The sequence below is a fragment of the Micrasema longulum genome, unplaced genomic scaffold (assembly GCF_059751315.1).
Source record: "Micrasema longulum isolate JH-2025_06_02 unplaced genomic scaffold, ASM5975131v1 h1tg000404l, whole genome shotgun sequence".
Classification (NCBI taxonomy): domain Eukaryota; kingdom Metazoa; phylum Arthropoda; class Insecta; order Trichoptera; family Brachycentridae; genus Micrasema; species Micrasema longulum.
In genome coordinates, this window is record NW_028277604.1 from 1 (window position 1) to 254,931 (window position 254,931).

Sequence of the window (254,931 nt, forward strand, 5' to 3'; positions counted from 1 at the left end):
GAGGAGAAAAATTCTCTGCTGAAAGGCACTGGCTCGCGAGACATGATAGAAGTGCTGAAGACATCAAACATTGATCACCAAAGAGTGACAAACACATAATACAACGTCCACTGCAATCAAAACAAATATGTATCTAATACCTAAACACTTATCCAAATCGATACAGTTAAATATTTCCAGAGTTTGTAATTTGTTTTGACGCAAATGGAAACATAAAATACAGTAAGAAATAAACAAGACCACACACGCAAAAGCAAAAAAGAAGGTTTACCATTCAACAATGTTAATGTCAATATCAACAGAATATAATAAGGAAATCATAGCTCGGTGCATCGGTCAAGTTACAACATCTAGTAATAGTAACACAAGAATTCCTTCTCGCTTTTGCATGCAGACACCAAATATTGACTGACATTTAGACTAGAATCGAAAATATGAGAAGTCAAATAGAAACCAAGGAGTCGGTTGAAACACAAAAATAAGAAGAAGTCAAAATATCAGTCAAAGAAGAAAAGAAAAGAAAAGAAGAAAGGGAAAAAAGAGATGAAGAAACCAATCAGGACAGAGCAGAGAAATAGAGCATAAGACAGTTTGTATTATGTGGGCAAGTATAGCATTCCATTAGCCAAATATCGAGACAGACATTCAAACAATCCAGCTGAAATATTATAAATATAAGAAAACACATATTTTAAACGGCAAATTTATCAAAAGGATGCGTCCCACCGGAACATACACAGAACAACTTCTCTCACCGCAAGGAACTTTTTTATCTTTTCGTCTAAAATCGCCTGCCGCTGGAGCCGGGCATTATCCAGCTTGATTTTATTCCTTATTTCTGGAAAAGATAACAGTGAAAATGTACTCCGGGGAGGGGCGAGCGTGAATGGAAAGGCGAAAAACATAGAAATATGACAAACAAAGAACACATTCATTTTATCTTAAGCCATGAGCTCGAGATGCTCAAAATCATAAAAATCTTCGGCGACATGAAAACTGAAAATAAAAACATGGAAATATATGAACACAATGTTACATTTACTTACCGATTCAATGGCAGAACTCACTGAAAAGTAATCAAATAAATACATCGAAACACAGATAATGTCAATTTCTGAAAACACTTGAATGAAAAGTCGAAATGTTTCATATAAAATACGATTAGAAAGCAATTGGCTACTTTAGCTCTAACTTCTGGACAGGGTAAATTTGCAAGACTTGTGCGAAGATTAGTATCAAAAACTGTACAAATGCATGACTTTGTTTTCTATCGCAGAAGTCCTGCAAAAATGCACTAAGAGGCGTTGGCAGACCCCACACAAAATGGTAATAATCTATAATAACTATTTAAAAAAGAATAAACAAAAGCCTATTGGTGCAGCTAAACGTTATCGGGAGCAACAATCGTAGAAAACAAAAAGGTTATTTAAACATCAAAATAAAACAAAAATATAACAACAAAACAAAACAGGTCATCGGTGATTCCATTGGATTTTTTGACCAAAGCAATGTACACGTTTATGCTTCATATGAATTTTCATGTATTTTATAACAATTTTACACCTCACCAAAATCACTCAATGTAATTATTTTCTATCGTGTCAGGTTTTTGAGACAGAATAAAAAGCTAAATTTCAAACTTGTGTGTGCTTAACGGTTTTTTTTATCTCGTAGCGAAAACATAACTTTTTAACGTACATTTTAAATCGACGACAATAATTTTGATTCATCTGCACGAAGCTTTGAATCAAACGATCATTTATATTATGCTTTTTCTGACCATCAATTAAAATACATTTGTATTGATTTACATAATTTAAAACGTTTAATTAATGAACCCGAGTTCCACTCGTTATTTATAGTTTCAAATAAATGTTGATTCCATTCACATAACGTCCATTTGGTCGCAAAATTAGTGCCCGGAATGCAATAAATTACTCGGGAAGAGCTTGCGCTTTGTTGTAGACAAACGTCATAGCAACATGCTATGCAATTTGATAACCACACGAGTTTTTTATATATGTCCAATATGGCCATAATTGTTATCTATTATTCACATTATGAGGTAGGAAAAAGGATGTACTTTAAAACTGTGTTTTTAAACATGTCAACAATGATAACATTTAAATTTACTGCCAGAGATTCCAGCACGTCTTGCAGCTACAGAGCGTATGAACGGTAAATAATCTAGCCCTCATTTTTTAAATATACTATAAATGGTTTTTATTTTTAAAAATAATCGTGAATTAGTCATGTCATGATTAAAAATAAATATAAAAAAATCTAAAGATAAATATGTTTTGTTCTCCTAGTTCACAAATTCTAACCAGGTGTGATATTCCAATAGCTCTCGCGGCCATACAAAACACTTTTATTTACATATAAAATACGCGAGATAAAAGTGTTTTCTACGGCCGCGAGAGCGGTTTAAAATGGCACCTCGGGTTGTGGTCCCGTGGTAGTATTGTAGACTCACATCTCAGAGGTGGAGTGGCCGTGTAATGTTGCCAGACCGTGAACAATATATTATCATAACACAAAAATAAGATAATTGTTTGATATGTTATATTATGTTTTACCAAAATAATATTTTTTGACGGTATTAAAAAAAAACAGCTATTTTCATTAGGCCAATGTAAAAAAAACATCATGTATTTAGTTATAAAATAAATTAATACCGTTTAATTTTATACTAAGACTTATTTATAGATTGCCGGGTAAAAAATTATATTAGCCTGGCAATACTAACAAAATGTCCACCATGTTTTATTTAACAGTCTGACAGACGGTAAAACAATCGAATTCTTAAATGATATTATTTGTGAATTCGCTACTTACACATGAAATGTGATACTATCCATCCCAGCAGTGTTTTGACACTTACCACAAACTTACAAACGACAAACACGGCATGGTTAAACTTAAATCGGCAGTTGCGTACTTAGCGACGTCTACAGAGTAACTAATGACCGAAATGTAAAACTACTCATTTATGAATAGTTTAGCCCGCTTCAGTTTCATGCGCGCACGCGGTTTGTGAACTATTAAAATTCTTCAGTTGCATGTGATGTTGTTTTGATATTCTCGTATTGTGTCCGTGTTAATTACAATTGTTTTTAAGTTTTAAATCTTTGTCTACAATGACATCAGTGGCTAATTTATGAACACATTTTAAAGATTCTAATTAAAAAAGTTCAGTTACATTTCATTGTTTAGTTTTTTTAAGAGTTTTTTGATAAATCCACCTGTTCTATGAAGAAGTATAGAAATTGGAAAAAATAAAAATTTTCAGGCGTTAAATTAATTAATTATGGATAACTTATATAGCGCCATTTTCGTAATAAAATACCTCAAGGGCGCTTTACATGGTGATTCTATTGTTAAGTTAACTTAATTAAAGCTTTTAAATTTGTAATTTAATTAAAATAATTTATTCTGTTGTCACGTGCTACGGATTCATTCAAATGATTTAGAGAACAAGTGGGTTTTAAGTTTTTTTTCCGAAATATCACTTCACTTTCACAGCCTCGCACCTCTGCTGGGAGAGCATTCCATGCCGTAGGGCCTGCGACCGCAAATGCGCGTTCACCAAATTTAGTGCGCTGTTTGCGTAGAGGTATAATAACTTTTCCTCTCGCCGTAGACGTAGCTGATCTAAGCGTGAGACGCCTGTCAGCTAGTTCATCTGGAATGCATAGTTCCCTTAGATATTCCGGAGCCGAGTTGTGCAGTGACTTATACATAAGCCAACAGAGTTTGTATTCGACCCTCTGTGGAAAACGTAGCCAGTGTAGTTCCCGAAGTAGTGGAGTGATATGACTGAACTTAGAGATTCCGAAAATAAGTCTCGCTGCGGCATTCAATACAGATTGTAGGCGAGTCATTTTGTTCATTGGTAGACCTGCATATATACCATTACAATAATAGACTCTAGACACTACAAACGCATTTATTAATTGACGGGCGGCATCAACCGGCAAATTTTTGCGTATGCATTTAATTTGTCTCAGCTGGTAGAAGCATGAACTTATCGTTCTACTAATTTGAGCGTCAAGAGATAGGTCAGAATTGAGTAAAACTCCCAGTAGTTTAACGGTGGGTAAAACGGTACTCCCTACATTAGGTAGAGCCGTATCCTGGATCAAATTCTGTCGTCTGGCTGAAGCCACCCACAGTTGTTCAGTCAGCGTTGCCTAGTATGTAGGTGAAATAATTCAATTAGATGAATCTCACCCGCATAAATAAAGGTTTCAGCTTTTTAACATCACAAACATCAATATATGAAAGAATTGAAGGAATATAGATGTTTAAATATGGGCAGAATGAATGTGGCTGTTTAAACCAGCCAATGACAGGTCATAAGCCCTGTAGATGCCTAGACTTCTATATTACCTTCTCTAAAATTTCTTCATCTCTATTGCAATATGTTAATGGTAACAGCTCCCCAGGGAGTTGAACCTAGTCCTTATATAAAAAAAATTGAAAAACTCAAAATATTGTTGATAAGTAAATGCTTTGACCAGTTGAGCAGACATTTTTCTTTTTTAGGTAAGGTCGTCACAAAAACATAATTAATAACATTATTTCGCACGTGAAGCGGATTAAATATACGCCCCTGAAAATTACTAAGATAAAAAAACTGTATATTCACTTTACTTAAAAAATACCAATTTTAATTTAGTTTTGTTTTAGAGTAAACATTTGAACGCACGCTTTTCTGAACCCAATTAAAGTGCTTTAAGATGCTATCGGCAATTTTTTGATAACAAAAACACGAAATAAATTTTAATTAATATTTTACGTGGGATCTTAATGCTTAATGGCCCAGCAAATTTAAAAACACCTTTTTAAAAACAGGTGATTTTAACTTCATGACAAGTCGTTAATTGAAATATTATTTTTAAGAAATATAATTCTATTACTGGGTTTGGAAATAAAATATTTTATCTATTGGTATTTATTTTGTAGAACTCTATAAACATTACAATTGTTATATAAAAATCTTAAACTAATTTAAGTCTGCTATTTTGCTTCATTAATTGTTTCGCCTTGTTGGCAATTTCAAACTAATATTTGTTTGAAATCGTAAACTAAAATAAACTGAATGACTTGTCTTAAATCAGTGTTTGATTTTAATGTTAAAATTTAAATATTTTATTTTTTGAACTATCATAAGACATAATTTATAACAGCGAATTTAAGAAAAATGACGCCAATTTTTTTTTATTAAAAATAATTTTATTTCTTTTTATAAACGAAAATTTAAGTTCTTTCTTTATTAATAACTTTGATGTTTAATTTACTATTTTAGTATGTTATTGTCCTTAAAATATAGCTTGATTAGAATGACAGTTGTCAGCTAAAGTGACGACATAACTTTGTAGTAACGTCTAAAAAAGAGTGATTTATATTGACACACTAAAAATCATTCGTATCTGGCATGTTAATTTATTTTACAATACAATGCTTGACATATAAATCAACATAATGATATAAAATCAGCTTTAAAACTAAAATAAACCTAATTATTAACGACATTCTTACAAGGTTACGTCATTTTGAAAAAATGTTAGAGATGGGACCAATTGATCAATGTAAATCGAAATATATATATAATAATTCTTTTTTTTTTAAAGAAATAACCCGCTAAGTAATACCCGATTTGGAAAGTAAAATTTGTATAACTATGCTAAATGTTAAAACAAAAAATATTTATCCTTGCTACGCGAAGAATGAATGTCCGCTAATTCAGCAACACATCTATACAGATACCTTATACAAGAGAGAGAACGAAGATAGAAGTGATAACAAGGAAGATAGAGACGCTGTTCTGCGGCGGGTGTTGTCTAAAACGTATTCAGTCGGTTGATGAAAGTGATGAGGGACACGCGCGTAACATGAGCGGCGTATTTGTGATTTTTAATTTATGTTGCTATTACATGGCTAAATTATACGTTTATTTGCATATATTACGGAAAAGGAATTATTTAACAAAATGTCAGCATGTTCTTTTTTTCTTTATTTGAACTTTAGAATATTCCGTCTTTTACTAGTGGTAACACGATGTTACATCACCGCGCGTAAAGGGATTATTTACCACAGTTTTTTAAGAGTTAATAGTGATTTTTAGCACTTAAACCAGCCAACGACGGGCCACATTCCCTGTAAGTGCCTAGATTTCCATATTTCCTTATTATTATGTTTTTTTACCCTTTTTGTTGCGATAAAAAAAAATACAAAATGAGTCTTAAATACGCAATCTTCCATAAATCATTAAACATATTAAAACATTTAAATCAAAATTAAAAATAACACACGAGACCAACCCTATCCCGAAGTCCATACAACAGTGGAAAATTGTGTATCTTTTAAAATGAAATATCTTATTTTAATAGATCTGTTTTAAATAATAAAAATGTAATGTAAATAAAATATAATACATATGTATATACCATATAAATTAGGATGGGCTGATATTTTTTTTTCCGAATTGTGAAATGAAAGGAGTCTAAAAAGTTGCCTTTTGGATTACTGGGATTGCAAAAAATATTCGACACTATTTTGCCCTCAACTAGAGCTTGAAGTTTTTGAAAAAGTCGATTTTTTGCGCTAAACCGGCTGTCATTTCGTATTTAAGTAAGAAAATTAGTCTAATTAAATTTTATAACGTGCATTAAACCTTATTTAATAAGCATCTAAGGGCGTGAGTTGCACATTGTTTTGGAATAAATGGGTAGCATTGTTTTCGTCAATATTAGCCAAGCGCTCAACGGAATCAGTCACGCGGAGTGTAAACTTTTTGCATTTTGGTAGTTTTAAAACGTGTTCGAATTTTTAATGTGATTAAGTTATATATTTACTAACAAAAAATAATTTTATCAATACAGACAATTAACAAAATGTTCAGACAGTGATAAACTTCAAACCACGGTTGAGGGCCAAAAATAGTATGGGATATTTTTTAAATAATTTTTACCTTCAATGTGATCCAAAATGCAACTTTTAAGACCCCTTTCACTTTGATGTCTAAAAAAATTAAAAAAACTTCATATGTCATCCCACTCTAATACACATGTATATGTCAAAATGAAAATAATTGTAAAACAAACTCCATCCTAAACACGAGCTTTCACTCCATTAGAGAGGTAGAAATGTTATTATTGATTATGTATTTACAAACCGTTTGTAATTCTATGCTTATTTTGTCAATAATTTTTTTCTACAAATATATATATTTTTTTTTTAATCTTGTTCATTTTTATATTTTCCCCGTACATTTGTTTTTTAAAAATTATTTAATTGAAATATAAAATGCTTAATTCAAGTTTTACTGTCCCCACAGCATAGAATGTCAAAATTCTTCCTTATCGTCAGATTATCAGCTCAACCCCAAGCTAAATTTGTATAAAAAGGCGTTGATTTCGTTTGTTGTGATTTCTCACAGGCACAATGGTGAGCGGTTGCATTTGCCGCACGCATTACCCGTAACAGCAGAGGTCAGCATGGAAATATACCAGTCCCGGCCGGCTAATCGCCACGGGTTGTCACGCTTGTGTTCGTCACGCAAGTTTGTACCACAGACTAGGGAGACAGGGAGAAAGAACGCTTGTGAACAAATGGCGCCCAACGTGGGGCGAAAAATACAATAAAATTTAAACAGTAAAAAAACATACAAAAAGAAATGTTAACAAATTACAGCAGAGATAAAGAACATTTTAGAGATGAGAACATGAAAGTCCAGGCATTTATAGGGCTTATGACCTGTCGTTGGCTGATTTCAGTGGCCACTTTACACGATGCCGTTTTGCCCATGTTTGAATGTAGCTGCCTTGTCATTTCTTCCATCTGTTGATTTTAGTGAAGTAAAGCGCTGAAACCTTTATTGTTGTGAAGAAATTCATTTAATCAAATTATTTCACAAACTAGGCAAGGCCAGAAAACTTTATCAACAAGCCACAAAAGTGGCTTGGTGAGGTTCTGTATTTATAAGGTGTATTTCTTTTTCAACAATGTTTTGAGTTTGTCCAAATTTTTGTAGACAAGGACTGGATTCGACTCACTGGGGAGCTGTTTATATTAACATATTACAATAGAGATGAAGAACCTTTAAGAGAAGGCAATATAGAAGTCTAGGCATCTACAGGGCTTCTACAGGGCATCAACAAATGAAATAATTGAAGGAATATAGATGTTCAAATATAGGTAGAAAGGTGAATGTTACACTAGTCTAGTCTAGTCATTTTATGTCTCGTCTAGTCTAGTTAGTTCAGTCATCATGTGCTTTTTCAGATTGGTTTTAAATTTGTCTCCATTAAAAGTTTTCAAGTAGTAAGGTAGGTCGTTGTAGTGTTTAAGTCCATTATGTAGTATTTTTGACTGTCCTGTGTTTGTCTTTGCTTTTCCAATATGATAGTGTTTTTGTTGTCTGGTGTTATATTTATGTATGTCAGCATTTTTGACTAATATTATGTCGTCGTCTTGTATGTTTCCCAGTGTTATTTTGTGCACAATTTTTAAGGTCTCAATTTTAGTCAAGTAGTTTATATCAAACTCGTGTGTTTTTTTGTACAGTTCAGTCGTAGAGGTCAGGTAGGGTAGGTTGTATGTTAGTTTAAGAATTTTATTTTGTTGTCTTTGTATTCTTGTTATGTCTGTCTTGTTACCAGTTCCCCAGAAGGCGATCATGTAACTCAATTTACTTTTGACATAGGCTTCGTACATAAACCAGTACTTAAACCAGTCATTGGCAAGTCATAAGCCCTGTAGATGCCTAGACTTCTATATTGCCTTCTCTTAAATGTTTTTCATCTCTGTTGTAATATGTTAGTATTTTTTTTTAAATGTATCTTAATTTATATTAATGTGTACTTTTACAATTAAATAAATAACATTATCGACAAAAACAAGAAAGGAGTACTGATAAAAGAATCTGCGATACAAATGTTGATGGATGCAGAAAACGAAGAAGACCAAGAAAGACGTGGTGCGACCAAATCCAACAAATATTTAAAGATGGACATGTCAAAAGAATAATCGGCGTGCGTGCATCAGAATATGTATAAGTGTAGAGAACGCGAAGTCTGTATGCAAAGACAGAGTTATATAGCGTTCTATCTTCTCTGCCTACCCCTACGAGGAAACGGCGTAATGGTTTGTTTGTAAAACAAACATCTTTTTATTTTAGTCATTATTTCGTATCGACCCTCGAATCAATCCAGAGACCTCTTGCATGGTAGGCGCTGACCATTTGATCAGGAGGCCACCTTAACTAGCCGATGACAACTCATGAGTCTACGATACTACGTAAGACGACTCATAAGCCTACCGGTAAAATCACTAAAACTTTTTTCCTAACGCTGGCTGATGCGGCAAACTTCCGTCGTCATTTTCGAAACGACCCAAATTTTTACCGGACTCGGAGCTATGAGAAGTTACCCATATAGGTTTAAATGAAGGAATGATGACTATTGTCCATGCGATGATATTTCTTCACATAGTATCGAGCATCTGTTATTTCAGTGCCCATTTTTCAGTTTGCAACGCCATAATCTTAAATCAGAATGCAGGAAAGATGAGATATCCTTAACAGATATCCACACTGTCGTTAAAAGTAGTAATCACGCGCCATTGTTCTTGGACTTTGCAACAATGGTGATTGGACTCATAAGGGTGGTTAACCAAAATCAGTGATCGAATCATTAATCATTAATCGAATCATTAATACTACTCTCGACTCAATGCACAGTAACATAAAGCCAGCTTTCATTAGAGACATCCATCGGTACAGTACTCGATCAAAAAACAATATTTATATTGGATCTGTGAAGTCTACGAAGATTGGTACTAGATTTTTACAATACATAGGTTTCAAGGAATGTAATAAATTGCCACAAAAATTTAGAGTACCTATTTCAAAATATAGAAACAGGACGTGCGAATTGAAGAATTATTTTTTCCAGAAGTACTTTGAATAAATAATGTTAGTTTATCCAGAGAATGCGCATCTTGAACATATATCTTTTAATATTTTACCGTTTTTGCTTGTATATGTAATTTTTAATACTATTTAAATGTTATTTGTGTCTTTTTTTATACATTTTTTGGCTTGTATACATAATTTCAATACGTTTTTGATAAAAAAAAATAACCTGTATTGGGTGTGCGCATACTTTGTTAATTAAAAAAAATGATTTTATTTTGTACTAGTTCAGTATGTATATATACATACATGTAATTTTCAAACTTTTTCAATTTTCTTTCCCAGATTGCATAATGTAAACATTATTTTGAATTTATTTCCATGCCTAGTATTCTGTTTATTTTGTTATTTTCAAGTATTTTTCATACCCTTTTTAATTTGTAGTATATCATAATTTTAATTTTTCTGCTTTTGTAAATAATATTATAGTTTAAAATATAAAAACGTCTTTAAATAAATTTGCTATCTGTATGTCCCTAAATGAGTTTTTTTTTTTAAAAAACTCCTTGGGAATATTGTATATAATTATGTATAATATGTTTTCAATTTAATAAAAAAAAAATTAAAAAAACATCCCATTTCCAAGACAAACAAAAACGTTTTTTCCCGAGTACCTTAGCCTTGTCTATGACACGTAAGGCTAATAAATACAGGGGTCCAAAAATATATTTTAAAAAATTAAAAAAGACTCATAAACCTAGACCTCCATATTTTCCTCTATAAAATGACCTTCATTTCTAAAGAAATATAACTTTAATTCCGCTTTTAAATACATCATTATTGATATAAAAATAAACATTGAAAATTCTGTGATAGTAGTGCTAAAATTTTTTAAGCAAAATTGAGGCACTTTGACGTCAGGGAGCTTCTATTTTTAAAGCAAGCACAGACTCAATGTCAAGAGCCTCGAAATATCCCAAGTGTATAAAAATATGCTGGAAATTCCCCACGTAAATTAACTTACATACTGTTTTGTTGTGAATTTTGAAGTGCCTAAATAATGAGAATGCCGAAGAAATATAATTAAAATCTTTTCCTATTTTCTCCTTGTACACGTACATAGATTGTAGATGTGCTGGTTCGAGCGCGATGTTGGATCTATTGTTCGAGAGCATCTTGAGCGAAACCTTGGAAAAAAAATCTCCAAGCAATACCCACTTGGCGAAGATTCATCTTTCGGAAAATATCTGTTTTTCGGTAGAAAAATGGAAAATATACTGCACAGCATTCTGTACAAATCAAAGGAACTTTTCTGAGTCAATGTTAGAGCGAAATTTAATGATATTCTCAAGAAAAATTATATAGTATCCATTTTAATCACCATACATTTTATTGCATGGCTTTTTGCTGAAGACAACAAAATACTTATTGAATCTCCCAATGATTGTCTTCGTTTTCACCACATTATTCATTGTTTTAATAAATGGTGCGACATTAATTGTCTTCAACTTAACATTGAAAAATGTAAAATAATATCTTTCTCGCGACGAAAAAAACCTATACAATTCAACTATAAACTAAAAAATATTTCCCTTTCAATGCTTTCGTCAATAAAGGATCTTGGCATTACGTTAGATAGTAAACTCTCCTATCGTGAACACATTGATAATATTGTAAACAAATCTCTCAAACTTCTCGATTTTATCAATAGAATAACGACGGGCTCTAAAAATATTAATACCATCAAAACTCTTTATTGCTCACTAGTTCGACCCCATCTAGAATACGCTTCTCCTATTTGGTCTCCATTCTACAGGACTCATATTCACCATATCGAGTCTGTCCAACACCGTTTTCTAAGAAAAGTGGCATGGTTACTCGGATTGCAAAGGGGTAACTTTTCCTATTTTGAAATAGAGCAATCTCTTAATCTGTCTTCATTGGAGAAACGTAGAACCAAGATATTTGCATTTTCAAAATACTTGATGCCACAAGTGATGTCCGATCTCTTCCGTTGCAATCAATTTCTTTTCATGTTTCCAACCATGCCACCAGAAGTTAAAATCTGCTATTGATTAAATCTTCTAAGAGCAACTTTGTTTTTATGCCCCAATGTCCAGAATGTGTAGATTAGCCAATTCGTCACATGACTTGGAATCCTTTGGGATAGATCTTCCGGCTTTTCGTAGATCTCTTCGCGACTAAAACAGTGTGGGATGAAAGTGGATTGGCATGGTTTAGCTCGAAGTCTTATGTCTTTTGTTTTTATGAATTTATTGTATACCATTATTGTATTGCCCTTGTTTGTATTTGCTACATAGTTTTATGTTCTTTTGTTCAGTTTCGTGTATTTATGTTTCTTGGCTTTGGCTTAGGCCAATTACAACAGTTCGAGCTGTTAACATTAACATCTTACAGCAGAGTGGTCAAGACGCTTGACTCACGCACGGAAGGTTCCGGCTTCGATTCCCGGTGAGAACACAAAAATTAAAAAATGTGATTTTTCTCAAGCTTGGTTGTTCTGTAATGTAATTCACCACTGTAATTGGGCCTCCTGGCCTGTTGTGGTGCAAAAAGAATGAAATGAAATGAAACATTTTAGAGAAGGTAATATAGAAGTCTAGGCATCTACAGGGCCTATGACCTGTCATTGTCTGGTTTAAGTGGCCACTTTACACACTGTGTAACATTCACTATTCTGCCCATGTTTGAACATCCATATTTCCTCAACTCTTCCATCTGTTGACTTTTGTGAAGTAAAAGAGCTGACACCTTTATTACGTGGGTGAGATTCATCCGGCTGAACAAAATCACCTTCCTATTCCCTTCTCAAAAACGTTTTTCCTCTCTGTTGAAATAAATTTAAAAATGAACAACTCCCTAGGGAGGAAATCCAGCCAGTCTGCAAGCATTTGGACATAATCAAACATTGTTGAATTACTACCTGGTAAAAGAAGAAGTATAAAAATTGGAAAATTGTTTTCAGGCGTTGCCTAGTATGCGATTTACTTCCATATTCCCTTCTCAAAAATGTTTTCCCTCTCTGTTGAAATAAATTTAAATATGAATAACTCCCTAGGGAGGAAATCCAGTCAGTCTGCAAGCATTTAGACATACTTAAACATTGTTGAAGTAATGTTATTGTTTATTTTGCATAAAAATGTCTGCCTTAAAATAGGTTGTACCTAGTTAGGTAGACTAGACATGATCCAGATAAATCTATTACCTAAGTGTTTGTGTAGTAGATAAAGTAATTGTTATTTTTATTAATAAACCATGATTATTATTATAATTGATGTGATGAGTCTTTCGCTTCAGATTCCTGTCCAGGAAAAAATAAATATTGCTAAGACTTTTTTACCCTCATGTATTTATGATTGTCGGCCTCGTGGTGTAATGGTCAGAGCGTTCGCCTGCCGTGCGTTCGTCATGGAAGAGTTGAGGGAATATGGATGTTCAAACATGGACAGAATGGTGAATGTTACACAGTGTGTAAAGTGGCCACTTAAATCCGCCAATGACTGGTAGTAAGCCCTATAAATTCCTAGACTTCCATATTCCATTCTTAAAAATGTTTTCCCTCTATTGCAATAAGTTTAAATATGGAAACCTCCCTAGGAAGGAAATCAAGCCAGTCTGCAAGCATTTGGACATACTCAAACATTGTTGAATTAACTATCTGGTAAAAGAAGAAGTATAAAAATTGGAAAATTGTTTTCAGGCGTTGCCTAGTAGGTGATTCGGTTCAGCCGGATGAATCTCACCCGCATAATAAAGGTTTCAGCTCCTTTACTTTACAAAGGTCAACAGATGGAAGAGTTGAGGAAATGTGGATGTTTAAACATGGGAAGAATGGTGAATGTTACACAGTGTGTAAAGTTACAAAAATGTTTTCCCTCTCTGTTGCTATAAATTAAAAAATGAATAACATTTTTACCAACTATCTAATTTACTAGACAGTTACACAATATTAATTTATACCATTTATTATTTAAGAATGTTTATGAGTACATTTTCCGATTTTTCATTACATTCATGTTACAGATTTATGATAGGATTACGCTGTGTTTGGTTAGCAATGCAGTGGCCTATGCACCATTGCGTGCGGAAAAGTAAATGATGATAAAATAATTTTTTTACAGCAGAAACTACCTAAAAAATCATAGAAATATTAATATCTATATAATAAACAATGGTAACAAAAACAAAAGTAATGGCTAAGACGCTTGACTGAACTTGGAAGTTCCGGGTTCAATTCCCAGTGAAAACACATTTTTTTAAATTTCATTTTTCTTAAGCCCGGATGCTCTGTGCTATAAATCACCACGGTAATCGAGACTCGTGACCTGTTGTGGTGCAAATAAAAAATAACTAAAATAATTTCAAAAAGTAAAACGACAAAGTGCAAATTAATAAATAGAACTACAAAAAACAAGAGTATTTGTTCAACGAACCTGTGACAAAATTTCAATCCAATGAACGAACGCATTTTTTCATGTTCACTCTGAATGAATTTGTAACAATTTCTCAATAAAAACTTCCATATTTTGAGTCACACGGAATGTCATTATGAGTTTAGAATAAAAACACTGTAACATAGTTAAGAAAACGACTAAATTGTGCCATAAAAGCGTTAATTCAACGCAAATCAATTTATTTTCGTCGTTGTGAAGGCGTATTAATGAAAAACTCGAGATTTGTCATTGTTTTTGGGCCTATTTTTAGACGCTTGTGCGACATTGTCAAAATTACAACATGGCAGGATTATAATAAAGAAAACAAACTGATTTGTGGTATTTCACAACGTCGCACATAAGTTGAATCACCATACAAAAAGGTTTCAATTTCTTGTCCAACAAATAATAAATTGAAACGTCATTCACACGAAAAAACTAACTTCAGCTACTTGTTCGTCGTAAAATATTAAGCGCGCAATTGTTTTTAAACATGTTTTACTCCAAAATATAAAAAAACGTGAATTAATAAATAATTTTGTTGGATTTTCGTTATGAGCAGTCCATGACCGCCGAAGAAGCGTAGCTCACTGGACTAAAAGTACACTTCTCGGGATGCAGACGCGCGTTGTCCAGGAAAAACATCTCGTAAATTCCAACGCCCGGGTAAACAATTTCCCAGGTGATAACAACGCGATTTCCGCGCTTTGTTCTGTTCCCGTGCCTTTTTGCGGGGTGGCGCTTCGGTGGGTTTTGGATATTAGTTCGTATTTCCGAATGGATCAAACCGTCCACCAATCAGGGGAAGGGAAAGGGTGGAAGTCTATGACGTCACTGGACCGTGATTTGCGGATTCGCGACGGCGCGTCAGCCATTATTAAAAAATAACTTCTTTATTGAAGCGACTTTGTAAATCTGCAAAAATGGTCCCACGACGCAGGGTTAATAATGAATTCTAAGAAAACCAAACTTATGCACATAAAATCACCGAGCTATAAAATTCAAACAACACCGTCAATTTAATCACTTTTCATTCCACTTTTTTTTTTTGCACCACAACAGGCCAGGAGGCCCAATTACAGTGGTGAATTACATTACAGAACAACCAGGCTTGAGAAAAATCACATTTTTTAATTTTTGTGTTCTCACCGGGAATCGAACCCGGAACTTTCCGTGCGTGATTCAAGCGTCTTGACAACTACACCACGGAGGCCGCCGTATCACATAACTATGCATGTATCCACAGCGATATTGTGCAACCGCGCATGTGTGAAAATATTGAGCAGTATGTTTATTTAGGTTTAACAATATATTGTAATTTTAAATGGGATGTACATATCGTGGGCATGCAAGAGAAATTGACTAAGTGAAAAAATCAATAATGTTAAGGGGAGCCATTTTAGTGTTTTTCTAGAGTTCAATTGCTTCTCAAAGATCAGATTTTTCAAGTAGGTGGTTGGTAATTATACATTATATTTACAGTATTTTTAGCTTTGTTGTAAAGTAAAAACGTATTTTTTTTAAATTATCACTTTTATAAAATAAAAAACTTCGTCAATTTTACCTGTAAAATTTGTAATGAAATTTTGCAAATAATCTACTTGTTTCGTTTCGTTCATTGAGAGAGGTGGTATTTTTTTTTTCTTAAACTATAAATTATGTTTTTGGAATTTTTTGTTTCAATAATCCATTTTTTAATATATATATATAAAGGTTAAATAAACACAGAAATACAAAAAAAATAAAGAGAACAAATAATTAAGAAGTGATTCATAATAATCTAAAGAATAAATTTTATTAATTTACTTTTTATTTTTAAAAAACGTATCTATCAAATACAAAACGTACACTAACTTACTTACTACTAACGCTAACTTACTCTTCACTGGTGATATTTACCTACAAATAAAATTGACTAACTGTTACTTCGTCAATTCTTTGGATCTTAAATTTACTAATAAAAGTGACTATGTGTGTTGGTCAGTTTTACTTGTAAAAAATCTGTGAGCTTCTATCAAATGGTCACATATTTTGAAAACTAAATTTTTTTTGGGTCGGATCGACTTGTCATTTTTACCAGTCAAGCATTATGCTAATACGAAGTCAAAAAGTCAATTATCTCAATTTCGTCATTTTTGCAAATGGTTACTTTTACTTGTATAACCACGATATAAGAAAATTGTGTAAGCGATTAAGAGAAATAAGTAATAGAATCTATATATCAAAATATGATGTCCCAGTTGTATGTATACAACTCAGCAGGAATTTAATTTAAGACTATTATGAAAATATTTTTGAAAAAAACATTTAAAAAATTAATTAAAAAGGGGTATATACGTCTAGGCATTTACCGGGATTAGGACAGAACGTCGACTAGTTGAAATGATCACAGTAAAGTTTTTCATCTCCGTGGAAAATATTGATCATCATCATAATCGTCATTCCCCTTCCACACCAAATGATGCATAGGGCACTGCATTGGTACAACAATCGCAGCGTTTCTTGAATCTTGATCATTTTTGTCACATGAAGGTAATACGATCAGTCTTACGCTGCCGGTACCAGTCGAGGGACTATGAAATATTCAAGTGTAAAAAACACCTTTTCAAAAAAATATATCATAGCAATCATGTCGGGAATCAAACCCGAGACCTCTTGCATGGTAGGCAACCGATATTAAACATAATATGACCAATGTTGATCAGTATTGATAAAATATCTAGCGGATGAAATTTAGCCGAAATCTTAATATTTAGTTTTGTACGTGATTTTTTTATTTTATTTATGTTGTTTTATTTATCATCGTCATCATTTCCCAACTCACACTCAGTGGTGCATAGAGCACTGCAATGTCATTTTAATTTGAGTTTAACTCATCAGCTTTACATGAATTTTTCAACACAGTATTCATGGAATCTCCTAGAAAAGTCTATCAATTGAACGTTGTTATGCAGAAAACAACCAGCCATAGAAAAGTAAAACTGAGATAATAGCATTTTTTTACTATTTTCAGTGAATAATCCAATCTACACAGTAGTTACGAATGATTTTCACTTTGTCAAATGATAAATAATGCAAATATTCGATTTGACCAGTTTTAATCATTTTTAAAGTCTGGCTGACCACACAACCTAAGATGCGCATTTTGCAGAAAATACCCAGCCCTTTTAAAACTCTGATGTGTGTTGTGTCATTATATATTGAGCATGTTTTTTTGTATTTATGATAGGGTACTTAATTATATAAAAAAACAGTGAATTAGTTTTTAATAATAACTTTGAAAATATTTTGATTTAGTGTTAAAGGAATTTATGTATTTTTTTAAGTCTGGCTGACCACAGAACCTAAAATATGCATTTTGCAGAAAAACAGCCATATCCAATATTTACTTATACCTTATTCAAACTTAGAATGTGTGAGGTGACATTCTGTATTAAAACATTTTTTTATTACAGATATTTTTAAATGAATGAATTTATAAAATTGAAATGCTTGCGTATTTATCCACTTAATTTATTTAAGAGAACTAGATTTATAAGGCATTATCTTCCCATCAGAGCACATCTATAACATAAGATTTTTCTAGTGCTGTTGATGTTTTCTGCAAATTGAGAAATGCCGTTTTTGTGTTAAACACTATTTTCAAAATGTGATTACAATTACAATTTTTTGTATTAAAGTGGTCTGGTAATTTAGCAGAACATAAACATTGACATAACTGTACCCGATAACACCTTATCCAAAATCAGGAATTCCAAAAAAGGTTATAACTATATATTTCTCAAACTTCAGATTCTTGGGAGTCGAGATCGACAGAAAATTGTCCTGGGATGAACATATTAAATACCTTATATACAAATTTACTAATTTATTTTAGCGCTTGACAAGAGCAACTTGAGGATTGAATCCGAATATTATAAGGTGTATGTATAATATGATAATAGTTCCTGTAACAACATACGCAGCTGCCGTATGGGGCTCTGCGATAAAACGTTAAAAAAAACATTACAAAACCTTTAATCATGACGTCCATCAGTATAATACGCGACAGCGTCAAAATATTCACGTACCTGGATCACGCACGACAAGGTATGGTCTAAGGTCTCTGCTATACCTTGCTTGTAGCGAGTACAGCAGGCTACCGGAGTCCTATAGAACGTCAATAAATAACTGTATTCATTTAAAAAATTACTACTTGAGGAGGTACGTGGAGGGTGGAATTTAGTTTTTAAGTTATTTTTTCCCTTAAATATTTCTTTCTTGCAATATGTAAATATAACAATTTTATTTTTAATTTTTATTATAAATTGTTTAAAGGATGGCAAGCGGATGTATGATTTGTATCATATATTTGCTTGTTATCTTATTTCAGTTTTTATGTACATATTATTACTTGTTACTTTATTACTATTTGTTGCTATATTATTGTTGTTAACATACCTATGTGTAAATATTTTTCTGTCCCAAAATGAGTTTGTTGTAACTCCTGGGAGTACAAAAAAAAATTTGTATTATTTAATAAATAAATAAATAAAAACATAGATCCTTACAAAGACTATTTGCCATACAAATATGCAATGATTATAGAAATATTTCATCGTATGCAAAATTGATAATTGATAATTGATAATTCTGATAATTGCAGATCTTGAGCCCTTAGATCTCGAAATTGCTGAAATCGTGTCTTTGAATAAAACAAAACGTAGTGGAGAAAGCGAAATACTTCCAAATGACCGCCTATGTTTGCGCCAAACCCTGATATACAAGTGAATTTAGATGAAAATACAAATACGCTATCACCAACTCAAACTGGCCTTATCCACGTCTACACTGATGGCAGCAAACTGAATGGACGCGTTGGAATGGTCTTCGTTATATAAATAACACGAAAAGATAGACCAATGAAAACTTAAGCTTAGAAATGAGTGCTCAATCTTCCAGGCAGAGCTTGTTGGTATTAAAGAGGCATTTTTATAGATTCAAAGAAAAATGACTAGCTCCAAAACTGTCACAATTCACAGCGATAGCATGTCTAGACTGCTCGCGCTCAAATCTGTTTACTCCACAAATGCCATTATTAGCAACATTCAATGTTTTCGGTACACGAGGCATATATGTTTAATTCTGACGGGTAAGATCTGATGTTGGGAAAATCAGAAATGAGAGAGCAGATGAGCTAGCCAAGGCTGATACAATAAAAAAAGTGGGGCTGAACATTGACGAAGTTAGGTGGTTTCTTTCAAATGACAAATCCAACGAGTGGAGGAAAACATATGGAGAAGAAACTGCCAATAAGTGGATCGAGATACTTTTGAGAAGCACAGACGAGGACAAAATATTTTGGAAGCATGCAACGCCTACATACGAACTTACTCAGGCTCTTTCTTCTCGGGGCATGGATGTATGAGGGAATATCTGCATCGCTTTGGGCTGCAAGATGACAGTTGCTGCCCATGTGATGGTATCATTGCGCAGACTGCAGAATATTTAATATACTGCCCAATGTTCGATAGGCCAAGATGGGAGCTTGAATGCAAACTAAACACTCGGATAGCTGCGACAAATAACCTAACAGAGCTTCTGAACTGTAATGATTCACAAAGAGAGACTGTTCGATTTATTACAGGGACAATCGAGCAGACTAAAGTTATTGATTGATTCGGTGTTTATTTTGAAGAACTTCATATTTAAACTTATAATATTAGAAATCAGACACTGATTTGAGTCTACTGAACACTTTATTTTATTTGTACAAATATAAAAAATATAAAAACAAAAATTTCTTGACAATTGTTTCGCCTTGTTAGGGCATTTTCACTTGGACATTCGTTTGAAAATACCCTAACAAGGCGAAACAATTGTCACAAAGTTTTTAATTTTATATTTGTAAAAATAAAATAAAGTGTTCAGTAGACTCAAATCAGTGTTTGATTTCTAATATTATAAGTTCATACTAAAGTTATTTAATTGTGGTATTAAACTCTTTTTGATTTTTGTGCCAAACATTTACAACTATTTTTATTTAATTTTTCGTCCATTAATATTTAAAACTGTTTTTTTTTTATTCTGATTTTGCTTTTATTTTTATAATTGTTCGGGGTTCTTCGGGGTATTAATATATTTTATTGAATATTTCTGACGTTTAATTTACATAGTTATGAAATCTAATCTCGATATATTTTGTTTTTTTTCAAATCATTATTACAAAAATGGCGTGTAACCTTCTCAAGTTTTCCCAGTTACAGCGGATAGTAGGTACCTTTCACCTCTGCGCGGTTACAGCCTCGGGTGGAGGGGGTAGCGGAGGGGTACGGCGTGGGAGGAGGGAGTGAGGGGCGGAGGGGGGCAGTGACGTACGTCACTCGGCCAACACACTAATATTATATGCCTACAGCGCCGCCTGGCGGAAAACTGCAGAATCAACACAACCAAATGAAGAAATTTACTACTGCCTACCCAAAACTCCACTTTAAATATGTTTCCTTTGGCACAGTAATGCGAACATTAAGCGGATATACCTACGTGGCTTAGAGTTTTGATGAACAGATAATTGAACATTGTTTTTCTGTCATTTCCTTGCAAATTCGCTTCCGATACTGTGCGAACAAGACAACTGCACGTCGGACTGAATATTCCTAACTATAATCGACAAAATCGATGTTTCGTTGTCCCGTTTTCAGCACCCCAAAACTGAACCGATTTTTTAAAAAACGGTAAGCAAACCGGATATCTTTCACAATTCCATATCATTGGCTGGTTCATATGAACCAGTGACGTCGTTCAAAGTATTTAAAAAAATCAAAATATTTTTATTTTTTTATACATTTTCAAGAAACTTTGCAGTACAATTTAATGCTTTATTTTTTACCGCGCGCAAAAAAACATTTTTCGTATTCAATTTCCCGTAGGGCTGAAGTTCCTCACGCAATCAATCTTTGGGAATATTTCAAAACTAGAGTAGCCTGTCTCCATAAAAAAATGTATTGACACTAGTGATGAAACGGATAGTTGTTTTTTTTCAGATACCGGATATTCGGCAAGCTACTAAGCCGGATATTCGGCCGCCGGATATCCAGCCTATTGTCTAAAAAAGCAATAAAAACACCCCACCCCGGTGTGCAAAAAACAATGTCCGTAAAGTAAAAAGGATTTTAAATATTTTAATTATAACGATTACTTATCGATCAATGCGTATATTTATTTATTATGGATAACTTATATAGCGCCATTTTCGTAATAAAATACCTCAAGGGCGCTTTACACGGTGATTCTATTGTTAAGTTAATTTAATTGAAGCTTTTAAATTTGTAATTTAATTAAAATAATTTATTTTGTTGTCACGTGCTACGGATTTATTCAAATGATTTAGAGAACAAGTGGGTTTTAAGTTTTTTCCGAAACATCACTTCACTTTCACAGCCTCGCACTTCTGCTGGGAGAGCATTCCATGCCATAGGGCCTGCGACCGCAAATGCGCGTTCACTAAATTAGTATAATATCAATATGATTTATAAGTTTATTAATGAAATAATAATAATGGTTTTCTGTATTTTCATCCCTTGCGTTTTGTTTTTTCACGCAATATACCTTAACGTATAATATTGTTTTTTTGTACTTAGCATTTTTTTAATTTGTGGGATAAATGTTTTTCTAGGGTGTGTATTGAACACTGACGAACGTTTTTATGAAAATATTTTTTTTTTAATATTTGAAATATAATGAAACACGTTGAGCTGGACGCACGTCAGTTTTTATCGTATTTTTAAAATTTATATTAATAAATAAATTTTGCCTTATGGCGGAACGTGGAACCGTGCAAGTACATACAATGCTTAGCGTCAGCGGCCCAATGTTTTGAGTCTTGAGTATTTTTTTATTTCAAATGCATTTTAATGTCGGTCAGATAAAAGCAAATAATCCTGGCGTTTGATATGACGATTTAATGACTAATGTTGCAACAATCGAGATGTCTGTCAGACTATCATATTGTTTGATTTAAATGATACGTGTCTTGAAGAAAACATCTAAAAATAATGTCAAAACGAAGGTAGTCAGTCGAAGAATTATTTGTAACAAAATAACGTACTGTATTGCTGAAATCGACATTTTACATCCGAATATCACTGTAGAATATTTGTTTTAAATCGATTCAAATTTGTTGTTCAATTCAATGTTTATAAGCTGAGAAGATGAGTTTAAATTGATTTATTAACAATATTTCATACGGAATTGAAAAACAAAGTTTGATCCAAGAATACCAGAATTTTCGAAGCCAAAGCTGCATTACTTAAAGATGTCAATTGTCAAAAATAATGGGCAGATTAAGAAGTTAATTTGATCCTAAGTACAGATTTTTAATTTCTGAACCAGCCTTTGCTTCGAATAATCCGGGTTGAAAATCATGACTGAGACTTGTAGCATCAAGCTTTGGGATTAACGATACAACATATCAAGCTTAGCAAAAACATAGCGACTGACCTTTGTCATTTTCATCGCTGGGGCAGTCGGGAGTGCTCCGCAGCTCATCGTCGGAACTGGACGGGGAATTGGGGGCTCTTCGTCTGGTCACTCTCGTGGTGGTTATGTGCTGAATGTGCTGCTGCTGCCGCGGGTGCAAGAGATGGGGATGCTTCCTCATGAGGGAGTCCAGCTCGCCGGGGTCGTGGCGAGGGTCTTGTTCGGAGAACTGTCTTCTCAGTGCGCTGCCGGACCTCTGGAGAAGCGGCTGGTTTTCTTTCTCCGCTGCGGAGTGCGCCCGCTCTAGTTTGGGTCTCTTGTCCGCTCCGGCTATGGTGACGGTTTGCGCCATGCCTTGCCCGGGTAGGCCCAGCGTGCCGACCACCTCGCCGCCTCTCATGTCCGCCTCTATCCTGCGCATGATGGCATCTTGGCCAGCCCCCTTATGCATCCACTGGCCGGTCTTTGACAGCAGTTCTTGCTTCTTGCGACAGAGTATGCAAACCCAGATGACCTGAAACAATCAATTTTTATTTCTTAAAAAAATATTATAATATTTAAACAATACTTTTTTTCATTATTTTGTTTTATTGAAATAAACGGAACTTATTGCCTTTTACATATTAGTTGCTGATACAGCCATATACATACATGTAATTAGAATTATTAGTAATATTATAGAATAATATAATACAATTGGATTAATTACGTTTTTTTAATTGTTATTATTATGTTAACTTTGTTAATTAGCTAATCTTAGGCATGTTTCACATTTTGTAAAATGTTCCCTCGGTACGGAATACCACCGTGAGGGAACATTATTCTGTATAAAAAAATAATACAAACAATGTAACAGTATAAATAAATAAATATATTTTATTTTTATTTTATTTTATTTTATTAGGTAATTCAACAAAGATACATACCAGAAAACATACAATTTAAAGCATTCGTCTAAATAATTTAACATGCATATATATCTTCAATTATAGAATTACACATAATAGATTTATACGTTAAGTTGTAATACATATTTTTTAATATTTTTGTTTATACAGGATACAATGCAATAAAAAATAAGTTGTACGTGTGTACTTATTGAATAAGATTTATTTCTAAGAGATTATTCGCAAAAGCTGAGAGAGTATCATGAAAAATGACAATTTTATTGTTTCGGCAGTATATATTATATTCCCGACACATGCGGGCCATAGGTGTGTGGTATGTAGCATTATTTGAAAACAAAGGCAGTTTATATGGCAATATAGCATTTAAAACAAATTTATTAATTACGCTAGTACTATTGTACGCTCCGTACTCATTTTCTATTCACTAGTTTTTTACAGATTCCATGGTATTAAATATGTATACGTAAATGCAATAAATTTATAAAAGAAAATAAAACAAATTTAAACATTATATTACCAGTTATAAAATATTGAAAAAAAAAATTTTTTTTAATTAATTGAAATACTTTGAGCATGTAAAAAAACTAAGAAAACCATACATATTAATAAAAAAATTCAATCAATTTTCAATAACACTAAACAATAAAAAAAAATACAGATGTTATTATTTGACTACTTCTTAGGTAAAAAGTAAAGAAATTAAAACAATTTTAAACAATACTAAATTTAAAAAATAAATAAATCTAAAACTATTGGGTACTAGCTTCTCCTACCCACGAAATACAGGAAAAAAGCCACCCTGTGCGTACTAAACTTCCCGTGCAATGAGTCACCAACGTCTTGGTACTTATTGTTTATTTATTTTATTAGGTAAACAAACAGTATGTACACATATATTGCCAATTTCTTTGTATATTAGAGTAAGAAACTCATGCACACACCAAAAAAATTGTTTACACTTAATACAATAATTTAAATTATGTTCAATATAATAAATGTAAAAGAAACGAAACGAAAAAATATTTATATAATAATAATGTTAAATGTCTGCTTCTCTCAAAATTTCAATAATTTTTGACCTAAATTTACATACATTGTCACATTATTGTCTAGAGTGTGAAGTCTATTGATGACTGCATTTACCATATGAAGTCGAAGTATTGTTGCCAGAGTATTGGTAGGTTTGCCGTGTTGTCCTTTTCGGTACATTAAAATTAATTAGTGATAAAATTGCAGGGGGATTAAAATCACTCGCAAACGAGTGGAGGCGTAAAAAAATATTAAAAAATGCAGGGGTGTCAAACATGCAATGAATTATTGTATAAAAATTTAGTAAATTTGTTATAACTCTCCTTTCGCTTAGTCATAATTGATTCAAAATAAACAGTAACAAATTACAATCTAAAAAATCGATACCAACGCATGATTCAAATTAATAAATCGCAAAAAGTTATATTGGATATTTTTAATACAATATTTGTGCTTAAAATAATGAGGAGCCCAAATTATAGAGTTTTCCTCTAAATGTACCACTGATATATACCACTGATTTTCTCAAACTCAACAGTTTGAGTAGCTAGGATGAAATTTCCTTTAGGCAATATGCCCGCTCTTATGCATATGTAAACTCTAAACTGTATATGTACATAAACTGTTTATATTACACAAATACAAAAGTTACTAGATAATCCACCCTGATAGCAGGTAGGTAGCAGTGGCGAGCAGTGATTAATTTTATAGGTAATCTACAAAAAATGTTCATTCATTTGTACTTACATATAAATACATAAAATATAAGTAATGTAATACGTATTAGTAATATAATCATATTTAAATATAACTAATATAAACAATCAGAACTAGCTCCCTCGGTGTATTTGAAAATCTTAATGTAAAATCTATAAAGCAACTTTATGTAAAAGCTTTGTTACTATACGCACGTAAACATTATTGTCTACCTTCTGTTACAAATACAAAAGTTATTAGATACTCCACCTTGATGCTGCAAAAACAATTAAAAATTAATACAACTTTCGGTCAAAGACGATTGGCCTACTACTCGGTTCAAGTGTACAATCTACTTCCATTGTCCATAAGGACAATAAGTAAGTACTCACAATATAAAATTGCTATTAAGAAATGGATAGTGGAGGTAGGTTACGCACGGATCGATGAGTGGATCAAGCCAAATTGGTCAAAATTTGCTATGAAATTTTTGTCTACGAGTCTATATGAAATTATTATGTTTTTTAAGATTATTTTAGTTTATTATTCTTCTTATATTTACGATGATAATTAGGTTAATTAGATTAATTACGTTTTGATTTTATTATTATATTAACTATGTTAAATAACTCATTTAAGGCATGTTTCATAATTCTTATAGTAAAATGTTTCCCTCGGCACGGGACCCCAGTGAGGGAACATTATTATGTACAAAAAAATTACAAAAATTTGTAAAAGTACAAATAAATAAAATATGTATGTATTTATTTATTTATTTATTTAATACACGCCCAATGGCCATTTTTTATGGACATATTTATACATAGAAAATTATTATTAAAAAAATAGAAAGACTCAATGGTTTATAGTAGACTTTGTGGGAGTGGAAGCGGAAGAGAGGTATTTATAATTGAATTTGATTCAGTGATCGTTTGAAAGAAGACAACTTGTTATCAAAGAAATCAAGGCTGGTATGTCTGTTGGCAGACCTAAGAGTTATGGGCATAGGGGAATGAAAACCATAGTTAGTTCTATGGTTATCGGTATGAAAGAGTAACTTTTGTCTGAGGTTTCTAGTTGGAATATTTAATTTTATTGAGCTCAGTAGTTCAGGCGCATCAAAAAGTGAGTTGAGAATTGTAAATAGGACTATAAGGTCAGATTTATTTTGACGGTCTGGAAGAGAAGATATATTCAAACTCATTATACGTATATAGATTTCTGGATAAGCCCAACCTCCAGCCCATCTTTCTCAAAGATCGATGTTGAACTGATTCAATATTCTTGATGTGAACATCATAATATGGAGACCAGATAACAGAGGAATACTGTAGGTGCGGGCGAACTAGGGAACAGAAGAGAGTTTTAAGGGTATTGATATTTTTGAAGTCATCTGTGCTTCTGTTAAGAAATCCAAAAAGTTTTAAGGATTTATTGATAACATCTTCAATATGAATTGTAAAAAAAAGTTTAGTGTAAAATATAATACCTAAATCTCGTATACTAGACACAGATGATAATATTTCATCGTTCAGTGAGTAGTCGTATATGATTGGATTTTCCAGACGAAAAAATCTCATAACGTATAAAAATATATCATGTATAAAAATAACACATAAATACATAACATATCTTTAGAAATTATTTAAAAAAGCAAGACAATCTTGCTTTTAAAAACTTTCTCAGAGACGTTAAAAATGTAAAAAAGCGTTGACAGATTGATCCTGTATATTGCAATGTAGAACAGTCGTTTTATAAAAACTAATGCTGCTCATAATTTCAGAATTGTTGACAATACAGCCCAAAAAAAGAAAAAAAATGCGTAGCTAAGATACCCCAGCCTACCAATAAACCGAAGTCTCATATATCATGTTGTTTTGATGATAATAAAAATGAGTTAAAGTTTTTTTATTCTTGGCAACCCACTCTAAGGAAAGTGCCCGCCTCTTTTCCGAAACTATTTATAGTCTTTCTTCAGTTTCGCACATTTACAATCAATTTTTAGAAAACAGGTCTAACGAATTTTTTTACAATCAAACGGCGAAAATTCTTAAAAAACTTTCAATGTACCCGTCGCGCGTCGCTGCAGTATATCATACCTTCACCTTGACGTTATAGTTGAAGATAAATTTTCTCTTGCGATTACGAAGATACACTACTGACCCCCCACCTTCAAGTTTTGGGTAGGAACATCGATATGAAACAAGGGGAAGCGTACGTCACGGTACCCATATCTACGTTATAAAATGACATGGCTTCAGTATGACGTCATTGTTGAAGATGAAATTCTCCCAACCGATTACTAAGATACGCTACTGATTAAGTTTTTATGTAAGTACATCGGTTTGTATCGAAGGGTCTAGAACCCCTTGACACGTTTATCTACGCATTAAAAATGACACAAATTTTGTTCCACCGAGCAATTTTTTCTTTAATTACGATTTTCTTAAATTTTTAACCGTTTTGAGGTTGGCACTTTTTTTCTTAAAAGCCTATTAAAAATATGAGAATAAAATAAGTAAATTTTGAATTCAAATTGAATTCTGACATAACTATCAGTTTTGAAACAGAGATCTATTATTTAGGTAGGGAGGTTTTTATGTATAGCTTATTTTAGCATTAATAATAATAATCAAGGTTTATTGACAAAAATAAAAATTTATTTATCTACTACATGCACACTTAGGTAATAGATTTCCCTGGATCACGTCTAGTGTGCCTAACTAGGTACAACCTGTTTTAAGGCAGCCATTTTTATGCAAAATAAACAGCAATATTACTATTATTGTTATCAAAAACATTTTTCACTTTGTGGTATGACATTTTACACTTATTTGTTTATAAATTTGTATAAACCACTTAATTTTTTTAATTACACTTCGACCGGTTTCGAGGTTACTACCACATCGTCAGGAATTTAACTAACTCATAATTACACGCGTTGCTATTTATATAATAAAATATTGTATGAAAGAGACAGAAAATTGAAAGAAAGTCTCTTTCATACAATATTTTATTATATAAATAGCAACGCGTGTAATTATAAGTTAGTTAAATTCCAGACGATGAGGTAGTAACCTCGAAACCGGTCGAAGTGTAATTAAAAAAAATAAGTGGTTTATACAAATTTATAAACAAATAAGAGCAATATTACTACCTACTTGTGAATTTATTATATAATTATACAATATCAATTTATACCATTTATTATTTAAGAATGTTTTTGAGTAAATTTTACGATTTTTCTCTACTTAAACTCAGTAACCAACTTTTTACAAATTTATTTAATTGAATCCGAGTCATGGTTTTTCAATATTTGGGTAACATATTAAATATTTTGGGGCCCAGAAACCTGAAATTTCTTGGTAAATTAATAGCTTATTTTCCGTTTTTGGTGGGGATTTCTAAGTTTTCTTTTAATATCCTCATATGTAGTGTCAGTTACAAATTGGCACCGCGGTCACACTTTGAAAGAAAGAAGAACATAGTAATACAAACAAAATCGACAACTACTTAAACCTCCCGTACATGTAGGAAACATTCTTAATGAATAAAACATTATTTTTTGAGAACTTTCGTAATAAATATTTCTATTAAAGCCTGGGTATTTACAGAATTTATGACCTATTGTTAGCTCGTTTGAATCTTCATTTAAAAACTGCGTAACATCAACCTATCTCCTATTTGGAAAATTGCAAAAACAAAACAAAAACATTAACGCAAATATTACTCAAACTATTTCATTTAATGTTTTTTGTTAAGTATAGTTCTCGCCTGGGCAGACAGCCAAGAGGTTGGTCGCTGGCCGAAGGGATGAACATTTGGCAACAGAATATGACCGCGTATGTCGAAGGAGGTGAACATGGCGAAAAGAGAAATAAATCACCCAGAAAAGAATCGGGATACAAGAAAACAAATAGAAATGTGTATTATGAAAATAATAATGGTCAATAAAAAAATATGCGTTGAAATATAATTCAAAGGTCGACTAACCACGGCTCGCAAAGCAAATTCACTAATGATTTGGTTTGTTTTGTCTACGGGTTCTTTGGAAGAACTTCTAGGACTGGCTTTTAGATTAAGGAACAAAATACACCAGAATAAAATTGAAGTGACACGAAAGCCATAGATAAATACGTATTTCTTCAATATGGTCACCTTATCAAATCACTTTCTCAGATTCTATTGAGCGAATTCAGAATAAATTTCTTAGATATATTAATTTTAAGATGGGTTTTTCTACTAATCAATTAAATAATAACAAAATTTTAGACTCTCTTAAATTAACTAAATTGCAAGAACGAAGAACATCGACCGATCTTATGACTTTATATAAAATAATAAAACCAATGTTTGATACCCCTGATCTACTGAAATTGATTTCATTCTATGTACCACCTAGATTAAGCAGAACATCTACAATATTTTATTGTCAAAATTGTCGAACGGTAGCTCAATATAACTCACCTATTGTTAGATTACAGAATACCGGGAATGAATATGCATCACATTTTGATATATTTAGTTTATCTCTGCCTAACTTAAAAAATAAAGTGACCAACATATTTTTATCAAAAAGAGCAAATCATCTTCAGAAGATTGGGTTGGAATAGTCATAATTTGATTGATTAATGTATTTTGTTATTGTATAATTTCTTTAAAATATTTATGTATTTCAAGTAATTAATAATTTGTACAGTACGAGTATATTAATATTTCATACTCGATTTTTTTTAAATATTTTTATTTTTAAGCACTCTTTATACCACATATATGTAAATGGCAGAAATGCCGTATATATAAATAATTAAATTTGTAAGTGTTGCCACTTTTTCATTCGCTGCCAAAGTGAAGGTTATTCAAGAATACCAATTTGACTAAGCATTCAAGATGACCGCTCGGTTATTGTCGGGTGGATGACGTAACGTCAAGTCTTTCCAACAAAAGAGCCCCAGATCTTGGATTTTTCATGCACATTTAGGGTTAAATCTCGTGCAAAACAATATGGTGATTTGCATGCGTGTCCTCGATAGGCTAAATAATTACTGGGCCCCGATTGCAATATTTTTAATTTTATCTACAACGTAAAATTAAGTTTTCTGTATGAAAAGCAGAATATGCATACGTTTTTTTCATTAAACATTTTCAATTATAGGTTACCGATTAAGATACTTCAAATTTCCACGTAAATATACTCATTTTCGTACACAAATATCGATTTTTCTTTGTAGACAGCCGAAGATAACTCTGTTGACTTTCTATTATAATCAGGGCCCTGGACCAATTTACGTGCGGTTTTTCTTAAAATGATGAGCTTTGGCTTTTATTTAATATATTTATAGCTCCAAAAATCTTAAATCTATTTTTTTAAGGTTAGGAGCATAAATGTTTTATTCATCATTCGTCAAGGCTCCATTCGATGAGAATACATAAACCAAAAATTTCTGAGGTAGTTTTTTTTTTGTATTTAAAAAGTTTGTTTTTAAATGTTCACAAACAACTTTCTTTTTTTTTGGTTCCCAATCAGATGTTTTGCTTAAATTCCTTATAATTTCTACCCATTTTTATTTTTTTACTAGATTTTCGTTAATGATAAAATAATACTAACTGACACTTAATACATTTTTGAAAATTGCATTCCTACATAAAGTGCACCCCTGCTAGTATTTGACGTTTGCAAAAAGAATTCTATATTCGAAAATTAATAATTTTGGAATTCAATCATAAACAAGTACCTCGGTACCTACTTATCAATGAAAACTTACACCATCTTTTTTACGTTTATCCGAACGGTTTTTTACACGCTTTCAAGACAGAATAAAGCATTTTGGTTTCAAACTAAATGTCAAGCTCATGTCAAAACCTGGTTGGCGGTTAAAGAACGATAGCTCATTAACTTCACAAACATCAACCGATGACAGAATTGTAGGAATATAGATGTTCGAATATGGGCAGAATGGTAAATGTTACACAGTGTTTAAAGTGGTCACTTTAACCAGCCGATGACAGGTCATAAGCTCTGTAGATGCCTATACTTATATATTACTTTCTGTAAAATATTCTTCATCTCTGTTGTAATATGTTTATATTAACAGCTCCCCAGGGAGTTGAATCCAGTCCTTGTCTACAAAAATTTGGATAAACTCATACTATTGTTGTTAAAGGTATTTAAAAATTCATAAAAAAAATCTTATGAAAACACTTAGAGATTAAAAAATTAACACATAATTTATAAAAAGGCCGCATAGGAAAGAATATAATGTGTGCCAAAAACTTCATAAAGTGCTTACCCATGGTACATATAATCCTTTTAGACTGTGCTTTTTTATTTGAAGAAAGCCTTTGCCGCAGTCATTTCGTTAAATTTTATCCACAATATTGTAAATTTAAGTACTAAACGAATTAGTATATACGAGTAAAATGGAACCAAAATCCTAAACGAAAATAAGCATTTATTTTTTAATTATTTTTTATTTATTTGTTTATCAGTACAAATACACATGTAACATATATAATAATAACGTATCCCAAACTCTATAGGGCCAATGGCCCTGTGTTGAGTTGGGATACAACATTATGGAAAGTAGAAATATGTACACTATTAAATAATAGCAAAAAAAATAATTTAATATTATTTTATTTTATTTTATTTTACTTCATTTCATTTCATTTCATTTCATTTCATTTCATTTCATTTCATTTCATTTCATTTCATTTCATTTCATTTCATTTCATTTTATTTTATTTTATTTTATTTTATTTTATTTTATTTTATTTTATTTTATTTTATTTTATTTTATTTTATTTTTATTTCATTTGGGATTTTTACAGCTATTACATAAACAAAATAAGTAGAAAAATCTTAACAATGCTAAAGCCAATTAAAAAAATATTGTAAATATAATGACACATAATATATAAGAAAATAAGTTTAGTAATTGTATTTGTGTGACGTTTGTATTCATGTGTATGTGAATGTGTGAATGTGTGTATGCGTGAATGAATGAGGGAGAGGATACATGTGCGCGTGGGAATGAATGAGGGAGAGGGTGCGTGTGTGTGGGTGTGGGTGCGTAAGTATAAAAAAATAATTGTTTAAAACTTGTAATTGTATTAAAAATGGTACAATAAAGAGTTTAGTAAAAAGTTAGAAACCTTTTTGTTAAATTCAAATTAAGAAATGATATAAATTGTTTTTTTTTTTAAGTATGTTAAATTTCAAAACCGTATTCTGAAAAAAAAAACAGCATTTTATTTTTTAAATTTAACTGATACACATCGAATGAATAATGTGCGACGAGTCCTATACAATACAGTAGGTAACCACAAAATGCAGTAAATACGAAATAATGACAACAATAAAATAAGGTTTGACAATACGCGAACGTTGATTCAAAATAAACACACAAATGCATATTATATGCACCTACATAATATATAAATAACATATAAGTTTGATAGAAATGATTCGGATTATAAAAATCAGGAGTCACAAACAGTTGGCCCGCAGTACGGGGATACATAATTATATTAAAAGATCTTCTCACAATAAAACTAATATTTGTTCAGGGATAGAGAGCGACGGAGAGGAGGATGCGGACAAATACAATTTATTACCTATGGCAGTTTTGATAAATTTAATGTTTTTGGTAAATATATCTATGTCGTTAAATTTCCTGTTATACGTATCCATAATACGGTTAATCGTAGCGTTTTTTGACGAATTTGTTCTGCATTTAGGTATGTGGAAAAGTTGGGTATAACATGTTTGTCTCTGTGGTTCCTTAAGATGAATGCGGGTAACCAATTCAATTATCACACAAACATATATATATTTCAATAGGCATTTGTAGCTCCGTCACAAATAACTATCGACGTGCTAATAAGCGTCGTGATAACGATTTCTCACTATGGTGGTTTATCGTATTCGCGATCACAATGGAACATCCGTGAACACTTAATATTTAATGTCAAAATATTTACGTTTCGTGACATATAATCCTGCTGCGCAATCACATATTTGAATTTCACCGGTGTAAATATGGAAAATATTCCAAAATTGCTATTTAATTTTTTTATTTATTATTTATCATGCTATTTATTGCATTTAGCCGGCGGTTGGCAAGCCAAATGTCAAGAAAAGCAGTAAACATAGTTATAGAAATTTAATTTTCACCTTTTTGTATTAGATACTCCTTACTATTTTGCAAAAGCAATATATTGTTAAAATATTACAACAGAGATGGAAAACATTTAAGATAAGGTAATATAGAAGCCTAGGCATCTACAGAGCTTATGACCTGTCATGGGCTGGTTTAAGTGACCACTTTACACCCTGTGTAACATGCACCATTCTGCCCAGATTTAAACATCAACATTCCTTCAATTCTTTCATCTGTTGATGTTTGTGAAGTTAAAGAGCTGAAACCTTTATTTATGCGGATGAGATTCATCTAATTTAATTATTTCACCTACATACTAGGCAACGCCTCAAAATATTATTTTTTCAATTTCTATACTTCTTTATGAACCAGTTGGATTTATCAACAATATTTTTAGTTTATCCAAACGTTTGTAGACAAGGACTGGATTCTTTATTTATCTTAAATGTTGTTCATCTCTGTTGTAATATGGTAATATAAACAGCTCTTTAGGGAGTTGAATCCAGTCCTTGTCTTCAAAAATTTGGACAAACTCAAAATATTGTTGCAACATATTGTATTATTTTTTTATAGTAAACGCCGATTTTTTACCAGTTAACTGTATTTATTTACGAGGAAAACAAAAAATAAACCGCCACGAGCGTTGACTTAGAGATTACACACGCGTTGACTTGACTGCGATAACTTAAGCATATTCATTATTGTTCATTGTAATTTCTCAAATGCTAAACATGTTTTTAAGCACGTCGATAGTTATTTGTGATTGAGTCACTGGACTACACGCTTAATAGTATATAAATCTATGCAATATCTCGCAGCAGTCTCCTGCATTGGTCTCTTTCCTTATGCAAAATTCAGACTTATCACTCTTTCTGAAAATGGCTTTCGTTTTGGAGAACTTAATGTGTTCATCCAGGATATTGAACACTCTTGGGGCCACAAAAGAGAAATTCCTCTGAGCAAACGTCGTACGTGTTTTTGGAATAAAATAATTCAAATTACAGAAAAATCTCGTACGAGCATTCTGCTGGGATCTACTCTTGTAGCCGCATGACCGGAAAAGTGTCAATGACTGTCTTAAAAAATTGTCTAATGTCCAGTACCTTCATGAATTGGAACAATGTCTCCAATGGGAAAGTGGAGGGGCATCAAGTATTAATTTTGTACGTTTATTAGGGGGTATTTTAAGTAATACTTACAGTATATTATTTATTTATTTATATATACGCCCAATGAGCATTTTTATGGACACATTTATACGTAGAAAATTATTATAACAAAATTAAAAAGACAAGATGGTTTATAGTAGACTTTGTGGGAGTGGAAGCGGGAGAGAGGTGTTTATAATTGAATTTGATTCAGTGATTGTTTGAAAGAAGACAACTTGTTATCAAAGAAATCAAGACTGGTATGTTTGTTGGCAGACCTAAGAATTCTGGGCATAGGGGAATGAAAACCATAGTTAATTCTATGGTTATCGGTATGAAAGAGTAACTTTTGTCTAGGGCTTCTAGTTGGGATATTTAATTTTATTGAGCTCTGTAGTTCAGGCGCATCAAAGAGTGAGTTGAGAATTTTAAATAGGACTATAAGATCGGATTTATGTTGACGGTCTGGAAGAGAAGATATATTCAAGGTAGTTTCTAACTCATTATACGTATATAGGTCTCTGGATAAGCCCAACCTCCAGCCCATCTTTCTCAAAGATCGATGTTGAACTGATTCAATATTCTTGATGTGAACATCATAATATGGAGACCAGATAACAGAGGAATACTGTAGGTGCGGGCGAACTAGGGAACAGAAGAGAGTTTTAAGGGTATTGATATTTTTGAAGTCAACTGTGCTTCTGTTAAGAAATCCAAGATGTTTTAAGGATTTATTGATAACATCTTCAATATAAATTGTAAAGAAAAGTTTTGTGTAAAATATAATACCTAAATCTCGTATACTAGACACAGATGATAATATTTCATAGTTCAGTGAGTAGTCGTATATGATTGGATTACGTAAGTTTTGTCCAAATGTTTGTAGACGAGGATATAATTTCACGCCCTAGAGAAGTCATTAAGATTGAAATTTATAAGAGGAAAGAAAAAAAAATGGTATTAGTTTTTTTTGTCATTGGCTGGTTTAATTAGCCATTTTATACACAGTGTAACATTCAGCATTCTGCCCTTTCATAACATCCACATTTCCCCAAATCTTCAACGTAAAGACCTACTACCAAAATTTTTACCACCAACACATTGGGGTTGGCATTAGAGCTCCATTGCGAACTGCTAGTTTTGGCTCCAGCGACAAACATTTGCTTGGCAATGTAGATGTCAGTGCACCGTTCACCCTGTTTCTGGCACTCGTCCTCTTTTTAATATCTTTCTCAGTCTTTCCATCCCCGTAAACATATTTTTTCAGATACACAAATTCATCCACCTGATTCAGAACATCTCTGTTTACTTTCATCCCCTTCAAAAACTATTTCAAATTACATTTTATTTTATTTACGGAATTTATGCGTCCAATATGAATAGTAATAGTGCATCGCTGTGGTATATTTTTAAATCAAAATTACTGTTAAAATACGCATTGAAAATTTGTTAGCAAATTTAATTTTCTACGTGCTATGCCGATTGTATCGCAAGAGGAGTAAGTTATGCACATTGCCTGCCAACGGGCGCTGGTGCAGACATTACTGGAACAATTTTTACACAATAAATACTTTCCACACACAACAGTATAAAAAAAATATGGAAAAATGTGTGAAAAACGTATAATATTAGAAATTAAACACTGATTTGAGTTTACTAAACACTTTATTTTATTTTTACAAACATAAAAACAAAAATTTCGTGACAATTGTTTCGGCTTGTTAGGGCATTTTCAAACGAATGTGAAGATTGGATGATTGAATGAAATTCAATTTGATTGAAAATTAAAAACAACAGCAACCTATTGTAATATTATTGATATATTTTCTACAGCAATTATCTAAAGTTATAAAACTATAAAGCTTCATTAATTATCTGACAATACATACACGTATGTCAATAAATACTTTGTTATATTTTTTTCCGAAATATAAATACCTAAATTCCCCATTACCTATTGGGAATAAGAGATCAATTACTCTCATTTATTAAATCGTATCTTACTGGTAGGAAACAAAACGTTCGGATAAATAACTATTTATCAACCAGTGTTGATGTTACATCGGGTGTACCTCAGGGTGCTCATTTGGCACCCCTGCTTTTGATTTGTTTATTAATGATGTTGCTAAATCATTCTCTTACTCTGGTTTTTGGCTCTTCGCGGACGACAACAAAATTCTCAAAATAATTCAAACTTTACAAGACTGTTTTCTTCTTCAATCAGACATTAACTCTTTTAACCGATGGTGTGAAGTCAATAAATTAGAACTAAATATTGAAAAATGCAAAATAATGTCATTTCATAGAACAAAACAACCAATTTCCTTCGAGAACCTATTAAAAAACTCCAAAATTGATGTAGTCAAGTCCATCAGAGATTTAGGAGTTGTTTTGGATTATAAACTGACATACAACGAGCATATAGATAATACAGTAAATAAATCACTGAAATTACTTGGCTTCATTAACAGAATATCCTCTGATTTTACTTATGTCCGTACAATCAAAACTCTTAATTGCTCAACTGTTCGCCATCTTCTAGAATATGCCTCCGTGGTCTGGTCTCCATTCTATGTCAATCGCATAAATCACATTGAATCAGTCCAACATTGCTTGCTTCGAAAAATAGCGTGGATGCTTGGACTAGAGAGAGATAATTATTCTTATGCTGAAATAGAGTCAATATTCAATATTTCTAGTCTACAAAAACGTAGAACTAATATTGACTCCATATATATGTTTGGCATACTAAATGGTATAATCGATGTTCCATCATTACTGGGACAAGTAAAATTCAATATTCCGACTCGTAGGTTGAGAAACAATGAAGTACTGTTCATCGATCAGCATAGAACAATCTATGGCCTCAATTCTCCAATGACCCGCCTTTGTCGTATTGTTAACTTAAGACAGGATCTGGACTTTTTTGGTTTAAGTTTACAACGATTTAAACGAGCACTAAATAAATAGTCCAGATCTTGTCTCGATGTCCCTTATGTTTGTCAATGCTTCTTTTTTTTAAATGTTTTAAACTATTCTTTTATTGTAATATTTAAACCTTATAAATTGTATACATGGACAATGTCCGTTAATAAATAAATAAACACTTAGCCTCGCCCTTAACCATTGGTTTTTCCCTCAATTATGATTAATGTACATGCTATAGTTCATAAGATTATTTTTATTTTCTACTTAAGTACCTTGAATTATATAACTATATAAGGACATTCAATCCATCTAATCTTCACATTCGTTTGAAAATGCCCTAACAAGGCGAAACAATTGTCATGAAATTTTTGTTTTTATATTTGTAAAAATAAAAAAATTAATTCAGTAGACTCAAATCAGTGTTTGATTGAATTTCTAATATTATAAGTTGAAATATGGAGTTCTACGAAATAAACACTAAATCAATCAATAAAAAAGTTTGGTATAAAAAATACAACAAAGCTGGAAAGGTTTTTTTGTATAAAAATCAATTCTGGATTTTTTTAAAAATAAATTGCTTACTATTTAAAAATAAATTATTGATCGAATACACGTTTTGTGATGTTCAGCGTAATATCGAAATTCATCGCTATCCTACGATCCCCCGGTGAAGGTTTCAGACTCCCCGAAACAAGAATCCAGGCAACTCAAAACAATCTGTATTTTATAGGAATTAAGATGTTTAATAAGTTGCCAAAAAATATTAGGGATGCTGGGTCTATCGCAGCGTTTCGTGGGATGAAAAACAAACATCCATAAAGGTAGATAAAGTGTCATCGGAAAGCGTCTGGATTTTATAACAATGTTTTTTTTTCGAAATTCTTTTTATAAATATATTTTGTTTATTAGTTTATTAGTGAAGGTATAACTAAACATTCTAATTTTTTGTTCAACTATCTAAAATAAACCGATCTCAATTATATGTCTTCTTGCAAAAAACACCACTTGCTTACTTTAGAAGATCGCCGTCTACTGTTGGACATGGGGGTGCTTCATGACATACTTAGTGGACGCCTTGATAGGCCGGCTCTTTTGTCGGAGTTATCATTAAATGTCCCCGGCTACCGCACCCGTCACACGTCGAGCTCTCTATTTTATCTGCCAGCAGTTCGTACGAACTATGCCCAGAACTCTCCACTTATACGTTTTGCTAGTGAATGTAATTTGAACTTTCCCCTGATCCATTTGATTGTAAAAAAATAACATTTGAAATGCGCGTCTTAAAACACATACTTTTTTGTTTTATACTTAGTTTCAATAATTAAGTCTTATTTTATCTTATTTTATTTTATTAGATTTTATCTCGAATTCTTAATATTCTATATATATTTATATTTTCGACACTTGACACTTGTGCAATATTTACACACATGTCCACCTTCATTCCAATATAACACCCACTCACCCACCCTCTCACTCACTTACACTCACACAAACAAACCAGTATGTATTGTACGTGTATTTAATGTATTCCTATGGATATCTGTCATTGGTTTTATTCTCTGTATATTTTATTTGTTATATTTCTGTTACATGTATTACTGTTGATATCCCCAATAAATAAAATAAATAAAAAAATACAACCCTTTGGGAGGGTGCAAAATATTCCGGATCACAATTATTGTGATTTATTTCATGAAAGGCACCAGCCCTGTATGGATATAGAAAATGTTTATTAAGGTAAATGATCCGGATCTAGGCACCTAATGAAATATGAACTTGTGTTTGAACAAAATAAGCTATTTATATACCCTTCCAATTAGGGGCAGGTTTATAAATGATATTACGTACCTCATCATCATCATCATTCTCTTTCCGCACCTAATGGTGCATAGGGCACTAGATTAGCACACCAATCAGAAGTTTGTGGTATATTTTGCTTTAAAAAAAACTTAGTGATACGTGAGAGTCTTCCTAAGAAAAAAAGTATTTAAACTACATTCATAACTTCAAAACAGCAAAATTTCAACTTACGACAATGTATTAAAATATTAGAACACACTGAAAATATTGTAAATAACACCAAATATTTTTTAAAAAACTAATTTTTGCCGTAGACAATATTACTCGAAAGAATGGTACGGCTTTAAAAACCTCCCCAAAACGTCACCAGATGGCGCCTATGAGAAAGTATCAAATAATGTAAATCTCTCCTGATTTGACTAGACACATACATCAACAAGCGGGGTGACCTTCCGATTGGCTGATGACGTACTCTGTTTGTTTGGTGACATAGTTTGGGAAAAAACAACACGTCTGATGACTCACCTTTACTGCATCGCATATGGGGACTGTAATTGAAAATTTTTGGAAAAAATTTGGACACATATTCTATTTTTCATACAGAAAATGTCATTTTACTTTGTAGACAAAATTAAAGATGTTAACCTGTCATTGCAACACGGACCCTGGTGACGGGCCCTATAGAGAAAGAACTTATCTAGTTAGACCGGAGAGTGACCTCGCCGCAGAACGTCTAGTGAGGTATCTAATTGGAGCTTATGTAGTTACAACCACCGACAGCTTCCCCGCCGTAGCTCGTCTAGTGATGTATTCTGTTGCAACTTTACTGCTGATATACCTAGTGAGAGAGCGAGGTTACTAGGTTTACCTTATTGGGGAGCAGAATGATTTTCCTGCCACAGCTCGTCCAGTGAAGAGTTTTGTTGGAGCGTATCTATTGACATACCTAGTTAGAGAGCGAGGTTACTAGGTTCACCTTATTGGAGAGCAGAATGATTTTCCTGCCACATCTCGTCCAGTGATGAGTTTTGTTAGAGCGTTTCTATTGACATATCAAGTTAGAGAGCGAGGTTACTAGGTTACCTAGTTCGAGAGCAAGATAATAAAACTCGCCTTGTTAGAGCGCAAGATTACCCTGCCGCAACTCGTCCAGTGATGAATCCTGTTGAAGCGTATCTGGTGATATATGTACCTTGTTTGAGAGCGAGGTTATTAAAGCGCTAGATTACCGACCTGCCACAGCTAGTTTACCGATGAATCATGTTGAAGCGTATACGGTGACATACATAGAAAGAGAACGAGGTTATTGGAGCGCAAGGTTACCTTCTTGTCGCAGCTCGTTTAGTTATGATACCTGTTGGAGCGTATCTGGTGATATACCTTGTTAGAGAGCGAAGTTGTTGGAGCGCTAGATAACCTTTTGTCACAGGTTTAGTGATAAATCCTTTTGAAGCGTATCTGATGACATACAAAGATATAGAGCGAGGTTATTGGAGCGCAGGGTTACCTTCCTGCCGCAGTTTGTCTAGTGATGAGTCCTGTTGCAGCGTATCTAAGCGGTTACTAAGCTTAACCTGTTGGGGCGCAGGGTGATGTAATCTCACTGCTGCTGCTAGTTTACTAATGAGCCCTGTTTATCTGGTGGCATACCTAGTTTGAGAGCGAGGTCAGTGGGCTTACCTTGTTGGAGCGCAAGGTGACCTTCCCGCCGCAGCGTGCGCAGCAGCGCGTATGGCAGTAGTTGCACACGTGGCCCACGCCATCGGCGAACTTGGTCTTGAGGCAGATGTGGCACGTGGCGTCCAACTCCACCCCCGCGCGCTTCTGCTGCTCCGAGCGCTGGCGGATACTGTCCTCCAGGATTGTCACTTCGTCCTGCTTCCGCCTGAGAAAAGAAAACATTCCATCAGTACGTGGTTCTTTACCTAGATTTCAATTTCACGTTTTTCTTCCTATCGAAGCGGAATCCGGGAAGTATGGCCGCTGTCCCAATTTGGAAATAATACATGAAAACTAAATTCATTCGGAGCTGATTAAAGTCATCGATTTTTTTAATTAAAGACACAAGACCAAAATCTGGAAAAATGACAACAAAATCATTTGAAAAATCGTCAAAATAAATTGGTTATATTTGGAGACAGGCCACTACAGTTATTTTTTTGCAAATAGCTCTGTATACATTTTTTTGGTTCCACTCTCCACCAATCAATTTTTTTTTTTAATTTCTAACTATTTGAGTCACACAACAACACTATTTCACATAGAGAACTATATTTTTCATATGAAGAGATACTTTGATAAAAAAACCTGTAAGTACTTAAAACTGTTGTCTGATAAAAGGTAAGGAAATCATACGATTTTTACATTTTAAAACACGGGTTTTTTTCAATGTTACGTTATTAAAAAAAACTAGCAAATAAACATTAGATTTAAACGATTATTTTCTAAGATATGTCTGATAAAAAATATTCTTATAAAGTGTACAAAAGTAAAATATAATAACTTTACGCAAATTACGCCCCTTAAAATTAAGATAAATTTAGATACATTGCCATTGGCGCTCATATAAAGACAAAGTATTAAAATAAAATAAAATATACTGATTTAAAAAAAATGCAATGAACTATTAACTGATATAATAATAAAATTTTGGTTTAATTAAATTATACGATTAGTCAATTCGTCCCAAAACTTGGAATTCTTTGGGATTGATCTTCCAGCTTTTCGTAGATTCCATCGCCACTAAAACAATGTGGGATGAAACTGGATTGGCATGGTTTAGCTGGAAGTATTATATGTTTATCTTGTTTATGAATTATATTGTGTACCATTATTTTACTGCCCTTGTTTGTCTTTGCTGCATAGTTTCATGTTCTTTTTGGCGAGTTTCTTAATACATGTTTTTTCTTATCACTGTTCAAATTGACTTAGGCCGTATATAGAGGGTGGCCAATACTTGACTTAAAAAAAATACAGGGGGTAGAACACCCCAAGGGTTGTTCAAGTAGAGCAAATGTTTTTAGTATATTGTGAACCGTTTCTGATATATTTTTTAAATTGTTTTTTTAGTTTATTTTGCCTCTGTCGTTTAATTTTTTTGGGGCAAGTATTTCTTTTTTAAAATTAAAAGTTCTTCGTTTGTTTGACTATTAAGTATATTTTAATAATAAAATATATTATAATATTAAGTATTTCATAGAAGGAAAAAAAACCGGTCTTGTTCAATCAAAAGTATCATTAATTTTTTTTTTCCTCAACAGATTATCGGAGACGCCGACACTGATATATCTTTTTTTACATCTGGTGTTAAGAATCCCGTGCTATTTCAAAAACTTTAAGGGTAAATAAGCTTTCACATTATACTTAAAAAGGGACCACTCCTGGAGAATTTGGTGAAGTAAATATTTACCCAAAAAATAATTCATTAAGACGACAGTAGCAAAATCAACTTAAAAAAAACACAATTTATCAAAAACATTTGTATTTTTTTACAGCCCTTGAGGTTCTCTACCCCTGCATTTTTTATACCAAATATTTTGCCATCCTGTATAACAAATGAAATAAAAATATGTAAATAAAAAAAAATATTTTAAAATTCACATCGGGACATTCGCCGGCATATTAATGCTAAACTAGCCAAACTTAGATTTTTCTCTATGGAAGGTTTCAAAAAGTTTGTACACGGCACTAACCCAACCCCCCCCCCTCCATCTCACTTAAAGTGAAGAAATGGAGGTAATGAGCGGTTAAGATATGGAATGTGGAAAATATTTATTGACTGTTTTTACAGTTTAAAAAAAAATAATTTAGTTTTTTTCTCAAATTTATAAAAATAAATAAGTAATTCATATTGACAAAATAAAGACATTCTTCTGTACTTAAAATCAGAACCAGTATGGTTTTGAAAATGAATATAATCATTCCTATATTTGTATTTGCTGAAACATAATGAAAAACTGCGTGAAAAATTTGAATGCGTATCAAGTTTAATTCTCAAGGCACTCACTCTCTTAATACCCATCCACAATTCCTCTTTCTTCTCTAACTCATATAGTGTCCATGCGGCTCGACTGTGGAATCATCTCCCATCCACTATCAAAGATGTTACTACATTATCTCTGTTTAAATCACGTCAGAAAAAAAATCTCGTTTCTCTTCCTTAATCTCTCCTCCTTTCCTTTTTCCTCTTTTTTCCTTTTTCCGATTGAGTAATGACTTTGATTTAAAGTAATTTATAAACAAATACGTTTATTTCTATTTTTATTGATCTTTTATTGAGCTTTTTAATATATTTTTCTATCGAATATGTTCTGTAACTTGAATTATAAAAATAAAACTTTTATTTTATTAGTTGTTTGGAAAAAATTGCCATTTGGCAAACAGCCCGACAATGTACAAATAACGTTATGAATAAAAAGTTCAAAAAAAATAAAAATAATGTATCCCATTTCGATTAACTCCATTATCAAAATAAAGTTTAAGATACTTACATATTTTATTTTCTTAATTAATCCCTCCCGCTAAAATATCAATTCTTTTTCATACTTCGAAACTGGCGTTTATTTTTAAATCACCCGCGTTCAAACAGGCAAAGATGTCCGACCGTCATCATTGCACGACGCACACTGAATGACTGAATACTGATTTATAATGCCGAACGAACGTAATATCTATGTACTAACGAAGACAGTCGGTGGTGTGTTGTTACTTCGTATTTTATAAAATAATTATAAGTCGGAAAATCAACTAGGGAACCATACGATTTTTTTCTTTCTGTGCAATAAATACCAGGCCCCCAGCATCTCGGTATATATAAAAATTGAATCCTTAAAAGATATTAACAATCTTCAAAAAGACCTAGATAGGGTCGTTAAATACTGCGATCATAACAAACTTTATTTAAATGTCTCCAAGTGCTACAAAGTGTCTTTTACAAGAAATAAAATTTTAAAACCATCCTTTTACAGTATTAATGGATGCACAATTACCGAAGTTGATTGTATTCGTGATCTTGGTGTATATTTGGATAAAAAATTGTCTTATGAGAAACATATAGAGAAGATGGTCAGCAAAGCTTACAAAACATTAGGCTTTATAATAAGAGTATGTAAACCATTTAACTATCCACAAACACTAAAAATATTATATTTTGCACATGTCCGCAGTATTCTTGAATATTGCTCTACAGTCTGGTCTCCTCAATACTCCAAATACATTTTAAGAATTGAAAGGATTCAAAAAATTTTTATGAAGCATCTAAACTATCGACAAAATGAACATTTTAATAACTATGAAGAAGCTGTACTATATCACAATATTGAAACCTTACAATCCAGAAGAACTATATCTGATACCGTCTTTCTTTACAAAATAGTAAATAACAAATTAGATTGTCCCCAACTTCTTGAGAAAATTAAAATTCGTATCCCTCAGCGCACAACTCGGCTGCAGCAATTGTTTCATGTTGGAAGATCAAGCACAAACAACAACAAGAATGCACCTTTTCCCAGAATCTTAAATAGTTATAACAAACATTTTTTTGAAATTGATATATATTTTCTAACTTTAATTAACTATAAGAAAAATGCCAAGGCTATAATTGCAGATAATAATAATTTAACTTAATCAGTACTATCTATTTAACATTTGTAATTTGTTATAAACTTGTACATTTGTATTTATATCTAAGAGGAAAAGCTGATCTGAAGCTACTCCGTGGGGATCAGTAAAATGATTTTTTTTTTTTTAAATTATTTAAAAATTATAATAATAAATTAAATTTTGTTCTTTTAGTTATTATTAATTTTTTTATTTTTTGCAAATGATATGATACGGAGTGGCTTAATACAGGTACGCTTTTTTTAAAAAATTTTACATTCTATTTAGTTTTTATATAGAAAACTATAATTAGCCTAAAATTTTGGTTTATTTTTATATACTGTATTTTTTGTTGTAATGGCTGTTGTTTTCTTTAAATAAATAAAATAAAATAAAATATGAAGTTGCTTCGATTAAGATGGGCCGGCTACGTACATCGAATGCCTGATTCACGTGTCCGTAAAAGATTAATGAGAGGACACCCGAGTGGAAGGAGATCAGCGGGAAGACCCTGGCTGAGATGGGAGGGTGAAGGGAAAAAGGATGCAGCGCAGTTTCTCCAGGCGGTGAATTGGAAGACGGCGGCTGAGGACAGACAGAGTTGGGGGCGAAAGTTGCAGGAGGCCAAAGCTCGATGCAGGCTGTAGCGCCATCCAAGAGAGAAGATATAATTTTTAAATTCCAACATTCTCATAATTATTTATTGTGTATGCAGATAATTGGTAGAATTGCCAAATTAAATTTGGTAAAGTATCCAAAATAAAACACTTTTATTGGAGTTAATTTAATCGGGTTGTGGTCCTGTGGCTAGTGTCTCGGACTCACGGACCGAAGGTCCGCGGTTCGAATCCCACTCTACCCCAACTCGATTCCATTTTCTTATAGTGAGTTATTTACAACTCGTTGAAAATGGCCCTCAAAATTAAATATTCGGGTAAATCATAAGAACGCAAATATTTCTTTTTCTTTAAAAAAAAAAAAACATTTTTTTAAAAATATATGTGATGCGTCTCGTCTTGTTAGGACATTATCAAAGCTCGAAAAACACTCAAAAACGATTACAACGCAGATGAAAAACATTTAAGAGAAAGTAATATAGAAGTCTAGGCATCTACAGGGCTTATGACCTGTCAATGGCTGGTTTAAGTGGCCACTTTACACACTGTGTAACATTCACCATTCTGCCTATATTTGAACATCTATATTCCTTCAATTCTTTCATCTGTTGATGTTTGTGAAGTTAAAGAGCTGAAACCTTTATTTATGCGGGTGAGATTCATCTATTTGAATTATTTCACCTACATACTAGGCAACGCCTGAAAATATTATTTTTTCAATTTCTATACTTCTTCATGGACCAGGTCATTTATCAACAATATTTTGAGTTTGTCCAAATATATTACCTTCACTTAAATGTTCTTCATCTCCGTTGTAATTTGTTAATATAAACAGCTCCCCAGGGAGTTGAATCCAGTCCTTGTCTACAAAAATTTGGACAAACTCAAAATATTGTTGACTTAAAAACGAGTTTTGACTATGTCCTAACAAGACGAAACGCATCACATTTGTTTTAAAAAATAAAAATAGAATTAAATTCAATAAAAGTGATTTATTTTGAATACCTTACCAAATTTCCATGGTTGTTGAATGAAGTTTTCTGTGTTATTTTGCCGTGCGTATTTATATCTTCAAATCTCGATGTATAAAGAAAAAGTACTTCGGTGAATTTATTGCTAAACGCACCAGTCAAAAGAAGTACGAAAATTTTGTATTAAAAAACGTAAAATATTTTAAAAGATACTTTCATGAAAATACTCAATTGATTTTTTAAAAAACGGCCGTTTTTTAATAGGGAGATAAGGCTTGCGCTTTTATTATTTTATTTTTTTTTGCGCCACAACAGGCCAGGAGGCCCAATTACAAAGGTGAATTACATCACAGAACACCCAGGCTAGAGAAAAATCACATTTATTTTTTTGTGTTCTGTCCAGGAATCGAACCCGGAACCTTCCGTGTGTGAGTCAAGCATCTTGCCCACTACACCACGTAGGCTGCTTTATATACTTAATAAGGGCACCTTATTTATTTATTTACTAACGGACATTGTCCATGTGTACAATTTATAGGGTTTAAATATTATAATAAAATAATAGTTTAAAACATAAAAAAATAGAAAAGAAGCATTGACAAACATAAGGGACATCGAGACAAGATCTGGACTATTTATTTAGTGCTCGTTTAAATCGTTGTAAACTTAAACCAACAAAATCCAGATCTTGTCTTGAGTTAACAATACGACAAAGACGGTACGTTATGTTATACACATTAAAAGTAGAGGAATGAAGGATAAGGTAATAAATTTGGAAAGAAACAAGAAGAGGAACCAGGAAAAAAAATATATTGGAAAAACAATAAAATAAAGGATGGTTAGGGTTCTAAGGATATAAAGTAATGTTTCATGCATTTCTTGAAGGTGGCCAGAGAAGATGCATTTTTTACCTGAAGAGATGACAATTTTCAAGGTCTGGCACCTTGAACCGAAAAGAGATTGCTGAAAATTGATGTGATGTGCTATGTGTGTTTTTTTTACGAAGCGAAAGACCACGATGAGAAATGAAATTCTTAGCAAAATATTTTGATGCACAAGGGTTGTGAAGAATACGAGTATTAAAATAAATGCGAGAGATTGAAAAATTATACGCTGATAAAAACTTGAGCAACTTGAGCTCGGAGCGAAAGGGGGATAGTCAATGGTCACATTCAATTACGATGTTTAGTATCACATTACAGCATTTGTCGTAGGGGTGTATTTAAACCACAAGTTGTTGCGGTTTGTAGTTCATGTAAAATATGATTTATCGTCATTCCCTAGTTAGAACATATGGTGTCCATAAAGAGCCTCCATGCATCTCTCAAGCCAGGTTCCTCATCCTCAGGGGGCTACTGGTCAAACCTGAAGATGTTAAAGAGCTCGCCCCCTACCTAATAGCCCGATACTTTACGGATCTGGGCATGGAGGGGGAGGTTTAGCAAAATGTATATACTGTACTCTCGCCTTCCACACAGTGGCCAGGCTCTGTATAGACCAGGGCTCGGAGGGCGAGAACTGTTCATAAAGGCCCTTCACAATAGATCTTCACAAGTTGCAGTGACGTCATGAGCTTGAATAGCACTGATCTCCACCTCTAAGAAAGAAATAAGAATCGCATTACAGCATCCGTCGTAGAGGTGTATTTAATCTACAAGTTGAAGCGGTTTGTATTTCATGTAAAATATGATTCATTATCATTCCCTAGTTGGAGCATATGGTATCCATAAAGAGCCTCACGTATCTCCTAAGCCAAGTTTAAGTCCCGTAGGTCTGACATAAACAACCGAAATACAGTCAGCAGCGGGCGTCCAAAAACTGATTCCTTGTAAAGTAGGCAATCGTGACAAAGGTCCTTAAGAGGTGATTAAAAGGATTAAACAGATTGAACCTATTTGTCGGCCTTGTGGCGTAATAGTTAGCGCGTCTGCTTACCGAGCAAGAGGTCTCAGGTTCGATTCGCAGCATGGTTGATTTAAAATATTAATTAAAAAGGGTGTTTTCACACTAGAATATTTCATAGTCCCTGGACTGGTACCTGAAGCGTAAGACTGCTCATCTTATCTTAATGTAACAAAAATGATCAAGATACGCTGCGATTGGTGTTCCAATGCAGTGCCATATGGAAAGGGAATGATGATGGTGAACTTATTGAACCAAAATTAATATTGTTTGCTTTAGCGCCTGCTGGCAGGCAATATGTATAACATACTCCTTTACAATGCAATCTGTAGAGCTTGTGGAAAATTTATTTACTAAAAAATTTTCAACTCGTTTTTTATTTACTTACTTATTTATATATTTTAAACGCCCACAGCTAGATTTTACATTGAAAAAACAATGTATAAGTCGGTTCATATATTTATAAACTGCGAAGTTATATAATTCTTCTGTACGTGTGATGTCACGGAACTTCTCCTAAACAACTTAACCGATTTACGTGCAGTTTTCAGCGAAATGTAGATCTTTGCGCTGTGCGTGTTCGTAGATATTAAAATTTTCAATCGAATGTGTGAAAAAAAAGTTAGAAGCATAAATATTTTTTTCATCGACCTACCAGGGTTGCATACGACGAGAACGCATGTACAAAAAAATGGAATGATGTTGTTTTTTTATGTTTTAAAAAAGTGTGTTTTTGAATGTTTACGAACAACACTCGCTTTTTATGGATTCCAATCAGATTCTATCCTTAAATTCCTTGTAATTTTTTTCCCATTTATTTCTTTTTGTAGTATTAATATAAATAATTAATAAATTAATTGAATATAAACATAAATACGTAGTAAATGACTGACTAAATTAATACAAGGCTGGTTTTGTAGATGTCTACTAAGGCGAAAGCGCTCGTTGGTCAAAATAATAAAAAAAGGACAAACTAAACCAAGAAGTTTTATTAATATCACTATTTATAATTTTATAAAAATATTAACTATGGAGTTTTATCAAAAAATATCACCAGAAAACATCAATATTCATAAAAATAATAAATTAAAAGTGTTTAAAACTGTGTTAACATTTTGCACAAAAACATTTTGTTATTTAGTCTTCTTTGTACATTCTTGGTCTTAGGAAATATGACCACATTTCTGATTATCGTAGGCAACTGAAATGGCTCAAAATTAGACAGCGGAGAGACTATCACTCCCTCTCACTTCTGTTCAATGTACTTCATAGTCTTAACGCTTCTATATACCTGCGTAAAAATTTTCAACGCTTATCAGTTCATGGTTTACCTCTTCGTTCTAATTCTCAAGACACTCTCTTAATACCCATCCACAATTCCTCTTTCTTCTCTAACTCATCTATAGTGTCCATGCGGCTCGACTGTGGAATCATCTCCCACCCACCATCAAAGATGTTACTACATTATCTCTATTTAAATCACGTCTGAAAAAACATCTCCTTTCTTTTCCTTAATCTCTCCTCCTTTCCTTTTTCCTCTTTCCTCTTTTTTCTTTTTTCCCATTTAGTAATATATTAAGAGAGTGCCTTGAGAATAAGAACGAAGATGTAAACCATGAACTGATAAGCGTTGAAATTTTTCACGCAGGTATATAGGAGCGTTAGGACTATGAAGTACATTGAACAGAAGTGAGAGGGAGTGATAGTCTCTCCGCTGTCTAATTTTGAGCCATTTCATCAGAAATGTGGTCATATTTCCTAAGACCAAAAATGTACCTTATGCATGTATTCTGAAGTCGTTCAAGTTTATCTAGTTGCTCAATATAATATCTACTAAGTTACATAATGCATTTTTAGTGTAAATTTAAAATCTGACAGAGTGATGTTGATGTAGTCTTTGTCTTTAAATTTTGTATTGTACACTGAAAAAGCCCCATATCATGAAATGAAATGTCGGGGAGACAGCTGGCGCGGAATTAAGTCTAGAGATGCCTTTCAAGTGACAGTTATATTCGCAAAGGACGCAAAGTGACCATTAGAAAATTACCACTCTATGACTTATGCTGTCGTGACCATGAAAACGGTTTTAAATTTTCCAATTATTGATTTCATAATGCCAAGCAACATTTTAATTTTATTATTATTCACCTTTCATATATAATTCTTCTGTACGTGTGATGTCACTGAACTTTTCCTAAACGGCTTAACCGATTTACGTGCCGTTTTTTAGCGAAATGTAGATCTTTGCGCTGCGCGTGTTTGTCGATATTAAAATTTTTAATCGAATCTAAAAAAAAGAGTTAGAAGCATAAATCTTTTTTTCAATCGACAAGAATGCAGATACAAAAAAAAATAAAGGATTTTGCATTTTTTATTTTTAAAAAAAATATTTTTGAATGTTCACAAACAACATTCGCTTTTTATGGTTCCCAATTAAATTTTTTCCTTAAACTCTTTTTATTTTTATCCCATCTATTTATTTTTAATGGATTTTTGGTAATACTAAAATAATATTAACTGTCATTCAATACATTTTTGTAAGTCGCATTCATGTATAGAGAGCACACCTATTGGTGAGAAGAGCTGAGTTTGACATTTGCAAAATGAATTCTATATTTAAAAATCAATTATTTTATGTTTTGGAATTCAACCATAAACGAGTACCTACCTAGAAACCTACTTATAAATGAAGTCTTTTTCCAAGCTAATAGCAGGCAACTCAACGTTAGGCAGAACAACGTATGACAGACGTCCTGCCCGAACGTTGGCTTGCCTGCTATTAGCTGGTTGAACAAACGTTTTTTCGCAAGTAAGACAACAACAACAACAAACCATCACGCCGTTTCCCCGTAGGGGTAGGCAGAGAAAATAAAACGCCATTTCACCATATATTTGCGTACAGACCTCGCTTCCTTTACATTCATACATCTTCTCATGCGCGCATGCCGATTATTCCTACTCTTACTTCGAAAAATAGCATGGATTCTTGGACTAGAGAGAGGTACTTATTCTTATGCTGATATAGTCAGTGTTAAATATTTATATTCTACAAAAACGTAAAACTAATATTGATTCCATATATATGTTCGGCATACTAAATGGTATAATCGATGTCCCATCATTACTGGGACAAATAAAATTCAATATTCCGACTCGTAGGTTGAGAAACAATGAAGTACTGTTTATCGATCAGCATAGAACAAAATATCGCCTTCATTCTCCAATGACCCGTCTTTGTCGTATTGTTAACTCAAGACCATATCTGGACTTTTTTGGTTTAAGTTTACAACGATTTAAACGAGCACTAAATAAATAGTCCAGATCTTGTCTCGATGTCCCTTATGTTTGTCAATGCTTTTTTAAAAATATACGTGGACAATGTCCGTTAGTAAATAAAAACTCTTAAATATTATCAGCCGTTCTTTCGCTGTCCATTCGCTCTACATGTCCAAACCAACGCAGCACCCCTTTCTTGATTCTGTCGATAATGCATTCCTTACACACTTCACGGATCTTGACATTTGTGCACCTATCATACATCGTTTTACCACACATTCGCCTGAGGGATCGCATTTCGACAGCATTTCACTTTTTTTATCATTATTATTCCAATTCCATACTTCGCTCCCATACATCAGGGTCGGGACCGGGACTTCGTTGTGAACTGCTAATTTTGCCTCTTGCGACAAACATTTATTTGCCAAGGTTGATTTAAGTGCACCGTTTACTCTGTTCGCGGCGCCCACCCTCCTTTCAATGTCATTCCATCCCTAGTAAACATACTTCCCAGATTTACAAATTCCTCTACCTCGATTTCACGTTTAGTCATACTTTAATTTCTTTCAAAAACCATCACATTCGATTTACCGACATTCACCAGCAAATCGCTTCCCTCGCATGCGTCGTTGACTTTTGTTACCAAGAGTTACCAATACTATACTACACCAATGACTACAGTCTGTATTGAATGCTGCAGCGAGAATTATGTTCGGAATCTCTAAGTTCAGTCGTATCACTCCACTACTTCGGGAATTGCACCGGCTACGTTTTCCACAGATGGTCGAATATAAACTCTGTTGGCTTTTGTATTTTTTTTCCATACATATATTATTCACATATAAATATAATTACAAAAATACACTTTAGAAAAATACATCTTAAAATTAAGCTATAACATAAATTGGAATAAATGCCCATAAAGACTACAGCATCTGAGCGTGGGCCATTCCTTTTTTTAACTATTAAAAAAAAATTGTAGCACATGTATATGGTATCACATGACCATGAAAAGAAAAAAAAATAAAGGAATAACCAAATTAACATATGCTGATATTACGAAAATATGATTTATTTGCATTACGCATTTATTTTTGATTTTATTATTTTTTTATTTTTTGTTAAAGAATGTGTCTATCTGCTCCTTCCAAGCTAATCCAAGACCTCAAACCTACTTTAAACTGTACCAGTGATTTAATGTTTTGTAGTTCCTTGGTTAGAAGATTGAAGGATCTTGGACCAACATGTAAGGAGTGCTTCTGTGCGAACTTAGTTCTGCATCCTGGAACTGACAGTACACCATCAGATCTATTACTAATACGATTTAAATTATTACTAAATAATTCTCTATTCAAGTAAACATTTCAGGCACTAAAATAAATATAATTTTCTAAAACTAAGGAGTCCACTCTACGTATAATTTATTACTAGGAAATAGTCTATATTTTTTGTGAATTATTTTAATTATATTTTTCTGTGCAATTTCTATTGAGCGACTATGCGCGTGCAAGACTCCTCCCCACCCTATTATTCCATATATTATCGAAGACTGGAATAAAGCGTAAATAAATCACTGCAGAACTCTGCTCCGGAATATCTAAGGGAACTATGCATTCCAGATGAACTAGCTGACAGGCGTCTCACGCTTAGATCAGCTACGTCTACGGCGAGAGGAAAAGTTATTATACCTCTACGCAAACAGCGCACTAAATTTAGTGAACGCGCATTTGCGGTCGCGGGCCCTACGGCATGGAAGCTGTAAAAATGAAGTGATGTTTCGGAAAAAACTTAAAACCCACATGTTCTCGAAATCATTTGAATAAATCCGTAGCATGTGACAACAAAATAAATTGTTTTAATTAAATTACAACTTTAAAAGCTTCAATTAAGTTTATCTTTATATATATATTTCCTTTCTACGTGTGATGTCACCGAACTCCTAAACGGCTTTACCGATTTACGTGCGGTTTTCAGAGAAATATAGATCTTTGCGTTGTGCGTATTCGTAGATATTAAAATCTTTAACCTGATATGTAAAAAGGAAGTTAGGAGCATAAATGTTCTATTCATCGATCTACCAGGGTTGCATTCGAGGAGAATGCATTTACAAAAAAATGGAAAGATGTTGTTTTTTTGTGTATGAAAAAGTTTGTTTTTGAATGTTTAATTTGTTTTTTGTGGATCTCAATCAGATTATTTCCTTAAATTTCTTATAATTTCTGACCATTTATTTCTTTCTACTGGATTTTTAGTAATACTAAAATAATATTAAATTCAAAACATTTTTTTAAATCGGAATCTTACATAAGTTCACCCCTGTGTTAGTGAGAAGACCGGAGTTTGACGTTTGCAAAAAGAATGCCATATTTGAAAAAATATTTATTTTATGTTTTGGAAATCGATCATAAACTAGTACCTACTTAAATTTAATATTTGAATATTGACAATTTTTAGTTTAGGAATTTAATCACAAACAAGTACCTAGGTACCTACTTATTAATAAAAAGTATTTTTCCGAGGCACACCAACGTTCGGGCAGGACTCGTCTGTCGGGTCAGCTAGTATATCTATATAATCACTATGTAAAGCGCCTTTGAGGTATTATATTACGAAAATGGCGCTATATAAGTTATCAATAATAATAATAATAATATACAAATTTGTTTATTACCGTTTATCAAGTATTTAGAAGATACTTAAAACACTATTATTGAGAAGGTATTTATTTAGTTTTTTTCTTTTCAATTGGAAGATTTTTCATTTTAATTATGGTTTGTGGGAGATCATTGAACAATCTTGGAAAAACGTAATTTAATGATCGTTCTCCGAGGAAATTTGCAATTCGGGGAACAATCAGGGAACCTTTAGTTTTCAATCTAGTGTTGTGAGTGTGGGAAACTCTTTTTTTATATTCCGGACGAACAAAGTGATTTATAATTAATTTGTAGTCACAAAGTTTAAGTGGCTACCATAGAACTAAGAATAGTCTAGAAACCGCATACGCACATCAAACAGAAGGCGACTAAACTACTCATAAATCAGTAGGTTTACGTTTTGACCCATTAGTTTCTTTGTAGACGTCGCTCAGTACGCAACTCCTGATTTGAATTCAACTATGCCGTGTTGTGTCCTTTTAAAGTGTAGAAATACTGCTAGGATCTTAAAGAAACAGGATTCATTCACATTTCATGTGTAATTAGCATAGAATGTGTATGTAACAAATGCATTACTTAAAAATTTTATTATTTTTCCATCTGTCAGATTGTCGAAGAACCAAAATGAACATTTCGTTAGTGTTGCCAGGGTTGCCTAATTTGCTCATTTAATGAGGGAACTAATGAAAATTGAATCTCGGATTAAACCACTATATCGTGAACATTTGACCGACATTATCTTTAAAACATCAAATATTATTTAACATGGTATAAAATTATGCATTTCATGTAAAATAAAGTTTGTTTTATATTTTAAGTTTAAAGTTCATCAATTCAATTACTCTTATTAAATTACTCTTTACTTATCTACTTTGTTGTGTCAATCAATATTTCCGCGTGCACTATAAAATTTTAGAGAAATTAATAGATCGCTTTTTTTTACCTTACATTTGTATTATGATTATATTTTTTCCCATCGTGCAACATTACGTGGTGGCATCACGAATGCGCGCGGCGAAAGTAAGGCATAGGGGGGGAATTTTTGGATACAGTGTCCATGCGGCTCGACTGTGGAATCATCTCCCATCCACCATCAAAGATGTTACTACATTATCTCCGTTTAAATCACGTCTGAAGAAACATCTCCTTTCTCTTCCTTAATCTCTCCTTTTTTCCTGTTTCCTCTTTTTTCCTTTTTTCCATTGAGTAATAGTTTTGATTTAAGGTAATTTTTAAACAAATACGCATTATTTCTGTTTTTGTATATATCTTTAGCTTTTTAATCTTTATTTTCTATTGAATATGTTATGTAACTTGAATTATAAAAATAAAACTATAATTTTATTGGTTGGTTGGAAGAAATTGCCATTTGGAAAAAAGACCGCCAATGTACAAATAACATTAGGTACAAAAATTAAAATAAATAAACAAATGATTCTACGCTCCTTCTAGACTATTCTTAATTCTATGGTGGCCACATTACACACTGTGTAACATTCACCATTCTGCCCATATTTGAACATTTGTAGTCCTATGGCTGAAACCTTTATTTATTGTTAATATTAACAGCTCCCCGGGGAGTTGAATTCAGTCAAAAATTTAGACAAATTCAAAATAATGTAAATAAATAAATATTGTAAAGCGTAAAAGACACTACAGATAAGTCTTTAGTATGCCTCGTGCGTATGAAGTCCGCAATATCAAAATCATATAACCTCAATAGAATCTGTTCAAAAAAAGTTATTAATGAAATTATTAACATATAAACAAAGAATATTTTACAATACAATGATATTTGTTCATAAAATTATAAACTCTAATAAAAAAACAGAATTTTGGAAAAAAATTGATCGGAACCAGCATGAACACGATCACAATACTAGAGAAAAGAACAAAATTAGACTTCCATTTAGGAAAAAGGCAAAGTCACAAAATTCAATTTTATTTAAAGCAATTAAAAAGTATTACGAAATGGAAAAAAATATTTATGAAGAAAAAAACATATCAAAATTTAAAATAATGGTCAAGACATATGTGATAAACAATTTATAAATTAAATATATTTGCGATGTTATTATTAGAACACACATAACAATATGTATTAAGATTTAAATAAATAAATAAATAATACGATAAAGTACCTTTTGTATAAGTCCCAAATTTCGAACCCACGTTCAAATTCAAATTACGAGCAACTTCTAACTCTTATTCATTTTTATTCTCTGATAAAACGCCGCGTTGTTTTCTACATAAAATTTATGTATAAAATATTAAACTACAAAGTAGATACTAACCTCCTAAATAAAATACAGATAAATGCGGGATTGAGATCACTCAGACATCGGGAAATATTTAAACTGCCTTTGTTTTCAAGTAATGCTACATACCACACGCCTATGGCCCGCATGTGTCGGGAATATAATACATACTGCCGAAACAATAAAATAGTCATTTTTCATGATACTCTCTCAGCTTTTGCGAATAATCTCTTGGGAATAAATCTTATTTAATAAGTACACACGTACAACTTATTTTTTATTGCATTATATCCTGTTATATATGAAAAAAATATTAAAAGATATGTATTACATCTTAGTATATAAATCTAGTTTGTGTAATTCTATAATTGAAGATATATATGCATGTAAAATTGTATCGACGAATGCTTTCAAATTGTATGTTTCCTAGTATGTATCTTTATTTAATTACCTCATAAAATAAAATAAAATTAAAGTAGTGGATGATTTCGTATTAGCTACTTTAAGGGCACATTGCCCGTCAGGTACAGTATGTATATTGTCAGATTTACTTTCTCTTTTTAATTAACGTCTCGGACGATCCGATAATGCGTGTGACGTCAGGGGCTGATTAGGGAAGATACGGAGAACGCACACAGAGATAAGCGCATCCGCGTTTGTTTACTCCACTTCACACACACACACACATATTTTTATGTTTTTAAAGAAAATGGCTTTGCTTAATAAATTGTATGCTTTTGCCAATGTCATGTTGAATCATTTTCTAAACAAACTGATTTGCAGTACGCAACCAGCAACCAGCAACCGGGCCCAACCGTCGGGTCTGCAAGCAATTATTAATCAATATCATAAAATGGGCTCACGATAATGGGATAATACTGAACATAAATAAAACAAAAGTGATGCTTATTCATTCTACACATACAAGTAAACAAAACAAAATACTTAATGTTAAAGGTCACGATTATGAATGTGTCCATTTGAAAAAATCACCTTGTGCCTGTCAAACGATAGAAATGGTCAAACAATATACATATCTAGGCTTAACTATTGAAAATAATTTTCATTGGAAATTACATGTAGAAAGTGTTTGCCAAAAACTAAAAGCGGTACTTATAAAATTTAATCATTTGAAATTCTGTGTTCCGCGGGCCACTCTGTACTGTTTATACCATGCGCTGGTTGAGTCAATTATATCATAATATGGAGTGAGTTGTTACGGGCTAACATTTACAACGTATACAAATAGGATAAAAAATTACAAATTAGATGCCTTAAAATGTTAGCAAGTAAAACCAACATGATAACTTGTCAAAATGACTACGAAAATCTTTTCCCGATGTGTAAAGTTTTGACGGTACAGAATATGATATACTATCGCCTGGTAACAGAGGACTTCATGGATTTCTACAAAACGCCAATATCACATAAGCATGAAACGCGCCAAAAAGTAAGTGGAAATTTCATAGAAAGAAGAGCTCTAAATGCGTATGGAGAGAGGACCAGGGCGTATATACTCCCTCGCATAGTAAAGAGACTCCCGGACGAAATAAAGAATAGTGATATAAATAAAAACAAAGTAAAGTTGATTTTAAAAATCTTTTTTTTTAAATTCTAAGTTTAGTGTGTAAAAAAAAATAATTTTAAAATGGGGAAACAAAACAATTTAAAACAGTGTCAAAAAAAGTGTTTGTTTATTATTTTTTATATATTTCGTTATCAAAAAAGACTTGTATTTAATTTTTTTAAACTTTTATTTTATTATTGATTGATTTGGTGTTTATTTTGTAGAACTCCATATTTAAACTTATAATTAGAAATCAAACACTGATTTGAGTCTACTGAACACTTTATTTTATTTTTACAAATATAAACATATAAAAATAAAAACTTCGTGACAATTGTTTCGCCTTATTAGGGCATTTTCAAACGAATGTGAAGATTATTTGGATTGAATGTCCTTATATAGTTATATAATTCAAGGTACTTAAGTGATTATTTTAATGTACATGCTTTATGATTAATGTACATGCTATAGTTCATAAGATTATTTTTATTTTCTACTTAAGTACCTTGAATTATATAACTATATAAGGACATTCAATCCAAATAATCTTCACATTCGTTTGAAAATGCCCTAATAAGGCGAAACAATTGTCACGAAGTTTTTATTTTTATATGTTTATATTTGTAAAAATAAAATAAAGTGTTCAGTAGACTCAAATCAGTGTTTGATTTCTAATTATAAGTTTTTTTATTTTATTGATATATTTAAGATTTTTTTATATTAGTAGGAAGAGAAATTAATGGAGCCAAATTCATGAAAAGGATTAGCATTTGGTCATTTATTTGGCAAACAAAGTTTAAGTGGTTGAGATCTTTTTCTTCAAAACGACAATCGCAAATGTGGAAGTCAAAGACACCGATTCTCGCTAGATGAGTCCCCGTACAGCAATGCCCTATCCTCATTCGACAAATGGTGGATGTATCTTTTTTTTTCAGCAAAATTTTCTTAAACCGAAGACGTGATGGGATATTAGGTTGAATGAGAGCGTATTGATTTTTAATTTTATCTTTCAATTTTAATTCTTAACTTTTAATTTAAACTTTTAATTTAAACTTTTGAATATAATTTTACTTTTGATTTTCACTCTTAATTTATACTTACTTACATCTACATACTACCTGCATCTAATAATTTATTGTTGGTTGTGATTTTTTACAAATAAATTTAAATGTTCCTCGAAGCAGAGAGAGAGCTATACAATGTCTTCTCCTTTTTATGTACTTTTTATGTAATATTTTTATTTTTACTTTTTTAGAATTCATTATTTTTCCCCTCTCCTCCTGCATTCATAATAAATTAGTGTGAAATCTGTAATTGGTCTTACTTTTCATAATTGTTCTTTTGTACCTTGTTTTATATAAAGACTGTATGATTTCATTAATAAATTAATAAGTAATGTTTTCCTGTTGAAATTTTGGAAAAGTTCCATTTGCAGGACCAGCTGGAAGACATATCAATATTTGGGATTGTCATAAGATCGTCGGCTGGTAGTTAGAGTAATTTGTACTTCCATTTAATACAGCTCCCTTAGCTAAAGGATCGACTTTATCATTACCTGGAATACCATGATAGCTCGGAATCCAAGCTAGGGAAACCTGAACATTTTTTTGTTTCAGTAAGTATAATTTTTCGCGAATTCGGAATATAATATATTACGACTAGAATCAAATAAATCATTCCAACGTTTTTCTTCCATTTGTCCATTTTGTTTTCTTCGACGATCTGACAGATGGAAAAATAATTAAATTTTTCAGTAATGCATTTGCTACTTACACATGGAATGTAATCCCATCCAGTTTCTTCAAGATCCCAGCAGTATTTTTACAATTTAAAACGACACAACAGTGCATAGTTGGATTCAAATCGAGAGTTGCGTATTAAGCGACGTCTACAAAAAAACTAATGCGTCAAAACGTAAAACTACTTCTTTAAGAGTAGTTTAGTTGCCTTCTGTTTGATGCGCGTATGCGGTTTCTGGACTATTCTTAATTCTATGGCTGGTGTTTTTCTGGGCTGTCGTGCCACGCGTCCAACACTCTATGACGTCACCTTTAAATTTTCGTTGCCATAGGTTAAAAATAAACGTGAAACTTATTGAATATTATGTAATACAGTAGGTACTTGATAAGTGAATGGTATTTTGGGCATGCGACTATCGGGGGAGGCTGAGATAAGCCAAACAGGCGGGAATGACGTCATCAATATCAATTTACGTGAATGCACACCGCTCCCGGGCAGATAGTAACTAAGTGACTAGTTTGAGAACAAAACCGAGAGAATTTTATTTATTTTAGTACACAAACATTCGAAAATAACACATAAAATCATTCATTCAGATGGAAAAAAAAAATAATACAACCTTCGGTCAAAGAGGATTAACCTACAACTCGGCTAAAGTGTACAATCTACTGTAACATATTACAACAGAGATGAAGAACATTAAGGAAAGGTAATATAGAAGTCTAGGCATCTACAGGGCTTATGACCTGTCAATGGCTGGTTTAAGTGGCCACTGAAAATGTTATATTAGTCCTTGTCTACAAAAATTTGGACAAACTCAAAATATTGTTGATAAATTACCTGGTCCATGAAGAAGTATAGAAATTGAAAAAATAACATTTTCAGGCGTTGCCTAGTATGCAAGTGAAATAATTCAATTAGATGAATCTCACCTGCATAAATAAAAGTTTCAGCTCTTTAACTTCACAAACATCAACAGATGAAAGAATTGAAGGAATATAGATGTTTAAATATAGGCAGAATGGTGAATGTTACACAGTGTGTAAAGTGGCCACTTAAACCAGCCATTGACAGGTCATAAGCCCTGTAGATGCCTAGACTTCTATATTACCTTTTCTTAAATGTTTTTTATCTCTGTTGTAATGTACACATTTCGTTTTTAGGATTCCAAATTCTATTATTGTATTGATATAATTTTATTTATGACGCATTACGTATAAGTTTGAAATCATTTTTATTCTAATATTAAGTATCAATTATATTATAATCGTATTATTATGTACATGACTATAATTTCATTTTTAAAAAAAAACAAAGAATTTTGAAAAAGTAGGAAGCACGAAATCACCCGACACTTGCGTGTAATTTCGTACATCGTTCGTCTGATTTCGTACATTTTTTTAAGGCTCAAAAAAGCACGGTTTAATGTATTTTTACAAATGATAAAATGTCTTTACCAAGCAATCTTTTATTTCAGTTTTTGCATAGACACATTCATTCGCAAATTCACATAAATAATTAGTGGCAGAAGTTTTACCACTGCATAAAGCAGTTGACGAATTTTCGCATGACGCCTCTGTGCCATAATTTTCCGTTCTTACCAAATTCTTGGCATATTACTCATATTATCTTATCTTAACTTCATGTTCATTCTAATACTGTTTATAGTTAGCACGGCCGCAATTATGAACGCTATGTTCATCTGCACATATCGAGACGGTACACTCTACTTCTGTACTCGGTATGTTCAACCGGCTTGTTATCTCGACGTCGTATGATCGAATAGAACCAATGAACGACCCCGAAAATTTAGTCCGAGTTCCTTACTTCATTAACTCGTGTTTTATTTCTATAATAAATCACAATGAACTTCCATCAAGAATTTTCACTTGCAAACTTCAATGTTTTAATTAGGTTTAGTTATAGTTTATTATTATTAATATTTGACACTTTATATACATATACAATAAATATACATATAAGGGCGGGCATATTGCCTTAAGGCAATTTCTTCCTACCTACCCAAACCGTTCAGTTTGAGAAAATTATAAATACGTGGACTTATTGAATCTTACAATTTTATACAAAAATTAAAAGCGAATATTAATAAAAATAAATATAAATATTTTTTAAAAATAACACTATACTATGAAGAGAGGAGAGGGGATGGGAAGGAAAGAAGAAGGATAAAGGAACAATTTAAATATTTAGATAGTGACATTTCAATCTTGACTTAAATGTAAATAAAGAAGGGGCATTATTTTATGTTTTGGAGTTCAAACATAAACAAGTACTTAGGTAGGTACCTACTTAAATTCAATATTACTTTAAGATTTGGAATTCAATCATAAAAAAGTACCTACTTACCAATAAAAAGTTACAACATCTTTTCTACGTTTATCCGAACGTTTTTTACTAAAGATTTTTTAGTAAATTTTTGTAAGTATACTTAATTATGTTTAATCTTAAGAGGAAACGCGGTCTGACTTCTCTTCATACAAACGTATTCACGTATTTTCTCTCTGAATTTTGACACTAGAGATTTTTTTTTTTACAATAAGAACAAAAACAAACCATTCCCCGCAAGGGTAGGCAGAGAGGAAATAACGCCATATCACTCTATCGTTGCATTCGGATCTCGCTTCCTCTTCATTCATAGATCTTCTCATGCACGCGCGCCGATTATTCCGACTTTTACCATGTCCTTTTTCAAGTATTTGTTGGATTTGGTCATGCCATGTCTTTCACGGTCTTCCTCTATTTCTGCATCCATGAACGTTCGCAGTGTATATATTTTAGCCGTTCTTTCGTTGTCCATTCGCTCTACATGTCCAAACCAGCGCAGGGCTCTTTTTTACACATTATAGATGTTTACCCAATGGTAATGCGTGTCCCTATACGGTTTCGTTTTTTAAAAAATGTTTACTATGGGAACTAGAATCATTCAAACCCGTAAAAAGCACAGTGTTATCTGTTGTCTTCGGGCGCACGGTCCACGGTATACAAATATAACTATTTTTGAAAAGCGCAAAACATACCCATACATAAAGTTTTATTGTGATACTCTGTCTAAAAAAATAACAAAATCGGTTCAGTTTTGAGGTGCGGAAAACGGTACAGCGAAACGTCGATTTTGTCTATTCTAACAAAAGGTCTGACATACAGTTGTCTTTTTCGCACAGTATCGGGGAGGCATCTGCAAGACAGTGACAGGAAAACAATCTTCGAACACCTTATTTATCAAAATTCTCTGTCCTCACAAATGAAATTTGGGCTTAATACAATATTTGATATCAAACTTTCGATTGTGTTCATTTAATATATTTAGCAAGAATTCAAATCTAGCAATAGCAAAGCATTGCCGGGTTCAGCTCGTTATGTATAAAATAAATAATACACTGACACTCCGGAATGTGCCTGTGGGCCAGTGGAGTGGCCACATCCATAAATAAATAGGAAATATTATTAATATTTAAAGCATTAACTTTGTGGGCAAATATTTTAATAAATGTTTTTAAATATTAGTATATAACCACTTACGACTTTTCTATGTCTACCGGTTTCGAGACGTACCCTTCTCTTCGTGTTTACCAATTAAAATGCAATTCTTGTCCTTCAGTTTACGTTGGAAGAGCATCAAGAAATTTTGATATTCGTGTTAAAGAACATATGAGGTGTCTTCACAATAATAATTTCTCTGAATGCGCAAATCACCTAATTAATTTAAATCATGACTTTAAAAAAAATACAGAAGTTAAAATCTTACATACAAATAAAAAAGGGTTACAAGTAAATAATATGGAAATTTTTCACATTAGGAAAGCTTTACAAAATAATTTTTCTGTGATCAATAATCAACCTTTCAATATAGCCCGTTATACAATGTTCCACTGTAATGGTCACCCTAAACCTATTAAGCTCAACCCCTCCCTCCATCCCATTTACTTTTTCCATCAATTCTCAAACAGCATAATATTTTCATAATTTAATCAGTGCATGTTTGTCCTAATCAGTGCATGAGCTTATTAAAATGCATGTCGTGTTGGTTTTATATTTTTGTGCAACAACTATGGTGAAGGTGTATAGTGGGTTTTGCATGTTGGTTTAATTGGTGTCCTGACGAAGAGGCGAGTACGTCTCGAAACCAGTAAACATAGAAAAGTCGGTAAGTGGCTATATATAAATATTTGATAACATTTATTAAAAAGGAAATGTTATTTAATGTACCAATTGTATAAACATATTTTTTGTGAACTATGTATTTTTTTTTAATTTTTTTTTTAAAAAAGAAATATTTGCGTTCTTATGATTTACCCAAATATTTAATTTTGAGGGCCATTTTCAACGAGTTGTAAATAACTCACTATTAGAAAATGGAATCAAGTTGGGGTAGAGTGGGATTCGAACCACGGACCTTTGGTCCGTGAGTCCGAGACACTAGCCACGGGACCACAACCCGACATTTGTTTTATATATTAGATTAAATAAATAAATAAGTTATATACGCCTTTAAAAAGAAACTTTTTTAGCACAAATTTTTAATGTACTCTTCTTTTGGCCAGTCTTTTTTTTTGCTGGCTGGAAGATATTGTTTTTACCAATAAGTACGCCATACTTTATATTTAAAGATTTTTTTATTTAGGAAAATACATACATGAACAGAAAATATAAAAGGAAAAATAATGAAACCGCAAAACCGCGAAACCAGCTTGTCAGCACGTTCCTTGTTTTTTCTTTACAAAGAAAAACGTTAAAGAAATTTAAAAAGTAGTATAAATATAATTGAGAACTAAATTAAGTAAATAAATTATGTAAAAATTACATTAAATAAAATATTTATTTTTTTAATCTGCCATCTGAAACGTAAGATTTTCACACCTTCATTCCAGACTGGTTGAACGGAAAATGTTGGTTTTAAAAATAGTTCTACACTCATTATTTTATTGTTCCTGGACTGGTTCCTTACCTTCCAAAAAAATTATCCAGATACGCTGCAATTAGTCTACCAAACCTCTTCGAATACATGCAACAGATCCAGAGCGATGTTTTTCAGCATAGCGGTAAACCTTACAACAGACATAACCATTGGCAGATTGGTCCTGTGTATCGGAATATGAAACAATTGATCTCTCAGGTAATTATAAGAAAGATACAAACCAATGCTCATCATAATCTCAAATTATTATTGTAACCATCGATCATACCGCGCAACAATCGATAAAAATGTGTCGTCAAATACACATTTCTTCTAGTCTTTAAACTGTTGTAGCCGAGCATACCCTGGAGAAACTCGGTCGGGTAGAGCCGAGGATAATACCCGTACTCTCTCATGTAGAGATATCTCAGAAACTTCTTTTGGATTTTCTGTATCATAAGAGAGTACTTCAGTTTATGTGGCCCCCAAATAATCGAGCCATTCTCGAGTCAACTTCGCACCAAGGAGTTGTAAAAGAGTTTTTAGTACGTGGGTATTTTTCAAAACCCTGGCAGTACGCAGAACGAATCCTAAAATCCTCAATGCATTACCACTGATTGTCTCTGTGTGTTCATGAAATGTCAGAGTGCTCACAAATCTAACGCCCAGATCCTTGACATTTGATGTTCGTATCAGATTCTGGTCATTCATTTTACAGCGAAAAAATAGAGTTTTTTGGGCCCTCGCGAAGGACGTGACCGGACACTTGGAAACATTAAACCTAAGTTTGTTCCGCCTTCCCAATTCAGATATATTAGATAAATCCACTTGGAGAAGACAAAAATCGTAACTAGATCAAAAAATTATAACTCACCTCATAATTTCATTTTCTCTCTGTTCCTCTTGTTTCTGCCGAAGCATCACTCCTTCGATGATCGCTCTTTCCTCGGCCGTGAGATAAGATAAATCCGGCATGTCAGCCATGGTTAGTCAATCCTTTATATCGAATATAATACGCCGCACTGAGCACTCACAAATCCCACACAGAAACACGAATCATGATCCTGTCGACCGGAACGAGAGATCAACTGTTTTTCAGAGAAAATAACCTACGCATGAACGCATATTTACGTGAAAATTAAAACAGAACACACCGCAAAAAAAATCAAAAGCGGACATGACAGATTATCAAACACGAATTTAGCTGCGAGCCAATCTGTCAAACGCAAAGTTTGCGTCGATTTTCACGGTTTTCTGTCATTCAACGTACTTGTCAATCAATTTTTAACAGATCTGTTTCAAATATGATATTTATACACAAAACTTATCGCAAATTGAAAATGCGTCTTTTTTGCACTCGTTTAAAAATTCTACACGATTATTTGATCTTCTTTTGTCGCTACATGTTCCGCTGACAATCGCCATAACAATGTATATTCACTCCGCTACCTTTGTTAGTCTTCCTCGCTATCATCTCGCCACATATCAGTTAGTAATCACTGTTTGACACAATTTTAAGCGGCGCCGCAAATATATAAAAAAATAATAATACCGAATGAGTTCCGAAAACGCGAACGACTTAAACGCGTTTACCATCTTGGGTAAAGTTTCGAACGGACGACACTTTTACATAGATGTATACAAAAATAGCACCATCGTCCGTCAACTATTGTGCCATTAAATCAAGTAAACTTCGAGGAAGGGGGATGGCGTGAAACGAGATATGTAGCAGATTTTATCGCGGATCGGCGCTGTTGGAATTCAATGTCCATATTGCGGAAGCTTCGCGAAAACGAACGGATACTCAAACAATAAAAATATAAACATACATCATTTATTTGTGTAAAACTTTTAGGGGTAAAGTGTCCTCAAGCTGCGGTTGTTTCTCGAATCAAACACAGCGCAAATATTGTGAGCTCTCCGTTACGAGGCGAGGTCGTTCGCGGTCCGCGGGGCTTCATCCTTTTCTATTTTTTTTTCGTTTCTAGGGCTCTTCTGTACCGGGGCGCGGGACACGGAGGGACAGTCGCGGATCGCGGGGGCCCTCGGAGGCTTAATAAATAATAGGATGCGTTAAACATTAAGCCAATGGCCGCTGCCTCACGGCGTGACGTCAGCACTGGTTGTATATCGTATTGATCTCTGGGGGCGCCGCGCATGCGTCGCGGACCATAGACAAACCTTCCCACGTAGAAAATTCTGGAGGATTTCAAACCGGTTTTTGGGAAAGCGCGCAGGAAATATTTATTTATTTAAACAATGTAATTAAATGTTTTCTTTGTTTAAAATCACAAAATAAATTTAATCTGTCGACACTGCCGCGTGTGACACGTGCTGCAGACGTATCAGGCTCTCCTGAGACTCAAGTCTGAATCTTCTTAACACCGATCTTAACACGATCTTTCGGCTTTATTGGGCGGAATTAAGAGACGCGGGATTGACGTGAAAGGAGGCGAGAGTGCTGGCTGTCGATAGGGTCTCCTGGAGACTTCTGATAAAGCCCACATGCTCCACTTAGGACTGGATGTGGAAAAAGAAAAGGAGAATAAACGTGTAGTCAATAAAAACCATACAAATCAAAATAATGTAAAAACAAAAATCACAAATATACGGTACATAGTTTTATGGTGAATACGTAATTTTTTTTTGTCAACATCAACAGTTTTTGAAAACCATATTTTTTTATTTATTAGTGTATACACGGAACCAATGCCTTTTATAAACGTAAACAAAAATACAATTAACATACAGTGTTTTATTACAAAATTATGAAATAATATAATAACAATATAGCTACATATTACACAGTTGTTTTACAGATGTTCTATATAATAACTTTGGGATTTGAATACTTAACATACTTAGGTAGAAAAATAATAAAAATAAAGATAACGCGGTATATTCGAAATAGCGAAAAATCATAAATCGTTGATTTGTTGGTATTGTTGCAATGTATATTTAATGCCCTAGGAATAATACTAACTGTCTCCTGATAAGAGCTCAGGGGTTCTCAACCATTTTAAAAATAAAATATGAAAAGTGACAAAATAATAAACCTTTTTTAAAAAAAAAATATTTTTTTTAATACATAAAAAAATAAAATTCAAAAACTAAAAAAAAAAAACAAATATCTAGTCGTACGTTTATAAATATATTAGACATGTATTTATTTATACATTATTTTTCTTTTTTTATAAATGAACATAAATACTTAAACATCAGTCGAAATCCTAAATTATTTCTTTAATAGCAAGTTTAAACTTTATTTGGCTAATGTGAAAAATGTCAATACAACTGATCTGGTTCCCTAGACTGTGCAATCTTGAAATAGGTGAATTCATAGCATAATTGGTAGCAGCAATATCTATATTTCTGACTATCTAGTATGTAGGCAACTGAAATGACTCAAAATTAGACAGCGGAGAGGCTATCACTCCCTCTCACTTCTGTTCACTGTACTTCATAGTCCCAACGCCCCAATATACCTTCGTGAAAATTTTCATGGTTTACCTCCTCGTTCTAATTCTCAAAGCATCCTCTTAATACCCGTCCACAATTCCTCTTTTTTCTCTATTTCATATGGTGCCCGTGCGGCTCAACTGTCCACTATTAAAGACGTTTCTAGAGTATGTCTGTTTTATTATTATGATGGATAACTTATGCATCGCCGTTTTCGTAATATAATACCTCAAATTTAATATTATTTTAATAAAAATTAATTAATAATATTAATTTTAGACTTTATTTGAATAAAATTAAATTTTACTTTTTGAATTTGTAATTTAAGTAAAACAATTTTCATTTTTATTACATGCTACGGATTTGTTCAAATTATTTAGAGAAAAGGTGGGTTTTAAGGTTTTTCCGAAGTTTCACTTCACTCTCCCACAAACCATTATTAACATGAAAGATCTTCAATTGAAAAAAAAGAACTGAATAAATATCTTCTCAATAATAGTGTCTGAAATATCTTCTAAATACTTGATAAACGGCAATAAACAAATTTGTTTAATATTATTAATATTATGGATAACTTATATAGCGACATTTTCGTAATATAATATATAACCTCAAGGGTGATTTACATAGTGATTCTATAGATAAATCAACTTAATTGAAGCTTTTAAATTTGTGATTTCATTAAAACAATTTATTTTGTTGTCACATGCGACGGATTTATTCAAATGATTCAGGGAACAAGTGAGTTTCAAGGTTTTTTCGAAACTTCACTTCACTCTCACAGTTTCGCACCTCTGCTGGGAGAAAATTCCATGCCATAGGGCCTGCGACCGCAAATGCGCCTTCACCGAATTTAGTGCGCTGTTTGCGTAGAGGTATAATAACTTTTCCTCTCGACGTAAATGTAGCTGATTTAAGCATGAGACGTCTGTTAGCTAGTTCATCTAGAATGCATAGTTCCCTTAGATATTCCGGAGCAGTGTGCAGTGACTTATACATAAGCCGACAGTTTGTATTCCACCCTCTGTGGAAGACGTAGCCAGTGAATTCCCGAAGTAGTGGAGTGATATGACTGAGCTTAGAGATTCCAAAAATAAGTCTCGCTGCAGCATTTAATACAGACTGCAGGCGAGTCATTTTATTCATCGGTAGACCTGCGTAGATACCATTACAATAATCGACTCTAGACACTACAAACGCATTTATCAATTGTCGGGCGGCATCAACCGGCAAATTTTTGCGTATGCATTTAATTTGTCTCAGCTGGTAGAAGCATAAACTTATCGTTCTACTAATTTGAGCGTCAAGAGAAAGGTCAGAATGAAGGAAGACTCCCAGTAGTTGAACGGTGGGTAAAGCGGTACTTCTTACATCGGGTAGTGCCGTATCCTGAATTAAATTCTGTCGTCTGGCTGAAGCCATCCATTGTTCCGTTTTAGATGGGTTTAATGTTGGTCTATTTTCAGCAATTCAGTTTCTTATTTAAATGCTGTGTATTTTGTTTTTGAGTGATTTAGTGTTGGATAATTTGAGTCTAACCATTTTTTACTAAGTTTAAGTCATTTTCAGCCTTTTCAAATACAATATCTCATGAGCTTCCTTAAGATAGGCAGCTTTAAAAAAAAACTGGAAGTGCGGCTAGGAATAACAGGCGCCACATTCAACCGTATGAAGGCTGTCTGAAGATTGAATATTTACTCAGTGAAAACCAAATGCCGCCAATATAACGCCTGCATAACACCTATTCTTCTCTACGGATGTGAACCGTGACACCTCACTAGGGCCAAAAGCAGCAAACTTCCAAGTTTTGAGAATAGCTGTCTCAGAAAAATCTTGGGTGTGCGGTGGTTTGGATTTATGGGGAATGAAGTAATAAGTGAACGGACGCAGCAAACTCCGGTGACAACTGTCATCAAGCGGAGGCGATACGGTTGGCCTGGCCATGTGCTGAGTTTTAACCACGCTTGCCTACTTTACAAGGCGTCAGGTTGTCGACGTCCTGGACGTCCACTGCCGACTGTTCGTCGGCAGTTCGTGTCACAACTACAGGACGCGAACCCGACTTGAAGAATCCGACAGAGATGCTTGGAGGATATTAGTGGACACCATATGCTCCAACTAGGGAGCGGATATGGAATAATGAATGAATACCATTGTTGACCGTTTGTTTCTGTAAAATAAATAAATAAATAATATTAAATATGATAATTTCACTGAAAACAAGACTGCGCCTGCATGTAGGCAAAATGCGTAACTTTCGACGCCACCAATATTTTCGTCGAAATGGGCGAGTTTTCGAAAAAAAATATCAGGTCAATTAAATTAACGGTTTTCACAAAAAAAAATAACTCACAGTTTTCTACTTATTTAAATAAGTTTCGGATTCGGCCGAAAATCTTGTTTCGGTCGATCCTTGGACCAAAAGAGTATATTGTATATTATACTTATAGTCTCAAAAATGTAGCAAATACATTTTCACTTGATATTATTATGGCCGTGTCGTCTATTAGTATACTATTAGTATACGACTATTAGTATACAGGGTGTTCTTTAAACCCTGTCACATCCGAAACCACGATGATTAGTATGAGCAAGAAGACAGCATATTTTAAAAAATATTTAGAACAAAGAAATTTTTTCATAATAAAATATTTTAAAAATCAAATGGTTGCTTACTTCTGCAGGGGAGAAGTGAGGGGAGCGCGGTGCAGTATCAGACTCCCCCCTTCCCCCTTCTCGTTTCACCCCTGCATAAGTTGGCAAACATTTGCTTTTGATATTTTATTTTTCAAATTTTATTCGTTCTAAAAAGATATTTAATGGGCCAATGTCTTCTTGCTCATACTGATCATCGTGGTTTCGGATGTGACAGGGTTTAAAGAACACCCTGTATACAATATACTCTTTTGGTCCAAGAATCGACCCCTGTGCAACTTTTAATGTGCAGATATGTATATCGAGGGGTACTAGACCCATCGGTACAAACCGATGTACTTACATTAAAACTTGATGGTGGAGGGGATCGGTAGGGTATCTTCGTAATTTCTCGGGAGGATTTTATCTGCAACTACGACGGCATCTGAAGCTATGTTATTTTAGTGCGTAGATATGTGTACCGTGACGTACGCTTCTCATTGTTTCATATCGATATACCTACCCAAAACTTGAAGTTGGGGGTCGGTGGTGTATCTTCGCAATCGCTTGAGATAATTTATCTTCAACTATACCGTCATGGCGAAGGTATGACGTCCTTATCTTCCCATCATAATCGAGGCCCTGGGCTGCAAAAGGTCTTAGCATTTTTAATTGTCCTTTCATTTCGGCCTTTTCATATACCATCTGTAATACAAATTACCAGTTTAGGAATTATTTTTTTTCCGATTCCAAGGACTGTAGGACATCCGACATAATTGTTTTAATATTTTTTCATGTGTACGTGATAAAGCATTTTGGAAAAGAAAAACCTAATTATTCGTACTTTTTTCTCCGCGCTCATCGTATACTCCACTCGGCCCGATGTACCCACAGATCTCTCAATGCCCAAACTTTTGTTCGGCTGATCTCGGTGTGATTACGGCGGCCTCCGTAGTGCAGTGGTCAAGACGCTTGACTCACGTACGGAAGGTTCCGGGTTCGATTCCCGGTGAGAACACAAAAATTACAATGTGATTTTTCTCAATCCTGGGTGTTTTGTGATTTAATTCACCACTGTAATTGGGCCTCCTGGCCTGTTGTGGGCGGCCTCCGTGGTTTAGTGGTCAAGACGCTTGAGTCACGCACGAAAGGTTCCGGGTTCGATTCCCGGTGAGAACACAAAAATTAAAAATGAGATTTTTCTCAAGCCTGGGTACTCGGTGATGTAATTCACCACTGTAATTAGGCCTCTTGGCCTGTTGTGGTGCAAATAATAATAACAATAATAATAATAAAATAAAAATAAATCAAAAAAATAAATATAAAAATATATATATATATTTTATTTATACTTTTACATTGTTTGTATGCTTTTTTTATACGGAATAATGTTCCCTCACTGGGGTGTCCCGAGCCGAGGGAAACATTTTACAAAATGTAAAACACCCTTAAATTAGTTATTTAACAAAGTTAACATAATAATAATAAAACGTAATTTATTTATTTAACTTTTTGTACGTAATGTTATTTGTATATTGGCGGGCTTATTGCCAAATGGCAATTTTATTCAACCAACCAATAATTTATTAATTAACACAATTATCATTAACATAATAAACAATAAAAACTAAAATAATCATAAAAATCATAACCAAATTATAGACCAATAGAATAAATAGACTTATCAAATGGATTACTAGTTGAAACTCTGCATTTTATTTTTGTAATATTTTATACCTCAAATGCAATTATCATTCATTCAAACATTACCAAAGATATTGTAAAATACGCTATTTTATTATTCTTCTATGGTCACAACTGTCACTTTTGATAAATGTAGGTTAATCGCTTCAAAAATATACAGCCAAGTAAGGCGGATTGGGAACAATAATAGCTGAGCAAAATTTTACACAAATATTTTATTTCAAAATAAACGGTTGAATAACTTTTCTCACTTATTAACTATTTATGTTTATTTAAAAATTATGGGAAAATAAATAAAACAACTTCGTTTTTAACCACTAATTTTTATTTTTCTGAATTCGCAAATCATCTGATAGAAAATAATCATAACTTCAATAAAGACACTGGATTAAAAGTACTTCATGTTGAAAATAAAATATTAAAATAAGACATCTTAGAAATCTTAGAAATTAAAAAAGGTATTCATAATAAGAAAACAATAATTAATAACCAAATAAACAATATTTATTTTATTCCTCTCCTGTATGACTTCGAAAATAATGATATTAAATTACCACCCGTGTAGGGAAAAAACGACTTGATGTATTGTGTCCATGTGTATTTAGTGAACATGATAAAAATAAAAAAGGAATCAATTCATTAGTTACGTAAACCTTGACGAAGCTTGTTTGCTTTGAAACCGGTCGGTGAAAAATAAAAATGGTTAAAAACAAAGTTGTTTTATTTATTTTATTATAATAAATAACCACAAATTTAGTGCTTCAAATATAAAGTTTATATGGGAAAATTATTTATTTTACTTAATTTACCCCAATTTTATCTTTTCCTTTACTTTTTGCACCTTTAAACTATTTTTCAATTCGGAGAAGTTTCACAGCGGCTGTCAAAATAATGCACGAATTCCATATCTTATTTAACTTGCACTTTTTCCTTTGGACCATTTCAAATTTCCACAAAGAATGTTAAATAAATAAAACTAAGAAAAAATCATTCACATTTATTTTTATTATATATTATAATGTACACGGATTAACAATTCTCAAGTATAAAAACATTACATAATAAAACGTATGTACAAAATCACTATAATTTATGTCAGAAGAGTACTTTACAATAAGCTAGAATATGTTCGATTTATTTATAAATTATGAGTATTATAAAAATACGTACTAACACCTAATTAGAACACATGGCATATTTATTTAATTATTGATAAATGCCCTTAGGGCTTTGTCTAATGAAACTTAGCCGGAACCAAGTTGTTATCACTGGGGCCCTCACAGGGCACAGGGCACTGCAGATTGCACAGGGAAATATAACTTCTTTTTTTACATTTTTAAAGTAATAAAGGTCTATGAAATACTGTCCAATTCGTAATTTTGTAGTTTTGAAAAACGCGACATGTTGGGCCTTGGCATTTTGAATTCCCGCAGAAACAGTCGTTCCATTGGCCACGCCCCTAATACGTCACGATTCATGATTATTTATACCTGCCCATTCAAATTTGTTTAGAACTAAGTCACGAATCTGGACGTCACAACTGCCGAGGCCAAACATGTCGCGTTTTTCTAGCAACGTATTTTAATCAAATTTATTTTTTACATTTATGTATGAAAACATTTCTCCATAATATTCATATTGACTTTGTAAATACAATCAATTATTCTTAATCCATTTCATATATTTTTATCAGTATTCGCAGTATGTGATATTTCCCTCTTTCTAGAATGAACCCCTCCGAGAATTCTAGATATAGGGTCTGCAGTGCAGAAGAGGAAACACCAATATACATTCATGTGAATGTGATGCTTTATATCACAAAAGAAGTCGTACCCTCGGGGGACCATTGGTCAAACCTGTAGCTCAATCACAAATAACTATCGACGAGCTAATAAGCGACGTGAAAACAATTTCTCACCATGTTTGTTTATCATATTCGCGATCACAATGGAACATGCGTGAACACCTAATATTAAATGTCAAAATATTTACGTTTCGCGGAGTATAATCCTGCTGCGCAATCACATATTTGAATTTCACCGGTGTAAAAATGGAAAATATTCCAAAACTGCTATTTTTTATTTTTATTTATCACTGTATGAGATTGCTTCGGGAATAAATATATAACTTCGCTGCTGTCATATACGTACATGTGTATATCATCAGTGTCATACGTTTTATTATATAACTCTTCTACATTCCATTTTTCGACATGTATAAATTTTTACTAATTATATTTTTCTATTATTATTTTGTATATTGTTTTGATTATTTTGCATATTGTTTTGATTACTTGTATATTGTTTTAATATGTAAATAAATATTTTTGATTTATATATCGAAGAGTCCCGACTTAACACGGAATTTTCTAACAAGTCGGAACATAAAAAACATATAATTGTGTATTTTGTGCATTAAATAAAAAAATAAAAAATAAACATTTTTTTTTTTATCATTCATTGCATTTAGCCGGCGGTTGGCAAGCCAAATGTCAAGAAAAGCAGTCGCCATTGTAATTGTAATTTAATTTTCACTTTTTTGTATTAGATACTCCTTACTATTTTGGAAATGCAATAAATTGTATTATTTTACGTAGTAAACGCCGATTTTTTGCCAGTGAACTTTATTTATTTACGAGGAAAACTATGAACAAACCGAAACGAGCGTTGACTTAGAGATTACACACGCGTTGACTTATGACTGCGATGACTTAAGCATGTTCATTTCATTGTGATCGCTCAAATGCTTAGCATGTTTTTAAGCACGTCGATAGTTATTTGTGATTGAGCTACTGAGGATGCTAGAGCGCTCATCCCGTACCTAATAGCCCGATACTCTAAGGACCTGCGCTTGGAGGGGGAGATTTAGCAATGTGAGAAAACTCGCCGTCCACTCGGCAGCCGGGCTCTTTAAAGACTGGGCTTAAAGGGCGAGAACTAATTTATGGGGACAGGAAAGGACACAGGTCGCAGTGACGTCAGGAGCTTATATAGCACTGACCCCCATTCAATAAGAATTGGGCTTTTATACCATGGTTTACAGGAATGATTTACAGGGAGACTGGAACTGAGCCCGCGATAGCCAATTCGCACATAGAGGAGGTCATTTGCTAATAATTATTGGATCTTACTTTCCCTAGTTAAAGTTTTTTAGTTTGGGAGATATGTTAATTTTTATACTTTTTCGAGATTTTGCCAAAATTTGACCTTTAAGCATTCAGAACTTAAAGGTTTTTCATTATTTTACTATTATTTGCTGGTAGTCATAAACATTTGTGATTAAAATACTTCGGAACTTTCCTCAAACTAGGGTTAAAAAAATAGATATTACGCTTTAAAAAATACTTTTAAAAAAAAACTTTACGGTAAAATTCAATCTGAAACAATAAAAAAAACTACGGTGTTTCAATAATTTATTCTATTTTTAGTTAGTTCTCTAGTTCGTCACCATTTTTTTTAAAAGCGTAATATCTTATTTTTTAAACCTAGTTTAAGGGAAGATCCGGCGTATTTTAATCAGAAATGTATATGAGTACAAACAATTTTTTTTAATACTAAAATTTTTAAAAAAATCAAGTTCTGAATGCTTGAAGGTCAAATTTTGGAAAAATCTCAATAAATTATAAAAATGTATAAATCTCCCAAACTATAAAACTTTAGCTAAGGAAAGTGAGGTCCAATAATTAGCAAATGACTTCCTCTATATGCGAATTTGCTATGGCGAGTTAAGTTCCAGTCACCCTGCATAAAATATTTTAAAAAACACAAGACTGAAAATCAAATTACAGTAGAATTACAAATATCCAGATGAACGAGTGCCAGACATTATCCGGATATGCAGAAATCCGGATAGCTGGATTAATTATTAAGGCAATGTTTTTAAACAAAACGCAAAATTTACTCAGAGATGACTTTTTGATGGCTTTTGAAATAACACAGCGAATTGGGATCACATTAAAAACTTACTTGAACATGTCCAGCGAAGTTAATTTCTTTGATGAAGAAACACGTTTACGAGAAGCGCTCTTTTTTTATTTGGTATTATAATATCTCCTTTATTTATTTCCTGATAACGATTCGGACATTTGGCAATCCGTGGCCGGAGTTAGGATAAACGGAGTTCTATTGTATTAATTAAATTTGCAATTATTGATTCAAGTCAAGGACACAAGACTTGATTTATTTATTTATTTATTTATTTCAAACAAACAAACCATCACGCCGTTTCCCCGTAAGGGTAGGCAGAGAGGATAGAACGCCACAACACTCTATCTTTGCATACAGATCTCGCTTCCTCTACATTCATACATCTTCTCATGCACGCGCGCCGATTATTCCGACTTTTGACATGTCCGTCTTTAAGTATTTGTTGGATTTGGTCGTGCCATGTCTTTCTCGGTCTTCCTCTATTTCTGCATCCATCAACAACGGCGGCCTCCGTGGCGTAGTGGTCAAGACACTTGACTCACGCACGGAAGGTTCCGGGTTCGATTCCCGGTACATATTCACTCGCTGTGCGGCTTTCGTGGTAAAGAACCAGAAACTTACATGCGCACAAAATGTTTCACAAAAATGCACATGCGCTCATGACACGTCATAATTTAAAACAGATTAATGAACGGAAACATTCTAAAATTAGTCGTGCAAAACAAAGGCTCAAAACCTTCTTTAAAAAAAGTCTGAATAGCAAATAACGTAATTCAGATAAAGATTATGGTCAAACGTGCCAAAAACCAGACGTGTCTAATGGTGATTTTGATTTTGCTAAGTCAGAACTCTTTAAAAAACTTCAACTAATGCACTTGAAAGAAATGCCATTTTGCAATCGGATTCTATGGAATGGATTCAAGAGAGAAGACACCGTTTGACTGCATCAAGCTTTGGAAAAGTTTGCAAAAGGGGGGGGTTATAAAATGTGGACCACTCATCAAAAGCCTTATATACCAAAGCAACATAAATGAAGTTTAGTCGGTCCAATATGGCAGAGAACACGAAAAAACTTGCACTCGATCATGTTTAAGGAGCACTGAAGATCCTTATGTCATTGAAAAATGTGGCAAAGCAACATAAATGAAGTTTAGTCGGTCCAATATGGCAGAGAACACGAAAAAACTTGCACTCGATCATGTTTAAGGAGCACTGAAGATCCTTATGTCATTGAAAAATGTGGCAAAGCAACATAAATGAAGTTTAGTCGGTCCAATATGGCAGAGAACACGAAAAAACTTGCACTCGATCATGTTTAAGGAGCACTGAAGATCCTTATGTCATTGAAAAATGTGGCTTGTTCGTTGATGCTAAATTAAGCTTCTTGGGTGCAAGTCTAACGGAAGATGGTAAAATTGTTGAAATTAAATGTCCATATTCTGCTTCAAGAATGACCATTGAAGAGGCCGTCAAGTCCGAAAAAATATTTTTTTGGAAAATAAATTAAAAAGGAGAAATGTTTGTTAGCAAAAGGCATGCTTGGTTTCACCAGGTGCAAGGCCAGCGTCATATTACCAAAAAAGAGAAATGCATCTTCGCGGTTTGAACTAAGGCGGATATGAAGGTTCAAATAATAAAAAAGATGACGAATTTTGGAAACTTTATATGGAAGATCAGTTGAAAAAGTTCTATCTTAATTGCCTGCTCGCTAGCGGCGCAACCGCGAGTCAGTCTGCGTAGGAAAGGCGAAGGAAGCGAAACTGTCTATTGTGAAATAAAGTAACACCCTTGCACAAAGGTATTTTGATTTGACTTATTGTTTTTATGTGTGATTTGTTAGTATGGAAAAGAAGCGAAAAATCGACAGTGAATGCAGAACGTTCCGAGATAAATAGAACTTTCAGTATTTTGTGATTGAGTCCAGTAATAAGACGCTATGTTTAATTTGTAATGAAACCATAACTGTTCTCAAAGAATATAACATTAAACGACACTATGAATCGAAACATCTCAAAATTACTCCAAGTATACAGGAAGTTTGCGGACGGAAAAATTTGAAGCTTTAAAACGCGGACTCAAATCGCAGCAATCTTTGTTTACCAAAGCGAATACTGAACAAGAGTCTGCAACTCGCGCCAGCTTTCGTGTGGCTCTTGAAATCGGAAAACGTGGCAAACCATTCACCGGTGGAGAAATGATAAAAGAATGCTTGATTGCAGTAGCCGAAGAAATATGCCCCGAAAAGGTAAATTTATTTAAAAGTGTCAGTTTGTCAGCAAACACCGTGGCTCGATGAGTGCAAGACATCGCAGAAAATATATCATCTCAACTGTCTGACAAAAATGGACATCATGAGCGGTTTTCTCGACCATTGGATGAGTCAACGGATGTATCAGATACTGCTCAGGTGTTGATTTTTATTCGCGGAGTAGATAAAAGCTATGAAGTGTATGAAGAACTTATTGATATTGATAGTATTCACGCCACGACAACTGGGGCAGATATTTTTAAGGGAGTTGAAAATGCCATTAATAAAAAGAACCTTCGATGGAAAAATTTGAAATTAATTACAACTGATGGAGGCAAAAATATGTGTGGTAAAAATAAAGGAGTGGTTGTACTTGTGTCAAAGGCTGTAGAAAATGATGGTGGTTCAAAACCATTAGTCTTACATTGTATCATTCATCAACAGTCCTTGTGCGGAAAATGTTTGGATATGTCTAAAGTTCTAAAACTAGTAATATCAGTTGTTAACTTCATCAGATCCACTGGGCTGAATCACCGACAATTCCGCGAGTTTATTCAAGAGATTGGAGAAAATCACTTACCATATCATACTGCCGTACGCTGGCTTAGTTGCGGAAAAGTCCTCAAGCGCTTTTTTGAACTTCGAGCAGAGATCGAATTTTTTTAAATGAGAAGCAGCGCCCTTTGTCCGATTTAGAAAATAGTGAATGGATGTGGAAGTTAGCATTCTATGTCGATTTGACAAATCATATGAACGAACTGAATTTGAGATTGCAAGGAGAAAATCGGCTTCTTCCTGATTTATACACCAATATCAAATCCTTCAGGCAGAAAATAATACTATTTCAATCGCAATTACGTAAAAAATGTTTCACACATTTTAAAACATGTGAAATATTCAGCCACACTACAGAGACTGAATTTCCCGTCGATTTTGCAATCGAAACTTTGAGTGCTTTGAAAATAAATTTTGATACTCGTTTCTCAGATTTTGATGTCATTGCGAATGAAATTAACTAACTAACTAACTAACTAACCATCACGCCATTTCCCCGGAGGGGTAGGCAGAGAGGATAGAACGCCACACCACTCTGTCCTGGCACACTTCTTTTGCTTCCTTCACATTCATACATCTTCTCATGCGCGCACGTCGATTATTCCGACTTTTCACATGACCACTTTCAAGAATTTGTTGTACTTGATCATGCCATGTCTTTCTCGGCCTTCCTCGACTTCTACAACCAGACACATTCGCATCATAAATCTTTTTAGCCGTTCTTTCATCATTCATTCGCTCCACATGACCGAACCATCGCAAAAGACCTTTCTTAATTTTGTCGATAATGCTTAACTCAGCCTTGCATTCTGCTCTAATTTCGACATTAGGGCACCTATCATACATTGTTTTTTAATTAATCTTTTTCAAAATCCTTTTGATTCTGACATTGAAACCCTGGCTCCGGAAGTCCAAATGGAAATTATTGATTTACAGTGCAGTGATATGATTAAGAACAAACATCAAAATTCATCTTTGCTGGAATTTTATAAGAGTCGTCCACTGCAACAATTTGATAATTTGCATAAATTTGCTCGTGGGTTGTTTTCTGTTTTTGGTACGACTTACTTGTGTGAGAAAACGTTTTCCAAGATGGAGTACACAAAGAATGTTTACAGATCTCAATTAACCGATGATAATCTTAAATCTCTTTTGATAATTGGTACAAGTAAAATTGATCCACAACTACAAACTATTGTCGATGGAAAATCACAATTACATAAATCTCATTAGTGTTTTTGTTTTACTGTGATTAGTGGGATTCATTTAAATTATTTGTTAGTTATTAATATGCTTAAACTTAGGTACTTAAGTTAAGTTTTCTGCGTCATCATTTCTGTCGTTAAGTTTGACCTTGCAAGTAAATAAAACCGAGTAATTATCATTCTGCGTTTTCTTCTTCAACTTATCACAGCAATAGTAACAACAATAAATCATTGGCTGTCGCTGGCCAGATTGATGACACTGGCGGGCCGGAATTGGCCCGCGGGCCGTAGTTTGGAAACCCCTGGTCTATAGCAATGAACCTCAACCGAGAGAAGAAAAGAGAAAGAAACCGGCAAACAATAACATTTACAGATTTTCAAGAAAATGTTACAACGCAACTATTAGCGAAATATAAAATACCAATTATAAGGACACCACGTCCCCCGGTCTCGACGAGCCGGACTCCATAATGGAAATAATGGATCACATTCCGGAGTTGATTCCGCCGAACCCTAAAAAAAATGCCGCGAAGACGTTGTCATGTTTGTGGGAACACAAAAAAAATTTAACTCGATACTTTTGCTCTCCATGTAATGTAGGGTTATGTCTTAAACCCTGTTACAAAATATATCACACGTGTGCGAAATTTTAAGTCCGCTCCGTCAATAAACATAAAATTTTATTATCAAGTGTTAAAGAACATGTCAAGTGTCAAAAGCTATAATATAATCAGTAAAACCCGTTTTAATAAAAGCTTCCCAAGTGTCCTAGTACAAATGAAAAATAAGTTTTGTTAAGTGGCGCAGTGTTCCAATATCACTACTACTATTACTACTACCATCACGCCATTTCTCAGTAGGGGTAGGCAGAGAGAATTGACCGCCACACGGCATATATTCCTAGCTTCTTCCACATTCATACATCTTGTCATACATGCCCTTCGGTTCTGTCTGCTTTTGACATGACCAGACTTAAGATTTTGGTTTATCTGATCATGCCACGTCTTCCTCGGTCGTCCCCGTCTCACGTTACCTTTCATTATCGCCATATTTACTTGTTTTACCATTCTTTCGTCGTCCATTTGTTCTACATGACCAAACCATCTCAGAGACCCTTCCTTAATTATATCAATTATACCTGACTCAGATTTACACTCTCGCCTGATTTCATCATTCGTAACCCTGTCATACATTACGCAATAACTCAATCAGTTTTGGAATATGGGATAATTGGATGGGGATGTGCAAATGACACTGATCAAGCAAATAATAATTGCACAAAAAGCTTTAATACGAATTATCTTAAGAGTCCCAATCAGAACTAGCTCCCTCGGTATATTTGAAAATCTTCATGTAAAATCTATAAAACAACTTTATGTAAAAGCTTTGTTACTATACGCACGTCCTCTACCTTCCGTTACAAATACAAGAGTTACTAGATACTCCACCCTGATGCTGAAAAAATAAAATAATAAATACAACCTTTGGTCAAAGAGCATTGGCCTACTACTCGGTTAAAGTGTACAATCTACTTCCATTATCCATAAGGACAATTAGTAAGTTCTCACCATATAAAATTTGTTCTGTTGGTCTATTTAAATTGGCTATGTTTGTTATGATTATCTTAGTTTTTGATTGTTTATTATGTTAATGATAATTAGGTTAATTGGATTAATTACGTTTTTTTATTGTTATTATTATGTTAACTTTGTTAAATAGCTAATCTAAGGCATGTTTCACATTTTGTAAAATGTTTCCCTCGGCACGGGACACCCCAGTGAGGGAACATTATTCTGTATAAAAAAAAAAGAATACAAAAAAAAAAGTATAAATAAATACATTGATTTCCCACACATTCGTCTAAGAGATCGCATTTCAACCGCGTTCACTCGGCTTTCATCCTACCTCTGATATCACTGCAGTGAGATATCATATGACATTCAAGATGGCGGTGCGGTTTCAAGTGGTAAGAGATTTACTGTGAATCTTTTTTGTTCGCGTTAGCTTCGTAAATCATGGGACTGTAATGTTTATATTAGTTCTTCAAAATGTTCTTTGAACAGTTTAGGTTATTAATTTATAGGTGCCTTATTCATAATACAATCATAAAGATAAATATTCAATCAAAAGCGGCCGCGGGAATGGTTTGGTGAGATTACAAGACCATTGGGCCACGAAGGTTAATATGTTATTTTTGTCCCATGCTAAATAATTTTCTTAATCTTTTTTTTTATTAATGTATGTGTTACTTTGAGAGTGTTTTTAAATTATTGATCATTTGAATTTTTCCCTTTATTTTCATGTGAATTTATTTAATTTGTATTGTACACTTTTTGAGTACCTATTCGTAAATTGTTAGTAATCTTCTTTGTATATATATGTGTCTTTTACTCCGTACATGTAAAAGGTTCGAAATAATTTTAAATAACATTAAGCTTGGTTTGTTACTAAGCGATATCATTGATGTATAAATCTGTAAATAAATTATTAGTCAGGGCTTTACTTTGGCAAACTTAATTTGTCAGCACTCCGAGTATAAACACAAGTTGGTACATGATTACAACACCAGGTTTACTAGTATGGAAGGGCTAACTGTTCCTAGATATTGCAATAAATATGGCAAAAGGACACTGCAATACAGTATACCTAAAATATTTAACATGTAACCAAACAATATTAAAAATACTGAGTTAAATACAGGAGTAAGACGTTTGCTCAAATTATGGTTAGTCGAAAAAATATTTTTGTATTAGTGATAGTTTTTAGTTTTTGATAATGTAAAAAAATATGGTATTATATGTAACGTTTTTCAAGTAAAATTATTATTAATGTAGGTTAAGTACGAATAATCTAAGCAATTTCTACGGAAAGTCTTTATAAAATATTTAAGGTTCATACACTCTTTATAAGATAAATTCTATTATACAAATATATAAAAAAAGAAAAATAAAAGAATTTGAAATAAGTCACTCAGATACCAACATAATATTAAAATTTCTAAATTTCTAAATTTCATACAAGTCATGGTCAAAATAGCTTTGTCTTCAAAGGTGTAAAAAATTATAATAATCTTCCTAATGAACTAAAAACTATTAAAAATAATATATCAATAAATAAATTTAAAGTTAATCTAAAGAAATTTTTTGAACTCGTGTAAAAACAACATTCAATTTTAATTAGTATGAATATTATTGTTTTATGTTTGTTCTCTATATATCCAATGTTTTTCTTTTTCTTTTCATGTACTCGTATTTAAAATTATAAAAACTCTTATAAATAAACAACTAAAACAGTGTAAGTCACTCTCCAGGCACAAGAGTTAGTCTCTTTTTTTGGAGAGTTACAGTGATAACATTTACTAGATGTGTAAAAGTAGATATGTTTAGAATTTTACAAAAACATGTACTTTTTATGAAATTAATGAATAAATTTTTTATTTTTTTTAAATTATAAGAACCTGCTGACGAGTTGTATGTTTACAACTCAGAGGGACTTTAATTTAAGACTATTATGTAAATATTTTTGAAAAAAAAAAAAAAAAAAAACTAAAGTTGCTGTCATATTTCACTACATATGTTATTTACTAAAAATAAAAATATTTATTAGGAGTCAGTATGCTGAGAGTACTACGTGCAATACGGGCTTACAACATGACACTCCCCATCCGCGCGCCCCCTTCGTTCCAGTGACATTAGGGAAGGGTATCTTGTGTGTGGTCTAGGTATAAAAAGATTTATATATGCATACTGAGTGGAAAACTTGAAATCCACTCATTTACAAGGCGACCTGTCATTAGCTGTTTTTTTTTTTTTTAAATGATCATCTCAGAGACTAATTGTTACAATTCATCATTCTGCCTGCGTTTGAACAAAAAACAGACAAAATTAAGAAATATGGACATATGATAACACACTGTGAATATTACATAATAAATGCAAAGGGGTCACTTAAATAATTCTCGATTAAATGGGTAAGTAGATTTCTTCAGTCACTGTTATCGTCTTTTTATCCTGTGTAGGTTGGATTTGCTCAAATGTTTCAGCTACCGTTGCAGAAGGCCGCTTCAGGGTAAACTAAACGGTGTTATGTAAAAAAAAAAAAAAAGTGTTTATGTACTAGTGTCACAGTCGGCGGTAGGTACAGTACATCCAGTGTCATTTTATTGTTTGTCATGTGTAGTGCTGGGAACCATGTTTAATTTTTGACAAGTTTTAAGTAAATTTTTTTTTTTTTTTTTAACGAGGAATTCCACTGTTTTTTTTTTTTTTTCTATTGGCGTACTATTTAACTAAGCAAAAATATATTATTATTTTTTGTGTGTTATTTACAAAGATATGATTTTTTAAAGTTACATTTATCAAATACCGCGCCAAATGACTGTAATCAGTGTGTCACTTTTCAGTAGTGACGCCATGAAACGGTTGGCGTTCTTACTTTCACTGACCGCGGTAAGTTGTATTTCTCCAGCCAATGACAAAACTGACAAGAATCTATGGAGTATTGCTTTGATTACTTCATTTAGTTGATCGTAATTTGCTCATTTCTATGTTATGGTTGTCTTTACGAACATTTCGATTTAGAAAAACCTAGAAAGTTGACATAATCTCTGGTTGAAATGTCAAATTATACAAATTATATTATTATTATTGAGTACTTGAAAATAACATTTTTATATGTATAAATTGTATGTATTTATTTGATATGTAATATATATATTCTTTACTAACTTTGTATACTATGTGGAAATCTGTTATTAGTTCTGAGTTTATACACTATATCTGTTTGTTTACTAAAAATATGTATGTAGAACTGTTGATTTCCCTAATAAAATAAAAATAAAATACTGTTTTTTTCTATGGTCAAAACGTTCCTTACAAGGTGCGGGGGCTTGAAAGCGGAAACCGGAAAAACTACACGTAGATATAAGGAGTGATGTCATTATTTACGATTTTAAAATGAGTACTATTTTTAACATTTTTTATTTATTTTTGCGTGCGTTTTTGAGATATTTCATCCTATTCCAAAATTTTTAAATATTCACTTGTACACGAAAACATTTTTAAAATTTTATTCCGGGTTGGGCTGGAATTCTTCATTATTCAAATTAATGTACAAAAGTAAACAAAATCTAGATCGCGCCAAACTAATAAAATATAAAAGTTTATCGGCGTGTTTCTAATACAATTTTTTTTTTTTTAAATAGTAAATTATCACAAACTATCAAATAAACACAAAAACAAACAACAACAAAAAAACCACTGTAAAAATTAAACAACACAAATATATTTGAACTGGATAAACACAACTTTTGATTCTTGGTGAGGAAATCCATCAATCGTTTGCTTCTTTGCTGCGAACTGGTAGAGTTCTTTACCTCGGCAGGAAGCTTATTAAATAGCTTCGGTACAATATATTCTGTCGTCCTGCTTCATAGAAGTTTTGTGCTCTAGACTCTACCAGCTTCATGGCTGTTGTCGATATTGTTCCATGTTGGTGACCGAGCAGGGTTTTTTCCTCGTCAAAATGCTTTATTATTAGCTTAAAGTGGTAAAGTTCCTTCACCGGAATTACCCCACAATGCTTAAATAGGATTGTGTCATCTTCTTTGCAAATCTTTTTGACTTCATTTTCAATCATTATCTTGAGAAGCATTTTCTGAAGATTGTAAATTCTATCAACGTATGACTTGTGAGTTCCTCCCCGAGACAGAATTCCGTATGATATAATTGATTCTGCAAGACTTATGTAAACTAACTTAAGTCATTTAAAAGGTAATATTTTCTTCAGCTGATGAAATTTCACCATACATACTCTAAGCCTCGTTGTCGTCCCTGTTATTTAGGTGTCTGCGTATTTCAATTCACTCGTTTAATATTTGTGCACTGTAGTTTCTAGTTTTAATCTTTGATTCGAAGGCGAAAAAACGACTTGTTTGGGCTGCTAAGGACGACAAACACAAAAGAGCGTGTACACTCGTGCTCCCTGAAAAATCAGCCATAGCGGAACACTTCACCGAACCAGAGATTCTGCAAAAAGCCAGAAACTACAGAGCACGAATCATAAGTGTCCCTTGTAATACACAAACACCCAAATAACATAAACGGAGACGACGAACTTAAATTAAACTCAACGTGGTTTCCGGTACCACACGCAGCAAACAAAATGACACTGGGGGCCTTACTTATAAATCGGGTATAAAGTTAAGCTCAAGAATAGTGGTAGAATAATGATGGTATGGAAAAAAGTAATACTTATAAACCTCGCATTGAGTTAAACTCAGTTTAAATCTGGGATAGCGACCATAGAAACTTTTACCTGCACATTATGTGGTATAACGCTGGAATAAGCACGCGATCTGTCAAAAGTCATATTTTTCGGTAATCAAAATGGATAATTTATCAGATTATTTTATAATTTTAAACAATTTTGAAGTCCTGCAAACTTCTCAATGCGATTCAAGTGGTTTTTCGTAATTTGTTTTAATAATATGTGAAATGTTATATGTTTGTATGTGTTTTAATTAATTGTGATAAAAAAAGAAACACGAATAAACTAAAGAACTCGTTTTTACGTTCTCCTCTTCTTCCCAATTTCGATTTGTTTTTCTAACGGTTTTCTCCGTGTTCTCCATTACACTGACAGTAGTGTCGATTTACTTTGAAGTTTGTTTGTTGTTGTTATAAAAGTTACTGAGCACGCACACATATCAGTGTTGACTGTTTAAAAAATTAAGCATGAAATAACCTGTGAATTGTTATTCCAGATAATAAATATTTTTATAAGTTAGCTTTTTTTTTATTGGTTGTAAATAGTTAAACCGGGTATAGTTATTTCTTAATGTAAACCTGGTATAAGGAAATCTAATGAGTAAGGCCCTGAATGTACCTACTGCTGACTGCGACACGGTACAAATTACTAGGTGCGAAGGTTTTCACGGTCACTGTTATCAATATTATGTATCTTTTTTGGGTGATACCGTGTATGTTGGATTTGATCCGACGTTGAATCCCTGAAGATGGCTCCTGCAATGTCGGTACGTCGGATCAAATCCAACATACACGGTATCACCCAAAAAAGATACATAATATTTACAAATTACTAGTTTATAAATACACAAATACAAAGGTGTTTTCACACTAAAATATTTCATAGTCCCTGGACTGGTACCTGAAGCGTAAGACTAATCATCTTACCTTCATGTAAAAAAAATGATCAAGATACGATGCAATTGGTGTATCAATGCAGGGCCTTAAGGGAATGATGATGATGAAATGCATCATTTTCTCTTCACAACTTAGTTTACCCCGAAGATGGCTCCTGCAATGGTAGCCAAAACGTCGAAACGAATCCAACTTACACGGGATCACCCAAAAAAGACAATACATATTAACTCGCGATTAAATTGAAAAACAAAAAAGACAATACAATAAATATAAATTTTTGTCGCTCTTAAAAATTAAAAATATCATTTTTAGCTTTAACACGACCACAAAAATATGTACAATAGCGATATGAATTATTCATACATTGTTTCTCATGAAACAAATTACTTGTAGGTATATTTAACCTTAAAATCACTACTAACTATAATATCTATGTTGACCGGTTTCGGAACGCACTGTTCCTTTGTCGAAAAACGTACAAATAAACTAACCAAACATTATTCATCATGGCTATATGATAAAATTTTACTATAATATAAACGGGAATGATAAAAAAGATAAATTATTTTTTTCAAATATATATCAAACAAATATCTTCTAAATGGAAGTTTAGCAGTTGGTTTTGGAAAAATATATGCACAATTTTGTCTGAACGGAAGATCTTTTGAATAGAAGTTTAGCAACAATGTTTGATTATGTCCAAATGCTTGCAGACTGGCTGGATTTCCTCCCTAGGGAGTTGTTCATATTTAAATTTATTTCAACAGAGAGGGAATAAGTTTTCGAGAAGGGAATATGGAAGTCTAGGCATTTACAGGGCTTATGACCTGTCATTGGCTGGTTTAAGTGGCCACTTTACACACTGTGTAACATTCACCATTCTGCCCCTGTTTGAACATCCACATTTCCTCAACTCTTCCATCTGTTGACTTTTGTGAAGTGAAAGAGCTGATAACAGATGGAAGAGTTGAGGAAATGTGGTTTTTCAAACTTGGGCAGAATGGTGAATGTTACACAGTGTGTAAAGTGGCCACTTAAACCAGCCAATGACAGGTCATAAGCCCTGTAAATGCCTAGACTTCCATATTCCCTTCTCGAAAACTTTTTCCCTCTCTGTTGAAATAAATTTAAAGAAGTTTAGCAGCTTATTTTGGAAAACAGTTTTGCTAATTTCTGTATAATTTTGTTTCAACAGAAGACCTTCTGAACAGAAGTTTAGCAGTTTATTTTAGAAAAATAATTTTCTAAATTATTGATAATCTATTAGTTAACTTACACATTACATTTGATCAGTCAGTCGTGTTGTTCATATGAACTTAAAACACTTTTGTTTGTCGTGCGGTATTCTAGTCTTGAACAATATGGAGTCCGCTCTGTATTGAGTATTTAGGAGGGGCATGTATCCAAAAACCTGCAACAATAAAGAAAAACATTTTTAACTCTCCCTCCCCGGTGATGTGAAGCTACTACACATTGCATCTGACAACCTTAATATCTCCAAAAATATAATAAATGATGGGTTGAGGTTTTCCCTATTCCTTCATTATGCATTTACGTATCAATAAAAAGGTTTTTTTATTGAATAATGAATGCTTATTGGGAACATCAAAAGCGTTTTATCAAAAATTGGAGATATCCCCAATGCAACACAAAGTTTACCAATGTGTTGCATGTTGCGATCGTAGTAAAAGAGTAATCCTAATGTAGAATTGTCTCGCACACTCTTTACGTCTCACTCTCGACAATACGGGTATATTTAGGAGCGAGAGAGATAATTTTTATGCGTCACATGCGCGGACAGCAAAGTTTCTTGTACTTCTCCCAGACGCCCGTTAGCTGCGTTAGTATTAGTAGCTGCTCAGCTTTCGTTGGGGGTGGTTCTTTTGCGCGCACTGAGAGAATTAATTTATGTTTTTTTTCATGTTTTTAGCAATTAGATTAAAAATACCATCACTTTTGACTTTAACTTTAAATAATTGAAGCAATTGCCGATGAATATTACACTTTTACCATTTAAAATCTCTAATTTTTTGCATGTGTAGTGACTACACAGCACCGTAGCGCGCGGAAGTTTTTAGGACAGTAAGGGAAAGGTAAAAAAAAAGGTGTAAAAAATGAACATGAACTTATAGGTATATTTAACCTGAAAATCACTACTAACTATAATATCTATGTTGACCGGTTTCGGAATGCACTGTTCCTTTGTCGAACTCTAATTTATCTTCAATTTTATCTACAAAGCAAAATAAAGTTTTCTGTATGAAAAATAGAATATGTTTACAACATGCTCATTTACAGGTTACCGACGAAAATACTTTGAACTTTCATACAACTATACACATTCTCCTACATAAATATCTATGTTATTTTATACCATCTCGGTGTGTACCGATAAAGACAGCGTTTATAATCGCGGCCCGGGGGTGGTATTCTGAAGGCTCTATTAACAAAATACACGAGAAAAACTGTTTTCTCGTGCGAGAGCGGTTCAGAATAGCACCCCTGGGATAGTAATACACAACTACAAAGTTGAAAAGTTCCAAAGTTGTTGAGGTCTTCCATCGAGATTTGTTTACCTTGTCAAGGATTAGACTAATAATAATCAATTATAGTCCCAACACCGACGCACGGAAGTGAACCATGGAATGGAGGCGAAAGCACAGTGAACGCGGTGTCTTAGATGGAGGTGTGGGAAATGTGTACCATGTACCTGTTTCATGTACCAATAAGTAAAACATCGTATATTAAAAATGCTTTTTTTCATAGGACTTTTTCAATGTACAATACAAAATTTTAAAATATAGATTACACAAACATCACTCTGTCAGATTTAAAATTTACACTAAAAATGTATTATGTAACTTAGTAGACATTATAATAATAAATATGTACATCTCCCCTCCCCTCCTTATCCTCTCTTCAAGCATTTTTGTCCTTATTCCGCCCAATTTACAGTAACTTAATGTTCTTAAAATAAATATTTAAAAAATCCTTGATTATTGAGTACCTACATGAAAATAACATTTTTATATGTATAAATTGTACGTATTTATTTGATGTGTAATATATTTTCTTTACTAACTTTGTATACTATGTGGAAATCTGTTATTAGTTCTACACTATTGTTTATACACTATATCTGTTTGTTTACTAAAAATATGTATGTAGAACTGTTGATTTCCCAAATAAAATAAAATAAATCAAATATGTGCAAATTATCTGAAGGAAGTAATAAGGTGTGGGGTCACCAGGTGGAAGCTAACACTAGAAGAAGTTATACCAAAAATTGGACTTTTTGTATAAGTGTCGCCATTGTGGACAGAGACAGTGCCTGCATTGATAAGAAAATTAACAGGGAAATATCACTTTTTAAAAAAAAAAAAATTGTACTAACAGTAACAAAGAATTTTTTTTAAATTTTAAATGCCCGAGAAAACAGTTCATTGCATTGGCCTCGCCCCTGATACGTCACGATTCGGTTAAATTTTGAACTTCATTTGAGACCGTTTAAATTTAAATCTATTTATATTCTAATACCGTTTAAATTGAAATTTCAATATTTCCAGATTCTAATATCGTCACAAATCTTGACACCACAATTGTCAAAGCCAAACATGTTGCGTTTTTGAGAAGACATATTTTTTAACAATTTTATTTTAAAAGTTATGTGTGAAAACATTTCTCTACAATATTCGTCTTGATTTTGAAAATACAATGAATTTTTTAAAGTCCATTTCACATATTTTTATCAACATTTGTAGTATGTGATATTTCCCTATTATATAGATAACTAGCTGACCCAACAGACGTTGTCCTGTCCGAACATTGGCCTGCCTTGGGAAAATACTTTTTATTGATAAGTAGGTACCTAGGTACTTGCTTGTGATTAAATTCCAAAATTAAAATTAGTTAATATTCAAATATTAAATTTAAGCGGGTACTTGTTTATGGTTGAATTCCAAAATATAATTTTTTTTTTTTTTCAAATATAGCATTCTTTTTGCAAACGTCAAACTCCGGTCGTCTCACCAACAAAGAGGTGTACTTATGTGGGAATACGATTTTTTTTAATGTATTGAAATTAATATTATTTTAGTGTTACCAAAAATTCAATAAAAAGAAATAAATGAGTAGAAATTATAAGGAATTTAAGGAAAGAATCTGATTGAGATCCACAAAAAACAAATGATGTTTGTACACAAAAAAACAACATCTTTCCGTTTTTTTTGCAAATGCATTCTCCTCAAATGCAATCCTGGTAGATTGATGAATAAAACATTTATGCTCCTAACTTCGATTAAAGATTTGAATATCTACGAACACGCACAGCGCAAAGATCTATATTTCTCTGAAAACCGCACGTAAATCGGTTAAGCCGTTTAGGAGGAGTACGGAGACATCACACGTGCATAGGAATTATATATATTAGGATAAATATAGATATACATACTTGCGTAAAGAAGTTGATACATTTATGTCTCTCATTGAAGTGTGTTTCATCTTCAGAGAGGGAAACGGGACAGCCCGGACATCGGAAGGTCCAACGGGACGTCACCTACAGAAGAAAAAAATCAAACACGTTTGTAAAATACCAAACACCGCAGACATAGAAATAATAGTTTGTAAACTGGTAGACTTGTAAACTTGGCTTCTTTTTCTAAGCAAACATATTTTTTTAAATATTTGAATACTTATATGCCGGTAGTTACTCCTACAAACATATTATTCGCAGACGCCGTATTCATAAGAATACAAGTCATATATCACCCATTAATAGGGCAATTTGCTTGCTGAATACGGCTTCTGCGGATAATATGGGCCTATTTTTCTGTACATATCGCAGTTAAAAAACTCGTAAAGTAATGCACACTACAATTGTCAAATAAATAACAAAATAGAGCTAAGCAATGACAAACAGTGATAAACTATGACACTGCGAGACGTGCGTAAAACCCACCTTGACCGGGGGCTTCCTGGTGACGTGCGACACGAGGAAGTTCATGGCGATGTCCTCGCAGTTCATGTACTCGTCCACCTTGTCGCGCACGGCCTGCGGCAGCCAGTGCCAGTACAGGTAGGCGTAGTGGCGGTGCAGGAAGGCGGCGCCCGTGAGCACCATGGACAGCTCGCAGCTGTAGTTGGAGTTGTACAGCCAGCCCGAGTGCGCCGCGTCCCAGGCGTGATAGCGCCCGGGGAAGCCCACCACGCGCTCGCGGTGCTCGCGCCACACCCTGGAACACATGTTTTCACTAAAACGGGCGCTAATATCGTCGGTGTTAAAACCCTCTAAATACATTATTACCTTTACTGCGAAAAATCTATTTGAATGTGTGGCTCAACAAATCTTTTTCGGTCTTCCTTATTTATTTTGAATACAAACAGATGTACAGGTTAAATGAATATAAATAAAAACTATAAAAAATGCATATGTAGTAGGACCTGCCATCCAATAATATGTATTCACTAAATTATACCACAATAAAGCGACAACCGTTTAAACTATATAAAGAATAAATCTGTATTGATTGATTTGGTGTTTATTTTGTAGAACTCCATATTTAAACTTATAATTAGAAATCAAACACTGATTTGAGTCTACTGAACACTGTATTTTATTTTTACAAATATAAACATATAAAAATAAAAACTTCGTGACAATTGTTTCGCCTTATTAGGGCATTTTCAAACAAATGTGAAGATAGAATAAGGCGAAACAATCGTCACGAAGTTTTTATTTTTATATGTTTATATTTGTAAAAATAAAATAAAGTGTTCAGTAGACTCAAATCAGTGTTTGATTTCTAATTATAAGTTTAAATGAATCTGTACCTCAGAGGCAGACGGATGCAAATCCAGAATTTTATGAAATGACATTTCGATTTTCATATCCAGTTTCTGATCTTGCCCATTGATTTTAAAGAAAATCTTATAGTCTTATAGAAAATCTTATAAAATCTTATAGAAAATCTTCTAAAATCTTATAGAAAGTCTTATAATGAATGAACCAATGTATTAAGATACTGAATATACAAATTAATGTTATAAATTATTAGAATTCACTTAGATAAAGTAGATAGGCTTGTGTTAAACATTTGACATTTGGATTTGCATCCGTCTGCTTCTGAGGCACAGAAATATACTATATGCTAAAATAAAAGAAATATTGACGAAACAAGGAGATAGTGGGAAGGAATAGAAGGAAATTGATAAGGAGTGGTGAAGGATAATTGAAGGAAATTAGGAGTGGAAAATTGCATTTGATTTAATGATTAAGAGCAAGAAAAGAGACAAATTTCTATTGGCTGTTATTCTGAATCAAGCCTATTAGTTCTCTTCTGTACCTGTTATATGAAGTGTTCAATATATCAAAACTATTAAAATTCTTGTAAAATGCTTCACACATACGAGGGATGGTAGAATGTTTCCGATGGTTAGTTTTAATATTACGAATATAGAAAATATCAGACAGTCTAGTTGGACACGATAAAGCTATGGTTTCCTAGTAAAAAAAATTTAATGACGGGAAATGTGAAGTGAGATGGATACAATCAAATATAAATATCTCTTTGTTTATCTCACATAATACCACTATTCAATTATGTTTTCAAAAGATAAGTACCTGAATCCAAACATGATTTCATCGTGTCTCAAGTGAGCATCGTCATCCACAGATAGAATGGCTTCAGTTTCAATCACATCGTAGGGCAGGAATCTGTTATTGAGCGAATTTCTCAGCGCTTTAACTACGACCACTGGAACTCCGATGTCCGGCCAACGGAGATCTTCAGACGGAGGCTTCGGACTGTTCCAGACCACCACGACTTTGTTTAAGTACGGCAATCCGTACAACCGGGCCAGGCTGCTCAGCAACACTTGTTCCCTTTCGTAAGTCAGCATCACAATGGTGAATTGCTCTCTAGGGTAGTTTCCTCCGAGAGACTCGCAGAATTCCTTGCCGGCGCCCCCGGCTCCTTTGCCTATGGGGCGGAATCCGTGCTGCGAACCGATGAACTTCGCGTCGGACGGCAGAACCAAATCAAAGGGCATCTGCGGATACAAGTGGAAAGGATCGCCCCAGTCGTTCCACACTTCGTATCCTTGGGTGAGCATTAGCGTGTAGTTTCTTTTATACGCTGGACTCGAGTACGGAGCTTCGATCGGTCCTAAGGACTCTTCCGGCTCGGAATCTGGAATCACTGGATCCGTTCGCAAAGGAACAAAAGTCGAATTAAAAACTGAAACCGCTTTGACCGACTCGATGGGCTTCGGAGGAATGTTGAGCCTGTTTCGAACTATCGACACTATGGTATCGACGGTCGCTTGGACGGAGCTGAGATATCTCTCCCATATGAGTCGGCCTTGTCGCCGCATGCTTAGCAAGTCTCCGTCTGATATTGACCGCAGGAAAAAATGCAGCTCCGTTATTCGCGCTTTGGGTAAGAAAATAGCGCATTTTTTCCAATCGATAACTTCCGAATAAGGCAGTAATATTTGATCACCGCCTAACAGTACAGGAATGGCGCCTGATCGCAGAGCTTCAAACAGTCTCGCTTGCAAGATCGTGGTGCTTATATACTCCGGGTTACCCGGGGCAAAAATCAAAACAAACGTCGAATCTTTTAAGACGTTTCGACGCGAGGTATCTGTACCGCAGAGTGACCAATCTTTGATTGGAGCGATTGTCTTCTGTTCTGTTGCCGGGACACATTCAAACTGGAAGAAAAATTTATCCGATGACACTTTTTCCAGCGCCATTCTTTTGAGGTATTCGATAACGAAATCATCGAGAGCCTCAATGTTTTGCATGTATTCGTCTATGGAGTTTTCGTCGTCGTGGTTTCGGTTGTGTTTAGTCAATGTGGGTTTTAACTCCCCTTGGAAACTGACTAAATATCTGCGTCTCGCTGGAACTATCGGAGGGCATTCGTGCCATACATCTCCTCCGGGCGGTCCTAGCATTGGCGGGGCGATCAGATCAAATCCGGGTCGGAATTGATCGTGCAGATATGTAGATTGGACAAGCATGGCTCGTCCCGTGTTGAGAGAATGGAATATGTTCCCCGACCCAACACTGAGATCCCTTCTAGCGAGGTTCAGAAGAATATGGTTTCTGCCGTCGCCTCCCCAGTACGGAAGATTGTACAGCAAGGTGATGTTTAGTGGAGATTCAGAACTTAAATCGCCACCATCTTTTGGAGAGTTTTCATCGTCAGTATCTGTAGTAACAGAGGGATGGTATCTGAAAAAAATATTTTAATAATATTACATTATATTAGATACAATTTTTTTTTGTATAATTTAGACTCAACAAAAATCACATTTAGCATTCAAATATTGATCTTGGATGAAAAATCCGACTGTGATGCAAGCATCTCATTTGATACATCATTATTTATCTATCCTCACCCAGTGGTGCATAAGGCACTCCATTCACACACCAATTTGTTTTATGTTTTTTAAATTTATTATTATAATTTTTTGTTATTTTACAATATACGTAAGAGGTAAAACAGAGTATTAAAAAAATAATGGATAATTACATAACAATGAAATACATATTAACAGAAAAAATAGTAAACAAAAAATCCCACAAAGGCATGTCCTGTTCGTGGGTATACAAGAAACGTTTATGATTTTTTGCTCCTATAATAAATAGACAGGTATAATATTTTTGTGTAATATAAGAAAGAGAAAAGAAAATATTCTGTAAAAGATTATAAGGTACTTTTTTATTTTATAGTAATTTAAAAAAGGAAATAAAAAATATAAAAAAACATAAAAATATTCCTTATTATTAAAGGGTTGCAAAATATGTCATAGTAAAAAAGAGTTAACATCTTTAGTTTGAATCCAGGATAGTTCGCGTTTTTTAAAAGAAGGAAAATTTTGAAAGTTTGGGATTAATGAAATATTATCAGTAAAAAAATAATTAAAAATTGTTGGGCCTATAAAATATGCATGTCTCTGTGCTAGCCTCGTTTTACAATGTGGTATTTCTAGCACACAATTAATTCTTTGACTTGATTTATTTGAATTACTTGTTAATACAACAAACTATGTCTCAGTCATTTGATACATGAAGGCAAAATGATCAGTATTACGCTTCAGATAGCAGTAATAAGCCGCAAATGAAAGCAGAAACTGGAAGGAATCATACAAAAATCAGATCTTTTGAGTACGTGTTGGCATTTATTGTGGAAAATTTGGGATAAAAAATAATAAAGGGCCTTCATCGAATAAAACAACTATAGTATAGATAATAACCTGGCATTCTCAGACTGCTTGCTCGGAAGCGCCTCCCCGACGAGCACGACGTACACGCACGCCTCGCTCGGCTCGCGCGTCGCGTGCGCGTTGTACCCGAGCGTCTGCTTCACGGCCGTCTTGAGGAAGCCGTCCGCGTCGAAGGCCGCGCGCACCACCGGCCGGCGCTCCGGCTCGTACAGGTACACGGGGAAGCCGGACGCGAGCGAGCAGCGCGAGTGGTCGAAGCACGAGGCCATGCGGCAGCGCGGCGCGGCGCGCGCGGCCGGCGCGGGGAGGCGCGCGGGCGGCGCGGGCGCCACGAGGCGGCGCGGCGGCGCCAGGTCGGGCGTGTTGCGCAGGCGCGCCTCCTTCTGCGCCACTTGAGCCTGGCATCGAAATTCACATTTAAAAAACAGTTACAATGTCTCTGCAACTAGCTAATTTGGCAGGGCCGTGGGGTTGTCACAGGCCATTACAGATTTATGAGCTTACTGCACCGTTAAAACTTTTCAAGATCAACAGCTGTCCATGTGATGATGAAACCTCTCAAGATGTTCCCCATTTGTTGATGCATTGCTCCCGTTTCAGCTTTGAAAGACTCGACCTGGTCAAAGTGGTGTCTATTTTATGGTGGAGATAATTTCTAACGCTTATTTATTTTCAAACATTAGATTTATTGTCCAATTACTACAGCACCTACCCTGTACAATTTTATGTTTAAACATTAGATTTATTGTCCAATTACTACAGCACCTACCCTGTACAATTTTATGTTTAAAAAATTATTTTATCGGATTTGCAACTCTGATTACAGAAGAAAGCCCATTTTTACCATTTGCGCTTTTACATTCGAGGGTTAAAGCTTACTTAAGATGGCAAACTAAAAATGGAGTTTTACCTGTTCGACGCTTATCTTAAGCCTGTCTAGTTCCATTTGGTGTCGGAGCAGCTCTTGCTTCAGGACTTCTATTTTAGTTCCTTGGGAGGACAGCTCCTGCTGAAGCCGCTGTCTCTTGGCCTCCAAGTCTCGGAGTTCAGTGGACACGGAACCCTGATGGAGATTTATTTCATATTAACATTTCAATTAAGCCACTGCTACCAGTTTGGACTACTGAGTGTCTCATAGAGCTACTGCTTTCTCATTACATCATTTCACTGTTCTGGGCCCAAATTTTCTATCTTCTATAAAGTTATAATAATAAAACTGTATACATATTTTTATTATTATAATTAAAATGCAGTTCCACTAAGAAATGTCAGTAGAAAAACTCAATCTATACTATAAAGTGCTCAAATAGCTTTTAAATATTTTAAAACTAAAGTCACTCACTGAACTATGTATTCAGAACAGCAATCATGGCTTGTTTGAGAATGTATAAGTATACATTATTAACTGTGAAATTTATTTTAATTATTAATTTAATTGTTATGTTTATATAATTTTTACTTTAATCCTGTAGTCCGATAGAAAGTGTGGAAATCATACAATTTGCCATTTTAAAATGCAATTCTTTCAAAATCGAGCAATTAAATAAATGAACATTAGGTAAAAACAACATCATTTTCTAAGGTATTTCTAATAAAAAATAAATTTTATATATAACTAAAATATAACAACTTTTCGGCTGGCAAATTACGCCACTTGAAATTTAGACCTAACTTAGGTACTGTTTTATATCAAACAGCATTTATTGCGGTTATTCCTAGCCAATTATTTATCATTCCAATCCTTCCCTTGACCCATCCTTATGTTACCAACCATACATCAAGATACAAAATAAAAAAATTTGGAACAAAATGTTGATATTACATCACATTCGAATAAGAATTTTTGGAATCTTTGCGGGTCGTTGTGCAGGTTGTTATCGTAAATCGTTAAACAATTCATAGTAAACTTTCATCATCTGCATAAGTGCACCAATATTGAGGAACATCGCACTAAAGGTTGGTCCATTCCCGTGCTCCTTTCCTTTATTCAAATACTCCCAACTTTGTACAAAATGAATGATATGGTTTTTACATTAATCAGTCTGCCGTTAACAGGTACCGATATAAAGACAAAATATTTCAGTAAAATTTGATCCAATAATTTGAAGAATGAATTGAACAAACAAGTTATTACAGAAAAAAGATTACTAAGCATTTTCAATCACACACATTTGTGGCATTTTTCTTAAATTAAGTGATTAAGTTCAGTGCTATGAGAAATCGGCCATTCGACGGCATAAATACATCTTCACGGTTGCCTATACGGGTGTTCTTTAGACCCGGTCACATCCGAAACCACGATGATCTGTATGAGCAAGAAGACATATTGGCACATTAAAATATTTTTTTACAATGAATTAAATTTAAAAAAATAAGAGATCTAAAAAAGCTTATCTCTTAAATGGTTGCTTACTTCTGCAGGGATGAAACGAGGAGGGGAAGGGGGGAGTCTGATACTGCGCCGCGCTCCCCTCACTTCTCCCCTGCAGAAGTAAGCAACCATTTGTTATTTTTAATATTTTATTTTATTTCTTTTAAATATGCTAATATTTCTTCTTGCCCAAACTGATCATCGTGGTTTCGGATGTGACAGGGTTCAAAGAACACCCTGTATAATAGATGAAATAGGACATCCTGAGTAGTACAAAAATGGAGTATTAAAAAAAAAAATACCTTTATTCTCAGCATTTCTTCTATCCTAGACCTCAAATCTGCTGCCGTAAAAGTGGAGAAATCTTCGAATGTTTCTAACTTAGTCCTAGTTAAATGAATATCTACATTTGACGGATTGGATTCCACCTGAAATAAAAACTAAAAATAAATTTACTGAACATGTTGGGATTCGCTGTCGTTAACCCTATAAAAATATCAGTTTTGAGTTAAATATGCCACTGTAAAATTATATTACCCCATTACATCTGAAAACATATAAACATATAATTGTAATTTTTATGTTAGTGCTATGTGCCGTGATGGTATTGATTTATTTAATTCACTTTTGAAGATAGGTTGGGTTTACTGTACGGATTTTGGGGAATGCAAAAATAATATTAACAATAATTCTGTAGGGTCCATAGTCGATGACACACACGTGTTAAATTAGTTCACCTAAAATAGACTAATGACCGACGATGCAATGTCATTATTTTCAATTGAATCCAATACATTCGTAAAATGCAACTCTTTGAGTATTTCGCATGAAATCGGAGGGCATCGTTCTGCAGTACATTCACATCGTCCCTACCATGAAGAAATGAACTTCAAAGGAATATGGTCTATAAAGAGACCACAGGACGCAGCCAACATCAGTCAGCCCAACAAGATCAGTGCAGTTCACTCAGCTCGAGCATGTAGTTCAAGTGCAGTCTCTTCAACCCATCATCGCCGCTACGCTTGTGCTACGCAACCAAGTGCTGTATCTTATTCGCAATTTAATAAATCAGCATTCAAACTACATCATGTCCTCCCTGACAACCTCCAACTGGGACGGGATCACCACACTCAGCAACCCCAACCCTACAATTCATCACGCCGTTTCCCTGTAAGGGTGGGCAGAGAGGATAGAACGCCACATCACTCTATCTTTGCATACAGATCTCGCTTCCTCTACATTCATACATCTTCTCATGCACGCGCGCCGATTATTCAGACTTTTAACATGTCCATCTTCAAGTATTAGTTGGATTTGGTCATGCCATGTCTTTCTCCGTCTTCCTCGATTTCTGCATTCATCAACATTTTCATCGTAAATATTTTTAACTGTTCTTTCGTTCTTCTTGTCCAAACCAACGCAGAGCTCCTTTATTGATTTTGTCAATACTGCTTATCTCAGCCTTGCATAATGTACGGATCTCGACATTTGTGCATCTATCGTACATAGTTTTACCACACATTCGCCTAAGAAATCGTATTTTGACAGCATTCAGCCTACTTTCATCCCTGTTTTTCCAAGTCCATACTTTGCTCCCATACATCAGGGTCGGGACCAGAACTCAATTATAATTTAATTAATGTGAGTTAATATTTATTTTATTTTTAAAATGTATTCCTATCAGAGCACCCATGTAAGCGAGAAGAGCTTCACAATTGCGCCGCTAGACGTAGTTTGACATTAACACAATCCTTTTTACAATATATATTTGGATAATTTATATAGCGCCATTTTTGTAAAAATCACCTCAATGTTTATCCTAAAGGTTTTTACACGCTTTCATGACACAAGCAGGCATTTTGGTTTGGATTCCAAACATCACGTCAGGCTGGCGATTGAAGAGCTAAACAGGCGTTCGGCATGAGTTAAGTGTCATTTTTTAGGGGTCAGGGCATGTCTATGTGTAGTAACATGTAATATGTCAACGAGGGCGACGCAATATTTGCTATATTTTAAATGTGGCTAGATAGGAATAACGAGTATATTTATGACTGCAACCGCAAGAAAAATTTCATTTTCGAGAGAGCACTTATTAGACTGGAATAATTTGCAAAACAAGCTGAGTAATTCGGGAAAGACTAGAGGGGAGACAGAGAAGAGTCAGATAAAAATGTGATCCTAAACACAAAAAAAACGTAAATAAATATTTCGAAAATCTGGAATAAACATAAAACAAGAACTGGCGAATTCACCTTAGATAAGTAGTAATGCGTTACTAGAGGAACTATGAATAATATAACTGATACTAAGATGATTATTCTAGAAAGCTTCATGTGTCCCAGCCACTGGCACACGGCATCCTTAAAACTCGCGTGGTGGAAGGAGCCGACGTTCTCGTACGCCGACATGGCGAGATATCAATGCCAAACGATCTTCACAATATCATTCAAGTCATGATTAACAATTTGCAATTCGATCATTTACGCAAATAAGCAGTAAACATCACTAATCGCGAATAACCATCCGAACCAACACGAAAAATAATTTGACAACTGACAACTTGACGACATGACTAGGGATGCACACGATACATCGATGTTTTCAAAACATCGATACATCGCTGAAAAACGTCGAAATAGTTGTTTTTAATTTTTTTTTGATAACTTACATAGCGCCATTTTCGTAATATAACACGTAAGATAAATAAATTTAATTAAATCTTCAAAATTTGTAATTTTTTTTTTTTTCAAAAAAGAAATATTTGCGTTCTTATGATTTACCCAAACATTTAATTTTGAGGGCCATTTTCAACGAGTTGTAAATAACTCACTATTAGAAAATGGGAATCGAGTTGGGGTAGAGTGGAATTCGAACCACGGATCTTTGGTCCGTGAGCCCGAGACACTAGCTACAAGACCACAACCCGATGTTGTTAGCACATGCTACGGATTTATTCAAGGGATTTAGAGAACAAGTGGGTTTTAAGTTTTTTCCGAAACATCACTTCACAGCCTCGCACCTCTGCTGGAAAAGCATTCCATGCCATAGGGCCTGCGACCGCAAATGCGCGTTCACTGAATTTAGTATGTAGTCGAATATAGGGCAGTATAAATTTGGAAAAACATTTGGCCCACATTATAGGGAGGGAGAGTAGCGAGTAACTAACCTAACCTAACCTTTATTGGGGATCATTTTTTTCCTTTCATGGGGCTGGTTAAATAAAATATGAATTGGAAGAAGCTACAGATTCCTTGAAAATATCTGTCAGTACTACCTCCCCCCCCCCACCCTTATGTTTTTTTCATGATATTTTTAGAAATCGACGCGATGTATCGATGTTTTGTTAGGCGATGTTGCATCCAGAAATTGTTACATCCCTAGACATGACATTTATTTTATAGATGTACACGTGTTGCCATGTCACTCTTATCGCTCAATATTATAGACGTATTACGACATATTTCTTCGTACCTACCTATTTAATAACAATACTAATATCTACGTTCTCGAGGCATTTTTTTATTGTATAATATATAGTTTCTATTTCTTTTGGAATATCTGTCGATCCTTATCAATTACGAACTCCCATCAGACTTTTTCTTGCTAAATTAAAATAAATAGCGTCACGGTGTAGCGATAAAAATAATACTCGCGTAGCTGTGTAAAGTTTTAGAGTGGCAACGTCAAAAGGCCTGTAAATGCCTAAACTTCCACACCTTTGTCAAAATGGTTTTTCCTCTCTGTTGCAATAAATATCAATTATGCTTTACTAATTTTTAAAATCATTTTTATTTGTGAAAACTCATAAATTTGAAATTTTTTATATAATACATTATTTTATTTAGGCATTTAATAGGGTAAAAATAAGTGCAAGTTGTCAAATCAATTATAAAATAAAATAAATATATTTATTAAATACAGTACACTTTTTTTATTTAATACTTGGGTTTAACAGCACATTATGTACAGTACAATGTAATGAGGCTAGCAAAACAATGTAAAAACTTAGGCTAAAACGTTAGTTAAAAAATTATATTCTGCAACATACATACTACTTGTTACAAGACATAAACTCGGTGCTTGTCTTTTGACGCAGTGGAGAGTCTATTGGACGACGCACAGTTTCGCCACCATCTCATAAACAGTATATCGGCAGGCGTAGAAGTGGCCTACTGGCCTGTTGCTCTTCCAACCGCGTTATCAAGGTTATTTCGGCTAATCCGAACAAGGTTCAGTCCCAATTAGTTTGGATTATCGTACTGTACTGTATGTCCGAATTTTCGTAGACAGGCTGGATTATCTCCCTAGGGAGTTGTTAAGATGAATATAAATGCTTAAGTTCCATATCCCTTTTAAATAAGTGTTTTCCTTCTCTGTTGCGATATATTTAAGATCTTCCAAGATAACTCTAGCGATAGACAGTAAACTTGGAAAAAATAAGCAAACACATCACTAGAAAAATAAGTAAGTACCAAATAATGTGAAATCACTCCTGCTTAGACTTCAGAAAATTGTGGTGACGTGGAAACCGCAAACATGATACAGTGATAAATAAGATTAATTACGGTTTAGGAAATATTTCAAATGGTTAAAAGTAAATATATGAATATTGGGAAAAAAATAATACCCCAGGGTAACAATATTAATAATTTGAATATAAATTCTGTGGACGAAATCAAGCATCTCGGGGCTTATTTGGATAGATATTTGAATTTCAAAACACATTCTCAATATGTAACAAAAAAAAATAATTTCTGGGAAGATTACGAGATGTAATAGATATAAAAAGTTGTATTCTTATATATAAAACAATAATATGTCCACACATAAATTACTGTTCTTACATTCTTTTTTTATGTAATGAAGGGGGAATTAAAAATATACAAATTCTTCAAAATAAAGCAATGAGGATTATACTCAAAAGAAATATCTATTCTAATGTAGAAAGAATGCACAAAGAAATTGGCTTGCTCACAGTAAAGCAACAAATTAAATATAATGTAGAATTTTTTATACATAAAATAATTAAGGGGATGAATAAAACAAAAAGAATAATAAAAGTTAACCAACAATGTCATACATATGAAACAAGGGGTAAAAAAAGATGAGATTACCTATGGGGAAAAAAACCGAATCTCAAAACTCATTGTACAAGGGATTGAAGCTGTACAATGAGTTACCTGAAGAAATAAAGGAAATAGAAATATTTAAAATTCATTTGAAAAAATGTTGTTGAGAAATTTTGATAAAAAATTTGTAATATTATTAAAAGTTTATATTAGTTCTTAAGATGTTATGAACTAACTTAATAAAGCACAAATAAATAAATAAACATTGACGAGAAAGGTGAATGTTTCACAGTGTGTTAAATTATCTTAAACCAGCCAATGACTGGTTATAAGCTTTGTAAATGCCTAGATCTCCACATCCCCAATAATACCTTCTCGGATGAGATATCTATTAAAGTTATTGTAAATTCATCGAAAGGGCTAGGTTAGGCAAGGGAAGAAAGATAAAAACAATAATTTTACATTTTTTTTATTATTCAAAAATATACATTTAGTAGTCTTCAAAAAGGACTGAATCAAAAACATACATAAATTCATTAAAACATTTATTTACCTACTTAAAAATAAGAATTGAAAAACATTTATACTTCCAAATATTTTGAGTATTTTAGGCCTAAAATCATCCTAAATATAACACCGCACATTCCTTAATTGTGTAAATAATTAACAACATATTAAACTCACAAGGGAAGACAAAAGGTCTGTAAAAATATATTCTCGTAAAAAAATATGCAGAGTTGGAATAACAATGGCAGTTACTTAAACTATTTTGGGTTAAAAATATTAATTATTTATGACAGCCGATTGACCCTTACCAGGGGGGGCAACCCAAGGGATCACTAAAGGTTTATCTAAGAAGAATGATGTTTGTTTAATGTTAGCATTGGTTACCAAGCATCGGAGAATAAACAAAGTCTCTTTCCAAAGACCATGTTAAAATTAGCAATGAAAGCACACCCTCCAAATACATGAAAAATTATTGTTAAGACCTGGGTCTGTGTATCGGTTTCCCTGGTACTAAACGTGTCACGCTCCGAGTGCGCTTCCAACAAACATTGGGTACACGCACGGAGCGGTAATGTAATACATAAATAATACAAATTTTCACGTAATTCAAAATGTGCGTATTTTAAACCATTGTAGAAAATAATTCCAACGTTGCACAGAAAAAAAAAACTGTCACCCTTGTAATTTTTTGAAAAAAAACCCTATTCTGGTTCGTTTTCGTACACAGAACTGTATTCTTCATTCAATATCAATATACATTTTATCAGTTACTTAAAATCTAATATTGTTGATTGTGCAGTGTGAATTTTATTTTGTCTATGTAAGTTCAATAGAGCCAAAAAGATAAAAATTATTTTTTTTGGCATTTTCAGTTGATGGGACAAGCCGCATAGATTGGTGTGTTTAAATTTCAATATTGACCAATCGACTGCTTGCATTTGATTAAATTGAATACTGAGATTGAATCATCCCCACTGCAAGCAATACTGTGTAAACCGCTAAATCCAATACAGCGGATGAGACATACCCGATTTGCGTAAAGGCAACACAGTGAATAGGCCATGCGTAGCTGGCAGTTTAACTTCCACAATCAACTTCATATTCATTTATATTATGGCCTATCCATTTGGCTCGCTGTTGTGCAACTTTATTGAGCAAGCATCTGGACTCCCAGCCCTGTTTAACACCTCGGTGTTCCCAACATGTTCCGACCGATGAATCCCCAACATGCGCCTGTAGCACCACATCTTAAACGCCTCCAGCCGACCCCGTTCTGCCAGTCATATAGTCCAGAGTTTAAATGAAGTTTTTTCGTGTTTTTAACTTTAAGCTTATGTTTTTAGATTTAAAAAATCATAGCTTTCTTATTGAATGCTATTCTTGCTTGTTTTATCCGGCTGACTATTTCTGATTTTGACCAACCATCCCGAGTAATTTTGCTGCCCAAATAAACAAATTCCTTCGCGATAGTCGAACAATAACAATATTAAAAATAGATTTTCTAAAATAATTACAAAACTGCATTTAAAAGTATTTTTCATCTTTTTTCTTAACGAAATTGCAAATTATTTAGACTACCGGTTCTTCGGCAGTATTGAACTTACATAGACGATATATTTTACTAACATACATTTGACGCTTTGTACATTGGCAAAATGTCCGCATTATGAGGACATTTAATTTTCTTCTTTCTTTAGTTCAGTTTATTTATAAAACAAATTTAACAAAATCACTGTTATCTATAGATTCCACTATCCACATACAATCTTATTCTAGAAGATGGGTGTCAGTGCTATACAAGCTCCCGATGTCACTGCGACCTCTGTAGACCTATTGTAACGAGTCTCCGTAAATTAATTCTCGTCCCCGAAGCTTAGGTCCTTAAAGAGATGGCTACTAAGTGAAGGGCAAGTGCTCTCATATTTCTTATCTTCTCCGAGCCTCGGGCTATTAGGTAGAGGGCGAGCGCTCTCACATTCTCAGGATTAAGCAGTAGTCATTCGAAGATGCGGCTTCTTTTGTGATATAAAGCATCACATTCACATAGAATGCCTATAAGTGTCTCCTCATCTGCACTGCAAAACCTACATCTAGAAGTTTCAGAAAGGTTCATTAAAGCAAAGTGTTTAGTGCCCAATAAGGGCTCTAGTGATAACCCTCGCTTAAGAATAAAAACCATAATATATATATGATTATCAGTGGATTTCCATACTAATCAATAATTGGACTCGGACTTGAAACGTAAGACAGATCTCCTTGCATAACAATAACAAGTAACCGGGATACGCAGAATTTGACGCAGCAATGCGGTGTCCTACGCACAACCAAAACTAGTATGTATATATTAAAATGTAGAAAGAATGCAAAAAATGCACAGTAAAGCAACTTAATTCATAAAATAATAAAGAGATTAAATAAAAAATATAATCAAATTTAACCAACAATACCATACGTACGGAACTAGAGATAAAAAGATAAGATTATACCAATGAGGAGAGAAACAGAGTCTCAAAACTCACTGTACAATGGTCTAAAAATGTACAACAAAGAAATTGAAAGCCTCACAATATCAATTTGAAAAAAATACATTCCTGATAAATTTTGCTACAATGTAATTGTAATGTAATTTCATTAAAAGTTTATATTAGTTCTTAAGATGTTACGAACTGGCTTAATAAAGCATAAATAAATAAATCAGGTTGGATACAAGAGCAGTGATACAATGATTGAAATATTTATTTTCATGCTGCCTGTAAATTTATATTTGCAGATGTCTTTCTCATGAACGGGGCGATCTTTTCCAATGTAAACCTCGATTACAATGTACTAGAAAACTTAAATGAGACAATATCTGAAAACATATTGAGAATAATTAGCTACTAGATCACTGCACAATATATAAATTATTTAGTATAAGAGATATTTAGATAGCGGCTATGTTAACCATCATATGCTGAAAACAGCTTTTTAGCATACCAATTGAAGACGTTTAAAAGGGAAAAAACTTTTCCAACGTCATATGATTCACATATCGACGGCAAAAAGGCTAGGTGACTGATGCGCCTCTATACCCAAAATTGAGTTGGTATTATACTGGTGCACCTATATCTCATGTACTGCTTTTTTGTCAGCGTTCTTCTTCCTTAAAGCATCCAAACGGTTTTTAACTAGTTGACTGAAACGGAATGAACAACTAGGCTTGGCAATTCATTCCAGACTGTTGGAAAACAAGTTTTTCTTGGGATTGAGGTGGAATTAAGGACCATGCATACCGCTTTTCTCAGAACTTATAGGATGTAAATTTTGGCATTTACATCAAAATCGTACGATATTGGACTTGTTTTAACAAATTATTGTTTGGGTTTGCATTCAAAGTTTTTGGTATTAATTTTACACAGTCCTAATAATTTTATATAACACCTGTCTTAGATACATTGTTTTGGAATTAATTCAAAATAAAAAATCTTTAATTTACTCGCGCAAAACTAACTTTACGACACATCATTAGCCTTTTTATATTCAATATAATTTATTATATAAATAAAACATGAGTGATACTTTAATCCACAAATTTGGAATATCCAGTGACCGGTTTCATCGCTTTCGCGACATCTTCGAGACTGGTATCTTTATTAAAAAGTTAAATGTATTTATACAGAATGATCCTTAAGATATAAATAACTTTATTTAATTTACTTACATATAACTTTGAATTATGTATCCTTACCTCTGTTCTGTATAAATACATTTAACTTTTTAATAAAGATACCAGTCTCGAAGATGTCGCGAAAGCGATGAAACCGGTCACTGGATATTCCAAATTTGTGGATTAAAGTATCACTCGTGTTTTATTTATATAATAAATTACAATGAACTTCCATCAAGAATTTTCACTTACAAACTTAAATGTTTCAATATAATTGACTTAATATAATCCTCAATTCAAATAAATATCGTTAAAACAAAGCTTACACATTTTTAAATTTGATATTTTCAACATATGTACGTATAATTGCTCACGTTGCTGCCACAAACATGTTTGTAATCGTGGTTATTTATTACAGATGTTCAAACACATGCAGAATATTGAATCTTACACGAGTGTAAAGTATTTCACGCATTAAAAAAAAATTGGGTCTGACAGTTTTACTCGGTGATGTCAAGATGTCAAGTCAATTAAACCCACAAAACATCGATTTAACTTTTGTAAATCAAATTTCTATGGGAAAGTTGTAGATATAATATGCATTTATGTATGCAGAATCACATATATGCAGATTTCAAAATAAAATAAAACAGCATACATTAAGTTGTGTAAAGTTATTTTGATTAAGAGTTACAGCAAAAATGTTCACATCACGCGAAGTATGGAATTAATTTGTTCCGAATTAGAATCAAATTAATAAAAGTCTCAATGATTGACCAATCAATCGTCAGGGGACCGTTTATAGAAATATTATATTATCAACAATAATAAAGAACGATCTTTCTTATTACAGTTGTCTATGCGTGTATTGGCTATCTACGCAGCGAGCTGCTGGACGCGTGCGAGTAGCGCGTCGCACGTTTTCTTGGCGTCTCCCAGCAACATGGCCGTGTTGGGACGATAGAACACGGGATTGTCCACGGCAGCGTAGCCCACTCCGAGAGACCTCTTCAGGACCACGACCTGCGAAAACAATTACAAATTAATCCAAGTGTGGCTATGATGTCACATAGAATACAAGACTTGCCATATCGCCGGTTATACTGCAATACAGTAAACCTTTCCTTTTAAAAATAATATGTTTTATTTATTTATTATGTAAATTTGTCTGATTTACTAAAAATCTTTCAAGTTGTCAGTGTCTCACCTGCTGTGACTGCCAGACCTTGAGGACCGGCATACCGGCAATAGGAGAGTTGGGGTCATCTTCTGCTGCACTGTTCACTGTGTCGTTGGCACCTAAAATATAATACATCACGATTAATACCACATTTATTTTATATTTTATTTATTATATACGCCCGCCCAGAGGGCTTTTACATGACAGGTACAAAATTACAATTCAAGTGTTTCATTACTAAAGTCAATATGCAGGTATACTAAATAGTTTTTTTTAAAGTATCAAATTACATTATGCTTTATATGCGATAACATAAAAGACAACAAAAATTGTAAACCGCTGCCCTGGAGAGTTATTAAGATTAAAACATCACAGTCAGAGATGGTGACTCTGTTAATGACATATTTATGTATAAAAAAATATTTTTAAAAAAGTAGAAAGACTCAATGGTATATAGTAGACTTGGTGGGAGTGGAAGCGGAGCGGGAGAGAGGTGTTTATAATTGAATTTGATTCAGTGATCGTTTGAAAGAAGACAAGTTGTTATCAAAGAAATCAAGACTGGTATGTTTGTCGGCAGACCTAAGGATTCTGGACTTAGGGGAATGAAAACCATAGTTAGTTCTATGGTTATCGGTAAGAAAGAGTAAGTTTTGTCTGAGGTTTCTATTTGGGATATGTAATTTTATTGAGCTCAGTAGTTCAGGCGCATCAAAGAGTGAGTTGAGAATTTTAAATAAGACTAAAATATCGGATTTATTTCAACGGTCTCGAAGAGAAGATATATTCAAGCTAGTTTCTAACTCATCATACGTATATTGGTCACTGGATAAGCCCAACCTCCATGTTAATGTTGATCTTTATAATTTTATATGAAGTTAAATCCGGTTCTTACCTACGATAATTTAAAAACACTTAAAATGTGAACGGTTTACTGAATATTATTTTTAAAAGATTTACCAATAACGAGAGTGAGTTCGGTCTCAGGGAAGTCACTGTTGATTTCTTCCATCTCCAGCACATCATCGTAGGGTACTCCGGCTTCAGCCAGCAGGACGTTGAGTTGTCCGGGCATACGGCCTAGAGAGATCAGTAAAAATATACATTTAGAACCACATCCAAATTATGGGCAACTTTTAACCCTTTTTAATTTTGATTCCCTGACGAAACGCTGTGTTGTTTTTTTTATATAAAATGTATCTACAAAATAATAAACTATATAAATGCAGATACCAACCTCGATAAAATACAAATAAATGCAGGATTGAAAATACTCAGACATCCATTGTGATATATGTTCAAACTGCCTTCATTTTCGAGCAAGGCAACATACTATTTAGAAATTTCTTCAATTCGTTAAAAAAGTATAGCACTCAGAGCTCGGACTTTTTCAGCACATAAAGATATCGTAGTATTTTTATATGTGTAAATACAGGTAAACGTCGTTTTATGTCGGGTTCCGTTCCGAGAAACACCGGCGTAAAATGAACACAAATATAATGGAAAATATAAGGTTAGGTTAGGTTATGTTCTAAGAACAATCTAGCATATTTATTTAATACATATCCTATATATATTCTAAATTAATTATAAATGTATTTATTGAAAACAGTTTTAATTCGTTTGCAAAATAAATAATAATCTCTTGATATAAATAATGAATTTTTTATAAATTAAATACTCACACTTTTTAGAAAAAAGCATCCAATTTCATTTGCTATGATTGTTGCTTCCTTTCTTGCAGAATCATAGCATACACGACAAATATTTAAATAATGTTTTAATTTTAATAATAATAAAATAAAAATATATAATCATACCTCTTCATTTTCCTTAAAAAAAAAACGAAAACTAACTCAGAAACAATTTCACACACACAATAGGCTGCTCGTTTACACAGTAATAGAATAAAACAATGTGTAAAAGTGTGTCAACCAGCGTAATTGTAAATCAGCACAAATCGAACCGGCGCAAAACAACATTTACCTGCATATTTAACGTCTTACTGTATACCCATATACCTATGTGGGTACATTTCCTTATTTTGACTTGTTATTGTTTCTTTTGGTCTTTCTTATGTTATTCATACTTTTAACTATATTTATATACTTATTTTATACTGCTGCACTTGAATGTATTGCTAATAAATATAAAAGCCCGTAGGGCGTATAAATAATTAGTTAAATAAGAATAATATGGAATCAATTACCTGCAACAGGGTGGATGGCGAACCGAACTGTCTTGCCAGTTTTCTTCAGCAAGCTAACCAGCTCAGCGATGGGGTACTGCGCCTTGGCAACACACAGACCATAACCTGCACAGAAATAATATATACTCTACTGTTCGCATCATTGTGACTTGAGATGGCCGCGGATGGAATGCTTGAACTCAAAGTGAAACAGCTTACCAGGGGTGATGATGATGGAGCTGGCCTTGTGGATCAGGTCGGCTACAGAGTCTACGTTCATCTCTGTGTGGGTGCCCTCGGGCCTGGCTGAGGTTCCCGAGGCAGTTACTCCGTACCCTCCGAGGATCACATTAGGAAGGGAGCGATTCATGGCCTTAAAAATTAGTAAGGTTAGCGTATTTTCAGTAAAAATCCCTTTTTTTTTTTTCCTTCATGTTGTAAATGTAACTGCACTATTGAACATGGGGATTTAAGTGATGAGGAGTAAAAACAGTAAGCATAGTTTAGATGTTTTAGTTAAAAGAGGTGATTACCTTGCACATGATGTAGGAAAGGATAGCTCCTGAAGAGCCGATGAGAGCTCCCACCACCGTCATGAGGGAATTGTTCAGCATGAATCCCTCGGCGCACAGCGCCCAGCCGGAGTAACTGTTGAGGACAGTGATGACAACCGGCATATCGGCACCTGATACAAACAGATAGAAATATGTTATGTTAAGATGCCAATTTTTATTTTTAGTATTCTTCAATAATATGTATGCTTCTGCGTTCTATTATGCTGTATCCAAACTCAACACAGGGCTCTTGGCCTCATAGAGTTAGGGATAGGTTTTTTTTTTTTTAAATGTAATGTTTGAATTAGTAAATTCTAAAAAAAATGTAAAAAGAATTGTCAGATGAATAAAGAAGGACTCCCTGGGTGATCAGAGGCAGAGGATCCGAATACCAACCCCGTAAAGGGAGGATAAAACAAGAGAATGTGTGCGTTCTACTCGGAAGGAAGCACAGTCCCAACTGTATCAGCATCCCACAGGAACAGATGCCTGTCCCACCATATTTAACCCACCTACGCGTCCGCGCATCTGGGGAACTCCCAACGCGATACCCAAGTCCGGACAAATTGACGGAAGAGTGTAAAATTCCAACTGTTGGCCATCTACATTCTACGCTGGTCGCATGACTTCTGTCAAACCATTCAGCATTTTATCCCTGGTATCATCCAATAACACACAGTGCCACAGGATGTGTTCGGCCGATCGATAGTCATCTCCGCAAGCACAGCTCGAGACATGGGCAAGTCCAAGCTTATGAAGCTTGTCTCTAAACTGCCCATGTCCTGAAACCATTTGTGCGGTATGATGGTCAAACGCCAAGAACTTACTACACGCCCTGTGTCTGAAGGAATGATACTGTCATCGTGAAGGTATAAAGGTAACCAGAAAGCGGATATGAAATGATAATAATAAATAGTTCTCACCGCCGATGGCAGCAGTCAGCGTGACTCCCATGATGGAGCTCAAGGCCGCAGTGGCCCCGAGCAGCGGCAGGCCGGGGACCTCGGGCAGGGCGAGGAGTGCGGCCCCGCAGCCCAGCGACGAGGCCAGGAGACCGGCGTTCAGCACATGGCGACCGGGCAGCAGGAGCGGTGCGGAGTTCAGCACTCCTTGCAGCTTGCCATAAGCAATCAAAGAACCACTGGAATTATAAACATTTATTCAAAACTAGCTTTTACCCACAACTTCGCTCGCGTGGTATTAGAGAGAAATTAGTGTTAATTAATTTGTTGGACAATAAAAAAATTCCCAATGCAATGAGATGGTTTTTGGGTCGAAGAGTAGCCTGTATCGATTACCGGTCCTCCGACTATTACTATACAAAAAATAAAACGATCCGTTAGTCTATGGCGACATAGCATCGCTATCCTGTTTTAATATTAACTCATTCACCGCGGCGCTCACAGAGCGCGCGGTACCCAGGATTCAAACCTTGATTTCTCGCAACCGAACATTCAAATCAAAATCATTTTTGGCTTAAAACTTAATCTTCATACTAGTGACATATATGTCTGTAAAATCTTGAAGGAACTTATTCTCTTTTTAGTAAAATGATTCAATGGGACCGTGCTAATTTTCGCTACGGACCAGGAGATCAGATGATAGATATTTATCGCTTACGCACATCGCGTGTTCGCACATCGCGTTTTCTTATCAAAGTGAGTAATTTTTCATTAAAAAAGGTTCGTAGCTTTAATATATATATATAGTTGGATAATTTATATAGCGCTATTTTTGTGAAAATCACCTCAAGGGCGCTGTACAATAAATAAATATCCCAGCATGTCTTGCAGCTACAGAGCGCATGGACGGTTGGGATTCTAGTTCCTCGTTTTCAATAAAGATCAATTAAAAATTATAACAGATAGGAGCTAGATTACAGGACGTCTTGCAGCTACAGAGCGCATAGACAGTTAGAAATTTAGTGTATTAATGATATTTAAAAAAATAATAATAAGAAAAATAAAAAGGAGTAAGATTACAACATGTCTTGCAGAATTCTGACCCCATTTACAAAATTTTGGTATTTTAAAGTTGATATATGAAAGTTAGATAACCAATCATTGTGCAGCTACAAAGCGCATGGACGAGTGGAATTCCAGCAAAGTTAAAATAATATAAATAAATTTACAAAAAATAGAGCGTAGTAGTAAATTTGTCAAGTGTTCTTGCCATGAAGTAAGCAATAAAAAACTAAATAAATAAAGCACTGTTTTAACTCCATGGTTAACAAAGGGAGATAGATGTCCGAAGAGAAGCTTTTGTAGACAGTAGGTAGATACCGTCGCCATGTGGCCCACATGCTGCTTGATAATTTCTGAAAACGTACGTGTGTAGTTACTGGGGGATGTAGTTACAGGAACAGGTTAATTCATTTATCCACTAAGAAGTTTCCCGAGGAAGTGAGATATTTTTTCGGGATAAAAAGTAGCACATGACACTTGTCAGCTCTCCGGAAATCCTTGTGCATAAAATCACAGCGTCAAAATTATAGCGTTTTCTCAAATGTTTTTTTTAAATATTGCTCCCAATCTGCCAGTTTCATATTACTGTCTAAGCAGTACAAAGATTAAAATTGAAATACCTGAAGGTGACTCCCCCAATGTAGGTTCCGAGGAAGAGCGCAGTTTTGATGGCGTTAGCGGCCGCATCCAGCTCCATATGGGGGAAGTCGTGCATGTACGTGGCGATGCAAGTCAACATGGCTGCCATACCAACCAAGCTGGGAACAAAAGCACCATACAATTGTCCGAATATTAGAGTTCAAGGTGACTCGTGCAATGTCAGGCAGAGGAAATTGTGCTTTGAGGTCATGGTTTTGTCATAGCCGGCCGCTCTGCCTGGAGCCAATAAGGAAAGTCAGTGTTTTAAAAAAAAATATTAATAGACTATCAAATGACAACTAGGTTTTATGAATTTAAATACAGTATACATATTTCTATGAAGAAATAAGTTTTTTAATTCACTGGGAACGGGCTGGGCGTGCATCGCTGATATTTATTTTTGGAAAAATATATAAACGGTGATGTTAATCTAATCTATAGATGTAAAAGGCAATGTTAGAATGGTTGTCCTCGATGGACTCGATAACTACAAGACCGATTTAAGTGCGGTTTTCAGATAAATGTGCATCTTTGCCGCGAGAAGGTTTAAAGCTCATAAAATCTTCAATTCATTAAGCACAAAAAAGTTAGGAGCGTAAATGTTTTTTTTATCCATCACCAGGGTTGCATTCGCTGAGAATGCGGAAACAAAAAAAATGGATGGAGGTTATTTTTTTGTATACAAAAAAGATGATTTTTGAATGTTTACAAACAAAATTTGTTTTTTTATGGATCGCAGTCTGATTATTTAGTTGAATTCCCTATAATTTCTACCTATTTATTTATTTTTACTGGATTTTATGCTATACTAAAATAATATCAACTAACATTCGATACATTTCTGAAAATCACATTCCTGACTCAAGTGCATCCCTGAGCAGAGTTTGACATTTGCTAAAAGAATTCTTTATTTGAAAATAATGAATTATTTTATGTTTTGGAATTCAAACATAAACAAGTACTTAGGTACCTACTTAAAATATCTATAATTTTTAGATTTGGAATACAATCATAAACGAGTACCTAGGTACCTACTTACTAATGAAAAGCTACAATATCTTTTTTACGTTTATCCGAACAGTTTTTACTCAAGATTTTTTAACAAAGTTTTGAAAGTATACTTAATTATGTTTTATCTTAAGGGGAAACGCGGTCTGACTTTTCTTCATACAAACGTATTCACGTATTTTCTCTCTGAATTATAGAGAAATGTTTTTTTTTACAATAACAACAACAAACTATCTATCACCTTTTATGGGATCTACTTTTGGTGACTGGAGTTCTGTTCTGAAGCTATTCGTAAGCGTAAAGCGGGTTGTGATCCCGTGGCTAGTGTTGTAGACTCGCGTATCAAAGGCCCGTGGTTCGAACCTCGCTCTACCCCAACCTGATCCCCATTTTCCAATATTGAGTTATTTACCATTCGTTGAAAATGGCTCTCTAACTAACCAACTAACTAACCATCACGCCATTTCCCCGGAGGGGTAGGCAGAGAGGATAGAACGCCACACCACTCTGTCCTGGCACACTTCCTTTGCTTCCTTCACATTCATACATCTTCTCATGCACGCACGTCGATTATTCCGACTTTTCACATGACCACTTTCAAGAATTTGTTGTACTTGATCATGCCATGTCTTTCTCGGCCTTCCTCGACTTCTACAACCAGACACATTCGCATCATAAATCTTTTTAGCCGTTCTTTCATCATTCATTCGCTCCACATGACCGAACCATCGCAAAAGACCTTTCTTAATTTTGTCGATAATGCTTAACTCAGCCTTGCATTCTGCTCTAATTTCGACATTAGGGCACCTATCATACATTGTTTTTCCGCACATTCGCCTGAGGGATCGCATTTCAACAGCATTCAGTCTACTTTCGTCCCTTTTTTTCCAACTCCATGCTTCGCTTCCATACATTAGGGTTGGTACCAGAACTCCATTATGAACTGCTAATTTAGCCTCTTGCGATAGACACTTATTTGCTACGACAGACTTTAAGGCACCATTAACTCTGTTACCGGCACTAACCCTCCTTTCAATATCCTTGTCCATATTTCCATCTCTAGTAAACATACTACCCAGATATACAAATTCTTCGACCTGTTTCAAACTATCTCCATTTACTACAATCTTACATTCAGTCATAGTTACATTTCTTTCAAAGACCATGACGTTCGACTTTTGCACATTCATTAGCAAATCACTCTCCTTGCACACTTCGTAAACCTTTGTAAATGGCTCTCAAAATGAAATATTTTGGTAAATCCTAAGAACGCAAATATTTCTTGGGGTCTTGCACATCAACAGTCCCGGTCAGCCAGTTCAGATCTCCGTGCTTTTCCTGTTTCCCATGTTCTTAATTTCAATTACGGTCACGGCGTACCTGTGGAAGGCGGCCACCAGCTGCGGGAGGTCTGTGATCTGGATCTTCTTGGCGATGACGGCGCCCAGGCCTCCTCCCAGGGCTGCGATGCCCCCCATCTGGCAGAGCACCTCTGTGGAGGGAGCCAGCATGCCCAGGGTGGCGGCGATGCCGCTGGATACACCGATCTACCAAACAATCACACTGTTCATATAAGATGGACAAAGGTACATTATGCTTTAAAAAGGTAAACATAAAAGTTTAGGCAATTATGAAGTTTTATACAGAGATGATTAATTTGAATGAAAATAATCAAATGCTTTTGATCCATTTGAATGACTAACTGTACCACGAAAGTTAGTACCTTCGATCACAGATATTTCAAGGTCTCCCCTCCAGCACAGCAATCGAATGGATTCATTAGTTTTGAAGTTCCTAACTTTTATCCGAATAATTTTCAAAAGTAGCATGTGACCCATAGATTTAAGAATAGTCCAGAAACGGCATACGCACATCAAACAGAAGGCGACTCAACTACTCATAAATAAGTAGGTTTACGTTTTGACCCATTAGTTTCTTTGTAGACGTAGATCAGTACGCAACTCTTGATTTGAATTCAACTATGCCGTGTTGTGTCCTTTTAAAGGATAGAAATACTGCTAGGATCTCAAAGAAACAGGATGCAATCACATTTCATGTGTAATTAGCAAATGAATGTGTATATAACAAATGGATTACTTAAAAATTGAATTATTTTTCCATCTGTCAGATTGTCAAAGAAACAAAATGGAAATTTCGTTAGTGTTGCCAAGGTAGTATTTTTTTTACCCTACTTTGCTCATCTAATGAGAGAATCAATGAAAATTGGATCTCGGATTAAACAACTCTGTGGTGGACATTTGACCGACATTATATTGATGATATAAAAATATCCGTTTTATGTAAAATAAAATTTGATTTATATTTTAAGTTTAAAGTTCATTGATTCAATTACTCTTATTAAATGACCCTTTACGTATCTACTCTGTTGTGTCAATCAATATTTCCGCGTGCAAAATAAAATTTTAGAGAATTAACAGATTGCTTTTTTTTACCTTACATTTGTGTTATAATTTTTTTTTTCTCCATCAAGCAACATTACGTTGCAACCTCATGAATGCGCGCGGCGAAAGTAGGGCATAGTGGGAAACTATTGGACACAGCCCGATATATTGAAATATGATTCTACGCTCCTTCTGGACTATTCTTAATTCTATAATGTGGCCATTAAAATCTTAAAAATTGATTCAGTTTTGAGGTGCGGAAAACCAGATATTTATCGATTTCAGTTGTCTAAAATCATAGTATGTCGTGCAGTTGTCTTTTTCGCACTGTATCAGGGAGCCATCTGCGAGTGAGTGACAGAAAGACAATGTTCAAATATCTATTCATCAAAATTCTTACCTACCGCCTATCCTTTTGAGTGCTCTAATTTTTACCACATGTAAGTAAACATTTTTTTAATCCAACTAGTTTTTAAAAATGTATTTTAACGCTTAGTACAATAAAAAAAAACATTTTTACCATTCCCAAGTAGTTTCCTCTGCGAGATGTTGCCTGAGAACTAAGGCCGGCCAGAGCTCCGACACAGCACAGAGAAGATGCGAGGTACGCCATCTGGTGGACTTCGGGATAGCCCTAAAATAAACACCATCAAAATTTCAACCAGGCATTTAAATTTAACAACCGACGGTTGTCTGAATCAAAAGAGGTGATTCGATTAGCTGAATCACAATGTGTGAATGCCTCCGGAGAGCCTTACCATGTTTCTTTACACTATAAAATATGGATAGTCCACTAAGGAAGTAAATTCCTCTAGATCGGGAAATCTCCTTAAACAATATTTTGAGTTTGTCCAAATTTCTCTAAATTTCGTTTCTTCTGCTTTTCTTTTCTCCAAATTTCAAAACTCAAAATATTGTTGAGAAACCCACCTGGGCCTCGATTATGATGGGAAGATAAGGACGTATACCTTCACCATGACGGTATAGTCGAAAATAAATTATTTATTTTAACATACACCTAATTTTACCTATTTATTTTTATTATTTCTCTATGTAAAAATCTTAGCAAAAATCCTAAAAAATTCTGGCAATTTGTTTCTCAGAAACGGAAAGAAAATGGACTTCCTTCCAGTATGGTCTTTGGAAATCTGTCTGCTAACAATGAACAAGACATAGTTCATCTTCTAGCCTTCCACTTTTCATCCGTATACTCTTCTAAAGCTAGGGTTTCCTAGGACAGCGGTGCCCGTATCTTAACGGCCGTAGTGAACGGTGATGCGGTGGACAGCTGTCGTAGTGGTGACTAGAGAGTGGTTTTATTTTTTAACGGTGTTATCAACACCATTTTTATAGGAAACCACTCTCTAGTCACCGTTACGACGGCTGTCAACCGCATTAATGTTCACTACGGCCGTTAAAATACGGGCACCGCTGTCCTAGGAAACCTGAGCTCAATTGTCCACTGAATGAGGAATTCCACTGTTTTCTAATTATTTTTTTTCTATTAGCGTACTATTTAACTAAGCAAAATTTTTTTTTTTTTTTTGTGAGTCATTTACAAAGATATGATTTTTAAAGTTACATTTATCAAATATCGCGCCAAATTACTGTAATCAGTGTGTCACTTTTCAGTAGTGACGTCATGAAACGGTTGGCGTTCTTACTTTCACTGACCTGACAAGAATCTACGGAATATTGCTTTGATTACTTCATTTAGTTGATCGTAATTTGCTCATTTCTATGTTATGGTTGTTTTTACGAACGTTTCGATTTAGAAAAACCTAGAAAGTTGACATAATCTCTGGTTGAAATGTCAAATTATAAAAATTATACTCTTTTTATTCTATGGTCAAAACGTTCCTTACAAGGTGCGGGGGCTTTAAAGCGGAAACCGGAAATACTACACGTAGATATAAGGAGTGACGTCATTATTTACGATTTTAAAATGAATACTATTTTTAACATTTTTTATTTATTTTTGCGTGCGTTTTTGAGATATTTCCTCCTCCTCCAAAATTTTTAAATATTCACGTGTACACGAAAACATTTTAAAAATTTAATTCCGGGTTGGGCTGGGATTCCTCATTATGTCAAAACATTTGACTACCATACAGTTGACCTTAGTTGCTACCATATAACGACCAACGATGTATTTATTGCTCTCTAATCTCTCAAAGGTATAACCAATAATGGTCTTGATTATATTCCAGAAATGTTAATTAAGAATTATAGATGTGTTATTGCACTACCCCTATCAATCATTTTCAATCTATCGTTTCAATCTGGTGAGTTTCCAGTAGCTTTGAAATCATCTTCTGTTCCTTAGTTCGCTCGAACCTAGAGTATTCCTCTGTTATCTGCTGTCCATATTATGATGTTCAGATCAAAAATATTGAATCGGTTCAACATCGATTTTTAAGAAAGATGGGCTGGAGGTTGGGCTTATCCAGAGACCAATATATGTATGAAGAGTTAAAAACTAGCTTAAATATATCTTCTTTTCAAGACCGTCGAAATAAATCCGACCTTCTAGTCCTATTAAAAATTCTCAACTTACTCTGTGATGCGCCTGAACTACTGAGCTCAATAAAATTAAATATCCCGAATAGAAACCTCAGACAAAACTTACTCTTTCATACAGTTAACCATAGAACTAACTATGGTTTTCATTCCCCTATGCCCAGAATTCTCAGGTCTGACAACAAACATACCAGTCTTGATTTCTTTGATAACAAGTTGTCTTCTTTCATACGATCACTGAATCAAATCGAATCATTAACACCTCTCTCCCGCTTCCACTCCCCCCAAATATACTTTGTAGCATTGTGTCTTTCTACTTTCTTTTATAATAATTTATACTTATGTCCTTGAAAATGCCAACTGGGCGTATATATAAATAAATATGTATGAATTAAGATATTCCATTTCATAATGTACATATATACGAATAACTAAAATTTAAATTTAAAATAATTAGCGCAAAATAGTAAAAAAAATATATAGTTACATTCATGACGCTGGCAGCGTAGCCGGCCATAAAAGCTGCAGCAGGGATAGAATAGAGCATTCCGTATTCCTTGGGGTCTGTGGGTCTGAAAGAAATATTAGCATTTGATAAATATTGGATTATTAACATTGTGGAAGAACATGTAGTGACAGGAAATTTGACAATGTTTTAAGTATGTCTCAACGTTTGCAGACTGGCTGGATTTTCCGCCTAGGGAGTTATTTAGATCTAAATTTGTTGCGACAAAGAGGGAAAACATTTTTGAGAAGGGGATATGGTAGTCTAGGCATTTACAGGGCTTGTGACCTGTCATGAATGTGAACTACTTTGAAACGTCACAGGTTCGGGTGTTTAGAATAGAACTAAACCTAAACTTCTTATGAGAAATGATCAAAATCAACCAAATTCGTCTGTGATGTCCTCCTTACCTCACCTTCGTAAGTTTAGACTTTTTTTATTTTTAATTTAACATGACACTGGCAAAACACCTTTAAAGTGACATTTGAAAATGTAAAGTTTTAAAATGCAGCCGCGCGCGGCGGTGGGGGTAATCATTGTTCCACGGAGATAGCCTGCCCACCTATCTCGGTGGTAATGTCTCGGAAAAGTTTTTAGTCCTACAAATTGCTGTTTACACGTGGACAATGGTCAAGCCCTGGGACATAACAATATTGTATTGTCCACGTGTAAACAGCCTTTAATAAAGCTATGTCTAGATCGTTTCATAGGATGAATGGCCAAAAAAAAAAATTCAATTCAATTTATTTATTTTAAAAACGTTTATGTACATAACAAAAAAATTCAATGCATACATAAAACGAAAAAATGAACACTAAAATTTAAATATACAAAAATGGTAAAATAAAAAATACCCAGCAATTATAGAGAAAGAATGCAATCCTCTCTGAACTTTTTTTCACTAATATGAATAATATGAAGATGTCAATATCCGAAGAGATACGGTTGAGTAAAGACATTGCTCTTCCTACTGGCATTACCATCGGCAGGTTGGTTCTGCAAGCAGGAAGATAAAACAGCTTAAGCTGTCTATGTCTAAGGTAGTCATTAGGAACATAAAGAAAAATACTCTCCGTTATACCTATGTTGATCGTAATACCACGGATCAATCGGAAAAAATACATAAGCAAGTATGCATTTCTTTTTTTCTAAAATAAAATAATCTATATCGCCAATTCTCCGCAGCACACCAGTTTTATAAAATTATATGGTCAATTCAGCTGGTTGTTAATGACACCGCTCTCTCAAGTATTAAAAAAAATTGTATAAAAAGTTATTTTTTTACCAACCAATAAAATAAATGGTGTATTTACCTCTTGAACATGTCCAACATTCTCTGAGTAACCAGGAAACCGCCGAACACATTCACAAACGATATAAGCGCGGCGGTGGCTGCCAAACCCTACAAACGAAAATTATAATTAATTTCATTTACTGGGGAATCATACAGCTTAAGAGTAATAAGAAACTAGTGGACCCGACAGACGTTGTCCTGCCGGAACGTTGGCTTGCTTGCTATCCCTTTGGAAAATTACTTTTCATCTAGGTACCTGTTTGTGATTAAATTCCAAAACTAAAAATTGTTGATATTCAAAAAATATTGAATTTAAGTAGGTACTTGTTTATGGTTGAATTCCAAAACATAAAATAAATATTTTTTCAAATATGACATTCTTTTTGCAAACGTCAAACTCCGGTCGTCTCACCAACAAAGTGGTGTACTTGTGTAGGAATGCGATTTTTAAAAATGTATTGAATTTAATATTCTTTTAGTGTTACCAAAAATCTAATACAAAGAAATAAATGGGTAGAAATTATAAGGAATTTAAGGAAAGAATCTGATTGAGATCCACAAAAAACAAATGATGTTTGTAAACATTCAAAAACAAACTTTTTTAATGCACAAAAAACATCTTTCCATTTTTTTGCAAATGCATTCTCCTCGAATGCAACCCTGGTAGATCGATGAATAAAACATTTATGCTCCTAATTTTTTTTTTTTACATATTCGATTGAAGATTTTAATATCTACGAACACGCACAGCTCAAAAGTCTATATTTCTCTGAAAACCGCACGTAAATCAGTTAAGCCATTTAGGAGGAGTACGGTGACATCAAACATACAGAGGAATTATATATATAAAGATAGTCATTTCATTAAACAATCATATAGCCAATTAAATCTGTGGCATTTAGGTAAAAAGGTAAAGGTCACTATTAGCTTATTGTGCGGGGAAGTCATGTGAAATTAATCCTCTCATGTTGTGAAGACGTTATTTGAAATATTTTGTTGTTTCCATATATTCTTATTCTTATTCATAGAGGTGGGGATCAGAGCTATGCTTTGAGCTCCTGACATCACTGCGACCTGTGAAGATCTATTGTGACGGGTCCCCGTGAATAGTTCTCGCCCTCCAAGCCCAGGTCTATAAAGAGCCTGGCTACTGAGTGGAAGGCGAGAGTTCTCATTTTGATAAATCTCCCCCTCCAAGCCCGGATACGCTAAGTATTGTGCTATTAGGTAGGGGGCGAGCTCTTCAACATCCTCAGGTTTAACTGGTGGTCCCCAGAGGATGAGGCTTCTTTAATGATGTAAAGCATCACATTCACTTAGAATGTATTTATTTATTCATATTTTTCGCTTACAAACTATAATTAATAATAAAAATAATGTGACCTCACTGGGGTTTTCCGTGCCGAGGACACTTAACAATTTAATTTTATGAAATTACATTTGAGAATAAACAAAGAAGACTAACTTAAAAAACAAACATAATTAACAAATATTCAGACAGTTTTAAAAACAAGGTACTTATGTACATCTATATTATTTATATTACAAAACACACAATGAAAATAACAAAAACCTAACATAAGCTATACAGTTGTGGAGCAGTTGATTCAGTATTAGTATGGGCGAGTGAGACAATCCATTTTACTTCTACCTAGCTCCACTATCCATTTTTTTATAGCCTTTTTAAACATTTTCTCATTACTAATTGCTTTAATAGATAGTGGAAGTAGGTTATAGATTTTAATTGAATAATACTCAAAATCCCTTTGTCCGAAAGTGGTATTAGTTTGTAATTGTTTAAGTTGTCTATGTGTTGAGGATCTAGTGATTATATTATTTGTATGTGATGTATTGTGGGGGTTATGTCTTTCATTTGAGTAAGAGTAGTTCATCTGCACTGCAGAATCTACATCTAGAAGTTTGGGAAAGGTTCATTTCTAGCGCGGTGTTTGTTCAATCTGCAGTGCCCTGGGCGGGCTCTAGTGATAACCCTTACTTGATGAGGCTGAGCTTTATTAGGTCAAAGGCAAACTTTTGAGAGTTTTTTTGCTTGTTTCCATATATACCACAGAAAACTTATATTAACCAACGAAAAATTCATTTTACCTAAATGCCAAAGAAATGATCCAACTTTTTTTTAAAGTAAACTTCCTGCAGCATAATTTGCTGATTTGATGGGTCAATAAGACAGAAGATATCGTAGTCATAATTTAAATGATTTTTCTCATTGTTCTAACGAAATTCCGACGTGCCCAGCATAGCGACGGTAAGGTGGCAACTCTCACCTGTACAGTGTTGTGTGGCACGTAGTCCCCGCCCATGAGGAGCAGCCCTCCCACTGCGGTGATGCCGGAGATGGCGTTGGTCACGGACATCAGGGGAGAGTGGAGAGCCGGGACCACACCCCACACGGTGTGGTAGCCGACAACGCCTAGGAAGAAACACAAAGGAGAGATTTGTGATAAAGGAAGTTTAAGGGCATATTTTAAATTTGGTAATGTACCCAAAATTTTATTTTGGATACATTACCAAATTAAATATGGAATTCTGCCAATTGTCTGCGTACACAACAAATACATATTTTTAAATTTGTTTAATGACTAAGCAAAACGCTCTGACTCATATTGTAAGGAAAAGGTATTAATTAACCTAAAGACGTTACTGCCACCAGTGAAGATCTATTGTGACGGGTCCCCATAAGTTTATTCTCGTACCCCATGCCTAGGTTTTTAGAAAGCTAAATCTCCTTCTTCAAGCGGTGAGCATTCTCATATCCTCAGTTTTATTATTATTATTATTATGGATAACTTATATAGCGCCATTTTCGTAATAAAATACCTCAAGGGCGCGCTTTACATAGTGATTCTATTGTTAAATAAATTTAATTGAAGCTTTTAAATTTGTAATTTAATTAAAACAATTTATTTTGTTGTCACATGCTACGGATTTATTCAAATGATTTAGAGAATAAGTGGGTTTTAAGTTTTTTCTGAGACATCACTTTATTTTCACAGCCTCGCACCTCTGCTGGGAGAGCATTCCATGCCATAGGGCCTGCGACCGCAAATGCACGTTCACTAAATTTAGTGCGCTGTTTGCGTAGAGGTATAATAACTTTTCCTCTCGCTGTAGACGTAGCTGATCTAAGCGTGAGACGCCTGTCAGCTAGTTCATCTGGAATGCATAGTCCCCTTAGATATTCCGGAGCAGAGTTGTCCAGTGACTTATACATAAGCCAACAGAGTTTGTATTCGACCCTCTGTGGAAAACGTAGCCAGTGTAGTTTCCGAAGTAGTGGAGTGTTATGACTGAACTTACGAGATTCCGAAAATAAGTCTCGCTGCGGCATTCAATACAGATTGTAGGCGAGTCATTTTGTTCATTGGTAGACCTGCGTAGATACCATTACAATAATCGACTCTAGACACTACAAACGCATTTATTAATTGACGGGCGGCATCAACCGGCCAATTTTTGCATATGCATTTAATTTGTCTCAAGAGAAGAATTGAGTAAAACTCCCAGTAGTTTAACGGTGGGTAAAGCAGTACTCCCTACATTGCTAGTAGTCGTTTTAACCAGTAGTCTCCCGAAGATGCGGCTTCTTTTGCGATATAAAGCATCCCATTCACATAGAATGTGTATAGGTCTGTCATCATCTTTACTGAAGAACCTACATCTAATGGCGGCTGTGCACACTCGTCAAGAACGTCTCGCCGAGAGTCTCGGCTGATGAGGTTCTCGATGAAAGCATATCTGTACAAACTCGTTTTTTCATTAGTACTGAAGATTCCCGCAGTAATGGACGTAGAAATTGCTGTTGCTGTTTCGCTGCCCTAGTTCTTGTATGTTCAATAGACCATTTTGCAAATTTTACAAGACATTTTATTTGTTTTTAAAATCAAATAAGTAAAATCAATAAGTGGAGATTGGCACTGAAAAAATGCTGAAAATACTATTTAGTAACGAAAAAAAAAATGCTTTAGCTACATGGACGCGTAATAAGATAATGAACATATTGGCATTCATAACTCAATTTTCTAAAAATGGTCTATTGAACATACAATCTACATTGAAAAATATCATTTAAGAATGAGTCCATGAAATCGAATGCAAACCATATCGGCTTATAAACTGATTCAGCTGCAGCTCCAGACTGCATAGATGCAATAATCTTTCTTTAATGGCTATGGTATGCGGCCATTAGCAGATATCTCTTCTTTTTTAACAAGTGTGTACATGCTCGCTCTTGTTTTCCTCGCAAGACCCAATGAGATCCTTTGACTCGGGCGTAAAAACCGACAAGCGACCGAGACATCCGAGACCGACCGAGGCGAGGCGCGAGAGAGTGAGACACGACGAGAGTACCATATACATACTCGCTCTCGGCCTGTCTCGACAAGTGTGTACAGCCGCCATAAAAGTTTCAGAAAGGTTCGTTTTCATTACAACTTAAGGAGTACCCCTTCAGTAGTTCTTTCGCATGGTGCTGACCAGTCGCTTTATGCTGGAGCATTATACTCTGCTTCTGTTCCAAGTTCATTGAAGAGCGCATTTTGGCAATCCACAGTAGGATTTTGAGCTAATTGAGGCTGTCTCAGCAGTCAGCATCGCGAATTCATCAACTGTCTCAAATAAATAATAAACACAACTAAGCATAGGCTTTCTGAGGTTATTAGTAATTTTATATGTTATTAGTTTGGCCATTGATACTAAGGGCCTTATTTATAGAACACGATTTATTAAAAACGTGATGAATATTTACGACATGGAAAAGAGAGGGAGCATTTACGAGGGTGCTCTTAAAAAAATCTAACCTATACGTTTGGTGAACTTACCGGAAAGAGCGAAGGTTGTAGCCATTGTAGTAAAAGCGGGATTCGGAGAAACCATTCCCAGTCCAATTAAAGATGTCAGTCCTGGAAAAAAATAAAATATTATTTAAAACGGGTTAATCGAAGCTTACCTGAGACACACTACACACAGACTAACAAAACGGCATAACTATACAAGTTTTTTCACTGTCCATTCGCTCTATATGTCAAAACCAACACAGAACTCTTTTCTTGATTTTGTCCATAATGCCTATCTCAGCCTTACATAATGCACGGATCACCTATTGTAAATATTGCATTATTTTTATTTTTTTTTATTATTTATTTATTTAGTTCTATGTATTTACATAGTCTAATATATATTTACAACACAATATTTACATCTATACTTATTCTAACATTATTTATCACTATTATACACTTAGTATCCTAATTTATAATATTAACTGTTTCATATGTACATTTTCATTAATTATATTCACTATTTACTACCTAATATTTTTCACATATATACTTTTTACATTTAATTTTAAATATATTTACATTAATTTCATTTTTTATGCTTTCTGGCATTTCTTCAAATAGTTTTATTCCCTTGTACATAAGGCAGTTCTGGGACATTGCTTTTGATTTTTTTTCCAGTCTTATATTTTTAGATCCTCTTGTTGCAGCATAGTTATGAAAGAACTCATTATTTTTTAGTTTATTTTGAAAATATCTCGGAACTATTCCTTTAATAATTTTGTTTATTTCATTGGCAACATTGAATTTGATTCTTTGATCAATTGTCATGATATCTAGAAGTTGAATCATTTTCTTAACATTTGTTCGTCTCCCACATCTTAATATTATCCTCATCGCTTTGTTTTGTAACAATTATGACAGCATTCAGCCTACTTTCATCCTTGTTTATCCAATACCATATTACACTTCCATACATAATAGTCAGCATCAGGACTCCATTGCGAATGGCTATTTGATTTTAGTGCACCGTTCACCCTGTTCCCGGCACTCACACTGTTTTCAAAACCTTATTTCGGATCATTTTTAAATGATTTCGTTTAGTACTGGAACTTATAAGAACAAATCCCCTGCATTAAGGGCATCTTGTTTCAAATTCCTATCCAACTTTTGAATGGTTAAGTTACCGGTGGTGTAGAGGAAGCTGTCCTTGAGCGTGTCCTTGAAGGGATCAGCGACGGGCGCGACCTTGGCGGCGCTGGCCTTGAGCTCGGCGGCTGTGGGTGGGGGGGCAACGACCTTGGGGGGAGGCGGAGCGGGCCACAAAAGGTCACCCTTGTGGAGGACAATGCTGCCTCGGGTGACCTCGTCTTGCAGGTTGATGTTAAAGTGCTCATCCTGGCCTGGAACAAACCGTATCGTGAAATTGCAAGAAGCAGATTAATTTTATTTATTATTAACTTGATAAAGGTATCATCGGGGTTGGAATTCTGAACGTAATTGTGCGCAAAGAGATCGCTCTGTTAGCGTATATTTGGTCCGTAAATATGCGTTAAAAATGTGTTTTCTATGCGCGCTTTAGTATTCAGAATACCACCCCAGGTATGATAAGTCTTACACTTCAGATACCAATCTAGGGACTGTAAAATATTACAGTTTAAAACAATCTTTACTCTTTACGACTCCTTGGTGCAAAGTAGACTCGAGAGTGACTCGATGATTTGGCCACATGAACTGAAGTACTCTCTTATGATAGAGAAAATCCAAAATTTTCTGAGATATCTCTACATGAGAGAGTGAGGATATTATCCTCGGCTCTACCCGACCGAGTTTCTCCAGGGTATGCTCGGCTACAAGAAATTGGAGACATGTGTATTTGACTACACATTTTTATCGATTGTTGCCGATAATCCTGAGATTATAATGAGCATTGGTTTGTATGCTCCTAAAAATTACCTAAGACGACGTCAACATAGATTGTTTCATATTCCAATATACAGGACCAACCGGCCGATGGTTATGCCTGATGGAAGGGCTATCGCTATGGTGAACAACATCACTCTGGATGTTGATCGGTTCCATGTATCCAAGGGGTTTTCCGGAGCAGAATTCTCCTACTATTTTGACAAGAGTCTTTGTATTTTTCATCTTTTTATAATATGTACGTCTTGAATTTCAGTTTGTTATGAACATGTTATTTTAAATAAATTAATTGAATTGAATCTTTTTATAAATATTTCGTGTGGCGTGCTCACACATCGGAGGACTGCGATATACCCTGCCCTACCACAACTTGATTCCCGTTTTTTAATAGTGTGTTATTTACATCTCGACAATATTTTGAGTATGTCTAAAGAGGATGGCGCAGTTGGTTAGACGGTCAACGGTGAAACTAGCGTCGCGGGTTCGATTTCCGCAAAAAAAATACTTTTTCTTCCAAATCATCTCTTTCCCATCTGCTGAAAAGCCTCTAAAATAGAAGCTTAGCAGATTATTTATTTAAAAAATATATTTATAAATCAGCTTATAGTGACTTGTACCTCTTTACCTAAATTCCACACCAATAAATAAATAAAATTATATGGAAGTTTAGGCATTTACAAGGGCTTATGAAGTGTCATTGACTGGATGTAGTGGCAACTTTACACACTTCCTTCTCTATTGCAATAACTACCCCATTTTTCATGAAAAAATCTGATTAATGTCATGTTCATAAATCTGACTAAATTCCACTGGGTCGTCTCGCTGCTGGACAATCAGACTTACCCAGACTGAGCAGGAAGCCTGAGATGTTGTTCCCGTAGAGGGTGGAGGATTGCGCCGGCATGCGCGAGGGCAGGTCCGTGAGACCGACGTGCGTGACTCCGTGGATCTGCGCGACCTCCCCGGGCTTGGTGGTCTCCACGTTGCCGCCAGCTTCCGCGGCCAAATCCACGACCACGCTGCCGGGAGCCATCCCTCTGATGGCGTCCTAGAGAAAAGGAGATGAATTTAATTTAACACAGTAATTTGTTAAAAAAATAACTCAAACCGCAGTATGGGTTTTGTAGGGCTTTTGACAGAGTTTCTCATCAAATTCTTCTTGAGAGATTTCTGGTGGTTTTTTAAACTGGATAGACAGCTATCTATCTGATCGAGATCTTTGTGTTAAAATTAAAGGTATAGTATCTTCTTCATTTATTGCTTAGAGCGGTGTTCCACAGGGATCTTATTTGGGCCCTATTTTATTTCTTTTATTCATTAATGATATTGTTAATATATTCCACGATGTCAAAATACTCGTTTTTTTTATTCAGAGTTAGAAGCTATTTTTAAATAAGCCAAAAATTACGATGGAATTATTATTTTTCTGTGCGATATCAGATAAATTTTCTACAATGGTTTAAATACACATATTTTGAATGACGAAGATCCGCCGTACATGAAATTGGATATTAAAAATATTTTCTAAGGCCCGGTATAAATCAAAGCATTAAATTGTAGGGCAAAGTTTCTTGAAAATGCAAGAGAAAAAAAGGTGTATTTTAATAAAAATTAACAACTTTGAACGACATCACTAGTTCATAACAATTAATCAATGATAAGAGAGTTGTGAAAGATTTCCGGTTTACAGTACGTCAACGGACCAATCGGCAGAACTGACCGAGAAGAAGATGGAGAGAACTTGAGACGTCACATGCGGAGTAATTTTAGAAATACAAAACTTTAAAAAATTATAGCGCCTATAACACGATACATAGAACATTAGTTTATTAGCTTAGTTTAATAGCCTGAATTTCCCAATTGCCTGAAAACGAGACAGTTCACAGCCTATGGGACAAATAGCACGCATCACATTACCGCGCCACACTTATCCCCAATATTTGTTAAGATCGCACTCGACGGGCATCAAAGTGTTATGACGCCAACTTTGAGCTGTTTTCTTCTTCTTCTTCTTTTTTGGCTTTTTTCACCCCTAACTGGGGTGTTCTAGCCAGTGTCAAGTTTAAATTATCTTATTGAAATATTTACGCATGTGTTAGTACTATACATACAAGTTAGTGTGTTAGTATTTATATTACATACACTTTACATACTATATAACTTATTTACAACTTAATTCCATTTATAATTACATATTTAGATAAAGTTTTAAATATCTGTTTATTGGGTGGGGACAAGAGAGTTAAAATATTAGTGGGGATAGTTCTCATTTGTTTAAAATCCATGTCCGGGACTCTGCCATGTGCGAACTCTGCCATGTGTCAGCTTGAGGAGGAAGATCTGAATCATGTTTTCTTTGGATGCCCCATAAATGATTGTTATATAAATATTTATTACCACAACAGACCGGAGGCCTAATTACAGTGGCGAATTACAACACAGAACATAGATTTAATTTTTGTGGTCTCACCGGGTCAAACCCGGAACCTGAGAGCAGTTATCGCGTCTAAAACACTCGGCCAGGATTCTGGGTCTAGTCCCACACAGAACTGTATTCTCCATTCGCCTGGACGCAGAAACTTCTCCTTAATCTTGTAAAATGTAATGTGTAAGCGCTCGTCAGTCAAAAATTAAAACTAAATTCGTATCAAAATTGTAAGTTGGTTTCGAACAAGACTAGGTGATCACGCGGTTAAAATATTCAAACAAACCATCACGCCTTTTTCCGTAAGGGTAGGCAGAGAGGATAGAATGCTACATCACCTTATCTTTGCATACAGATCTCGCTTCCTATACATTCATACATCTTCTCATGCATGTGCGCCAATTATTCCGACTTTTAACATGTCCGTCTTCAAGTAATTGTTGGATTTGGTCATGTCATATCTTCCTCAATTTCTGCATACATCAACATTCGCATCGTACATTTTTTTACTGTTATTTCGCTGTCCATTCGCTCTAAATGTCCAAACCAACGCAGAGTTCCTTTCTTGATTTTGGCGACAATGCTTATTTCAGCCTTACATAATATATGGATCTCAACATTTGTGCATCTATCGTACGTAGTTTTGCCACACATTCGCCTGAGAGACCGCATTTTGACAGCATTCAGCCTACTTTCATCCCTGTTTTTCCAAGCCATACTTGGCTCCTATATCACCATGACCGTACATCAAGTTCGGGACCAGGACTCCATTGTGAACTGCTAATTTTGCCTAATATTAATTAATTATAAACCGGCGTACCGCTAAGATGAGAAGGGGCGCCGGCTTGCCCGGAATGAGGGCAGTAGTGATGACGACGTCGGCCTGTCGGGCCTCCTTACCCAGAAGTTCTCTCTCGGCCTTCATGAAAGCATCAGACATTTCCTTAGCGTAGCCGCCTCCACCACTGCCATCTTCCTGCAAAAGGAATAAAGATTGTCACTTGTGAAATATCCCAAAAGTCCTTTTATGCTTTAAAAAAAAAATCCAAAATACAAGTCAAATAATAATAGTTTATAGAACTTTGAAAACCTTTTTTTTTACCAAAACCAAGTTCACTACAACATTCTTATTTTCTAGTCTACAAAAACGTAGAACTTATATTGATTTCATATATATTTTCAGCATACTAAATGGTATAATCGATGTTCCATCATTACTGGGACAAGTAAAATTCCATATTCCGACTCGTGGGTTGAGAAACAATGAAGCACTGTTCATCGATCAGCATAGAACAAACTATGGCCTTAATTCTCCAATGACCCATCTTTGTCGTATTGCTAACTCGAGACAAGATCTGGACTTTTTTGGTTTAAGTTTATAACGATTTAAAAGAGCAATAAATATCCAATATCCAGCTCGAATATCCATAATCCTGAATTTGAAAAAATTCTACCTCATCTCTGTAGGGATATAAATAAAAAAAATAAAAAATAAAAAATAGTCCAGATCTTGTCTTGATGTCCCTTATGTTTGTCAATGCTCTTTTCTTTTTTTTTTAAATGTTTTTAATTATTCTTATATTGAAATATCAAAACCCTTTAAATTGTATAAATGGACAATGCCTGTTAATAAATAAATAAATTTATGTATTTTTATAAAAGAGAAAAATTGCTGGTTTTTTTTCCGCTTTGTGAATGATCCTTAGTTTATTTGTCTTTACCTGCATTTCCATGGTGACAAACTGCGCGCCCAGGGATTCAATCTGCTCCCGCACGGCCGGGCGGGTGTCGAAGGCCCTGACCTTGGCTCCCATGCACCGAGCCTGCGCTGCAGCGGCCAATCCCGCTACTCCGGCCCCCACCACCAGCACTCTACAGGGGGGCACACGCCCGGCGGCAGTAATCTGCCCTGGAGGAAAGAAAAAAATAATTAGAAATTTTTTACTTAACATTGTGCCATCAAACCGAAAACTGACACCCCAGAAATTATTTTATCTGCCATATAAACATTAAAAAAATTACATGTGTGTGGGATTCGATCACTAGGCGTTTCATGTTTACAATTTGTTTGTCGTCCTCGTCAACTGGAAGCGTGGCGTCTTATGTAATCCAGTTGATATAATATAATGAGGTGGTGGATGGTCGGGATTCTGCGGCTGTTTGCCCACATTGACCGGACGTCCAGTGGGTTCGTACAGAGAGAGGACAGACGCAATCAATCATTTCTAGTTTAATAATATATAAGATTTAATTGATCAGTTGAAAAGAATTACCTGAGAAGAATCTGGGGAAGTGATTAGACGCCTCGATAACGGCTCTGTAGCCTGCTACATTTGCCATGGAACTTAGGGCGTCCCACACTTGGGCCCTGCTGATTCTGGGTACGCAATCCATAGCTGAAAACGAACAAAATACTCATAGATAAAAACAAAACATCAATTTAAAATTAGGTCTTGTCACGGACTAACTAAAGCAGTACAAAGCGGCTCTGCAAGAACAGTGTGGACATTTAGGAAATGACAGACCAAAAAACATTGGTATGATAACACCTTCGGGCAGTAACGGTTAATGGGCCATGGAGGGCTTCAGCCAGACGACAGAATTTGATTCAGGATACAGAACTACTCGATATATTTATTTATTTAACACTTTATATAAATATAAGGGCGGGCATATTGCCTTAAGGCAATTTCTTCCTACCTACCCAAACCGTTCAGTTTGAGAAAATTACAGGTACATGTACATATTCTAAGGAATTGCACTGAATCTTATAATTTTATAAAAAATTTAAAACAAATAAAAACTAAAAATTTACACTTTACTATGGAGAGAGGAGAGGAGATGGGAAGGAAAGAAGGAGAAAGGAACAACTCAAATATTTAGATAGTGACATTCCCATATTGATTTAATTTTTTTTTAAAAGGGGGGCGTCTCTAACATTAGTGGGTAAATTATTCCACAATCGAGCAGCTACTACTATGAAAAAAGAGGCAAGAAAATTAGAGCGGTGAAAGGGTATTAAAAGGGTTCTCTCAATACTATATATAAGGAGTACCTAGTTAATTATACTAATAGTTTATTTTCATTTTAACTTTTGTATAAAATCATAAGATTCTGCATAATTACCTAGAATATGTCCATGTACTTGTAATTTTCTCAAACTGAACGGTTTGGGTAGGTAGGAAGAAATTGCCTAAAGGCAATATGCCCGCCCTTATATGTATGTAAATTGTATATGTATATTAAATGTTAAATGAATAGAATAAATATTTTTATTTAATGCACAGAATACACAATTTTATCATAGCACAATTATAATTTTTTAATGTCCTGACTTGTTAGAAAATTCCATGTTATGTCGGGATTCTTCTATATTTATAAATCAAAAACATTTATAAACATATTAAACAATATACAAAATAATCAAAACAATATACAAAATTATGATTAATATGTTGTTAAAATGAATTGGGGGAGCCACCTGTGCTGTAACGTAGCAATCGGCCAGGTCAGGGGTAATTATTTAAAGTTACTCAGATTCAGACCTTCCTAGATAAGACGTATTCTTTTTAATAAACCAGTATCTCAATATTAAATAATATTTTCTTTCGGATCATCAAGTTATTACAATAATAAAAATTACATTTATTTGCGAAAAAGATGTGAATCCAGTCGGCCATTTTATTGATAACCAAAATAATAACTTACCGAAAGCGTTCATCTTCTTGTCGGCCAATAACTTGATGAGTTCCTTATTCTGGGCGGGATAGAGAAAGGAGATAAGAGTGGACTGGTCCTTGAAGAGAGGGACTTCTTTATCTGAAGGCTGTCTTACTTTAAGAATGATATCTGGAAAAAATATAGTCGATATTAGTTTCTACGCACGTAATAGGGAAATATTAATTATTTAATTTATCTTTATACAAATTAAAATCATTACTTTTTAATCACTTCTTTTCCAAATTATAAAAATGTACTAAGTGTTATACTTCTTTGACTGTTAATGCTATGATACATCGCCTCTGTTACTTCAATACTTTTTTATTTAAACCCTTTATTTATTAACAAATTACAACAGGGATGGAGAATACCTTAAATAAGGGAATATGGAAGTCTAGGCATTTACATGGCTTATGGCCTGTCATTGGCTGGTTTAAGTGGCCACATTACACACTATGTAACATTCACCATTTTGCCTATGTTTGAACATCCATATTTCTTCAATTCTTCCATTTGTTGATTTATTTATTTAACTTTTTGTACATAATGTTATTTGTACATTGGCGGGCTTATTGCCAAATGGCAATTTCTTCCAACCAACCAATAAAATAAAAGTTTTATTTTTATAATTCAAGTTACAGAACATATTCAATAGAAAAAAAAAGATTAAAAAGCTAAAGGTATATAAAAATAGAAATAAACGTATTTGTTTATAAATTACCTTAAATCAAAACTATTGCTCAATGGGAAAAAGGAAAAAAGAGGAAAGAGGAAAAAGGAGAGGAGGAGAGATTAAGGAAGAGAAAGGAGGTGTTTTTTCAGACGTGATTTAAATAGAGATAATGTAGTAACATCTTTGATGGTGGGTGGGAGATGATTCCACAGTCGAGCCGCATGGACACTATATGAGTTAGAGAAAAAAAAGGAATTGTGGATGGGTATTAAGAGAGTGCCTTGAAAATTAGAAAGAAGAGGTAAACCATGAACTGATAAGCGTTGAAATTTTTCACGCAGGTATATAGGAGCGTTAGGACTATGAAGTACATTGAACAGAAGTGAGAGGAAGTGATAGTCTCTCCGCTGTCTAATTTTGAGCCATTACAGTTGCCTACGATAATCAGAAATGTGGTCATATTTCCTAAGACCAAAAATGTACCTTATGCATGTATTCTGAAATCGTTCAAGTTTACCGAGTTGCTCACAGCTTAAATCAGTCATGGAAACATCAGCATAATCTAGAATGGGTAGTAGTAATGCTTGTACAAGGGTGCATTTAGTACTAATGGGTAAGAATTTTTGGCCACCACTGGTTTCAGATTGTTTTACAAGTGAATAATTTATTTCTCCACGCAGATATATACATACTCCACCGCCCCTTCGATTAGTTCGATCATTGCATATAAGTCGATATCCATGTAAAGGATACAAAGTTGATGGTAGTGATGGTTTTAGCCATGTTTCGCTGACCAGAATGGCACGTGTTGACAAGTCCGCAAATGTTGATAGAAAATCGGAGTAATGATTTAATGATTAATTTAAGTGAAGTTAAAGAGCTGAAACCTTTATTGTTGTGAAGAGATTCATCTGACTGAATTATTTCACATACTAGGCAACGCCTGAAAACAATTTTTAAACTTCTTCTTGGACCAGATGGTTTAATTACAATATTTGAGTCTGTCTAAATGTTAATTAGCTGCATACCTATGTTATAATTTCTTATTTAATTTTTCTTTATTATTTCCCTATTTTCTGCTGATTTTATTTCTTGTATCTTTATTTTTTATACTGTGTTCTGGTGTTTTGTTTTATTATAATTGTTTTTCAATAAAATCTGAGACAAGTATAATTGATAAGATTAAGAAAGGGTCTCTGAGATGGTTTGGTCACGTAGAACGAATGGACGACAAGAATGGTAAAACAAGTATATATGGCGAAAATGAACGGCAACGTGAGACGAGGAAGACGTGGCATGATCAGATAAACCAAAATCTTAAGTCTGGTCATGTCAAACGCAGACAGAACCGAAGGGCATGTATGACAAGATGTATGAAGGTGGAAGAAGCTAGGAATATATGCCAGGATAGACGTGTGTGGCGGTCCATTTATAATATAGTTAATTTTTCTAAATCCATTTCTGAAATATTACATTCGTAGTGTGTAATATTTCCCTATTTTTTTTTCCGAATTTGGTTGTATTTGGATTATAATTTTAAGTAATGAGTATTCTTTCAGTAATCCGTCACCTCAAAAATAAAATATAATATTGGTGACTTGAAACAAGTGGCTAAGATGCTTGACTCACACACAAAAGGTTCCGGGTTCGATTCCCAGTGAGAACACCAAAATTAAAATGTGATTTTTCTCGTGTAATTCACCACTGTAATGGGGCCTCCTGGTCTGTTGTAATGTTAAAATAAATAAACATGTTCTCTGTTTTTTTGTGAAAATTAAATGTGAACATATTACCTGACTGGAAGGCTTTGTTAGCATCTGTGACAGTGGCTCCGGCTTCCTCATACATCTGGTTGGGAAATTTGGCCAGAGCTCCGGCGTTTGACTCAATGGCCACATTGAATCCCTTTTTTACTAAGTTGGCCACTGAAGTCGGAGAGATGGCGACCCTACAAGAGAAGTTTTTGTAGAGTTACAGCCGTTCAGATGCACAGTAAGTTTTTCTGGGTTACTATTATCTCAGGGAGAGCAAAGATTCGCCAAACTCGATTGGCAAAAGAGGCGATCGAGGTCTAAAAACATCCCGACAATATAAACAGAGATGATGGGATGCGTTTAGAATCAACCTTGGACCCAGTTATAAAGAAATCACACAAAAGCGTAGACTGCGAAGAGCCGCAGATTTCAAATGGACAAGATGTATAGAGTTACGATTGGGATATGGTATAAATACTACCTTATTTATTTATTTATACTTTTACATTGTATTCTTTTTTTATATATAATAATGTTCCCTCACTGGGGTGTCCCGTGCCGAGGCAAACATTTTACAAAATGTGACACATGCCTTAAATTAGTTGTTTAATAAAGTTAATATAATAATAGCAATAAAAAAAACGTAATTAATCTAACTAACCTAATTATCATAAACAATATAAACAAAAATAATCATAAAAAAACATAACCAATTTATATAGACCAAATTTCATAAACAGTACACACATTTTACCTATTTGATCCACCCATCGATCCGTGTGCAACCCACCTCCACTTTCCATTTCTTAATAGCAGTTTTATACTGTGAGAAATTACTAATTGTCCTTATGGATAATGGAAGTATATTGTACACTTTAACCGAGTAATAGGCCAATCCTCTTTGACCGAAGGTTGTATTAAATTTATTTTTTTTGCATCATCGGGCTGGAGTATCTAGTAACTCTTGTATTTGTGTACTGAGTTATGGAAGGTAGAGAATAATGTTTGTGTGCGTATAGTAACAGAGCTTTTACATAAAGTTGTTTTATATATTTTACATATTTATGTATCTAAATAAGTACGTATTACTGGTGCGTATGGACTTGCTATAAAACTGGTTCAAATTTGTTTTAAATTAAGCCGCCATTGAGGAGGCTTTCTGCATAACTACGTCCAATTGTATTTCGAATTCCATACTTCGCTCACATGCATAAAGGTCGGCACCAGAGCTCCATTGTGAACCGCTTGTTTTGCTTTCTGCGACAAACATTTATTTGCCAAAGTAGATTTAAGTGCACCGTTCACCCATTTCCCAGCACTCATCTTCCTTTCAATATCTTTCTCAATCTTTCCATCCCCAGTAAACATACTTTTCGGATACACAAATTCTTCTACCTGATTCAGTACATCTGTATACTATAAATCAAATCATCTTTTTATACAATAATAAATAAATTTAAAAATGTGAAAAGACCCCATTGGGGTGTTTTCATTTGTCAATGGCGAAAATACTTTTTTTCGTACCTTCTCTCGTTGTTCCAGGATTCCTTGGGCACTCCCACGGTGAGTTTCTTGTAGGGGATGCCGACCGGCGGGGGCTTGGGGGTGGCCTGCGAGGCCATGAGCCTCCATCGCGGGGCCCTGTTCGGGGCCTGGCGGGCCCGCAGGGCGCAGCGGGCCAGGAGGGCGGCGTGGGCACCGCACATGACGCACATCGTGGATAAGAACGATCACTGGAATAGAAGAGACGTGTATTCGACTTACAGGTCTGGAAAAGCTCATGCTGATTTTCATAAAACAACTCAAATTTAATATTTCATGTAACAAGAGAAAAATAAGCGAGGGGCTACTCGACAAAGAGTTAGATCGTTTGGTAATTACTACAACTGGATAACCTCAAAATCAGAATTTTTGAGTTACCCACTAAAACACATTTTTGTGTCCTCCTTCATAAATTCGACAAATAAACAAGTCATGCATTCAAATCATCATCATATTTATTTTTTAACATGGATAATTTCAATTCAATTTTCAATTTTTCAATTTTAATTTCAATTTATTTATTTTAAATATAACATATACATTACAAAAATATATTCAATACGTACATATTATAAAAAAGGAAAAAAAATACACGAAAGAGACTCATGTCAAAGGAGTCGAAGAATCCTGCTCCGGAAAACCCCTTCGGATACATGAAACAGATCAATATCCAGAGCGATGTTGTTCAACATAGCGGTAGCTCTTCCAACAGGCATAACCATAGGCAGGTTGGTCCTGAATATCGGAATATGAAACAATCTATGCTGACGCTGTCTTAGGTAATTATCAGGAACATACAAACCAATGCTCATCATAATTTCAGAATTATCGATCATACCGCGCAACAATCGATAAAAATGTGTGGTCAAATACACATTCCTTCTAGTCTCTAAACTGTTGTAGCCAAGCATACCCTGGAGAAACTCGGTCGGGTAGAGCCAAGGATAATAAGTATCATGTAATGCGGTTTTCTCTAATCAAAAATCCATTGGTTATTCAATATAACATCAGTAATACGACATTAACTCTTGTAAAGAGAATAAATGATCTGGGTATCATCTTTGATGATAAATCAACTTTTGTTACCCATATAAATGAGATGATAAATAGAGCCACAAAAACCCATGCCTTTGTTTTCAGAACAACAAGAGTATACATGGCCCTAGTAAGAAGCCAGTTAGAATATGGGTCCTCGGTTTGGTCTCCTCATTATGTTACCCGTATAAACAGTGTGGAGAAGGTCCAACACAAGTTTTTAAGATTTATGAATTTTAAATGAAGAGCCAAACTATAAATGTTTAATGAAGCAGTTAAAATTAGTATGTATTAGTGATAGAAGGGAAATTTCAGATTTAGTGCTGATTTTCAGGTTATTAAATAATGTTCTTGACAGTCCCGAACTTTAAATTGTGTGAATTTTTATGTGAGACAGCGTGGGACGAGACAAAATACTTCTTTTGCTGTTGATTTGCATAGTTCAAACTATGCTAAATACTCGCCTATTCCACGGCTCCACATGTTAGCAAACAAACATGGAAACTTAGATTTTTTTCATTTATCTATATACAAATTAAAATCATTACTTTTTAATCACTTCTTTTCTAAATTATAAAAACGTACTAAGTGTTATACTTGTTTTACTGTTTAAACTATGATACATCGCCTCTGTTACTTCAATGCTTTTTATATTTAAACTCTTTATTTATTGTTAATTTGCTGCATACCAATGTTATAATTTCTTATTTAATTTTCCTTTATTATTTCTATATTTTATGTATCTATATAATTTTATTTTCTATACTTGTGTACAGGTGTTTTGTTTCATTATAATTGTTTTTAAAATATTATTTTTTACTTTGTCAAAAGCGCAAGCCGTCGAAATAAATAAATAAATTATAAAAAATAAATATAAAACAACTTTGTTTAACCACTTATTTTTACCTTTTCTACCGAATGGTTTCAAAGCTACACAAGCTTCTTTGTCAAGGTATAATTTTTATTTATTTATTTATTTAATCCAATATAAAATACAATACAAATACATAGTTAACAAAAATGTCTATACAATAGGTAGGTACATTCAATATATATATATTTTTATGGATATAGCCACTCCACTGGCCCACAGGCACGTTCCGGAGTGTCAGTGTATTTTTTATTCATACATAATTGTACATAATTTCACATCAATTGTGTAAAAATTAAAAGAAATAAAAAAAATAATAAAAATTAAAACATATCTACATCAATAAAACGAGAAAGGATTTTCAAGAAACTATAATTACATTCTTATATATGAAACATATTCCTCAGCTTCCTGTCTAGTCTTTTTAGTAATCCATTTATGTACTCTAGCTTTGAAAATATTGTTTTTCATTTTGTTGATGTTGATGAATTACCTAATGAATCTTATCCTATTTTATTTTAACAGTAATTATTTAATATTGCATCGAAACATATGGAGCTAATAAGTCAAGTCTTTTTGTCGTGTTGTTCTTGCATAAATGGGAAGTGTGAAGTGAGATAGATACGATCTTTAAATCTAGACAGGAGTGGACTAAAGGAAATATTGTTTATTTGGTTATATATTATTTCTTTCCTATTATGAATCTCTTTTTAAATTTCTAAGATTCCCAAGTTGTCAACACGAAGAACTTTTAATCCAGTGTCTTTATTAAATTTTATAGAGCAAACACAATTGTCGTTCAATGCTTATTTTATATTTAAGAACATTGTACATAGGTTCAAGTTCAGTAATTCGGTAAAACAGCGACGATCTAATTAAATCACAATAATAACACGGTTTGATAATCGCAGGGTTCACAGGTTGAGAATCACCGGGATTCTGTTTACACATGACGGATGAGATTTATGACCGTATACTGGACTTGGACAAAGGGAGAAACAGTTTTTCATAGCGATAGTTGGAGGACCGGCAATCGATACAAGCTACTGTCTGTCCCAAAAAATATATAATTCCACGGGGAAAATTCTTATTGCTAAGCAAAAAAACAAATTAATAAAATAAACATAACAACTTTGTTTTCAACCACTAATTTTTTTTTTTTTCCACCGACCGGTTTCAAAGCAAACAAGCTTCTTCGTCAAGGTTTACGTAACTAATGAATTAATTTCTATTTTATTTTTATCATGTTCACTAAATACGACATGTGGACCCAATAAATCAAGTCTTTTTTTCTTACAAGAGTGGTAATTTAATATCAATATTTTCGAAGCTAGACAGGAGAGGACTAAAAGAAATATTGTTTATTTGGTTATTAATTATTATTTTCTTATTATAAATCGCTTTTTTAATTTCTAAGTTGTCTAATTTTAATATTTTATTTTCAAAATGAAGTACTTTTAATCCAGTGTCTTTATTGAAGTTATGATTATTTTCTATCAGATGATTTGCGAATTCAGAAAAATTATTATTATTTAAGCATCTAAAGTGTTCTTTTACTCTAATATTAAAGTTTCTTTTAGTTTTTCCAATGTGGATTGAATCACAATCATTACAATTTAATTAGTATAGCTTTTTTTTTTTTTTTTTTTTAAAAAGAAATATTTGCGTTCTTATAATTTACCCAAATATTTAATTTTGAGGGCCATTCTCAACGAGTTGTAAATAACTCACTATTAGAAAATGGAATCAAGTTGGGGTAGAGTGGGATTCGAACCACGGACCTTTGGTCTGTGAGTCCGAGACACTAGCCACGGGACCACAACCCGACCCGAATCCCAGATTTATTATATTTATGGACTTTGTCTTTGTGATTTTTTAACAATGTTCCTATATTATTAGTTGTGTAGAAAGCCGGTTTAATGTTTGATGGTAGTAGTTTGGTGGTCCACGTGTAGTATTTAGTGAACATGATAAAAATAAAATAGGAATTAATTCATTAGTCAACAGTATTTTGAGTTTGTCCAAATTTTTGTAGACAAGGACTGGATTCAACTCCCCGGGGAGCTGTTTATATTAACATATTACAACAGAGATGAATAACATTTAAGAGAAGGTAATATAGAAGTCTAGGCATCTACAGGGCTTATGACCTGTCAATGGCTGGTTTAAGTGGCCACTTTACACACTGTGTAACATTCACCATTCTGCCCATATTTAAACATCTATTTTCCTTCTATTCTTTCATCTATTGATGTTTGTGAAGTTAAAGTTAAGTAAAGTTAATGTTAATATAAACAGCTCCCCAGGGAGTTGAATCCAGTCCTTGTCTACAAAAATTTGGACAAACTCAAAATATTGTTGATAAATCCACCTGGTCCATGAAGAAGTATAGAAATTGAAAAAATAACATTTTCAGGCGTTGCCTAGTATGTAGGTGAAATAATTCAATTAAATGAATCTCACCCGCATAAATATATTTTAAATATATATTATATGTTCGCAGACAAAAGACTGGATTTCACCCCCTCGGGAGTCAATAAGATTAACAAATTACAACAGGGATGGAGAATACCTTAAATAAGGGAATATAGAAGTCTAGGCATTTACAGGGCTTGTTGAAAAATTGTTTTCAGGCGTTGCCTAGTATGTGAAATAATTCAGTCAGAAGAATCTCTTCACAACAATAAAGGTTTCAGCTCTTTAACTTCACTAAAATCAACAAATGGAAGAATTGAAGAAATATGGATGATCAAACATAGGCAAAATGGTGAATGTTACACAGTGTGTAAAGTGGCCACTTAAACCAGCCAATGACAGATCATAAGCCCTGTAAATGCCTAGACTTCCATATTCCCTTATTTAAGGTATTCTCCATCCCTGTTGTAATTTGTTAAAGTTGTTTTATTTATTTTAATATAATGAATAACCACAAAGTTAGTGCTAATTCATTACGTAACTAATTTCTCCCTGATACAACGTGAGCGAAGCCGCAGGTAAAAGCTAGTATATAATAAAAAGAATAAATGTTTGCAACGCTAGTGTTGAAAATCCATTGTGCAGACACACTGTGATATTGTATCAATATTGACTGATTCTTTGTAAATACAAGTGTTATCAAACCCCTATACAAACATGTCTGTCTACCCATACTTATCACATACTGTCACTCTGCACAATTATAATATTATCTCGAGCACACAAATTTGAATCCATGCATAAAACATTTACCGGAGAGTAATGTTTGCGCAGCAATATGTGGAGCAGGTGTGATTGTACCAAATAATTGACCTTGTAGAACATGAATCGGCAACCTTTTGTCGTAAGAGGGCCAAATACTTTACGTGGGGATTAGTGCGGGCCGCATTTGCGCCATATTGATTATTTGATGAGTAATATTTATTTATTTATTAACGGACATTGTCCATGTATACAATTTATAAGGTTTAAATATTACAATAAAAGAATAGTTTAAAACATTAAAAAAAAAAGAAAGAAGCATTGACAAACATAAGGGACATCGAGTCAAGATCTGGACTATTTATTTAGTGCTCGTTTAAATCGTTGTAAACTCAAACCAAAAAAATCCAGATCTTGTCTTGAGTTAACAATATGACAAAGACGGGTCATTGGAGAATTTAGGCCATAGTTTGTTCTATGCTGATCGATGAACAGTACTTCATTGTTTCTCAATCTACGAGTCGGAATATTTAATTTTACTTGTCCCAGTAATGATGGAACATCGATTATACCATTTAGTATGCCGAACATATATATGGAGTCAATATTAGTTCTACGTTTTTGTAGACTAGAAATATTTAACATTGACTCTATTTCAGCCTAAGAATAATTATCTCTCTCTAGTCCAAGCATCCACGCTATTTTTCGAAGCAAGCGATGTTGGACTGATTCAATGTGATTTATGCGATTGACATAGAATGGGGACCAGACCACGGAGACATATTCTAGAAGAGGGCGAACAGTTGAGCAATAAAGAGTTTTGATTGTACGGACATGAGTAAAATCAGAGGATATTCTGATATGCAATTAGGCTCAACTTCTAAGGTGCGCGACCTGGGTATCGTTTTTGATCAAAAATTATCCTTTATTAGGCACATAAATAATATTACTAGTAAATCTCTAAAAATGTTAGGCTTCATGTTACGTGTGACTAAAGAATTCAAAAACATAGGCACTTTGAAGTTGATGTATACTTCATTAGTGAGAAGCCAGTTAGAGTATAACTCTACAATATGGACTCCTTACTGCAACTGTCACCAAAATTCTCTCGAAAGAGTCCAAAAAAAATTCTACGGTATATAAATTTTAAACTTAGAATCAGTCATGAATTTTTAAATTACGATTTCAAGCGCTAACCGAAACCGTCCATTACACGTTTGTTGTCAAACTAAAAACCAACTGAGGTTTATATACTAATTGTAATATATGCTAACTTAAGAAGTAAATAAAAAATATATTACAGAATACCTACAGAATTTATAAATAAATATTTTAATTTTAAAAACAAAATGACAATTACATATTTTTACAAATTGTTGCAGTTAATAAAATCAATGAGATTTTTGTGGCTCCATTTAACTTGCGTGTTTTTTTTATACAGGTGTTTTTTGTCGGCCTCATGGTGTAATGGTCAGCGCGTTTGCCTAACATGCAAGAGGTCTTGGGTTCGATCCCCGACACGGTTTATATGAAATATTTATTTAAAAGGCTGTTTTACACTAGAATATTTCATAGTCCCTGGACTGGTACCTGAAGCGTAAGACTGATCATCTTACCTTGATGTAACAAAAATGATCAAGATATGCTGCGATTGGTGTACCAATGCAGTGCCTTATGCACCATTAGGTGCGGAAATGGAATGAATGAATGTTCTTTAAACCCTGTCACATCCGAAACCACGATGATCAGTATGAGCAAGAAGACATATTGGCACATAAAAATATCTTTTTAGAACGAATAAAATTTTCAAAAATAACTAACTAACTAACTAACTAACCATCACGCCATTTCCCCGGAGGGGTAGGCAGAGAGGATAGAACGCCACACCACTCTGTCCTGGCACACTTCCTTTGCTTCCTTCACATTCATACATCTTTCAAAAATAAAATATTAAAAAAAATAAAATGGTTGATTACATCTGCTGGGGAGAAATGAGAAGGGGGGAGGGGAGTCTGGTACACTGTCGACCGCGCGGTCTGCAGAAGTGAGCAACTATTTGTTTTTTTCAATATTTTTTTTTTTTAATTTCGTTTTAAACATTTTTTTAAATATGCTAATATGTCTTCTTGCCCATACTGATCATCATGGTATCGGATGTAACAGGGTTTAAAAAACACCCTGTATCAGCTTCCATTTTCGAAGTAGACTTGTAGTATTGCCTCTAAATGTGAACTTGATAATCAGAGTGTTGTTTTTTAATTTATTTTATTTATTTATTTTAATTTAATTTAGAATTAAGGACCATTTTTTCAAAACCAGACATTTATTTGAAACACAATGTTTCAGGAGATGGTTTTTTGTGATTCGCGTCAAATCCCGTGAACAATCGTTGTTTTAAAAATTACACCTTATAAATAAGTCTAAAGGTAATCGAATTAATTTATTTATAGTTTAAATTCTTCTTTTAGATTTCATTAGCACCCAGTAAAAATTATTGAAATAATATACACAATAAAATAGTGTTTAAAAAAATTCCAAGATTTTGATATTTTTTAAGGTCGGTTTTTAGCCTGTTTTGGTGAGTTTTTTTCTAGTAATTGAAGCGTCTCGATACTGGCTTAAAATAAAAAAAAACAAATCACCATGTGAGGAGAATATTGTGTTTTGAAGAAACGATCCTCAATTGAAGAAGTTTTCTCACAAACATATGTAATTATTTGCTGAGCAACCCTTTTGGACTTCTTATAGTTTTAGCAGTTAGTTTTTTCCTTAATAGCCATTTGAGTGGTATGACTTGCAGAGAGTGAGATTTGCAAATCGCTCGGTACATTATCGATACCCATTGTGAAGGGCGATAATCTTGTGGGCCGCACCAAAACGCCTCGCAGGCCACACGCGGGCTGCTGGTTGCCGACCGCTGTTGTAGAGCATAGCTTACAACTGCTCAAAAAGATTGACTAACAATTAGGAATAATTTATAATTTTGAGTATGCCAAAATGTTTTAATAATTATGGATTAACATTAAATATATTACAGGAGAGATGGAGAATATTTTAGAGAGGGGAACATGGCGTTTACGGGGCTCATGACCTGTCATTGGCTAGTTTAAGTGGCTATTTCACGCACTGTGTAACATTCACTATTCCGCCTATGTGTGTACATCCATATTCCTTTTTCTCCCAACTGTTAATTTTCGTAACACGTCGTGTTCATGTCTGTGCCGTCTTTGTCCCGATCTAAGGGAAGGTGGAGGTAATTAATCATTTACTAAACAGGAGTTACCAGACGTGTCTGGGGCCTGAGGTTTTTGATTTCGGGTGCCCCTGTCAGTGGACATCTTTTGCTGAAGACTTCCCTGAGCACGGAATATACGTCTCCTTTATTGCTTTCGCTTGATGAGGTAAAATTCGTCAATAATTACAGTTTGAGTAGGTATGAGTGGTGGCAAAATAGTATTTGGGTAAGTCTGCTGCTTTTGGGTGCGCCGCTGGTGACCGGCCTTGAGTGTCACCTCTGGGGGCGTTCTGGTGCTCCAGAGAGTAGAAACTAACGTTTCCTATCAGGTCGACATAAAGGGGTTTGAACTGGGTGAAGGATTTATTTAATTATTTTATTTATACTTCCCCTTATCCCTACCTTGTAGTCGATGAGGGGGGTTTTTAGAGTGACAGTGAAAGGGACATTGAAAGTTGTAAATGTAAATATTTGTTCGCGCTTTGCCTTACTGGATTTGGTTAGTAGAGGAAGAAATATAATCAATTCGTAACGAAAAAAAAATTTGCTAGCTTGCATAAGTTTATACAAAGAAAGACATTTAGTCTTTAAAACGGATTCGGGTATGTGGTGGATGCTTTCAATGTTAATTTTTGTAAAATTAAAGAGCTGAAACCTTCATTGATGTGGGTGAGATTCATCTGACTGAATTATTCCCGAGTCCTTGTAAATGCCTAAACTTTTATATTTCCATATCTGTTGTAACATCTTAATAATTCCCCAGAGGGTTGAATGCAATCCTTGTCTACATCCTTGTGTACAAAGATTTTGACAAAATCAAAATATTTCTGACTGAACTAAGAAGCATAAAAATAGAAAATTATTTTCAGGCATTGCCTAGTATGTAGGCAAATAATTTAGCCAGATGAATCTCACCCGCACTAATAGAGGTTAAAGCTCACAAAAATCAACGACAGAAAGAATTTAAGGGACATGGATGTTCAAACATAGGTAGAAATATGTGAATGTTACATTGTGCGTAAAGTGGCCAGTTAAACCAGCCAATACAGGTCATAATAGCTCTCTAAATGCCTAGATATCCATGTTCCCTTCTCCAAAATGTTCTCTACAAACTTAAAATTCATATTAGATATTTTTTCAACTGAGATGAAGCTTTTAAGAATATGGAAGTCTAGGCAATTACAAAGCTTTTAACCTCTCATCAATTGGGATAGTGATCACTTTAAACACTGTGTAACATTAACCATTTTGCCTGTAACCTCCATATTCATTTACATCATTTTTAAATTTTGAATATGTACTTGATTTTAATATTACATTTTGTTGATTTGAAAAAAACTTTTTCATTCTTGTAATTTTTTAACATTTGCACTATCATATACCATGAAATTTTTGAGTTTTTAATGTTTTTATTTTATAGATAGTATTCTTAGATAGGTGTTCTTTAAACCCTGTCACATCCAAAACCACGATGATCAGTATAGACAAGAAGACATATTAGCATATTTTAAAAAAATATTTATAACATAGAAAAATTTTAAAAATAGAATATTTTAAAAACAAATGGTTGCTTACTTCTACAGGGGAGAAGTGAGGGGAGCTCGGTTGTCGATTTATCAGATTCTCTCCTCCCCCCCTCGTTTTTTCCCTGCAGAAGTAAGCAACCATTTGCTTTTTTAAATATTTTATTTTTATAAATTTTATTAGTTCCAAAAAAATATTTCAATGTGCCAATATGTCTTCTTGCTCATTACTGATCTTCGTGGTTTCGAATTTTCGGTTTAATGAACACCCTGCATATATCATTTTGAATTCATTTCCATATCTTGTATTATGTTTATTTTGTAATTTTTTGAAACTTTTTCATATCCTTTTAATTTGTAGTATATCATAATTTGTATTCTGCTTTTATAAATAATGTTATATGTAGTTTAAAATATAAAAACACCTGTAAATAAATATTGTTATCTGAATGTCCCTAAACGAGTTTTTTTTTTAACTCCTTGGAAATATTATATAAAATTATGTTATATTTAAATTTTAAAAAATTAAAAAAACATCCCCATGCGTGTTGGTTTACTATAGAGAATGAAAGTATGGAGTAATTAATTAATTAATTATGGATAACTTATATAGCGCCATTTTCGTAATAGAATACCTCAAGGGCGCTTTACATGGTGATTCTATTGTTAAGTTAATTTAATTGAAGCTTTTAAATTTGTAATTTAATTAAAATAATTTATTTTGTTGTCACGTGCTACGGATTTATTCAAATGATTAAACTAGCGATATCTATTGTCGGAAAGAGGTAAGTTATTATAGAGCAAATATTTATATTGGATTGTTTTCCAAATAGTCTTATTTTTATATAACTTCATTTTGTTGTTTTTTTTGTTTACGAAATCCTTGATTTTATTTAAGTATATTTTTAACGTAGTGAGGTAAATGACTGTTTTCATCGGATTATAAATTATTATTTTGTATATTTTTACTTTAGACTGAAAATTTTGAAGGTAAAATTTGTGAGCTGGTACACCTGATACCGCGTGACAGAAAAAGATGACGATGATTAAATCAAAAATGGCCGCCAAAACAGATGACCGCTAATTAACAATGGCGGGATGTTTGCTTCTTGCCTCTCTTTCCCTCTTCTACCTACGTGTATGGTAAGAATAAGCAACCCATATGCTGTATCCTTTTTATGGTGCATAGTAAATTATTAGAGCCTATTTCGCCACCGAGCAAAGGGAAGTAAATAAAATAAATACTGTCGTAAAAATACGTTACATTTATTGCATTTTAAAAATCAAACATAGAGGAAAGAGAGATTGGAAAACGAGACATAAAAATAACAGTATATAGAGAAAAAATATTAAATATTTTAATGTACTGTGAAATAAGTTATTTTTGTTGTCAAGATAAGAAAATAAAATATGTAAATATCACTTGTTGCCGTTTAAGCGAAAAAGTGTTAAATTCATATTGTTATTTAGCTTTGACGACTATTAAAATGTAGTGATAATATTAATGTACCAAGGAGTGACATGAGCGATAAAAAAGTAAATGAACCGTGAAACACTAACAAAATAATAGGTGACGTTCTGATATTATTTTTCTTTATAATCCATAACACGAGCACAAATTGCTCAAATTCAACATGCATAATTAATGAACAAATGGTTAGCAATTGGTGTCAGTAATTATGCGATGTTCCTTAATAATATTTCAATATCTTTCTCGCGTTTCAACAAAGGACGATGAAATAAATTAATTAAATGTTCGTCGCTCGCGGGACCCGCTTTTGTAACTCAAGTAGCAGCTGTTCAAATGATACCCTTGACGAAGATACCGGCTTAGCAACCGAGGAATTATGTATGAAAAAGTAAATAAACAAAGCTTACCACGTGTTTATCCGAAAGTCAGGTGGTTGATGTTTGCTAAGGACACTGGCATCTAATTACACAGAACTTTTACAAGCGGATTACCGCCAAACGAAGCAGCGAAGTCCAGCCGGCTCCTTCAAGCGTCACTTGATCGTTGGGTAATTGATACAATTATTAATAACTCGATTCGTTCGGTAAACTGATTTTAATTAAACTATCTAACGTCAGTTATTGTGAATTTTGAAAGAATGTTCCGCGTGCCAGTGACCCCTGCACGCGGGACACGATAAATCCAAAAATGAATCGGCAAGCCGAAAGCTCGCCTCGAATCGCGATATTAAAAGCGACCTCTGTAGTAAAAAAACGCACTGACAAAACTACAAGCGAGCAAAAAGGTTAAAGACATGCACAATTCTGCCGAATTTACTCAAGCGCTGAAAATACATTTTTATTATTCTAAATGCGCTGAACTTAACACTGAAATTGCGTATTCTTTACATTTTCAGCTCTAGCGGCGAGGATCGTTACTAAAATTGACAGAACGTTTTTTTTAAATCGCTCGAATTTTTATCTACCATTGCAAATTGCAAATTTAATTGCAATAATTCGCTCGTGTCGTTGGATTTATTGTGACATTTTCAACAAATGTAAGTTGATTTTTAAATATAATCCGAAATATTACACATGGCATTCATTACATACTTACATTAATTACTTTACATTACATAAATTATTGCATTATTACAATAAATTGTGGAAGATACATACTTGTCTGTGTATTTTCTAGAAATTTTGTCGCAAAATTTGGTCTCTATTGCGAAAACGTATTAATTGAATAAGTCTAAGTATTCATTTTTCGTTATTTTATTTTCGTACAAACGATTGATAACCGGACATTATTATTTAATTATTTATACTTTTATGTTTGAATAGAAATAATTTATCCTTTTGGCGAATGCCCACGGACACTTGGCAGTCGGCCATAGTTTGGAAAAAATAAATTGTTGTATAATTCATTAGTTATCAAAATAAAGTTTTCCAGCGGTTATAAAAATGAAAATAAGATGCAGCCAATTCATTTTACTCGTCACCTTACTATGAAAAGGGAAAAATCATTTAGAAAATCGCGCGTGTTAATATTATCTAGCAACGGAAACATTCTTATTTTGCGGGTATTTTTTTTTATGAAGAAATTTACTTATAATAACGATGATGCAAAATGGAGAAGGTTGCATACAGATTGTGTAAAGTGATCACTAGTATGATTTGAAAATGCCTGTTTAAAAGTTTCCATAGTGTCGCTTCAGTTCGTTTTAGTCCAACAGACTAAAACACAAATCTACAGAAATAGAGCTTTAATAATTTGTTTTACAATATCGGCATAAATAATGACCCGAAATTAAGACAAAATTCGTTAAAATTCACCTTAAACATTTTTTAAAATATATATGTTTTAAATTTTATAAATGAAGGCTTTTTCAGACCTATACACTTAACTCAATTTCGTCAAAAATGGTTTGTTGGACAAAAACGAACTAAAGCGACAATATCTCAAAATAATAAAATCGTAGAGTTGGCAACGCTGCCCTGGGGTGATATTTCAAACGCTCTCGCGGCCGTAGAAAACACTGTTATCCCGTGTGTTTTGTATGTAAATACACGAGATTAAAGTGTTCTCTACGGCCACGAGAGCGGTTCAGAATAGCACCCTAGGACCCCGAGTAAACTGGGAAGTTAAAAGAGTTATATTTGTCTGTCTATAAAGAAAAACCTATATTTATGTACGAAAATGAATATACAGGTGTTCATTAAACCCTGTTACATCCGAAACCGCTATGATCAGTATGAGCAAGAAGACATAATGGCACATTAAAATAATATTTTGGAACGAATAAAATTTAAAAAAATAAAATATTAAAAAAAGCAAATGGTTGCTTACTTCTGCAGGGTAGAAACGAGAGGGAGAGGGGGGAGTCTGATACGCCGACAACGGCGCGGCCGCACTCCCCTAACTTCTCCCCTGCAGAAGTAAGCAACCATTTGTTTTTTTAATATTTAATTTTTTAAATTTTCTTTGTTCTAAATATTTTTTTAAATATGTCTTCTTGTTCATACTGATCATCGTGGTTTCGGATGTGACGGGGTTTTAAAGAACACCCTGTATTTGCATGAACATTAGAAGTATCTTCGTCGGTAGCCTATAATTGAACATCTTTAGAAGAAAAATTGAACGTAGTTATGCAGAAAGCAGCCAGCCAAAGAAAAGTGAAACTGAGATAATAGCACTTTTGTGAAAAGGGTGGATAATCTAATCTACGCAACAGTTAAAATTTTTTTGACTTTAACAAATGATAACCGACGAATGTATTAGTCTTTTTTTAAATATTACAAACAAGAATCTAATTATATATTTGACCAGTTTTATTAATTTTTCAAATTCGTTAAGATTTTTCTAGTGCTGTGGGTGTTTTCTGCAAATTGAGAAATGCCATTTTTGTGATGGAAACCATTTCCAAAGGGTGATTAAAACATTTTTTGTATGAAAGCGTTCTTGCTGTTTATAGCATGACATAGAATTGACCTTACTGGACCCGATAACATCAATATATATTTTTTTCAAAATTGTGGACTAACTGCTTTCTGCATAACTGCGTTCAATTGTATGCATTTTTTTTTTTATTTTTTTTTTATTTTTTTTTTTTTTATTTATTTATTCACACTTATTATCAAAATACAATTCCATATTCACTTCACTTCCAGACAAACAAAATATAAACTTATTCGGATACACATTTTGATTCATATACATACAGACATACACATATATACACACATGTATATATAAATATACACATATATACATATGTACATACACACACACGTTCATACACGCATGCGCATACACATACATACATTCATAAAAACATAGACAATTTATTTATGCGAAACTTCATGGTTGTCATCTATAAATATATATTTTTTAAATTATTCTTTATTTTTTATATTTTATTTTTGACATCCAGTAAGGTTCTCCAACCCGTGGCATGCATCAACTTTTCTGACTCCCTTCTTATTCTGCTTTTCATACAGAAAACTCAATTTTATTTTGTAGATAAAATTGAAGGTAAATTTTAACTTCCCATTTTGTGATCGGGGCCCTGCGCCCATATTACAATGAAAAGTTAACAGATCTTCAATTGTCTATAAAGTAAAAATACCTTTTTACCGAAAATGTAAATATTTGTATAAAAGTTTGAAGTATCTTCGTCGGTAACATGTAATTGAAAATCATTTAAATAAAAAAATATGCACATTTTCGTACGGAAAATTATATTTTACTTTATCGACAGTTGAAGATAACTCTGTTGACTTACTATCGTTCATAATCGGAGCACTGAGCGTTTAAATCTATTATAGCTGACAAAATACAACAAGGATGGAGAATACCTTAAATGAGGTAATATGGAAGTCCAGGCATTTACAGGGCTTATGACCTGTCATTGGCTGGTTTAAGTGGCCACTTTACACTCTCCTGAACATTTCTGAAAATTACAGATGGTCCCTTCTGCCATCTGACTACCGATATGTATGTGTATATATATGTTTGTATATATGTATGTATGTGTATATGTATGTATGTAGTATATATGCGTGTATGTGTATAGATTTGTATATTTTATTTTATTTTTACATTTAATGTAAACTGTACTTTTTTTTCTTTTCTTCTCTTTTGGGCTATAACTGTTTTTCTATTTCTTCAATATTATTTTTATTTATAGGAAACATATTCGAAAACCATATTTGCCGCAACAAATCTATTTCTTAGAACACGCATTTTCCCATATAGGAACCGATTGCAACATTAGGCATACTAATATTTCTGGCTTGCCGACCCTTCATATACTGAGCCTACTCCTAGTACAAGCAGAATTTGCCAGAGTGTTTTTTTTTGTGCCATTTTTTGTAACAATGTATGTATAAATTAATAAATAAATAAATAAATAGATGCACAACTGTTGAGATCCGTACATTATGTAAAGCTGAGATAAGTATTATCGACAAAATCAAGAAAGGAGCTCTGCATGACATGGTTGATATGACATATTTATTTAAAAGGTTTTTTTCACACCAGAATATTTCATAGTCCTGGTAGACTGATCATCTTGCCTTCCTGTAACAAAAATGATTAAGATACGCTGCGATTGGTATACCAATGCAGAGCCCTATGCACCATTAGGTGCGGAAAGGGAATGATGATGTATTTTCTCCCTGGACCGCAATAGAGCGATGACTTTGTTAACATGCCATAGATTTTACTATTAGCGTGTCTCCTCGTTTTTTGTTACTGATAAATAAACAAATAAATTATTAAACCAGCCATTAACAGGTCATAAGCCCTGTAGATGCCTAGACTTCTATATTACCTTTTCTTGAATATTCTTAATCTCTGTTGTAATATGTTAATATAAACAGCTCCCCAGGAAGTTGAATCCAGTCCTTGTCTACAAAAATTTGGACAAACTCAAAATATTGTTGATAAATCCACCTGGTCCATGAAGAAGTATGGAAATTAATAAAATAACATTTTCAGGCGTTGCCTAGCATGTAGGTGAAATAATTCAATAAGATGAATCTCACCCGCATAAATAAAGATTTCAGCTCTTTAACTTCACAAACATCAACAGGTGAAAGAATTGAAGGAATATATATGTTCAAATATGGGCAGAATGGTGAATGTTACACAGTGTGTAAAGCGGCCACTTAAACCAGCCATTGACAGGGCATAAGCCATGTAGATGCCTAGACTTCTATATTACCTTCTCTTAAATATTCTTCATCTCTGTTGTAATATGCTAATGATTAATAGTTTATTATGGGAACTAGAACAATCAAATATGATTAAATTGCCTAGTTTTATTTGCTGTCTACGTTTTTCTAGTCGGTGCGTTTTCCTGACATTTAAAAAGAGCGCTGTACCCTTAAAAACACGGTAAACATGGCTACCCGGAAACCGCAAATCTATCACAACGCGTAATTGATTGGACCTGAACCTGTGTCTTTTTAAAGTTGTTCATTTTTATTCAAACTTATTTTTATTATTTTTTTCATACATTTTCGAAAAAATTCGCAACACGTTTTCTAATTTTTACCGCGTGTAAGTAAAAATAAATTAAAGCGCTGAAATTCCTCATTGTCTTTATGCAAAATGACATTGAATTTTTAAGCAATTCTGTTTGCTAAACATCTGTAAAAAGAATTCATTATCGAAAACGCACTGACACCGAACTAGATATATCTGCTACACGATAAAAACAATGCTATCTTTTGCATAATCGATAAGACAAACACATGTGTTTTTAATTGATTGATGATAAGTCACTTTTAAAGAAGTCGATTCTTTATTTATTGTACACAACTACCTTATTATATATCTTCTTCTTCATACATATAATTCTTCTGTACGTGTGATGTCACTGAATTCCTGCTAAACGGCTTAACCGATTTACGTGCGGTTTTCAGCTAAATGTAGATCTTTGCGCTGCGCGTATTCGTAGATATTATTTTTTTCGATCAAATCTTTAAAAAAAAGTTAGGAGCATCATTATTTTTTCATCGACCTACCAGGGTTGCATTCCACGAGAATGCATATACAAAAAAATGGAAGGCTGTTGTTTTTTTGTGTTTAAAAAAGTTTGTTTTTGAATGTTTACAATCAACATTCGTTTTTATGGATCCCAATCAGATTTTTTCCTTAAATTCCTTATAACTTCTTCCCATTTATTTCTTTTTACTGAATTTTTAGTAATATTAAAATAATATTAACTGACATTCAATAATTTTTTGCAAATCGCATTCGTAGAAAAAGTGCATCCCTGTTGGTGCGAAGACCAGAGTTTGACATTTGCAAAAAGAAGTCTATCTCTGAAAATGAATTATTTTATGTTTTGGAATTCAACCACAAACAAGTACCCAGGTACCGACTTCAATTCAATATTTGTGTATGAATAATTTTTAGTTTTGGAATCAAATCATAAACAAGTACCTCTCTCTTCAATCCGTGCCTAATGTCTAAGGATGGTGATTACGCCTGACTCCAGGCATGGCTCGTCTGTGGACAGTCTCCCTCCATCTGAAACGGTCTTGTGCTCATCTATAGGCATTCGTCAGTGATGTTTCTGATAATTCAGTGACTTTACCGCTCCATCTTGTCGGTTGGCGTTCACCCGACCTTGTCCCTTCGACACTTCCCAGGAGAATAGTTTTCTCCAAACTATCGGAGTTCCCCCAGAACTGCAGGATTCTTTTCTCGCGCATGGATGTTAGTCTTTCTCCTATGTCCAGTTCCTGGAGTATAGATGCATTAGTACGTCTGGCCGTCCACGGAATCCGCAGCATCCGCCGCCAACACCACATTTCGAAAGCTCCGATTTTTTTCTTTTCAGATTCCCTCAGTGTCCAACACTCCACCCCGTACATGAACACTGAGAAAACCGAGGCCTTCACCAGTCTTTTTTTGGTGTTAATGGTTTTACTGCGATTCTTCCAAATCTTCACCAGCCGACTCATAGCACTTTAGGCAATACCTATACGTCGCCGTATTTCACCTTCACACCCACCACCATCGCTGATGAGAGAACCTAGATAAATGAAATTGTTTACTCTTTCTAAGTTGCGCAACAAGGATAATGGTGCTACTTTATTAGCTCGATCAATGATCATAAGCTTAGTTTTGCTCATATTCATTGAGAGTCCCAGGTCTGAACTCTGAACTAGCAGCGTCTATTCGGTCAATTAGTTCTATCATTTCAATATCTGACGGTGCAATAAATGTGGTGTCATCAGCATATCTCAGGTTGGGTAACTTCTTTCCTCCAATTGTGAACTTACTTGTCCAGCCGTTAAGTGTCTTTCAAAAGATATATTCACCATATATGTTAAACAAGACTTGAGACAAAATGCAACCCTGTCTAACGCCTTTTAACAAGTACCTAGGTACCCACTTATCAATGAAAGGGCTTTTTTCTTTTATCCGAACAGTTTTTGCACCCTTTCACGACACATCAGTCATTTTTCCCTTCGTTTCTTTTGCTTTCGAATTAAAAGCTCGTGATGTCACGGGCGGAGTAATTTCAAAATTACAAAACTTAAAATAATGTTAAAGATGATATTTTATGTACATATGTTTTTTTAAATATTGGCTTAGTTTGATAGTCTATTAATTAATGAAAAAAAATAAGAACCTCTGAACTTCACCGTAACAAAAAAGGGGTTCAGGGTTCTTATTTTGCAATATATATTCTAAAAGTCATAAATTACTTGACTCCAGTCCGAATCAGATACATATCGACGGTGGAAAAGAAAAACTTACTAAGCGGCATATGGCGACTTTACAGAAAAGCCAATTAAAGCTTTTTTTAATTGATAAAAATCTCCTCTATAATTAATAAGACATTGACTTTTTTACAATTTTTGGCGATTTATTTCGGGTTGTGGTCCCGTGGCTTGTGTCGCGGACTCACGGATCAGAGGTCCTAGGTTCGCACCCTGCTACACCTCAACTTGGTTCCCATTTTCTAATAGTGAGTTATTTACAACCTTTTGAAAATGGCTCCAAAAATTATAAATAAAGTGTTTTGGTAAATAATAATAACGCAAACATTTCTATTTTTTAATACGTATTATAATTATGTTTTATTCTATGCCTTTTCCAAGCTTTTCATAAAATAATTTAGTGTGTTTGTTTTTTTCTGAATGGATGCCTGGTTTACTTTTGTCAGATTATATTTTCAAAGTTTATGAAAGTATTTTTCTCAAACAAATGAAGTTTTGAGACTAATTACACATACTTTGAACTTGAACAATGGACGCCACGTAGGCGGACGTGTTAAGAATATTAATTGGTACGTAGTTAAGAATCATTTAAAGCAGAGCTTTTAAAAGTGCGGCCACAAAATCTTGTAATCTGCCATTATTAATGGCAGATTACAAGATTTTTAAATTATTATTAAATAAGACATTTAAATTAAAAAATGAGCCAATGAATACAACGATCAAAACAAAAATCTATTGAAATGTAAAAATAATGCATAAGGAAATTGGCTTTTTCATAGTAAACAAATAAATGTTTTAATGTTCATTCATGAAATAACTAATGGGTTAAATCGAATAAAAAATGTAATTAAATTTAAGCAACGGTGTCATATATACAGATCGATTTACAAGAGCTGGCTCTTTCACACAAACGAACTTTCTTCAAACCTCAGAGTAATAATGCGTCAGCCTATAGAAGCCCTATCACCATGTTTCATAGAGCGCAAGCGATGTTGGTTAGCAACAAATTGGCGGCCATTTTGTTTTGTTTGACAACATACGCCTAACGGTTCTATCGGATGCTTTTGTCGCTGTGTTTGGCTTTGTTTGTAAATAACTTGGATATTTACGTTATAATAAATAAAAATCGACAATGGTGAATTGCAGTATGTTTAGTTACAACAGTAGGAGCGTCAAAGGTGTTAAAGGAGTCAGTTTTCACAGGTAATTGATTTAGAATATTTTCCTATGATTTAGATTGATTTTTGGCATTTATTGTCCCGACACGTGTATTGTGTTGCTTAAAAGCTTTCCTTTTTATATTATTACATATTTACTTCAGACACTATTTTTTCTCAATTTTGGAGATAAATTTGTGAATTGAAGTATTTTTACTGTTGATAATGACAGTTGATTACGAGGAATATGACGGGGTCGCACTAGACATCCATATAAAGTTTGAGTCTTTATCGAGTAGAGGTTGATTAAAATTTTACTTGAAAATAGCAACGTTAACCTTAAAATCGCATCTAAAATGACGTGTCCAAATTTCAGGCCGCTACGACTCGCCGTTTCGGAGATGTGACGGACAAACAAGCAAACTCAACACAGGACTTTCGTCACATGGAGTTGGGATTTATATCTCAATTAATATAACATAAGTATATTGTGAATAAAATTAATAAATAAGTAAACACACACGTGTATTTTCAGTTTTATAAAATAAATATAGGCGAATTATAGAAAAATAAATTGGAATAACCCTGCAATAATAAATACACAGGTACATATTTAAAAGTATTTACAATGCAAATTAATATCCATTCGACAATTCTACACGTGAGTACGGCCCATTATTTTGCTGTGAACTGTAGCTAAATTAATACACAATAGTCATATAATGGTTTTCCTACGTTTGGGCTCCTCTATAGCTTGGCGCATTATTACTCTGAGCTTGAAACAAACGATTAAAAAAGTTTATATTAAATTTGTTGCAACAGAGAGAGAAAACATTTTTGAGAAGAGAATATGGGAGTCTATACAGGGCCTATGACCTGTCATTGGCCGGTTTAAGTGGCCACTTTACACACTGTGTAACATTCACCATTCTGCCTATGTTTGAACATCCACATTTCCTCAACTCCATTTCGAGCGTTCATCTGCCAACTGGCAAGTGGCGCGATCACTATCTTGAATAATGGGCAGAGGATCGATAAGTTGACAGTTTTAAATATGTACTTTGGTGTTCACATAATTGAGGATAAGCTCGCAACCCGCCAAGAAATTGCTGGAGCAACTTTTAACACAATGCGTGTTGTCTGAAACTCAGTTATAACAAAATACCGATTATTTAACTCTTGCATAAATATGGTACTCCTATATGGATGAGAATCTTTTTAACTCGGACCCGTCAGATTAACGAAACGCTATTTTGTATAAACAAATATAGTAGTAATTAATACATACCGTCGCCCATTCAGAGACTATATAAACTTGTCAATTAATTTAGCTCTATTGATATCTTTTGCTGTACAATATCCAAATTTAAAGGAAGACTTTTATTAATGATATAATAATTTATTGGGTCATTTAGCCAATTTCCTTATGCATTATTTTTACATTTCAATAGATTTTTGTTTTGATCATTGTATTCATTGACTCATTTTTTTAATTTAAATGTTTTTTATTCTTGATTAAATATTGACAAACGAATTGGATACCCCTGAATCAGAGATGTTTCGTCTAAAACAGATGTGAGATTAACCCAAGGTTAAAAAGATGGAAGCATTTCAAATTTTAATAAATTGGCGCCGATTTTCTAAATGAGGATTGGTTCACCAATCGCAGCGTGTCTCGACTATCATTTTTTTTTATATAAAGGTAATATGATCAGTCTTACGCTTCAGGTACCAGTCCAAGGACTATGAAATATTCTAGTGTGAAAAAACTCTTTTGAATGAATATTTTATATAAACCATGTCGGGAATTGAACCCGAGACCTTTTGCATGGTAGGCAAACGCGCTGACCATAACACTACGAGGCCGACTTTATTTTAGATTGACGTAAACAATAATAAACTCTCGTAAAAATACGTATTTACTCCATTTTATTTTTTTTATTGGGAAAAAACATCCGACGTGTAAATACCCATCATCATCATTCCATGTCCGCTCGCTAGTTGGAGCATATGGTATCCACACTATGCATCTTTGTCGCCTGCCAACTCCTTTGTGTTCTCCCAGGTCAGGTTCTCGTCCCGAAGTTCTGACATAAACTGCCAACGAACGGTCAGCAATGGACGTCCGGGACGTCGAGAACCCGATGCTTTGTAAAGTAGGCAAGCGTGGGTAAGGCTATCTGGGGTGATTTTCCAAACGCTCTCGCGGCCGTATTATCACGTGTATTTACATACATAATACTCGAAAAAAAACGGTTTTCTTGTGCCGCGAGAGCGGTTCAGAATAACACCCAGGAGGCATCCGCAGTAAATGGCCCAGCCAACTGTATATCCTCTGCTTGACGACAGTTGTCATCGGATATTCTTTATATATATCATTCCTCTGTACGTGTGATGTCACTGAACTCCTAAACGGCTTAACTGATTTACGTGCGGTATTCAGAGAAATATAGATCTTTGCGCTGTGCGTGTTCGTAGATATTAAAATCTTCAATCTAATAAGTAAAAAATAAGTAAGGAGCATAAATGTTTTATTTATCGATCTACCAGGGCTGCATTCGAGGAGAATGCATTTACAAAAAAATGGAAAGATAGTTTTTTAATGTTTACAAACAGCATTTCTTTTTTGTGGATTTCAATCGGATTCTTCCCTTAGATTCCTTATAATTTCTACCCATTAATTTATTTTTACTGGATTTTTGGTTATACAAAATAATTAACATATTACAACAGAGATGAAGAACATTTAAGAAAAGGTAATATAGAAGTCCAGGCATCTACAGGGCTTATGACCTGTCAATGGCTGGTTTAAGTGGCCACTTTACACACTGTGTAACATTCACCATTCTGCCTATATTTGAACATCTATATTCCTTCATTTCTTTCATCTGTTGATGTTGGTGAAGTTAAAGAGCTGAAACCTTTATTTATGCGGGTGAGATTCATCTAATTGAATTATTTCACCTACATACTAGGCAACGCCTGAAAATATTATTTTTTCAATTTCTATACTTTTTCATGGACCAGGTAATTTATCAACAATATTTTGAGTTAAATTATCCAGAATGAGTTTGAGTTTGAGTTGAATTATCCAAATTGAGTTTTTAGACACTTAAACCAGCCATTGACAGGTCATAAGCCCTGTAGATGCCTGGACTTCTATATTACCTTCTCTTAATGTTCTTCATCTCTGTTGTAATATGTTAATATAAACAGCTCCCCAGGGAGTTGAATCCAGTCCTTGTTTATAAAAATTTGGACAAACTCAAAATATTGTTATACAAAATAATATTAAATTTAATACATTTTTTCAAATCGTATTTCTACATAAGTACACCCCTCTGTTGGCGAGAAGACCGGAGTTTGACGTTTGCAAAAAGAATGCCATATTTGAAAAAATATTTATTTTATGTTTTTGGAATTCAACCATAAACAAGTACCTAGGTACCTACTTAAATTAAATATTTGATTATTAATATTTTTAATTTTGGAATTTAATTACAAACAAGTACCTAGGTACCTACTTATCAATGAAAAGTATTTTTCCAAGCTAATAGCAAGAAATCCAACATTCGGGCACGACATACAGGGTGTTCTTTAAACCCTGTCACATCCGAAACCACGATGATCAGTATGAGCAAGAATACATATTGACACATTAAAATATTTTTTTAGAGCGAAAAAAGTCTACAAAAATAAAATTTTAAAAAAACAAATGGTTTCTTACTTCAGCAAGGGAGAAGTGAGGAGAGGAAAGGGGAGGGGGGAGTCTGATACACCGTCAACCACATGGCCACGCCCCCTCGCTTCTCCCCTGCAGAAGTAAGCAACTATTTGCTTTTTAAATATTTTTTTTTTTTTTTTAAATCTGCGTTCTAAATATTTTTTTGAATATGCTAATATGTCCTCTTGCTCATACTGATCATCGTGGTTTTGGATGTGACAGGGTTTAAAGAACACCCAGTATACTGCGGATGCCTCCTAAGAGCCTTAACCACGCTTGCCTACTTTACACTGCCGATTATGTTAGAACTTCGTTACGAGAATCTGACTTGGGAGGGCGCACAGGAGCTGGCAGCCGACAGAGATGGCTGGAGGATCTTCGTGGACACCTTACACTCCAACTAGGGAGCGGACACGGAATGATGATGATAATTCTCTGAAGTTTTGCGGTCTCGCCCTGAAACCAGTGCATATTATTATGAAATTAGTTCGTTTGATAGCTTTTCCGTGTAGTCTACCGTAGCACGTAACACTGGAGTTCTATTTCCATCTTAATATCAGTATTTTTCTCGGCCGATTCCACTTCCCGCATTTTAATTTAGTGTGAGATCAATGGTCAACTCCCACGAGTCTGAATTTCAGAAAAACTCGCCTCTCTTCAATTGCTGGCGGCTGAGATAATCGTCCAACTAACTGCTTCCTTCAGCTTAATCACAAATAACTATCGACGTGATAACAATGTCTCACCGTGGTTGTTTATCGTATTCGCGATCGCAACAGAACATCCGTGAACACCTAATATTAAATGTCAAAATATTTACGTTTCGCGACGTATAATCCTGCTGCGCAATCACATATTTGAATTTCACCGTAATTTTAAAGTATTTCACGTGTAAATATGGAAAATAATCCAAAACTGTTATTTTCATTTATTTATTTATTATTTATCACGCATATTTATTGCATTTAGCCGGCGGTTGGCAAGCCAAATGTCAGAAAATGTCAAAAGAAGGCAGTCTCTATTGTAATTGTAATTTAATTTCCCCTTTTTTGTATCAGATACTCCTGTGTATTTTGCAAATGCAATATATTATATTATTTTTAATCAATGAACTTTATTTATAAACGAGGAAAAGCGTTGAATTAGAGATTACACACGCGTTGACTTATGACTGCGATAACTTGAGCATGTTCATTATTTAATATATTAAAATAAAATAGTTTTTATGTACCACTTATATTGCTATTTTTATTTATTAAAAATACTTTGAGTTTGTCCTAATTTTTGTATTCAAGAACTGGATTCAACTCCCTGGGGAGCTGTTAATATTAACACATTACAATCTGTTGTACATTTATGAGACGAAGAACATTTTAGAGAAGGTAATATAAAAGTCTAGGCATCTACAGGGCTTATGACCTGTCATTGGCTTCTCTAAAATGTTCTTCATCTCTGTTGTAATATATAATTTATTTATCACGCTATTTATTGCATTAAGCCGGCGCGCGGCGGTTGGCAAGCCAAATGTCAAGAAAAGCAGTCGCCATAGTAATTGTAATTTAATTTTCACTTTTTTACATTAGATACTCCTTACTATTTTGCAAATGCAATATATTGTGTTATTTTTTAAAGTAAACGCCGATTTTTTGCCAATGAACTGTATTTATTTACGATGAAAACAAAAAACAAACCGACACGAGCTTTGACTGAGAGATTACACACGCGTTGACTTATGGACTGCGCAACTTAAGCATGTTCATTATTGTTCATTGTGATCGCTCAAATGCTTAGCTTGTTTTTAAGCACGTCGAAAGTTATTTGTGATTGAGGTACATTGGTTTTAAAAAAAAAATTAAAAAAATTATAGACTATTAAACTAAGTCAAAAAAAAATATTTTTCAATTTTTATATATCGCATTATCAGCGCTACGATTTTTATTTCTGAAATAACTCCGCGTCTGACGTCAGAGGTTCTCTTCCGCTTATTCTCGATCATTTCTGCCCATTGGTCCATTCACGCGAGCAAACCGGAAATCTTCCAAAAAACTTTTTTTTTTAAAAAGTCCGCTAAGTCTCCATTTTGAGGCTTATCATTAGGTGGGATAGAGGGGATATGGAATGAGGTAATGAAAACTACACCACTACACCCAGACCAATTGAGAAAAAAATATTTCTTGAATTTCTTTCTTGCAACTGGCGGGAATCGAACCCGCGACGCTAGTTTCACAGTTGGCCGCCTAACCGGCTGCGCCACGGCTGATTGGTTCTCTCATTATTGGTTGATTCATATGAACCAGTGACGTCGTTCAAAGTAGTTCGTTTAAAAGTAGTCCAGGAAACTTTGCCGTACAATTTAATGCTCCAATTTTTACCGCACGCAAGAAAACGTTTATTGTATCTTATTTCCCGTAAGGCTGAAGTTCCTGATTGAGCTGGCGAGGTCAACATTTTACAAATTTAAAAAAGGCCTTTGCACCGAGGCCTGGGGTGATATTCCTAACGCTCTCGCGGCCGTAGAAAAAGCTTTTGTCTCTCGTATTTTGTATGTGAATAAATACACGAGATAAAAGTGTTTTTTACGGCCGCGAGAGTGGTTCAGAATAGCATCGCTGGGGTGCAATTATGAATCTCCTAGAATGTGGTCAATTTGAGGATACAATACATTATGAAATAAAAATTAATAAATAAACAATTAAAACTTATTTAAAAAATACTTAAAAGAAAAAAATATAAAAATAATTTATGCACACGGGCACATATTTATTGTGTATGCAGACAATTGGTTAAATTTCATTTGACACGGGAACATTATCTTTAATTTAAAAAAGTTATTAATAAATTGTAGCTAATAGAACAAATAAAATAAAACAACATATACTTACATACATAAAAATACAGTTTACGTTAACCACTCGTATGTAAGGAATCTTTTCTAAGTAATTCTTAAGTTTTTGTTTTTTTATTTTTTCTATAATAAAGGCATTTGAAGTGACTTGAGAGTAGCTATTGAGTCGAAAACTCTCGTCTCGGGTTTTATTTCAGGCAGAACTGTATTCTTTATACGTCTGGACACAGATTTCAGAAAATAAAAATCAACAGAAAGTTAGAATAAAATCCAGTTTCAAAATGTGCTCAGTTGCTAGAAAAAAATCAACGAGAAGAATCGTGTAAAATGATTCTGCAAATCATTACATAACCTGCGCTAATTCATTTATCTCCCTCCCACACTTCGTGATAAAACTGTTTGCCCTTCTCTTATAAATAAATGTTATCGTGAGCCGCGTATTTTCTTGAATAAACTCAAAATGGCCAAGTTGATACCTGACGTGTGACAGATCTGTTTACTCTGTACCGGCGCTTGTTAAAATGGCGGCTGGGGTTACGCAAGGTTCTGGCTTCGGCCTTGAATTAAATAATAATACTGTGATTAATGTCACATACGCATTTTTGGCAAAGGCTCCCGTTCTTTTTTCTCATTCGAGTGAACTTGTTTGTCAATATTTACGACGAAAATAAATACAAAAAGATATTTAACGTAGAACAAAACCTACGCATTTAGTAACCAACGCTGATGAAGAAAAAGGGTGTCAACAAAATAATTATTATACCCCTGTCGGCCCCAGATGCTCCATAAGGCACGCATTGGCACACCGAATGCAGCATATTTTTGCCATCCGCTACGTGAAGGCAAGATGATCAGCCTTACGCTTCAGATTCCAATCCAGGAACGTTAAGTATTACAGTGTAGAACCACTATTTCAATCTATATTTAATGTCAACTTTCCCAGTAATTAAATCCGGAACCTCAAGCATGGTAGACGAGCGCCATAAGAATATATAATATTTTTCTAAAAAACTAGTAAGAAGAAAAAAATTGATGAAATTTACACATTAAAAAAATGTATTCATACCTACACATTTTAAAATTATAGATATTTTTTCGTTGGCAAATCTTGAACATACAATAATTATCATCATCATCTTTTCCTTTCTAATGATGCATAGGGCACTGAATTGGTACACCAATCGCAGCATATCTTGATCATTTTCGTTACATGAAGGTAATATGATCAGTCTTACGCTTCAGGTACCAGTCCAGGGACTATGAAAATGTTCTAGTGTAAAAACTCTCTTTTAAAGAAATATTTCATATCAACCATGTCGGGAATCAAACCCGAGACCTCTTGCATGGTAGGCAAACGCGCCAACCACTACACCACAAGGCCGACATACAAACTCATCAATAAAAAAAATTGTTACACACATTATAGGATGAGGAATGGTGGGATAAGGTAACGAGTTCAAAAGGAGACGGGAAGAGAATCCAGGAAAAAAAAAAGAATAAAATAAAAAATGTAATGAAAGGAGCTTAGGGTTTTACGGATATATAATAATGTTAAATAGTTCTTAAGGAAGGCACATATTTATACGAAGGGGTAGCTCATTCCAAAATCTGGCACCTCAAACAGAAAATATATCGCTGAAGAATTATGTGCTATGTCGAGAAATGGATAATCAGTGGTGTAGTCCCAAATAAAAATGTACCGGAGCGAACCGCTACCACTAGGTGAAGTGGGAGGGAAATGGGTTCGGGGAGGAGGGGGGAGACATGTCAAGACTTTTGCCAGTTATCGGCAATAAATACGTTCGTTATTTCGAATTGTTTGAAGAGACTTAAGTAGATATTTTTTGAAAAGTAGTATTTGTTCCTCGCCAGAGCCGGGGCGTCGCTCCACTCGGATAAAAAGTGCCGGAGCGCCGCTCCGGTGCGCTCCGGCCCGACTACACCACTGCGGATAGTGGTATCTCCTGAGAAAGGCGAAGTAATAGACCACGATCAAAAAGGTAAACGAAATTCTCAGCAAGATATTTCGGTGCGAAAGCGTTATAAAGAAGTGAGAGGCATTGAAAATTAATGCACCGATTTTAATGGAAGCCACTTTGGTTCGGTGCGAAAGGGTGATACATAGCCGTAATTATTTAGATTTAAAATAAAGCGAATGCTTTGGTTCTGCAAACGATCAATGAGGTCGGTATTGGCGTCAAGATTACAAATATAAGCACAGCACACAGAAGACAAAATAATTGACTAAGACATTTTTTTAAGCGGTTGAAAGAAAATTCTGAAATCTTTTTAAACTTTTTCACAACCGAATTTTGTGGATGCTTGTCTCAGCCCTACTGACCCTTGCACGGTAAATCGTAAATAAATATTTTAAAAATGACACTGGCGTTAGTGCTTTCGTTACACAGTGTCAATTTTTGCATTACACTTTCCCTAAGTTCTAAAAATATGAGGGTTAAAAAACTCTGTTTATTTTCTAGGTTGAAAATAATTATGACATTAGTACATTAAAGATGTAAAATTAACCAACAAAAAGGAAAACAAACTGTGCGCAATATTTGTGCCAGAAACATTTATCAAAATGTGAAGCAATTTTAGTAAAAAATTGTTTTGCTTTCTAACTGTATGACGCACTCGGGAAAATGCAGGAGCCAAAATTCTTTCAAGTCGACAGATATCACTTTTATTTATCGGCCATTTTCCCGATTTTCCGCGTCCGGGCGATTTCAAGGGTGCTATTACGAATCTTCTCGCGGGGGTGGAGAAGAGAGAAATTGGGACTGCACTTTGCTTCATATAAGTATAACCACACTGATAATTTAACGTCAAATAATACCTTTCTCTTGACGCTCAATTAGTAGAACGATAAGTTCATGCTTCTACCAGCTGAGACAAATTAAATGCATACGCAAAAATATGCCGGTTGATGCCGCCCGTCAATTAATAAATGCGTTTGTAGTGTCTAGAGTCGATTATTATAATGGTATCTACGCAGGTCTACCAATGAACAAAATAACTCGCCCTCAGTCTATATTAAATGCTGCAGCGAGACTTATTTTCTAAGTTCAGTCATATCACTTCACTACTGCGGGAATTAAACTGGCTGCGTTTTCCACAGAGGGTGGAATACAAACTCTGTTGGCTTATGTATAAGTCACTGCACAACTCTGCTCCGGAATATCTAAGGGAACTATGCATTCCAGATGAACTGACTGACAGGCGTCTTACGCTTAGATTAGCTACGTCTACAGCGATAGAAAAAGTTATATATATACCTCTACGCAAACAGCGCACTAAATTCGGTGAACGCGCATTTGCGGTCGCAGGCCCTACGGCATGGAATGCGCTCCCAGCAGTGATGTTTCGGAAGAACCTTTAATCCCAAAAGTCATTTGAATAAATTCGTAGCATGTCGTAACAAATATTAATAATAAATAAATGGTTCTGGGGCCTGATTCTAAGTTCGCGATAATTTAACACGAGCTCGTGTTTACAGAATATTTATTTAAATTTAAATTCGAAGTAAAGCGCGGCCGTGTTAATTTCAGCGTTAACTTGCGATAGCACAAACTCAGAATCAGACCGCAGATCTTATCTTGATGTGCCTTATGTTTGTCAATGCTTCTTTTAATTTTTTTGAAATGTGTTTAACTATTCTTTTATTGTAATGTTAAAACCCTACAAATTGTGTAAATGTACAATGTCCGTTAATAAATAAATAACGAAATAAATTGTTTTAATTAAATTACAAATTTATAAGCTTTAATTAAATTTATTTATCTATATAATCACTTTGTTAAGCGAACTTGAGGTATTATATTACGAAAATGGCGCTATACAGGATGTTCATTAAACCCTGTCACATCCGAAACCACGATGATCAGTATGAGCAGGAAGACATATCGACACATTAAAATATTTTTTTGGAACGAATAAATTTTTTTCAAATAAAATATCAAAAAAAGCAAATGGTTGCTTACTTCTGCAGGGGAGAAGTGAGAGGAGCGCGGCGCAGTATCAGACTCTCCCCTTCCCGCCCCTCGTTTCGCCCCTGCAGAAGTAAACAACCATTTCCTTTTTTTTATATATTTTTTTAAAAATCTTACTCACTTAAAAAATATTTTAATGTGCCAATATGTCTTCTTGCTCATACTGATCATCGTGGTTTCGGATGTGACAGGGTTTAATGATACATAAATATGGAAAAGCAAAAAAGAAAAACATTTTTAAACAAAATAAAGTTTAAGAATTATATTGCGAGGAAAAAAAGGAATCAGACTCGTTTTATAACTATCAAGTTCAGGACCAAATATATCAGCCTTGTCCTCATACTGATTACCATATCTGTGGAGCCTAGGGATAGGCGAGTGCATGTGATAGTTGGTCCGAGAACTTGCAGAACAAAAAGGAGATCTGTGGCGGGTATGTCGACCAGGTACACTGTAACACACCAACTCCAGCAAATCTGGACAGTCAATTAATGAATTGATCACTTTATAAAGTAATATTAGATCAGTTAGGATTCTTCTATCGGAAAATTGTAAAAGATTTGCTAAAGATAACAATTGATTATAATTTAAAAAAGCAGCTGGAATATGTAGTTTAAAATTAATATATTTTAGAAATTTCTTCTGGACGCGCTCGAGTGAATCAGAATGTACACTATAATTAGGCGACCAGGCTGGAGAAATATATTCTAAACGACTTCTAACCAGGAAGCAATAAAGTGACTTGATCGGTGTGATATTTTTTAATATGCTAGTATTATGTCAGGTTACCTGCAGTGGAATCATTATAACAGGTATATCTATGGAGTTCATATTCCATAATCGATGACACACGCGTGCTAAAATATTTCACTTGAAATAGAGCAACGACCGATGAAGCGGTGTCATCGTTTATCTATAGAATCCAATACAACAAATTGTGCAACTCTCGCAGTATTGCACAGAAAGACGAGAGCATCGTTCTGCAGTACATTAACACCGTCCCTACCATCGAGATATGAACAACAAAGGAACGCGCTATATAAAAAGACGACACGGCGTAGTAACGCCCAGCAGTTCAGTTCAGCATCAGTCTGCTCAGCCAGTCCGGCATGTAGTTCAATTGCAGTTACTCCAACTCCTCGCGCTACACAATTATTATTTTATTTATTTTTAAAAAGGAAGAACTCTTTATTCTAGAGGCTTGTCAGCAGGAGAGAAAGAAAGGATATGGAAGGAAGTCATCAATAATACACCACAACACCCAGACCAATTGAAAATTTTTTTTTGTTGGATTTTTTCTTGCAACTGGCGGTAATCGAACCCGGGACGCCAGTTTCACAGTAGGTCGTTTAACCAACTGCTCTACGGCGCCTGTCAATTATTTATTCGCCATGTAATAAATACGCATTAAACATCAACCTTGTGTCTTCTGTTAATCTCCAACTGGGGTAGGAGCTCAAACTCCCTTTCTCTTTTTTTTTTCAATTTAAATATACATTTTTTTTAATATTTGAAATAATGTTCGATAAGTCCCTCACAAGTCGGGAGGGGCAGTCGGAGGTGGCGCCTAGTTTAATTTAGACCTGCGAAAATCGGGAAAAATTTATTACACGGCTTTGACGTCACGCGATCGTCGGTAAAATTTTCGCATAGAAATTACTGACATCTTGATTTTCTGGCCAGTTGGAAGCTGCTAAAATGATAACTGTTTGTATTTTTAGCGCTGGTAAAGTTTTACGATTTTAATATTAAATTTATTGACGATAGGAATCGTGACGTAAGTCATCCATATTTGTTTCTTACTTACTCTAAAAGTATAAAAATCTTCACATCATGGGAATTGCCATTTTTTTGCCTAGCTTACAATGTAGGTACAAGGCTTATATGAGCTAAATTTAAATTCATTTCAACGGAGAGGGAAAACATTTTTAAGAAGGGAATACGGAAGTCTAGGCATATACAAGGTTTATGACCTGTCATTGGCTGGTTTAAATGGCCACTTTACACACTGTGTAACATTCACCATTCTGCCCATGTTTGAACATCCACATTTTCTCATCTCTTGCAACTGTTGACTTTTGTGAAGTAAAAGATCTGAAACCTTTATCACGTGGGTGAGGGTCAAACATTGTTGAATTAACTACCTGGTAAAAAAGGAAGTATAAAAATTGGAAAATTGTTTTCAGGCGTTGCCCGGTAGGTGATTTGGTTCAGCCGGATGAATCTCACCCACGTGATAAAGGTTTTAGCTTTTTTACTTTACAAGAGTCAACAGATGGAAGAGATGAGGAAATGTGGATGTTCAAACATGGGCAGAATGGTGAATGTTACACAGTGTGTAAAGTGGCCGCTTAAACCAGCCAATGACAGGTCATAAGCCCTGTAAATGCCTAGACTTCCATATTCCCTTCTTAAAAATGTTACTCACTAGGGAGGAAATCCAGCCGGTCTGCAAGCGTTTAGACATACTCAAACATTGTCTTATATGAGCTCATTGCAGATTTTTTATTTTTTTTATTTATTCAGATAACAAATAAAAATACAGTATTACAACTAAATACATTTTTTTACGTTAGTTAAATACATATGTTTACTTTAACACACTACAACAGAGATGAAGAACATTTAAGAGAAGGTAATATAGAAGTCCAGGCATCTAAAGGGCTTATGACCTGTCAATGGCTGGTTTAAGTGGCCACTTTACACACTGTGTAACATTCACCATTCTGCCTATATTTGAACATCTATATTCCTTCAATTCTTTCATCTGTTGATGTTTGTGAAGTTAAAGAGCTGAAACCTTTATTTATGCGGGTGAGATTCATCTAATTGAATTATTTCACCTACATACTAGGCAACGCCTGAAAATATTATTTTTTCAATTTCTATACTTCTTCATGGACCAGGTAATTTATCAACAATATTTCGAGTTTGTCCAAATTTTTGTAGACAAGGACTGGATTCAACTCCCTGGGGAGCTGTTTATATTAACACACTACAACAGAGATGATGAACATTTCAGAGAATCAGCCCTGAGGTCATAAGCCCTGTAGATGCCTGGACTTCTATATTACCTTCTCTTAAATGTTCTTCATCTCTGTTGTAGTGTGTTAATATAAACAGCTCCCCAGGGAGTTGAATCCAGTCCTTGTCTACAAAAATTTGGACAAACTCGAAATATTGTTGACATATGTTTACATTAACTTTTTCCATTACGTAAAAGAAATAAACAATTCTTGTGTACATAATGGGGAGTGACGTCTTATGATAGTTTATTTTATTTTAATAAATAATATTTTTAGGATAACATATATAAATTACAAAAAAAAGTATAAACGATGTTTTTAATCAGTGTTACATAGAGAAGAATTATAAATGTAACTTTTCACTTCTTTCTTACATATATTGTATTTCTGACTGTACTTTTTATTATCTTTGTTCATTTCATTAAAGAAAAATATTCTCCTGTAAGTATAATGATGTTGTGCTGTGTTTTTTTTTAATTTGAGAATTAAGATATTACCACCTGTTCCAGGGCGCGTCCTTACGTTTTGTGACCTAGAAATACTACTATTTATGATGAACTGAATCAACTTACGAAATGGTAAAACTTTTTGTGTACGTGTTTTTTAAAATGAGGAAGTTCAGTTTTACGGGAAATTATATATAAAAAAATGTATTCTTACGCGTGGTAAAATTTAGAGCACTAAATTGTTCTGCAAAGTTTCTGAAATGGTTATACTTTCATTTTAATTGTATTATTTTACTCTATTTTCTTACTTTTAAAAAAATATTTCTTTAAACCATTTTTATCTGGTTCTGTTGAGTTTTTTTTTCTTCTTAATAATATTTTTGAAAGCATCAGAAATAAAATAATATATGTTCATTATTAAAAAATGTATGTATAAACTCACTGACAACATATACCGTATTATGTCTGTGCTGTTTTATTTTATTATTAATTAAAACTAATGTCTGAGCACCCGATGACAAACTATTATTTAATAGTTTTTCGGGACAAAATATATTTTAATATTTTGTTGTCTTTATGTGTTCATTTCATTGAATAAAAAAATAAATAAATCAGAAATAGTAAGAAACATATAACACAGTACTTTACACCATCTATATAAATTACATTAATAACTATCACTATCAAAAAGATTTAAGTAATATTTTTTAATTGCGACACTTCTGGATTTTCTATTCGACTTTTCGTTTCGTTTTAGCTCATCGGGCAATTTATTAAATTCGGAATGGACAATATTTTCCCGTAGGGTTGAAGTTTTTCATTATAATAAAGCGTATTTTCGTATTTAATATTTTATTTATTTATGAGCAGAGAGGAATTTATTACACTAGTATTCACGAAATCTGACAACTGACAACCCTTTATTAATAACAGTCCTTCCTAGAACCGTTGAAAACAGAATCGGTCGTTTGAGAAACCCCATAGGTCGAGTCTCTCTTCATATGAACTATAGTCCTTAAAATATAGATTGATTAGAGAGACAGCTGCCAAACTAAAGTTAACACCGATCCACTGATCATGTACCGATCAAATCGATTTTATCAGTTTTTTTATGCAAACATGAAACTGTTTCCGAAAATTGATATAAAAACGCAAAAACATGCCTATTATAGTGCGTTTAAGACAATTATTCACCAAAAAAAAGAGATTTATGCTTTTTTCATGAACAACATCAAATGAATAATTTTTTTATTCGATCAATTTGTCCATCTCTAACGTTTTTGCAAAATGATGTAGCCTTGTAAGATCGTCGTTAATAATTATGTTTTTTTTTTTATTTTAAAGCTGATTTTATATGAGGTAATAACTTATATTTACATATAAGTTATTATTGACAAATTACAGCAGGGATGGAGAATACCTTAAATAAGGGAATATGGAAGTCTAGGCATTTACAGGGCTTGTGACCTGTCATTGGCTGGTTTAATTGGCCACTTTACACACTGTGTAACATTCCAGGTCACAAGGCCTGTAAATGCCTAGACTTACATATTCCCTTATTTAAGGTATTCTCTATCCCTGTCGTAATTTGTTAATCTTAATGACTCCCGAGGTGGGTGAAATCCAATCTTTTGTGTACAAACATTTGGACAAACTCAAATATTGTAATATAAGTAGTTAATTTTAAAAATACTTGGTTCACTTTCACTTATTTATTTTGACCAATTAGCGCTTTCACCCTCTAATGGGCATCTTCAGACTGGTGAATATTATACAGTATACGAATAATTTACATAAAACTAAATATTATCTTAAGTGTAGGTACATTTAAAAATAAGTTGAAAAATATACAATACGCAATATTTCAATGGAACAGAGATTTTATATATTTATGTTGATTTATATGTCAAGGATTGTATTAAAAAAATTCATTGACATACCAGATACGAATGATTTTTCATGTGGCAAATAAATCACTCCTTAGACGTTACTACAAAGTTATGTCGTCACTTTTGCTGACAACTGTCATTTTAATCAAACTATATTTTAAGGACTATAGTGACGTCGTTCAACGTAGTTTGGTTTTATTATTTTTTTCGTACATTTTCAAGAAACTCTGCAGTACAGTTTATCATCACCATCATTCGCTTTGTTGTTATGATTTTTTTTATTTTATTCAGAAAACATACAGTCATACATAATAAGAATTAAAAACAACAAGTTTTTAACATAAAAAGACCAATTTAGTTTTTACAAATTATGCAAAAGATATAAACATTAAATGTGACAAAAAAAATAAATAAATAAGAATTTCAATTGAGAAAAGAATAATTGTTGACATTTGCGTTTTCCATGGAGGTAATAATTTAAAATAAATAAAAATACCGAATGTACACTCCGAGACATCCACGCACACACATGAACGCACATATTTAAACATAGACATTACATGCGGCACATATACATAGCATAAACCACTCAAGATGCACATTCAGCAACTCGACCCCATGAAGAAATTTTCTGTAATTTTCTGCAAATGCAACGTGCAGTCAAAAATGTCTACATCAATACTGAGTCCATTATAATTTCTACGGGTACGTCTAACTTACAAGTTGGTACATAAAAAAGGGAATTTAATCTGGGATAGCGAAGAGGATAACGGAAACCAATATTTTGTAAAAGATACGGCGAATCAACTATATTATTGAGAATTTTGAAAAGAAAAATTAAATCACATGTAAGGCGCCTTTTTTGTTGTGATTCTATATTAAAATTGATCAAAGATGCGCCGTAATCATTTTCAATGTTGCCAAAACGATATTCCAGGCTCCTTATAAATTTCTTTTGAATGTTTTCAATTTGATTAATATATACATTATACTGAGGGGACCATACTAATATACTAATATACTATTTTTTTTAAATACTTAAATATATTGTTACATTTAAGAAAAAAATTCAGACACAATAAATAGTTCCAGAGTTGTAAAACGAGGTTCCCGTGTAGTTTGTCATTAAACATGTGGCTTACGATGGATGATCTGTTCCAATTTTAAATTTAGCATCATTAATTTAATTCCAGATCCGCGTCACTAGCGCTCCATAGAAAAGTTCGGTGCCACTATACCAAGGTCGGCTAGTCTCCAATATTACTATTAACAGTATTTTTGGTGTATTATTTTTTAATATTTATATACAGGTGTTCTTTAAACCCTGTCACATCCGAAACCACGATGATCAGTATGAGCAAGAAGACATATTGGCACATTAAAATATTTTTTTAGAACAAATAAAAATTTTAAAAATCAAAATAATTTGGTATCAGCTAAAAGCTAACTCCTGAGACTTTGAGTTTCAGCTGTTCTTCCCTCTCCTCGGTGGTCTTCCGGGCAGACGGCAAACGGCCGGGATTTCGTGTGCAATGGTGTGGGGGATTTTAGAGCTGTCGATTAATGGAATTATCGACGTATACTCTCTCTCTCTGTACTCTGCATTTTGTGGTTACCTACTGTATTGTATAGGACTCGTCGCACATTATTCATTCGATGTGTATCAGTCAAATTTAAAAAATAAAATGCTTTTTTTTCAGAATACGGTTTTGAAATTTAACATACTTAAAAAAAAAAAACAATTTATATCATTTCGTCATTTGAATTTTAACAAAAAGGTTTCTAACTTTTTACTAAGCTCTTTATTGTACCATTTTTAATACAATTTACAAGTTTTAAGCAAATATATTATTTTCATACTTACGCACCCATACACACGCACCCTCTCCCTCTTTCATTCCCACACGCACATGTATCCTCTCCCTCATTCATTCACGCATACACACATTCACATACACATGAATACAAACGTCACACAAATACAATTACTAAACTTCTTTTCTTATATATTATGTGTCATTATATTTACAGTGGATTTTTGTAATTGGCTTTAGTATTGTTAAGATTTTTCTAATTATTTTGTTTATGTAATAGCTGTAAAAATCCCAAATAAAATGAAATAAATAAATAATAATCTATTTACTATGCAATGGGTATCGCAAATCCATCTGACTTCTTGACTCTAGATTCTGCCTCTTTTGGGTTTCCCTGCGATTGCCTTTAGTACTTTCATCTTTGACGTTCTAAGCAGTTATTTGGTTTTTCTATTTAGTTTTTCTACTTGGTTTTTCGTATTTTTTATTTTTTCTCTATCTATCCTCGCCTCTGTTGTATACACCATGACTTGGTCTGACACTCGTTTTGTATATCCGAATTGTGTTTCCAATATTCGTGTGTTCATTGTACTATACGACATTCCCAGATGTTTACTAACTGAGATGGATCTCATCGTCACCATGGCAGCATCATCTGTATGGCATGTGATGTTAATGACCTTTTCTATCTTGGTGGATTCACTACTTTTTTGTTTTCTTAAAATCGTTTTTTATTTATATTTATTCTACTTGTGTAAGAAAAGGTTTTAGGCGTAAATATTGTTGTTGTATATTTAGTTATTAAGGTGCTAAACTTGATTGTTTCTTTGTTGTTCTCAATATGTGTTATTTTCTAAATACTAATATTATTTACGTCCCGAATTGAGTTATTGTAACTCCTGGGAATGTAATCCAACGTATTTTACTTGTAAAATACTTTATGTTATATGAATTATAAATAAAAAAATAAAAATAAAAAATAAAATATCAAAAAAAGCAAATGGTTGATTACCTCTGCAGGGGTGAAACGAGGAGGAGAAAGGGGGGGGTGACTCTGCGCCGCGCTCCCCTCACTTCTCGTGTTTGCAATATGGTCAAGAGGACGAACGATAATTTTCGACAAAGGCCCACCATATAATTTGTCAAACTCACGGCGAAAGCGGCAGTGAAAGTATTAAAGTTAAATTAAATTAAAATAGCTGTATTTGAAGTCTAAAATTTAAAAGAGTTACTCGTTTGTTGACAAAAACACATTGCTTTTTTGTATGAGTGAAACCGATAGAAAGACCCACGGTTTTTAAAACGGTTCCGGGCATGTAGTGGAATTCACTTTAACTCTTGATTTCTGTTAATAAAGGTATAATACCGAGTGGATTTTATATCGTATGAAATAGGCCATAGGGTGGTACGATTTTTATCGTAGTGTAATTATTTTTATAATTGATTTATTTGCTGACAAACGCACTAACCAGTACACCATAAGGCTGATACTCGATTTCGAGTCATAAACACAAAAAATATATAAATAAATAAATATATCAATCCACCCTAATTTTATCGTGTCGTGCAGATCGAAGATATGTATGAAAAAATGGTTCATTACCTTAAAAAAATTACCCGTTTTAGTTTTTTTATTTACTGTCCGGCTTGGTTATAAAACGTACAGTGAAAATAACGTATTAATTTTTAAATGAAATATTTAAATGGTGTTAAAAGGGACCTTTAATATTTCCTTAATATTTGGTTTATAGATATGTAAATGTTTTTAATTTGAGCTTAAATTCAGTTGACCTTGAATTTTTTTCATTATTAATTGTAATTGTTAAACTGTTAATCACCATCATCTTTCTCTTTCTGACCCTAATGGCGCATAGGGGCACTACATTTGTAAACAAATCGCGGCATTGATATTTTTATTTCATAAAGGCAAGATGATCAGTCTTTCGCTTCAGTTACCATTCCAGGGTCTAGTGTAAAAACACCCTTTTCAATAAATATTTCATATCAACCATGTCGGGAATTGAATCCGAGACCTCCTGCATGGTAGGCAAACACGCTGACCATTACACCCCGAGGTCGACAAACGTTAATTTGTTAAGGATGTTAATTCTTTGATGTTTATCGTAAAACTACTTTTAAAATATTTAGTGTTGAATTTAGCATATTGATATTATTTTTGTATGAGAATGCAAAATTTGAATTTAATGTGATTACTTTCGTTACTTTTTGGTGTGCCAATGCAATGCCTTATGCACCATTAGGTGCGGAAAGGAAATGAAGAAGAAGATAACTTTTTAGTGTATTATTTTAATTTAAATTTATTTTATAAATCGCTTCTGAGAATACAATATTTAAGTGTTTACCCAAATATTTCAATTTTCGGACCATTTTCCAAAAGTCGTAAAATGGGAATCGAATTGTGGTAGAGGGAGATTTGAACGTCGGACCTATAATCCGTGAGTCCATAACACTACCATGGGACCACAACCTGGTTCGAAGATTAAGATATACGTGATAATGAAATGAATTAAGATAAATCACGTCTGAAGAAACATCTCCTTTCTCTTCCTTAATCTCTTCTCCTTTCCTCTTTCCTCTTATTTCCTTTTTCCCATTGAGTAATAGTATTGATTTAAGGTTATTTAAAGACAAATACAGTTCTTTCTATTTTATATATCTTTGACTTTTTTTTTTCATTTTACAATTTTTATTTATTTTATTTTATTTTATCAATTTTTTACGCCCATAAGGCTTTTACATTCATAGAAATTATATAAAACGTTAGTATATAATCAAGATTAAATTTTAAAAATACAATATAAAGAAATAAAAGATAGATTAGTGCTTAGAAGTATAGTTGATGTAAAAAAACTTGGTATATAAACTACATTAATTTCGAAAAATACATTACAAAGAAAAAGAACAGCATGTGAATAAGAGAATATGTTTTGTAACTTGAGTTATAAAAATATTTTTTTTATTTTATTATATATATATGTTTGGATCATTTATATAGTGCCATTTTTGTGAAAATAACCTCAAGGGCGCTGTACAATAAATAAATATTCCAGCACGTCTTGCAGCTACAGAGCGCACGGACGGTTGGGATTCTAGTTCCTCGTCTCCAATTATAATATATAACAATTATGATATAAAGAAGCTAGATAACAGCACGTCTTGCAGCTACAGAGCGCATGGACAGTAAGAAATCTAACCACTATTTCATTTTTTTTATTTAACAGTGAAGTTTAAAGTTTACGTGATATTTTAAAAACAAAATAAAATATAAAATAATAATAATAATGACATTGAAAGCACACGTTGTTCTTCAAAATCAAAACTCTGCCTGTTCGAGGACTACTGTGGCTTTGCATCATTTTGGAACAATTTAATAGTAATACATTCAAGTTTCCTCTCAAACATAACCATAATACACGCTTCACGTCTAATGATGGCTTGGTAGTACCAAAAGTATGTAATAAATATGGAAATAGAACTCTAAAATATTTAGTACCTAGAATTTTTAATTTATTACCAAAATAACTTAAATTTAACTCACATTGTAACGAGAGCAAAATAAGAGAGTGGCTAATCGACCAAGAGTTTATATATGAATAGTAGCTTAGGTGTAAATATTTTAATTTTTCATATATTTTCTTGTATTTAAAAAATAAATTTATATGTTATTATTTGTATAAACATGTTTATTCTGATCTTTCCAGCTGTTAATTTTTATCTGTTATTCATTGTTTTTTATAAATGTAAATAATATTATTAAGTCAGTATAAATATAATCTTCACCAACAAGCTACAAAAAGTGGCTTGGTGGGATTTTAGTTTTAGTAAAAATATAACGAGTGATTTTTTTTTTAAATTGTAAAAATGTATAATTATGCTATTAAATAAATAAATAAAAAATAAATTAATATACAATAAACGAGTCGGGCTGTAGTTTTAAACTTTGTTGGATCAAGGACCCAAGATTATTTATTAGTATTTTTTTTATTTATTAGAACTTGTTAGCCTTTTCATTTTGCATAATAATATGATGGAATGTACCTACATAATATACGTCGTATTCTGGTTGTTGCCGTGTAATTAACTCTTAAAAGGCTGATGAAAAACCTCTGGGCGAAAGATGCTGTTGCGTCATGTTACATTAAGCAAAAGACGAGATACTTTGAAATACGGGTATATAAAATATGTTGTCATCACCATCATTTCCTTTCCGCACCTAATGGTGCATAGGGCACTGGATTTGTACACAAATCGCCTCGTATCTTGATCATTTTTGTTACAAGAAGGTAAGATAATCAGTCTTACGTTGCAGGTGCCAGTCCAGAGACTCGTGTAAAAACACATTTTTTTACAAACAAACCATCACGTCGCTTCCCCGTAGGGGTAGGCAGAGACGATAGAACGCCATACCACTCTGTCTTTGCATACAGACCTCGCTTCCTCTACATTCACACAGCTTCTCATGCACGCACGCCGATTATTCCTAGTCTTTGCATGTCCATCTTCAAGTATTTGATGAACTTGATCGTGCCATGTCTTTCTCGGTCTTCCTCGTTTTCTGCATCCCTCAACGTTCGCATCGTAGATCCTTTTAGCCGTTATTTCGCTGTCCATTCGCTCTACATGTCCTAACCAACGCAGCACCCCCTTCTTGATTCTGTCGATAATGCTCGTCTCAGGCTTACCTAGTTTACGGATCTCGACATTTGTGCACCTATCGTACATTGTTTTATCACACATTCGTCTGAGAGATCGCACTTCGGCAACATTTAACCTACTTTCATCATTATTTTTCCGATTCCATACTTCGCTCCCATACATTAGAGTTGGCATTAGGACTCCACTATGAACTTAATTAACTTATCAACACTTTGAGTACCGGCGAAGTACACATAGAATTTACGCTGTGCCCGGCCCATTTTTGTGAAATTTCATGCTTTGTGAAGGGTTTCTTAAAAGTGTCATAATTATGAAAATACTGGGTTCAATTAATTGAAACTGCTCACATTTATTTAAAACAATTTAACAAGTCATTTTTGTATGGTAGTTTTGCCAACATTGGCCTTTATGGACAGCCACATTGCTTTGCTATGTTCGCACATATACAGAGTGAAGGGTCTCACTCCTTTTATTGTGCTTTGTATCCCGGAGCCGTGTAAACACATGATTATAATAACCACGCGTTGTGTCCCGGTCTTGTATTTTTACGTGGTGAAGGTATGACGTCTTTATCTTCCCATTGTAATCGGGGCCATGGTCACGATATATAAAAAGATAAACCCTGTCAATTTTTAAATGTTTTCCATCTCTTTTTTGTATTTATTTGGTATTTTGTCAGACCATCACGATTCACGTCGGTACATGAGACCAATTTTTACCTGCTTCGAGTTGGTGTGTATTATAATACCTATGCACATATTGTAATATGTATAATCCATGTAGTATCTAGAAGCAGCTACCTGCAATAGACAGGGGTTTTCAAATTCTCGGCCATTTCTTTCGTTTATCGAAATTCTACGTGTGTTCAAATCATTGGATTTTTCCCTGAAGGTATTTGCCTTTCCCGCGCCACTTCTCGTCCGATCTCTCTGGTTTCGCCATTCTCTTCAGCATTTTCCTGACTATCCGAATCACGTGTCTAAATATCCTCATAATTAATTCTGCATGTAATCGGTAATACTACAATACCGCGTAAGTACCAATAGGTTTTTTGGCAGGGGAATCTAAAAAGCGTTCTGTTACTATATTACTTACGTTAATCAAACAAAACAACCGCTAGAGTATCAGTGTGGTATTTTGATCGCAAAAGCGCTCATGGAAAACGATTTTTTAACGCGTATTTACGTACTGAATATGTAGGATTTAGTAGTTGAGGGTTTGGTTGGAGTTCCTACCCCAGTTAGAGATTGACAGAGAAGACACGAGGTTGCCGTTTAATGCGTATTTATTACATAGCGAATAAGATACAGCACTTGGTTGTGTAGCACGAGCGTAGCGGCGATGATGGGTTGAAGGTAACTGCACTTGAACTCCATGCTGGAGCAAACTGCACTGATCTTGTTGGGCTCACTTAACGAGCTGACTGACGTTGGCTGCGTCCTCTGGTCTCTTTATAGACGACGTTCCTTTGTAGTTCATTTCTTCATGGTAGGGACGATGTGAATGTACCGTAGAACGATGCCCTCTGATTTCATGTGAAATACTCAGAGTTGCATTTTACGAATGTATTGGATTCGATTGAAAATGATGACATTGCACCGTCGGTCATTAATCTTTTTTAGGTGAACTAATTTAACACGTGTGTGTCATCGACTATGGACTATGCACCCTACAAATATACGCTAACAGAGCGTTCGCTTCGCGCGCAATCCCGTTCAGAATACCAGCCCAGAAAAACTATCATCATTAGAGCACCGATTACAATAGGAAGTTAAATTTATCTACAAAGTAAAATTAAGTTTTCTGAATGAAAAGCAGAATATGCACACAAGTTTTTCTTCTAAAAATGTTCAATTTTATGTATATGTAGGCTACCGACGAAGATACTTAAAATGTTCACGCAAATATACTCATTTTCGTACACAAATATCGGTTTTTCTTTATAGACAGTCGAAGAACCCGATACCTCTCGCATGGTAGGCAAACGCGCTCACCACGAGGCCGACAAACAAAACAAAAAAATATTAACACATAAACAATATTTTAAAAACCACTTAACTTTCTCATAATGGTAACTCTTTATTGCGTTTTAAACATGAAAATGGTATACACTACTACTACTACCTTCACGCCATTTCTCCGTAGGGGTAGGCAGAGAGAATAGACCGCCACACACATACATCTTGTCATACATGCCCTTCGGTTCTGTCTGCTTTTGACATGACCAGACTAAGATTTTGATTTATCTGATCATGCCACGTCTTCCTTGGTCGTCCTCGTCTCACGTTACCGTTCATTTTCGCCATATTTACTTGTTTTACCATTCTTTCGTCGTCCATCCGTTCTACATGACCAAACCATCTCAGAGACCCTTTCTTAATCTTATTTATTTTTAAAGAAGCAAACAGTCGACAATGAAATAGTAACATTAACATAAATACAGTTTAAAGACAGACCAGCAAAGTTTCTAAATAAGAATCATACATATTATTAAATTGTGGTACAACAAAAGGGTGTGTTTATGTGTATTTGTATGAGAGTAAGTGTAGATGTGTGTTTATGTGTATTAGTGAAGGAGTAAGTGTGTAAGTGTGAGCATCATTAAATAGTAAGTGGGATCGTATCGCAGCCAGAAATAAGAATCTATTTTTAAATAAATTAAGGGGCATGTAAAATACATCTATAGATGAAAAAAAAGCATTATAGTTAGAGCTAGAACGATAGAGGAACGAGTGTTGTGCATAGTTAGTGCTACAGACTGACAGATGGAACAAATACTAATTTCTTGTCACGCGAAAGGGGGACATTGAGATTAATTTTGGAGAGTAGGTTAAAAGAGTCTACTTTATTATTTAATAATTTATGTAAATAGCATAATTCAGATACAGTGCGTATCAGTTATACTTGACTTAGATTTACACTCTCATCTGATTTCGGAATTCGTAACTCTGTCATACATTGATTTCCCACACATTCGTCGAAGAGATCGCATTTCAACCGCGTTCACTCGGCTTTCATCCTTTTCTGCCAGTTCCATGTTTCACTTCCATACATAAGTGTTGGGACTAAAACTCCGTTGTGCAGTGCCAGTTTAGCTTCGATTGACATATTTTTATTTATGGTATACTTACATATTTGAAATAAAAGCGGTGCTAACATATATTATGTTTTCAATGAATCATGTTGCGTTCTACCACAGTAAAAATAATCTCTGAATTAATATTTTCAATCAGCTTTCCTTGAACGCGTCCAAAAAAATATCGCGTCCAAATTCTAAATGTCCGCGATTTTACATTTAACTTTTCTGGCTAAGGATTTGGCGGTGTTGCCAATATTATGTTTTATTGTCTGCAAAATTCTACCCGGAGACTTATTACTTATTCAAATTTCTTGAGGATCAAGTCATTGTACTTTTGTTCAGGTAGGTACACCCAAAACTCAGCAGGTAAAAAATAACAATGCAGTAAGAAAAAACGTAATGTTTTTCAATTTTCGCTTCCTATGTATGTAGTTATAATACCCTAGTAGAACCTTTATTATTTTTAAATGTAATTATTAATCAACGGATAGAGTCAAATTCATACAATGTCAACATGTGTTGACATGAAATGTAGTAAAATATAAATACTTAAATCAGAACAAAATACACATACTTACCTTAATAAGACATGGATGTGTTTGTTTGTCCTTCGCATGAACTCCTTCGAAACGGTAAGTCGTAGCGACGTGAAATTTACAATCAACATTTAAAATGCTATTTTTAAATTAACCGCGATATTTTCTTATATTTTTTGGGTATGAAATCGAACTTATTAACGGTAAGTTGTAGCGATGTGAAATTTAAACACAACGACTGTTAAGTAAACAGCATTTATCGATACTATTCCTGGCCGATTACCTTTCGTTCCCATCCTTCCCTTGACCCATCCTTATGGTACCTACCTAACATCAAGAAGATATTCAAAATGAGAAGATTCGGATTTAGAACAAAAACCAAACAACATTTTTGACTTGACATAAAATCGGATACAAAGTAAATGGAATCGTCGCGCGTCGTGGAAAACATTGTTATATTTTTTAGTTCATTTTGTCATTCAATGCCAGAAACTGAAGAACTTTCAGATCATATTAAAGGTAGGTATCCATTCCATGTTTCTATCCTTTCTCAAATATTTCCTAATCACAAAACTAAATTAAATTAGTTTATCATTTACAGTCCGCCTTTTCGTTAACAACGACCATGTTTTGAGTTTGTCCAAATTTTTGCAGACAAAGACTGGATTCAACCCCCTAGGGAGCTGTTAATATTAACATAATACAACAGAGATGAAGAACATTTAAGAGAAGGTAATATAGATGTCTAGGCATCTACAGGGCTTATGACCCGTCATTAGCTGATTTAAGGGGCCACTTTACACACTGTGTAACATTCACTATTCTGTCTATATTTAAACATCTACATTCCTTCAATTCTTCCATCTGTTGACGTTTGTGAAGTTAAAGAGCTGAGACCTTTATTGTTGCGGGTGAGATACATACATTAGTAAAAAAAGTGTTTTCTATTACGTAACATTTCCAACGGTTACCAGACTGATCGTCTTAATTTACCGTAAAAAATGTAATAAAATATAGATGCGCTCTTGCGCAAGAGAAAAAAATATTATGGATTCAAAAATTATTTTTTAAAATAAATTTATTGCATAAAATAAGTAGACATATTTTATTGAATTCTCTCTGTTATTACAGGGAATCTATATAAAAACTAGTGAATAAAAAATGAAAACTGAGTGTTCTCTGTTTAGGATAGTCTCCATCAGGCGCCTTCCGCCCATACATACTGTGGATGCGGCGCATCCCTTGACTATTTGAAAATAATAATACGTAGTTTAATATTAAAAATATCAAAAGAAAATCTTCAAATATTCCTAAAATTATCGCATTCCGTTTTTCCTATATCGACACACTGAATATCAAGGTACCTAGGTCTTGACAGTATTCGTTAGATACGCTGGAATCTGGATACTACTCATTTTGAGTCCATTCCTATTACAAGTGATCGAATTTCCGCGCACGCGCATTAAGGTTCATAGCGTTGTCATATTGCTCTACAAGACTCGTGGAGATAAGAGCATCCAACTCGTGTAATGCAAAAAAACGACTCTTATAAGATATAGCCTAAAGATTTTAATAGCGTATTATTGAAATTTCGCCAAAATTGAAGAACATCCAGAGTTTTAGATACTTATAGAAAACTTATATCTAGTTATAGCAAAATTTTCGTAATATAATACCTCAAGCACACTTCATAAAAGTGATCCTATGCCATATTGATTTTTCATTCTTCATTTTTCATTAGATATTTACCTATATCTATGTAGGTATTATTATGCCTAATAAAAGTAAACTGATTATATTCACCGCATACGCCTGGTCTCCATCTAGCATGGCTCAGTCTGTTCTAAGATGGAGGTTTCTTATCTTTTAAAGCATAAGTAGTTCTATACTAACATAACAATAACAAAACAAAACTAAAAAATCAGAATCGGGTTGTGGTCCTGTGGCTAGTGTCTCGGACTCACGGACCAAAGGTATGTGGTTCGAATCCCACTTAACTTGATTCCCATTTTCTAATGGTGAGTTATTTACAACTCGTTGAAAATGGCCCTCAAAATTAAATATTTGGGTAAATCATAAGAACGCAAAAATTTATTTTAAAAAATCAACAAAAAAAACTACTTAGTTATAAATGCCTAGCTAATCCAATGTAAGAAATCAATAATTGTTATTATACAAATATAAAGTATATATTTGTGCCAAGAATACATGTTACTTAAACATAAATAATTTGGTATAATATATTATAAAAACACAAATACAAAGTAACGAAATACATAAAAATATAAATAAGTAAGCAGATGTTTAAAAATAGTACTTTTATGTTTATTTTTGACAATTGTTTAAAAAAAATCATTTTCAATATTATTTACACAATTTTTTTAAATTTTCAGACTATTTTCTAGAAGTCGTAAATAAATCGTATAATAATAAGTCGTAAGAAATCGAGTTGTGGTAGAGTGTAAATTAGAAATATATGAAATGGATGCTTTTTCTTGGAATTGCTATTAATTTTTAAAACAGTAGTGTAATTGGAAAACGACGTATTCGATAAAAATATTTTCTAAATAAATAATAGCACCTCTGATTAGATTCTTGAAAATCTGCTTAGCAGTCTAAGGGTTAAATGTAAGACCATAAAATGATAAGAAACATATTAAGTTATTAACTATATAATGAAAAGGGTAAAAGAGATAGAAAAAAAAACAAGTTAAATTAGCAACAATATTTTGAATTTGTCTAAATTTTTGTAGACAAGGACTGGATTCAACTCCTAGGGGAGCTGTTAACATTAACGTATTACAACAGAGATAAATAACATTTAGAGAAGGTCATATAGAAGTCTAGGCATCTACAGGGCTTATGACTTGTCATTGGCAGTGTGTAAATTGGCCACATATCAGAAAATGACAGATCATAAGCCCTGTAGACGCCTAGACTTCTATATTACCTTTTTAAAAATATTCTTCATATCTGCTGTAATACGTTAAAGTTGAATTAGATTTTTTCAATGTTAAAATATAATGAGGAAGTTCAGTGTCTTTTTTTAAAATATTTGTCAATAGACTATTGAACTAAGCCAAAAAAAATATTTATATCGTATTATCAGCGCTATGATTTTTTTAATGTTTTGTATATCTGAAATAACTCCGCGTGTGACGTTAGAGGCTCTTCTCTGTCAAGCAAACAGGTTATCTTTCATAATTCCTCATATCATTGGTTGGTTCATATGAAGTGACGTCGTTCAAAGTAGTGCGTTATTATTATTTTTTCGCACATTTTCAAGAAACTTTGAAGTACAATTTACTGCTCTAATTTTTACCGCAGACTAGAAAATATATTTTGTATCCAATTTCCCGTAGGGCTGAAGTTCCTCAATACTCTATTCAAACAACAGTACGGTACATCCCATTTTTCTAGCATAACCAGTGCGCGTACAAAAGTATAAACTTTCTCAGAAAAATGGATAACCCCACCAAAATAATGTAAGTACCTTGCTATTGTTAAATGAAAAATCAACTTCAAACAATTATTTTTACTGCAAGTAACATTCTAATGATATTTTGAGTCATAATTTGCGTATATTTGACTGAAAATATCAAATAGAGAGCTTTAATTTTAAAAGCATGGCGCCAATCTACAGGTTTTTGCAAAAAAATCCTACGTTATCAATAAAATCGCCTACTTTAAAAAGATCGTCGCAAAAGTTATCAACTCGTGCATTATTCATAATCAGATTGCTCACGATCTAGATTGTTTTTACGATAGTGCAAATTTTACCGGACAACTCCTTGTTTGATGCAAACATTTGTAGATATCTGATTGGTAGATTAGCGGCGGCGTTGCCAACTTGGAAATTAAAACATTGCTAATTTTCGGCCAGTTTTCAAAGAGCGAGTTTGCGGCGTGACGTGTTTGGCTGGTTGACATTTGCAGTCCGATCGCTTATTCAAACCAAACGAAATGGCCGGGAATTTGGCTAAAGTAATCGGTGCCAGCGTGAAAGCCATAACATCTACCGGCGTGAATAGCTCTCTCCCCTGCCTGTCTCAAGTCAGAAATTGTAAGTAAATTCATTTTCAATGTCCTCTGTAAGGTTATGTTAAAAACCTTTTTGACACCTTTTGTCCGACGCTGGTAACTTTTGTGATTGGCTGTTTTTAATTGTAATTGAACATCCCGCCAAATGTGTAAACAAATTACTTTAAAAATATATTTTTAATAATCTTATCTTAATTCATCGCTTATTGGTTTAGATTGGCTCATTCGGCTAGATATTGATAATCTGTCGTATAATAAAATATCCTATTGGCCGGCATTTAAGTCATTTTTAGACAAAAGAATCCCATCTGTTTTAGCGCTGTCCAAACATTTAAATCAAACAATGTTTTTTATTGATTTTAAGAAATATGATATTTATTTATGTTGACTCAAATGTTTTTTTATGATGCGAATTCGTTCGAAGTTCACCGGGCAAAAATGACTTCTCATGTTTTTACCGAATTATTACTGCTTTAAAAAAGTATATACAAAGACAAGGCTGAATTTCACTCCCTCTTGAAGTCTAGGCATTTACAGGGCTTATGGTATATTACTGGCTTTACACACCGTGTAATTCACCATTAATCCTATGTTAAAACATCTGTTGACTTTTGCGAATTAAAAGACAGTGACATGTCATAAACCCTCTAAATGCCTAGACTTCTAAATTCCCTTCTCAAAAATGTTTTTTCCCTCTTTAGCGATGGATTTCAAACTTAAAAACCGTTGGACATCAACATTTATTTTACTTATTAAGGTGATTTTGAAGATGGCGCTTTTATTATTTTTTTTATTGAAAAATGACTTTTTACGTTTATTTTCAATGGAAATTTTACAAAACTTGGTTTGCGGAAACTTTACACCATATAAATTGTAACAAATACCATAACAATATAATTTATTTCCTTTTCACAAAATGGTGTACAAAACAAAAAATATATATCTTATTTTTTGTATTTTTAAAAAATGGTAAAAGTGTGCCATCTATGAATAATTAGTTTCATATTGTCGTTTAGAATCACCTTAAATAAATAATGTATTTATTCCTAAATTTGTTGAAGGGAATGTGGATGTCTAGGCACTTACAGGGCTTATGACCTGTCATTGCCTGGTTTAAGTGGCCACTTTACACACTGTGTAACATTCGACATCCATATTCCCTGCTCAAAAATGTTTTCCCTCTCTGTTGCAACAAATTTAGATCTAAATAACTCCCTAGCTAGGAAATCCTGCCTGTCTACAAACATTTGGGCATACTCAAAACATCGTGTGTTTATTGTTTAAACCTTACATACTTATCCATATAGATTGTAAATATTTAGATTTTTTATTCATCATTTAATAATTAAGCAGGTGAAAATGAATTATTCTATAAACAGGACTTTACATGACATGTATAAATTTATTTTACCCCTCATAATCTAGTGGTTAGCGTCTTGCTTGCCATGCACGAGGTCTCAGGCTCGATTCACACAAATATTTATTTTTAAAAAAAAAAAATTTTTTTCTGCAATAGATCATAGTCCTTGGACTTGCACCTGATCAGATTTAATCAGATGCTTAAGATGTCTTGCCTTAATGCACCTTTATAACACCTATTCTCCTCTACGGACGCGAATCGTGGCACTTCACTAGAGCCCAAAGCAGCAACATGCTGAGTTTTAAGAATAGGTGTCTCAGAAGAATCTTGGGTGTGCGGTAGTTTGACTTTGTGAGGAATGACGTAATGAGAGAACAGACACAGCAAACTCCGGTGACAACTATCATCAAGCGGAGGCGATACTCTTGATGCCTCCTGAGAGCCTTAACCACGCTTGCCTTCTTTACAAGGCATCAGGTTCTCGGCGTCATGGATGTCCACTGCTGACTGTTCGTGGGCAGTTTATGTCCGAACTTTGGGACGAGGACCTGACTTGGGAGGACGCACAAGAGCTGGCAACCGATAAAGATGCATGAAGGGTCTCTGTGGATACCATAATAATAATATATATTGCTGCTCTTACTATGTGTCATTAATTTTGAAGATGTTTTTAAATTGACTTAAATTTATTTACTTTTTTAAAGATTCGTCTCATCGTTTCTTTGAATCCCTTAAAATATGTACGTGTATATTGATGTTTTTCCTTTAAAAAAAAATGTTATTATTATTTTATTATTACATCTGAGCGTGTTTTTCATTCTTTATTTTAATTCTTAACTTTTAATTACTTTTACAAATTTTCTTCATTTAAAAAACTTTAATTTTAATTTTTAAACAAATTCTATTTATGTTTATTGTCATTCCCTTTTTTGTACTTTAATTAATAACCTTACAAATAATTACTTTATAATATGAAAACTTCACTGGTCCATTAGAGTTAAGTTTAACTGTGTAAAATATAAAACTTTGTAACTGTACTGTATGTTTCCTAAAAAAAGAAAATAAATAAAATAAATAAATAAATAAAATACCATATGCTCCAATTAAGGAGTGGACATGGAATGATGTGATGATATAATTTTATTGAAATAAGATAGTCGTTCAACAAAAAAAAATGTTTTCTATGGAGGTATCAATTTCTATGATTAACTCATTCAAACAAACAAACAAACTAACGCCGTTTTTCCACTGGGGTAATCAAAGAGGATAGAAGGATTATTCCTACTCTTGACATGTCCATCTTCAAGTATTTGATGGACTTGATCGTGCCATGTCTTTCTCGGTTTTGCTCGCTTTCTGTATCCATCAACATTCGCATTGTAGATCCTTTTAGCCGTTTTTTCGCTGTCCATTCGCTCTACATGTCCAAACCGACGCAGCACCCCTTTCTTGATTCTGTCCATAATAAATGCATGTCTCAGCCTTACATAGTTCAGAGATCTCGACATTTGTGCACCTATCGTACATCGTTTTGTCACACAGCACTCACACATTGTGAACTGCTAGATTGCCTCTTGCGATAAACATTTGTTTGCCAAAGTAGATTTCAGTGCACCGTTCACCCTGTTCCCGGCACTCACCCTCCTTTCCATTCCTAGTAAACATACTTCCCAGATACACAAATTCTTCTACCTAATTTAGAATATCTCCATTCTCACTGATCTCACATTTAGTTATATTTTCATCCCTTTCAATTTGTCAACATTCATTAGCAAATCGCCTTTCTTGCATACGTTGTAGACTTTTGTAACCAAGAACTGCAGAACTCCTCTGCTGCTAGCAAGAAGCACGGCATCATCAGCATACAGAAGACAGTTAACAGTTATATCACTCATTTTTGCTCCCATTCTTAAATCTTTCAGTTCAAATAATAAATAATATATATATAAATAATATATATTTCAATTTATTTCAACAGAGAGGGAAAATTTTTTTTTGAGAAGGGAATATGGAAGTCTAGGCATTTACAGGGCTTATGACCTGTCATTGGCTGGTTTAAGTGGCCACTTTACACACTGTGTAACATTCACCATTCTGCCTATGTTTGAACATCCACATTTCCTCAACTCTTCCATCTGTTGACTTTTGTGAAGTAAAAGAGCTGAAACCTTTATCACGTGGGTGAGATTCATCCGGCTGAACCAAATCACCTACTAGGCAACGCCTGAAAACAATTTTTCAATTTTTATACTTCTTCTTTTACCAGGTAGTAATTCAACAATGTTTGATTATGTCCAAATGCTTGCAGACTGGCTGGATTTCCTCCCTAGGGAGTTGTTCATAGCCAATGACAGGTCATAAGCCCTGTAAATGCCTAGACTTCCATATTTCCTTCTCAAAAAAAATTTTTCCCTCTCTGTTGAAATAAATTTAAATATGAACAACTCCCTAGGGAGGAAATCCAGCCAGTCTGCAAGCATTTGGACATAATCAAACATTGTTGAATATATATTTCATTCGCATGAAGTGAAGTGCAGGTGATCAGTCTTCAGATTAAAAATTCTTAATTCTTTCTGAATTATTATCTAAAAATAGTTTTTTTTACACATGCGATATTAATTTAATTTTTTGAATTTTAATTTTTCAAACCTATGAATGTAAAAACATTATTAACTCAGAACTGCAATTTTTGCAGTTGCAATAGTCTTGCATCGGCATTGCAAAACACTATCTTTATGGGATATTATTACGACATAATATAAATATAATCCTTGACATAAATATTTCCGCAAACTTGCAGTATAATTATTCATGTCAATATTATTATATAAGATTACAAAGTTGACCTGATAATATAAAAATCACATAATCGAGTCACTGAAAATAACCTTTTATAATATCTGATGGAATCCATCTCCTTCACCAGTGTCACCAGAAGTCAAAATCTGCTATTTATTAAATCTTCTAATAGCTACTTTTGTTTTTATGCCCCAATGTCCAGAATGTATAGTTTAGTCCTCACATAGTTTATTCGGAAAAAAAATAATAGTATATATTATTCCTCCAAGCATATCTATCGGCTGCCAGCTTTTGTGCATCCTCCCAAGTCAGGTTCGCGTCCCGGAGTTCTGACACAAACTGCCGACGAACAGTCAGCAGCGGACGTCGAAGACGTCAAGATTCTGATGCCTCGTAAAGCAGGCAAGCGCGGTGAAGCCTCTCAGGAGGCATCCGCATCACATGGCCGAGCCAACCGTATCGCCTCCGCTCGATGACAGTTGTCACCGAAGTTTGCTGCGTCCGTTTTCTCATTACTTCATTCCTCACAAAGTCAAACCACCGCACATCCAATAACTCGGAAGTTTGCTCTTTTGGGCGCTAGTGGGGTGCTACAGTTCACATTTGTAGAGAATAGGTGCAGGGGTTATATAAGCGGGATTTGGTTTTCACTGAGTAAATATCCGATCTCCAGACTGCCTTCATACTGTTGAATGTGGCGCCTGCTATTCCTAGCCACACTCCCAGTTATTTTTGAAAGCTGCCATGATATAATAACATCAAAAGATAAGGGTTAAAGACAGTCCAGATAAGTTTTATCTAGGTAATTTAAGTTAGTACCAAACGTATTCAATAAAAAATAAAATAAAAAACTAAAGATAAACAGAGTAGAAATAAATGTGTTTGTATATAAATTACCTTAAATTAATACTATTACTCAATGAGAAAACGGAATAAAGAGGAATGGAGGATAGATTAAGGAAGAGAAATGAAATGTTTCTCTAGACGTCATTTATACATGATTTAGACGTGCGGCGAGATAAGGGTGCTTGTTAATTTAATTAATGGATGCATCGAGAAAATAGGAAACTGGATGGCTGAAAATAGACCAATATTTAACCCATCTAAAACGGAACAACTATGGTTGGCTTCAGCCAGACGACAGAATTTGGTTTAAGATACTGCACCACCCGATGTAAGGATTACCGCTTTACCCTCCATTCAACTACTGGCAGTCTTCCTTAATTCTGACCTTTCTCTTGACGCTCAAATTAGTAGAACGATAAGCTCATGCTTCTTCCAGCTGAGACAAATTAAATGCATATGCAAAAATTCTCGGGTCTCGGGTTCGATTCCCGACATGGTTGATATGGAATATTTATTGAAAAATTGAAAAGGGTGTTTTCGCGCCAGAATATTTCATAGTCCCTGGACTGGCACCTGAAGCGTAAGACTGATCATCTTACCTTCATGTAACAAAATGATCAAGATACGCTGTGATTGGTGCACCAATGCAGTGCCCTATGCACCGTTAGGTGTAAAAAGAGGATGATGATGTGGGGACATTTTCAACTAGCCTGAAATAACTGTGACTAAGAATGAGAATTAATTGTATTTTTAATGGGTTATAACCTCTGACCAACGATCCGTCGGTTCGCGACGCTACCACGGGACTCTGTCGACCGGGTTATCCCCGTTGTGTTTATTTTACGTTTGAAGATTGGCATTATAATTTTTTTTAATGTGTTTATACACATATATTTTTTAATATATATTTTTTACAAATATAATTTTTATTCAAGTATTAAATTACTTCAGTGTGTAAACTAATTCAACTATGACAAATTGAGTTCATAAATTATATTTTTATCTGTGACATTTGTGCTCTAAAACTGGTTCAGTCGAGTACATTTTTAATATCCGGTATTTCTTTATCTAAAAACATCTGCTGTTTTTTATAAATTTTCGATGAAATATATATATGATGTGTAATAATTCTCTAGAGAAGCCCTTAAATTCTATAGCATAGAACAAAGGCGTTTCAAATTTTGGTGTTTTGAGTTTAACAACAAACGTGTAATGGACGGTTTCGGTTTGAGCTTGCAATTCTCAACCCAAATATCTACTGTTGTATTGCTGGTATCCTGTAGCTAACTTTGTGGTCAATAATCATGGAATGTTTTTTCTCCGTATGGGCCACTCTATTAGCTTATTACTCTAAGATATATATTACAACAAAAACAACAAACCATCACGCTGTTTAGCCGTAGGGGTAGACAGAGAAGATAGAACGCCATATTACTCTGTCTTTGCATACTGACCTAGATTCCTCTACATTCATACATTTTCTCGTGTCTTGTCTATCTTCAAGTATTTGTTGGATTTGATAGTGTCATGTCTTTCTCCGTCTTCCTCGTTTTCTGCAGCTTTCAACATTCACATCGTAAATCCTTTTAGTCGTTCTTTCGCTGTCAATTCACTCTAAATGTCAAAACCGACGCAGAGCTCCTTTCTTGATTTTGTCAATAATGCTTATCTCAGTCTTATGTAATAAACAGATGTCGACATTTGTGCATCTATTGATTTTTCGCAATATAGTCAATAATGTATTTAAAAGGTTTTACCAGTATATCGATGATATAATAGTAAAAAACATTTTTTATCTTTTATATATCCCAGGATAGGATTTGGTCCCCTTTAGGAATGCTCCTCATCGGCTCCTGTCTCTGGTCATCCTTCTCTTGTTTTGGCTCTCTCCTACCCTACTCCAGTCGTCGTCCTCTCGATCTATCCTTATCTTCTCTTTGAAATAAATCTTTTGGCCACCTCTATGATGAAGGGTTTGAGTCCGTAGGCCAAAAAACTTTTGAAAATATTGTATTGTAATTTTGTTCATTTCGTCTTACAGATGGCGCCGCTAAGCGCGTGGAGGCCGCTAACCCCGTGGTGGAGATGGACGGTGATGAGATGACCAGAATTATCTGGGAGAAAATCAAGGAAAGGCTCATCTTCCCCTACGTCAAGGTAATTGACATCAAATGCATCAAAGCCTTTGCCATGTATGTTTCACATCAAAGTTGCTATGTATGTTTCACATCAAAGTCTATGCTATGTATGTTTCACATCAAAGTTGCTATGTATGTTTCACATCAACGTTGCTATGTATGTTTCACATCAAAGTTTCTATGTATGTTTCACATCAAAGTTTCTATGTATGTTTCAAATAGATAGCCCCCATAGGAAATAATCCCAGGATCGTGGAGGCCAATTAGCGGAACCATTTCTGGAAATAATGTCGCCAAACTTGTCACTCAGTAAATTCATGCTTTCACGTAGAACCCTGTTTATTTAAAGAACTGAACACTGATTTTTAAAGTGATTTTTCACAATTTGCAAGCATTCAAGCAGAGCACAATTATAAAAAAAAACTGTCATCATGACTTTGACAAGAGACAGTATTATTTATCAATATTTCTATCTACAAAAAAAAACCCTCATCATATAAATATGTAGGTGAATATTTTATCTATCGAGTCTCGGAGAAGATACAGATAATATTATTGTTATTGGGACTGGGGTATCTAATCTAGTCCGCAGTGGGGTCATTGCCATACCATAATAATCACAGGGATCAAGTCTATTCTGAGTGATTAACGTTTTTCTAATAATCCATTTAATTTTTTTAAAGAAATATTTGTGTTCTGAATATTTACTCAAATACTTCAATTTTAAGGTCATTTTCTAATCATAAATACCTAACTGTGATAGAAAAATGTGAATCAAATGCGGCAGAGTGGAGTTTGTTTATTTTTCCAGTGGCTCGATTTATTTAGTGAGTAGGGAGCGATAGATTCTGAAACTTCTAGATGTAGGTTCTGCAGTGCAGATGAGGAAACACCTATACACATTCTTTGTGAATGTGATGCTTTACATCATAAAAGGAGCCTCATCCTCGGGGGACCATCGGTCAAACCTGAGGATGTTAAAGAGCTCGCCCCCTACCTAATAGCCCGATACTTTTTTGATCTGGGCTTGGAGGGGGAGATTTAGCAAAATGTAAACTCTCGCCTTTCACACCGTAGCCAGGCTCTTTATAGACCCGGGCTTGGAGGGAGAGAATTATTCACGGGGAATTATCACGACAGATCTTCACAGGTCGCAGTGACGTCAGGAGCTTACGTCAGAGATGTCAGAGATAATCTGGTCCATGTAGCTTAAACGGGGTCATCCTCTGTAATTTGTGTAATGAGATATATTTTTAAAATGACTGATTTATTAATAATAATAAATATGGTTTATGAACAAAAATAACAATTTCTTTATCAACTACATACACACTTATTTAATCTGGATCATGTCTAGTCTGCCTAATTAGGTACAACCTGTTTAAGACAGACATTTTTATGCAAAATAAACCATTTTAATACTACAATGTTTGAGTATGTCCAAATGCTTGCAGACTGGCTAGATTTCCTCTCCTTCCTCTTCCTTTATATAAACAACTCCCTAGGGAGGAAATCCAGCCAGTCTGCAAGCATTTGGACATACTCAAACATTGTTGGATTACTACCTGGTAAAAGAAGAAGTATAAAAATTGGAAAATTGTTTTCAGGCGTTGCCTAGTAGGTGATTTGGTTCAGCCGGATGAATCTCACCCACGTGATAAAGGTTTCAGCTATTTTACTTCACAAAAGTCAACGGGTGGAAGAGTTGAGGAAATGTGGATGTTCAAACATGGGCAGTATGGTGAATGTTACTCAGTGTGTAAAGTGGTCACTTAAACCAGCCAATGACAAGTCACAAGCCCTGTAAATGCCTAGACTTCCATATTCCCTTCTCAAAAATGTTTTCCCTCTCTGTTGAAATTAATTTTAATTTTAATACTACCTACTAGTTAATTTATTATACAGTTATACATTATTCATTTATATCATTTATTATTTAAGAATGTTTTTGAATAAATTTTCTGATTTGTCTCTACCTAAACCCAGTAACCAAATTTTTACAAATTTATTTAATTGAATCCGGGTCATAGTTTTGCAATGTTCGGGTAGTAAATTGAATGTTTCGGGGCCCAGAAATCTGAAAGTCCTTTGCCCGAATTCAGAGTTTGCGGTAGACCCCATGACCCATCCTCTAGTTTGGCTTCTGATGGTGTGGGAGTGTGCCTTTTGGGATTCGGTAGAATAATTTGCTTTCACAAACATTATTATTCTAAAAATATATAATTGCCTTATATCTAAGATCTCAAATTCCTCAAATAACTTGACGCTATTGATTGTATGTTTTGTGCCGTCAGGTGGACTGCAAGTATTATGACCTGGGGCTGCCACACCGTGACGCCACAGATGACCAGGTCACTATAGACTCGGCTCACGCCATCCTGAAGTACAACGTCGGCATCAAGTGTGCCACCATCACTCCCGATGAGCAGAGGGTCGAAGGTACGCCATACCATAAAAGAATATTCATAGAGAATTCATTCAACTTAAACAGTTACCAAATTTATTTATGGCATCCATTCCCAAATATAAGAAAAGTATTCTGTTAAGTATAATTCATCAGAATTATTTGCTCCAACTTAGTATGGATTTTCTAACAAGACAGGGCAAGTTCACAGACACGAGTCGTTCCTTGTTTTGTCACTTTGTGTACATACTATATCATGATTAAAAAATAAAAATATAGTTATTGTAACTCAGAGGAAAATATTTTTTGAAAGGGAAGATGGAACATAATTAAATATTTGTATGCAACCACTTTTCGACTATTCTATGTCTACCAATTTCTAGACGTACCCGTCTCTTCCTCGGGACACCAATTTAAACCCACATGCCATGCGTTTAGAAGGCAACCCTTAATTGCACTGATTAAGTTGTGAAATTGTTTGAAGGTGTGGGAGAAATATTTGAAAAAAGAGGGATGGGCGTGAGTTTAACAGGTATAGGGTGACCATTACAATGGAACATCAATGAAAGGTGGTTTGATTATTGATCAAAGGAACATTATTTTTTTAAAGCCTTTCACCTGTGAAATATTTCCACATTATTTACTTTTAATCCTTTATTATTTGTATGTAAGATTTGAATTCCTGTATCTTTATTTAAATCATGATTAAAATTAATTATGTGATTTGCAAATTTTGAGAAATTGTTATTGTGAAGACACCTCATGTGTTCTTTAGCGAAAAATAATGTTACTTTGGTCAATAATCACGCCACTATGTTATTGCTTAAAAAACTTTAAAAACATATCTTTTTTCATACTGAAATATGCTTTTTGTTATTATTTATTATTGAATATCAAATTGTTGAAATTTCTTAAAGAATCTCGTATTTAATTCATTTTGTTAAAAAGCTGTCTTTTTGCATAGGCCCCTTATGGGAGAGTAATATAGAAAATACTGTTTATTATTTTATTCATTTTTTTGTTTTTATTTATCGTTTTTTTAATTTCTAAGATTTCTAATATGTAAGCTTAGGCCTTCTAATCACTCAAATCATCCAATGACATTTGTGTGCAGAATTCAAGCTGAAGAAGATGTGGCTGAGTCCAAACGGGACCATCCGTAACATCCTCGGGGGCACCGTGTTCAGGGAGCCCATCATCTGCCAGACCATTCCCAAGCTGGTGCCCGGCTGGACCAAGCCCATAGTCATCGGGCGCCACGCCCACGGCGACCAGTACAAGGCCCAGGACATGATTGTGGGGAAACCCGGCAAGGTAAATTATCCACTGTCCAAATTGGACCATATTACGAATAAAACAATAAATATCCGTACCTCAGAGGCAGACGGATGCAAATCCAAACGTAAAATGTTTAAAACATGCCTAAAGAAACTACTTTCTCTAAGTTATTTCTAATTACTTATAGCATTAATTTGTATTTTCAGTATCTTTACACATTGGTTCTTTCATTATAACATTTACAATTTTTCAAAATCAATGGACAAGATCATAAACTGGGTACGAAAAATTGAAATGTCATTTCATCAAAGTCTGCCTCAGAGGTACAGATATTATGTATCTGTTCTAACTCTTCGAGGCACAGCTTTTTATTTTAATAAAATATAATAATTTGCTCTTATTTCTTTGGTTAGTGAGTGTAAAAAATATAAATGGCATTTTTTAACATTTACATTTTTTACATTTTTTTTGCACCACAACAGGCCAGGAGGCCTAATTACAGTGGTAAATTACATCACAGAGCACCCAGGCTTGAGAAAAATCACATTTTGATTTTTGTGTTCTCACTGGGAATCGAACCCAGAACCTTCGGTGCGTGAGTCAAGCGTCTTGACCACTACACCACGGAGGCCTCTTAGACTCCCTCTATGCCAGTTTTATACCTTTTTTATACTACTGCTTCAAAGAGTTAAACTTTCAGAACTAAATTCCTATGGATGAAAAAACATTTTGCAATTTGTATGCACTAAATCAATTATTTGAAAATTTTTGGTATTTTTTTATTTTTAAGACGAAAGAATCTAAAATCAAAGATTTTCATAAATTATAATCAGTGCACAATAGTGTTAGCTACTAAAAGCATGTGTCGTATCAGCACATTGGTTTTATATTTTTGTGTAACTACTATGGCAAAGGTGTTTAGTAAGATTTGCATGTTAGTTTAATTGGTGTCCCGATAAAAAGACGGGTATGTCTCGAAACCGGTAGACATAGAAAATTCGGTAAGTGGTTACATACATTTAGCAACATTTAATAAAATGTTTGAATGATAGCACTCGGGCTGAAAGCATTAAAGTATTTTTTTCCACACAATGGCGTTTACCTGCCTTTCATTAATTAAATGTGATTTTTTCATCAGGTGGAGATGGTGTTCACAGCCAACGACGGCTCCGTCCAGAAGCAGTTGCTGTTTGACTTCAAGGGAAACGGAATAGCGCTGGCCATGTACAACACTGACGAGTCTATCAAGTCCTTCGCTCACGCTTCGTTCCAGGTAACTTCACTTCTATTATTCTCCTGGATTACCTACGATTAATTCATTACAAATTCACTCTTAGAAAGGCAAAAAATGTGTGGATTTTATCTAAAATTTTAAAAAGAGGAAAATTTTTGAGAGTTTCAAAAAGTTGTCGCTGTTCACTTTAAAAAAAATTGTAAAATATTAAAAAATATAGCAAGTAAAGAAATTTCCAATCAAATCGTAGATAGAAAAATAAATCGATCCGGGAAAGACAGTCGAGTTGAATCCAGATTAAAATTTTGGTTCAGCAATGTTCGTGAATATATATTTTTTTATTCTCTGCTTAATGTTGTCAAAAGTTACAGGTCCCATAGTGATCGCATTAAGCAGGTTCCGCTGTACATATGTTTGTGTTATTAATTTGTCATGTTTTTCATCATAGGTGGCTCTCCAAAAGAAGTGGCCCCTATACCTGTCCACCAAGAATACCATCCTGAAGAAGTACGATGGTCGCTTCAAGGATATCTTCCAAGAAATTTTTGAAGAGTAAGTGACCCGAATTTCAAAGACTTTTCGTGCCGCTTGTATATTTCGTTCCATGTCCAGCCAATCAAAAATATTTGTTCCTTAAAAAGAGATTTGATTCTCTATGTTGATATTTATATTGTAATAGTCATTTTAATGGTAGATAGGATGACAAATTCTTTCGTTATTATGAACGAAATTGTCTGTTGGCAGGACGTACAAGAAGGACTTCGATGCCGCCAAGATCTGGTACGAGCACCGACTGATCGATGACATGGTCGCTCAGGGTCTGAAGAGCTCCGGAGGATTCGTGTGGTCCTGCAAGAACTACGATGGAGATGTCCAGTCCGATATTGTTGCTCAGGTAAATAATTACACAACTCTTAAGAGAAAAAAATTCTTCACATTTTGTATATATATATTTTTTTTTATTCAGATAACAAATATAAATACAATAATACTACAAAATACAATTTTTACATGAATTAAATACAAATATTTACATTAACGTTTCCCATTACGTAAAAGAAAAAAACAATTCTTGTGTACATAATGGGGAGACATCTTACAATAGTTTGTTTATTTTATTTTTGATAATTAATATTTTTAGGATAGCATACATAAATTCAAAAAAAACTTATGAACGGTGTTTTTAATCAGTACAACACAAAGAGGAATTATAAATGTAACTTTTTACTTCTTTCTTATAAATATATTGTATTCCTGACTGTACTTTTTATTTTCTTTGTTAATTTTTTTATGTTCACTTTTACATTTATGTAAAATTACAACAAAAAAACACAGAAATGGCAGCTATAAATGTTCGTTAAGTAGAAATGTTCAAATTATCTTTAAAATTACAACCAATATAATAATAATCGTATGCTTTAATCTATTAATTTAACTTACCAACACGTTGGTATAGTGATAGAGATTAGATACTAACTTCAGACGCAGTTGGAATTGCAATTTTTTCTGGCCAAGAATTGGTATAATGATTGGATTACTCTTATTCTCATTCTTATGGGTGGGGAAGGTCAGTGCTATACAAGCTCCTAAAGTCACTGCAACCTGTGAAGATCTATTGTGACAGGTCCACGTAAATAGTTCTCGCCCTCAAACCCAGGTCTATAAAGAGCCCGGCTACTGTGTGGAAGGCGAGAGTTCTCCTTTTGCTAAATCTCCCCCTGCAAGCCCAGATCCGTAAAGCATCGGACTATTAGGTAGGGGACAAGCTCTTTAACATCCTCAGGTTTAACGAGTGGTTCCCCGAGGATGAGGCTCTTTTTATGATGTAAAGCATCACATTCACATGTATATTGGTGTTTCCTCATCTGCATTGCAGAACCTACATCTAGAAGTTTGGGAAAGATTCTTTCTTGCAAAGTGTTTGTTCAATCTGCATTGCCCTGGGCGGGTTGAGCTTTATTAGATCGAAAGTAAACCTTTGTGAGTACCTTTTTAGATTAGAGATTAACTTCAGACGTAGGCTTGCACACTTTCATTACTTTTGAGTAATCAGATTTATTTTTTACTTTCTCATAAGTATTCGTTACTTTCTGTCGACGAGGAACTGATCTGAATTCAGCGATAGTATCTGAATTTGGCGAGTAAAAAATACCATATTACCGAATTCCGAACCGAGTAGTAACGAATTCTTCGATTGAATCCACGATTCTAGTAGTATTATGAATATCGTTACTCAATACTTCAAGAAGTAACGAATGGAAGGTAACAAATTACTGCTTTTTTTAACACCTCTACTTCAGACTCTTGAGCTGTCAAAAACATGAAAATAGTGGCAATGAATATCCGCAAAACACAATAAACTGTCTTTCAAGCTACAAATTTCTCTGATCAAAAAGTTTGTATAATGATAGAGACTAATGTCTGACTGTTGATCTGTCAGTTTTCAGTGCGGATCGCAAATTTCTCCGACATTGAATGTGGAAACAAAAATGTAAAACTCGATTTTAAATGCACTAACAAATTCCAAATTGAATGAGACTTCAAATCACCTAAATCACTAGAAATGGCGCTATATGAGTTATCCATAACTACAGTAGTCTACTTTTTAAATTACACAACTTCACTCGGGTATCGAATCTGGTATCCCCGCAATACGGAGGTAACCAAAGTTGAAAGATTGGAATGAAAATAATGTAGAATTAACCCGACTTGAATTTTCCCAGGGCTACGGCTCCCTGGGCATGATGACCTCGGTGCTCATGTGTCCCGACGGCCGCACGCTGGAGTCGGAGGCCGCGCACGGCACCGTGACGCGCCACTACCGCGAGCACCAGCGCGGCCGGCCCACGTCCACCAACCCCGTGGCCTCGGTGTACGCGTGGACGCGCGGCCTCTCGCACCGCGCCAAGCTGGACAACACGCCCGAGCTTAACAAGTTCGCCCTGGCCCTCGAGAAGGTAAGCTTTGAACCCTATTTATCTCACGCTCACCGCTCACTCTACCTACGCTAGCGTAAACATTTTATCAACAATGTATCGAGTATGTTTCGTCTGAGCCGAATTTTCAGACAAAATTGACTGACACTACGGCAGAAACGGTAGATCTCTTTGTACATACACTACGCACACAGATGCGCATCTACTATCATCCCCCAGGGAAATGTGAACCAAATGTTTTTACAGTTATGTATTAGGAAAAGGACAATAGACCCTACCTAAAACAGGGACCCTTCGAGTTCGAGTATCGTCTATCATCTTGTAACCTTAAAAATAAATTAAGGAATGCTATCTTTGTTTAGTTTTTTTATCGTTAACTTTTTGTGCTGTTACATGTTCACCCAATTACCATACTTACATAACTTGTGTTGCTAAAATTCCACTCGTCGATGCGCTTTGTAGCTGCAAGACTTTTTGTGATGTTAGCTATCATATTATATAAATCATATCATGTTAGCTATCATATTATATAAATCATATCATGTTAATGTTATCAACTATCTAAATTTAGTAAATGGGGTCCAGAATTTCAACCGTCCATGCGCTCTCAGTAGCTGCAAGACTTGTTGTAATCTAACTTCTATTTTTATAAATTTGTTTTTTATTTAGTTTTTTAAAAATCACTTAAATTCTAAACTTCATTGTCAAATAAAATAAAATAAAAAATGTAAATAGGGGCTAGATTTCATACTGTCCATGCGCTCTATAGCTGCAAGACATGCTGTAATCTAGCCCCTATATATCATAATTGGAGACGAGGAACTAGAATCCCAGCCGTCCATGCGCTCTGTAGCTGCAAGACGTGCTGGGATATTTATTTATTGTGCAGCGCCCATTAGGTGATTTTCACAAAAATGGCGCTATATAAATTATCCAAACCGAAATTGGCCAAAACCGAAACATAGGTCGGTCAGTAGTCATTATACGCCAATGGCTCTAGCTAGTAAAACCATACAAAGTCTAAATATGCTTTCAATTCCAGGCGTGCGTAGACTGCGTCGACAGCGGGAAGATGACCAAGGACCTCGCCGCCGCCATCCACGGCCTCCCCAACCTCAAGGAGGGCATGTACCTCAACACAGAGGACTTCCTGGAGGCCATCGCTTCGCAGCTGGACCACAACCTCGCCCGCTAAGTACCTCACTGCCGACCAGTAATGATAAACAGGAACCAAATAAAGACAAACTTGTTCGTAACATCACCCAGTGAGAATCATCAAATGTGGCGTAGCTCAATCATCTTTTGCGCGAAGGCACGGTGATCAGTTATACGCTTCAAGTGCCAGTCAAAGGACAGCGAAATATTGCTGTAATATTTCATGTTGACCCTCCCAGGAATCGAATCCAGGACCTAAAACAGGGTATTCGCCTCCTGGGTATATTGGTTGGCGCGTTCACCTATTTATTTTGAAGTACAAAAAATGTCCTCATGGATAATTGTCTCGAAAGTCCGGTTAACATGATACTACTCGATTCATTGTATTTTTGTTCCATTTATCATTATTTGTTTGGTTTCTACAATATATCTAGTAAAATATTGACCTATTTTATACACGCCGTGATTTAATGAGATTTCCACATCACGGAATATAGTTTTATACAATTTTAAATCAATTTTACTTTAATATTGAATCTAATTATTTTGTACAAATAATATTGCAAAAAAAAAAATATGTGTTGGTAAACTCGCAACTCTTAAATAGGCTAATAATAAATATTTTAAATATTCTTGAATAATAAAATTTCATTGTGTTACTTCAATGTTTACGCTATTTTTTATAAAACTGGAACAGATTTCATAAGAATTATATTTGCATATCAAAATTTATATTTATACATGCATGTATATTAAATTTTGAAGTATTGTAGTGGAAAACAATTAAATTTGATTTTTCCTTGCGAAATGTGGTCAAATGAAGGCGAAACATCGTGTATACAATTCGCAAATAGGAAAATTTAAAAACACCAAAGTGATTTTTGTATGTTACACTTTTTGGTTGGTATAACTTTCTTTGTGATTTATTTCCCAATGATTTTTTAAACTCATTTATATGGCGAAGATATGCTAGTATTAAATACTTAGGTAAATTGTGAGATGCAACTATTTTGCATCAAAAAAACATTATTTATAAGGATACAATAGTTTCCATTTGAAAGAAATACTGACTGAATGGTATCGTAAAAGGAAGCAAAAAAACCTTGATTCTACAAACTAGAATGTTTGAAGTATTTTGTGTTGTGAAAACATTAATTAAATCATTTCTGCCTGACTTATTTATGTAAAATATGATCCGATGTATTTTTTACGTTGTTTCTTCAATGTTTATTTTTCTAATAAATATTTCATACATTGTATGGACTGGATACGCTGTGATTTTATTTATTTTACTCCCTTACGTTATACTATGGTAACCTGTGTTCCTTTTTAAAAAAATAAGGCTCTACTGAGTAGATCAATTGCGACGTGGCCCCCGTAACTTAATTATCGCTCTTCAAGCCCTAGGTCTTTAGAGGGCCCGGGCTACTGAGCGGGTTTCGAGTGCTCTCATATCTATTGCTAAAATGTCTTCCTCAAAGTCCTAAGTACTTTAAAGTATTGGGTTATTGTTACAAAAATTATTACATAAATATAAATTTCAATAAACATCTGGACAACACGCTTTTTATGGTATTATAAATCTATGCCATATCTCGCAGCAAGATCGTTCAAATAATGCACCAAAAAATATCAAATATATTTTAATTACCTTAAATATAAATTTAATACACATAAAATCTAATTTTACTAAAAATATTACATAAATGAAACATATTAGATAGATAAACATTCCAACAGAGATGAAGAAACTAGTTTACGGGGCCTAATGACTTGTCAATGCCTGGTTTCAATGATAACATTAGTTAGTGTATAAACACTGTGTAATATTTACCATTCTGCCTATGTGTGAACATATGAAACATAACAGGCGGAGGCGATACGGTTGGCCGGGCCATATGCTACGGAATGCCTGTTGAGAGCCTTAACCACGCGCGCCTACTTTACAAGGCGTCAGGTTCTCGACATCCTGGACGTCTACTGTCGACTGTGCATCGGCAGTAGACAAACCTGACTTAAGAGGATGCACAGAAGCTGGCAGTTGATAGACCTGCCTGAAGACTCTTTGTGGAAACCTTATGCTCCAATAGAGAACGGACATGGAATGATGATGATGTATGGACATCTGTATTTCTTCAAATTCCCTTCAGTCTATTGATTTTTGTAAAATAAAAGAGTTGAATCCTTTATTAACGGAAACAAGATTCTCCCTTCTCAAATTAGTTCTGCACGTCTGTTGAAATATTTATCCTGACAAAATCCCTAATATTCGAGGGTATTAGAAGCAAACTTGGAAATCTCCATTGAAGGAGTTACGGAGATATTTGCAAAAAACTTTGAAAAAAGAGTTGTGAGATTTGTAATTATGCTTCACCAACTCAATGGAGAATGCTAAGTTTGCGGTGTCAAGTATAATTGAAATCTGTTTTTGAAAGATTCAGAGACGGTTTTGAATTACACTATTATTTAGGTAGGTAGGTTTTAATGTATAGTTTAATTTGGCATCAACAACTATAGTAGGGCCAATTTAATAGGTCACATTTGACACTTCATTAAAATTCAACAACATAACCTTGTAAGAGCGGTAATAAAATATTATTTATTTTTTCGAATTTAGAACTGCACAATTGCTTAACTTTTTTCAATTACGATTACATATTTATTGTAATAATGACAAAAGAAGGTAATTTTACAATTTACTTTCACTAATAAACTGTTTCTGTTCTAAACGTCGTTACAATGTTGCATCAGTGAACCCTTTTTCTTTTTAAACACTAGGGATGTTACCCAGAAAAATTGAATGTTGATAATTTTGTTAAACTACATACTTATCTTATTTTGTTCCTTAAATTTACGATAGAAAATAATAATGGGACAGGGATTCGACTTATGATTTTTAAAATAAAATTACAGTACCTATAAGTACTTTTTCATAGCAACTGAATTCAATTCACATATATTATTTTTGAAGTCCGAATCGATTCATTCACTTTAATCGATGTTTTTAAGCAGGTTACCTCACTATGGAGCTAAAACCGACAAATGTCAAATGTGACCTATTAAATTGGCCCTACTATAATTTTTCATTTTTGGTGGAGATTACTAAGTTTGCTTCTAATACCCTCAATTAAATTCAGTTTTTGTCCAGAAATATTTGGACATATTAAAAATCACAGAGTAATAATGCTTCACAGCTGTAGAGACGGCATTTCACTCTATTACATAAACCAAAGCGTTGCTTGGTTTTTGGTTTAACAACAGACCTGCAAACAGACGGTTCCCGAGTACCTATGGCCCATTTTTTGCTGTAAACTATAGCTATCGATAATCCTAGAATGTTGTTTGTCAATATGGGCGGGCGGCTCTACAGCAATAGCACCTTATTGCTCAAGTTTAAAATAGTATATTTTTAGCATCAACCACTTTTTTATGCCAACTAATGATAAGGACAGAGCCGGACTTACCACGGGTTCAGTTGGCACAAAAGAACCAGACACTTGCTTACAAGGGGGGGGAGAATAATATACTCGTGATTTACAAACCTGTACATTCCTGTCCCTTTTCAGTAAGTGACAGGGTGCTGGATACGTTTCAAGTCAAATGACGCCGGTTACGACGAAAATATGGCGGAAGCTAAACACATTTATAATTTAACGTAGTTATGCAGAAAGCAGCCAGCCATAGATTATTAACACTGAGATAATACCACATTTGTGAAAAGTGTGAATAATCAAATCTACGCAACAGTTGGAAAGTGTTTTACTTTGACAAATGATAAATAATGCATACATTTTTTTTTTATAGTACAAACAAGAATTCAAGTATGTATTTGACCAGTTTTAATGATTTGCGAAGTCTGGCTAACCACAGAACTTAAGATGTGCATTTTGCAGAAAACAGCCAGCCCTAGTAAAACTCTGATGTATGTTGTGTCATTATGTATTGAACATATTATTATACAAGTGTTCATTAAACCCTGTCACATCTGAAACCACGATGATCAGTATGAGCAAGAAGACATATTGGCACATTAAAATATTTTTTTAGAATGAATAAAATTTTAAAAAATAAAATATTTAAAAAAGCAAATGGTTGCTTACTCCTGCAGGGGAGAAACGAGGAGGGGGAGGGGGGAATCTGATACTGCGCTGCGCTCCCCTCACTTCTTCCCTGCAGAAGTAAGCAACCATTTGTTTTTTTTATTAAATATTTTACTTTTAAAAATATTATTTGTTCTAAATATTTTTTTAATATGCTAATATGTCTTCTTGCCCATACTGATCATTGTGGTTTCGGATGTGAAAGGGTTTAAAGAACACCCTGTATATTTATATTAGGGTACTTTTAAAGAATCACTTAATTCATTTGTTACAGTAACTTACGCATAATATAAATAATTATATTATGCGTTAAAGGAATTTTGGTGATTTTTCAATTTACCACACAACCTAAAATATGCATTTTGCAGAAAACAGCCAGATCTCATTCAAACTTTGAATGTATGAGGTGACATTTTGTATAAAAACATATTTTTAATGAATTTAAAAAAAAAAAATACTTTCATTTTTATTCGCCTTAATTTATTTAAGAGAACTAGATTTGTGGAGGCATTAATCTTCCCATCAGCATCTATACCGTAAGATTTTTCTAGTGGTGCGGGTGTTTTCTGCAAATAGAGAAATGTAGTTTTTGTGATCAAAACTACTTTCAAAAGGTGATTATTACAGTTTTTTGTATGAAAGCGACCTGGCTGTTTTTAGCAGAACATGAAATTGACCTCAGTGCACCCAATAACACCAATATTTATTTTTTCAAAATTGTGGACGAAATTTCTGCATTTCTACATTAAATTAAAATGCATTTTCACCGAGAAATGTCAGAAGATAACTTCAATCTATTTAATACAATATTATTGTCAACTAACTACTGTATCACAGTGGTACATGTATATTTTGAATAATGATAATTAACAGTTATTACAAAAAAACGTATTGAAGATCATAAAATAATATTTATAATGACATATTCACAAAGAGAACATAAAAACAAGGAGTGATGGTTTTGTCAAATCAAAAATGATACATGACGAACACATTTACAATAAAAACTAATAAGGAAATAAATCTAATTAATTTAGTATTGGATTATAATTATTATATCATTTCAATGAATTACTTATAAAGATAAACATAAAGGATGGCGCAGAGAGGCCAGCAGGCTGTTTGTTTGTTTTTTTTAAAAGACATACATGTTAGCGATCTTATAATTTACCTAAATACTTGCATTTTGGGGGCCATTTTCAACGAGTTGTAAATAACTCACTATTAGAGAATGGAAATCAAGTTGGGCTTGAGTGGGGTTCGAACCTCGGACCTCTGATCCACGAGTCCGGGACTAGCGACAGGACCACAACCAGATTCATTTTTGAATGTCTAGCTCCTTTTACTAATCAAAATTTGTTTAACTCCTTTATTCTGACACATAAATATTTTTCATCTTTCCTTTCCTAAGCATTATTGTCAAAATTATAATAATATTGAACAAACTTTTGTAAATTAAATGTTATTGACAAAATTATTGAATCAAAAGATGAGTGTCAAAATGGTGAGAATCCACACATTTATGTATTTATAATAAAGATACCACTCTCAAAGATGTCGCAAAAGCGATGGTCCGATTTAAGTATATTATATTGAGGGACGATTGCGTCTTTTATTTCTAGAATGATTAAAATGAACTACCAACAAGAATTTTAAATACAAACAGAATTATTGTCAACATTTTGAAGGAGGCGCTGCGCTGTCTGCGATGGTTTGGACATGTAGAGCGAAGAATGGGTAAAAATATTAACAGGAAACATGTATAATATATTAGAATAAATATTTGGTATTAACATTTGAATCGGTCATTTGAGAAACCCAATAAGTCAGTCTGTAGGTATGAAGTTTTCAGAACTCGCGCAAAAACTGTTTGTTATAAAATCGCGAATTAAATGTTTATATCTAACTTAAACAAAAAAGTAGTTAGGAGTGTATTTTTTGATTATTATTATTTATGTATTTCTTTATTTATTATTTGTAAAAACCCGTTAGGGTTATAAGAAATATTATAAGGTCTAGACATGTTATGTCTCATCTGGTTGGTGCAGTAATCGTGTGCTTTTTCAGGTTGGTTTTTAATTTGTCTTTATTGTAATTTTTCAAGTAAGGTAAGCCATCATAGTCCATATTGTCCATTGTCTAGTATTTTTGACTGTCCTACGTTTGTCTTTGCTTTTTGAATGTGGAAGTGTTGTCTGGAATCATATTTGTGTATGTCCGCATTTTTAGTCAATGTTATTTCATCGTCTTGTACGTCTCGGATAAATAAAATGAATAAATTAACAAATCACAACAGGGATGGAGAACATTTTAAAGAGGGGATATGGAAGTCTAGGCACTTGCAAGGCTTATGGAATTGTCATTAGCTGGTTTGAGTGGTCACTTTACACACTTGGACAAACTTTTCAATAAAGCATCGGTTTCTTAACGGAATGTAGTGCATTTCGAGTCAAAGTCACATCCGCTAAAAACCCGGTTTCTCGAATGACCGATTTATTTAACAATTTTTTAATTTTATATTTTTTCTGCGTACACCAAAAATTGGTATGTATTTACATTTTAACAAAACGAGAAATATGATTTTCATTTTCCTCTCTTGAACACATTGCGTCCAGGTGGATGAAGAAGACAGTTCTGTGTGCAAAATAGAACCAAAACCCAGGCCAAGTATTTTCGACTCGATGGCGGCTCTTAAGATAAAAATCGAGTGGAGATAAGGCCACCTCATTGTGCGGTGGTTGGCGCGTTTGCCTACCATTCTCAAGATCCTAGGTTCGATTCATGGCAGAGTTGAAGTGAACAAATGATTTTAAAGGTTGTTAAAACCGCAATATTTCACTGTTCCTGGACTGGCACCTGAAGTGTAGGACTGATCACCTTACCTTCGTGTAATAGATGATCGAAATACACAGCATTCAAGGAAAGGGGAATGATGACGATGAACACTTTACACTTTGTCCCGTACAGCGTATTGAATTTCCGCTGACAATATACAAAGAGTGGTAAGCTATTTTATCCTCTCTGCCGACACCGATATAGATATAGCGTGATAGTATGTTTTTTCATAAATCTATCTTTACAAGCCCTAGGAGTCTCCGTACATGTCCTGGATGCGTTTTTTGTAGGCTGGGTACGCGTACTGCATGGGGTTGTGGAGTGGCTCTTCAATCAGGAGTCGGCTGATGAAGGTCGGGGGACAGAGAGGGATTTTCTTGGCGAGGAGACACTCCTCGTCCTCGTCAGAGAGGGCCATTCGCTGCAGCTCGGCTATGCAGTGGGTGGCGTTTAATTCTTTAGTGTACGGAGGGCTGTAATCAATCAATAGATATTTGTCAAATAAAACTCTTGATTTTATTAAAACCAAAGTTTGATAGGCACAAACTTGTTTATCTATGTTTTGAGTAGTCGTATAAGTGTATGTTAATACCATTGGTGGAGTCATACACAAGGAAAATTGTCTCATATTAATTTATAATGCCGATTGGCAAATAAACAAAAATGCAGTTATACTGTTATATACGCCCAACAAATATATATGGAACCAGGCAGGGAAACAAAATTTTGGAATTTTGGAAAAAAATAGTATTTTGTTACTGTTAAGTACTGAATTTATATTTTCTATACTGGCAACTCATATAAGACTGTAAATATCCCATTCCCACCCAAATCCTTCCTATTTAAAATTTATGTTCTTCTACCGTTCTGTGAGCAAGTCACATGTGAAAAGTTGTCTCTGATAAATCTTTATCATATCCTGCATCAGCATATTTCGTACAAAGTGAAGTTAGTGTTATATAAAAATCCTAAATTATACAGTTCATCATCATCTACACTATACCAGTATCCGTGCTGCAGCAATAGTGAAGTACTCCATATAAGAAACAATCGGAAGAACTTGAAAGTGAGTAACAATTTCCATACAGTCCACTAAATTCTAAATCCCACTGTTAGTCAACAAAAATGTCCTTCAGTTGCCGATTTAAAAAAAAAAGAGTAATATAGTAAAATTCCCAGGAAATACTCTTTTGACATGTTTAACACTATGAAAAAATATGTTGCTTTCACTTCGGAAGAATAACATATGCTGTCATTTCAAACCTAATGGTCATGATAAAGTTGGCTGTAGTATTCTGCCGTCATAATAAAGAAAGACGTTTCTACATAAAACAAAAAACGAAGAAAATAAATATTTTGTAAGTCGGAAATTGAAAAATTCGCTGTGTGAAAAATACTACAAAAATTAAGTATATTATTATGCGACAGTATGTATTATGGTTTGTCCTAACGGAATATATATTTTAATTATGATAAATTTTACGTTATATATTTAAAAATGACAATTTAGTTTTCTTTTTAGTAAAAAAAATACAAGAAAATATGTTATACTGCAATGAACTTTTTATTTAGTAATTAAGTGAATGTCTTTCTTTCTTATTGTTTATATGCCAATAGATTCTACTCAACTAAATAAAATAGATGTTACTGACCATTTACAGCTTTTCAAACTAGTAACGCCGACCTAATAATCAATTAACTTCGAAATTACCAGCAGATCATAAATTGAATAGAATACGAGTAGGTACATTCATTTCAGATGTTTTTAAAAATGGAATAGAAGAAAAAATAAGTTTTTTAATCAGTCTTTAATAATTATATAAGTCAGAACAGCCTTTTATATTTAGTAGTCGTCAAGACTTTTTGCAGTTAAGTCTCATTTATTAGTGAAAATAATAGGGTTGTGGTTATTTTAGGAAGATAATTCAAGTACCAGTAGATGCGTATTTTTTTTCTGATTCCGAATATGTATTTAACTCATTAAAAAAAAAAAAAGTTAGATGTGTCCTTCTTTCTTATGACGGCAGTATTGCCCGATATAAAAGGCTAGGATGACACCATCTGTCGGGAATTAGCGAGAACTTATTCGAGTCTCTAATATTTTAATTTTAAGATGTTTTTTTTTCTTTCAAAAGCGAGTTTCGCAATTCTCCGACTCACCTGACGTCCACGACGGTCCCCCCGCCGCTCACGACGAGGCGCAGCAGCGGCGCCCGGCGCGCGGGGAGCACGTGCAGCAGGAGCCGCAGGCCGCGGAAGGGCGCCGCGCCGCTGGAGCAGCGCGCTTGGCGCCAGCGCCGAGCCGCCGCGCACAGCTGCGCCTCGCCCGCGCCCTCCAGAGCGGGCAGCACTTTCGACGAGGGGTTGCCCCACTCAAACGGCTCCTCCTGAGAAGAAAGCAATATTCGTAAATAATTGTGCTGGAAAATGGGAATTGGTTGAGGTAGAGCGCAAACGTAGTAGAGGAAATATGAATGTTGAAAGGCCACTTAAACTGGCCACACTTCCGTATTTTATTTTCTAAAATGTCAACATCTCTGTTATAATATGTCGATTTCTTTTTTTTATCCCAAAACAATTTTTATGCAAGTTTTGTGCAAAAATATTAAAACAGCCAAAACCCTTTAAATTCTAAACTAAAAATGTGAAAGTATTCTAGACGATCGTAATAGTTGATTACAAGATATAGGTATCATCGGCGGCAATCCATCACCACACTACTCAAATTTTACCACTTTAGAGTGCAGAGATAAAAACGTTTATTTATTTAAATCTTACGTTGATTTACCTAAAAGTAAAATTAAAAACATATTTTATACATAATTTTACTGAACAAAGTGGTCAAATTTGAGTTACGCGGTGATGGATTGCCTTTGAAAATACAATCTACTTTAAATATTAAAAATGTATGTTGCACTGGTTCAAGCCGCATTATGTGAACTTTATAATGATGAAGTTCAGTGCTACGGGAAATTGGATATAAAAAATGATTTTTAGAAGCGGTAAAAATTAGAACATTAAATTATATGGAAAAGTTTCTATAAGTATTTTTTAAAAATTAATAAAAATGGTTTTAATAAAAAATGAAATACTTTGAAATGTCACATGTTCGTGTGAAAATGTGTTTACAATAACCAATAGCATCGTTATGATGTTTCGATGAATTTCCAGGGATTTTTTTTCACGTTTAGCGGGTACAAATAATTAATTTTAGAACTGTATGGGGTTCAATTTTTAAATGTATGAAAAACTCAATGTGTAAGTTTCGGTGGAAATTTTAAAAATTACAAAACTTAAAAAAAATCATAGCAATGATAATACGATACATGAATTATTTTTTTTGGCTTAGTTTAAAATGCCATTAACAAAAATAAAAATCACAGACTTTCCTCATTTAAGACCATATTAATGTAGAATATAATATTTTTAAATAGGGCGACTCACGTCCACAAAGTGTCCCGCCTCTGCGCAGCGCGGCACGTAGGAAGGGTGAAGCAGCCAGATGCCGGCCGCAATGGAGGCCATGATCTTCTCCGACTTGGACGGCCGCGAGCACAGCGTGTGCGTCACGGCCAGATCCAGCTCCGTGCCCTCCGTGACAGTGCCCCCGAGCCGCCTGATGATGCCCACGAGATCCGCGCGGTTCTGCCAATGAAAATTTTACATTACGAAATATGTGAAAACATTTGTAAAACTATGAATTTTTTCAAATTTCAACAATATTTTGAACTCGGAGCTTTTGTTCTATGCGATAGTGCGAAAGGGCGTCTCTTTAAGTGGGTAGCGAATTATCACTCCGAGAATTAGAATATGTACAAATGTTTTAAGACAACGCAAGGACTGGACTCCACCTCCTAGGGCAGTGATGACACGCTAAAACATTTTGTATTAATATTCCTAGATGTGACACAGCACCCGAATAAAGCCAGGTTTTTTTTTAGAATTTAGACACGCTGAGGTAAAAAGGTTACCCATCACTGCCCTAGGAGATGGTCAAGATTTTTTTTTTTTATAAAAAGAAATATTTGCGTTCTTATGATTTACCCAAATCTTTAATTTTGAGGGCCATTTCGAGGAGTTGTAAATAACTCACTATTAGAAAATGGGAATCAAGTCGGGGTAGGGTGGGATTCGAATTGTGGACCTTTGAGCCGTGAGTCTGAGACACTAGTCACGGGACCACAACCTGATTCAAAACATATATAACAGAGAATAAAGATTCTCACCCGCATCAATAAAACTTTCAGCTCTTCACAAAAGTCAAAGGATGAAAGAATTGTGGGAAAAAAAACACGTATGTAAAGTGATACCTTAAACCAGCCCGTGACAGGTCACAAGCCCTGTAAATTCCTAGACTTCCATATCCTTTCCTAACATCTCAGCTTTTTAAAGTTTATTTTTATATGGGAATTGCATTTATTACTTACAAGGTTTATAATTCATAAAAGCGGATTTTTCTGCTGTTAATAAGCTTCAATTTTACAAGTGTTGGGATCAGGAGGGATATTCTATAGTGAGCCAATAGGGAACTTCTCTAACATTTGCTCTAGTGAAGAGGCAACCACTTAAAACTCTTCAGTAGAAGCCGGCCTGTTGACGGTATTCGACAGGCCTTTCGTTCCACTAGAAGAGTGTTCGGCATTTTGAGTCCTACTTTGGTTTATTTTACCAATGTCCCGCACTAACTTGACCATGTAAGATACTACCTCTCGTGTGACTTCTTTAGGAAGTATCACCGACCCGATGTTGCATAAGTCCTCGCCCAGACTTCCGCATCGAGCCTCCGGCTATTGTCTCTGAAAGCTGAAAAAGGAGCTAGAGGACATCTCGAGGTGTTTCATCATCTCATAGGCCGCTGTCGATCTCGTTGCAATACATGTTAACCTTGATAAACTCTCCCTAGGATGTAAAATGCAGTAATTCTCGACAAAAATTTGGACATACCCAAAGTATTATTGAATTATTATAATAATGTAGTGAGACTTACGTTGACGTTTTGCGACAAAATAAACTTGTAAACTTTTGTCGGTTCCGGAGTTTTGGTTCTCGCATGCGTTGTGTCGTCCCACCCGACCGTGTACGCCTGGGAATCGCTGCAGCTGGAGGGCACGGCTAAAGACAAAACAAAACGGTAAGAACATAACACAACCGTCTCATTCATTCAAAAGAATATTGAATCACCTGCTTCACAACCGTATACAGTGAAACCCCGAAATTACGTCCTAGAAATTTACGTATTATTTTTGAAATCCCAATGAATTTTGAATTCTTTAGTACATTTAAAACCCAATTTTACGTCTTTTCTTCCCTCAATTAACGTCGGAGAAATTTTCAATTTGCACTGAAAACTGACACCTCAAGGTCTGACATTAGTCTCTATCATTATATCAATATTTATGTAGGACAAATTTGTAATTTTAGTTGTGATTTTAAAGACAGTTATTTTATTTTATTTTATTTTTAGTGTCCCATACTTCGTGAGTGTGATTTTGTAAATTATGATTTCTGAAATAAAATACTTAAACTCATTAAAATAGCATTATATCAACTCATTAGTTAACCCGAAGAAATTTTTTTGATAATGATCCTTAAGATAAAAATAACTTTATTTAATTTACTTTCATATAACTTTGAATTATCTATCCTTACCTCTGTTTTGTATAAATACATTGAACTCCTTAATAAAGATACCAGTCTCAAAGATGTCGCGAAAGCGATGAAACCGGTCACTGGATATTCCCAATTTGTGGATTAAAGTATCACTCGTCTTTTATTTATATAATAAATTACAATGAACTTCCATCAAGAATTTTCACTTACAAACTTAAACAGTTTATTGTGTTTTATGAATCTGAAGTTGGACTCTAGTCATTCGGATAATACAAAATCGCAATCCGCACTGAAAACTGACAGACTATCTCACCGGCAGAGTCGGCGGGCTTTAGTGTAGCCGGTGGCGGGGTCTGCTCCACTCCGGTTCTGGACAGCGCCGGGCGAGGGGTTCGCACTCCGCCGCTGCTCCCGCTGGCCATAATAGAAGTCAGGCGCTTCAGGCTGTTCTGGACGTCCTGCTGGAGGTCCGACTTCAGGTTGCTCTGCTCCGGTGTTGCTGGTGTCTGCGACATTCATACATGGGGGAGAGTTAAAAACAGCTTTAAAATAAATCCTGGCAAATAAATGCTTGTTGCAGGAGGCAAAATTAGCAGTTCACAATGGAGTCCTGGTGTCGACCCTTATGTACGGGAGCCAAGAAAGGAATTGGAAAAAACAAGGATGAACCATCTTTTTTATAACTTTAAATATTTCTATTATGTTTTAAATATCACAATTTAATGATATTTAAACTTTATTGTTTTTAAACGTTTATCAACTGCGTATCATGATTTGTACAAGTCAATGTGACGTTTTTGTTTAAATAAAAACTAAGACTAACCCTAAAGGTTAATAGGAACTAGGAACACTTAAACAAAAAGGTCAATTACACTGCACCTGCTTTGAATTTCGGTTAAGACAATAATTTATACTTTATTAGTTGTTTACCTGTTGTTATTCTTCATTCGCGTGGCACACGCGGTGGCGCGCGGGCCGCGGCATTATTACTACGACATAATTTTGGCTTTTTTGACACATCAAATTAATTTCGAAATTTTTTTAAGCGTAAAACCGGGGTTATGAAAAATGTAAAAAACGTTAATTGGGGATAATATTTGTATCAGAATGTATGAAGAAAAATGGTTCCTGAACATTTCGGTGTAAAAAGCGGGAAAACGTAAAAACGAGGTTTTACTGTAATATATGTATATTTTTTAAACCCCTAATAATTTTTATATATGAAAACATATCCAGCTCTGTTATTTTCTACACGGTACTGCGTGGAACATATCCCCCATGCAAAAACGGGGTCCGGTACTAACAAAGTACTAATAATAATTCTTACCTGCATTTCATTCAGTTTTCTATGTTTTAATGGAGGGGTTTCTTCAGCGTCCTGAAAATAAAATACATAATTTAAAATATTGATATTTGACACAACAAACGTATACACCGGTCTTCCTTATTCATATTTTGGACATGTTACATACCCATTAAACCATCTTAGATCTAAATTTGTTGCAACAGAGCTTAAAAACATTTTCGAGGAGGGATTATAGAAGTCTACGCATTTACTTATGACCTTTCATTGGCTGGTGGCTTAAACATCCACATCTCCTTAACTCTTCCATCTGTTGACTTTTGTGAAGTAAAAGAGTACGCGCATGACAGCTCTGGTAAATGGATGTGTTGGGAGGTTATGTTGCTTTTTAACATTTTTTTTATAAGGTGTAGGGTCCATAGTCGATGACACACACGTGTTAAATTAGTTCACCCGAAGTAGACTAATGACCGACGATGCAATGTCATCATTTTCTATCGAATCCAATACAACTTATATTACAACTCTAGCAATATTGCACATAAAGACGAGATCGTCGCTCTGCAGTACATTCACATCGTCCCTGCCATGAAGAAGTGAACTACAAAGGAATATGATTTATAAAGAGACCACAAGACGCAGCCAACATCAGTCAGCTCGTTCAGTCAGCCCAACAAGATCAGTGCAGTTTGCTCAGCTCCAGCATTAGTTTAAGTGCAGTTACTTCTACCTACCCTCGGCGCTACGCTTGTGCTACACAACCAAGCGCTGTATCTTATTCGCCATTTAATAAATACGCATTAAACACCAACCTCGTGTCTTCTGTCAATCTCCAACTGGGGTGGGAACTCCAACCAAACCCTCAACAACCTAAATCCTACAAAGGCAATATCAAAATTCCTCCGCAATTTATCGCGACTTTTAATAAAACTATTTGTTTATAGTAATCTAAATGTTAGGTTTTATGACTGATAATTAATTTACCAAGCATGCTATTTTATTAACATTATTTGGCTCAATTTAGGGGAACCAATGGTTCCATGCGTTCTATGAACGGACAGCGCATGATGTACATGCCATACCCAATAATTAAAATTTGTACATATTTTATCATTGAATAAAACCGAGCCATTGAGGGGATCCTGAGGAGTGAGGCCTCTGGATGTGTTGGCCTCTGTTCATACATCCTCCTCCCCTCTCGTTAATCTGCGTGGAGTTTGTATTCCTTGGGATATTTTTGCTAACTTTCCTCTATACGCAGCTGACATCAGCTGAATCCCCCAGAACTATATAACAGCTGCGGGTGGATGGTAGACTTTAGGATCCCTCGACGCATAGTCAAATCTGCGTGGAGTTTGTATTCCTTGGGGGGATATTTTTGCTAACTTTCCTCTATACGCAGCTGACATCAGCTGAATCCCCCAGAACTATATAACAGCTGCGGGTGGATGGTAGACTTTAGGATCCCTCGACGCATAGTCAAATATACGAACTAGTCGAAAAATAAGATATTTATATTTGATTATATTTTACTTACACTGATTCGTAGTTGGCGCGCAGTCAGGGGGGTTGTGTCGTTGTCGGGCTGATTGCGAGAAAAGAATCTCTTGGAGAGTTCTGAGATCGGCTGCAAAAGAACACAAGTACTTGATATTTTAACAACTCAACTCTCTTCTCAGAATACATATTGCCCAGGGAGCCCAATGTCTCCGGGTATTTTTTTTTATTTATTAATTTATACATACATTTTTACAAAATGGTACAAAAAAACACTCTGGCAAATTCTGCTTGTACTAGGAGGTAGGCTCAGTATATGAAGGGTCGACAAGCCAGAAATATTAGTATGCCTAATGTTGCAATCGGTTCCTATATGGGCAAATGCCTGTTCTAAGAAACCGATTTGCTGCGGCAAATATGGTTTTCGAATATGTTTCCTATAAATAAAAATAATATTGAAGAAATGGAAAAACAGTTATAGCCCAAACTGAACTGAACTGAAATAATATTTTGTGGTGTCCTTTCCCATCAAAGGGAAGTAGTTTAAGTAAATAAGTGATTATGCACAGCTTACTATCATATTTGAAGTTCTATAATAATGTTTTAAAGTAACTATGTTTATGGGAAAAAAAATAAAATAATTATAATTTATTCACCACCACCGTTTATATTTATTTATTAATTTATTTAAACGCCTTGTAGGCTTTCACATGTTTTACAAATATTTATATATAAAGAACAGACATATTTTACACAAAAGTAGCAAAAAATTTAAAATGAAGTAATAAGAAAAAGAAAATAAAAATATATATAGAGAGAACAGAAGTTCATTTTTTCCTATCGGTTATATTAAAAGAATCTTAAAATTAGAAGAATGTAGAAAAATAATAATCAAGAATACAGATATAAGTTAACAAAAGGTATACAATATAAAACAATATAGTATTATTTAAGAATTTAAATTTGGAGATAATAAATTGATACACTGTCTTTTAAAATTCAAAAGTGTTGTATTAAATATATCTATATCATTTGCGTATTCGTTTGCAAACACATGAATTATCCTCATAGGCGAGTGTGCACTGTAGTTAGTCGTAGATACATTTATATAGAAGAGTTTATTAAATCGAGTAATCCGGCCGGGCACTCGCAAGTTAATTAGTTTTAACAGTTCGGAACAGTCAAATATTGAATTTAATATTTTAAACAAAAATAAAATAATAAATTATTTAATTTTCTTCTAGTTTCTAATGTGTGTAAATTTAAATATTTATTTAAGTATGTATAATTAATATGTTCACCTGGAATACCTCGTTTAAAATTAACGAAACGTAAAAATTTATGTTGAATTCTTTGGATATTATTTATATGCACTTTATAATATGGTGACCATATAACCGAGTTGTATTCAAGTTGGCTACGTACTAAAGCAACATATAAAATTTTCATTACATAGACTGAGTCAAAGTCTCTAATCGTTCGCAACAGAAATCCGAGAGTTTTCATGCTTTTATTAGTTATGCTCTGTATATGTTTAATGAAGTTTAATTTTTCATCAAATATAATACCAAGATCAGTCATTTCGGTCACTCGCTCTAAATTTATAGAATTTATAGAGTAGTTGAAAGCAATTGGGTTCTTATTTCGGCAAAAAGTCAAAACTTTGCATTTGTCAACATTAATCTTCCTACAAAAAAATATCTATGAAGTGCGCCCAGCGTCCAGCCCGTTCTCAGTGAATGATGAAACTAGTCGATTACCTAGGCTTATTTCTCCATACAAAAAAGTTCACTTTATTTTACATCTTTAACCCAAGTCAGCTTTTTTAGTACTAAAACAAGCTTGCAGATTACAAATATTATTTGAAGATTCTTTGTTTGGAAACTAGTATTTCGAACATTATTTCCGAAGGACTATTTTTCTTTGATAGAATACTGTTGACATACTACATCAAATCACATGGGACATGTGGCGTTCGCAGTGGCCGTTTTAGGCATTGTTTATTTTGAAAGGAATCGGCCAGTGCTCAGTGTTGACATTTAAATCATAATGGAAATATCATAACTTAAATGGTGTAGAATAAAGCTACGTATATTGCGTGGTTAATGATAATTGTTATTTGAGTTGATTTTCACAGAACGCGATGTGGAAAAGAAAGTAATAAAAATAGTGAGTGAATACGGCTTACAGTATCTTTGCGCTGATTATCAGAACTCGGAGCCGGCAGATCTTCACAGAACTTCCACAATCGCTTCTTGGACTCTGCCGATATTGAGCACAGAGCCGCGCCAAACGGGCTCTCCGGCGTGGCCACCGAGATCTCAACTAGGATGAGGAGGATGAGTTAGTAGGCCAAAAGAAAATGTTAATTGATTTGATTAAACTTTTTCAGTATTGAAAACGATATTATAATGATAAATTTCTACTAAATAGTAAATGGATAAACTAAAGCCAGTAAAATTCATTCCCTTTTAGAAATCATCCCATAAGTCATGTATGATGAAAAAACTACTTATTTTATTGAAAATGTTTAACTAAATTACTCTGTAACCCTTTATGGCTCTGGCATATTTATGTAACTTATTTCAGACCAATGGTGGAGATTGCCATTTTTGTATTAAAACGCCTCATTTATTGATAAATGGATTGGGTTGATATTTGCACGTTGACTCACATGGATTCCGTGGAGTCTTCGGCGGATCCGAGGGCATCTCTCCGCGCTTGATAGCCAACATTCTCCGCCGGGAGACGGGGCTGAAGAGATCCAGGTTCGGAGTGGACAAGGCATTGTCCATGGGAGGCGTACTCACACTTTCGTCTGGACAAAACATCAAAAGTACAAAAAAAGTTAAGGCAGGCAGAAACAAAACCGGAAGTGTCTAAAGATATTCTTGAAAATTAAGTTAATAGTTATAAACTTATATATTTTTTTTATCAATATTCCTACAGAGATGAGGTAGAATTTTTTCAAATTCAGGATTATCGATATTCGAGCGTTTACAGGGCTTACGACCTGTCATTGGCTGGGTTGAGTGGCCACTTTACGTTTTTAACAACATTCCCCATTCCGCTTATTAGCGAATATCGACATTGGCATCATTTTGATTCCTGTATATATCCTATTAAATGAGAAAGCATTCACTAGCGTGTTGGAGCACCATCTATGTATTGATATTGAAGTTAAGTATTTTTAATTAGCATATTACTTTATTTTATGTATTTAAGACTCTTCCGAGTTAAATTAAGTACTAGTAATCGCCTAAACTTATATACTTATAACCGCTTTTATTTATTCTCTATGTCAATGACATATTTTGTCTCAAAAGATTTAAACTCAAAAATAATGTCATATGCCGATGATACGGTTGTATTAGTTGAGGGAGTTAACTGGAACTCGGTAAATTTAGTAGCTAATGACGTTATAAATAAATTGAAATTATGGTTTGACAAAAATATATTATCTTTAAATACCAAAAAGACAAAAATGATCCCATTTTTTATTAATAAAACAAAGTTAGATTCAGTAGTAAAAACAATTATTAACAATATTTTGAGTTTGTCCAAATTTTTGTAGACAAGGACTGGATTCAAATCCTTGGGGAGCTGTTTATATTAACATATTACAACAGAGATGAAGAACATTTAAGAAAAGGTAATATAGAAGTCTAGGCATCTACAGGGCTTATGACCTGTCAATGGCTGGTTTAAGTGGCCACTTTACACACTGTAACATTCACCATTCTGCCTATATTTGAACATCTATATTCCTTCAATTCTTTCATCTGTTGATGTTTATGAAGTTAAAGAGCTGAAACCTTTATTTATGCGGGTGAGATTCATCTAATTGAATTATTTCACCTACATACTAGGCAACGCCTGAAAATGTTATTTTTTCAATTTCTATACTTCTTCATGGACCAGGTTGTTGATAAATTACAATCTTTATGTTGATAAGCCATCCAACAGTGACCGTGAAAACCTTCGCACCAATCTACATCTAGAAGTTTGGGAAAGGTTAATTCTAGCAGGGTTTTTGTTCAATCTGACGACACTATTAAGGATAAAAATAAGAATAAACATAAAAGCTAAAGTCTTGAACCTCGCCAGTGAAGATGTATGGACTGAAAACTATGTCCCTCACTGTCAAAACCTTACAAAAGTTAAAGTGCGTTCAGTTTGCAACGAAAAGACAAATGTTAGGCGTCAGTCTTTGTGATAGAATTAAAACTGAGCAGATTAGACGCCGAATAAAGGTTATCAGCATCGCAAAAAGAACAGCTAAGCTAAATTGGCGGTGGGTGGGGCACGTGACAAACAGGACAGTGCCAAATGGTCATCTAGGATCCTGAAGTGCAGGACTTGGAACAATAAAAGAGACTTGGGAAGACTGCGAAAAAGGTGGACAGGTGACATTCTGCTGCCATCCAACTTGCGGGCCATAGATGGCGGCAGATAGCCCATGACAGAAATAATGGAAGAGTTTGAAAGAGGTCTATGTCCAGCAGTGGATTGAATGTAGCTAGCAGTAAGTAAGAGTTATAATTCTAGTCCCTACTTACATGAAAAATATTATTTGAAAATAGTGTTTTGATTTTTTATAAATAATTGTTTGTTACCATCAATGTTACCACCATTAAAATTTATATTATTTACCCAGCCGAATTTAAAACCATACATTGAGAGATAATGCTATTGAAAAATTTTATTTTATTCCACTTTATGCCTTTTACCTGTCATTTTTTCTTAATTGTGGCCAACCAAGTACAGAAGCCATACATTTTAGGAGATATAGAACTTACTGTGCTTCTTAAATTCTTTTCCGAATTCGGCTTCCCTCTTAGGAGTTTCTTGAGAGTCAGAGCCGAGTAAACCCTGCCTCGCGAGAGCTATGAACCTAGAGGCCGGAGACATCTCTGTTGACCCTCCTGTAAAAGTAAAAAATATCACAAATTAATCACATAATGGTTGGATTTTATAAAGATGTTTTCTTATAAAATGTTCATAAGTATATTACTAGAAATAAGGATAGAGTAAGGCTATTTAAAAATAAAATAAAACAGTATCCCGAAATTTCATTATGTACATATAAAGGTCTGAAAATGTATGAAGAGATGCCTGAATGTATGAAGAACGAAAAGAGTTTAAATGAATTTAAAAATAAATGTTATGTTGTTAATGCGCAAAGCAAGAAGAAGATTCTGGAACGGCTGTGTAAACAGAATGGCTAAATCCAGAATCTTTAGTGCTTGGCCATAGTGGCAAAGCGTTTGCGGCACGGCGTGGGCGCGGAACCTCGGGCGCGGCAAGACGCCGCTTACCGCGCCCACGTCACACAAACGCATAGCCACTATGGCCAAGCACGAAGTTTAGAACACTAATTTTATTTTTATGTGATATTTTGTTTTCCATATATTTTTCATTTCTATTCTTTAGCATTTATCCTCAGTTTTACAAATTTTTTGCAACTCTTTCAAAAAACATAAAAAGGGGGTTTGTTGTATGTTAATATAAAAACCGTACCTAGCGATAGTTTGTTCTTTCTACTCGGTGTGATGGTCTTCAAGGGAAGAACATTAGCATCGGAACACCTCTGTCTCTCGTCCTTCTCCACATCGTCGGGCGGGTAGCAGTCGTCCGACAGGCGTTCCCTCATCATGATGTCCTCGGCTCTGGTCATGTCATTATCGTCGGATTCCTCCTGGGGGGCGGAAGCATCAGATTCGTTGGTCGGTAGAATGGAAACGTTTTCCTTGTTACACTCGGCCGACGTTTTATCAGCTTCCATGGCGGACTCCTCCTTTTTTAGAATTGATATTTCTTCCTCCTTCCAAATTGGCTCTGGAAATGTTTTATTAAATTATATATTTTTTTTTTTATTCAAGGAACATAAAGTGCGATAATTTTGATTTATACAAATTAAACATAATTCATCAACAATTTTTTTTAAATTTATTTATCAAAAGCGTACAAAAATTAACATATAAATTATCAAGTCCTACTGAACTGCATAAAATGCAGTTCGTCAGCAGGTGCGTGTAGTTAAGATTTAATATATATACACAATCTTATCTCATCAATTTTATAAACATATAAAAACTCTTATTACTATGGAAAAAAGAAAAATATGTACATCGAAAATAAAAAATTGTCCAAATAAAAAAGAAAAACCAAAAAAATCTTAATATAAAAATCCACGTTCTAAAAGCCAGATTTACAGCAGATGTCTTTCTCTTGAGCCAGATAAGTTTTTTGATTTTTAATATTTAATGGGAGCATATTATACATTTTTGGTATATTGTACTCTAGTTTTCTTTTCCCGTATTTATTATTGAATTTGGGGAGAGCTAGCTAGTCCATCTACACTAGTGAACCGAGTATTGTATACATGGGCCAATTTATTTCTGTATTCAGATAGACGCATGCTGAGAAACCAGCTTGGACTATAGTAGAGCTCTAACGGGTAAAATATTTATAGATTTATACAATAAGGACAGAACATTTATTTTTCAATTAATAATTTGATCATTGAATTTTGTAAGTTCTCTACAAGGTTTATGTTTGTATTATTGGAAAAAGCCCATGAGGTTAAAGCGTATCTTATAATTGATCCTGAAAGTGACAAATAAATTATCCTTAAAGTACTATCAGGGACATAATATTTCAATTTATACATTTTACCAACTATGTTAAGAGTTTGTCCAAAGAGAGTTGTTTTGTAGACAAGAACTGGATTTTACTGGAGCTGTTAATATTTACATATTACAACAGAGATGGAAAACATTTTAGAGAAGGGAATATAGAAGTCTAGGCATCTACAGGGCTTATGACCTGTCATTGGCTGTTTTAAGTGGCCACATTACACACTGTGTAACATTCGCCATTCTGTCTAAATTTCAACATCTATATTCCTTCAATTCTTCCATCCGAAGATGTTTGCGAAGTTAAAGAGCTGAAACATTTATTGATGTATTTGAAATTCATCTGATTGAATTATTTCCCTCACAAACTGGACAACGCCTGAAAATATTTTTCAATTTTTATACTTCTTCTTGGACCAGGTGGGATCATCGACACTGTTTGTTGTCATCTAAGAAAACATTTTTTATATCAAATTTCCCATAGCACTGAACTACCTCTTCTGGGCTTTTCTTTACCTAAATTCACCGGGCTAGATGTCCAGCGATCCGAGAACTTACCCCTAGTGTCCCCTATCAGGTAGGGCCCTTCCCTGACGCGCTGGCCCCGGGTGGCGCAGGCCAGCAGCCAGTGGCTGGAGACGGCGGGCAGCCCCCACTTGAGGGCCCCCACGTACTTGTTCCCCTTGGATTCGGGGCAGATGAGGTGAGTCGAGGCCTTGGTGGTTTCGGTGGTGCGCCGGCAAAATGTCAGCTGCGTTCTGGAAAACAGACAGACCCAATTCAGGTGGGACGAACTCCGTTGCGCTTGTGAACTATATTATTCTTCTAATGTTTCCTATGTGTATTTGGGTTTCGTGTCGTTGATTGATTTGTTTGTATTACTTCGTTCTTCTTCCTTTCCGACGCGGGATCTGGAGCGTGCGGCCGCGGTCTCAATTTGGAACTAACACTGTATTCCTCCACTGTCATACTGGGAAATTAGAAAAAGGTGATTGTGCTGACCATGTGTATTTGATTGATCACAAACTGACAATACTGCAGTGAGGGGTACAATGAAAGTTTTTAAAGTTTATTTGTATTGTTACTTTCGCGGTTTGATTGTAAAGAAATATTAAATTTTCGCTTAATTAGTTTAAAAAAAAATTGATATGCGAAACTGAAGAAAGGCTCGAGTCTTTATGAACAGTTTCGGGAAAGGGGTGGATGCTTTCATTTTATGCTTGTGAACAGAGAAACTTCGCTTAGCGAGCATTATTTCTTCCACAATGCTAGTCGTAATGAAATCGCACTTCTTCAGTTTATTGTACCCTCAATTTTGAAATCAGATAGTTAATAAATAGTGTTCAAATTCAAATTAATTTATTTTCCAAAATAACATTACAAATAACAAAATATTTTGGGCATTAATTATATTTGGACAAAATATGAAACCAGAAACCCTGAGCAAGAGTATTTGTCTTTTAAGCATACATAATAGTTAAATATATTTTGAGTATGTCCAAATTTTTGTAGACAAGGACTGGATTCAACTCCCTGGGGAGCTGTTTATATTAACATATTACAACAGAGATGAACATTTAAGAGAAGGTAATATAGAAGTCGAGGTTAGACTTCAACTCAAAATATTGTTGACATAATAGTAATCGCGAAACTTACATAGCACCCAGGAGTTGGGCCAGCTCGTCGATGAAGGCTCTCTCCACGCCCATGTAGGTGGAAATTCCCAGAATCTGAGCGGACAGCGGTGTACAGCTCGCCGCTACTTTAACGGGGCGGTGGAAGTATTCTATATCGACAATCTCCTCTTGAGACAAGCAGTCATCCTATTGACATGGACATTCAACATTATTTATACTGCCATATTTATCATTTATCATTTATTTATTCATATATATGTACATTACAAAATAAAATATCTTAATTCATACATATAGAAATAATTAGGTAAAATTAGGTATATATAAAAAAAACACATTAGTATATATTTAGATCTCGATAAAACTGTTTCTCACTTTTATGATAACTTTTTAAACCATCTTTTTTTCACATTATGTTTATAAATTTTAACAATATTTATATTTCCACATTTTTAAACTTTCTGCATCATAATTTATTGAATAAAGACTTTATTCTTCCAAAATGTATGCCGACTGCGTGTCAAAATTAAGTAAAATCTTAAAATGGCATTTTTATTTTTAAAAAAAATAATTTAATGAAAACTAACCCTAAAGGGCATCAAAACGTCACTAAGAGTGTATTTGTTAGAAAAATGTATAAAAATTCAATGCAAAATAGCATTCAGAAAATTAAGACACTTAAACAAAACGGTCAGTTACACTGCACCCACTTTGAATTTAGTTCGAGACAATAATTAACTCTTTATTTCTTGTATACCTGCTTTTATTCTTCAGTTTGGGCAAAAATCGAGCATGGTACTGTTTTTAACTAATGCCCGTATTCAGAGACAAAACTTAATGTGGGGAAAAGTACATTCTAATCTCATATGTAGAGAATAACCCGAAGGTGAAGACAATAGAATGTACTTTCCTCACCTTAAGTTTTGTCTCTGAATACGGGTACAAGCATCCAAAAATTACACATGATCCGAACGTACGCCTACTTGTATATGGCATCAGGAGAATAAAACCTTGGAAGTGTTTATGACCGTGCAATAATTTACTCATGTTTTCGCGTACACACATTTTACTCATTCGTGTCTTATATTAATTTTTGTTAGTTAGCCGAATGCTTATGTACATAAAGTGAGATCGACCAAATCGGTCTATGGGGGATTCGAATCCCCCCTTCGGTCCGGCTAGGTTAATGAATTACAAAAAAATATTTGAATGAGAATGTACGGAGAAAAATGGGACCTGAACATTTCGGCGTAAAAGGCGGGAAAATTTAAAATTGAGGAACGTAAAAATGAGGTTTTACTGTATACGACTGTTATAATTACCAGCCAAAATGTGGTCACAACTTTGCCTTTCTTGTTCACAACTTCCTCTTCGTCATAGTCGAGGGGCACGACGATGAAATCAGCTCCTTTTCCGGCCGCCAGTACGGTCCCTCCGGAGGCTTCGATGTTCACCGCGACCTCTGCCGCTGTGACATCTTCCATGCCTTGGAATTCGAATGATAAACCTGAAAATTGTTCGAGACTTCAAGGCCTGTCTCAGGCTGGAGAAAACCAGATTCGACTTGCTCCCACAGAAGCATTTCTTAAGCAATAGGATTGTTGATAGTTTGAATCAGCTACAATGACTTGAAAAATGGGCTAGATTTGTTTAGGATATAACAAAATTTAAATACTTAGTATAATATGGTTGTTATTTTGTACCATTGAAAATATCCGTGAGTTCTTCGGTCATTTCCGTCATGGTGCTGGCCTCGGCGTTGTGCGACGCGAAATTGGACTGCGTACTGGTGACGTCCTTGTCCTCTCCCATCCTGACCCTGAGTGTGGTGAGAGTGGCGTCGTTGGTAGACGTGTCCTTAGCCGCATTCTCCGCGGCGTGCGGCGCCTTGAAGGACCCACCCCCCTGCTTAAAATACTCGGCCAGTGTATCTTCAGAATCTGACAGAGAGAGAAAATCAAAGACTTTTATCTACCTTAAACATAAATATTTTTATATAAAAATATGACAAAATATAAAAATTAAAAAAAACTCTTTTGGCTTAGTTTAATAGTCAATTAACAAATAAAACAAAACCACTGAACTTCCTCATTATAAAGCAACTGTGTTCTAAAAATTATTATTATAGCGCCATTTTCGTAATACAATACCTCAAGGGCGCTTTACAAAGTGATTGTTTTTAACTTTTCAAATTTGTAATTTAAGTAAAACAATTTACTTTGTTATCACATGGCACGGATTTATTAAAATGGTTTCGAGAACAAGTGGGTTTTAAGTTTATTCCTTAACGTCACTTCACTCTCACAGCCTCGCACTTTTGCCGAGAGAGCATTCCATGCCATAGGGTCCGCGACCTCAAATGTACGGTCACCGAATTTATGCGCTGGTTGCGTAGAGGTATAATAACTTTTCCTCTCGCCATGGATGTAGCTGATCTAGGCGTAAAATGTCTGACAGCTAGTTCATCCGGAATGGAAAGTTCCTTTAGATATTCCGGAGCAGAGTTGTGCAGTGACTTATACTTAAGCCGACGGAGTTTGTATTCCACCCTCTGTGGAAAATGTAGCCAGTGTAATTGCCGAAGTAGTGATATGACTGAACTTAGAGATAATACAGACTATTTTTTAACGGTCAAATAATTTAATACCACGAAAAATACTTGACATTATACATTGAGTTATGAGCGTTAACAAGTTTTTCAAAGTTTTTTTGCTCTACTCCAAAATGACAGATTTAGACAATTTACTTTTAGGGATGCGATGATATGTTGGATCTTTGTATATCTGCCACAAATATCGTCCTCATGCCTCAAATGGTTTGAATATTAGAAAACCAGCGCTATAGTAATACGCACCGCCCACAGGGAGTTTGGTCTGGCTGAGATATTGCTGCACGATCTCATCTTTGTCTCCGTCTTCCTCTTCCTTGTCCAGGTTGAAGAGCGGCACCGGCGGTCGGCTCTGCAGCAGCTGCAGGTTCCTCTTGCTCATGGGAGAGGCGCACCCAGCAGAGGAGCCCCCCCCTCCGCTGTCCTTGCCGGCATTGTCGGCGGGGCCCGATAGCAAGTACTAAGGACAAAAGTATATTTATTACCATCATAATTTTCTTATCAGCACCCTGGGGCTCGGCATTGGTACGCTGGCTATTACACCACGAGGTTGACAATACATATAAAACATAATAAAAAAAATAAAACACATAAAACTCGCAAATAAAAATACTCAAAATAAGAACTGCTAGTTTTGCCTCCTGTGACAAACATTTTTCAACTCTAGTTTATTTATAAATTATTGAATAATAAAATAGTAGTAACTTTAATAAACTTTCATCTTCCACATAGACCAACATGACTTAATTTTTTGTTTTAGTCATCATCATGGTACTAATTATTCATTGAATTCACCAATTATTTGCATGCAGCAACTTGCAAATCAATACAGTGATAATTAAGATTTATTTTACATCACGCCGCCGATGATCAAGTCTTGTGTTTTGAAAAAGAATCAACAATTCAAAATTCAAATAATGATTAGTTCTTCACTTTTGTTATAACGCTTTACTCTTGTGTGTATAATTATTTTTTAAATTTATTAATATTTATAAAGAATCTCACCCGCATAAATAAAGGTTTCAGCTCTTTAACTTCACAAACATCAACAGACGAAAGAATTGAAGGAATATAGATGTTCAAATATGGGCAGAATGGTGAATGTTACAGTGTGTAAAGTGGCCACTTAAACCAGCCAATGACAGGTCATAAGCCCTGTAGATGCCTAGACTTCTATATTACCGTTTCTAAAATGTTCTTCATCTCTGTTGTAATATGTGAATTTATATAAACCATAAAGTGAACTTTTTAACTTTCCTTTTAAAGCACTTTCTTTTTTTTTCTTCTCTTCTTCCTTTTTAAAAACTGCTATTTTCTTTTATTTAACTTTCTTTTATAAAGGTAAATATTATATTTGTTACAGATGTAATATTTCTTTTATATATATAAATACTGTTTACCATTGTATACTTTTCTCGATGTTTTAGTTCTTCTTTAATATTATGCTATTTTATTTGTATTTTTTATCACTGGTTTCATTGTAATTATGTAAAAGGTTCGTAGAACCGTAAATAAATAAATAAACACATATTTTAATGAACTTATGCCTAATTTTGGGTATGTGAAGTGACTTTTAACTTATTTGAATAACTTTCAGTTTTTCGATTCGGTTTCTGTTGGTACTGGATTTATTTCTCACACAGACTCTGCCTGTTCGAGGACTACTGTGGCTTTGCATCATTTTGGAACAATTTCATAGTAATACATTCAAGTTTCCTCTCAAACATAACCATAATACACGCTTCACGTCTAATGATGGCTTGGTAGTACCAAAAGTATGTAATAAATATGGAAATAGAACTCTCAAATATTTAGTACCTAGAATTTTTAATTTATTACCAAAAGAACTTAAATTTAACTCACATTGTAACAAGAGCAAAATAAGAGAGTGGCTACTCGATCAAGAGTTTATATATGAATAGTAGCTTAGGTGTAAATATTTAATTTTTTCATATATTTTCTTGTATTTAAAAAATAAATTTATATATTATTATTTGTATAAACATGTTTATTCTGATCTTTCGGGCTGTTAATTTTTATATGTTATTCATTGTTTTTATAAATGTAAATAATATTATTAAGTCAGTATAAATATAATCTTCACCAACAAGCTACAAAAAGTGGCTTGGTGGGATTTTAGTTTTAGTAAAAATATAACAAGTGAATTTTTTTTAAATTGTAAAAATGTTTAATTATGCTATTAAATCAAATAAAAAAATTTAAAAAAAGACATTTCTAGACTTAAATAAATGCCTAGACCTAATAAGTGTCATATTCATCTCTGTTGTAAAGTATCCAATCTGTAAACTTCCCACCTGGCTCTCCTCCAGCTGGCGCCGCGCCCGGAGGCTGTCCAGCAGCCAGCGCAGGGACAGGAAGGAGGCGCGGGGCATGGCCGCCCGGCCCGCGGAGTTGGCCCCCGGCCCCCCGGGGTCCCCGCACAGCGCGTGCGTGACGCCCGCCGTGGCCGCGTCGTAGCGCACGCCGCCGCAGCGCGACACTACGCGCTGGACCTTGTCGCGCCGCGTGGCCGTCGTCCCGAACACGTAAATCTAAAGAGGGAATAGATTTATTTATCTTTGAAGGCCGATAAAAAAAATATGGTGAATAAATTTTTATAGCACAACTGCCGATACTACATCCATTTTAAGTGGTAATATTTATCTGTGGGTATTTATATAATCCCCGGGAGGTCGAAAAGTCACTAAGCTCCATGAGTAAAAATAGCAATTGAGGTTTACCAACAAACACACTGACTATATAAACAGAGATGATGGGATGCGATTAAAATCACCGTGGTGATACTCGGTGGGATTTCTCTTAGGAGAGCGATTTACAAATTGTAATATGTATGTCAATTTTACATGACATTTTTTTTCTTTCTATTTAATAAATCTGATATGTATATTTTGTAATGTGTTAAGAATTAATTGGATACTCTGTAATGTTCTCAATGTAACCAAAATAAATAAATGAAATGAAATATATAAAGATAGTCAATGTCAAGTTTGAACAAGTTGTGACTTGTCAGTATTCTTCCAGAACTGGAAGAGGAGGTCGTGTTTGCCGTGTCTGTCCGATTTCAAACAAGATGTTGTTAACATTAGGTTTTGTTTTATGTTGCAAATAAGTGCCACAGAAGCTCATGATGATAATGTGATGACTCTGAAGACAGTTTACAAATAGTACGAGTGAATTAAAAGCGGAAACGAATCAGTTAGAGACAAATAAAGGTCAAAATGTCCTTGAAAACATGCAAAAAGTGACAAAAATTATTCGTGATAAACTTTCCGAGAGCTTAATGAAGAACTGAACATTACATGCAGATCCGTGCAAAGCATTTGACCGGTATTAGGGAAATATCACATACTACGAATACCGATAAAAATATATGAAATGGTTTTGGAAAAATGAATTGAATTTTCAGAATCAATATGGATATTGTGGAGAAATGTTTTAATGCATAACTTTGAAAAAGAAATTATGAAAAAAAATGTCCCTAGAAAAACGCGACGTGTTTAGAATTGATAACTATGACGTCAAGATCGTGATGATGTTCTATAAAAATTGAAACATACAAAGTCCAAAACTAACATGAATCATGAATTTATTAGAGGCGTGGCCAATGCAATGACTGATTTCGCGGGAATCAAAAATAGTTTTTATGCTACATATAAGTAGCAAAAATTTTTTTTCACTTGACAGTATTTTACAGACCCTTATTTTTATTTTGAAATTTTTTTTTATTGTTTATTTATTTTTTACATATTTATTACAGCAATTTAAAAGTAATTATTTATACAACAAATTAATTAAGTAGTAAAAGTGAACATATATATTTTTTAATTTTTGTTGTTGGTTCATTTAAACTGCCTAACTAGGGATAGCTTCCCCGTTCTAAGGCAGTAAATTATGTATTTTATAATAATATTAAAAAGCAATTACAGTTTTATTATTATGTGTGCTTTTTCAGTCTTAAAAGTAAATAATAAATATTCAGTGAAAACATAAATAATACCAAAATATCTATATCCTAAGTCCTAAGTCATTACTAGTAAAACAGGAAATCAGTTTACGTTCTTCTACATCGGACAACAATTTCTCTGACTCCCTCCGACCAATATGGATTAAAAATGCAGTTATTACTTTAGAAGGCTGACAAGCTTATTACTTTGTTCACTGTCTGAATATTTGTTAATTATGTTTTGTTTTTTTTTTTTTAAAAAAAGAAATATTTGCGTTCTTATGATTTACCCAAATATTTAATTTTGAGGGCCATTTTCAACGAGTTGTAAATAACTCACTATTAGAAAATGGAATCGAGTTGGGGTAGAGTGGGATTCGAACCACGGACCTTCGGTCTGTGAGTCCGAGACACCAGCCACAGGACCACAACCCGATTTTGTTTTTTAAGTTAGTCTTCTTTGTTTATTCTCAAATGTAATTTAAAAAAACTAAATTGTTAAATGTCCTCGGCACGGAAAACTCCAGCGAAGTCACATTATTTTTATTATTAATTATAGTTTATAAGCGAAAAATATGAATAAATAAAATAAATAATCAAATTACTGTATTTTTTTATCAGTGGGGTACGTGCAACACTATTAATAATCAATGTAGAAAGTGCAATTTTCCCATATATTCGAGGGGTAATATGGAATGAAAGAACTAACGCCACATCCATCGAGGAATGGACCCGCCGCCTTGGCCTCCTTCATATCTATGGCGTCCACCAGGAGTCCAATCTCCTTTGCCATGGGACACCCGCGAACACTCCGACTTTTACTCGCACTGCTCGTAACATCCTGAAAACAAAATACATATCATAAAATCACTTTGATACAACCGCATAATATTTATAAAGAATAATCACAAGAATAAATTTGACATATTTTTCATTTTAACTCCACTGTAATATTAACATTTTACAACAGAGATGAAGAACATTTAAGAGAAGGTAATATAGAAGTCTAGGCATCTACAGGGCTTATGATCATTGACTGGTTTAAGTGGCTTTTTACACTGTAATATTTATTATTCTGCCCATATTTTAACATCTACATTCCTTCAACTATTTCATCTGTTGATGTTTGCGAAGTCAAAGAGCTGAAACCTTTATTTATGCGGGTGAGATTCATCTAATTGAATTATTTCACCTACATACTAGGCAACGCCTGAAAATATTATTTTTTCAATTTCTATACTTCTTCATGGACCAGGTAATTCATCAACAATATTTTGAGTTTGTCCAAATTTTTGTAGACAAGGACTGATCCTTGTAGACACCAGTATAGATACCAGTATAGTATAGAAATTGAAAAAATAATATCTTCAGGCGTTGCCCAGTATGTAGGTGAAATAATTCAATTAGATGAATCTCACCCGCATAAATAAAGGTTTAAGCTCTTTAACTTCACAAACATCAACAGATGAAAGAATTGAAGGAATATAGATGTTCAAATATAGGCAGAATGGTGAATGTTACACAGTGTGTAAAGTGGCCACTTAAACCAGCCATTGACAGGTCATAAGCCCTGTAGATGCCTAGACTTCTATATTACCTTCTCTTAAATGTTCTTCATCTCTGTTGTAAAATGTTAATATAAACAGCTCCCCAGGGAGTTGGATTTAGTCCTTGTCTACAAAAATTTGGACAAACTCAAAATATTGTCCACTGTAATATTTATCCTCTCACCTCGTGGTTTTGTGGTTGGCGCATTTATTTCTCATGCATGGAGCTTGGGGTTGAATTCCCCAAAAGATAGACACAAATAAAAAATATAAAAAAATATTCGGGTTCTCACGATTTCATGATCAAAAATGGCTGACCTACACTGCCCTGCTAAGCCTAAGTCTAAAAATCGTATCTGGTGAATTGCAAATTTTCAAGGTATTATGCTTTGCCGATCTGATTTCTTTTGAAATCTTTTGAAATATTTATTTACAGGGGAAATATCTCATATTTGAGAAGCAGAAATGACTTGTTAGAGTAAGACTATTGAATGTCTGTGTAAAAGCAAAAAAAATGCAAATAATTTTTTTATATCACCCGTCGATGGGAGGATTGCTATCCCGAAACTCTAGTAGTGTAGATAAAATAGATTTAGCGTCAAAATGATTTATAATAAAGTGTTACGAAGTGAATGCCGATTCAAATAATAACAGTACAGGTGTCCCCCATGGAAAATATAGCTGGCACTAAAAACGTTAATAGAATAAAAACATTCGATTCCCGACATGGTTGATAAGAAATATTTATTTAAAGAGTGTGTTCACACTATTTTTGAGTCCTTGGACTGGTACTTGAAGCGTAAGACTGATCATCATACCTTATATATGTCATTATATGTCATATATGTCATTATAATTTGATCTTATTCATTTTACTATGTATTTTTATTGTTATTTATTGTGGCTTGACACGGGCATAGCCTAAAAAGCCTTAATAAATTCATGAATATATAATTTTGTAATTTTGAATGAATAAATAAATAAATAAATAAATAACCTTCATGTAACAAAAATGATTAAGATACGCTGCGATTGACGTACCAATGCAGTGCCCTATGCACCATTAGGTGCGGAAAGGGAATTATTATGAAAAACGTTAATAGAAGGTATGGTACACCTTTTCATTTATATCATAAAATTACAAATTAAATCTTTCTAATGAGTAAATTTAGTGGTTTTTATAAAAATAAAAAAAATAATTTATAGACAATCAAAATAGGCCAAAAAAAATTTCCAATATTTTACATACCATATTATCAGCGCTATGATTTTGTAATTTTGAAATTACTTCGCATGTGACGTCACGAGTTCTCTTCGGTGAGTTCTGCCGATTGGTGAATTGGCTTCACATAAACCGGAAATCTATCACAACGCTCTATCATTGATTGATTCGGAAAAATTATTAACGTCATTCAAAATAGTTAATTTTATTTTTTTTTTTCTTCGCCGTACAATTAAATTGTCTAATTTTTACAGTGCGTAGAAAAACATTTTTATATCCAATTTCCTTAGGCGCTGAATTTCCTCATTGACAGGGAATGAAAAGAGCCTAAAATAGAACTGCGTGGATACACGGGGAGATGCAGAGGGAGTGAACAGACAAAGAAGAAATAACAATTACGTACGTTATGATGAGTGCTGACCAGACGGGAGGAATCCGTGGAAGCCGACGATCGCGTTTCATCCACGGAAGATGCAATAGGGTGCCGTAAATTTGTTATTGTGGACAAATTCAAACCTAGAAATAACAAAACGCAAATATAAATTTGACATGCATTTTTATTGTTTTTGTTCACAGTGGGTAATAATTTTACTATTGTTATTATGGATAACTTATATAGCGCCATTTTCGTAATAAAATACCTCAAGGGCGCTTTACATAGTGATTCTTTTAAATTTGTAATTTAATTAAAATAATTTATTTTGTTGTCACATGCTACGGATTTATTCAAATGATTTAGAGAACAAGTGGGTTTTAAGTTTTTTTCCGAAACATCACTTCACTTTCACCTCTGCTGGGAGAGCATTCCATGCCATAGGGTCTGCGACCGCAAATGCGCGTTCACTAAATTTAGTGCGCTGTTTGCGTAGAGGAATAATAACTTTTCCTCTCGCCGTAGACGTAGCTGATCTAAGCGTGAGACGCCTGTCAGCTAGTTCCCTTAGATATTCCGGAGTAGAGTTGTGCAGTGACTTATACATAAGCCAACAGAGTTTGTATTTGACCCTCTGTGGAAAACGTAGCCAGTGTAGTTCCCGAAGTAGTGGAGTGATATGACTGAACTTAGAGATACCGAAAATAAGTCTCGCTGCGGAATTCAATACAGATTGTAGGCGAGTAACATTCCAATGAGTAAGCTTAGTGGTTTTTTATTTTTGTTAAGACTATTAAACTTAGCCGAAAACTTTGTTTCAATTGTTAGATATCGTATTATCAGAGCTATGATTTTTTAAAGTTTTGTATTTCTGAAATAACACAAGAAGTTCAAAGAATTTTTTTAAATGAAGTTAAATAATACTAAAAGAGCCAGATAATCACCAGATACCAATTTCATTTCTAATTACAAAGGTTGCGATACGCACTCATGTCGGGCAGTTTGCTATTCTGGTACGGGCTGGACGTCTTGTTCTCGTGCACTGTAAACAGCGCCGGGTCGAGGGCGCAGCCTCGAGCCACCGACTCGTACACCCAGGAGGCGAGTACGCAGAACTTCTTATACTCGATCGCCGCCTTGTGCTTGTTGCCGCCTATGCCCTCCCTGGAAAGAACATTTGTTCGGTAACGAGAAGAACGCAGACAAAAAGCAATACACGAGATATGGGCGTGCCAGCGAAGGCGCCTGCCTATAACAAATAGTAATAGTGTTGAGGATTGGACGAGGTGTGAATAATACCTCGACCTAGGAGGAGGAAAATTTAGAGTGGACTGTATTGTTAGGAAGGAAGGTTGACGATGAGGCGTGATGAGTGCTGGAACCCGGCTGGTGAAGCTGGCGGTCGTGAGACGCTGACACAGCTCGCAGGGAGCTGGCGGTCTAAATGGACGCTGGCATAGATCGCTTGATGATGGATTCGTTGAGCACTTCACTCGTTAATGTTAGATTTCGTACTGATTATAAAATGTTTGTTTCGGCACTCACACGTAGAATTATTGTTGCGTAGAGTGCGCTAGGAAATGAGAAGGACGGGTAGGTAGGTATAGATTTGGTCCGAACAAATAGTAATAATGAATGAGATATTAAAAAGTAATTTTAGGCCTTTAGTATTAATTATATATCTATGTACTTTATTACGCAAAATAAACATATTGGTTATCGGCTACCAAAAAAGTTTTCTCAAAGAACCTTTTTTTAATTTATGCCTTAAACAAAGTAACATTGAAGAGTTATCACCTTACTATGCATTCCCGATTATTGGCAATAATCCAATTCCAACAAGTATGGAGAAGAAAAGACATTCTTCCAATTTTAGATTTGATCCCCATAATGTTTGAGACACAAGAAACTGTCTCCTGAAAAATTAGGCATTTTGACTTATGTGATTGTTTCCTCCACCCATAGATATATAGACTGCGGTGTACCGGCAGAGATCATCATCATGATCAGCATCCCCCTCTCTGCATCCAGGGGTGCATAGGGCACTGGACCAGTAAACTAAATGCAACACACATCATTTAGTGTTTCATCATTTACTTTATCATTTTAAATACATGTAAACATCATTTTGCGCCGGTTCGATTTACAATTACGCTGATTGGTGCCGGCGCGGAATTCCCCGGTTCGGCCGACACCAGACGACAGTACGCGCCGCGATTCTAATAGCAGACACACTTTTACACATTGTTTTATTCTATTACCGTGTACGCGAGCAGCCTATTGTGTGTGTGTGAAAGTGTTTCCGATTTTGTTTTGGTTTTGTTTTCACGAAAAATAAAATGGTATGATTATATTTTTTATTTTATTATTATTAAAATTAAAAGAATATTCAAATATTTGTAGTTTATGCTATGATTCTGCAAGAAAGGAAGCAACAATCAAAACAAATGAAATTGGATGCTTTTTTTAAAAAATTGTGAGAATTTAATTTACGAACTGGTGAGTTAGTATTTATTATAAAAAAATCATTATTTATATCGAGAGATTATCATTTATTTTGTAAACGAATTTAAACTGTATTTATTGATTACATTTATAATTTATTTTGAATATATGTGGGATATGTATTAAAATGTGTTCATTTTACGCAATTTTTTTCAATTTTTATGTCTTTCGGAACGGAACCCTAGCGTAAAACGATGTATATTATCTGAAAAAAACACTGTATTTTACGACACACTTGAGTTTGATGTTAGTTAGAACCTTAGAATCACCAGCAAAGTGAAGTAACGCTTTTGTGCTTGCAATAGAGAGAAATGGCATCTCTATAAGTGGGCAGCGCGTTATAACTCTAAAGCAACAATATTTTGAGATTGTCCAAATTTTTTTTTTTTTTTTTTTTACATTACATTTTTTTGCACCACAACAGGCCAGGAGGCCTAATTACAGTGGTGAATTACATCACAGAGCACCCAGGCTTGAGAAAAATCACATTTTAATTTTTTGTGTTCTCACCGGGAATCGAACCCGGAACCTTCCGTGCGTGAGTCAAGCGTCTTGACCACTACGCCACGGAGGCCGCCGTTTGTAGACAAGGACTGGATTCAACTCCCTGGGGAGCTGTTTATATTAAAATATTACAACAGAGATGAAGGTTTCAGCTCTTTAACTTCACAAACATCAACAGATGAAAGAATTGAAGGAATATGGATGTTCAACTATAGGCAGAATGGTGAATGTTACACAGTCAGTAAAGTGGCCACTTAAACCAGCCATTGACAGGTCATAAGCCCTGTGGATGCCTAGACTTCCATATTACCTTCTCTTAAATGTTCTTCATCTCTGTTGTAATATTTTAATATAAACAGCTCCCCAGGGAGTTGAATCCAGTCCTTGTCTACGAAAATTTGGACAAACTCAAAATATTGTTGATAAATTACCTGGTCCATGAAGAAGTATAGAAATTGAAAAAATAATATCTTCAGGCGTTGCCCAGTATGTAGGTGAAATAATTCAATTAGATGAATCTCACCCGCATAAATAAAGGTTTAAGCTCTTTAACTTCACAAACATCAACAGATGAAAGAATTGAAGGAATATAGATGTTCAAATATAGGCAGAATGGTGAATGTTACACAGTGTGTAAAGTGGCCACTTAAACCAGCCATTGACAGGTCATAAGCCCTGTAGATGCCTAGACTTCTATATTACCTTCTCTTAAATGTTCTTCATCTCTGTTGTAATATTTTAATAACTCTAAAGGTTAGACTACAAGTTTCGAGTGTTCAGAATTACCCATCATCAGGTGTCAATATAAACCAAACCAAAATAATACAGAATAACTACTCGTACTGATAGGTGGGTGAATGGACTAAGACAGGGTGTCAGTGTAGACTTACGCGTTCATCACAACGACATCGGTGGTTGAACTCTCGAAATCCCCGCGGAACATTCCGCCGTTCTCGTTGATCAAGTTGACGATCTTCTTCTTCTCGTGCTTTGAGAAGCCCGTGGTGGTAACGACGGCGCCAAAGAAGGTGGGCAACTTGTGGTCCCCGAACAGGGGGTCCGAGGCCGAGACGTTCTGCTCCAGCGAAGCCCTCCACACCGCCTCGACCCAGTCCATGTGCATGACGGGAATGTTGGACTTTACGGCCTCCTGAAGCATAATTCATTTAAAAGATTCTCTAATGCGGTGTTTTTCAACATTTTTGAATAAGCGATCCCCTTGCGAGCGAAAAAAATATTTGAATAGTTTAAAATACTCACATTATATTTGTCTGAGAAAACCGTATTGGAAATGAGATGCGTAGATTCTGTAGTCAACATGTTATCATATTTTCCTCCCATCCACAGTATTTTAGTCTTCATTTTTTCCTACAATGTTTACATCAAATGTTAGCCATAAAACACATAATTCTGAAATATTTATTAAAACATTATTCCGATGTCTCAGTAGTGAAATGACAAGAGTCAAAATAGCCAATAACCCTTTTGTAGCAAACCCTTCCTTTTTAAACATGTTGTGTATCCGGTAATGAATACGTATTTTTTTAAAAACAACTCTTAACTCACGACGAGGTGTGTTCAGAAAATGACAGAAAATTTTAAATTTTGCGGGTTTGGAGAGTCCGATTGTAAAATTTTATTATGTTGGTATACATGCCCCTGAAGTATGCTGTATCCATTGTTTACTTTGTCTGTGGCAGCCGTTAAGGTTAGACGTGTTCGGCGTGCTCGGTGATTTTCGTCTTGGCGATCCAGAATGCCTTCACTGGGACGATTCAGCCTTAGTTTCGACGTCATATCCGTAAACCCATGTTTCGTCACCTGTTATAACACGTTTTAGTAATTCTGCATTGTCGTTGACTTTATTTAGTGACACCTGAGAAACTTCCATTCGCCACTGTTTTTGTTCAAAATTCAACAATTTTGGAACAAATTTTAAAAAATATTTTTAAAAAATTCATGGCATGAGCCAATCGATATGCCAACATCATCAGCGACTTCTCTTATTGTGATTCGGCGATCGTTCATAACCATTTCATTAACTTTTTTCACGTTTTTATCGGTCGTTGATGTGCTGGAGCGTCAGGGCCGTTTATCATCTTCAACGTCTTCACGGCCATCTTGGAAACGCTTATACCACTCGTAAACTCTTATTCTACGCATAGCAGACTCACCAAAGGCCTTTGTTAACATTTTACACACTTTATTCAATTTTTTACACAAAATTAGAAACGAATTCTTTAATCCATTTTTTTAACAAACAAAAATCACCGAGCTCATAAAAACACGTCTTACCTTACTGGCTGCCACAGACAAAGTGAAAAAACAGGGGCATGTATACCAACATAATAAAATTTTACAATCGGACTCTCCAAACCCGCAAAATTAAAATATTCCCGTTATTTTCTGAACACACCTCGTATTAGAAAATAGAAATCAAGCTGGGGTAGAATGGGGTTCGAACCTCGGTCCTCTGATCCGCGAGTCCGCAACACCAGCCACGGGACCACAACCCGATAATGAAACTTTCATGGTGGTTTTCGAAAAAGGCGTTCTTATTCAATACCGACCCCGATAATCCCCAAATTAGTGGATAATTTATTCTCCTTATTTTTGAGGATATACCTTCTGTTCTCGGTCGTGGCCGCTAGCGGTTACGACGAGGTTCCTCATTGCGATTGTGTAAACAGGATGGGGCCCGGGGGGTATCGGGCTGCCCTCCGTAAGGCAACAGGACAGGCATCTCGCACCAACAATGCTGAAATCACAATTTTAAAATCATTAAAACCATAGAGTACACATCGAGCCACAATCGCCAAAACATCGTAACCGACAGAAGAAAACGGGAGAATATTTTTTCTTCATAATTATTAAGGAATGTGTAGGAAAAGGTAATTGAGGGTTGGTTGAAGCTCCTACCCCAGTTAGGGATTGAAGAGAAGACGCGAGATTGCTGTTGGATGTTTATTTATTACATGACGAATAAATAATTAATTATGTCGGACGAGTGTTACGTCAATGATAGGTTGAGAGACTGCAATTGAACTACATGCTGGAACTGAGTGAAGCTGGACTGAAGTGAACTGAGCTTTTTGGGCTGACTGGCTGAATGGGCTGACTGACTGGCGTAGCGTCCTGTGGTCTCTTTATAGACGACGTTCCTTTTTAGTTCATTTCTTCATGGTAGGGACGATGGGAATGTACTGCAGAACAATGCTCTTGGTTTGACGTGCAATGCTGTGAGAGTTGCATTATACGAATGTATTAGATTCAATTGAAAATGATGACATTGCATCGTCGGTCATTAGTCTACTTCAGGTGAACTAATTAAACATGTGTGTGTCATCGACTATGGGCTATGGACCCTACAAATGTGTCAGGTGTTAAAATAATTTTTCTGATTTTTTTTTTCAAGAACAAGAGGACGCAACAAAAAAAATGTAAAAAATTAGTCAGTCACGCTTCACTTATAATGATGGTTTAGTAGTCCCAAAATTATGTAATAAGTATGGTAATAAAACCCTCAATTATTTAGTACTTAGTATTTTTAATTTATTGTCGAAAGAACTTAAATTTAACACACAATATAACAAGAGCAAAATGAGAGAGTGGCTTCGTTTGGATCCTTTTTTGAAGGAAGAAGAACTCGGACAAAAAGCAGTACACAAGATATAGGCGCATCAGCAAAGGCTGCCTGCCTATAACCAATAATAATAATATACAACATGTTAACAATAATAAAGCAAAAGTACAGAAACAAAAAATGAAACGAAATAACACAACAAAAAAGAAGCAACCTCTTATGCTTGCTGTAGATTAAAATATTAATAATTTAAGTACAAAATACACATATATTTCAAAAACTAAATGAAGGTATATAAAACGTTATTTTATAAGTAATACACATATGCATGCAAATAATTATTTACACATATACGCGCACATGCACACTCACTCACACGTATAAACACATTCACCCACACACATACCATAACATGGTGAAGAAAATTATAAAATCAGGTTTTCAAGTTACTTAACAAAAGAAATTCAAGTAGGTACTGTAGAAAAAAAACATTGAAAAAAAACGAAAAAAACATACTTATTTCCTTAATTGTAATTTTTTTTTTTAATATGACTGAAATGTTAAAAAACAACATTTGATTAAGGAGGTTAATAAACAAATATTTTAATCTTTAGTTTGAATTTTGTAAAGGCATTGATAATTTTTATTTCGTGGGGCAAATTGTTTTAAAAATTGGTTCCCTGATATACATAACTTTTAACAAAATGTTTAGTATTAAATTTTGGCATATTAATATAATATTGGCGTCTACGTAAATAACCTAATGTATGGATTTTTTTTAATTCTCTTTATAGATTTGTAAAATTTATTTTTTTAAATATATTTTATCAATTTATGGAACATTAAAAATTTTAAATAGTTCTTTTGTTGGGAATGTTGATGGCATAGAATTAAGAATATTCCTGAAACCGCATACGCACATCAAACAGAAGGCGACTCAACTACTTATAGATGAGTAGGTTTACGTTTTGCCCCATTAGTTTCTTTGAAGATGTCACTCAGTCCGCAACTCCTGATTTTAATTCAACTATGCCGTGTTGTGTCCTTTTAAAGTGTAAAAATACTGATAGGATCTTAAAGAAACATGATGGCATCACATTTCATGTGTAATTAACAAACGAATGTTTAAGTAGCAAATGAATTACTTAAAAATTTAATTATTTTTCCATATATCAGATTGTCGAAGAAACAAAATGGCAATTTCGTTAGTGTTGCCAGGGTAGATTTTTTTTTACCTTTGCTCGTTTAATTAAAGAACTAATGAAAATTAGACCTCGGATTAAACAACGCCGTGGGGGACTTTTGAATGACATTATCTTTAAAACATCAAATATTATTTAACATGATATAAAAATATCAGTTTTATGTCAAATAAAATTTGTTTTATATTTTAAGTTCGAAATTCATTAATTCAATGACTCTTATTAAATGACCCTTTACTTATCTACTCTGTTGTGTCAATCAATGTTTCCGCGTGCACAATAACATTTTAGAGAAATTAACAGATTACTTTTTTTTCACCTTACATTTGTGTTATGATTTTTTTTTCCCCCATCAAACAACATTACCCGGCGACTTCACGAATACGCGCGGCGAAAGTAAGCCGGAGTGCGGAATTATTGGACACAGTCCGATGTATTCAAATATGATTCTACGCTCCTTGAGGACTATTCTTAATTCTATGGATGGAACATTAAAAATTTGAAATAGTTCTTTTGTCAGGAATGTTAATGGTTTTTTTTTAAATCACTTTAATTATTCATCTTTGTACTATTTTTACTGAGTTTATAATACTTGTGTAGGAACCTCCCCAACCAGTAATACCATATTTTAGTAAAGTAACGTTACTTACACAGCTTTGGTCTTCGTTAGTTTGTTGAATATAGGTCCTTTGAATTCTTGTAAAACAAACACATCGGTTTTTGTAAGATTAGTCTTACTTAGACACTGCTCTTCAGTGGCCCATTCTACCGTAATAATACCGCTCGATCTGTGTTGTTCACTTTGCTAAAATATTTATTTAAAAATTATATCCATTTATCCACATACATATTTCAGTAAAATAATAAAGAAAAGTAAACACTACATTAAACGCCTGTTGCATTTCAATATCACAGTCATCCTCGCAATCTGCACCTTTAGGTAATACAAAATATAATTGCACTTTTGTCATTTTGATAAGGATTTTAATATGAACTTCGATGAGCTATTTCTAAATGTATTTTTACTGGGTCACAGACACCATGGCACGCAGATACGAAACCCCAGCATTCAAATATTAACATAAAACACACAAACAGCAGTTTTTACTATAATTTGATAACAATTTTTAATGTTATAACGCTTCTAAGCGTGCTCAGCTGTCACTTGTTTCCCACTATTTTGTTTGAAATATTGGGATCATAAACTAAAAACAATATGACAAAGCAAAGACAATTTTTCTAACCACAAAGTTTTAAACACAAAGAGATAACAAAAAATAAAGGAAATAGGGGCAACCTACATTTCAAAATAAATTTGACGGATAAATATGTGCACGGGAAACAAACGGAATTTTCATTAACCTTACAATGAGAAAGGAGAATATTCAGTGCTACAACGAAAGGTTACTTGTTTCAACAATGTTGAGTGGTGTAGCCAATTTACTTTTTATTTTAAATGAACGTACTTTCAGATGCTGATAATGCTGTAAATCACTAGTGTAATGATGGTGAACATTATAATGAGGAATTAGAGACAAAAATAGAAATTAGATTTGATCCGTAAAATCAATACTTTTGACTCTTGATACACGATTTAAAAACCCAGGAAAACTTTTGGTGTCAGAACCAAGCAAATGCTGATTACAATTATTTAGCTTATAAACATGTGCTGTTATCGGGAATTTTAACTGCATTCGACTCCTTAAACCTTAAAAGGGCATTAAATCTTATTCTTTTTCACGCTCGCTCCTCAACATGAACAAACGCCTCTAGGAGATGTTATCACTCACCAGGATTTTTGTCTCCTCCTTTGTCAATCCCGCATACATCCCTATACTTATAAGCATATATACAAAACACATTTTAAAAAATAAAAAATAATAATGTACCCTTGTTGCATTAGGGCTTAAAATTAAATATCCGAAGGGAGAAGAGAAATGGAAAGCTTGAAAATATTTCAAATCTGTTTGGGAAAATACGTTCTTGGTATTAAATGTAATAAAAATTAACAAAAGTTAATATTTCCTCTTACGATGTTATAAACTAAATTGATCAACCGAGCAGTGGTCCCGTGGATAGTGTCGTGAACTCAGGGGTCAGATCTAAGATACGAATCCTACTCCATAAGTTGATTCCCATTTTCTAACAGTGAGTTATATATAACTCGTTGGAAATTTACTAATTAATTATATCATTCATATCATAAAATATAAATAAATAGAAAAGGTGTTATGTTTATGCCACTTTTGCAGTTAAATAAATATGGGTCAATGATTAAAAAAATACAATCTTAGCTTTGGGGGATCTTTTTTTATTAATTGATATATTTTTAAGGTTATAATCTATTTTTATGGGTATTGATATAAAAATCAAACTATGGTTAATTTTTAAATATATTTTATTTGTTCAGGCAAATAAAATAAATGGTCTCTCATTAAATTGAATGTTAATTTTTTTATATAAATTCTTGGGATTTAATAGTATACGAAATAATTGATTTTTTATACAAAATTTCTGGTGATTTGGAAGAAGTTTAAACAAAGCACTGTTTTTTAAAAGTCGATAAAAAAAATTCTTCTTTCTTACAAATAGTCTTATTTAAAATTCTTATTTTTAAAATAAGAAGTATTATTGATTAGTTATCGATAAAAAATAGATGGACATTGAATTCTTGTGGAACCAATCAATCCCGTCTTGTCCCAGCTCTTCAAAACTATCAACTACCAATCAGAGATGTCGAAATTTGTCTGTCGAGAAATTTTAGTAAAATGGCGAGAGTTTTTCTGACCCGAGAAACTTGCCGATTTTCTCTCGTTATATTTTGCACTTAAATCTAATTTTAATCTGAATTTAAGTTTAAAAACTAGTTAATAAGATTAGTACATGTATATTTATACTTAGGAAACGTATAATGTGTACTCTTTTGTTGTTAAATACGTCTTCAAAGCATCAAAAATGTCTCTCGTTCTCAAGCTTAGTAAATGCCGCTTATGTCTCAAGCTTGGAGACTTCTACTCGATTTTTGCTGTTGATAATTCTATTCAACTTTCAAAAATGGCCATGGCGTGTTCCGAAATAAAGGTAGTTGATTTGTTTTGTAATCTGTGCACAGCATCCGAGTTTCGGCCACGGTTTTTTATGAATCCTGTTTCGATTTTAGGTGTACGAAGGAGATGGTCTACCAGATAAAATATGCGGGGAGTGCATCGAAAAGTTAAGTTCCGCTTACATTTTCAAGCAGCAATGCGAAAGATCTGATTCAGAACTTCGTAAATCTCTTCAGCATAGCGCAGGTAATATGCTTTTATATTTATTTTCTTTATGTATGTCAACAAAAAGTCGCCGCTGGTAACAACAAAAACAATAGGCCCTTAGTACGTGTTTCGTTTTGTATACATGAAAATAACTACATCCGAATATAATCTGAAAGCGCGTAATTATTTAATGTTTTCTTATGCTTGAAGCCGTAGATTTTTAATGTCAGGTCTACGATTTTTTAGAAAATTCTATTTTTAAATAATGAAAATGGGGACTAGGCTTCATACCGTCCATGCGCTCTGTAGCTGCAAGACATGATGTAATCTAGCTCCTATACATCATAATCACTTTTTAGTAAAAGCACTTTACAAATTTACTATTATGCTCAATGTTTATTTTTATAAATTTATTGATCATTTTAAGTTGTTGCTAGAATTTCATTCATCCATACACTTTGTATTGCTGCAAGACGATTAGTAATCTATCTTCAATGGGTAAATTTTATCAAACAAAACAAACAAACCATCACGCAGTTTCCCCGTAGGGGTAGGCAGAGAGGATAGAACGCCATATCACTCTATCTTTGCATACATGCCTCGCTCCTCTACATTCATACATCTTCTCATGCACGCACGCCAATTATTCCTACTTTTGACATGTCCATCTTCAAGTATTTGATGGACTTGATCGTGCCATATCTTTCTCGGCCTTCCTCGTTTTCTGCATCCATCAACATTCACATCGCAGATCCTTTTAGCTGTTCTTTCGTTGTCCATTCGCTCTACATGTCCAAACCAACGCAGCACCCCTTTCTTGATTCTGTTGATAATGAATGTCTCAGCCTTACACAGTTCACGGATCTTGACATTTGTGCACATATCACACATCGTTTTACCACACATTCGCCCGAGGGATCGCATTTCGACAGCATTTAACCTACTTAAGTTTTATTAAATATCTTAATTTAGTAAATGGGGTCCAGAATTCCAACTGTCCATGCCCTGAGTAGCTGCAAAACTTGTCATTTAACTTCTATTTTTATAAATTTGTTTTTTATTTCGTTATTTATTTATCTTAACTTCATTGTCAAATATTATTTTTTTTAATGTAAAAAAGGGCTGGATTTATTACTGTCTACGCACACTGTAGCTGCTAGATGTGCTGTAATCTAGCTCCTATATATCATAATTGGAGACGAGAAACTAGAATCCCAACCGCCCATGCGCTCTGTAGCTGTAAGACGTGCTAGGATATTTATTTATTGTACGGCGCCCTTGAGGTGATTTTCACAAGAATGGCGCTATATAAATTGTCCAAATATATATAATAATCAACAGTTCTCCATTAAGTACACTACGTTTGGATTCTTTTGTATCATTTAAATGTTGTTAATCCTTTGAAATTAAAAAAATACAAATTCTTCAAAATAAGGCGATGAGGATTATACTCAAAAAAAATATCTATTCAAATGTAGAAAGAATAATAATAATGGTTTATTAACAAAAATTACAATATCTTTATCTACTACATAAATACTTAGGTAATAGATTTCTTTAGATTATGTCTAGTCTGCCTAACTCTAGGTACAACCCGTTTTAAGGCAGACATGTTTATGAAAAAATAAACAATGACATGACTACCTAATAGTTAATTTATTATAGAGTTTTACAATATTTAAATATACCATTTATTATTTTAGAATATTGTTGAGTAAGTTTTACGATTTTTCTCTACCTAAATCCAGTAACCATTGAATTGGGGTCATGGTTTTGTAATGTTCTGGTAACATATTGAATATAATAGCTGCTAGTTTATAAAATGATAATTTGACTGGTAACATCATTAAAACTGTAACTATCAAAACGCTATTTTATATAAACAAATCTAGTAGTAATTATTATATTCTACAGAGACTACATAAATTGATAAATGGCGGCCTCCGTGATGTAGTGGTCAAGACGCTTGGCTCACACACGTAAGGTTCCGGGTTTGATTCCCGGTGAGAACACAAAAATTAATAAATGTGATTTTTCTCAAGCCTGGGTGTTCTGTGATGTAATTCACCACTGTAATTGGGCCTCCTGGCCTGTTGTGGTGCAAAAAAAAATAAAAGCACCATTGATATCTTTTGCTCTTCGATATCCAAATTTAGAGAAATACTTTTGTTAGCGATATAATAAATGGTATATTTAAATATTGTATAACTCCATAATAAAATAACTAGTAGGTAGTCATGTCATTGTTTATTTTTGCATAAAAATGTCTGCCTTAAAACAGGTTGTACCTAGTAAGGCAGACAACATAATCCAGAGAATTCTATTACCTAAGTATGTATGTGGTAGATAAAGAAATTGCATTTTTTTGTTAATGAACTATAATGATTGATGATTGATTAAGCTTGATGTGTATACTGCCCTCATAAGCAAAAAGGTATTTTTGTCATATTTTGAGATATGACACTTTTGAGCTTTATGAAAATTATTAAAAACTGTAAATAATCACAAGTAAAAACACAGCATGTAAATTGTTATTAAGCATAAAGCCATTTTAGGCCTTACTTATAAATCTGGTGTAAAATTACACCCAGGCGTGTGACGTCTCTAGTTGTCTTCCACTTCTTCTCAGTCAGTTCTGATGATTGGTCCGTTGATGTACCGTAGACCGGAAATCTTTCACTACTCCTATTTAAAATTCTCAACTCGCTCTTTGATGCGCCTGAACTACTGAGCTCAATTAAATTAAATATCCCAACTAGAAACCTCGGACAAAACTTACTCTCTCATACCGATAACCATAGAACTAACTATGGTTTTCATTCCCCTATCCCCAGAATTCTCAGGTCTGCCAACAAACATACCAGTTTTGATTTCTTTGATAACAAGTCGTCTTCTTTCAAACGATCACTGAATAAAATTCAATTATAAACACCTATTTCCTGCTTCCACTCCCACCGAGTCTACTATATACCATTGTGTCTTTCCACTTTTCTTTATAATAATTTTCTAGGCATAAATATGTCCTTAAAAATGCCCATTGGGCGTATATATATGGCGGTCTCCGTGGTATAGTGGTCAACACACTTGACTCACCTGTGGAAGGTTCCGGGTTCGATTCCCGGTGAGAACACAAAAAAATAAAAATGTGATTTTTTCTCAAGCCTGGGTTTTCTGTGATTTAATTCACCACTGTAATTAGGCCCAATGGCCTGTTGTGGTGCAAAAATAAATAAATATAAATAAATAAAATAAAAATCATTGGTTGATTCATACGAACTAGGGACGTCGTTCAAAGTAGTACGTGTTTATTAAAACATATATATATTTTTTTCATACATTTTCAAGAAACGTTGCCGCACATCTTGAAGCTCTAATTTTTATAGCGCGTTAGAAAACATTTTTATATCCGATTTCCCGTAGGGCTAAACTTCCTCATTTGGAGTTCAATTCAGGCTCATACGAGGAGCCGTGGGTTTCATTGTTTAGGTCGGCTGCAATTATGATGATCTGTAAAAATCGGTCCACAGGTTTTCAGTAAAATATGCTAAAACCTGTGAAAACAGCCAAGCCAATGCATGCATGCATTATTATGGTCTCTAGTATTCAATCCAATGTAAGCAATAGACAACATAATCTTGTGTAATGTTTTTACTGTTTGTGCTTTTTTTAACTTTTTAATTTATTTGTTTTTTATATTAATTTATTTTCAATTTTTGAAATTAATTTATATATTTAAAAAAAAAATAGTTTTGGTTAGACTGTAAGAAATTGCAAGTGGCAATAAGTCCGTCATTTAACTGTGTATACCTTTGTTATTATTTTTGTATGTATGACATTGTATATTACGGTTAATAAAGAATTATTATTATTATTATTATCGGTAAAAAAATGTCAGCCAATAAAAAATTCTCTCAATCTCCCTAAGGTGCTGCAGAGATATCGTCGTATGGAAGAAGAAATTCAGATTCCGGATTCTCCAACCGTACTGATGTTTCTACATCAAAAAAAGAAAAGAATCCCCGAGCCAAGAGTAAAAAGAATGGCCCTTCTCCGGAAAGGGGGGCCTACTCCAGCGCAGGGGGTCTACTCGAGGAAAGTTACAGCATCGAAGTGCAGGACCCGCTGGGTTACGAGGGAGCCTCCTCCCAGGGCGCACCGTATAACAAGCATCTGTCCAAGTCTTCGGACTCCGGCAGCAATAGTCCCAACATCACAGGGAAGGCCAACATGATGTTGAACTTGAATTGCTTCCCGCAGTGCTGGCATTCTAGATCGTTAGCCTTTACGGACGTCTTGTCCTGGACGACTCTTCCGATCCGACACGATATCCGGA

The 254,931-nt window shown here is 34.2% G+C and overlaps 6 protein-coding genes across 6 annotated transcripts; 2 read left to right on the top strand and 4 right to left on the bottom strand.

Moving 5' to 3' along the window:
- Positions 1-22,260: 22,260 nt before the first annotated feature.
- LOC148281822 (regulating synaptic membrane exocytosis protein 2-like) lies at positions 22,261-67,146 on the bottom strand. Its single transcript, XM_088226052.1, has 3 exons — positions 65,877-67,146; positions 41,185-41,389; positions 22,261-23,344 (listed from the first exon to the last, which is right to left on the bottom strand). The coding sequence occupies exons 1-3, from the start codon at positions 65,984-65,986 to the stop codon at positions 22,829-22,831; spliced, it is 831 nt and encodes a 276-aa protein (XP_088082178.1). The 5' UTR covers positions 65,987-67,146; the 3' UTR covers positions 22,261-22,828.
- Positions 67,147-71,246: 4,100 nt separating this feature from the next.
- On the bottom strand, positions 71,247-101,994 carry botv (exostosin like glycosyltransferase 3). The gene is made up of 9 exons (XM_088226053.1): positions 101,754-101,994; positions 99,804-99,929; positions 98,041-98,193; positions 97,161-97,528; positions 94,516-96,135; positions 92,854-93,127; positions 92,347-92,451; positions 89,180-89,307; positions 71,247-71,800 (listed from the first exon to the last, which is right to left on the bottom strand). Exons 1-8 carry the CDS (start codon positions 101,907-101,909, stop codon positions 89,203-89,205), a joined length of 2,907 nt encoding a protein of 968 aa, XP_088082179.1. The 5' UTR covers positions 101,910-101,994; the 3' UTR covers positions 71,247-71,800; positions 89,180-89,202.
- A 7,388-nt stretch (positions 101,995-109,382) lies between these two features.
- On the bottom strand, positions 109,383-151,816 carry LOC148281824 (NAD(P) transhydrogenase, mitochondrial-like). Its single transcript, XM_088226054.1, has 23 exons — positions 151,530-151,816; positions 139,793-140,001; positions 138,308-138,462; positions 135,830-135,970; positions 134,395-134,517; positions 133,843-134,030; positions 132,942-133,097; positions 130,540-130,744; positions 128,961-129,176; positions 127,816-127,896; positions 125,263-125,408; positions 122,997-123,085; positions 121,666-121,750; positions 119,179-119,292; positions 117,637-117,803; positions 115,230-115,367; positions 113,569-113,786; positions 112,625-112,776; positions 112,311-112,464; positions 112,113-112,217; positions 110,864-110,983; positions 109,931-110,022; positions 109,383-109,746 (listed from the first exon to the last, which is right to left on the bottom strand). The coding sequence occupies exons 2-23, from the start codon at positions 139,981-139,983 to the stop codon at positions 109,600-109,602; spliced, it is 3,183 nt and encodes a 1,060-aa protein (XP_088082180.1). The 5' UTR covers positions 139,984-140,001; positions 151,530-151,816; the 3' UTR covers positions 109,383-109,599.
- Positions 151,817-189,906: 38,090 nt separating this feature from the next.
- LOC148281825 (isocitrate dehydrogenase [NADP], mitochondrial-like) lies at positions 189,907-207,484 on the top strand. Its single transcript, XM_088226055.1, has 9 exons — positions 189,907-190,088; positions 197,113-197,228; positions 199,504-199,648; positions 200,728-200,927; positions 202,030-202,164; positions 202,574-202,677; positions 202,870-203,020; positions 204,849-205,082; positions 206,104-207,484. Exons 1-9 carry the CDS (start codon positions 189,989-189,991, stop codon positions 206,254-206,256), a joined length of 1,338 nt encoding a protein of 445 aa, XP_088082181.1. The 5' UTR covers positions 189,907-189,988; the 3' UTR covers positions 206,257-207,484.
- A 4,927-nt stretch (positions 207,485-212,411) lies between these two features.
- Positions 212,412-248,535, bottom strand: LOC148281826 (DNA topoisomerase 2-binding protein 1-like). Its single transcript, XM_088226057.1, has 25 exons — positions 248,229-248,535; positions 247,995-248,149; positions 245,185-245,317; positions 243,820-243,927; positions 243,450-243,709; positions 240,539-240,714; positions 239,581-239,693; positions 237,118-237,249; positions 234,760-234,996; positions 232,691-232,904; positions 231,540-231,776; positions 231,159-231,343; positions 229,856-230,022; positions 228,758-228,957; positions 227,082-227,399; positions 226,361-226,486; positions 224,236-224,379; positions 223,750-223,886; positions 221,602-221,691; positions 220,089-220,139; positions 219,075-219,267; positions 218,139-218,263; positions 216,596-216,796; positions 215,312-215,538; positions 212,412-213,624 (listed from the first exon to the last, which is right to left on the bottom strand). Exons 1-25 carry the CDS (start codon positions 248,313-248,315, stop codon positions 213,402-213,404), a joined length of 4,239 nt encoding a protein of 1,412 aa, XP_088082183.1. The 5' UTR covers positions 248,316-248,535; the 3' UTR covers positions 212,412-213,401.
- Positions 248,536-250,089: 1,554 nt separating this feature from the next.
- Positions 250,090-254,872, top strand: LOC148281827 (uncharacterized; the record flags this gene model as incomplete). The annotated part of the gene is made up of 3 exons (XM_088226051.1): positions 250,090-250,425; positions 250,505-250,637; positions 254,524-254,872. Coding segments are annotated over exons 1-3 (608 nt in total), but the record flags the coding sequence as incomplete, so codon positions are not given.
- Between the last annotated feature and the right edge of the window lie 59 nt (positions 254,873-254,931).

Bases quoted from the DNA above. Each gene is read 5' to 3' on its own strand.
- LOC148281822 (XM_088226052.1), bottom strand. From the start codon at position 65,986: ATGGCTGACATGCCGGATTTATCTTATCTCACGGCCGAGGAAAGAGCG. The intron at 41,390-65,876 runs GTGAGTTATAAT...TTCTTTTCTCAG, and splicing joins AGAGAAAATGAAATTATGAG to GCGGAAGCAGGACGAAGTGA. The intron at 23,345-41,184 runs GTAAGCCCACTG...TGATTGTTTCAG, and splicing joins TCACCTTGCGCTCCAACAAG to GTCATCTGGGTTTGCATACT.
- LOC148281826 (XM_088226057.1), bottom strand. From the start codon at position 248,315: ATGACAAAAGTGCAATTATATTTTGTATTACCTAAAGGTGCAGATTGC. The intron at 248,150-248,228 runs GTAGTGTTTACT...TAAATATTTTAG, and splicing joins AAATGCAACAGGCGTTTAAT to CAAAGTGAACAACACAGATC. The intron at 226,487-227,081 runs GTACGGTTTTTA...TTACTTTTACAG, and splicing joins AAAGAACAAACTATCGCTAG to GAGGGTCAACAGAGATGTCT.
- LOC148281825 (XM_088226055.1), top strand. From the start codon at position 189,989: ATGGCCGGGAATTTGGCTAAAGTAATCGGTGCCAGCGTGAAAGCCATA. The intron at 199,649-200,727 runs GTACGCCATACC...ATTTGTGTGCAG, and splicing joins CGATGAGCAGAGGGTCGAAG to AATTCAAGCTGAAGAAGATG. The intron at 205,083-206,103 runs GTAAGCTTTGAA...TTTCAATTCCAG, and splicing joins TCGCCCTGGCCCTCGAGAAG to GCGTGCGTAGACTGCGTCGA.
- LOC148281824 (XM_088226054.1), bottom strand. From the start codon at position 139,983: ATGTGCGTCATGTGCGGTGCCCACGCCGCCCTCCTGGCCCGCTGCGCC. The intron at 125,409-127,815 runs GTAAGTTCACCA...GTTTCTTCCTAG, and splicing joins TACAACCTTCGCTCTTTCCG to GCGTTGTCGGCTACCACACC. The intron at 121,751-122,996 runs GTAAATACACCA...TATTTCTTTCAG, and splicing joins ATGTTGGACATGTTCAAGAG to ACCCACAGACCCCAAGGAAT.
- botv (XM_088226053.1), bottom strand. From the start codon at position 101,909: ATGTCGGCGTACGAGAACGTCGGCTCCTTCCACCACGCGAGTTTTAAG. The intron at 99,930-101,753 runs GTGAATTCGCCA...TTTTTATTTCAG, and splicing joins CGCATTACTACTTATCTAAG to GTGGAATCCAATCCGTCAAA. The intron at 89,308-92,346 runs GTATGTATATCT...TTATTGTTGCAG, and splicing joins GTATCAACTTCTTTACGCAA to GTTTTTGGATACATGCCCCT.